The sequence below is a fragment of the Tachyglossus aculeatus genome, chromosome 6 (genome assembly GCF_015852505.1).
Source record: "Tachyglossus aculeatus isolate mTacAcu1 chromosome 6, mTacAcu1.pri, whole genome shotgun sequence".
Taxonomy (NCBI): domain Eukaryota; kingdom Metazoa; phylum Chordata; class Mammalia; order Monotremata; family Tachyglossidae; genus Tachyglossus; species Tachyglossus aculeatus.
This window is the reverse complement of record NC_052071.1, coordinates 41,866,289-42,154,646: the sequence shown is the minus strand read 5'-3', so window position 1 is coordinate 42,154,646 and position 288,358 is coordinate 41,866,289. Positions and strand designations below refer to the sequence as shown.

General features: G+C 46.2%; 3 protein-coding genes and 1 non-coding gene across 5 annotated transcripts; 2 read left to right on the top strand and 2 right to left on the bottom strand.

Annotated features, from left to right (window-relative positions):
* Nucleotides 1-59,145: 59,145 nt before the first annotated feature.
* Nucleotides 59,146-225,505, top strand: NHSL2 (NHS like 2). 2 transcript variants are annotated; one of them, XM_038748435.1, is made up of 8 exons: nucleotides 59,146-59,253; nucleotides 208,507-208,659; nucleotides 209,853-209,995; nucleotides 211,366-211,561; nucleotides 216,616-216,747; nucleotides 217,880-220,201; nucleotides 221,815-221,947; nucleotides 224,849-225,505. In XM_038748435.1, the coding sequence occupies exons 2-8, from the start codon at nucleotides 208,572-208,574 to the stop codon at nucleotides 225,177-225,179; spliced, it is 3,345 nt and encodes a 1,114-aa protein (XP_038604363.1). In that variant the 5' UTR covers nucleotides 59,146-59,253; nucleotides 208,507-208,571; the 3' UTR covers nucleotides 225,180-225,505. The 2 variants fall into 2 exon arrangements, with proteins under 2 accessions (XP_038604363.1, XP_038604362.1); XM_038748434.1 differs by lacking the exon at nucleotides 59,146-59,253 and adding an exon at nucleotides 129,120-129,177.
* Nucleotides 225,506-236,945: 11,440 nt separating this feature from the next.
* PIN4 (peptidylprolyl cis/trans isomerase, NIMA-interacting 4) lies at nucleotides 236,946-250,088 on the top strand. Its single transcript, XM_038748244.1, has 4 exons — nucleotides 236,946-237,048; nucleotides 246,029-246,102; nucleotides 247,789-247,908; nucleotides 249,915-250,088. The coding sequence occupies exons 1-4, from the start codon at nucleotides 237,012-237,014 to the stop codon at nucleotides 250,071-250,073; spliced, it is 390 nt and encodes a 129-aa protein (XP_038604172.1). The 5' UTR covers nucleotides 236,946-237,011; the 3' UTR covers nucleotides 250,074-250,088.
* A 2,088-nt stretch (nucleotides 250,089-252,176) lies between these two features.
* Nucleotides 252,177-261,913, bottom strand: ERCC6L (ERCC excision repair 6 like, spindle assembly checkpoint helicase). The gene is made up of 2 exons (XM_038748614.1): nucleotides 261,892-261,913; nucleotides 252,177-256,280 (listed from the first exon to the last, which is right to left on the bottom strand). The coding sequence occupies exons 1-2, from the start codon at nucleotides 261,906-261,908 to the stop codon at nucleotides 252,440-252,442; spliced, it is 3,858 nt and encodes a 1,285-aa protein (XP_038604542.1). The 5' UTR covers nucleotides 261,909-261,913; the 3' UTR covers nucleotides 252,177-252,439.
* Nucleotides 256,790-256,927, bottom strand: LOC119930258. The gene has a single exon (XR_005451741.1). It is a non-coding gene; the product is annotated as a small nucleolar RNA SNORA7 (small nucleolar RNA).
* Nucleotides 261,914-288,358: the final 26,445 nt, after the last annotated feature.

The following is a 288,358-nucleotide window of genomic DNA, read 5'->3' as shown; positions in this document are numbered from 1 at the left end:
GCACACAGGACACTAGTAATCTGAGCATTTCACTTTTCTGAATTCACTCCCCACCCGCCGTAGAAGAAGAGTTTCTCTCCCCCAGAGAGCAAGTTCAAGGGCCCCGGGAACTTGGCCAGCAAAGAAAACAAAAGTCTTCTGGGAAAGGGAGCCAGGTTTCGGCAGGCTGGGCGCTCTGGCTCCAGATAGATGGTGGAGTTTCAAAGCTGGGGGAGGATGACTAGGGAAGGAGCTCACCTCCTCCTGGAGGCCTTCCCAGACTGAGCCCCCCTTTTCCTCTCCTCCTCCCCATCCCCCCCGCCCTACCTCCTTCCCCTCCCCACAGCACCTGTATATATGTTTGTTCAGATTTATTACTCTATTAATTTTTCTTGTACATATTTACTATTCTATTGATTTTGTTAATGATGTGCATCTAGCTTTACTTCTATTTATTCTGACGACTTGACACCTCTCCACGTGTTTTGTTGTCTGTCTCCCCCTTCTAGACTGTGAGCCCGTTGTTGGGTAGGGACCCTCTCTATATTGTTGCCGCCTTGTACTTCCCAAGCACTTAGTACAGTGCTGTGCACACAGTAAGCGCTCAATAAATACGATTGAATGAATGAATGAGTGAATGAAAGGAGCTGGCTCAGAGATTGGAGGTGGGGAAAGGGGAAGGGGTCCCCGACCAGAGACCCTGTTAAGTTAGAGCCCTGAGCTACGGCGCCAAGTTTAGAGATTCTTGGCCAGGCAAACTGGTCACTGGCCGTCTCCTAGAGCGGCACCAGGTTTCTGCCTCTCTCGACAGGATGTACGACCCTGCGGGGAGAACTCTGGCAGATTCTTTTTTAAACTTTTCCATTTCCTTGGCATTTGGATAACTGCTCTCCAGAGTGACAGTGAGGGGCAGCCGGGCCACTGGGGTGTTGACCTAAATGCAGAAATATGAATTTAGGTTCTCAGGGCACACCCCTCCCTTCACTAGCTTCTGCCCTTCCAGTGACTGTCTTGCCACTTATTGTAACATTATTGCCTTGATCTGTTGCATCTGTAGCGAATTAAATCATTCTTCTTGTGCTATGTATCTGCCTTGCTGTACTTAGATCGTGAGCCCTAAGCGGGACAGGGACCGTGTCTGATCTGATAGAGGCCGGGAGTCAGGAGACCTGGGTTCCGATCCCAGCTCTGCCTCTTTCCTGCCGTGTGACTCGGGAAAGTCGCTAAAGTTCTTGGTGCCAGTAGAAAGTGGAAATAAAATACTTGCTCTCCCTCCCGCTTAGACTGTGAGATCCATGTAGGAGAGGGATGTAGGGTCTGATATTAACTTGCCTCAGGATTTAGCAGGGTGGTTGACACATAGTCAACAGTGGTAATTACTGAGTGCTTACTATGTTCAGAGCACTGTACTAAGGTGTTGGGAGATTAGTTCTTAAGCACTATTATTATTACTATTATTGTTACTTAGTAAGTGACCGAATTCTGTTATTACTGCCCAACCCTTTCAGAAAGGGATTTTAAGGAAACTTGGAGTTTTATTGCATGAGAAGCAGCTTGGCCTAGTGGGTAGAACTTTTGGGAGTCCAGAAGGACCTGGGTTCTAATCCCGGCTCTGCCACTTGTCTTCTGTGTGTCTGTTACCTCATCTGTAAAATGGGGATTAAGATTGTGCTCCCCCCGCCCCCCGCCCATGTGGGTCTTGGACTGTGTCAAACCTTATTATCTCATATCTACTCCAGTGCTTAGTACAGTGCCTGGCCATTGTACTGAGGCACTGCCTGAGAAGCAGCATGGTTTAGGGGGAAGAGCCCGGGCTTGGGAGTCAGAGGTAATGGGTTCTAATCCCAGCTCTGCAACTTGTCACCTGGGTGACTTTGGGCAAGTCACTTCACTTCTCTGGGCCTCAATTACTTCATCTGTAAAATGGGGATGAAGACTGTCAGCCCCATGTGGGGCAACCTGATGACCTTGGATCTCCTCTTGCGCTTAAAATAGTGCTCGGCACATAGTAAGCACTGAACAAATACCATCATGATCATCATCACTGAAAAAATACCATTTTAAAAAAGAAACTCTGCTTTTGTATCATTCAGGTTTTAAAGCAGCGGTCAATTTTAAGGTTTTCCTAGCCTTTTGAACACTCAATTGACTTGGGATATACATGGTCATTTATGGGTCATTTATACATGGGATTTTAGACTGTGAGCCCACTGTTGGGTAGGGACTGTCTCTATGTGTTGCCAATTTGTACTTCCCAAGCGCTTAGTACAGTGCTCTGCACACAGTAAGTGCTCAATAAATACGATTGATGATTATGATGATGGTAGTGTAACTTTCTGCTCCAAATGAATTCAGGTATTAGATTTAAGCGAATACTCACCAATGCTCTCTCACTTTCTTCCTATCCTGTTCCTATTAGCCTAGTTGAGCCCCCATGCCCTCTTTCTTTTCTTGGGCTTTGGATGACTACTGCATTGCACTTGTTGGGGGTTTTCAACTTCAAGCCCGATCCCCATGGCAGCTTGGGAGGATTACCATTGCCCGCATCTCCCTGCCCTTCACTGTTTTCAGGCATAGAGAAGCAGTGTGGCTGAGTGGATAAAGTAGGGCCTGGAAGTTAGGACCTGGGTTCCAATCCCAGCTCTGCTGAGCCCCCTCTTTCCTCTCCCCCTCCCCATCCCCCCTGCCCTACCTCCTTCCCTTCCCCATGGCACCTGTATATATGTTTACACAGATTTATTACTCTATTTATTTTACTTCTCCATATTTACTATTCTATTTATTTTGTTAATGATGTGCATCTTACTTCTATTTGTTCTGATGACTTGACACCTAACCACATGTTTTGTTTGGTTGTCTGTCTCCCCCTTCTAGACTGTGAGCCCGTTGTTGGGTAGGGGCCATCTCTATATGTTACCAACTTGTACTTCCCAAGTGCTTAGTACAGTGCTCTGCACACAGTAAATGCTCAATAAATACGATTGAATGAATGAATGAATGAATTTGTCATCTGTGTGACCTTGGGCAAGTCACCGTGTGACTTTGGGCAAGTCACTTAACTTTTGTGCCTCAGTTACCTCACTTGTAAAGTGGGGATTAAGACTGTGAGCCCCGTGGTGGACAGGGACTGTGTCCAGCCTATCCCAGTGCCTAGTACAGTGCCCGACATTAGTGAGCACTTGGCAAGTGCCATAATCATCTGCAGAGCCTATACCGCTATGCATCGGCTTTGACCGGGCTTGGACAGAAAAAGATTTTTCTTGAAGTCTTTTTTTTGTTTTTTACTATAGTCTCTAATGTTAATAATAATAATGATGGTATTTGTTAAGTGCTTACTATGTGCCAAGCACTGCCCTATTCCCCCACTCCTGCTCCAGAATTTCATCTTCTTATGCTTCAGGCTGTTGGATACCACCTTGCCCCACATTAATAATAATAATAATAATAATAATAAGAGTAGTAGTGGTATTTGTTAAGCACTTACCATGTGCTTAACCACTTAACTAAGCGTTGGGTTAGATACAAGATCATCAGGTCCCACATGGGGCTCACAGAGGGAGAACAGATATTGAAATCCCCATTTTGCAGATGAGGGAGTTTAGGCAGAGAGAAGTGAAATAATGATGGTATTTGTTAAGCGCTTACTATGTGCCAAGCACTGCTCTATTCCCCCACTCCTGCTCCAGAATTTCATCTTCTTTCCTTATGCTTCAGGCTGTTGGATACCACCTTGCCCCACATTAATAATAATAATAATAATAATAGTAGTAGTGGTATTTGTTAAGCACTTACCATGTGTTTAACCACTTTACTAAGCGTTGGGGTAGATACAAGATCATCAGGTCCCACATGGGGGTCACAGAGGGAGAACAGGTATTGAAACCCCCATTTTGCAGATGAGGGAGTTTAGGCATAGAGAAGTGAAATGACTTGCTTAAGGTCATACAGCAGACAAGTGGTGAAGCTGGGATTGGAACTCAGGTCTATTCATTCATTCAGTCATATTTATTGAGCGCTTACTGTGTGCAAAACACTGTACTAAGCACTTGGGAGAGTACAATACAACAGACACATTCCCTGCCCACATTGAGCTTACATTCTAGAGGGGTAGACAGGCATTAATATACATAAATAAATGACAGATATGTACCTACGTGCTGTGGGGCTGGGAGGGAGGGTGAATGAAGGGAGCAAGTTATGGTGACATAGAAGGGATTGGGAGAAGAGGAGAGGAGGGCTTAGTCAAGGAAGGCTTCTTGGAGGAGATGGGCCTTCAATAAGGCTCTGAAGTGGGGAAGAGCAATTATCTGTCTGCTATGACTGCTGGGTCCTCTGTCTCCCAGGCCCATCCTCTTTCCACTAGGCAACACTGTCTCTCCACTCCCAGCTCCGGTGCATCTGTCCCTTTTCTTCAAGCACCCATTGGCTGCTCGGATGGTGGGGCAGGCGATGCTCTGGAGGGTAGACTGAGCCCAGAGACAGGCTGAAGAGTCTAGAGCAGGCAGGCTGGTCTTTACTCCATGTGGATCTGATGATCTTGCCTAATGGCCAGAGTCTGACCATCTTTTATTCGTTCAACTCATTCCCCTCCTGAGATGGCGCTGCCATTTCCCTAGGTTTGAAACCATTAAGCCGTTTCCTCTTCTCCTCCTCCCTACTCCCTTTATTCATCCCTCCTCCCAGCCCCACAGCACTTACATCCACGTCTGTCATTTATTTATTTCGAATAATGTTTGTCTCCCCACCTCGCTCTAGATTGCAAGCTCGTTTTTGGGCAGGGAATGTGTTTACTATTATATTGTAGTCTCCCGAGCACTTACTACAGTGTTCCGCATACAGTCAATAAATATGATTGACTGACTAAAAAAAATCCTGTCACAGGGAGAGTTTTAATAGCTCCTACTGCTACGGGCCTCCTGTTATTATTCTCAAGTGCCGTTGAATCGTTTCTGATTCATAGCGACTCCATGGATCTACTCTCTCCAGAATGTCCGGTCCTCTGCCATAATCTGCAACCTAACGGTTTTTCCATTATCGTTGTTCTGGTCTCTCTCCATCTAGCTGCTGGTCTGCCTCTTCCATATTTTTCCTGCACTTTTAAGCACTAGTGTCTTCTCCGGAGAATCAGTCCTCCTGATTATGTGTCCAATATATTCATTCATTCAATTGTATTTATTGAGCGCTTACTGTTTGCAGAGCACTGTACTAAGCGCTTGGGAAGTACAAGTTGGCAACATATATATGCTAATCTAAATCGAGTCATTTGGCCTTCTAAAGACCACTTTGATTTAATTTGCTCTAAAATCCATATGTTTGTCTTCTGGGAGGTCCATGGTATTCGCAAAAGCCTTCTCCAACACCACATTTTAAAAGAATCGATGTTCTTTCTATCCTGTTTCTTTCACTGTCCAGCTTTTGGATCCATCTTTGTCACTGGAAATACCAAGGAGTTGACAATTTGTATTTTTTGTGGCAATCGTTACATCAGTGCACTTCATGACTTTTTCCAGGCTCTTCATAGGTAGCCTTCCTAACATTAATCTTCAGGGTATTAATCTTGGCTACTATTTCCTTTATTATTGACTATCAATCCCAGGAGAGAAAAATTGTCAACTATTTCAATCTTCTCGCCATTCACTACGTGCTTCCTGTACCTGGAATTTATGTCACTCAATCTGCCTTTTACCATTCAGAAAGGTTCCCCCTCCTACCCTCAGACACTATGCATATAAAGAAATGGGAGTTGGGAGACCTGGGTTCTAATTCATTCATTCAATCGTATTTATTGAGCACTTACTTTGTGTGCAGAGCACTGTGTTAAGCGCTTGGGAAGTACAAATCGGCAATATATAGAGAAGGTCCCTACCTAACAATGGGCTCCCAGTCTAGAAGGGTCACTGTCTAATCCCTTCTCTGCACCTGGTCGACTGGAGGTCCTTACTAATATTATTATTATCATTTATTATTATGGTATATGTAAGGCGCTTACTATGTGCCAGGCACTGTACTATGTGCTGGAATAGATACAAGCAAATCGGGTTGGACACAGTCCCTGCCCACGTGGGGCTCACAATCTCAATCCCCTTTTTACAGAAGAAGTAACTGAAGCCCAGAGAAGTAAAGTGACTTGCCCAAGGTCACACAGCAGGCAAGTGGCAGAGTTGGGATTAGAACCCATGACCTTCCGACTCCCAGGCCACGTTGCTTCTTGGGTGAGCCTTAACCTCTCTGGGTTTCAGTTTCTCCATCTGTGAAATGGGGATAATACTTGCTCTCTTGGATTGCGATCCCCATATGGGAAAGGAACTATGTCTCTGATCTGACTATGCTTCTAGATGGTGAGCCCGTTGTGGGCAGGGATTGTTTCTGTTGCTGAATTGTATTTTCCAAGTGCTTAGTACAGTACTCTGCACACATTAAACGCTCAGTAAATATGGTTGAATTAATTGAATGAATGAATGAATGTATCTACCATAGCAGGTTTGATAAACAAAGTGAGCTCTTAATAAATCCCCATCATTATTTTTATAGCTAGGCACTCAATAAATAATATTTCCTGAGTATTTACTGTGGGTGGAGTGCTGTACTAAGCGCTTGGGAGGGTACAATATCATAGTTTGTAGACATGATCTCTGCCCACAACGAGCGTACAATCTAAAGATTGCTGAATCATAAGAGATTCAGCACTTGTGTACAGATCGAGACTTAAAAGAGTTGCACCTGTTCCTCTAAGACTGAGATAGAAAGGGATCCAGCAGGATGAATTAAAAATAAAAAAGTCAAGGGATGAAGGTTGATTCCTCTCTCTTGGTTCCTGCTACCGCCTTCTAATCACCCCAGTCCATCAGCCTTCCCTAACCGAGATGCAGATCAATAAAGGCTTTTCTTCGTTGACCTTTAAGACTCTTCAAATTGCACGATGGGAGTAATTTATTTAAGTTGGGATTTTTCCCACTGACCCTGAATGCGAGTTATTTTATGGAAACTGGAGATCTCACTGGACACTAGAAAGGCATGTTCAGTGCGAAGAGGTTTGGAAGCTTCCTGAGCAAACCACCTCCTCTGAAGTCAGTGAAATCATCCAAATCCTTGATGGCTAATCGATCAATCGATAGTAGTGCTTGGCACATAGTAAGTGCTTAACAAATACCATCATCATTATTTATTGAACACTTACTGTGTGCAAAGCACTGTATTCAATGTTTGGGAGAGTGCAGTGCAGCAGAGTTAGTAGACAAGTACCCTACCCACAAGGAGTTTACAGTCTAGAGGTTTATTATTAAAACCTATCTCATGATGGGTTTTAACAAACTAAACCGCAGAAATCTTTAACACCACTATCCTGAGATGGGTTTTTTTTTGTGAAGCACTTACTATGTGCCAGGTATTGTATTAAGCCCTGGAGTAGATACAAGCAATCAGGTTGGACATAGTCCGTGCCCCCTTGGGGCTTACAGTCTTAACCCCCATTTTACAAACGAGCTAGCTGAGGCTCAGAGAAGTTAACGGACTCGGTCACACAGCAGACAGGTGGTGGAGCTTGAATTAGAACCCGGGTCCTGATCTTGATCTCCGCCAACCTAACTGAATTAGGTTTGAGTTCAAACCTAATTCAACACCAGAGAATTCATACTACCCAGGCCCCGTACGTTATTCTGAACTTGGACTCCTCAGGCACAACTTTCCCCATCATGTCCCCGACCAGTTAGGTGAGGGAAGGAGAAATGAATTTGTCTACATGTTTTGTCACCTGTCTCCATGCTTTGTTTTGTTGTCTGTCTCCCCCTTCTAGACTGTGAGCCTGTTTTTGGGTAGGGACCATCTCTATATGTGGCTGACTTGTACTTCCCAAGCGCTTAGTACAGTAAGCGGTCAGTTAATACGATTGATTGAATGAATGAATGAATGATGCTTGCAGAGTGATATTTTGCTGCTGGTTCTGTCTTCAATCACATCTGAAGATGTTGACAACTTCTCCCTTTTAATACAAGTTTCTTCCTCTTGTTTTCTCTAATTTGCGATAACTTTGTCTCGAGGTCAGTATTGCGCAGCTGGGTTTTTGGAGTTTTAGTAATCATTCCGTGCAAGAGGGAGACCAGGAGAAATGTTCTATAATTTATAGAACTCTTGCCTAGGCAGAACAATGAAAGAATCTAGCTCCAGTCTGCCACAGGACTGAAGGAAATTGGGTAGGGTCTTCTGGGCTTTGAATTGGAAACCGTACTGGAGAGTAAGAGGAGCCATGGAAGGAAAAGTGTGGGGGGGTTGGAGGGTTGGGTAAGAAAGGACCTGGGTATTTCTTTGAAGCTGGAGCAGCGGGAGACATGGCTTATCCTTCCGTTCCCTCTCTTCTCCACCTCATCCTTAATTACCTCTGGGGAAATGGGTTGGCGGAGAGCAGGAACCTTTTCCTATCTTTGTAGCCATTAAATTCCTGGCCCTCTCTAGGGTATTTAATAATAGTAATAATAATAATTGTGGTATCTGTTAAGCGCTTGCTATCTGCTAGGCACTGTTCTAAGTGTTGGGGTAAACAGAAGATAATTGGCTTGGGTGTAGTCCCTGTTAGTCAATCAATCACATAGTACAGTGCTCTGCACACAGTAAGAGCTCAATAAATATGATTGAATGGATTTATTGAGTGCTTACTTGGGAGAGTACAGTATAACCATACAGCAGTCACGTTCCCTGCCCACAATGACCTGACAGTCTAGAGGAGGAGACAGACATTAATAGATGTTATAAAATTACAGAAATGGACATAAGTGCTGTGGGGCTGGGAGGGGGGGATGAATCCAGGAAGTGTTCTAAGCACTGGAGTAGACACAGGCTAATCAGGCTGGACAAGGTCTGTGGCTCACATGGCGCTTCCGGTCCTAATCCTCATTTTACAGATTTGGGAACTGAGGCACAGAGAAGTGAAGTGACTTGCCCAAGGTGTCACAGTAGACAAGTGGAAGAGCCGGTATTTAGAACCCAGGTCCTTCCGACTCCCACACCCATGGTCTCTCCCCTAGGCCACTCTGCTTTTCTAGGTGTTGAAGCCTCCCCACACCAACCCCGAGCAATATGCATTCCAAAATGTCCACTAGAATTTCCTCCACTTTGGAGCAAGAAATTTAATCCGGTTCCTCTTCAGACACACGAACGGCTAAAACAATAAAAAAATCAGTGTGACGGAAGAGCGGGAAGAAATACGAGAAGCCTCGACTTAAGGGCCCTTGCTGGCACCATTTTCACTTTTAGGAAGTCGGGGCGGCGTCTAGGATAAATGGGTGAGTAAGCAATATCTTCTCTTTGCTCCGCCAGGCCTGGGCAGAGTAGTAGACTCCAGCGGCGACTCCTGCAATAACTCAGTGGAATTTGGATCTGGGGAGATTTAAGCCGCCCCATCTGGGCTTGGCAGACTTAGAGGTTCAGCACTTGTGTACAGAGCGAGAAGCAGCGTGGCTTAGTGGCAAGAGCCCGGGCTTGGGAGTCGGAGGTCGTGGGTTCTAATTCTGGCTCTGCCACTTGTCTGCTGTGTGACCTTGGGCAAGCCACTTCACTTCTCTGTGTCTCAGTTCCCAATCAATAGCATTTATTAATGATTCCTAGATCCCAATCAATAACATTTATTGAGAGTCTACTGTGTGAAAAGCACTGTTCTCAGTGCTTGGGAGAGTAGAGTTAGAGACTAGCCTTTAAGAGGTTTGTAATCTAATCAGTGGTATTTATTGTGTGCTTACCATAACAGGAGCTTGGGGAGAACAATACAGTAGGGGAAATGAGGATGAACCCCAATATGGAGTGTAGAAATAGAAAGAGTAAGACCCTTCAGGGGCTTAGGTGGCATGGAGGGGCTGAAATGGCAGTGGGGCAGGGGCGGGTAAAAGGTGGGGAGATAAAGAATTAATTGGGGAAGACCTCCTGGAGGAGGTGTGGTTTCAGAAGGGGTTCAAAAATGGAGAGAGCAGTGATCAGTTGGATGTGAAGTGGGTGGAAATTCCAGGCAGAGAGAAAAATATGAGTAAGAGGTTGTCATTGCTGCCAACCACCTCCTGGGAGCAACGTCCAGGGGTTCTTATGGAAAGGAATCTTTTTTCTCTGAAAGAAGGGAAAAAAAACATAGACTCTGAAGATAGATTCGTGTCAGGAGGAAGTATAGAGATCTCATTTACAGAGGGAATCAATTGGTGTTATTTATTGGGTGCCTACTATGTGCAGAGCACTGTACTGAGCATTTGTGTATACAATTCAACAGTTAGCAGACAGGATCTCCACCCATATCAAGCTTACAGTCTAGAGGGAGTCTAGGGGCAAGTTCTCAAGGCGTGGATGGAGTCTCGGAATGCTCAGTTTGGTGGGGCTGTTCCAGGAAGGAGGAGGTGGGTGTTGAGCAGAATTTTGAAAATGGGAAGGGATATGGTTAGGCCCAGAGGAGGTGGGAGAGCATTCCAAGTAGGGGGAATTCGATGATCCATGTTTCTGTGGCGAGAGATATGGGCGGGGGAAGGGGGCAGTTTGGCTGGGCTGGAATGGAGCGTATTTAATCATTTTAGTTGCTCTTCTCCAGCCCCTCTCCAGCTTCTTTGCACCCTTTTAAAAAGTGGGCACAAAATGATCAATCAGTGCTGCGCACTGTTCAAAGGAGAATACAGTACAGTTGGAAGGCACAGTTCCGGCCCTCAAAGAGCTTAGTCTAGTTCAGGAGAGAGATGGAATAAATTAGAGAGGAGGAGTATAAAGATATGTTCACAAGTGCTGTGGGGGAGCAGGGGCAAGTACCCACATGCTTAGGTGGTGTGGGGGTGCTGAAATGGCTGTGGGATGGGGGCGGGTAAAAGGTGGGGAGATGAGGAATTAATCAGGGAAGACCTCCCGGAGGAGGTGTGGTTTCAGAATGGGTTTGAAAATGGGGAGAGCAGTGATCGGTTGGATGTGAAGGGGGAGGGAATTCCAGGAAGGGAGAAAGATGTGAGCAAGAGGTTGTCGTTGCCGACAACCGCCTCCCGGGAGCAACGTCCTGGGGTTCTTACGGAAAGGAACCTTTTTTCTCTGAAAAAAGGGAAAGTACCTGCCTGTCACGTGGGTATAGTTACCCATCCAAAAATGAGACAGTGGGACAAGAGAACAACAACAGTGCTTACCTTTACCCTGGTGCGGTGACCAGCAGGCTCCAGCATACAAAGCAAAAAACATTGTCCCCAGGCCCCTTTTTACACATTCCAACAGGCCTACAGCACTTCTGTCCATATCTGTAATTTATTTCTATTAATGTTTGTCTCCCCCACTAGACTGTAATCTCGTTGTGGGCAGGGAATGTGTCTGTTTTATTGTTATATTGTAATCAATCAATCAATCAATCATACTTATTGAGCGCTTACTGTGTGCAGAGCACTGTACTAAACGCTTGGGAAGTACAAGTTGGCAACATATAGAGACAGTCCCTACCCAACAGTGGGCTCACAGTCTAAAAGGGGGAGACAGAGAACAAAACCAAACATACTAACAAAATAAAATAAATAGAATAGAGATGTACAAGTAAAATAAATAAATAGAGTAATGAATATGTACAAACATATATACATATATACAGGTGCTGTGGGGAAGGGAAGGAGGTAAGATGGGGGGATGGAGAGGGGGACAAGGGGGAGAGGAAGGAAGGGGCTCAGTCTGGGAAGGCCTCCTGGAGGAGGTGAGCTCTCTGTAGGGTCTTGAAGGGAGGAAGAGAGCTAGCTTGGCGGGTGGGCAGAGGGAGGGCATTCCAGGCCTGGGGGATGACGTGGGCCGGGGGTCGATGGTGGGACAGGCGAGAATGAGGTACAGTGAGGAGATTAGTGGCAGAGGAGCGGAAGGTGTGCGGTGGGCTGGAGAAGGAGAGAAAGGAGGTGAGGTAAGAGGGGGCGAGGTGATGGACAGCCTTGAAGCCAAGAGTGAGGAGTTTTTGCCTGATGCATAGGTTGACTGGTAGCCATTGGAGATTTTTGAGGAGGGGAGTAACATGCCCAGAGCGTTTCTGGACAAAGACAATCCGGGCAGCAGCATGAAGAGTGCTTGCAGCATGAAGTATGGATTAAAGTGTTGTATTCTCCCAAGCATTTAGTATGGTGCTTTGCACAGAGTAAGCTCCAAATAATAATAATAATAATGATGGCATTTGTTAAGCACTTACTACTACTACTACTACAACTAATAATAATAATGATGGCATTTATTATGCGCTTACTATGTGCAAAGCACTGTTCTAAGCACTGGGGAGGTTACAAGGTGATCAGATTGTCCCACCGGGGGCTCACAGTCTTCATCCCCATTTTACAGATGAGGGAACTGAGGCCCAGAGAAGTGAAGTGACTTGCTCAAGGTCACACAGCTGACAAGTGGTGGAGTTGGCATTTGAGCCCATGACCTCTGACTCCAAAGTCCGGGCTCTTTCCGTGTGCAAAGCACTGTTCTAAACGCTGGAGAGGATACAAGGTGATCACGTTGTCCCACGTGGGGCTCACAGTCTGAATCCCCATTTCACAGATGAGGGAACTGAGGCCCAGAGAAGTGAAGTGACTTGCCCAAAGTCACACAGCTGACAAGTGGCGGAGCTGGGATTTGAACCCATGACCTCTGACTCCCAAGCCCTTGCTCTTTCCACTGAGCCACGCCACTTCTCTGACTGAATGAAGGAATGAATTCAAAGATCCCTGTCTCTCCCTCATTTCACCCTAAAAGGTGGGCTTCCTCACCTCTGACATCAATCTGGGGGAACCGGGGCCTTCCTGAGGTGTATCTTCATATTTCGGGGTGTCCCCTGGTTGGGAGTCTGCACAGTTCTTGCAAAACGATCATGGTTGGTCCACTAGTGTGACCTTCTTGGGCTGATCTTCTGAAGAGTGTTTCCAGGGGAAATTATTTTACTTAATTATTTTACTTAATTTATTGCAACTTATTTAGATTAATGTCTGTCTCCCCCTCTAGACCATAAGCTCATTGTGGGCAGGGAATGTGTTTGTTTATTGTTGTAGTGTGTTCTCCCAAGCACTTAGAACAGTGCTCTGCACACAGTAAGCACTCAATAAATATGACTGACTGACTGTCCCTTCAGTATTACTCAATAGTTTTCCTGGTGGTGATGAGACTATTTTTCATCATAGTGCTATATCGTCCCTTGTAACTGCCCCAATCCCATCCTCCCTTTCTCGTTTTTTCTTGCTATTGTTGTGTGGTTCCTGGTACCTGCCTTTTTGTGTTACTTAATAATAATGATAATAATAATAATGATAATAATGGCATTTGTTAAGTGCTTACTATGTGCAAAGCACTGTTCTAAGTGCTGATCCAGGAGCTGCCTGTCTCACCCCATTCTGCTCCTTCCAATATTCCCCATACATACAATTTGAGTTCCCCAACGTCGGCTGTAGGACCCCTCAACCTCAAAGCCTAGCCTCTGGAATGGTTCTCAGTGAGAAATGAGAACGAGGCCCAGTGAGTAGGTAAACTGGAGAGGAACCAAGTGTGTGAGCTGGGGTGTGGTGGGAAGAGAGTGGATAAGCCTGGCACCTAGTAAAGCACTTAACAGATCCCATTAAAAAAAAGTAGAAGGGGATAAAGAGCCAATCGAGTGTCTAAGCTATTGGCCAGAAATTTCTACTTGGTCCATTCGAGGTTTTTGAAGAGGGAGGAGGTGTGGAGAGAGGAGATGTGTGTGAAATGACATTTTAGAGCAATATTCAGGGCAGTAGAGTGAAGTGCAGACACAAGAGAGGAGTAACTAGAGGTGAGGAGGTCCACAAGGAGGCTGAGGGAATAGTCTAGCTGGGATAACGTTGCTGGACCAGCATGGAGGCCATTTGGATGGAGAGGAAGGGGTGGATTCTGGGAATGATGTAGAGGAAGAACTGGCAGGATTTGGTGACAGGGTGAATACGGGAAAACCCGGGTGGTGGCTGAAAGAGAGGGAGGAGTCAAGGGAATATGTCTTATCTGCTTATCTGCTTAACTAACACGGGGATTGGCACATAGTAAGTGCTTAACCGATATCACCATTATTATTATTATTATTTATTTGAGAGATTATGCCCCCCAAAACAGCCAGAGAGCAAGGGATGATAGTGCACGTGGCTCTCATTTGGAAAAGGTAGCCAGTCCTAAAGCCAATCTTGTCGACATCCTGTCTCTGCTTTCTTACGGTGTCTGCTCTGAGCCCCATGCTGGAGAGCCCAGGCATGAGCCAAACACCACTTCTTTTCCATAAACAGCTCGTCTCTTCCAGAAAAGTCTCCATGGAGTCTCAGCTTCAGTTCCCCAAAACTTTTTCCCAGTGGCTGTACAGTGAGTCCAAACCAGAGAGGGGAAATGCTGAGAAGAAAAGATGGAAGGGATGATTCTTGGACAGAGATAGTGGATCTGGGACAATATCAAGGGCCATCTCTTCACTGAGCAACAAACACTGGCTGATCTGGCTCCATCAATCAAGGGTGTTGAGAATTTATTAGTTCAGCCAGTCAGTCGATCGTATTTATTGAGTTCTTACTAGGTGCAGAGTACTGTACTAAGCGCTTGGGCCAGTGTGACATAACAGAGGTGGTAGCCCATGAGCTTACAGTCTAGAGGGGGAGACAGACATTAATATAAATAAATAAAAAATGGATATGTTCATAAGTGCGGTGGGGCTGAGGGAGGGGTGAATGAAGGATACAAATCCAAGTGCAAGGCTGACACAGAAGGAGAGGGAAAAGAAGAAGTGAGGACTTAATTGGGGAGACCTCTTGGAGGAGGTGTGCTTTTAATAAGCATTTGAAGGTGGGGAGAACGATCATCTGTCAGATATGAAGAGGGAGGGCGTTCCAGGACAGAGGCCGGGTGTTGGGGAGCGGTGCAGAGCACTGTATTGAACACTTAGGAGAGTACAATACAGCAAATCTCTTCACTTTTCTGTACCTCAGTTATCTTATCTGTAAAATAGGGATTAAAGCTGTGAACGCCACCTGGAGCATGAATTTTGTCCAACCTGATTATCCTGAATCTATCCCAGCACTTAATACGGTGCCTGACACATAGTAAGTGTTTAGCAAATACCATTAAAAAGGAAGGGAGGGGCTTGCAGTCTACTGGGGGAGTCTAACAGAATGAATTTTGGTTAGCCGAAGGGGCAGAGAGTAAGAATATGTACATAATTCAATTCAATTCAATTGTATTTATTGAACGCTTACTGTGTGCAGAGCACTGTAGTAAACTCTTGGGAATTACAAGTCGGCAACATATAGAGATGGTCCCTACCCAACAACGGGCTCACAGTCTTAAAGGGGGAGACAGACAACAAAACAAAACATGTAGACAGGTGTCAAAATCGTCAGAACAAATAGAATTATGGCTATATGCACATCATTAACAAAATAAATAGAATAGTAAATATGTACAAGTAAAATAAATAGCGTGATAAATCTGTAAAAACATATATACAGGTGCTGTGGGAAGGGCCGGGGGGGGATGGAGAGGAGGAGAGGAAAAAGGGGGCTCAGCCTGGGAAGGCCTCCTGGAGGAGGTGAGCTATTAGTAGGGCTCTGAAGGGAGGAAGAGAGCTAGCTTGGCAGATGTGTGGAGGGAGGGCATTCCAGGCCAGGGGAAGGATGTGGGCCGGGGGTCAACGGCGGGACAGGCGAGAATAAGGCCCAGTGAGCAGGTTAACGGCAAAGGAGTGGAGGGTGCGGGCTGGGCTGGAGAAGGAGAGAAGGGAGGTGAGGTAGGAGGGGGCGAGGGGATGGACAGCCTTGAAGCCAAGAGAGGAGTTTTTGCTTGATTCATAGATTGACAGGCAGCCACTGGAGATTTCTGAGGAGGTGAGTGACATGCCCACAGCGTTTCTGTACAAAGATAATCCGGGCAGCAGAGTGAAGTATAGAGTGAAGCGGGTTGAGACAGGAGGATGGGAGGTCAGAGAGGAGGCTGATGCAGTAATCCAGTCGGGATAGGATGAGAGACTGAACCAGCAAGGTAGCGGTTTGGATGGAAAGGAAAGGGTGGACTTTGGCGATGTTGTGGAGGTGAGACTGGCAGGTTTTGGTGACGGATTGGATGTGTGGGGTGAACGAGAGAGTGGAGTCGAGGATGACACCAAGGTTGTGGGCTTGTGAGACGGGAAGGATGGTAGTGCTGTCTAAAGTGATGGGAAAGTCAGGGAGAGGACAGGGTTTGGGAGGAAAGATAAGGAGTTCAGTCTTGGACATACTGAGTTTTAGATGGCAGGCAGACATCCAGATGGAGGTGTCCTGAAGGCAGAAGGAGATATGAGCCTGGAGGGAGGGAGAGAGAGCAGGGGTGGAGGTGTAAGGGTTGTGGGGCTGGCAGTGGGGTGAGTATCCAAGCACTTAAGGGCATCAGTGACACAGAAGAGAGGGTGAATAGGGAGGATGTATTTTTCATGCGAATGACAGACAAAAAAGACTATCTAGACATGAACCTGAAAGTGATGAAACTGTAGCACTGAAGTGCTCTTAGATGGTTAAGCCCCCTGAAAGTCATGGAGCATGTCTATTTCCCACCTGGGTATTCTCTCCCAGCACTTAATAATAATAATAATCATAGTGGCGTTTGTTAAGTGCTTACTGTGTGCCTAGCACTGTTCTAAGCACTGGGGAGATACAAGGTAATCAGGTTGTCCCATGCGGGGCTCACAGTTTTCATCCCCATTTTACAGATGGGGTAACTGAGGCACGGAGAAGTTAAGTGACTTGCCCAAAGTCACACAGCTGATAAGTGGCGGAGCCGGGATTAGAATCCACAACCTCCGACTCCCAAGCCTGGGCTCTTTCCACTAAGCCATGCTGCTTCTTGAGGTAGATTAAGGCGTAGTGGATAAGGGGAGCAGTATGGCCTAGTGGATAGAGCACAGGCCTGGGAGTCAGAAGGTCATGGGTTCTAATCCTTACTTTGCCACTTGTCTGCTGGGTGACCTTGGGCAAGTCACTTCACTTCTCTGGGCCTCAGTTACTTCATCTGTAAAACGGAGAGCCAGACTGTGAGCCCCAATTAGGACGGGGACTGTGTCCAACCTGATTTGTTTGTATCCACTCCAGCGCTTAGTACAGTGCCAAATACCATAATTGTTATTGCTCTTATCCCTATTCTACAGATTAGGAGACTGAGGCCCAGAGGAGTTAAGCCACTTGCCCAAGGTCACAAGCAGCAAGCAAGTGGCAGAGCTGACATTAGAACCAGGGTCCCCTGACTCCCCCAGGTTCATACTCTTCTCACTAAGCCACGCTGCTTCTCCCTTGGCCACCTTCGCTTGGTTTCCAAATATAGGCTGCCCATAATGACTGCTGGTGGGGTAAATATTTCCAGTCCAAGCCCTCGGAGCTCTTCAGGGTGTGAGAAAGAGGCTGTTTGTGTGTCTCCTTCCATATGGCAGAGTTCTACAGGACAGTGCCCCATCATAAATCCCATCCATGTAGGCAGACAAACTCTGGCCACGCAAATCTGAATTCTGTTTCCCGCACGCAATTCTTCTGCCTCCGATCCTCTAAGCATGTCATGTCCACCTGTTTGGAACACTTCTCCCCCTCCACTTCACCCCAGCATGTACATTCAAAACTCTTCTAATCAAAGTCAACCGTTAGAATCACGAGTTCTAATCCCGGCTCTGCCAATTGCTCACTGTGTGACCTCGGGCAAGTGGCTTAACTTCTCTGTGGCTCAGTTACCTCATCTGTAAAATGGGGATTGTATCCTTCTCCCTCCAATTTAAACTGTGAGTCCCAAGTGGGACAGGTACTGAGTCCAACATGATAAACTTCTACCTACTGCAGGGTTTAGAACAGCGCTTGACACATAGTAAGCACTTAACGAATACCATAAAAAATAAAAAAAAGCTCTATTAGGTAAAGGTACAAGAAGCGGCGTGGCTTAGTGGAAAAAAGACAGGCTTGGGAGTCAGAGGTCGTGGGTTCTAATCCCGGCTCCTCCACTTATCTGCTGTGTGACTTGGGGCAAGTCCCTTAACTTCTCTGTGCCTCAGTTACCTCACCTGTAAAAAGGGGGATTAAGACTGTGAGCCCCACGTGGCAAGCTTATTAATCAATCAATCAATCAATCGCATTTTTTTGAGCTAGTCTAGTTATTACCTTGTGAGCCCGCTGTTGGGTAGGGACCGACTCTATATGTTGCCAACTTGTACTTCCCAAGCGCTTAGTACAGTGCTCAGCACACAGTAAGCGCTCAATAAATACGGTTGATGATGATGATGATTATTGTTATTAAAGATCACCTGGTTCCAGCCATACTAACTCCTCACCATCACTTGGGAAGCTCTGTAAATTATGTATATGTAAATTAATCAACTAATCAATGGCAATTATTATGGGTGGAGCACTGTACTAAGTGTTCGATAAAGTACAATACAACAGCATTGGTAGATGCAACCCGTGACCGCAGGGAGTTTCCAGTCCACAGGGGGAGACAACATTAAAATAGATTAGAGATCAGGGATATAGTCGACTACAAGAATGCATTTTTTGATATTTGTCAGGCGCTAACTATGCGTCAAACACCATTCTGAGACCTGGGGTAGGTACAGCTTAATTAAGTTGGACACAATCGCTACCCCACATGGGGCTCACAATCTAAGTAGGAGGGACAGCAAGTATCCCCATTTTACAGTTGAGGAAACAGAGGAGCAGAGAAGTTAGCGATTTGCCCAAGGTCACACGGTGGACAAGTGGTGGAACCTGGATTAGAACCCAGGTCCTTCTGACTTCTAAGCCATGCTCTCTCCGCTAGGCCAAGTTGCTTCTCTTGCATAAGAATTTCCTCTCCCCCTCCTCCCCCTCCCCATCCCTCCTGCCTTACCTCCTTCCCCTCCCCACAGCACCTGTATATATGTATATATGTTTGTACATATTTATTACTCTATTTATTTATTTTACTTGTACATATTTATTCTATTTATTTTATTTTGTTAATACGTTTTGTTTTGTTGTCTGTCTCCCCCTTCTAAACTGTGAGCCCGCTGTTGGGTAGGGACCGTCTCTATATGTTGCCAACTTGTACTTCCCAAGCGCTTAGTACAGTGCGCTGCACACAGTAAGCGCTCAATAAATACAATTGAATGAATGAATGGGGCTGAGAGGAGTATCTAAGTGTCCAAGGGGTACACAGCCAAGTTCATGGTTGATTCAGAGGGGAAAGCGGAGAGGGGAAATAAAGGGCTACTCTGGGAAGGACTGTTAGGTATGAAAAGGGAGGGAGTTTTCCAGGCCAGAAGGAGAATGAGGGCAAGGGTTTGGTGGCGAGGAAGATGAAATCGAGATACGAGAGTAGGTTTAGTGGTTTAGTAGGTGTAGTGGTTTAGTAGGTGTAGTGGTTTAGGAGATCAGCGAGATGAGTTAGGAGGGGGAGAGCTGATTGAGTGCTTTAAAGCTGATGGGAAGAACTTTCTGTGTGTCTGTTTGGATGTGTGTAGGTTGGTTTGCTTGTTTCTGTTGTTCTCGTATGAATCTTTTATGTTCTATGCCTCTGCCACTTACTCTGTCCATCTCTTTGTAGATTTTGCTTTGTCATCTCTAATTGAATGTTAAGCCTAACAGGAGTGGGATAGTTGTTTTGCTTTCCCTTCAGTAGCAGCACTAGTATTTAGTACTTGCTGTGTGCCAAACTCTGGGAAAGTAAAATATGGATGAGATATAGACACAGTCCATGGCCCCCTTTTAACTCAATCAATAATGTTTATTGAGTGCCTACTCGTTCAGAACGTTGCATTAAAAGTTTAGGACAGTACAATAGTTAGTAGACACCATCCTTGCCTTCAAGGAGCTTGGCTCAGTGGAAAGAACCTCAGCTTGGGAGTCAGAGGTTGTGAGTTCTAATCCCGGTTCTGCCGATTGTCCACTGTGTGACCTTGGGCAAATCACTTAACTTCTCTGGGCCTCAGTTCCCTCATCTGTAAAACGGGGATTAAGACTGTGAGCCTCACGTGGGAAAATCTGATTACCTTGTATCTACCCCAGTGCTTAGAATGGTGCTTGGCACATAGTAAGCACTTAACAAATACCATTATTATTATTACAATATATCACAGGAGGCAGCCACTCAAATAAATTACAGACCGGGGAAGCAATAGAATTGAAAGAAATGTGTAGAAGTTATGTGGTGGTAGGAAAGTGCCCCAGGTATTCCCTGCTGCTTTTTTTTTTAATGAGATTTGTTAAGCACTTTCTGTGTCCCACTTGCCGAACTAAGTACCGGGATAGATAGAAGATAACCAGGTTGGATGCAGTCCTTGTCCTATAAGGGACTCACAGTCTTAATCCCCATTTTACAGATAATTATTATAATAATTATGGTATTTATTAAGCGCTTACTATGTGCCATTGTACCAAGTCCTGGGATAGATACAAGCAAATCGGGTTGGATGCAGTCCCTGTCCCACATGGGGCTTACCATCTTAATTCCCATTATACAGATAATAATTATAATAATTATGGTATTTATTAAGCGCTTACTATTTGCCACTGTACTAAATCCTGGGATAGATGCAAGCGAATCATGCTGGACGCAGTCCCTGTCCCACCTGGGGCTCACAGTCTCAATATGTCCATATGTATATGTCTTCTTCTTCTGAGATGCTTTCGAGTTGTTTCCGATTCACGGCGACTCTATGGTTCTTTTTCCAGATCACCATCATCAATCGTATTTATTGAGCGCTTACTGTGTGCAGAGCACTGTACTAAGTGCTTGGGAAGTACAAGATGAGGGAACTGAGGCCCAGAGAAGTGAAGTAGCTTGCCCGAGGTCACACAGAAGACAAATGGCAGAACCGGGATTAGAACCCCGGTCGTTCTATCCACGAGGGCTCTTTCCCACTAGGCCACACTGCTTCCAATGCCATTCCCAGTCCTCAGTAATCCCGCTGACCGACTGACTGATCAACCCAAGTTTTGGCTAGGGGTTAGATAGTCACAGTCAGGTCCTGACACGCTCCCAGACACTTCTGTGTCGGAGAAACTGACCTTCAAACTCCCCATTCTTTCCCATCCTGACCCTCTCGCGATTCCTCCCAGGTCGTGACTGCAATGGTGAAACATCCCAACGTGACTACAATGCACAGATCATTGTCGGGGACAGTCGATGCATGAATTCTCCTTCCTCAGTCTTGTCCTGTCCTACTGTCTTACTGGTCTGTCCTTCTGCACGAGAAGCAACATGGCTTAGAAGAAAGAGCACGGACTTGGGAGACAGAGGATGTGGGTTCTCATCCCGGCTCCGCCGTTTGTCTGATGTGCGACCTTGGGCATTTAACTTCTCTGTGCCTCAGTTCCCTTATTTGTAAAATGGGGATTAAAGACTTTGAGCCCCATGTACCTTGTTTCTACCCCAGCTCTAAGAACAGATACCATCATCATTATTATTATTTATTATTCTGATCTTTACCAACGCCCACCTACTCTGCTTTATTGTCCGCTCCCAAACATTTAGTAGAGTGCTCCACATACAGTAAGCGCTTAATAAATACCATCGACTGTGTGATTGATTTTTAGCATCTTCTCATTTCACTCTGGTGCAGTGCCTGGACTATCAGTGAGTGAATCATATTTATTGAGCGATTACTGTATACAGAGCACTGTACTAAGTGCTTGGGAGAAGCAGTGTGGCTCAATGGAAAGAGGATGGGCTTGGGAGTTAGAGGTCATGGGTTCAAATCCCTGCTCTGCCAATTGTCAGCTGTGTGACCTTGGGCAAGTCACTTAACTTCTCTTTGCCTCAGTTACTTCATCTGTAAAATGGGGATTAAGACTGTGAGCCCCACGTGGGACAACCTGATCACCTTGAATCCTCCTCAGCGCTTAGAACAGTGCTTTGCACATAGTAAGCACTTAACAAATGCCATCATTACTATTATTATTATTACAATATAATGATATAACAGACACATTCCCTGCCCACAATGAACTTACAGTCTAGAGGGCAGGAGACAAATGTTAATATAAAGAAATAAATGACAGATGTGTACATAAGTGCTGTGGGGCTGAGAGGGGGGATGAGCGAAGGGAACAAATCAGGGTGATGCCAAGTGACACAGATTCCTCACACTTGCAGGATTTGGTATGGATCAGGCTGGGCCGGATCCCCAGTTTTCCAGCCCATCCAGATCTCTACATTACTCTTCTTCTTCCCCTCATTCCCACCACTTCTCCTCTGTGACTCACCCCACCTGTACTGACATGATCATAGGAAACTAACCTATGTCGCCTAGAGTGAAGAAAGGAAAGTGGTGGTTAAATAGCAGGAACAGTCTTCCCTCTAATTGCAGGCTTCCTGCTTGCTAATAACCCTGGAGGAAGTAAAACACACTCAACTCCTATTCTTAGCTGTGGCACACTTGAACACCTGTCACCCTCTTGGAGTCTCAGGAGAAAAGGCAAGAGGAAACTGCATTTTTTTAATGGTATTTGTGAAATGCTTACTATGAGCCGGGCACTGTGCTAAGCTCTGAGGCAGAAACAAGGTAATCAACTTGGACACAGTCTATATCCTACATGGAACTTCCAGTCTTAATCCCCATTTTGCAGATGAGGGCATTGAAGCACAAAGACGTGAAGTGACTTGTCCAAGGTCGCACAGCAGACAAGTGGTGGAGTCAGGATTGGAACACAGGTCCTTTGACTCCTAGGCCTGTGCTCTTTCCAGTAGGCTGTGCTGCTTCCCCATGTCAGGTTGCCCACACAAATAGTCTCACTGGAGCAAACTTCCATTTCAGAGGTCTAGTTTCAGGAACAACATTGACTTGGCCTTGTGTTAAATTTAATAGCAATGAGCATTCCTGTCCCATTGTTACTGATGATATCAATAATAATAATTTATGTTTATTGTTACTGTGGTATTTGTTAAGAGCTTACCATGTGCCAGGCACTATACTAAGCTCTGGGGGAGATACAAAAGAATCAGGTTGGACACAGTCCCCATCCCACATAGGGCTCACTGTCATAATCCCCGTTTTACAGACGAGGGAACTGAGTCCCAGAGAAGCAGAGTGACTTGCCCAAGGTCGCACGGCAGATAAGTGGCAGAGCAGGGATAGTAATAATAATTACAGTATTTGTTAAGTGCTTACTATGTGCCAGGCACTGTTCTAAGCGCTGGAGTGGGGAGGACCAGAGAAGTAAAGTGACTTGCCCGAGGTCACACACCAGACAAGTGGCGGAACTGGGACTAGAACCCAGGTCCTCTGACTCCCAGGGTTATGCTCTTTCCACTAGGCCATGCTGCTTCTCTAAACCCCACACCCAGCAGTCACATGTTACCGACTTTTGACACATGGTATTATCTTTGGATATAAAGAATACTCATACCAAGTAGTTTCTGGCAAGCCTATGAACTCTTGATCTATCTAGATTTCCTCAGTCTTGGATATTGCCTCTTTAAGCTCAGCAGCCTAGGTGGTCTAAGCCCTAAGATGAAGTTCAGGGTAAAGCTAATGGCTTAAACTGCATCTCTTAGTAGCAGTTTTTCCTCCTCTCCTCTCCCACACTGTAACTTTTCTCTCACAGATAGATTTTTCCTCCCATGTCCCGTCAGCCTCAATATTTATCTTTGGCTATTTACTAGGGAGCACACACCCAGAGCTCTCAGCCTGGAGCCCCTTTCTCACAAGGAATGCTCTCCAAGGAGTGGATGAATTCATTTTTTCCACCCGACCTGAACAGCAGGGTGGGCAAGACAGACAGCCTTAACAGGTCGGCGGGGAGGAGGACAGGAGGAGGCAAGAGGATGAAAAGATACAGTCTGAGGGGAGAAGCCAGGTGCCCGGGAGACTGAGGGTGGGTGTTCGGAAAATGAGATGGGAGGTGAGAGGCCTGACCAGCTGTTCGTTTCCCAGTGTGATCTCAACTCCTGCTGAAGAAAGAGGGGTGACAATAGGGTGAGTCAGTGATCTGATAGACATATTTGCTGGCCCTTGGATGGCTCAAGACAGCTTTTCTAGGCAGAGCTGATGATGGAGAAGTGGAGGGCCTGGCTGACGAAGGCTTCTTAATAATAATAATAATGGTGATGATGACATTTATTAAGCGCTTACTATGTGCAAAGCACTGTTCTAAGCACTGGGGAGGTTACAAGGTGATCAGGTTGTCCCACGGGGGGCTCACAGTCTTAATCCCCATTTTACAGATGACGTAACTGAGGCACAGAGAAGTGAAGTGACTTGCCTAAAGTCACACAGCTGATGATTGACAGAGCTGGGATTAGAACCCATGACCTCTGACTCCAAAGCCCGGGCTCTTTCCACTGAGCCCAGCAGCATGGCCTAGAGAAGCAGCATGGCTTAGTGGAAAGAGCACGGGGCTGGGAGTCAGAGGTCATGGGTTCTAATTCTGCTCTGCCACATCTCTGCTGTGAGACCTTGGGCAAGTCACTTAACTTCTCTGTGCCTCGGTTACTTCACCTGAAAAACGGGGATCAAGATTGTGAGTCCCATGAGGGACATGGACTTTGTTCAACATGATTATCTTGTATCTAGTGCTTAGAGCAGTGCTTGGCACATAATAAGCACTTAAAAATACCACAATTATTATTATTATTATTAGAATATTTAGCCAGAGTGCAGCATAGGAGAGCCTGAGAGAGTGTGTGTGTGTGTGCATGTGTACTACCTTTAGTCTGCAAATGGTGAATGAATCAATGATCTGCAAAGCGCTCCAGGGATGGAAATGAAATCCATGCAAGATCCAAAGGAGCCAAATGCTGTTTTCTTGCCGAAAAGAGAGTTCCTATGTGGTAATGCTGGAAGGCTCTGGAACTGTTGATCTGTGTCGTCCCCTCACCGACCCCCCGGGACAATCTCCCAATCTCGGGTCCCCTCTGATGATCCCAGCAAACTGTCAATTTAACTCCCTACCTGCTCTTGGTCTCAATAGATATGTAGTGATTTAATGGCATTGTTCAGTGCTTATGTGCCAGGCATGATACCACACACTGGGGTAGATACAAGATAATCAGGTGGGATGCAGTCCTTGTCCCACATAGGGCTCTTGATCTTTATTTATTCATTGTTTTTTAGTGGTATTCGTTAAGCACTTACTATGTGTCAGGACCGTAATAGTAATAATAATAATGATGATGGCATTTATTAAGTGCTTACTATGTGCAAAGCACTGTTCTAAGCGCTGGGGAGGTTACAAGGTGATCAGGTTGTCCCACGGGGGCTCACAGTCTTAATCCCCATTTTACAGATGAAGTAACTGAGGCCCAGAGAAGTGAAGTGACTCACCCAAAGTCACAGAGCTGACAAGTGGTGGGGCCAGAATTTGAACCCACAACCTCTGACTCCAAAGCCCGGGCTCTTTCCACTGAGCCACACTGCTTCTAATCTACTAACTGCTGGGGTAGATATAAGCTAATTGGGTTGGACACAGTCTTAAACCCCATTTTACAGATGATGGAACTGAGGACCAGAGAAGTGAAGTGACTTGCCCAAGGGCACGCAGCAGTCCAGTGGTGAAGCCGGGATTAGAACTCTGGTCCTCTGACTCCCACTTGACCTGCTGCTTCTTGTGCTGGAAGAATTTCCTGTGCTGCTTAAAAAAGAGAAATAGTGCCAGGAAGTCGTTTGGACGGTTCTTCTCTGCCCTGCCTTTGACTATGCTCCTTTTATTCATTCATTCAGTCCTATTTATCAAGCACTTATTGTGTGCAGAGCACTGTACTAAACGTTTGGAAAGTACAATTCAGCAACAAGTAGAGACAATCCCTGCCCACAATGGGCTTACAGTCTAGAAGGGGGGAGACAGGCATTAAAACAAGTAAACGGGCATCAGTAGTGTCAATATAAATAAATAGAATTATAGATTTATGCACATCATTAATATAAATGAATAGAATTATAAATATGTACATATATACACAAGTGCTGTGCGGGGGAGGAGGGTAGAGCCAAGGGAGTGAGTCGAGGCAAAGGGGAGGGGAGGGGGAGTGGAGGAAAAAGGGGGCTTAGTCTGGGAAGGCCTCCTGGAGGAGGTGAGCCTTCAGTAAGGCTTTTAATGGCAGTGCAACGGAGGGGGTGCTAAATTTAGGGGCTGCAGCAGGGGAGTACCCAAACAGAAGCCGACAGAGCAGATAGAAGTCAAAGCAATGTTCCCATGCTAATGCTCTTCAACTAGTCTCCCCTGTGAGAAGCTAGAAATTGGGCAGACCACTCCCCTTCTCGGGCCTGGAACAGTTTTGTTTCCTTCGATCAATTGCTTCACCGGAAGGCTAGCTGGGGCATTAAGCCCTAGAACCATCCCATTTTCTTTCTCATTTTGTGACTTTTGTCCCCGTGACATCAGTCAGCATTTACCAAAGGAACAAGTGCCGTGGTTCAGTCAGTGATGGAACCTCTCATTAATAGTAGGTGGTGACACTCGGGCCGTGTTATGTCACACTCGTAATGACAAAAATGCCAGGCAGCTCATCTCTTAGGGCCCTGAGGCTCTACTGGAGCCTGCTGATGTCTGTCAAAACCAAAGTGAGGTCAGTGATTGAATCCAAGTACTTTCATTCATTCATTCAAACGTATTTATTAAGCACTTACTGTGTGCAGCACTGTACTAAGCACTTGGGAAGGTACAAGACAACATTAAACAGTGACGTTCTATGCCCACAATGAGCTCAAAGTCTAGGGCGGGGGAGACAGATCCACTACCTGGGCATACCTAGCCTTGTCATGACCTAGAAAAAAATCAAGATGCTGAGGGAATGTAGTCTTTTCCCAAAGACTTTTTCCCCTTTTTAAAGTAGAAAAAGCTGAAAGTTTTAATGACAATTTAGAAAAGCCCCTTATGAAAAAATATCTTTTAGAATGATGAATGAAATACTCTTCAAGGCCAAGTTTTCAAGTCTTTCAAACTGCCCGCTTTTCGTTTCTGGGCTTGTTTTCTACAAACATGGTTTTCTTTGGAAAACAGATTACCGACCGATGGAAGGAGACTTTCAAAGTCCAGATCAAAACTTCCTGTGGCTTGCTGTTTGCAGCTCCTATTTTCAACATGCATTTTTTTTTTCCTGTCACTTGAACAGGAAACCACTAAAACAATGCTTAGCCACCTTAGGGTGCAGGCAGCAGCTTGCCACTCCATCTGGAGCGATAATTACAGACGGTAACAAGTCCTGTTCTCCCGGATGCTGAGGGAGAGAAGAACTCTTCCCAAATCCACCGAGGACAGATAAAAGGTAATCAGGTTGGACACAGTCCATGTGCCACATGGGCTTAACAGTCTTCAGGCCTGTGCTCTACCCACTAGGCCACGATGCTTTTTATCATCTATAGAGTAATTGCTCCTTGCATGAAAATGAGGCATTTATACCTTTGAGTTTTGTATGCCACAGATTACAATTTTGTGTGCTAACTATAAACCATCCATTTTGTTTTTGTTTTTAGAGCTATAAAATACATTTGGATCAGAGAAGATAAATATTGCATGCATTTCAACTTTTCACAGAATTTCCTTTTTTAAAACTATTTTTCATTTTGGGAGGGAAATGAGGGGGAAAACAAATAAGACCCCCTGGCTTGCAAGTGCACATGCAAACACACACACACACACACACACACACACACACACACTTTTTCCATGACTAGAAAATTTTCATAAAGTTTACATATCTACAACACTTTGAGAGAAGCAACATGGCCTAGTGGATAGAGCCTGGGCTTGGGAGTCAGAAGGACCTGGGTTCTAATAACGGCTCCCTGACTTTTCTGCTGTGTGATCTTGGGCAAGTCACTTCACTTTTCTGTGCCTCAGTTACCTCAACTGTAAAATGGGGATTAAGACTGTGAGCCCCCCCATGGGACAACCTGATCACCTTGTAACCTACCCAGCTCTTAGAACAGTGCTTTGCACATAGTAAGTGCATAACAAATGCCATCATCATCATCAAGGGGTCCGTGGTGAGATTGTGAACTTCACTGCGGGAAGTAGGGACTGTGTCCCTAATGATTATCTTGTACCTACTCTAGTGCTTAGAACTGTGCTTGGCTCATAGATAGTGCTTAATAAAGGCCATTACTATAATAATATAAAATAAATAATATAGAATTATAATAATATAATAATAATGGTATTTTTTAAGTGCTTACTATGTGCCAGGCACTGTACTAAGGCCTAGGGTGGATACAAGCAAATCAGGTTGGACACAGTCCCTTTCCTTTACGGGGCTCCCAGCCTTAATCCCTATTTTGTAGATGAGGTAACTGAGGGCCAGAGAAGTTAAGTGACTTGCCCAAGGCCACATAGCATACATGTGGCAGAGATGGGATTAGAACCCAAGTCCTGTGTTCTACCCGCTAGACCATGCTGCTTCTCTAAGCCTGATTTTTTTGGTTGGAGTTCAGGTGGGCACCCCTGTTAAGCAAGGGAGTACCTCACCTGAATTTGTTCTCCCCAAATTATTCTTCTCTCCACTTGGACTTATGCCTTCCTCTGTTCTTGGAGATGTTAAATAGAGCGATTTCATATCCATTATGGAGGCAGAAAAAATTACTGGATCAATGTTGTGAATCATTGATTAATGAATGATCACATTTATTATTGAGGAGATATTTTTAGCTAATATTTGATTTTGTTGCAGAGAGTATACTGTTCAGGGGGAAAAAATCATATGGTTATTCGGAAAGTTATTTAGGGCTAAAAGAATGGAGAAACAGATTTGTAAATATCCCTGATGATATTTATTGCCATACCAGGTTTTGGGGTAATAAATACCATAGCTAATAAATTAAAACACATTTTTGTATCTTTTATGTTGATTTACAAAGGTGAGACAGTTGCTGTAAGCAGCTATTTGTGAGAACTGCAGCATGTGTAAGGTAGGGAAGAGTGAGTGCGTACCATGGGTTACTACAACATAACACATTATACAACCATCCTGGGGTCACAATCCAAATTGTTTGATGTCTTCCTTACTCTTCACACATGTCCAAATGACCCATTGTTCTGATGGAGTACTGGATAAGCCTTCTCCCCCACTTTTTAAAATTTATCCATTAAAAAAAATTAAATGGTATTTGTTAAGTGCTTACTATGTGCCAGGCACTATTCTAAGCACTGGGATAGATACAAAGTAATCAGGTTGGACACAGTCTCTGTTCCAAAGAGAGCTGACAGTCTTAATCCCCATTTTACAGATGAGGGAACTGAGGCCTAGAGAAGTGAAGTGACTTGCCCAAGGTCACACAGCAGCCGAGTGGTGAAGCTGAGATGAGAACTCAGGTCCTCTGACTCTTTCTACTAGGCTATGCTGCTTCCCCTTCTCTCATATCCCTCCTCTGACTCCCGTCAACCTCTGAGGCGGAAATGCAGCAAGCAACAATAAATGGATCTTACAGGACTCTCTGCTCATATTGGGCTCAGATTTTCAAGATGTTGACAAGACTCTTCAGTGGATAATAATAATAACGATGGCATTTATTAAGCACTTACTATGTGCAAAGCACTGTTCTACGTGCTGGATAACCCAAAAAAATGCTCAACTGGAGAGGGGAGTCTATTTCATTTAGAAATGTACAAGGCAGATGTTGATGAGTTAATTGCATCTCCTTCAGAGGAATTGTTGTCCAACGAGAACCTCGTCAAGTTTTGACATCGCACCAAGATGCCGAAACAGGTGAAATTGTGATGGATTTTCTACCAAGAGCTAGATTTTTTGAGATTAAAAAGTCTTGCATCAACATTCAAGGAAACAGATGAATTTAGAAACATGATTGAAGAAGATCCTCCTGGAGAGAGAAGTCAGATGTGGATAGAGGTATTCGAAAGGAGTTGATTTGTCTTAAAAAGGAAATAAGAAGACTGTTTCAATGGTAAATGGATATTCAGTACCTGTTGTCCCTCCTACAAACTGTGAGCCCCATGTGGGACAGGGGCTGTGTCTGATCTAATTAATTTATAGCTACCCCGGTGCTTAGAACAGTGTTTGGCATATAGTAAGCGCTTAAAATAGCATTAAAAAATTGGATGAATTGTTCCCTAAAGTTGAAAAACCATGGCCATAGTCCTCCAAACAAACTTACCCAAGCACCTTCAAAGATTCAATCATAGTGCAACTCTTAATTTAGGTAATATTGTGGTGTTTTGCTTTGAATTACTTTAATAAAGATGAAACACTTTAGTGACATTTATCATTAAAGTAATGGGCACACAAAATAATTGATATTTCTTTCCCAGAGGTTTTGCCTGGGTCCCAATTCACACTGTGTAAGTCTATGGGAAAATGTACCTCATGATACAATCACATCATCTGCTGCTGTGTGGTAGCTCTATACTTTTTTTTAAATGGTATTTATTAAACTCTTACTATGTGCTGGGCACTGTCCTAAGCACTGGATTAGATACAAGGTAATCAGGTTGGACACAGTTCATGTCCCACATGGGGCTCACAGTCTGAATCTCCATTTTACAGAGAAAGTAACTGAGACCCATAGAAGTCAACTGATTTGCCCAAGGTTACTCAGCGGAGAAGTGGAGGAGCTGAGATTATTTATTCTGATGGTTTTGACACCTGTCTACATGTTTTGTTTTGTTGTCTGTCTCCCCTTTCTAGACTGTGAGCCCATTGTTGGGTAGGGACCGCCTCTTTATGTTGCCGACTTGTACTTCCCAAGTGCTTAGTACAGTGTTCTTCACACAGTAAGTGCTCAATAAATACGATTGAATGAATGAACCCAGTTCCTTCTGACTCCCAGGGCCGTGCTCTATCCATCAGGCCACACTGCTGTACCTGCCCCAACAGCCTCAACTTTTGATCCCTGCTGCCATTAATCTGGGCGGTAGTAGTGAGCCAAAGCATTATAGGAAGAATGGGTTCGATGGGAGAGGATTGGGCCCCAAACACACAAATGAGTGACCACGCACAGCCCCGGGATCACAGCCCCACTTTCCATATATCAAAAATAAGAGGATGCTGGTTAATTTTTTTCTTTTGTTTGGAGACAGATGGTTTCTTCTGGATCCTTTTGGGCCCTTTAATTGACCATAATGTGACATCCGCGTGTGCCGACGTGGTGAGTCGGTGAGCCACAAGCTTTCTTGCTCAAAGCATCCTCTGCTTTCCAACTGTCTGCCAGAGAGGCATGTTTCTTGACATTTATTGAGCACCCACAGACGGCATCGGGCCGCCTCAGTCCTGGAGGGCTGTTAACTTCCCAAAGGGGATGTCTTTATATAGGGCAGGGTGTGGGGAGGTTGAGATCTCTCTAGCAGCAGAATCCTCGAGAATTGTAAAGGGCTTTTTGGCTTGAATGGGACTTTGGAATCCAAGTCATTGTCAGTGACGGAAAACAAGGTCGCCACAGTCGAATGGCTTAAGTTTAGGTTTATGAGGTTGGAGATATTTGCATAAATTTTCTCGATCATCTTGCCTGGGGGTGTGGAAGCTATTTAGGAAAGACTTTATGTAGGAGCGTTTCCCAAGGAACAGTTGCTTATGGAACGGGCTCGGGGGTGGGGTGAAGCGGTGAAAGTTTTTCTGTCCTTTTTTTTTTTCCGGCTGACTGGATTTCATAGTCTATCCAAGTTTTCCCCAGCTCAGGGTCCACATAACTTTTGTGCAAACACCTAAATGGGCTTGCGTACAGAGCTGCAGCCACAGATTTGGATTTGGCGAGCGGAACTCTGGCGGCCTTTCAGAGAGGTACCTCTGCTGTTCCTTCTCTTTCTTCCAGCTGTTGGTAAAGGAAGATGACAAAAAAGAGAAGCCAATGGGTGGGCCTTTTCATATGGAGGAGTTTGGAGCCAGCAGCTGACTCTCATACATCGACAGATCTCATATATAGGTAATAATAATTATTATTATGGCATTTGTTAAGTGCTTACTATGTGTCAGGCCCCATACTAGGTGCTGGGGTGGATACAAGCAAATCAGGCTGGACACAGTCCCTGTCCCACATGGGGCTCACAGTCTTGATACATCCAAACATATACGTCTTCTTCTTAGATGCCGTCAAATCGTTTCCGATTCATGGTGACTCCATGGTTCTTTTCCATAGTTCTCTTGGTATAAAACGCAGAAATGGTTTGCCATTGCCTTCTTCCGCACAGTAAAAACTCAAGTCTCTGCTAATGTCTTTGAGTCAACATTTTGATCACTTGATCATCTGGCTTTGACTCTTTCCTGTGCCGCTGCCATCTCTAGATGTTGCCAAGTTGTACTTCTCAAGCGCTTAGTACAGTGCTCTGCACACAGTAAGCGCTCAATAAATACGATTGAATGAATGAATAACACAGGTGAATCAGCTGTGTCTGATGCTTCAGCTTAGATCTTTCCATTATGGATAACCCTGATGAGAGAAAGTATCTCTCACTGGCATAGTTTTAAGCTTCATTAGCATACATAAACTCTCCTGCCTCGTAAGGCATTGATTCATAGGAGACAATATGTATACATACAGATATATACCTATATTTGATATAGGTCAATGTATATAGCGTTGGACCGTAAGCCCATTATGGGCAGGAATTGTCTCTCTTAATTGCTGAATTGTACTTTCCAAACTCTTAGTACAGTGCTCTGCACACAGTAAGTGCTCAATATGTACAATTGAGTGAATTGAATGAAAACTTGTTGTGAGCAGGGAATGTGTCGACCAACTCTGTTATATTGAATTTTCCAAGTGCTTAGTTCAGTGCTTTGCACTCAGTAAGAGCTCAATAAATATGATATAAATATATATATATATATTATTTTTATTGTGAAAGTTTCTTGGGATGAATTAATCACAGCCAGTTTGCTGGTCTAGAAAAGAAGGCAGTTGTTTTGAGACACCATTCTCATATATAATAACAACAATAAAAATAATGATTGTGGTATTTAAGCGCTTACTATGTGCCAAGCACTGAACAAAGCACTGGGGGAGATACAAGAGGTCCCACATGGGGCTCACAGTCTAAGCAAGAGGGAGAACAGGTATCGAATTCCCATTTTACAGTTGAGGGAACAGAGGCACAGAGAAGTGAAGTGGCTTGCCCAGAGTCACACAGCAGACAAGAGGTGGAGCCTGGATTAGGACCTTGGTCCTCTGACTTCCAGGCCTGTGCTCTGCCCACTAAGCTACACTGCTTTTTGTTGGAGACTGGTTAAATAGGAGAGAGAGAGCTGATTAAGTACCTTAAAATCAGTCTTGAGGAGCTTCTGCTTGATAGGGAGAGGAATGGGCAACTATTGGGGGTTTTTGAAGAGTGGGGAGATGTGAGTAGGATGTTTCTTTAGAAAAATGATCTAGTAATAATAATAATGATGATGATATTTGTTAAGTGCTTACTATGTGCCAAGCACTGTTCTAAGCACTGGGGAGGATACACGGTAATCAGGTTATCCCTTGTGGGACTGGCTCACAGTCTTAATCCCCATTTTACAGATGAGGGAACTGAGGAACTGAAAAGTTAGGTGACTTGCCCAAATCACACAGTTGACAAGTGGTAGAGCTGGGATTAGAACCCATGACTTCTGACTCCCAAGCCTGTGCTCTTTCCACTAAGCCACGCTGCTTCCAAGGAGAGACTGGAGGCAGAGAAGTCAGCGAGGAAGCCGACATTAATGTCTGTCTCCCCATCTGGACTGTAAGCTCGTTTCGTGCAGGAATGTGTCTACCAACTCTCCCAAGTGCTTTAGTACGATGCTCTGCCCACAGTAAACGCTCAATAAATACAATTGATTGATGGACTGATATGCTAGGGAAGACGGGAAATGGCAAGAGGTGGGACCAGAGTGAAGGCTGGTCGGATGGAGAGGAAAGGGTGGATTCTGGATATATGGTGGCGGACCAACTGACTGGATTTGATGACAGACTGAACATGGGGGTTGAAAGGGAGGGATGAGTCAAGGATAAAGCCGAGGTTGTGGGCTTTAAAGGTGGGGATCATGGTGAAGCATCACCTACAGCATGGCTCAGTGGAGTCAGAGGTCATGGGTTCAAATCCCGGCTCCGCCACATGTCTGCTGTGTGACCTTGGGCAAGTCACTTAACTTCTCTGTGCCTCAGTTACTTCATCTGTAAAATGAGGATTAAGACTGTGAGCCCCTCGTGGGACAACCTGAACCTCAACCTCAACCTGTAACCTCCCCAGCACTTAGAACATGGCTTTGCACATAGTAAGCGCTTAATAAATGTTATTATGAGAAGCAGCGTGGCTCAGTGGAAAGAGCCCGGGCTTTGGAGTCAGAGGTCATGGGTTCAAACCCCAGCTCCGCTACTTGTCAGCTGTGTGACTTTTGACAAGTCACTTAACTTCCCTGTGCCTCAGTTCCCTCATCTGTAAAATGAGGATTAAGACTGTGAGCCCCCCGTGGGACAACCTGATCACCTCGTAACTTCCCCAGTGCTTAGAACAGTGCTTTACACATAGTAAGGGCCTTAGAACAGTGCTTTGCACATAGTAAGGGCTTAATAAATGCCATTATTATTATTATTACAATGGGAAAGTCAGTGAGATTGGGAGGTGGGGTGGAAGGTTGACTTCTGAATCACAGGTCCTTGTTCCATCCACTACACCATGCAGAAAACCTGGCTTCTTAGGGAACTTTCATTCATTCAATCATATTTACTGAATGCTTACTGTGTTTAGAGTACTGTACTAAGTGCTTGGAAAGTACCATTCAGCAACAGAGACAATCCCTGCCCACAACAGGCTCACAATCTGGAAGAGGGGAGACAGACATCAAAAAAAGTCTGTCTTTTTTTGACAGGCATTAAACTGGCATCAGTAGCATCATTATAAATAAAGAGCATTATAGATATATACACATAATAAAAATAAGTAGAATTATAATTATAAATATGTACATATATTCAAAAGTGCTGTGGGGTGTGGAGGGGAGCAGAGCAAAGGGAGTGAGTCGGGGCGATGGGGAGGGGAGGGGGAGCAGAGGAAAAGGGGGCTTAGTCTGGGAAGGCCTCCCAGAGGAGGTGAGCTTTCAGTAGGAAATTAGGAAGTAGCACTTCCTAATTGCCCCTTCAGTGCTGCATTAGACTCCAGGGGCTTTGCGTTCTTGCCCCTACCATCGTTGAGATGGAGAAGTAGAGGGGAAAGCAAGAATAACTGAAGGGACCTAGGTCTCCCATTCACCACTAAAATGTTCTGTGATCCTATGTCTTTATATAATATTTATTCATATTAATTTCTGCTCCACCTCTAGCCTGTAAGCTCTCTATGAGAAGGGAATGTGTCTGCTAATTCTGTTGTATTGTACTCTCCCAAGCCCTTATCACAGTGCTCTGCACATAGTACCATCTTACCTCCTTCCCTTCCCCACAGCACCTGTATATATGTATATATGTTTGTACATATTTATTACTCTATTTATTTATTTATTTTGCTTGTACATACCTATTCTATTTATTTTATTTTGTTAGTATGTTTGGTTCTGTTCTCTGTCTCCCCCTTTTAGACTGTGAGCCCACTGTTGGGTAGGGACTGTCTCTATATGTTGCCAATTTGTACTTCCTAAGCACTTAGTACAGTGCTCTGCACACAGTAAGCGCTTAATAAATACGATTGATATTGATGATGATTTGTTAAGCGCTTACTATGTGCGAAGCACTGTTCTAAGCACTGGATGGCAGTCCCAGACTGAGCCTGCTCCTTCCTCTCCTCCTCCTCCCCCTCCCCATCCTCCCCGCCTTACCTCCTTCCCCTCCCCACAGTACCTGTATGTATGTATATATGTTTGTACATATTTATTACTCTATTTTATTTGTACATATTTATTCTATTTATTTTATTTGGTTAATATGTTTTGTTGTCTGTCTCTCCCTTCTAGACTGTGAGCCTGCTGTTGGGTAGGGTCCGTCTCTATATGTTGCCAACTTGTACTTTCCAAGCGCTTAGTACAGTGCTCTGCACACAGTAAGCGCTTAATAAATACGATTGAATGAATGAATGAATGAATAGTAAGCACTCAATAAACGCGATCGCTTGATTAATTGGTCCCTGTTCACCGCCCCCACCCCAAAAAAGAGGACAGGGGCCTTTCGTCTTCTTTCCCACTGCCGACCAACTGTTTGGGTTGGACGGCTGCAACTCGAATTCCAGAACAGTGTGTCTTGCTGTGAGGAGACCCACAGTGAGTTCCCTTCTGAGGTTTCTTGGCAAAAGTCATACCTCTCCTCCCTGTCCCCCTAACCTCCGTCTCCCGCATTCTGCCCCTCCCACTCGAAGTTTATACTGTAAATAGCTGGACAGAGTGAAAAGAAAAACCAGACCTCCAGCGCTGGGCGGCTGTAGTCTGGGCCAAGTGGTTTTTGTTGATACTGAAGATATCTTTCTCCCGAGAGTTTACTGATCAGGATTATTTATGCTGGGCTGGGTTTCCCGGCTCTGCCACATGCCTGCTCTGTGACCATGAGCAAGACACTTCATTTCTCCGGGCTTCATCTGTAAAATGGGCATTAAGAGTGTGAGCCCCACCTGGGGCAGGGACTGTGTCCAACCTGATTAACTCGTAGCTACCCTAGTGCTTTGAACAGTGCTTGGCACATAGTAAGTGCTTAACAAGTACTATCATTATTATTATTATTATTTATTATTACTATTATTCCAAACTTTATTTTACAGGTGAATGGTGGGGTGGATTTGACAAAGAGCAAGACAGTGTTTCTTTTCCCCTCCCTTTCCAATTGGTCAGTGCCCAAGTGAAGGGTCAATCAATCAATCAATCAATCAATCAATCGTATTTATTGAGTGCTTACTGTACTAAGCGCTTGGGAAGTACAAATTTGCAACATATAGAGACAGTCCCTACCCAACAGTGGGCTCACAGTCCTATGGTAACGGTGCACCTTTTTTCTTTTAATGGTATTTGTTAAGCACTTACTATGCTCCAAGTACTGTACTCATTCATTCATTCATTCAATCGTATTTATTGAGCGCTTACTGTACTAAGCTCTGGGGTAGATAATCAGGTTGGACACCGTCCCTGCCCCACTTAGTGCTCAGAGTCTTAATCCCCATTCTACAGATGAGGTAACTGAGGCCCAGAGAAGTGAAGTGATTTTCATTTAGACTGTAAACTCACTGTGGGCTGGGAATGTGTCTATCAACTCTGTTATATTGTTCTCTCCCAAGGGCTTAGTACAGTGTTCTGCACACAGTAATCGCTCAATAAATATGATGGATTGACTTGCCCAGGGTTACACAGCAGACAAGTGGCAGGCAGAGCTGGGACTAGAACCCAAGTCCTCTGGTTCCCAGGCCTGTGTTCTAGCCACTAGACCACACTGCACCTTAGCCTGCAGCTTCTGCTGATTTCTGAGCGGGCTCCAGAGGGGCTTGGGATTTGGCAGCCCACTGTTCCAAGGAAATATCTCTTGCCTTCTGTGGAGCTCCTGGATTAAGGGAAGATAGGTGGGCTCAGCTGGGCTGAGGCTGCCCTTAAGGAATTTCTTGGTTTCCCTAATAATAACAACAATTGCGATATTTGTTGAGCACTTACTATATGCCAGGCACTGTAGTACGCTCTGGGAGAGAATACAAGCAAATCGGGTTGGACATAGTCCCTGTCCCACATGGGGCTCACATCTTAATCCCTATTTTACAGATGAGGTAACTGAGGCACAGAAAAGTGAAGCTATTTGCCCAAGGCCACACAGCAGACATGTGGCGGAGCCAGAATTAGAACTCATGACCTTCTGATTCCCAGGCCTGTGCTCTATCCATTACACTATGCTGCTTATAGAGATGCAGCCAGCATTCTCACTCATTCATTCAATCGTATTTATTGAGCGCTTACTGTGTGCAGAGCACTGTACTAAGCACTTGGGAAGTACAAGTTGGCAACATATAGAGATGGTCCCTACCCAACAACGGGCTCACAGTCTAGAAGGGGGGGGACAGACGACAAAACAAAACATGTGGACAGGTGTCAAGTCATCAGAATAAATAGAAATAAAGCTAGATGCACATCATTAACAAAACAAATAGAATAGTAAATATGTACAAGTAAAATAGAGTAATAAGTCTGTACAAACATATATACAGGTGTAGTGGGGAGGGGAAGGAGGGAGGGCGGGGAGGATGGGAAGGAGGAGAGGAAAAAGGGGGCTCAGTCTGGGAAGGCTTCTTGGAGAAGGTGAGCTCTCAGAGGGGCTTTGAAGGGAGGAAGAGAGCTAGCTTGGTGGATGTGAGGAGGGAGGGCATTCCAGGCCAGCGGGAGGACGTGGGCCGGGGGTCGATGATGGGACAGGCGGGAACAAGGCCCAATGAGGAGGTTAGTGGCGGCAGAGTAGAGGAGGGTGCGGGCTGGGCTGGAGAAGGAGAGAAGGGAGGTGAGGTAGGAGGGGGCGAGGTGATGGACAGCCTGGAAGCCGAGAGTGAGGAGTTTTTGCTTGATGCGTAGGTTGACTGGCAGCCACTGGAGATTTCCAAAGTGCTTCTGTCCCTCCTCTGCTCACTCAGCTCCCCATTTGGTGCCCTTTTTTATAGGGTGTCCTGTACACCTACCGTAGTATTACTAGCTTAGAATCAGCTCAAACACGGATGTTTTGCTATAGCCCCGTGAAATTGAGATGGGCTCAGAAGTTCAGTTTATGTTTTCTTTGTAGCAACTTCCGTCGAAGAACCTCATTAGACTTTATAAGTGTGTTCTTGGGGAGCCTCTCCAACCACGGCTTTTTCATCTGTTTAAGCAGAAAGGGGACTCGGGCCCCGAGAGGGAAAATAACGGGTCGAAGGTCAGAGAGAGAGGTGAGTCTGGTCTGGACAGAAAACCATCTAAAATGCTTAGCACCACTTTGGTGGGCCAGGGCTCTATTATTATAATATTATTTACATAATTGCAGCCCCATACCACTTTAATCCAAACCATCTAAATGCAGTAATCAAAACCAAAGGGATTTTTTTAAGTTAACTTGTTTGGATAATTTTGCTAGTAATAGGCCTAGTCTCACGATAGTGCTGGAGAACAGAACCCCAAAGTTTTCTTTTTTTTTAAATGGTATTTAAGCACTTGCTATGTGCCAGGCAGTGTACTAACTACTGGGGAAAATCAATTAATCAATTCCCTCTATTGAGTGCTTACTATGTACAGAACATTGTTCTAAGCACTAGAGAAAATTCAAGCTAATCAGGTTGGGCACAGTCAATGTCCCACATGGGGCTCACAATCTTAATTCCCTTTTTACAGATGAAGGAACTGAAGCACAGAGAAATGAAGTGACTTGCCCAAGGTCACACAGCAGATAAGTGGCAGAGCCAGGATTAGAACTCACATCCTTCTGTCTCACCGGTCCGTGCTCTATCCACTAGTCTACTCTGCTTCTATAAATGTTCTGATAGCCAGCCTCCTGCTCTGCCTCCCTGCTATAACAATATAATACTTTCACATTCTGAAATGAATAAGAGAACCCTCGATTCATTTTAATGTTTTTGCAAGCCTTGGGTAGGCGGTATTTGCATTTTTTTAAATTTTATGGTATTTGTAAAGTGCTGACTATGTGTCAAACGTTTTTCTAAGGGCTGAGGTAATAACGATAATAATAATAACAATTATGGCATTTGTTAAGCGCTTACTACGTGCCGGGCACTGTATAAGTTCTGGGATGGATACAAGCAAATTGGGTTGGACACAGTCCCTGTCCCACATGGAGCTCACAGCCACAATCCCCATTTTAAAGATGAGGTCACTGAGGCTCAGAGGAGTGAGGTGACTTGCCAAAGATTGCACAGCAGACAAGTAGCAGAGCCAGAATTAGAACTCAGGCCCGTGGTCTATCCACTATGCCATGGATCAATACGAGTTAATTAGGTTGGACACATTCCCTAAACTGCAAAGGGCTCAGAGTCTAAGTAGGAGGGAGAATGGGAAAACTGAGGTACAGAGAAGTGAAGTCACCTGTCTACATGTTCTGTCTTGTTGTCTGTCTCCCCCTTCTAGACTGTGAGCCCGTTGCTGGGTAGGGACCGTCTCTATATGTTGCCGACTTGTACTTCCCAAGCACTTAGTACAGTGCTGTGCACACAGTAAGTGCTCAATAAATGCGATTGAATGAATGAATGAAGTGACTTGTCCAAGGACACAGAGCAAGCAGAGCTGGAATTATAACCCAGGTCTTCTGACTCCCAGCCCCGTGCTCTTTCCACTAGGCTGCTTCTTTCTCATTTGACCTGGAATGGGGTTGGTTGGCATTCAGGAAGGTAGGTCATAGTTGTTTTCACTGAAATTAACTTTAAAATTCCTGAAAAAGGACTTCTCTGACAGATCTTACCTTGTCCCTCCTGCATCCTTCCTTTACTGTATTTCACACATCCACAGGCCAAATAGTAACAATGGTGCTATTTACTGGGTGACCCAGCAGAGGTCTTTGTTTCAGGAGAGATTGTCAGTCACTCTCTCTGGATTATTATTATTATTATTAATGTGTTTGCTATGGTATTTGGTATCTGGATGACTACTATTACCGCCACTAATAACAATGATAATGACATTAACAGTTGGAGTATTTGTTAAGCGTCTACTAAGCGCCAAGCCCCGGACTAAGTGTTGGAGTAGACCCCACGTAGTCCGGATGGAGGGGTAACCCGGAGACAGCAGCAGAAGATCAAAGCAGATGATTAGGAGGAACATGATCTGGAAAAGCTTAGGGAAATCTGCTGAGGCGACAGCAGGGAAAACGGCAAGAGGTTTTCCGAAATAAATCTTCCACTTCCGCGCATTCCAGAATTTGGAGAACGTGTTGCATTTATGATTGGCCGACCTTCTCCAAGCATATTAGGCGTTTTGCCTGTGTATGTTTGTGTGGGAGGGGGCTGGAGGGAAGGGGGGTTGGGAAGGGCCGGGACCCCTGGGGGAAGCCAGGCAGCAGCATTTTGGACAGGAAGCCGGGGAGAGGCCTGGCTGTGGAGGACGCCGTGTGTCCCAGAACAGAGGAAAGCTGTGTGGGGAATGATCCACACTCCCGGACAGCCTTGTCATCGCTGCTGAACCCTTCCTCTGGTGGGACGTCTCCTGTTCCTTGAGAAGCAGCGTGGCTCAGTGGAAAGAGCCTGGGCTTTGGAGTCAGAGGTCATGGGTTCAAATCCTGGCTCCACCAATTGTCAGCTGTGTGACTTTGGGCAAGTCACTTCACTTCTCTGTGCCTCAGTTACCTCATCTGTAAAACGGGGATTAAAACTGTGAGCCCCCCGGGGGACAACCTGATCATCTTGTAACCTCCCCAGTGCTTAGAACAGTGCTTTGCACATAGTAAGTGCTTAACAAATACCATTATTATTATTATTAACAAATACTATTATTATTATTACCCCAACAGTGACAAACTCCCTCCAGTTCTTGAGGAGCAAGGAGTCTTTAGGTTCAACCAACCATGAAATGTCTTAGACTTCCAGAGGAAAAAACTCCTAGACAGAACAAGAAGTTGAACAGGAAGGATTAAATATCTCTTCTTCCTCCTACGTATGTACATATCCTTATACATTCATTCATTCATTCAATAGTTTTTATTGAGCGCTTACTGTGTGCAAAGCACTGTACTAAGCACTTGGGAGAATACAATATGACAATAAGCAGAAACATTCCCTGCCCACAGCGAGCTTACAGTCTAGAGTTTATATGTTGCCTAGTGGATAGAGCATGGGCCTGGGAATCAGAAGGATCTGCGTTCCAGTCTCAGCTCTGCCACTTGCCTGCTTTGTGACCTTGGGCAAGTCACTTCACTTTTCTGTGCCTCAGTTACCTCATCTGTAAAATGAGGATTAAGACTGTAAGCACCTTGTGGGACAGGAACTGTGTCCAACCTGGTAAGTTTGTATCTACCCCAGGGCTTAGTACAGTGCCTGGCACATAGTATCTGCTTACAAATACCCCGGTTATTATTATTATTTGACTATTTCACCTATCAGGAATTCAGATAAATGTCTGTCTCCCCCTGTAGACTGTAAGCTTCCTGTACACAGGGGTCACGTGTACCAACTCTGTTATATCATGTTTCGTCAGGTGCATAGTGTAATGCTCTGCACACAAAAAGCACTCAATAAATACCATTGATTGACCAGGCGGTAAGTCCCAGGTGGGACAGGGACTGTGGCCGATCCAACTTAACACAGTGCTTGGTATATAGTAAGCACTTGACAAATTCTACAGAAATTATTATTAATCAGTCTGTGGATAAGAATATGTTCAGGAAGGGGAAAATATGAATGCTAAAGACTGCTAGGCCCTTGTTTTCTCCAGCCTGGTTTTTGGGTTAGAATTGAGCATGGTTTCAGTCCCAGGCAGAATATTATCTCAGATTATGAAATTCAGTGGAACAGGGACCGTATCCAACCTAACAAGTCATCGTTCCTTCTTAATTTCCAGGTGTAGCAGTGTGGCCCAGTGGATAGAGCACGGGCAGCCAGGGGGTGGACAGAAGAACCTGAGCCCTAGTCCTGGTTCCATCACTTATCTGCCGGGTGACCATCGATTCTCTGTGCCTCAGTTACCTCATCTGTAAAATGGAGATTAATACTGCAAGCCCCTAGTGGGATAGGGATTGTGTCCAACCTGATTAGCTCGTACCTACCCCAACATATAGTACAGTGCTTAGCACATAATAAGTGCTTAACAAATACAATAATCATCATCATCATCCAAGGGGCAGATGGGGATTGGAAGTGAGTCCCTTTCCAGTTTCCTTGGGATGAGCTTAGTACAAGGAGGTGAAAACCTTAAGCCTAGAGGTAGAGATGATCAGAATCTTGGTGCCAGACCTAAGACCGAACTTTCAGATGGGGCAGGCAGGGAAAATGTTGAGATGAGGCGAGGCAGGTGGCCTCACAGGAGGGAGGGAAAAAAGAGAGGAAGGAAGGGAAAAAAGGCGGGGAGAGAGGGAAAGAAGGAAGGCCTGCGCAGGCCTGAGCAACTCAGGGGTCCACCCCCACCCCCTGCCCCCAAGAACAATGGGAGCCTGCAGAAGAGCTGTTGGCTTCTAGATCTAAGCCTGGCTGTGAACCAGAGCAGGGGAAGGAGGTGGGAGGGGAAAGACGGCAATCATTTTGATCCTGGACACCAGAGCTGGAGGGTCTGAGCAGCTGTTGGATGGTGGGGGAGACGGCATGACTCTAAAAACCCACCTTCCCTCCAGCTTATCTTTTTCTAGCCAAGGGGTTTGCTCTCCTGCCTCAGCTGAAGACGTTTATTGTGTGTGTGGCCAGAACAGAGCTAGAGACATCACCTTTGTAGAGAATGGAAGTGAGTGCTCTTAGAGGGCTGAGAAAAGGACAACTAGACAGGATGCTCGCTTTGGGCTGGGAACATGTCTGTTTATTATTGTATTGTACACTCCCAAGCATTTAGTACAGTGCTCTGCACACAGCCAGCGCTCAATAAATATGATTGAATGAATTGGAAGGTGTTCTGGAGCCCAGAGCTAAATAATTTGTTGGGTTTTTTTGCAGTCCTCTATCACCCTACACAGCCTGAGAGTCAGAAAGACCTGGGTTCTACTCCTGGCTCCACCATTTGTCTGCTGTGGGACCTTGGGCAAGTCACTCAATTTCTATGTACCTTAGTTCTCCTGCTCACCATCTTATTTAGACTGTGAACCCCACGTGGGACAGGGACTTATCACAAGATAAGGGTTTAGAACAGTGCCTGGAACATGGTAAGTGTTTAAAAGATACCACAATTAATATTATACCTACATGCTCGCTGAGGTGCTGATGAAAAATCAGAAAGGATGGGCTGTATTGGAACTAGATTTAAAATAGTAACCAGATGACAGGAACCATCCAGCAATGATGGTGTTCCTTCAAGCCTTTCAGAAGTGGATGTAATAAAAATAATTGTGATATTTGTTCAGCACTTACTCTGTGCCGTGCACTGTACCAAGTGCTGAGGTGGAAACAAACAAGTAGAGTTGGACACAGTCCCTGTCCCTCATAGGGCTGACAGCCAAAATACTCATTTTACAAATGAGGTAAAGAGAAGCAAAGTGATTTGCCCGAGGTCACACAGCAGACAAGTGGCGGAGTCAGCATTAGAGCCCGTGACCTTCCGACTCCCAAGCCCGTGCTCTATCCACTAAGCCAAGTGTGTTGGTCAGGGCTGGGAAGCTGCCCAGAGGTTTTGTCGGTGGGCCCTGGGCAGTCTTTCAACCCCTAGCAGCAGAGACTGTCCAGAAGCAATGAAACAGATGCACTTATTCCCTGGCCTCCAGGAAGGACGCTATACCCTCTTGTGTTGCAGGCTGGATTGTTTGCCAAGCTCTGAGTCAGGAGTCCACATTTCCAACTCGGTTATCCATTCTGTGATCTGAGGCAACTCCCTTCTCCTCTTGTGGATCCGAAAGATTTCGTTTGTGTATAATGGAGGTATAGCTACCTCCTGCCTGGGAGTGTGAAGGCATCGTCTGTTCAAGCGAAAGGTAATTCACTCAAAGGAAGAAAATCATACTCCATGGACCCCTGATGGGGAAGGACTGGCCTAGCCAAATTGTCACTGAAAAACATCTGGGGGTCACAGTGGACCCCTCAGATAAAATAAGAGGCAGTCATGCAGTGTGGCTAGAAAGGAATGTGTGTTACCAGGACGTGTAAGTGGAAGTTTAGCCTGTAGGAAACCTCAGCTCACAAATTATATTCTGAATTGGATGGGCCTATATGGGAGTTTTGAGCCCTGACACTGGAGTGAAATGAGGAGTCTATGGCACTAGCCCAGAGATGAACTCGAAGAATAAATAAAGCCCGTGGAGGAGAGGCTAAAGGAATTGAGGTTGCTTAGCCTGAAGGAGAAAACACAGTGGAGGGATTTTCTAGCAGACATCGAGCATGTGAAGCATTGTGGTGAGCAGCTGTTTTCCATTTCTACCAAGGATGGGACTAGAGGGAATGGACTTTGAACTGCATCAAGAGAGATACGGGTTGTGAGTCATTGGATCATGCTATCTTTTTTTTTATGGTCCTTGTGAAGCGCTTACTCTGTGCACTGGGGTAGATGCAAGATAATCAGGTTGGATCCAGTGCCTGGTCCCCATGGTGTTCACAGTCTAAATTAGAGGGAGAATTGGTCAATTTTATTGAATGCCTACTATATGCAGAGCACTGTACTAAGTGCTTGGGAGAGTACAGTATAACAGACACGTTTGGATTTAATCCCTGTTTTCAGATGAGGTAACTGAGGCACAGAGACGTGAAGCTACTTGCCCAAGGTAACATGGCAGGCACGTGGCAGAAATGGGATTAGAATCCACATCCTCTGACTCCCGGGCCCGTGCTTTTTCCATTAAGCCATGCTGCTTCCCAAGATGGTGAAAACTTATTTCTTGGTGGTTTCTTAAGGACAGGATCTGAGATGGTTTTGGTGGAAGTCTAATTGGAAGCAGAGATCAGTCAATCAATAGTACTTATTGAGTCCTCACTCTATGTAGAGTACTTTACTAAGTATTTGGGAGAGTACAATAGAATTAGTAGACATATTGTACTCTCCCGAGTGCTTAGTACAGCATTTTGCACACAGAATGATCCCTGTCCTCAAAATGCTCCAGCATCTGACCCTAGGCCCCCCTGCAACCAATCAGTGGTATTTATTGAGTGCTTTCTCTGGGCAGAGCACTGTATTAAGCATTTGGGGGAAACAGACTTCTAGACTGTGAGCCCACTGTTGGGTAGGGACCATCTCTATATGTTGCCAACTTGTACTTCCCAAGCGCTTAGTACAGTGCTCTGCACACAATAAGCACTCAATAAATACGATTGATTGATTGATTGATTGAGTAATTTGGGCAAGTACAGGGTGTTACATAAGACCCTCACAGTGCTAACAATCTATGGCAGGGTCTCCTTCTTAGGCCTTTTCCAGCACAGCGATTTCATGCTTTTAAAGTGCTCTGGCCTTCTCTGGGAAAGGAGCCCAAATATGGTGAGGATGATTCATGACAGCCTTAACTCTAGATGTCCTTAGAGAATGCCTTCCATCTAGGTCCTTCCGGCAATCTTCCCCATGGAATCATGACAGTCCTGTGCAACTAAGAAGATGAGGTGAAAGTGCATACAGAGAATTTTTTTTCCCACTGAGCAGACTAACTTCAGAGTTTGGTAAACATGAGGTTAGGTTACTAGGGGAGGCTGAGGAATTTCCACCCCTAGGAATCCCAAGGAACAGGATGGGTACCTACGTTTTAATGAAACTTATTTGCCAGCAGCGGGGGAATCAATCATCAATCAATTGATTATACTGTGAGTAGAGCACTGTACTAAGTGCTCAGGAAAGTATAGTATAACAGAGTTGGTAATAATAATAACAATGGCATGCATTTAGTAAGTGCTTACTATGTGCAAAGCACTGTTCTAAGCACTGGGGAGGTTACAAGGTGATCAGGTTGTCCCATGGGGGGGCTTACAGGCTTAATCCCCATTTTACAGATGAGGTAACTGAGGCACAGAGAAGTGAAGTGACCCAAAGTCACACAGCTAAGTGGTGGAGCTAGGATTTGAACCCATGACCTCTGACTCCAAAGCCCGTGCGCCTTCCCCTGAGCCATGCTGCTTCTGGTAGACATACCCCTGCCCACAAGGAGCTTACAGTCTAGAGGGGGAGAGAGACATTAATATAAATAAGTAAATTACGAATATTAATTCACTCAATTTTATTTATTGAGTGCTTACTGTGCACAAAGCATTGAACTAAGTGCTTGAAAGAATACAATTTAACAGCCAACACATTCCTGCCCACAAGGAGCTTACAGTCTCGAGAAACATGTACATAAGTGCTGTGGGGCTGAGGGAGGGGGTGAATACAGGGTGCAAATCCAAGTGCAAGGGGGACAGAGAAAGGAGTGGGAGAAGATGAAAAGAGGGCTTCATCCGGGAAGGCCTCTTGGAAGAGAAATGCTTTTAATAAGGTTTTGAAAATAGGGAGAGTGATCGTCTGTCGGATATACAAAGAGGGCATTCCACACCAGAGGCAGGATTTGGATCGGCGGTGAGAGAGATGAGGTTGAGATTCAGTGAGTAGGTTGGCATTCGAGGAGTGAAGGGTTGGGCTGGATTGTAGTGGGAAAGCAATGAGGTGAGGTAGGAGGGGGTGAGGTGATAATAATAATAATAATAATGATGACATTTAGGTGAGGAGTTTCTGTTTGCTAGGGAGGTGGATGGACAACCACTGGAGATTCTTGAGGAGTGGGGGAGGTGTTTCCCAAAGGTGACGCTCTAGAAAGGGGAGTTCCCAACTGATTTTGGGGGGCTGTAGCCAACTTGGAATGTGGAGGTCTTGTATCATGAAGATATCCAAGACAGTGAATGGGCCCAGACTGGTGAGCTTTCCACCAATGAAGGTTGGCAGACCCAGATTCCTGTAGGTCCTTTCTGACCTTGAATTTTTCAGATTTTCCCAAATTTCCATCCTTATTATTACCAAGTAAACCCTCCTATGAGACTTCCTACCCAGATGGGCTCAACTCTATTTGATTGATTATGGTAGTTATTAAGAACACACTAGGTGCTAAACACTGTCCTAAGTGCAGGGGTATAATCAATTTAATCAGATTGGATAAGTGGGACTCACAGTTGGGAAAGCAGACAGCTTATCCCCATTGTATAGATGAGGAAAATGAGGCTCAGAGAGGTTAAGTGACTTACCCAAGGTCATTTAACAGGCTTCTTGTAGAACTTGGAAGAAAACATGAATCTCTTGATGTCCAGTCCTGGAAATTAGGGATTTTTGTCACTGACAACTATGAACACGTGCAGAGGAATGGCTTGGTGGTGGTGTGTTCTACACACAGGCTTGGGAGTCAGAAAGTCATGGGTTCTAATCCACGGTCTGCCACTTGTCTGCTGTGTGACCATGGGCAAGTCACTTCTCTGTACCTCAGTTACCTCATCTGTAAAATGGGGATGGAGACTGTGAGCCCCACGTGGGACAAGGACTGTGTCCAACTTGATTTGTCTATATCCACCCCAGCACTTAGTACAGTACTTGGTACATAGTAAGCACGTAATGAGTACCACAATTATTAGGAAGACTTGATCAGGTCTTAGTCCCTTTATTTTAATGAGAAGGATTTAGGTTAGATCGAAGGGAGAACTTTTTGACCACCAAACAAATAAAAATCCCTTAGGAAAGAGTTGAAGTAACAGCGAGTAGATTATTTCAGAGCATAAACTATCTCCTGAGAACTAGATTAGGATCTAAAACTATTAGTAATGTCACTAGTAGGTCACACCAATGGTCCACCCAGCCCAGTATTATGTCTCTGACAGTGGCATCAGGTCACTATGGGTGTAATTTATTTATTTATATGAATGTCTGTCTCCCCTTCTATACTGTAAGCCCGATGTGGGCAGGGAATGTGTCTTGTTACCAAATGCTTAGTACAGTGCCCAGTACACAGTAAGCACTCAAAAAGTACAATTGACTGATTACTGGCTATGGGCCAGCCTCCATCTTTTAGTGTTGCCCGAGTTGTGCATTGTTTTCACGGGATGGCATGATTTCAGAACACAAGTAGTTGAATCTGATTTGCCATGCTGATGCCCTTCACTCTCTGAGATCCTAGTTCTCTCATCTGGGTAATAAAACAGTCAGTGGTATTTACTGAGCGCTTCCTAAGTGCTACCCTAAGCACTTGGGACTGTACAATACAATAGAGTCGGTGGACACAACCCCTGACCTTAAGGAGCTCACAGTCTACGGATAGTTTGAGGATACGTACTTAGTGCTATGTAGTGATGGAGCTCAGATTTGAATCCCTTCTTTTCATGACGCCTGTCTCCCTCTTCAGCAGATGGTTGCTGGGAAACTGTAATCTTCCCTTGGAATTTCATCCCTTTCCCTTCCAACCCCACCCAACGCCCCCATGATCCGGCCCTCACCCCCAGGGGAAGTGCTGTTTTTCTCTCTTCCAGGTGGTTGCTCTTTCTCTCCGCCCTGTGTTCCAGACGCTCATGTCTTTAGAACCACCACTCCCAGCCCTTCCCCATGTTTCCCCGGCACAGGGAATCTTGCACTTGTACCAGCTCAGTGTGTGGGAAGGAGGAGAGAGCCGATCCCACAGTGAGAGCCCACAGGCACATCTGCAACTCATTTCCCCCCAAACCCACACACTGGGGGTTCCTCTCCCCCTTCCTCAGACTGCCCGTGGTTGACCCCGGGAGTTGGAAGGATTCCTTTTCCAGAGGCCTAGCCCCAGCTTTGTTCATCTGTGTCATAACCATCGATGGTACTTATTGAGCACTTCTTTTGTGCGGAGCACTGTATTGAGCGCTTGGGAGAGTATAATGCGACAAAGTCAATAGCCATGACTCTGTCCAGCAGAGTTACAGTCCAGGAATCCATTGAACTTTAACCCATTAGGAGTCAACAGGGCCTTGTGTTTAGAGCCCAGGCCCTGGATTCTAATTCTGCCTCTGTCACTTGTCTGCTGCGTAACCTTGGGCAAGTCACTTCACTTCTCTGTGCCTCAGCTATCTCTTCTGTCAAACGGGGTTAAAATCACGAGCTCCGTATGGGATACGGACCGTGTCCAACCTAATTAGCTCGCATCCACCCCAGTGCTTAGTACAGTGCCTGGTACATAGTAAGTGCTTAACAAATATCACTTTTTTCTGACATTTAACCCTCCATTCATTCATTTATTCATTCAATTATATCCATCTTTCGGAGCGCCTCACACCCCACCTCGCCGCCCTCTCCTCTCTACCCAGTCTTGATGATCAGATTACTGCTCTCAACTCTACCCTTTCTACTCAGCTAGACTCACTCTCTCCCCTTTCCCTTCAACGCTCTCGTACCACTAACCCACAGCCCTGGATCACAGCCACTGTCCGCCTCCTTTGCTCTTATGCTCGAGCTGCTGAACGCTGCTGGCGAAAGTCTAAACACCATGCCAACCTCGTTCACTTCAAGTTTATCCTTTCATGCCTTAACTCAGCCCTCTCCTCTGCCAGACAAAACTATTTCTCCTCCCTTATAGACACCCATGCTCATCGCCCCCACCAGCTCTTCCGTACATTCAACTCCCTTCTCAGGCCCCCAGTTCCTCCCCCTCCTCCTTCCCTCACCCCCAACGATCTGGCCTCCTACTTCATTGACAAAATTAAATCCATCAGGTCCGACCTCCCCAAAGTCACTTTCCCCCCTTCTCCAATCCCCCGGCTCTCAACACTCTCTGCTACTCTCCCATCCTTCACAGCAGTATCCTCAGAGGAGCTCTCCTCCCTCCTCTCAAGTGCTACTCTGGCCACCTGTGCTTCTGACCCCATTCCCTCTCATCTCATGAAATCTCTCGCTCCATCCCTTCTCCCCTACTTAACTTCCATCTTCAACCGCTCACTCTCCACTGGTTCCTTCCCCTTTGCCTTCAAACATGCCCATGTCTCTTCCATCCTAAAAAAACCCTATCTTGACCCCACCTCACCTTCTAGTTATCGCCCCATATCCCTCCTACCATTCCTTTCCAAACTCCTTGAAAGAGTTGTCTACACGCGCTGCCTCGAATTCTTCAACAACAACACTCTCCTTGACCCCCTCCAGTCTGGCTTCCGTCCCCTACATTCCACGGAAACTACCCTCTCAAAGGTCACCAATGACCTCCTGCTTGCCAAATCCAACGGCTCATACTCTATCCTAATCCTCCTCGACCTCTCAGCTGCCTTCGACACTGTGGATCACCCCCTTCTCCTCAACACGCTATCTGACCTTGGCTTCACAGACTCCATCCTCTCCTGGTTCTCCTCTTATCTCTCCTGTCGTTCATTCTCAGTCTCTTTTGCAGGCTCCTCCTCCCCCTCCCATCCCCTTACTGTGGGGGTTCCCCAAGGTTCAGTGCTTGATCCCCTTCTGTTCTCGATCTACACGCACTCCCTTGGTGACCTCATTCGTTCCCACGGCTTCAACTATCATCTCTACGCTGATGACACCCAGATCTACATCTCCGCCCCTGCTCTCTCCCCCTCTCTCCAGGCTCGCATCTCCTCCTGCCTTCAGGACATCTCCATCTAGATGTCTGCCCGCCACCTAAAGCTCAACATGTCGAAGACTGAACTCCTTGTCTTCCCTCCCAAACCTTGTCCTCTCCCTGACTTTCCCATCTCTGTTGACGGCACTACCATCCTTCCCGTCTCACAAGCCCGCAAACTTGGTGTCATCCTCGACTCTGCTCTCTCATTCACCCCTCACATCCAAGCCGTCACCAAAACCTGCTGGTCTCAGTTCCGCAACATTGCCAAGATCCTCCCTTTCCTCTCCATCCAAACTGCAACCCTGCTCATTCAAGCTCTCATCCTATCCCGTCTGGACTACTGCACCAGCCTTCTCTCTGATCTCCCATCCTCGTGTCTCTCTCCACTTCAATCCATACTTCATGCTGCTGCCTAGATTATCTTTGTCCAGAAACGCTCTGGGCATATTACTCCCCTCCTCAAAAATCTCCAGTGGCTACCAATCAATCTGCGCATCAGGCAGAAACTCCTCACCCTGGGCTTCAAGGCTGTCCATCACCTCGCCCCCTCCTACCTCACCTCCCTTCTCTCCTTCTACTGCCCAGCCCGCACCCTCTGCTCCTCCACCGCTAATCTCCTCACCGTACCTCGTTCTCGCCTGTTCCGCCATCGACCCCCGGCCCACGTCATCCCCCGGGCCTGGAATACCCTCCCTCTGCCCATCCGCCAAGCTAGCTCTCTTCCTCCCTTCAAGGCCCTGCTGAGAGCTCACCTCCTCCAGGAGGCCTTCCCAGACTGAGCCCCTTCCTTCCTCTCCCCGTCGTCCCCCTCTCCATCCCCCCCATCTTACCTCCTTCCCTTCCCCACAGCACCTGTATATATGTATATATGTTTGTACATATTTATTACTCTATTTATTTATTTATTTATTTTACTTGTGCATATCTATCCTATTTATTTTATTTTGTTAGTATGTTTGGTTTTGTTCTCTGTCTCCCCCTTTTAGACTGTGAGCCCACTGTTGGGTAGGGACTGTCTGTATATGTTGCCAATTTGTACTTCCCAAGCGCTTAGTACAGTGCTCTGCACATAGTAAGCGCTCAATAAATACGATTGATGATGATGATTAACGGTGTGCAAAGCACTGTACTAAGCCCTTGGGAGAGTACTATATAATGATAAACATGGAGCCTGGGTGGCCAAGATTCTATGAAACCAGCCATGATTTTTCCCCAGCTGGTGCTGATACAACAACTGGCCCCCCTAGAGAATCTAGCCGGGGAGTATTTATAGTTCAGCAATTGCTGTCGCGTTTGGCAGATCCGCAGCAGAATTAGCGAAGACATTTGAAAGGAGTGTGGTCTCTTGAACCACCCTTAAAGGGTTTCAGGAGAGGCTGAGAAAACCTCCTCTTTCCCTCCCACCCATCCACCCACTTTGCCACGTGTTCCAGTAAAGGTCTGGCCCTTGCATGAGCTCGTCTGAGGGAAAGAGAGCCTGACGCGAATCTTCAACTGGAGCCAAACTGACCTTGTAGGTTGGTTTCTCTAGCTCTTGTTCTGCCCCTGTGACCTCTCTTCCTGATGCCTGCTGGGACGTAGCTGACTGTGGCCAGCTCAGCAGGAAAGAGACCCAAGAATGTGGCTTTGAGAAGATGTGAGCAACCGATCTTCTTAGCAACCCATCGTCTCCCCCTCCTCTCCGGCTCCCACTCGGTGTCATTCAAACACTGTGAAATTCGGCATCTCTCCTCTGGATTGTCCACATCCCTTACCTTTCTCTCATTCTGATTTTCCCCTGTGGTTTTCCTGTGGCAGTGTGGCCTAGTGGATAGAGACCGGGCCTAGGAGTTAGAAGAACCCGGGTTCTAATCCCGGCCGCACCACTTGTTGGCTCTGTGACCTTGGGCAAGTCAATTCACTTCTTTATGCCTCAGTTCCCTCATCTGTAAAATAATAATGATAAATTATAATGATGGTATTTGTTAAGCGCTTACTATGTGACAAGCACGTTCTAAGAGCTGGGATAGATGCAAGGTTGTGATGATGATGATTATGATAGTGGTATTTGCTAAGCGCTTACTATGTGCCAAGCACTGTTCTAAGCACTGGGGTAGATATAAGGTAATCAGGTTGTCCCATGTGGGGCTAATAGTTAATCCCCATTTTACAGATGAGGAACTGAGGCACGGAGAAGCTAAGTAACTCGCCCAAAGTCACACAGCTGGTAAACTGAGCTGGGATTAGAACCCACGTCCTCTGATTCCCAAGCCCAGGCTTCTCTAAGCCACACTGCTAAAATGGAGATTAAGACTGGAAGCCCCACTGGGGACAAGGACTGTGTCCAATCTGATTACTTTGTATCTATCCCAGTGCTTAGAACAGTTCCTGGCACATAGCGCTTAACAAATACCTTTTATTTTATTTTTTAAAAAAGGAATAGCCTTGGACTTTTAAAAGAAAGCGGCCAGAACGAGGAAGGAAGGGAACCAGCCATGCTGAGTGGGAGGTTGTTCAAAGGGAGGCCAGAAAATTAAAGGTACAAAGGAACCAGGAAGGAACTGTCAAACCAAGTAAAGGCAAAGGTGGGAACAGGGGGCCGGGCTTCCCCTTATACTGTATTCATTTTGTGTATAGGTTTGAGAGGTCTGATTTAGGCAGATGCAGTGTAGTTGCTGTAGCAGCTGAATACCCACTTGGGGCAGTGCACTGTACTAGACACTTGGGATGTTCAGAATAATGAAGTAATAATTGTGGCATTTGTTAAGCACTTGCTGTATGTCAAGCACTGTACTAAACACTGGGGTAGGGATAAGTGAAAGCCCTACTGCGAGCTCACCTCTTCCTGGAGGCCTCCCCAAACTGAGCCCCCCTTTTCCTCTCCTCCTCCCCATCCCCCTGCCCTACTTCCTTCCCCTCCCCACTGCACCTGCATATATGTTTGTATAGATTTATTACTCCATTTTACTTGTACATATTTATTATTCCATTTATTTTGTTAATGATGCGCATCTATTTATTCTGATGACTTGACACCTGTCCACATGTTTTGTTTTGTTGTCTGTCTCCCCCTTCTAGACTGTGAGCCCGTTATTGGGTAGGGACTGTCTCTATAAGTTGCCAACCTGTACTTCCCAAGCGCTTAGTACGGTGCTCTGCACACAGTAAGCGCTCAATAAATACAATTGAATGAATGAATGAACGAATGAATGAAAATGATAATGCCCACAAGGAGCAAGACAACCATGACAATATTTACAAATAGAATCAATCAATATTTACTGAGCACTTGCTGTGTGCAGAGCACTCTATTATTCATTCATTCAATCATATTTATTGAGCACTTACTGTGTGCAGAACACTGTACTTAGTGCTTGGGAGAGTACACTATAACAAAGCACTCAATAAATACGATTGAATGAATGAACAAACAGACACATTCCCTGCCCACATTCCCTGCCCTCTAGACAATGAACTTACGGTCTAGACGGGGAGACAGACAATATAATTTACTAAATGACAGATATGGACGTAAATGCTGTGGGACTGGGAGGGGGGAAGAACAAAGGGAGCAAGTCAGGGGGACACAGAAGGGAGTGGGAGAAGAGGAAAGGAGGGCTTAGTCAGGGAAAGACTTTGGGAGGAGATGTGCCTTTAAGCACTTGGCACTGTACAACTTTGCGTAGAGGTGTAAACATCTATGCCACTATAAAGCCCCACTTCTCTCTCCCCCTTTATTCAGGGCACCAATTTTTCATCCACTCTCACGGGATCTCAGGAAAACCTGCAATGACAACTCAAGCTGTTGCTTTGCCCCCTTACTTTGGGTCAGGCAGAAGATAAAGGGGCATTCCCAGGCCCTCTCTATTGTACCCTCCTGATTTCTAATATTTATTCTCATTAGATTGGCAAGCAATGTGTCTGCCTTGCATTCAGAGAGTGATTTCCTGTGAGTATATCTTCCCTGCCTTTGTGCTCCTATCTTTACTCAATAACATTTACACTGATTCTCTCCCTTCCTCTTCACCATCTTAGCTTGACTCTGGGCAGAACTTTCCATTCTCTCCCTTGCCAGTTCCTTCCTGATTGAATAACCATCAGAATCATGAACTGCTCCTTCCCGATTCTGGTCCCTTGGCTGTTTGACCATAATAATAATAATAATACTTTTGGTCTTTGTTAAGTTCTTACTCTGTGCCAAGCACTGTACTAAGCACTGGGGTAAATACAAGATAATCAAGTCCCATGTGGGGCTCGCAGCCTAAGTAGGAGGGAGAACAGGTAGCGAATCCCCATTTTGCAGATGAGGGAATTAAGGCCCAGTAATAATAATAATAATGATGATGATGATAGCATTTGTTAAGCGCTTACTATGTGCAAAGCACTGTTCTAAGCGCTGGGGAGGATACAAGGTGATCAGGTTGTCCCACTTGGGGCTCATAGTATTAATCCCCATTTTACAGATGAGGTAACTGAGGCCCAGAGAAGTTAAGTGGCTTGCCCAGAGTCACACAGCTGACAATTGGCGGAGCCGGGATTTGAACCAGCTTAGCAATTGCAAAGTGACTTGCTAAGGTCACACAGCAGACAAGTGGTGGATCTGTGATTCGAACCCAGATCCTCTGATTCTCAGGCCTGGGCTCTTCTTATTGGGCCACGCTGTTCCTCATCATATATGCAGCTCATCATTCTCAGCTTATTTGTAAACCTGCCCCTTCCCTCTCCTTTAAGGTTTCAGCAGGAAGGAAATGGGAATTTTCTAGTAGGGTTCTGGTGCCGGGGAAGCCGTGGGAGGGAAAGGAGTTGAACCGAGAGTGTAGTCGTGGTAGCGAAATGGCCAACCACATTTGATTCTGTTCCTGAAATGCTCTTCCCAGTTGCCAGCTGTTTTTTTTAATTACCACCCGCAGAAGACCCCAGCATTAAGGCCTGAGTTGTTTTCAGTGACTCTGCCGCGTATATCTGTAATTGATTTATATATCTATCTGTGTATATATTTTTTATTTATTTATATTAATGTTTGTCTCCCCCTCTAGACTGTAAGCTCGTTGTGGGCAGGGAATGTGTCTGTTGTTGTATTGTACTCTCCCAAGTGCTTCCCCACTTGCGCACCCAGTAAGCGCTCAATAAATACAACTGAATGAAAAGTCTTGACCCCCACTGACAGCAGTGGAGCTCTGTTGGGTGAGTTTCTCGCACGGGGAAGCTGGTGGGGCTTCTGGAGGAGGGAACTGAGAAACAGAGGATGGTCTTCTTCTTTCCAGGTTTCCACTGGAGGTTGCCATGGCAGCCGGCCTGTTGTCAGGAGGGAGGCTGACCTGACCTTTTAAAGCTGTTGCTACGGGAGCCATTTTGATCCCATGCCTCGTCCACCATTCATTACGAGGAAGCAGCATGGCATAATATATAGAGCCCAGGCCTGGGAGTTAGAAGGTCATGGGTTCTAATCTCAGCTCCGCCACTTGTCTGCTGTGTGGCCTTGGACAAGTTACTTCACTTCTCTGGGCCTCAGTTACCTCACCTGTAAAATGGGGATTGAGACTGTGAGCCCATTGTGGGATAGGGACTGCGTCCACCCCGATTTCCTTGTATTCACCCCAGGGCTTAGAACAGTGCCTGACACATAGTAAGCGATTAACAAATACCATAATGATTATTAATTATTATTATTATTCCTCATGGCCAGCTGGAGCCGCCGAGGACCCTCCCTGCTCCAGTTCCCCTTGGTAGGAGAGACTGTGAGACCATTTTTGGGTCTATACGTTGCCAGCTTGTACTTCCCAAGCACTTAGTACAGTGCTCTGCACACAGTAAGCGCTCAATAAATACGATTGAATGAATGAATGAATGATTAGGCACATTTTCTCCAAGAGGCCTTCCCAGACTAAGCCCCACCTTTCCTCATCTCCCAACTTGTACTTCCCAAGCGCTTAGTACAGTGCTCTGCACACAGTAAGTGCTCAATAAATACGATTGAATGAATGAATGAATGAATCTCCCACTCCCTTCTACATCGCCCTGACTTGCTCCCCTTTCTCATCCCCCCCTCCTTGCAGAGCACTTATGCATAGATCTGTAATTTTATTTATTTATATTGATGTCTGTCTATTTGTACTGATGTCTGTTCCCCCCACCCCGCCCTCAACTGTGAACTTGTAGTGGGCAGGGACTGTCACTCTTTATTTCTGTATTGTAGTTTCCCAAGGGCTTAGTACAGTGCTCGGCACACAGTAAGCGCTCAATAAATATGACTGAATGAATGATTGAATGAATTAATTAATTGCTTCTGGGCTCTCCCTGTTGGAAGGGGAGGGAGGTTGCCGGCCCTGGTTCATGTCTGCCTTGTCTGCTCCAGGGTTCTAATCCCAGCTTTGCCACTTTAAAAAAAATACATTATATGTTAAGTGCTTATTATGTTCCAAGCACTATACTAAGCAATGGGGTCGATACAAGATAATCAGGTTGGGCACAGTCCATATCATACATGGGGCTCACAGTGATAATCCCCATTTTTTAGAGAAGCAGCATGGCTCAGTGGAAAGAGCACGGGCTGCGGAGTCAGAGGTCATGGGTTCAAATCCCAGCTCTGCCAATTGTCAGCTGTGTGACTTTGGGCAAGTCACTTCACTTCTCTGTGCCTCAGTTCCCTCATCTGTAAAATGGGGGTTAAGACTGTGAGCGCCCCGGGGGACAACCTGATCACCTTGTAACCTCCCCAGCGCTTTGCACATAGTAAGCGCTTAATAAATGCCATCATTATTACTATTATTATTTTTCAGATGAGGTAACTGAGGAACAGAGAAATGAAGTGACTTGCCTAAGGTCACACAGCCAACAAATGGCATAGCCAAGATTAGAACCCAGGTCCTTCTGACTTCCAGGCTCCTACTCTATCATTCATTCAGTTCATTCATTCAATCACATTTATTGAGCCCTTGCTGTGTGCAAAGCACTGTACTAAGCATTTGGTATAACAACAAACAGACACATTCCTTCCCCCAAATGGCTCACAGTCTAGAAGGGGAGAGCCCCACTGCATTTGCCTGCTGTGTGACGTAGAGTCAATCAATTGTACTTATTCATTTTTAATGATATTTAAGTGCTTACTCTATTCCAGGCACTGTTCTAAGCACTGGGATAGATACCAGCTAATCAGGTTGGACACAGTCCATGTCCCAGATGGGACTCACAGTCTTAATCCCCATTTTTTCAGATGAAGTAACTGAGAACAGAGAAGTGAAATAATAATAATAATAATAATGGCATTTGTTAAGCACTTACTATGTGCAAAGCACTGTTCTAAGCACTGGGGGAGATACAAGGTGATCAGGTTGTCCCACGTGGGGCTCACAGTCTTCATCCCCATTTCACAGATGAGGTAACTGAGGCACAGAGAAGTTAAGTGGCTTGCCCAAGGTCACACAGCTGACCAAGTGGCTGAGGCAGGATTCGAACCCATGACCTCTGACTCTGACTCTGCAAGGTCACATAGCAGACAAGTGGTAGAGCCGGGATTAGAACCCAGGTCCTTCTGACTTTCAGGACCATGCTCTATCCACACTTCTTGAGAGCACTGTACTAAGCACTTGGGAGGCTACAATTTAACATATTTAGCAGACATGTGCCTTATTCACAGTCTCCATAGTTCTCGGCTCCTCGGTTGCCTCGTCTTTCAAATGGGGATGAAATATTCTCTCTTGCCTGTTGTGTGACCTCGAGTGGGGCAATCAATTGTATTTACTTTTAATGATATTTAAGTGCTTACTGTGTGCCTGGCACTGTACTAAGCTAATCAGGTTCTCTCTTCCTCTTAAACTGTTTGCCCCATGTGGGACAGATACAATGTCTGACCCTATTCTCTTTTATCTACTCCAGCGCTTAGGACAGTACTCGGCACAAAGGAAGCGCTTAACAAGCGTGATAATTATTATTATTACGATTACACGCCTTCCAGTACTGTCGAAGAGAGAGCTGATGGCCTGAACTCCTTGGAGAAACCCAGCCACACCCCCTCCATCTTTCCGTTCACCTCAGAGAGAGGTGTATCCCCTCTGTTTTCTCTACCTGCGGTTTCTTTTCCCATCTGTCTGGGCATTTGCAATTCCATCAGTTCATCGATGGAGAAAGAAAGCAGTTTCCGGGAGCCTCGGCTAAGCAGCAACAGGAGAACAGCCTCTCTCCCTTGGGGTGCCTCACCCCCACCTTCCTCTCTGCTCAGCCCTCCTACCTCTCCACCCTCCACTTTGTCTCTCCCTTTCTTCTCCCTCCCTCACACAGACAAGCCATTCCGACTGTCCTCAGCTGGGAGATGGGAAAGAGAATGAAGCAGAAGCTGAAAAGAGACACCCCTTCCTCCCCTGCATCTTCTCCCCTCCTGTCGCTCCCTGTTCTATGAGCAACTCGATCGCTACCCCAGAATTAAGGTACTGAGCAGGGGGGGATTGGGAGGCAGATCCCAGGGCAAGGGGAGGGAGGGAAGCAGGGGGGATTCCGGGGAGAGTCTAATGCTTCCCCTTCTCTGGGTTGCCGCAAGAGATGCGGGGGAGATCACAGTGATGTTCAGACAGGTTGTTTCTGAAGCATCTTTGCTGCGGTGGATTTCAAGCCTCTTGTGCCTTGCTGGCTCCGCTGGATTGCCCTTTTGGTCTGTGGTTATCTGGGAATAGGGCAGGTGAAAGTCACCCCATCCCAGCTCGAGGGATGCTATCTATTTTGGGGCTTTCTTCATTGGCATCTCTAGCGTCTCTCCTCCCGGGAGCTCCAGGTGGAGATGGTGGCATCTGGTACTCACTTGTTCGCCCGGGCGACAGCCGAGCTCTCTGTGGGGCGGGCCGTGGTGGGGGTCTCAGGACAGGTTCAAACCGGGGGAGGGGGAGGCCGTCTCCTGGAGGGATTTTCTTGGCCTGGCTCCCAAACAGGAATTTGCTGTTGGAAGTCGGGGCTACAAACGGATGGAGAAGCAGCGTGGCTTAGTGGATAGAGCCCAGAACTGGGAGTCAGAAGGATCCCAGCCCCGCCACTTGGCCCTTCTCTGGGCCTCAGTTTGCTCACCTGGAAAATGCGTATGAAGACTGCAAGCCCCCTGTGGGACAGGGACTGTGTCCAACCTGCTTAACTTGTATCTACCCCAGCGCTTAGAACAGTGCTTGGTGCATAGTAAGCAGTTAACAAGTGCTGGAATTATTATTATTATTGTTGTTTGACTGTCTTGCTGGCTCTGTCCTCTGACTCTCCATTTCTGGTTCCACTCTTAGGGCATCAAAAAGAAACCGCCAAAGGCAATTCCAGAATTTATGTACTGAACCCTCTGGGAGGGAGAAGCCATTTAGGAACAATTCTTGCTTCATCCCCTGCAGTCGGGCATGGCGAAGGGCCTCGCTGGAGGTGATGGGAATCAGGTGGTGGGAGTTTTCAGAGTTTGAGGATCTGGACGAAGCTGTCTAAGACACCTTTTCCCTTTCTCCTTCCCCCTTTCAACCCCCTCCATTGGTATTTAACAGTGTTGGACTTTGTCAGTAAGCAGGAACTGACTCAGAACCTAGAAGCAGTGCGGCCTAGTGGAAAGAACACAGGCCTGGGAGTTAGAGGACCTGAGTTCTAATCTCGGCTCTGCCACCTGTCTGCTGTGTGATCTTGGGCCACTTAAATTCTGAGCCTCAATTACATCATCTGTAAAATGGGGATTAAGACTGTGAGCCCCATATGGGACATGGGAGTGTCCAACTGGATTACTTAATATCTACCCTAGTGCTTAGAGCAGTGCTTGACATGCAGAAAACCAAATGCTTATTTAGCCAATGCTATTATTATTATTATTATTATTATCATCATCCTATACTCTGCCACTGGGGATTCTGCTTCTCAAGATCTTGGGAAGCCTCGTATGCTGCCCAGTTTTGGAGAAAGTTGTCTCAGGTTGACATGAGGTGAGTCAGAGAGAGGATGAAAGGAGAGACATTACCAATCAATGGCATTTATTGAGCACTTACTATGTGCAGAGCACTGCACTAATTGCTTGGGACAGTAGTGTACAGCAGTTTGCAGACACATTCCCTCCCTATAAAAGTAGACAGACATTACTATAAATAGGTAAATTAGTAATTTATAATACATAATTTAAAGATAAGTGCGGTGGAGGGTATGGCGGAGCTGAGGGTGGGGTGAATATCAAATTCCCAAAGAAAACTCTATGGATCCATTACCGGAATGATTGCAGATGGAAGTGGGGCATTCTGGAAGAGATGTGTCCATGGAGTCGCTATGGATCAGACACAACTCAGCAGCATGAGACAAAGGTCAGAAATCCAAACGATTCATTCATTAGGTTGTATTTACTGAGTGCTTATTGTATGCAGAGCTCTGTACTGAGTGCTTGGGAGAGTATAATTCTACAATAAACAGACACATTCCCTGCCCAGAATGACCTTACAGTCTAGAGGAGGGGGAGACAGGCATTGATATAAATAAATGACAGATATGTACATAAATGCCATGGGGCTGGGAGAGGGGATGAATGAGGAGAGAAAGTCAGGGCAACGCAGAAGGGAGAGGGAGAAGAGGAAAGCGGGGGCTTAGTCAGGGAAGGCCTCCTGGAAGTGATGTGCCTTCAATAAGTCTTTGAAGGTGGGAAGTCTCAAATCTGTTGGATTTGAGGAGAGAAGGCGTTCTAGGGCAGAGACTGGCATGGGCGAGGTGGTGAGATAGGCACAGTGAGAAGGTTGACATTAGAGGAGCAAAGTGTGTGGGCTGAGTTGTGGGAGAGTAGCGAGGTGAGGTAGGAGGGGGCAAGGGCATTGACTGCTTTAAAGCCAATGGTGAGGAGTTTCTGTTAGGCTGATGCAGAAATCCAGGAGGGGTAAGATGAGTGATTGCTTTAACAGAGGAAAGGGCAGATTTTGGCTATGTTGTGAAGGTCAGACTGACAGGATTTAGTAATGGATTGAATGCGTGGGTTGAATGAGACAGAGAAGTAGTCAAGGATAGTGCCAAGGTTATGGGCTTGTGAGACAAGAAGGATAGTGGTGCTATCTACAGTGGTGGGAAAGTCAGCGGGAAGACCGAGTTTGGGTGGGAAGATAAGGAGTGATGTGAGAAGCAGGATGGCCTAATGGAAAGAGCACAGGCCTGGTTCTAATCCTGACTCTGTCAATAGTCTGATGTGTGACTTTGGGCAAGTGACTTTACTTCTCTGTGCCTTAATTGCCTCATCTACAAAATGGGGATTAAATGCCCATTCTCCCTCCTAGTGAATGTGAATCCCATATGGGATAGGACCTATAATAATAATAATAATAATAGTAATAATAATGGCATTTGTTAAGCGCTTACTATGTGCAAAGCACTGTTCTAAGCACTGAGGAGGATACAAGGTGATCAGGTTGTCCCACGTGGAGCTCACATTCTTAATCCTTATTTTACAGATGAGGTAACTGAGGCACAGATAAGTTAAGTGATTTGCCCAAAGTCACACAGCTGACAATTGGCAGAGGCAGGATTTGAACCCATGACCTCTGACTCCCAAGCCCGTGCTCTTTCCATTGAGCCACACTGCTTCTCTATGCCTGATAATCTGGTATCTATCCCAGTGTTTAGAACAGTGCTTGGCACAGTGTAAGCACTTAACAAATACCATAAAAAAAGAATGAAAAGCATTATGACTTTGTGGAAAGACCATGAGAGCTTGAGAGTCAAAGGACCTGGGTTCTAATCCCAGTTCTGCCACTTCTCTGTTGTGTGATTTCGGACAAGTCACTTAACGTCTCTGTGCCTCAGTTTCCTCATCTGCCAAATGGGAATTCAGTACCCGTTCTCCCTTCTACTTAACCATGAGCCTCATGAGAAGCAGCGTGGCTCAGTGGAAAGAGCATGGGCTTTGGAGTCAGAGGTCATGGGTTCAAATCCCGGCTCTGCCAATTGTCAGCTGTGTGACTTTGGGCAAGTCATTTAACTTCTCTTTGCCTCAGTTACCTCATCTGTAAAATGGGGATGAAGACTGTGAGCCCCCCCGGGGGACAACCTGATCACCTTGTATCCTCCCCAACGCTTAGAAAAGTGCTTTGCACATAGTAAGTGCTTAATAAATGCCATCAATATAATATATATATATATATATATATATATATATAATGAGGGACCTGTTTATCTTGTGTCTATCTCAGCACTTAGTACGATGCATATAGGGCTTAATAAAAAACATTATTATTATTATTATTTAGTAGGTTCCAGCTCTTCCCCAAGCAGAGGAGCTTTGTGAATGATAAATGTTAAATCTTCAGTCTTTCCCCAAGCACATAGTCTTTAAACTACTTAGCCAAAGGACCAGGTCTTTATTTAGTCATTCTTTCCCTTGGCTTAGAGATAGCTAGTGTATACATCCTGGCCCACGTTCAAACGGCTCTGCGTTGTGAGTCTTTTCAGAAAAGCCCTATCATCGAACCCAGGATAAACCTACAGCGTGGACAACCGGATGTCCACTGGGAGACCTCTTCCCTGGCTTTGAAATTTTTCCTAGAAAATTCAATGATGTTATCGGGTGGCAAATAGCTCAAGGAATTCTTGACTCCTGGCTGAAGTCTCTCTTTATCACTGGGGACACTAAGGATCCTTGACTCCTGGAGAAGGGCAAACTGCAAACAGCAATAGCTCACCTCATTCATCATTCATGTGCGTTGGAATGTTCCACCGTAAGCTATTGGGCGATGGGGTGGTGGAGATATCAAGCAGCATGGCTTGGTGGAAAGAGCACGGGCTTTGGAGTCAGAGGTTATGGGTTCAAATCCCGGCTCCGCCAACTGTCAGCTGTGTGACTTTGGGCAAGTCACTTCACTTCTCTGGGCCTCAGTTACCTCATCTGTAAAATGGGGATTAAAACTGTGAGCCCCCCATGGGACAACCTGATCACCTTGTGATCTCCCCAGCGCTCAGAACAGTGCCTTGTACATAGTAAGTGCTTAACAAAAACCATCATTATTGTTATTATTATTATGTGCACTGGATTCTTTCACTGTAGGCTACTAGGCAAGTGTGTGCTGTTCTCTATGCTTCTAACCCAGATTTGATTTCCCAGGTGGCTCATTTTTTTACATACAACCATGCTTTGGAGTTGTTCATTCATTCATTCATTCATTCATTCAATCATATTTATTGAGCGCTTACTGTGTGCAGAGCACCGTACTAAGCGCTTGGGAAGTACAAGTTGGCAACATATACAGATGGTCCCTACCCAACAGTGGGCTCACAGTCTAGAAGGGGGGGGACAGAGAACAAAACAAAACATATTAACAAAATAAAATAAATAGAATAAATATGTACAAGTAAAATAAATAAATAAATAGAGTAATAAATAAGCACAAACATATATACATATATACAGGTGCTGTGGGGAAGGGAAGGAGGTAAGGCGAGGGGGATGGAGGGGGGAGGAGGGGGAGAGGAAGGAGGGGGCTCAGTCTGGGAAGGCCTCCTGGAGGAGGTGAGCTCTCAGTAGGGTCTTGAAGGGAGGAAGAGAGCTAGCTTGGCAGATGTGGGGAAAACAGTTGTCCGTTTTCATTCTGCCTGCTGGGGAATGCAGGGGCACACTGTGTGCTCGTGTTAAACTTAATGAATATGGGAATAATAATAATAATAAATAATAAGTATAGGACTACTTAAGCACTTACTTTGTGCCAAGCACTGTTCTAAGAGCTGGGGTAGATACAAGTTAATCAGGTTGGGCACAAGTCCCTGTCCCTCATGAGGCTCGCAGTCTAAGTAAGAGGGAAGAGGATTGAATCCCCATTTTGCGGATGAGGAAACTGAGGCACAGAGAAGTGAAGTAACTTTCCCAAGGTCACGGGTCCTCTGATTCCCAGGTCTGTGCTCTATCTGCTAAGACATGCTGTTTCTCATGAGGATCATGTGGGAAAGGGGTTGTGGGAAGTACAAGTTATGGTACAAGTACCATAAAAAAAATAGAAAGACAAAATAAAGAAGTTGCATTGCTGTTGCTAATGCAGAAGCCCAAAATTCCAGTACTGGGGCTATTTGCCTTTAGGTCAGTGTTGTTTCCTTATTCCCTCTCCACCTCACCCAGAACCTGGGTGACTGTGTCCAATCTGATTAACTTGTATCTACCCTGGAGATAATAACAATAAGAATAATAATTATGTGCTTGTACTTTGTACTTCCCAAGCGCTTAGTACAGTGATCTGCACACGGTAAGCGCTCAATAAGTACGATTGAATGAATGAATGAATGAATGAGAAACAGAAGCAGTGTGATCTAGTGGGTAGAACTAGTGGTGAGAATAGTGTTTGGTGTGGCCCTTGGGCACATTGGGCACACGAGAAGCAGCATGGCTTAGTAGAAAGAGCCCGGGCTTGGGAGTCAGAGGTCGTGGATTCTAATCCCGGCTCTGCCCCTTATCAGCTGTGTGACACTGGGCAAGTCACTTAATTTACCTGTGCCTCAGTTACCTCATCTGTAAAATGGGGATTAAGTCTGTGAGCCCCTCGTGGGACAACCTGATTACCTTGTATCTACCCCAGCGCTTAGAACAGTGCTTGGCACATAGTAAGCGCATAACAAATACCATCATTATTATTATTATTGTTGTTCTTCTTCTTATATTTGTTAAGCACTTTCTGTGTGCCAAGCACTATACTAAGCACTATAGTACACTGAGAAGCAGCATGGCATGGCAGATAGAGCATGGGCCCGGAAGTCAGAAGGTCATGGGTTCTAATCCCAGCTCCCCCATTTGTCTGCTGTGTGACCTTGGGCAAGTCTTTTTGTTTCTGTGTGCCTCAGTTACCTCTACTGTAAAATGGGGATTGAGATTATGAGCTCTGCCTGGGGCAGAGACAGTGTCTAACCTGATTAGCTTGTGTCCATCATTCATTCATTCAATCGTATTTATTGAGCACTTTACCACCCCAGTTCTTAGTATAGTGCCTGGCGCATAGTAATAACAATAATAATGATTGGCATTTGTTAAGCGCTTACTATGTGCAAAGCACTGTTCTAAGCGCTGGGGAGGATACAGGGTGATCAGGTTGTCCCACGTGGGGCTCACAGTCTTAATCCCCATTTTACAGATGAGGTAACTGAGGCCCAGAGAAGTTAAGTGACTTGCCCAAGATCACACAGCAGACATGTGGCGGAGTCTGAATTCGAACCCATGACCTCTGACTCCAAAGCCTGTGCTCTTTCCACTGAGCCACGCTGCTTCTCTGTGAGTAAGCACATAATTATTATTCTTATTGTTATTATCTCCAGGGTAATAATAATGATGATGGCATTTATTAAGTGCTTAATATGTGCAAAGCACTGTTCTAAGCGTTGGGGAGGTTACAAGGTAATCAGGTTGTCCCACAAAGGGCTCACAGTCTTAATCCCCCTTTTACAGATGAGGTCACTGAGGCCCAGAGAAGTTAAGTGACTTGCCCAAAGCCACACAGCTGAGAATTGGCAGAGCCTGGATTTGAACCCATGACCTTTGACTCCAAAGCCTGTGCTCTTTCCACTGAGCCACGCTGCTTCTCTTTCCAGGGTAGATACAAGTTAATCAGATTGGACACGGTCACCCAGGTTCTGGGTGAATTGGAGAGGGAGTAAGGAAACAACCCTCACCTAAAGGCAAATAGCCCGAGTACTGGAATTTTGGGCTTCTGCATTAGCAACAGCAATGCAACTTCTTAATTTCGTCTTTCTTTTTTTTTTAAATGGTATTTCTCAAGTGCTTACTATATGCCAGGCACTGTTCTAAACTCTGGGGTAGGCACTAGCTACTCACGTTGGACACAGTTCAAACCCCTTTTGGGGCTCACAGTCTTAATCCCCATTTTACAGACGAGGTAACTGAGGTGCCGAGGAGTGAATTGACTTGCCCAAGGTCACACAGCAGACAAGTGGCGGATCCAGGACTAGAACCCAGATCTTCCTGATTCCCAGGCCCATGCTGTATCCACTAGGCCACGTAACTGAGGCCCAGAGAAGTGAAGTGACTTGCCCAAGGTCACACAGCACACAAATGGTGTAGCCGGGATTAGAACCCATTACCTTCTGACTCTATAGAATTCCAAGTCTTGGGAAGGCAAGTCCTCAGCTCCCCCTCCCCACTCCATCGCTCCAACTCGCTCCCCACCCCCACCCCCACCCCACAGCACTTGTGTATATATGTGCAGTTCTATAATTCTATTTACATTAATCCCTCGCTTTGATGTGTACATATCTATAATACTACTTATTTATATTGATGCTACTGATGCCTGTTTACTTGTTTTGATGTCTGTCTACCCCCATTCTTGACTGTAAGCCCGTCGTGGGCAGGGATTGTCCCTATTGCTGAATTATACTTTCCAAGTGCTTAGTACATTGCTCTGCACACAGTGAGCGCTCAATAAATATGACTGAATGAATGAATATTTAGTGCTTGAGACACCAGGGAGGTCTCTTCCACAGGCAGCTCCTTCTCCTATAGCTGTAGGCCGCGAGGGCTGCTGTCTGCCAGGTTTTCATTCTGAGGGACGGCTTAGGAGTCGTAGAGACCAGCAATGATGAGTTGCTCCTCCAATCTGTGTGTCATTATCTGCCCGGTAATTGCACTGAGAGAGAGAGAAAGTCCTTGTATCTGAATTTAGCTCTCCATTTTCTCTTCTCCCTGCCCCACAACCATGACTTCCTCTACTTAACTTGCTACCCATAGTTCAGAGCTCTGTCCAAACAAAAAGGAATGTGCAAAAATAATGATTTCACTTTCCCTTACTCCCATCCTTCGCACTTTGCCAAATCCCAGTCATTTTTTTTGTGGTATTTGTTAAGCGCTTCTTATAATAATAATAATGACGACATTTATTAAGCACTTACTATGTGCAAAGCACTGTTCTAAGTGCTGGGGAGTTTACAAGGTGATCAGGTTGTCCCATGGGGGTGGGGGGTCACAGTTTTAATACCCATTTTCCAGATGAGGTAACTGAGGCCCAGAGAAGTTAAGTGACTTGCCCAAGGTCACACAGCTGACAAGTGGCGGAGCCGGGATTTGAACCCATGACCTCTGACTCCGAAGCTTGGGCTCTTTCCACTGAGCCACGCTGCTTCACAGCTTATGTGCCAGGCACTGTAATAATAATCATAATGATGGTTTTTGTTAAGCACTTACTATGTGCCAAGCACTGTTCTAAGTGCTGGAGTAGATACAAGGTAATCAGGTTGTCCCACGTGGGACTCACAGTCTTCATCCCCATTTGATAGATGAGGGAACTGAGGCCCAGAGAAATTAAGTGACTTGCCCAAGGTCACACAGCTGACAAGTGGTAGAGCCGGGATTTGAACCCATGACCTCTGACTCCAAAGCCCGGGCTCTTTCCACTAAGCCATGCTGCTTCTCTAAGCTGTACTAAGCTCTGGGTTAGGTACACGCTAATCAGCTAATCATATCCCACAGGGGGCTCACAGACTTAATCCCCATTTTGCAACAGAGGGAACAGGGGCCAAGAGAAGTAAAGTGACTTGCCCAAGTTCGCACAGCAGACAAGTGACGGATCGGGATTAGAACCCAGGTCCTCTGACTCCCAGGCCTGTGATCTGTCCACTAGGTTACACACACGGACACCTGTCAGCTTTGCAGTCCTTCAAGCGCAAATGAAATCACACTAGATCCTTGCCCTGAAAAGCTCCGTGCTGGAGGAGGCTAGCAACGACTGGTCAGGTTTGTGAACAAACATCTGGGGTAATAATAATAATAATTATGGAATTTATTAAGTGCTTACTTTCTGCCAGGCACTGTACTAAGCGCTGGGGTGGATACAAGCAAATCAGGCTGGACACAGTCTCTGCCCCGCATGGGGCTCACAGTCTTAATCCCCATTTTACAGATGAGGTAACTGAGGCCCAGAGAAGTGAAGTGACTTACCCAAGGTCACACAGCAGACGAGTGGAAGAGCCAGGATAAGAACCCATGACCTTCTGACTCTCAGGCCTGTGCTCTATCCACTATGCCATACTGCTTTCCCAGAGGGTTCACCTTTAAGTGACACGCAGAGGGAAGAAACTAAAGCCCTATGTTGGACAATTTCTAACATAATAATAATAATAATGGTATTTGTTAAGCACTTACCAAGCCCCCTCCTTCCTCTCCCCCTCCTCCCCCCCATCCCCAATCAATCAATCAATCATATTTATTGAGCACTTACTGTGTGCAGAGCACTGTACTAAGCGCTTGGGAAGTACAAGTTGTTGGCAACATATAGAGACGGTCCCTACCCACCAGTGGACTCACAGTCTAGAAGGGGGAGACAGAGAACAAAACAAAACATATTAACAAAATAAAATAGAATAAATATGTGCAAATGAAATAAATAAATAAACAGAGTAATAAATACGTACAAACATATATACATATATACAGGGGTGCACCAGCCCCTTTTCCTCCCTTAGGGGCCAGCTGTCCCCAGCCTCTCCCCAAGGCTAACCGCAAGCCATAATGGCATCAAAGTGGACCAGGTAAGGTCACAGCCACCATGGATGAGCTGAACACCGGGAAGGTGAGGTTCCAGTCTTACGTGGATTACTATCATTATATGATATTTGTTAAGTGCTCACTATGTTTTGAGTACAGGGGGGAGACACAAGTTAATCAGGCCAAACAAAGTCCCTGTCCCACGTGGGGTTGCCCGTCTAACAGGGGACTTTCGGTCTCTAAGTCCCAGAGGGGCAGAGGTAGTAGCATCAGAGGATTCCACTTCTGTTTGTTGGGTTCCCATAGGGGTGGGCTACTTCAATCTTCCACCCAACCTTTCTTCTAGACTGTGAGCCCACTCTTATAAAAATAACAATAACAATAATAATAATAATAATGGCATTTATTAAGCCTTACCTCCTTCCCCTCCCCACAGCACTTCTATATATGTATATATGTTTGTACATATTTATTACTCTATTTATTTATTTTATTTGTACATATTTATTCTATTTATTTTATTTTGTTAATATATTTTGTTTTGTTCTCTGTCTCCCCTTTCTAGACTGTGAGCCCACTGTTGGGTAGGGACCGTCTCTGTATGTTGACAACTTGTACTTCCCAAGTGCTTAGTACAGTGCTCTGCACACAGTGAGCTCTCCATAAATACGATTGAATGAATGAATGTATCCAGCACTGTTCTAAGTGCTGGGGTGGATACAAGGTAATCTGGGTGGACACAGTCCCTGTCCCTCATGGGGCTCTTAATCCCCACTTTACAGATGAGGTCACTGAGGCCCCAGAGAAATGAAATGATTTGCCCAAGGTCACACAGCAGACACGTGGTGGTGCCGGGATTAAACTTCTGACTCCCACTCCCAAGTTCTACCCACTAGACCATACTGCTTTCCTGAGAAATGAGGCTTGCAGAGACATGGCGACTTGCAGTATTGATATTTACTGCTGTGGTTTGCAACGTGACCTGGGCATTTCTGGCAGGAAAGCCTGCACTCTAGCTCTAACCTCTGTCTGTTTACACTGGCAGCTGTGGAATTGTAAATTGTTTAGAGTTTCATTTACTAGCGAGTCATACACTGCCGCATCTGTAAGGAAACGGCTCTGGGTCAAAGCAAAGAAGGAAATGAAAAATACAAATAACTCTGTCTCCGACATCAGCCCAGCTGGTGTCGAGGTTATGATCACTCTCTTTTTTTTATGGTACCTGTTAAGTTCATTCATTCATTCAATCATATTTATTGAGTGCTTACTGTGTGCAGAGCATTGTACTAAGAGCTTGGGAAGTACAAGTTGGCAACATATAGAGACAGTCCCTACTCAACAGCGGGTTCACAGTCTAGAAGGGGGAGACAGACAACAAAAGAAGACATCTTAACAAAATAAAATGAGTAGAATAGATAAGTGACTTACCTCAGGTCACACAGCAGACAAGTGGCAGGGCGGGAACTGGAACCCAGATCCTTCTGACTCCTAGGCCTGTGCTCTGGCCATCAGGTCATGCTGCTTCCCGTTTTAGCCCCAGTGTTTACTATGTGCAGGCACTGTACTAAGCACTGGGGTAGATACAAGACAGGTTGAACACATGAGGCTCAGTTTTCTTCCCGATTTTACAGATGAGGTAACAGAGGTTCAGAGAAGTAAAGTGATCTGCCCATGGTCACGCAGCAGATGAGTGATGGAGCTGGGATTAGAACCCAGGTCTTTCTGACTCCCAAGCCCGTGCTTAAACCACTAGGCATCACTGCCTGGGTTTCTACAGAGTTCTGGGACTGCTCCTGGCTGAGTCTGAGTTGGGGGTCGAGGGTGTGTATAAGAGAGCTTTTATGGGTGGGATTGTTCCATCCACTAGGCCACGCTGAGGGAGTTTGCATTTGAAACTTTAGCAGAGCCCTTTCCCCCTCTCCCTTCTCTTTTTATTATATAGAGAGGCAACTGCCGTGTTTTGAAGGATTGAGTTGAGTCACATCCATGCCATAAAGCTGTGGTCAAAGGCATGGGAAATTCCCAAACAAACTTTCCCATAGAGGAGCCATTAAATTTTGAACTCTTTTTTAGGATGAGGGAGAAAACTGAGCAAGCGATCCTATAAAAGTAACTGGCCTCTTCTTTCTCCTATTGAGACTTTGAGCCCCTTGTGGGACAGGGGCTCTGTCCAAACTAATGAACATGCATCTACCCCAGCACTTAGAACAGTGTTTGATACATAACAAGTGCCCAGCAAATACCATTAGAAAAAAGAACTAAACAAAATAACTGGCACCAGCGATAGACCTGGGCTCTGCTTGTTACTGTGCAAGTGTTTGCTCTGAGAATCAATCAATTAGTGGTATTTAGTAAGCACTTACTATGTGCAGGGCACTGTACTAAACCCTTGGGAGAGCTGTATTCATTCGTTCAATCATATTTATTGAGCGTTTACTGTGTGCAGAGCACTGTACTGAGCGCTTGGAAAGTACAATTCAGCAACAGAGACAATCCCTACCCAACAATAGGCTCACAGTCTAGAAGGGGGGAGACAGGCATCAAAACAAGTAAACAGGCATCAATAGCATCAATACAAATTAATAGAATTATAGATATAGACACATCCTTAATAAAATGAATAGAATAATAAATATGTACATGCAAGTGCTGTGGGGCGGGGAGCTGGGTAGAGCGGAGGGAGGGAGTTGGGGCGATGGGGAGGGGAGGAGGAGCAGAGGAAAAGGGGGCTCAGTCTGGGAAGGCCTCATGGAGGAGGTGAGCTTTCAGGACTATGCACCAGAGATATGTTCCCTGCCCACAAGGAGCTCACAGTCAGTCAGTCATTCGTATTTATTGAACACTTGTTGCAGAGCACTGTGCTAAACACTTGGGAGAGTACACTGTAACAATAAACAGACCCATTCCCTGACCTCAACGAGCTTACAGTCTAGAAGAGGCAGAGAGCTACCCAAGTGTGTGGTGTGGGGAAGCTAACCATGTCACAGAGGGCAAAAAGCAGGACTGTTCTATGATTTCTATGCACTGAAGAATTTAATGTTAGATTACCCTTCTTGGACAACTCTTTCCACTTGCTAGGCTATGAATAGCTTCAAAAGTCTCTAGTCAGACATCTGGGAGATTCTGGAAGCTACTGACTGCTCGTGAAGAGAAGATACATGAAGGCTGTATCTATGGCTGTGAGTCACTTTGCAGAGTCAGTCCCGTGCTAAAGATTGGCATTGAATCCTGAACAAGCAGACCACCCTGGTAGTTGATTAAGCAAGTTGACTGATTAGTGGTTATGAACTGTCAGGCACCAGGGAAATCCAAAATGCAGTCCAAGAAAAAAATCATTAGCAGTTCAGAAAGCCATTGCCGAACCTTGATGCTAGGTACTTAGTACGGTGGTCTGCACTCAGGAAACGCTCAGTGAATACGATTGATGGGTTGACCGGGAGGTAACATGGGATCTAATCATGCATGGATTAATGGATGGATGGAAAACAGAATAATAAAGTCCGGCGTATCCTCTGGAAGGCTGGCAGATGAACTGAGGTAGCAAATATTATTACTCTATTTATTTTACTTGTACATATTTACTATTCTATTTATTTTGTTAATGATATGCTTCTAGCTTTATTTCTATTTATTCTGATGGCGACACCTGTCCACTGTTTTGTTTTGTTGTCTATCTCCCCCATCTAGACTGTGAGCCCGTTGTTAGGGACCGTCTCTACATGTTGCCGACTTGTACCCAAGCGCTTAGTACAGTGCTCTAAAAACAGTAAGCGCTTAATAAATACGATTGAATGAATGAATGAATGAATGAAAATATTGTACTCTCCCAAGCTTTCAGTACAGTGCTTTGCATACACATTTTACAGATGAGGTAACTGGGTCCAGAGAATAATAATAATAATGATAGCATTTGTTAAGTGCTTACTATGTGCCCTACCTCCTTCCCCTCCCCACAGCAGTTGTATATATTTGCACAGATTAATTACTCATTTATTTTACATGTACATATTTATTTTACTTGTACATATTTACTATTCTATTTATTTTGTTAATGATGTGCATATAGCCTTAATTCTATTTGTTCTGATGATTTTGACACCTGTCTACATGTTTTGTTTTGTTGTTTATCTCCCCTTCTAGACTGTGAGCCCGTTGTTGGGTAGGGACCATCTCTGTATGTTTCCTACTTGTACTTCCCAAGCGCTTAGTATGGTGCTCTGCACACAGTAAGTGCTCAATAAATACAGTTGAATGAATGAATGAATGAATGCCAAGCACTGTTCTAAGCACTGGGGTAGGTACAGGGTTGTCCCATGTGGGACTCACAGTCTTAATCCCCATTTTACAGATGAGATAACTGAGGCACAGAGAAGTGAAGTGACTTACTCAAGGTCCCACAGCAGACAAGTGGCAGAGCCAAGATTGGAACCCATGAACTTCTGACTCTTAACTGAGGCCCAGAGAAGCAACTAGCCCAAGATAACACAGCAGACAAGTGGTGGGGCCGGAATCAGAACCCAGAACCCTTTGGACTCCCAGGCCCGTGCTCTATGCACTAGGCCACACTGCTTCCCTTTTCTCCATCAGTAGGCGGCAGGGACAGTGTTGCTTCCAGTTTTCCTGCACCTGTGTTTATTGAACTCAGAGGCTCTCTGCCTCGGACAGACTGCCGGCATAGTGTAACTTTATTTCCTCTGTGAAATGATTATCTCGACCGGACCTCGTCCGGCACAAATGGTTCACATTTCTCATCCATAAAGTACCAAGCACAGCATCCTCACTGGCACGCTGCCGACCCGTTCCTGCTCATGTCCGCACACACAAGGCGATGGTTGGGGGCACAAAGTGGGAATTTAGCCCAAGTTGGCTGGCAAATTCTTTTCCAGGACAATGAGCTGAATGGGCTGAGTATGTAGGGAAGAATCAAGCTCTCTCCCTCCCTCTCTCTCTCTCTCTCTCTCTTCACTGCCTTGGTTTGCTGGTCCTTCTTCAGGCAGCCTCTCTGGGGTGGGCCAGGTTCGTAATGTCTAAGGACGTCCAAAAGACGCAGACCTGAACCCCCCACCCCAGGAGGAGGGTCGGCAGAGTCTTGTAGGTCGGGGGGCTCAGTCGGCAGCAGCCACGGCGAGGGGGATGTATTTGTCGGTGGAGCAGTTTGGTCACGTGCCTTTGGACTGTGCCCGGGCGGAAGGTACTGTATGCATTTGATAATAATAATAATAATGATGATGCTAATAATACTTGTGGTGTTTGTTAAGCACTTACTATATGCCAGGCACTGTACTAAGCATTGAGGTTGTTACAAACGCTCCCTTAATTCATCCCCCTTCCCAGTCCCACAGCACTTAAGTATGGATCTGTAATTTATTTATATTGATGTCTGCTCCCGCTCTAGACTCTAAGCTTGTTGTGGACTGGGAATGTGTCTGTTTATTGTTGTATTGCACTATCCTGAGTGCTTCGTACAGTGCTCTATGCACAGTAAGAACTCAATAAATACGATAGAATGAGGGTTGGATCAGTCTCACGTGGGGCTCACAGTTTTAATCCCCATTTTATAGATGAGGGAACTGAGGCCTAGAGAAGTGAAGTGACTTTCCCAAGTTTACACAGCAGACAAGTGGCAGAATGGGGATCAGAACCCAGGTCTTTTTGACTCTCAAATCCAGGCTCTATCCACCAGGCCACGCTGGTCCGGGGACTTATATTCATGCATCTGTACCCACCCGCGGCCGGCCGTTGGCTCGAACTGTTGTATCTGCCACGCACATGGGATCTAGGGCGAAGAGGAACCTGCTGCCCTTGCCTGTAATTGGGATTTATCAACTTGTAATCTATCTGTGGTGGTGAAAGTCTGAATTGTACTGGACAAAGGAGGAATTGTGAGAAAGCTAGTTTCATGAACGAATTTAAGCCTCACAGTCAACTGATCATTTCAGGGCAGGTAACAGGACTGAGAGGACGGGGTTCAGCTCCTGGCTGCCTTCATTCATTCAATCGTATTTATTGAGCACTTAGTGTGTGCAGAGCAGTATACTAAATGCTTGGGAGAGTACAACTACAAAAAGACACATTCCCTGCTCCCCTAAATGTTTGGCTGCTAATGGAGATGCCAGGTGAAGCCTGGCTGACCCGAAGCACAGGCCTGGGAGTCAGAAGGTCATGGGTTCTAAACCCAGCTCTGCCACTTGTCTGCTGTGTGACCTTGGGTAAGTCACTTCACTTCTCTGGGCCCCAGTTACCTCATCTGTAAAATGGGGATTAAGACTGGGAGTCCCACATGGGGCAGGGACTGTGTCCAGTGCAATTTGCTTGTATCCACCCCTGCGCTTAGTACAGTGCCTGGCACATAGCAAGTGCTTAACAAATACCATGATCATTATTATTATTAAGAGAAGCCTGCTCTTGAATGGTAGCAGATTCCAGGAAGGGCCTAGGTAATAATAATAATAATAATAACAATAACTGTAGTTGTTAAGCACTTACTATGTGCCAAGTTCTAAGCGCTGGGGTGGATACAAGTAAATAAGGGTGGATACAGTCCCTGTTCCACATGGAGCTCAGAATCTTAATCCCTATTTCACAAATGAGGGAACTGAGGCCCAAAGAAGGTAAGTGACTTGTCCAAAGTCCCACAGCTGACAAGTGGCAGAGCCACGATTAGAACCCATGTCCTTCCAACTCCCTGAGCAGTGCTCTGTCCATTAGACCATGCCATTTGCCATTCATTTGTTCAGTCAGTCATATTTAGTGAGCGCTTCCTGCCTGCTTTGATTCCTCACCCAGCCAGTGGATGTGAGGAGATGGTGGTCATAGGAATTCATCAGAGGCACAGCACCCAAGGCAACTGTACCTCGTTCTCCCCTGTCCCACCGTTGACCCTCGGCCCATGTCCTCCCTCTGGCCTGGAATGCCCTCCCTCCCCACATCTGCCAAGCTAGCACTCTTCCTCCCTTCAAAGCTCTACTGAGCGCTCGCCTCCTCCAGGAGGTCTTCCCAGACTGAGCCCCCTTTTTCTTCTCCTCCTCCCCATCCTTCCCCTAGCCCTACCTCCTTCCCCTCCCCAGTGCACCTGTATGTATGTTTGCACAGATTCCTTACTCTTTATTTTACTTGTACATATTTACTATTCTATTTATTTTGTTAATGATGTGCATCTAGCTTTACTTCTATTTATTCTGATGACTTGACACCTGTCCACATGTTTTGTTTGGTTGTCCATCTCCCCCTTCTAGACTGTGAGCCTGTTGTTGGGTAGGGACCGTCTCTGTATGTTGCCAACTTGTACTTCCCAAGCGCTTAGTACAGTGCTCTGCACATGGTAAGCGCTCAATAAATATGATTGAACGAATGAATGAATGAACCCCTGGCAACCTTCCCACCTGTAGCCTGAGGAGAAGCTGGCGGACTGGCTGAGTCTTTGAGAAACAGAGACTTTCTATAAGCCTCCTGGCAGATGGCTTTTCAGGAAGCCCTGAATTCGAGCAGCCTCTGCCAGGCTCCAGGAGTACAGCGGCCAGAAGGGAGGTCATTAACTCTTGTAGTGTTATTAGGCAGTGACCAAACTGAGTCAGGGGATCTGCTGGGCCTGGAGAGAGCTGGGCACTGGTGCCGTAGAAGGCTCAAGTTTGAAAGGCTCCTGACCAAACTGGGACCTTGGAGGGGAAGACTTGAAGAGTTGGTCAGTCTGTCGATAGAATTTATTTAGCACTTACTATGGGCAGAGCACTGCACTAAGCGCTTGGGAGAGAGAGTACAATATAACAATGTAACAGACACATTCCCTGCCCACCATGAGCTTATAGTCTAGAGTGGGAGATGGGCATTAATATGAATGTATAAATTACAGATTTGGACATAAGTGCTGTGGGGCTGGGAGGGGGGATTCATTCATTCTTTCATTCAATCATATTAAATGAGCACATACTGTGTGCAGAGCAGTGTACTAAGCTCTTGGGAAGTACAAGTTGGCAACATACAGAGATGGTCCCTACCCAACAGTGGGCTCACAGTCTAGAAGGGGGAGACAGACAACAAGACAAAACATGGAGACAGGTGTCAGAAGGGAGTAAATTGGGCAACGCAGAAGGGAGAAGAAGAAATGAGGGCTAAATCAGGGAAGGCCTCTTGGAGGAGTTGTGCCTTCAGTAAGGCTTTGAAGTGGGGGAGAGTTACTGTCTGTTGGATTTGAGGAAGGAGGGCGTTCCAGGCCAGTGGCAGGACGTGGGCGAGGGGTCGGTGGTGAGATGGATGAGATTGAGGCCCAGTGAGAAGGTTGGCACTAGAGGAGTGAGGTGCTCAGGCTGGCTGGTAGTAAGAAAGTAGTGAGGACTCAGCCCCAAATCTTCATTCATTCATTCATTCATTCATTCATTCATTCAATCGTATTTATTGAGCACTTACTGTGTGCAGAGCACTTTACTAAGTGCTTGGGAAGTACAAGTCGGCAACATTTAGAGATGGTCCTTACTCAACAACTGGCTCACAGTTCAGCGCTTAGAACAGTGCTTTGCACATAGTAAGCGCTTAACAAATACCATTATTATTATTATTATTATTATTAGAAGGGGGAGACAGACAACAAAATGAAACATATGGACAGGTGTCGTCATAAGCACAAATAGAAATAAAGCTAGATGCACATCATTAACAAAATAAATAGAATGAAGCCCCCAGGGTGGGCTGAACTAGCTCTAAATTGGGCCCTTAGTTCTAGATTAGGGGTTTCAGTCTTTTTCCCGACTCGATTTGACCAGAGAGGCTGGGACTGGGTGGCTGAGGCCTTGGGAAAGTTCCGAAGAGAACTGAGTGTGATCAGCTGTGGCCATCTAGAGGTGAAGACCTTGCATATGGAGTTGATTTTAATGCCTTTTTAAATGGTATTTGTTAAGCGCTTACTACGTTCAAGGCACTGTACTAAGCTCTGGGGTAGATACAAAATAATGAGATTGGACATAGTCTGCCAATTGCAATCAGTAGTATTTACTTAGTGCCAACTATGTGCAAAGCACTGTCTCACCGTCTCACAATCTTACTCGCCATTTGACAGACGAGTTGGCTGAGTCACAGATTTGCTCAGAGTCACACAGCAGACAAGCGGCAGAGCCAAGATTAGAACCCGGGTCCTTTGACTCCCAAGCCTGTGCTCTTTCTGGAGCCTGCTGCTTGTTGGGCTCTGAAGCTTCACCTCGATTTGCCAACTGGCCAACTCCCCTCTCTCATTTCCTGCAGCGGAGGAGGTGATGGGAAGGTGAACATAGGGTGGGCTCCAGCCTTAGAGATAAATGCATTCATCTGGAAGTGCTTGGGGCTTTGGAGAGCAGGAGCAGTGCTTACTATGGGCAGAGCATTGCACTTAGAGCTGGTCGATGGATTGCTTGGAAGAGTATATTGCAACAGAATTAGCAGTCAGGTTTCCTGCCCAGAACGAGTTTACAGTATAGAGAGGAGATTTCTACTGGGCGCTTTTATTGCCAAAGCACCTTACGTTAGTTATTGTAATTCACGCCCCACAACACCAAGATGAAGATGAAGTGGTGTTACTGGTGAGTCCTAATTTTCAGTATGTCTTTGGGAAGCAGCATGGAGTAGTGGATAGAGAACAGGTCTGAGAGTCAGAGGATCGTGGGTTCTAATCTGAGCTCTGCCACTTGTCTGCTGTGTGACCTTGAGCAAGTCACTTCACTTCGCTGTGCCTCAACTGTAAAATGGCGATTAAGATTGTGAGCCCTGTGTTGTACAGGGACTGTGTCCAACCAGACTATCTTGAATCTATCCCAGTCTTAGTACAGTGCCTGGCACATTGCAAGTGCTTAACAAACTCTATGATGATTATTATTATTATTGTTTTCATGGGTACCTTTTCCAGGCAATTTTCCAGGACAGAATTTGTCAGCTAACATTTGGGGAACCGTGGGCCCTTTACCCTGCATCCAGTCCTACCTCAGGAAGCCTGGCATCATCACATGCTCTCCTCTCCCCCCGTTTTTCCCCCCTACCCTCTCACTACCATCTTGGGTGAACCTCAGATCAAGTCTCAGGGTCCAGGCAGGCTGACAGACAGGCTGAGTAGGGGTGGAGAAAAGCCTCCAGAACCCTTGGGTGGCAACTATCAATCCAGGAGCCCCCTGGGACAATCTGGAAGTGGCATCCTGGTAACAAAATCCATCTACACCAGCATAAGCGCTCATGCTTCTTTGAGTGTTAATGAACCCAACTAAAGCATAAACAAGGCCAAAGCAGGTCAGGCCATCACCCTCTCTCCAGTCCAGAATTCTGTCTCTTACTGACTTTTGAAGGAAGAAAAGCAAACTAGGGATCTCCCTCTAGACTGTAAGCTTGTTTTGGGCAGGGAATGATGTGTTCGTTATATCGTACTCTCCCAAGCATTTGGCACAGTGCTCCGCACACAGTAAGCTCTCAATATATACGATTGATTGATTGATTGATTGGAATTGTGATCAAAAGGGCACATCCTTATGTATCCCAATTGTAGCTGGCGAATGTGTGAAGAACTATTTGAGTGATTAATAATAATAATGATAATAATGGCATTTATTAAGTGCTTACTATGTGCAAAGCACTGTTCTAAGCACTGGGGAGGTTACAAGGTGATCAGGTTGTCCCACGGGGGGCTCACAGTCTTAATCCCCATTTTACAGATGAGGTCATTGAGGCCCAGAGAAGTGAAGTGACTTGCCCAAAGTCACACAGCTGACAATTGGTGGAGCCAGTATTTGAACCCATAACCTCTGACTCCAAAGCCCAGGCTCTTTCCACTGAGCCACGCTGCTTCTCTGATTAAGGGAAACGTGGCACCAGAGAATCTTCCAGCCTGCCACTGGGGTGGCCTGGGAAGCCCTCCCTTCTCATATCTGCCAATTACTCTCCCCTCCTTCAAAGACTTACTTACTGCTCTGCACATAGTAAATGCTCAATAAATGCCATTAATTGATTAATGATTGATCCCTGAGGGCGGGGGGTCGTGTCCACCAAACTCTATTATGTTGTACTCTTCCAGGCACCTAGTACAGTGCTCTGCACACAGTGAGTACTCAATCAATACTACTACTACGGCTGATAACAATAATGATAATAATAATCTTGTATCTACTCCAGCACTTAGTACAGTGTCTGCTGTTCTCTAGACTGTAAACGCCACGTGGGCAGAGAATGTGTCGGTTTATTGTTATATTGTATTCTCCCAAGTGCTCAGCACAGTGCTTTGCACACAATAAGCGCTCAATAAGAATGAGTGAATTAATAAATTTCAAGGACACTGCTGACCATTCACAACTGGGATTATTATACACCCCGTTTGGGGGTTTACAGATTGAGTTTAAAAGAGGCAGTGAAGATCCAGGATTGATGAAGCTGCTGATTTTTCTGTTGAATTTTTCTGTTCCTGCCCTCTGGCTCCTCTGATTGCTCTTGGCCAGTGAGGAGCCCGTGCTTCTAACTCTAGCCCCAGTGAACAATATACCGTCTTCTAGAAAGTCATCAGCTGGGAAATGCGATGAGAAATCTTACTTGGTTTAAAAATAGCTTTCAAGGGCTAGCATTGGTTTAAATCCTCCCTGTTTTCACCGAGCCCTCTCCATTCGGAGGCAGATTAAAACTGGAAACCAAAATTCATGCTTTTAGGAAATGATTCACAGGAGATGCTGTTAATGACCTTTTACTTTCCGACGTGTAGTGGCTCTGGGCGGCTGCCGGTGGCTTGGTGGGTTGGGCACAGGATGAGAACTGGCGGCGTCTTTACACTGACAGTGACAGAGGTGCTAAAAATAACCAGCAACGGGCAATGCGGCTTCCAAATGAGAGATTGGAAAGGCCACTTGAATTCTGGAAAAAAGTCTCCCAGTGAGACGGCCAAGCAGACAGTCCCTCCCCCTTCCGACGGCCGTTGTCCCGTTGCTCGTCACGGCTCTGCTCTGCTCTCTGGAAGAGGGAGGTGAAGGTCAGCTTCCGGGAACTCATGGGTAAGGGGATGAGGGGCATCTTACTCCTGACCAGATGGCAGGTTCAGGAAACCCCAAGCAGCAGCTTCCCACCACGTTGCAACCCTGGTATGGAGCGGGCTGAGGCATGTGGCAAGGGATCCCTGAGCCTCCAGAGCCATGTGGTTGGAAGACTGGAACATCAATCAGTCAGTGGTATTTATTGAGCGCTTTCTGTGTGCGGAACACTGTACGAAGTGCTTGGGAGAGTATATTATAATAGAGTTGGTAGACATGTCAAAAGTTGAGCTCCTTTAGCCCTACTCCCTATCCATGAAAATTTCAGCTGGGATAGAAGGGTCTCCCTCAGTTCTCTCCCACCACTGTACAATCTCTCCCAATTCTCTGGCACTAATTTTAAGATGCTCTGACCAGTTGGACAACCTTTTCCCTTGTGTGTGTGTGTGTGTGTGTGTGTGTGTGTGTGTGCGTGTGTTGAAGGGGAGAGAAGGGGTTCTTCCGTCAGACTTACAAAGAGAACCAGCATGGCCTAATGGATAGTGCATAGGCCTGGTAGAGGACCTGGGTTCTAATCCCAGCTCTGTGACTCATCTTCTGTGTGACCTTGGGCAAGATACTTAACTTCTCTTTGCCTCAGTTACCTCATCTGTAAAACGGGACTGTGAGCCCCATGGGGGACAGGGACTGTGTCCAACCTGATTAGTTTGTATCTACCCCGGTGCTTAGTGCAGTTCCTGGCACATAGTTAGTGCATAACAAATACCATTAAAACAAAACAATAACAACAAATTTCTCAAGACCTGGATTTCCCATCTATGGTCCTGTCTCTCTCCAGCTGGAGGCTTTCCACTGCAATGATAATAATAATTGTGCTACTTGTTAAGTGCTTACTATGTGCCAGGCACTGTACTAAGCGCTGGGGTGGATACAAGCAAGTCGAGTTGGACACAGTCCCTGTCCCAACGTGGGGCTCATAGTCTCAATCCCCATTTTGCAGATGAGGTAACTGAAGCCCGGAGAAGTGAAGGGACTTGCCCAAAGTCACACAGCATACAAGTGGCAGAGTTTGGCACTTGACAGAGTGGGACTCTGGACAGATACCTGTAACATCCAGGTCCATCTCTATATGTTGCCAACTTGTACTTCCCAAGCGCTTAGTACAGTGCTCTGCACACAGTAAGTGCTCTATAAATACAACTGAATGAATGAACGAAGGTCCGTGTGGGTTGGGATCATGTCTACCAACTGTATTGTATTCCCCCAAACATTTAGAACAGTTCTTTGCGCTTAGTACAGTGCTCTGCACACAGTAAGCGCTCAATAAATTCTATTGATTGATTGATTGATTGCTCTGCACACAGTAAGGGCTCAATAAATACTATTAATTGGACAGGCCTCAGTTCCAGATAATGGGGGTTGAAACTTTTCCACCTGATTACCTTGTATCTACTCCAGTGCTTAGTACAATGTCTGGCACATAGTAAGCCCTTAACATGGAGGACTGGATTGAGCATGGGCCTGGGAGTCCAAAGGTCATGTGAGAAGCAGCGTGGCTCAGTGGAAAGAGCCCAGGATTTGGAATCAGAGGTTATGGGTTCAAATCCTAGCTCTGCCAATTGTCAGCTGGGTGACTTTGGGCAAGTCTCTTAACTTCTCTGGGCCTCAGTTCCCTCATCTGTAAAGTGGGGAACAAGACTGTGAGCCCCCCGTGGGACAACCTGATCACTTTGTAACCTCTCCAGTGTTTAGAACAGTGCTTTGCACATAGTAAGCGCTTAATAAATGCCATTATTATTTATTATATTATTATCCCACTCCACCACTTCTCTGCTGTGTGGCTTGGGCTAGTCACTTCACTTCTCTGCTCCTCAGTTACCCCATCTGTAAATTGGGGATTGAGACTGTGAGCCCCATATGGGACAGGGACTGTGTCCAACCTGATTTGCTTGAATCCACCCCAGCGCTTAGTACAGTGTCTGACACATAGTAAACGCTTACCGAATACCACAATTATTAAGTTAAGGCTCTGGGAACTTGGCCCAGAAGGAGGCACTACAACACAACAGAGAAGCTCACGCTTGGACAAATACCCAGTGGGGACTCAGACTATTCTTTCCAAGACTGACGTTAGGATATCCTTCTGGGATTGGGATATCTTGGCAAATGTCTGTCCTATGGTGGAGAGTCGCCCTTCCCATCAAACAAAGGAGCGCACACCCTAGGAATAAATATTTTTGACATTTCATGAAAAAATACCGAAGCTCTGATCTGGAGGCGGTTGGGGTTATCTTTTGTTTTAACAATGCATTCTGTATATTTTTAGCTCAGGAATCCAATGTAGTTTGTGATTAAGTTTAATAGGGCTTCCCTGCCCACCTCCCCAGTTGCTAATAATAAGTTGTTCGGGGTTTTGGACTCCGGGAATCTGTCCCGAATGCTGGAGTTGTGGGTGGAAGGATTTTCCAACTTCACAATTCCCAGGTGGTGATCGATTTGGCAACTGTATGCAGCACCTTAGCACTGCAGAAATCCATAATCCTCTCCAAGGAAACTCCTGGCTTCCTGTTTACAGGAATGACCTTTCTAGAAGGACGTTTAATAGATGATTATCCTTTGGGCTGGAAGAAGACACCGCTGATGGTGAAATTCACTCATGGGTAAGTACAAAGGCCACTGTGGAACACCCCATCAATCAGTAGCATTGACTGTGTGTGGACTCTGTGCAGAGCACTGAGCTAAGCGGTTGGGAGAGTGCAGTAGGGTTTAAAGGCATGATATCTGCCCTCAAGGAGCTTATAAACCTCACGGGGCACTCACAAAGATTGTCCTTCGCTGTGCTGTTGTGTTGTTTGTAATAATAATAATAATAAAAATGGCATTTGTTAAGCACTTACTATGTGCAAAGCACTGTTCTAAGCGCTGGGGGATACAAGGTGATCACATTGTCCCACGTAGGGCTCACAGTCTTCATCCCCATTTTACAGATGAGGTAACTGAGGCTCAGAGAAGTTAAGTGACTTTCCCAAGGTCACACAGCAGACATGTGGCAGAGCTGGGATTAGAACCCATGACCTTTGACTACCAAGCCTGTGCTCTTTCCACTGAACCACACTGCTTCTGTAGTCTGGGTGCTGTTTTCGCTTTGGTCCCCTTGTTTCGCGATATGAGAAGTCCTCAGATCTGAAATCCTTATAGGGGAAAGGAAGAAGTTGCCTCGGCTTGTGCAGCGCTTAGTACGATGTACTGTTCACTGTAGCAGGACTTTGTTCCCCACTAAAAGTTACCTCTGGGCTGTTCTCCAAGAAGCCTTCATTACCCATCTTCAGTTGTGCTTAGGGCCCATAAGAAAACCAGGATAGGTGGCTAGGGCTTAGATCCAATGTTTTTGTCTGTTTATTGTTGTATTGTACTCTCCCACATGCTTTGTACAGTGCTCTGCACGTAGTAAGTGCTCAATAAATACAATTAATGAATGAATGCTTGGCTTGCTTGGTTAGAGCCAGGAGATTAGGTGGGAGAATAGGGAGGGATTAAGGCGAGAAATGTGGGTCAAAAGGAGTGGACAAGAATAATGATTTATCCAGAAGCATTTTGAACTGATTAGAAAGGTGGGAGGCTGGGGGAGAAGGTTAGAGCAGTCTAGATGTGAGATACATATCACGTTATCACAGTCTTGCCCCAATATCTGTGGATGAACAACTGGATTAAAAAAAGCAGTCGAGTAATGATATCCTAGACAATGCTGTAATCTGATGAAAACACAAAGAATAATGGCAATATCAGGATGAAGGAAACATGGAAGGACAAGAAACTTTCAGAAGTATCTTTGAGAAGCAGCATGGCAGAGTGGATAGAGCATGGGCCTGGGAATCGGAAGGGCGTGGGTTCTAATCCCAGCTCTGTCATGTCTGCTGTGTGACCTTGGGCAAGTCACTTAACTTCTCTGGAGATTCAGTTACCTCATCTGTAAAATGGGGGTTGAGATTTGGACAGTGACTGTGTCCAATTCGATTTGTTTGTAACCACCTCAGCGCTTAGTACAGTGCCTGGAACATAGTAAGCACTTAACAAACACCATTATTGTGATTATTAAGTCAACTATTAGAGATGATAGCTTGAAAGTGTAACTGAAATGATTAATATTATATATTGATATCTAAATTATATGTCATCTTATGAAATCTCTCGCCTCTTCTCTCCTCCCCTCCTTAACTTCCGTCTTCAACCGCTCACTCTCCACTGGTTCCTCCCCTCTGCCCTCAAACATGCCCATGTCTCCCCCATCCTAAAAAAAAACCTCTCTTGACTCCACCTCCCCTTCTAGTTATCGCCTTATCTCCCTCCTACCCTTCCTTTCCAAACTCCTAGAACGAGTCATCTGCACTCGCTGCCTTGAATTCCTCAACACCAACTCTCTCCTTGACCTCCTCCAATCTAGATTCCATTCCCTACACTCCACTGAAACTGCCCTCTCAAAGGACACCAATGACCTCCTTCTCGCCAAATCCAACGGCTCCTACTCTATCCTAATCCTCCTCGACCTCCCAGCTGCCTTCAACACTGTGGATTGCCCCCTTCTCCTCAACACGCTATCCAACCTTGGCTTCACAGATTCCATCCTCTCCTGGTTCTCCTCTTATCTCTCTGGCCGTTCATTCTCAGTCTCCTCTCCTCCCCCTCCCATCCCCTTACTGTAGGGGTTCCTCAAGGGCCAGTTCTTGGTCCCCTTCTCTTCTCGATCTACAGTCACTCCCTTGGTGAACTCATTCGTTCCCTCGGTTTCAACTATCATCTCTACGCTGATGACACCCAGATCTACGTCTCTGTCCCTGCTCTCTCTCCCTCCCTTCAGGCTCGGGTTTCCTCCTGCCTTCAGGACATCTCCATCTGGATGTCCACCTGCCATCTAAAACTCCATATGTCCAAGACTGAACTCCTTATCTTCCCTTCCAAACCTTGCCTTCTCCCTGACTTTCCCATCACTGTAGACGGCACTACCATCCTTCCGGTCTCACAAGCCCGCAACCTTGGTGTCATCCTTGACTCTGCTCTCTCATTCACCCCACACATCCAATCCTCCACAAAAACCTGCCGGTCTCACCTCCACAACAACGCCAAGATCCGCCCTTCCCCTCCATCCAAACCGCTACCTTGCTGGTTCAATCTCTCACCTTATACCAACTGGATTACTGCATCAGCCTCCTCTTTTATCTCCAATCCTCCTGTCTCTCCCTGCTTCAGTCTATACTTCACTCTGCTGCCCGGATCATCTCTGTACAGAAATGCTCTGGGCATGTTACTCCCCTCCTCAAAAATCTCCAGTGGCTGCCTGTCAACCTACAAATCAAGCAAAAACTCCTCACTCTCGGCTTCAAAGCTCTCCATCCCCTCACCCCCTTCTACCTCACCTCCCTTCTCTCCTTCTCCAGCCCAGACTGCACCCTCCGCTCTTCTGCCATTAGCCTCCTCACTGTGCCTCGTTCTCACCTGTCCTGCCGTCGACCCCCGGCCCACATCCTTCTCCTGGCCTGGAATGTCCTCCCTCCACACATCCACCAAGCTAGCTCTCTTCCTCCCTTCAAAGCCCTATTGAGAGTTCACCTCCTCCAGGAGGTCTTCCCAGACTGAGCCCCCCTCTTCCTCTCCTTCTCCCCATCCCCCCCGCCCTACCTCCTTCCCCTCCCTACAGTACTTGTATATATTTGTATAGATTTATTACTCTATTTATTTTACTTGTACATATTTACTGTTCTATTTATTTTGTTAATGATGTGTGCATGTAGTCTTAATTCTATTTGTTCTGACGATTTTGACACCTGTCTACATGTTTTGTATTGTTGTCTGTCTCCCCCTTCTAGACTGTGAGCCCACTGCTGGGGGGGGGGACGTCTCTATATGTTGCTGACTTGTACTTCCCAAGTGCTTAGTACAGTGCTCTGTACACAGTAAGCACTCAATAAATATGATTGAATGAATGAATGAATGTTAATATTTATTATAAAGGAAGAGATGCTTAAGAGAGTATACCTTTAAGCCGGAAAGTTCCAGAGAGAGAGAGAGAGTAGAAGCAAAGTAATCTCCTCTAGGCAGGGACTGAGCCTTCTATATTTATGGGATGTACCCACGTTCAAGGTCCAATGCTCTGCAAATTCTATATACTAAATAAGTAGCATGGCCTAGTAGAAAAAGCACATGCTTGAGAGTCAGGAGGACCTGGGTTCTAATCCCACTCCGCCACTTGTCTGCTGTGTGACCTTGGGCCAGTCACTTCACTTCTCTGTGTCTTGGTTCCCTCATCTATCTGTGAGCCCCATGTGGAACTGGGACTGTGTCCAACCTGATTCTCTTGTATCTATTCCCACGCTCAGTAGAGTGCCTGGTACATAGTAAGCACATAACCAATACCATAAAAAATACTGAGGATGTGTCAGCAGCAAGCAGGTGAGAAACTGAGATTTAAAATGTCACTCGTATATAGTTAAATAGAATAAATGAAAAAACCTGCAGTGACCAACTGGATTACAGAAGAACACACCATCTACTTCAACTGTTTTTTACTCCTGTGGAAATAGTGTTCTCTAGCTCCTCCCTCCCCTTTTTTGCACTCACTTTGCCCACCATACTCTCCCTCAAATGTTTCCAACCTCTCCCTGGGGTCTAAGGAAGAGAGGGCAGAGGAAGGTGAAGCCTTTGGAGATTCATTCATTCATTCATTGTCGTATTTATTGAGCACTTACTGTGTGCAGAGCACTGTACTAAGCGCTTGGGAAGTACAAGTTGGCAACACATAGAGACGGTCCCTACCCAGCAACGGGCTCCCAGTCTAGAAGTGGGAGACAGACAACAAAACAAAACATGTGGACAGATGTCAAGTTGTCAGAACAAATAGAATTAAAGGAAGAAGCTGCAGGCTTGGTGACTGTCAAGTAAAGGAGGAAGAGGCCTAGAAGCAGACCGACGACTTGAAAGCCCAAGTTGGAGAGGGGTTGAACACCTGGTACTCTACCCAAACAGTGGTATTTATTGAGCACTTAGCATGTGCAGGGCACTGCTGTAAGCCCTTGAGAGAGCACAAAAAGAGTTGGTAGACATGATCCCTGCCCTCAAGGACCTTACAATCTATTTTAGAAGTTAACAGCCTCCAGAAAACGAGAATAGAGATCCCTAGTCTTTGGACAAGACCGTTGGAAAACTCTATGAGCATGTTTTAGAAGCAGTAAGCACTGGGCAGGAGGTAATCGAGCCAGGGGGTTGTGGGAAAACAGAGGCCGGAGTCATGGGGGACACAATCCTGGAATTTAGGAGGAGCAGTATGGTCCAGTGGAAAGAGCACAGGCTTTGATCTGGGTTGTAATCCTGGCTCACCTAGGAACCTGCTGGGTGAATTTAGGTGAGTCATTTAACTTTTCTGTGCCTCAGTTTTCTCACCTGTAAAATGGGATTGTTCTCTCTCCTACCTAGACTGTGAGCCCCATGGGGGACAGGGACTGTGTCTGACCAGATTCTTTTTCTTCAAATGGTATTTGTTAAGTGTCTACTAAGTGCCAGGCACTCTACTAAGCAATGGGGTAGATACAAGTAATCAAGTAGGGCACAGTCCCTGTCCCAACTAGTGAAATCAGTCTTAATCCCCATTTTACAGATGAAGTACCTGAGGCACAGAGAAGTTAAGTGATTTGCCCAAAGTCACACAGCAGACAAGTGGCAGGGCCGGCATTAAAACCAAGTCCTCCTACTCCAAGGCCCATGCTCTATCCACTAAGCCACATTGCTTCTCTAACTTATATCTACCCTAACTTGATTAACTTCTATCTACCCCATTGTTTAGAACAGTTTGACTCATAGTAAACAGCTAACAAATGTATCAATATTAATAATAAGCTAGGAGAAAGTGGAGGCAAGAGTTGGGGAAGCCCTTCCTACCAACAACTTCCAAAGAGAGAGCATAGAGGGCAAATCAGCTTTGCGGGTAATGGAATTTTACAGTGCTTTCAAAAACATTTCGGTTGTCTTTAATTACCTGGACATCAGGATTTTCTGGATAATCCTTGTGACGGTTGCAATCGGTTGGAGAGCTCTTACTCACAGTTCCCAAATTACCCGTGGGCCTGCCAGACTCTTATAAATTAATCCGTGAGGTTGAGGTGGAGTGAAAGGAAAAGGGCCCTGATCAGAACTGACTCAAAGGTTTCCTTCTGGGATACGGAGGGTGGGAGGCAACCTTCTGCACATTCTCTCTCCCTGCCCCCCATCCAGAGTCTGCCTTATATGTACATATTTATTATTCTATTTATTTAATGAATGATGTGTATATATCTATAATTCTGTTTATGTTGATGCTATTGATGCCTGTTTACTTGTTTTGATGTCTGTCTCCCCCCTTCTAGACTGTGAGCTCGTTGTTGGGTAGGGATTGTCTCTATTTGTTGCTGAATTGTACTTTCCAAGCACTTAGTACAGTGCTGTGCATACAATTAGCGCTCAGTAAATAAGATTGAATGAATGAATCTCCGAGTAATTGGGCCGCTGAATCAGAGGTCCAAGCGGAGATAGGGAAACCGGACAAGAAGAAGGGATTTGAGTTCCTTCCCTGGGGATAGACCCCCATTCTTCTCTTTTTAAATGGTATTTATTAAGCACTTACTATGTACCAGGCACTATACTAAGTGCCAGGGTAGAGATGAGATAATCAGGTTGGACACGGCCCCTGTCCCGAGTGGGGCTCTCAGTCTTAACCCCCATTTTACAGGTGAGGTAACTGAGGCAAGAGAAAGGGAGTGACTTGCCCAAGGTCACATAGCAGACAAGTGGTAGAGCTGGGGTCAGAACCCAGGTACCCCTGACTCACAGGCCTGTGCTCTATTCACTAGGCAACACTGCTTCTTTCTTTTCCCAACTCCTTGCTACTGGGCCATTACCAAAGCTCTCACTGAGCAGCGTGGTCTCATGGAAAAAGCATGGGCCTGAGAGTCAGAGGAGCTGGGTTCTAATCTAGACTCCACCACGTGCCTGCTGTGTGACCTTGGACAAGTTACTTCACTTCTCTGGGCCTCAGTTCCCTTATCTGCAAAATGGGGATTCAATTCCTGTTCTCCCTCCTACTTAGACTGTGAGCCCCACGTGGGACCTGATGATCTTGTATCTACCCCAGAGCTTAGTATAGTGCTTGGCACATATTAAGCACTTAACAAATATCGCAATTATTATTATTAATTTTTACTTGCCTGCTGTGTGACCTAGGGCAAGTCACTTCACTTCTCTGGGTTTCAGTTTCCTTATCCATAAAATGAGGATAAAATACCTCTTCTCCCCCCTGCTGGATTGTAAATTCCTTGAGGGCAGCAATTGCACCTACTAACTCTATTGTACTCTTGTGCTGTGTACAGTATTCTGTACACAGAAAGTACTCAGAAAATACCATTGATTGATTGAACTGTGAGTCTTCATTCATTCAATCATATTTATTGAGCACTTACTGTGTGCACAGCACTGTACTAAGCGCTTGGGAAGTACAAGTTGGCAACATATAGAGACGGTCGCTACCCAGCAACGGGAGTCGTGTATCCATCTCAACTCTTAGTAAGATGCTTGACACAGAATAAGTGCTTGACAAGTACCACAATCATTAAGAATCATTAAGAATCAAGATTCTTCTTCTTAGTATTTCCTCTCCTCAGTTCAACCACAAGCTTGGGGATGGTTTGGAAGTCATGGGAGCAACGTATTTGGGCAGCTGGCTTAGTGGACAGAGCACGGGTCTGAAAGTCAGAAGGATCTGGGTTCTACTCCTGGCTCCGCCACGCATCTGCTGTGTGAACTTTTGCAAGTCACTTCACTTCTCTGGGCCTCAGGTACCTCATCTGGAAGGTGGGGATTAAGAGTGTGAGCCCCATGTGGGACAGGGACTGTGTCCAACCTGATTAACTTGTAGCTAAGCCAGAGTTTAGAATAGTGCTTGGCACATAGTAAGCGCTTATCAAGTACCATTAATATTACTGAACTCCATGCCATGGAGTTATTTCCTAGAGACCAGAATTTCGGGGAATGCAGAGGCAGCAACGGTGGAGGTGGGGTGTGTTACCCCTGCTAAGTACATGCACTTTACCTTGGGCATCTTGAACGCTGGCACCAGGCCTTTGATTTGCCGGCTCGCCAATGGGGCCTGATTAAACGGCACAGGAGATCAAGGTTTCCACAGCTCTCGTGAATGAACCAAAGACTCCGAGGTTTCAATTTTCCCGATTGGAGAGGATGTTTTCTTTCTCCTAAGAAAAAGCGGAGGCTACGTCTTTAAGAAAGGGTTTGTTTGGGGCGGGGAGGTGGTCAGCTTCGCTCAGCCTTCCTAAGGCAAATCTGGATTGAGTTTGGGAAGAAAAGAGAAGGGGTGTAAGTTCCAGCCTGGCCTCTCTTCCGCCTCTCTCCCCCTCGTCCCTCCTACCTCCTCGGCCTCTCCGGCTCATGAGGAGGGTCAGTAAATTCTGTCAACTTGGGAGAGTGAGAGGATACGGGGGTCCTCCGAGCCGGCGACAGACCCTTTCCTCGTCACCCCCCGTCCCCACCCCGTGCCCCCCAATCGATCACTCAACCGGTTGACCTCTACAGGGTAAGTTGCTGCAGTGAACTGGTTATGTGGACTGTATGTTTTAAATCTCCCTCCCGCCCCCGACCCTCTTTCTGTCTCTCTCTTTCTCTTGTCCACCTTGTCAGACTGGTTTAGGCAGATCTGTTCGAGGGCCAGCCAGGAGGACTGCCAAAAAAGGCAGTTTACAGGGAGAGAGGGAGGAGATGGGTGGGCTCAATGACCCCCAAATCTCTCCACTTGTACCTGGACAACTAAGAAGCACAAGACTCTGCCAGGGAAGAATGTTTAGTGCTCTGAAAAACATAAGCGTTCAATAAATCCCATTCTCCCCCTCTAGACTGTAAGCTCATCATGGGCAGGGAAGGTGTCTGCTAATTCTGTTGTGTTGTACTCTCCCAAACACTTAAGGCAGTGCTCTGCATATAGTAAGCACTCAATAAATACCATTGATTGATTGGGAAGGAAGGAACTCCTTCAGATTCCTGCATTTGTAACAGCCATCTTTTGACCCCAGAGGGCTCTCTGTAGAGTGATACACCTCTAACTTCCAAGTGAATCTATTCTCTTTTGGTTTGGGGTACCTAATGGCTGAAGGACTCTTCTGAGCTTTCTTTCAGCGTTCACAGAGCTTGATCCATTGGGCAATAATAATAACAATAATAGTGGCATTTATTAAGTGCTTACTATGTGCAAAGCACTGTTCTAAGCACTGAAATAGTATTTGTTAAGCTCTATGTGCCAAGCACTGCTCTAAGCCCTGGGGGTGATACAGTGCTCTGCACACAGTAAGCGCTCAATAAATACGATTGAATGAATACAAGGTTATCAGTTTGTCCCAGGTGGGGCTCACAGTTTGAATCCCCATTTTACAGATGAGGTAACTGAGGTGCAGAGAAGTGAAGTGACTTGCGCAAAGTCACACAGCAGACAAGTGGCAGAGACGGGATTAGAACCTATGACCTCTGACTCCTAAGCCCAGGCTCTTTCCACTAAGCCATGCTGCTTCTCTATAGTCCTGAGTGGGGAACTTCATTTATTCAGTCATATTTACTGAGCACTTAACTGTGTGCAGAGCACTATATTAAGTGCTTGGGAGAGGACAGTATAAGAATAAACAGACACCTTCCCTGCCCATGATGAGTTTACAGTCTTAGAGGAATCTACCTGTCATTCAGATTGGATAGGTCGTTGAGCCTTCGGACCTTGGCTGGCCTGGTCGTCTAGCTGGGTCTCTCATGGACCGTCCCGGGTCCAACTGGCCTGGCCTCAGCAGCAAAAGCTCTTGGACGCAAAAGCCCTTGCGTCCAAGGCCCTAATCTCCCTCAGCCGCAGCTCCTGCAGTAGAATTTCGTGGCTCGGAATCTGTGCTTGTGGTCCCAGGATTCCCGGGTGGGAATTAGCGCTTAGTTCAGTGCTTTTTACACAGTAAGCACTCAGTAAATACGATTGAATGAATGTAGTGCTCTGGAGCCAAGGAGGGGACCGAACCTATTACTATGACTATGCCTGTCTGGCCGTCAACCCCTAGCCCACGTCCTCCCTCTGGCCTGGAATCCCTCCTTCCTCAAATCTGCCAAACAATCACACTTCCTCCCTTCAAAGCCCTACTATTGGCTCACTTCCTCCAAGAGGCCCTCCTGGACTAAACCCTACTTTTCCTCAGCTCTCCCTTCTACCTCACCTCGACTCGCTCCCTTTGCTCTACTCCCCCCTCCTCAGCCCACAGCACTTATGTATAGATGTATATATCTATAATTCTATTTACTTATATTGATGCCTGTTTTCTTGTTTTGGTGTGTATATATCTATAATTCTATTTAATTATACTGATGCCTGTTTACTTGTTTTGATGTCTGTCTCCCCCATTCTAGATTGTAAACCCGGTGTGAGCAGGGATTGCCTCTATTACTGAATTGTATTTTCCAAGCACTTAGTACAGTGCTCTGAACACAGTAAGCGCTCAATAAATACGATTGAATGAATGAATGAAAGATGTGATAAATAGACGCACCTTAAACTCTCCATGTCAGAGCTAGAAGGGGCTCCTTGACAGGGTTGATTTGGAGGGAAATGCTCTAAAGTGAGGGGAAAGTGGAGTTTTCCCACAAAAGGGAGCATATGACATCATCACATCATGCCGTGTACCCACGGTAATGCATATGACATCATATGCATCTCCCTGTGCGGTATTTTCAAGTTCAGCCAGTGGTCGCTTTCCCTCGAGTCTGAATGGTCAGGAGATGGACAGGGAGGGAGGCAAGTGGCATTTCATATTTATTTATATTCATGTCTGTCGCCCTCTCTAGACTAGATGCTCATTTGGAGCAGGGAACATGTCCGCCAATTCTGTTGCACTGTGCTCTCCCAAGCATCTAGTTCAGTGCTTCGCATATGCTAAGTGCTCAGTAAGCACCATTAATTGATTAGTAGTAAGTAGCTGTCATAATTTAAATAGATAAATGTGTTGAGTTGTGTTCCTTTTTATGATTTATGTATTTCTAGTTCTTGTACTTCCCAAGCGCTTAGTACAGTGCTCTGCACACAGTAAGCACTCAATAAATATGATTGAATGAATGAATGAATACTTTTAAAAATGAGTTCATTTGGCTTTCCTGTTCTCCATGTATTTTAATATGACCATGGTTTTCATTCATTCATTCATTCATTCAATCATATTTATTGAGCACTTACTGTGTGCACAGCACTGTACTAAGCACTTGGGAAGTACAAGTTGGCAACATATAGAGGCGGTCCCTACCCAACAACGGGCTCACGGTCTAGAATTATTTGAATATATAGAGATTTTCTTTTTTTTTTTGCATTTTAAATAGGTAAAAAAATTATAAGAAAATTATTGGATTTGGTATTATTGTGAGTGAATATGAAATGTGTACCTAGACTTTTCAAGAAGTGTTTTCATTGAAGCGGGGTGACCTAGTGGAAAGAGCACAGGCTTGGGAGTCAGAGGACCAGGGTTCTAATCCCAGCTCTGCCACTTGCTTTCATTCATTCAATCGTATTTACTGAGTGCTTACTGTGTGCAGAGCACTGTACTAAGTGCTTGGGAAGTACAAGTTGGCAACATATAGAGACGGCCCCTACCCAACAACGGGCTCATGATGTTAGGCAAGTCACTTAACTTCTCTGAGCCTCAGTTTCCTCAACTGTAAAATGAGGCTTCAACACCTGGTCTCCCTCCTACTTAGACTCTGAGTCACAAGTGGGACAGGGTCTGTGTCCAACCTGATTATCTTCCATCTTTACATAGTCTCAGCATATAATCTAGGGCCGAGAACCCCCTTCTCCTCAATCAATCAATCAATCATATTTATTGAGTACTTACTACGTGCAGAGCACTGTATTAATCACTTGGGTGAGAACAGTATAACAGAGTTAGTAGTCATGTTCCCTGCCCAAAATGAGCTTACATTCTAGAGAGGGAGGCAGACAATAATATAAATAAATTATGGATATGTTCAAAATTGCTATGGGGCAAAGGGAGGGGTGAATAAAGGAAACAAATCCAATTTCAAGGGTGACATAGAAGGGAGTGGGAAAAGAGGAAATGAGGGCTTAGTCAAGGAGGGCTTTTTGGAGGAGATGTGCCTTTAATAGTGTTTTGAAGGTGGGGAGAGTGATCGTCTGTTTGATATGAAAAGGGAGGGCATTCCAGGCCAGAGGCAGGATGTGGGTGAGAGTTCGGCAGTGAGATAGTTGAGATTGAGGTACAGCGAGTCGATTAGCATTAGAGAAGCAAAGTGTGTGGCCTGGGTTGTAGAGGAGAGCAGCGAGGTGAGGCAGGAGGGGGCAAGGTGGTGGACTGCTTTAGAGCCAATTGTAAAGAGTTTCTGTTCATGCTAAGGTGGATGGGCAACTGGTGGAGGTTCTTGAGGAGTGGGGAAACATGGATTGAACGTTTTTGTAGAAAAATGATGCAAATAGCAGAGTGAAGTATGGACTGGAGTGGGGAGAGGCAGGAGGCAGGGAGGTCAGCAAGGAGGCTGATACAGTAATCAAGGCGGGGTACGATAAGTGCTTAGATTAGCCATTTGGAATGGAGAGGAATGGGTGGATTTTAGAGATGTTGTGAACCAACAGGATTTAGTGACATTGAATATGTAGGTTGAATGAGAGAGATGAGTCGAGGGTAACACCAAGACTAAGGGTTTGTGAGACAGGAAGGATGGGAGTGCCATCTACAGTGATGGGAAAGTCATGGGGAGGACAGGGTTTGAGTGGGAAGATAAGGTCTGTTTTGGACATCTTAAGTTTGAGGGATCGGTGGGACATCCGAGTAGAGGTATCCTGAAGGCGGAACATCTTCTCCATAGAGAAACAAGGGGGGGCTTTATAAAGCCAGGTTTGTGCAGTACCCAGTAAATAGTGTAAGGAAGGTGCAGCATGTTGTAGTGGATAGAGCACGGGCCTGGGAATCAGAAGGTCATGGGTTCTAATCCCCGCTCTGCCACTTGTCTGCTGTGTGATGCTGGGCAAGTCACTTCACTCCTCTGTGCTTCAGTTACCTCATCTGAAAAATGGGGATTGAGACTTTGAACCCCATGTGGGACAGGGACTGTGTCCAACCCGATCTGTTTGTATCTACCCCAACGCTTAATACAGTGCCTGGCACACGGTAAGCGCTTAACGAATACCACAATTATTATTATTATTACTATTACTACTAGGGCCCAGTCCAGAATTCCCTAGAGGAGATGTGATAAATGGACACATCCTAAACTTTCCATGTTGTAACTAGAAGGGGTTCCAAAATAGGGGTGGGGGGGTAATTTTAGGGTTTGGCTCAAGTGGGACCTGCTGTGGTTATGACCGGTGCTCCACAAGAGTCAGGCAATCAGTGGTATTTATTGAGCACTCACTGGGTGCAGAACATTGTACTAAGTGCTTGGGAAAGTACAATGCAGCAGAACTAGCTGGCGTGTTCCCTGCCCATAAAGAGCTTACAACATTTGAAGTTTACTTGGCTATCTGCAATTGTGTATGTGTGAGGTACAGCGTGGTTGTCTGGGCATTTTCTCAGCAGACTAGGGCCCACAAATTCTGCTCTGATGCCAAGAAGAGGTCAGCCCTAACTCTGAATGGACTACCTCCCTTCCAGATACTACGACTATGACTACTACTACTACTAATAACGATAATGTGTTAATCAATCAATCATATTTATTGAGCACTTACTGTGTGCAGAGCACTGTACTAAGCACTTGGGAAGTACAAGTTGGAGCATTTACTATGTGCCAAACACTGTACTAAATGCCATGGTAGAGACAAGATAATCGGATGGGAGACAAGATAATCAGATCAGACCCAGTCCCTGTCTTACATAGGGTGCACAGTGTAAGTAGGGAGTAGAATTTAACCCCCTTTTTACCAATGAGGAAACTGAGGTACAGAAAAGTGACTTGTCCAAGGTCACACAGGATGCAAGTGGTGGAGTCAGAATTAGAACCCAGGTACCCTGACTCCCAGGCTCCGTGATCTTTCCACGAGGCTCGGAGATGAGGATTAATTTATCAGAAACACAGTCAGGCACCCAAGGCCTGGGGCCTGTGCTCCCTGTATGGAATGTTGCTTCAGAGGGAGGTTAGTAAAACTAGATTAGAGACAATTAGCACAGTAATTTGATCATAGCCCCCAGCAAGTTTTCCTAGGTTCCCTAGTTTCCATAGCAATAGTCATTTGCCACTGAAATACGCTCGGTCAGATCTGAGAGAGACCTGACCTGGCTAGATTTTCTGCATGGGAGGGAGAGTCGCTGGAGGGGGTTTATTTGGCTTCCCTGAAGCTCTTAGCAGCGTGGCTCAGTGGAAAGAGCCTGGGCTTGGGAGTCAGAGGTCATGGGTTCTAATCCCGGCTCCGCCACTTGTCAGCTGTGTGACTTTGGGCAAGTCACTTCACTTCTCTGGGCCTCAGTTACCTCATCTGTAAAATGGGGATTAAGACTGTGAGCCCCACATGGGACAACCTGATTACCTTGTATCCCCCCCAGCACTTAGAACAGTGCTTGGCACATAGCAAGCGCTTAACAAAAGCCATTATTATTATTGCTATTTTACTATCCAAGCCCAAGGTGCCTGGCTGTCATCATTTATAATAATAATTCATTCAATCATATTTATTGAGCACTTACTGTGTGCAGAACACTGTACTAAGTGCTTGGAAAGTACAATTTAAATAATAATGGCCATGGTATATATTAAGCACTTCCTTCTACTAGGTGTTGGGGTAGATATGAGAGAATCAGGACAGAAGATGGGGCCTAGTGGAAGGGCACAGGCCTGAGAGTCAGAGGAGCTGGGGTTCTAATACCAGCTCTGCCACTGGTCTTCTGTGTGTCCGTGGTCAAGTCACTTCACTTTTCTGTGTTTCCGTTCCCTCATCTGCAAAATGGGGATAAAGGGGATCCCTTTAGGGATTGAATCCAAAATGGGGATTCAAACAATGTTATTATGTTATATCCACATATAAAAAATATGCTATTAATACTAATAACACAACCCCTACACCATATGGGGCTTGCAATTTTTTTTAATCCCCGTTTTACTGTTGAGGAAATTGAGGCCAAGAGGCATTAAATGGCTTGCCCACAGTCGCCCAGCAGGCCGGTGGCAGTGTCAGAATTTGAACCTGGCTCTCAGTCAGTCAATCTTATTTATTGAGTGCTTACTGTGTGCAGAACACTGTACGAAGCACCTGGGAGAGTACAATAGAACCGTATAACAGACACAGTCCCTGCCCACAACGAGCTCACAGTCCAGAGGGTCTCCTGCTCTCCAGGCCTGTGCTCTTTCCACTGGAACACACTGCTACCACTTTATCCATTTCTTGAACTCATTCATGACACTCCTCCGGCACCCACCTGGAGGGGCCTGTTTTCCCCAACCAGTGACCCCCACCCCTCTCAGCAGGTCTGCTCTGTTCTTCTCAGGCATCTCAGCACAAGACTTCATTGGCCTCTGCCTTCTTGATACCGTTTGCATTTTCAGGTGCAGCCTGTTAGTTCACTGAAGCTTGCTGACTCCATGCCAAATTCTTCCCATTCTTCCCTTTCGGGTTGTCAAAGGGAAGCTTTTCAGGAGCCATTTTCTGGTTCACGCTACTGAAACCCCCTTCCCGTCCGGAGCCCAGGACGGCGGTCTGCCTCGTGTCTGAAATTCCAGCTGGGCGGGAGTCAGGGAGGCCACAGCTGGTGATACGGCTTGTTCCTGGGAACGTGGCAGCGCTTCACAGATGAGAGTTGTGGGTGAGTTCAACCCTGCGGAAGCTCTTGAAGGGCCCTGTTTGACCCATTTATGGCTGAGGACGTACAATATACATCAATAGAAGGTAGACCTGCAGCCAAAGTCTTCAGACACCATAAAAGCAGAATTTTCTTTCAAAGATATCCCCATATCAGTACCACAAAGTTTATAGTAGGATCAGTTTCAATCAATCAATCAATCAATGTCATATTTATTGAGCACTTGCTGTGTGCATGTCACTGCCCTAAGCACTTGGGAGAGCACAGTTTCACCTCAAAACTCATGGAACTATTATTCATGAGAAGCAGCATGATGTAGTAGATAGAGTGAGGGCCTGGGTGTCAGAAGGTTGTGGGTTCTAATCCCAGCTCCGCCACTTGTCTGCTGTGTGACGTTGGGCAAGTCACTTCACTTCTCTGGGCCTCACTTACCTCATCTGTAAAATGGGGATTGAGACTGTGAGCCCCACATGGGACAGGGACTGTGTCCAACCCGATTTTCTTGTATCCACCCCAGTGCATAGTCCAGTGCTTGGCATATAGTAAGTGCTTAACAAATACCACAATTATTATTTTTTTTTTAGTGTTCTACCTATAGACACATACTCTCTAACAACAGTCCTGTAGACTGTAAGCTTTATGAGGGTAGGGAATGTGTCTACCAACTCTGTTGTACTCTCCTAAGTGCTTAGTACAGTGCTCTAAACACAGTAAGCGCTCAATAAATACCACTGATTGATTAATGAAGCCATCTTCCCTTCTGAGGGACCCACCCATCTGATTCACTGCCACAACCATTTTCTCTGTAAAACTAAGACAGCCAGTGATTTTTCTGTGTGAGAAAAACAGGCACAGAAAATCTTCTGAAGTGTTTCCACTTTGCGTGGGTGGGCCTGACAGATTCAGAAAAAGGGATCGTTGTACCTGCTGCCTGTGAGCAGAGAAGTCTCTCAAGGAATGATAATAGCACAGTGTCTAGCACATCTGTGCCAAGCTTTGAATTTATCACTGGAATAGATATGAGATAAGCAGATCAATCAATCACCAAGATAAGCAGATTAGTCAATCCATCAATTGTATTTGAATGCTTACTGTGTGCAGAGTAATGTACTAAGTGCTTGGAAGAATACAGTATTACAGAATTGGTAGATGTGTTCCCTGACCCGAAGAGTTTACAGTCTAGTAGGGGAGATGGAATAAAAATGAATTATGGATATATTGGTAACTGCTGTGGGGCTGAGGGTGGGGAGAATAAAGGGTATAGATCTAAGTGCATGGAGAACGGAGAGGAAATAGGGGGAAAGAAGACTGAATTAGGGAAGGCCCCTTGGAGGAGATGTGATTTTAATAGGCTTTGAAAGTGGGGAGAGTGATTGTCAGAGTCAGGATGTGGGTGAGAGGTTGGACGTGAGATAGACAAGACTGAGGTATCGTGAGAAGGTTGACAATGGAGGAGCAAAGTGTAAGAGCTGGATTGTAGTGGGAAATCAGAGGTAAGATTGGAGATTCCCTCTCAGGGTCGCACCTGGGGGGTTTCCAATCAGTTCTCTACCAGTCTCGACTATGGGAGGGAGAGTCAAGCAGAGGCCTCCCCATTCCTCGCTTGGGCAGTGGCTAGCAAGTGGAAGGCAATCTGCTATAAGTCAAAGCTCAACTGTGCGGGCAGCAGCAGCACAGGAGAGAGTCCCAGGTTGGAGACTCAAGTTTACCATGCGGAAGGAGGCAATGGTAAACCACTTCCATATTTGACCAAGAAAACTCTATGGATCCACTCCCAGAACGATTGCAGATGGAGGTAAGGCGTTGTGGGAGAGATGTGTCCATGATTTCACTGTGGGTCAGAGACGACTCAACAGCATAAGACAAGACAAGATAGGAGGGGGCCAAGTGTTTGAGTGTTTTAAAACCAATGGTAAGGGGTTTCTCTTTGATGAGGAGGTGCGCGGGCAACCACTGGAGATTCTTGAGGAGAGGGGAAACGTGGACTGAACCGTTTTGTAGAAAAAGGACCCAGGCAGCAGAGTGATGTATGAACCAAGCACTTAGTACAGTGCTCTGCACACAGTATGCACTCAATAAATACAAATGAATGAATGAATGAACTGGAGTGGAGAGAGTCAGGAGGCAGGGAGATCAGCAAGGAGGCTGATGAAGTAATCAAGACAAGATAAAGAAAAGACACGGGTCGATCACCCTGTCCCACAAAGGGCTCACAGGCTAATCGGGAGGGAGAACAGGTATTAAGTCCCCATTTTACAGATGAAAAAGCTGAGGCACAGAAAGATTAAGCAACTTTCCCAAGGTCCACCCATCAAGGGAATAATAATAACAATGATGATGGTATTTGTTAAGCGTTTACTATGTGCAAAGCACTGTTCTAAGCACTGGGGGGTATACAAGGTGATCAGGTTGTCCCCCTTAGGGCTCACAGTCTTCATCCTCATTTTACAGATGAGGTAACTGAGGCCCAGAGAAGTTAAGTGCCTTGTCCAAAGTCACACAGCTGACAAGTGGCGGAGCCGGGACTAGAACCCGTGACCTCTGACTCCCAAGCCCGGCCTCTTTCCACTGAGCCACTCTGCTCCCTACTTCTCAAGGGAAGCAGCAGAGCCACGATTAGAACCCAGATCTCATGACCCCCCCCCCCAACCTCAGTCCTATGCTCTTTCCATTAGGCCACTGTGGCTCCACAAGGTACAGCCGCATTTCATTTTAACAAAAGATCCCGTGCTGGCGGTTCTTGGCGGGGCCATTTAGGATGTCAAATTGAGATTCATCATGCTGTTTGTGAGTTGGTCAGGAAACAGTGCCTCAGAGTCTGCCAGGGAGCTAGAAACCCTGTGGGTGAAACCGAGAACAGCTGCTCCCAAGAGAGACAGGGAACCATAAGCCCCACAGCAATTAAGTCCCTATCCATAATTCATTTCTTTATTCTATTGTCTGCCTCCCCATCTGGACTGCAACCTCACTGTGGGCAGGGAAAGTGTCTACCAACTCTGTTATATTGGACTCTCCCAAGTGCTCTGCATGCAGTAAGTGCTCAATAAATGAAGCCCAGTAGAAAGAGCACGGACCTGGGAATCGGAGGATGTGAGTTCTAATCCCGATTCGGCCATGTGGGCAAAACACTTGGGCAAAACACTTAGCTTCTCTGGGCCTCGGTTACTTCATCTGTAAAATGGAGGTTAAGACTGTAAATCCCATGAGGGACAGGGATTGTGTCCAACATGATAACCTTGTACCTACTCCAGCGCTTAGAACAGTGCTTGGCACATAGTAAGCGCTTAACAGATACCACAATCACTATTATTATTCACTTCACTATGCCACAGTTACCTCAACTGTAAAATCGGGAGAAAGACTGTGAACCCCATGTCAATACAACAGAATTAGCAGACACGAGAAGCAGCGTGGCTCAGTGGAAAGAGCCCGGGCTTTGGAGTCAGAGGTCATGGGTTCAAATCCCAGCTCTGCCAATTGTCAGCTGTGTGACTTTGGGCAAGTCACTTAACTTCTCTGTGCCTCAGTTACCTCATCTGTAAAATGGGGATTATGATTGTGAGCCCCCGTGAGTTGCCTTGTAACCTCCCCAGAGCTTAGAACAGTGCTCTACATATAGTAAGCGCTTAATAAATGCCATCATTATTATTGTTATTATTCTCTGTCCATAATGTCTAGACAGGCGGGAGAAAAAAGAGAACTCTGTCATAATGTACTCCTCCAAGTGCTTAGTACAGTGCTCCACAAACACTAAGCGCTCAATAAATACAGTTGACTGATTGGATGTGTAAGTTATTAGGTAGCAGAATATGTAATTCTAGATGTAAAGTGGTCACTCCAGACTCAATAGTTAGTTTAGGTTAGGTTGCTGTGGCTTTTCCTCATGCTTCAGATTCCTGCCAACCCCCAACTTAGGCTAAGAAAGGAATTTCCTTAAATTTTCCCTATTATTATTCATGTCATTATCATCATCATCATCATTATTTGAAAGTGCTTACTGTGTCCCAAGCATATAGAGAATATAGAGCATATTGAAAAGCAGCATGGTTCAGTGGAAAGAGCACGGGCTTTGGAGTCAGAGGTCATGGGTTCAAATTCCGACTCTGCCAATTGTCAGCTGTGTGACTTTGGGCAAGTCACTTCACTTCTCTGGGCTTTAGTGACTGCATCTGTAAAATGGAGATTAAGACCGTAAAGCCCCACGTCGGACAGGGGCTGTGTCCAACCTGATTAACTTGTACCTACCCTAGTGCTTAGTACAGCAGCGTGGCTCAGTGGAAAGAGCCCGGGCTTTGGAGTCAGAGGTCATGGGTTCAAGTCCCAGCTCTGCCAATTGTCAGCTGTGTGACTTTGGCCAAGTCACTTAACTTCTCTGGGCCTCAGTTGCCTCATCTGTAAAATGGGGATTAAGACTGTGAGCCCCCCATGGGACAACCTGATCACCTTGTAAACTCCCCAGTGCTTAGAACAGTGCTTTACACATAATAAGCACTTAACAAATGCCATTGTTATTATTATTATTATTATTACAGTGCCTGGCACATAGTAAGTGCTTAACAAATACCATAGACTGTCCCCCACTAGACTGAAAGCTGGTTGTGGGCAGGGAATGTCGATTTTATTGTTTTCATTGTACTCTCCCAAGCACTTAGCACAGTGCTCCACACACAGTAAACCCTCAGTCAATACAATTGACTGACTGACTGACTGACTGACATAAAAATCTCTCCTTTGTTTTTAGAGTTGCTTGCAGTATGGCACTTGTTCCCAACCCACGATTGCCTTTTCTGCACATTTTCCACCAGTTAGGAATAAGCACTCAATGAATACGATTGAACGAATGAATGAGTTTCTCCTCTAAGGGCCCCAGTCCCGTGGACCTTGACCCATGTTATAGATAGGGAAACTAAGGCAAGGAGGCACGGGGTGACTGGTTTGAAATGATGCTGAAAGGAGTCAGCAGGGCGAAACCCAGGTCTCCTGAGGCTTTTGTGCTGTTCATGAGCCGATTTATTGTTCTTGGACTTGAGGAGAAAGCCATACTGACCTCAACAGTTCTGAATCCGCCCAGAAGAGTTGAAAAAACACAGTTTGTGCCAGAACTGGTGTTAGGACCCTTATCGAGCTCCTGGTGCATTTTTAGAGTCAGGATCCTGGGAGCCAGGAACAATAATAATAATGATTATGGTACTTGTTAAGCGCTTTCTATGTGCCAAGCACTGTTCTAAGGATTAGGGTAGATGCAAGTTAATCAGATTGGACACAGTTCCTGTCCCACATGGGGCTCACACTCTTAATCCCCATTTAACAGATGAGGTCACTGAGGCCCAGAGAAGTGAAGTGGCTTGTCCAGAGTCACACAGCGGACATGTGGTGGAGCTGGGATTAGAACCCAAGGTCCTTTTGGCTCCCAGGCCTGTGCTCTAAATGATGCCACTTCTCTGAAATTTGCCAGCTGGGTAGAGGAAGAGGTGGGGATGGAGTTAGTTGCAGGTGACAGACGGCTTTATTCAGCTTGATTTGGATTGCTAAAAATTCTGTGGGGAAAAAAAAGACCTCTTATTGACCCCTTCATGGTTTGTTCAGTTGAATAACTGGGCCAGCCACCTGCAGTTTTCTAACGGGAGAGAAAGAGAGAGAGGGGAGAGAGAGAGAGGGGAGAGAGGGGTGAAAAGAGAGAGAGATGATGATGATGATGGCATTTATTAAGCGCTTACTATGTGCAAAGTACTGTTCTAAGCACTGGGGAGACCCACGGGGGCTTACAGTCTTAATCCCCATTTTACAGATGAGGTAACTGAGGCCCAGAGAAGTTAAGTGACTTGCCCAAAGTCACACAGCTGACAAGTGGTGGAGCCAGGATTTGAACCCATGACCTCTGAGTCCAAAGCCTGTGCTCTTTCCACTGAGCCATGCTGCTTTCTGTAAGAAGTAACCCTGGAGGTTGAGACACTTCTTATTCTTATCTAGGAGTCTTTGTTCAAATCCTCTGGGGCCCTAATAAAATGGACCCACGTGTGTGTTTGTGAGCATATGACAGCTGTCCATTAAGACACTTCTGGCTGTCATAGCAGGTCATATGTGTAGCTGAAACTACAATGTTCATTTTTATTTTCCTATAGTATTTGTTAAACATTTACTATGAGGCAGGCAATGTAGTAAGTGCTGGGGTAGAGATAAACTAATCAGATTGTACACAATCTCTGTCCCACATGGGGCTCATAGTCTGAATCCCCATTTAACAGATGAAGGAACTGAGGCACAGAGAAGTTAAGTGATTTGCCCCAGGTCACACAGCAGGCAAGGGGTGAAGTCAGAATTAGAACCCAGGTCCTCTGGCTCCCGGGCCCGTGCTCTATCCACTAGGTCATGTTGTTGCCCTGAGAGAGAGTGAGGTCCATTAGAAGTGACCCTGGAGGGTGAAGCACTTGGAAGCATGGCCTAATGGATAGAACATGGGCCTGCGAGTCAGAAGGTTGTGGGTTCTAATCCCGGCTCTGCCACTTGTCTGTTGTGTGACCTTGGGCAAGTCACTTCACTTCTCTGGGTCTCAGCTACCTCATCTATAAAATGGGATTAATAATAATAATGATGGCATTTATTAAGTGCTTACAATGTGCAAAGCACTGTTCTAAGCACTGGGGAGGTTACAAGGTGATCAGGTTGTCCCACGGGGGCTCACAGTCATCATCCCCATTTTACAGCTGAGGGAACTGAGGCCCAGAGAAGTGAAGTGACTTGCCCAAAGTCACACAGTTGACAAGTGGCGGAGTGGGATTTGAACCCATGACCTCTGACTCCAAAGCCCAGGCTCTTTCCACTGAGCCATGCTTCTTCTCCGATTAAGACTGTGAGCCCCCTGTGGGAAGGGGACTGTGTCCAACCTGAAGACTGTGAGCCCGTAGTTGGGTAGGGACTGTCTCTATATGTTACCGACTAGTACTTCCCAAGCGCTTAGTACAGTGCTCTGCACACAGTAAGTGATCAATAAAAATGGTTGAATGAATGAATGGATGAATGACCTTGTATCTACCCCAGCACTTGGAACAGTGCCTGGCACATAATAAGTGCTTAACAAATACCATTATTATTATTATTGTCATTATTATTATTACTTGAAGTCTCCATTTAATTCCTTTAGGGCCTTAATAAAAAGGGCCTGTTGGAAATAATATGGTGTGTGTGTGTGTGTTTATGACATTTGTGACTGTGATAGCTGTTCATGTATGTAGGGGAAACTGTAGAATTTGCTGGTAAAATTACTCTTCATAGGGAGCAGCATGGCCTAGTGAAAAGAGCACAGGTATTCATTCATTCATTCAATCGTATTTATTGAGCACTAACTGTGTGCAGAGCACTGTACTAAGCGCTTGGGAAGTACAAGTTGGCAACATATAGAGATGGTTCCTACCAACAACGGGCTCACAGTCTCGAAATGAGACCAGAAATCTAGACATGAGAGTTAGAGGCCCAGAGAAATGAAGTGACTAGCCCAAGCTCACACAGCAGACAAGTGGCAGAGCCGGAATTTGGTTTCGACACTTGTCTACATGTTTTGTTTTGTTGTCTGTCTCCCCCTTCTAGACTGTGAGCCCGTTGTTGGGTAGGGACTGTCTCTAGATGTTGCCGACTTGTACTTCCCAAGCGCTTAGTACAGTGCTCTGCACACAGTAAGCGCTCAATAAATACGATTGATGATGATGACCGTCTCTATATGTTGCCAACTTGTATTTCCCAAGAGCTTAGTACAGTGCTCTGCACACAGTAAGCACTCAATAAATACGATTGATTGATTGATTGATTGGTGTCTCTCTATGTTTAGACTTTAAGCTCCTCTAGACTGTATGCTTCTTGTGGGTAGGAAACATTTCTACTAACTCTGTTGTATTTTACTCTCCCAAGTGCTTAGTATAGTGCTCTGCACACAGTAAGTACTCAATAAATATGATTGATTGATCTGATTGGGTGGGATTGCCCTGGCTAAGCACGGCTCAGTGGACAGAGCATGGGTTTTGGAATCAGAGGTCATGGGTTCAAATCCCAACTCCACCAACTGTCAGCTGTGTGACTTTGGGCAAGTCACTTCACTACCCTGTGCCTCAGTTTCCTCATCTGTAAAATGGGGATTAAGACTGTGAGCCCCCCCATGGGACAACCTGATCACCTTGTAACCTCCCCAGCACTTAGAACAGAGCTTTGCACATAGTAAGCACTTAATAAATGCCATTATTATTATTATTATTAATACATGATCAGTCAGTGTGGCTCAGTGGAAAGAGCCTGAGTTTTGGAGTCTGAGGTCATGGGTTCAAATCCCAGCTCTGCCACTTGTCAGCTGTGTGACTTTGGGCAAGTCACTTAACTTCTCTGTGCCTCAGTTACCTCATCTGGAAAATGGGGATGAAGACTGTGATCCCCATGTGGGACAACCTCATTAGCTTGTACCCCCCCCCCCCCAGCACTTAGAACAGTGCTTGGCACAGAGTTAGCACTTAACAAATATTGCCATTATTCTTATTATTATTAATAATAATAATAATCCTGGCTCCTCCACTTTCCTGCTATGTAACCTTGAGCAAGTCACTTAACTTCTCTGGGTCTCAGTTTCCTCATCTGAAAAATGGGGATATAATAATAATAATAATGATAATGGCATTTGTTAAGTGTTTACGATGTGCAAAGCACTGTTCTAAGCACTGGAGAGGTTACAAGGTGATCAAGTTGTTCCACGGGGGGCTCACAATCAATCCCCATTTTACAGATGAGGGAACAGAGGCACAGAGAAGTTAAGTGACTTTCCCAAAGTCACACAGCTGACAATTGGCAGAGCCGGGATTTGAACCCATGACCACTGACTCCAAAGCCCAGGCTCTAACCACTGAGCCATGCTGCTTCTCTATTTGATACCTGTTCTCCCTCCCCCTTAACTGTGAGTCCCATGTGGAAGAGGAACTGTGTTTGATCTAATTGTATTTACCCCAGCACTTGGGGTAAATATCCCATTTATTATTACTATTATTATTACTATTATTATTATTATTATTGTTGTTGTTGTTGTTGTTGTTGTTGTTGTTGTTATTATTATTGGATCCCATAGTTGAAGCACTCCATGCCATTTATTATTATTATTTTTATTATTATTATTGGAGCCCATAGTTGAAGCACTCCATGCCTGCCAGAAACAAAACTAAGCTCACTTTGCTCCTTAGGAGGAAAATAAAAATGCCCTTCCAGATCAAGACATGACTTCAAGTCAAGCCGCCTCTTGAATAGATTCCGAGTGTTTTCTTCCTGAAATGAGTCAGAATCGGCAGAGATGGAAAGAGGTGTGGGATGGGTTGTGGGATGTGATACAACCAGCCCCTCAACACCCTCAGATGAACTTATTACCCCAGCCATGCTTTTTATTTTTTAATGGTGTTTGTTAAGCTTCCTATGTGCCAGGCACTGTACTGAGCGCTGGGGTAGATACAAGCTAGTCAGGTTGGACACAGTCCATGTCCAACATGGGGTTCACAGTCTTATTCCCCATTTTACAGATGAGGGAACTGAGGCACAGAGAAGTGAAGTGACTTGGGCAAGTCACACAGCAGATAAATGGCAGAGCCAGGACTAGAGAACAAGTCTTTCGACTCCCAGGCCCTTGCTCTTTTCTCCAGGCCGCACTGCTTTTCATATGTATTAGATTAGAAGCAGCATTAGAAGCAAACTCTACCCAACACAAACAGGCTTTAAATGACAAATGTCACTCTGGGTTTATCTTAATAATCATGGTATTTATGAACTGCTTACTATGTACCAAACTCCAGGGCGGAGGCAACATAGAGCAGATAATGGTCCCTGTCCCACACAGGACTCACAACCTAAGATGTAGGGAGAGCAGCGTCTTCTCCCCATTTTACAGATGAGGAAATGGAGGCCTCAAGAGGCTGTGAGATCTGTCCCAGGTCACACAGCAGCCCGGGGGAAGAGCGGGGGTTAGGACTTGGGCTGCCTGACTTTTGAACCCAGGCTCTTTCCACTAGGGCACATGGCTAAGGTCTTGTCTTTGATCAGCTAAATTCTAAAAATGTGTTTTAAAAGATTTTGATAATGGAGTGACTTTGAGTTCCTTCAGTTTCCTTGTCCGTCAAATATGGATAACAATTCCACTCTCTCACGAGAAGAATGACTAACTTTTGTAAAGCGTTTGGCCGTTATGAAATGTCATAGAATGTTATTAATTTTTTTAAGGTACATTTTAAGTACTTACTCTGTGACAAGCATTGTTCTAAGCATTGGGGTAATAGTAACAACAATAATAATAATAATGATGGTATTTGTTAAGTGCTTACTATGTGTCAAGCACTGTTCTAAGCACTGGGGTGGATACAAGGTAATCAGGTTGTCCCATGTGGGGCTCACAGTCTTAATCCCCATTTTACGGATGAGGGTACTGAGACCCAGAGAAGTGAAGTGACTTGCCCAAAGTCACGCAGCTGACAAGTGGTGGAGCCAGGATTAGAACCCATGACCTCTGACTCCCAAGCCTGGGCTCTTTCCACTGAGCCACGCTGCTTCTCTAGATCAGGGTGGACACAGTCGTTGTCCCACATGGGACTCACGGCCTGTTAGAAGGAGGAGGATTTAATCCTCATTTTACAGATGAGGAAACTGAGGCACAGAGAAGTGAAGTGACTTGTCCAAGGTAATGTAGCGGGCGAGTGGTGGAGTTAGGGTTAGAGCCCAGTTCTCTGACTCCAGACCTGGGCTCTTTCCACTAGGCCATGCTGCTTGCCTTGCATAGTACATATTGCAGATTAATCAACTCAGCCCATTTCCTCCTCTTCCTTTGATGGGAGAGGACGGGGCATTCCCAACAGAGGCAGTTGATGACGGTGAAGAAGCATTCATTCATATGTATTTATTAAGGGCTTACTGTGTGCCGAACACTGTACTAAGCACTTGGGAGGCTACGGCAAGACAATAAACACATTCCCTGCCCACAACGAAGTTCCAGTCTAGAGATGAACTTACAGTCTAGAGGAAGAAGAAAGAGTTTAGAGCAAGATGAAGGATTCCTGGCTATTAGCTCCAAGATCTTTTTCTCAAGAGAATCTGCAGGCATTCCAGAGAGATGGTGTTGTGGCTTATCGATCAGTGACATTTATTGAGCTCTTGCTGTGAGCACTGTAGTAAGCACTCGGGAGAGTACAATGCAACAGAGTTGGTAGGAACGTTCCCTGCCCGCAGTGAGCTTACAGTCTAGAGGCCGGGCCACCTTCAGGCTGAGGGGAGGTCGGGAGTGGTTCCTGGAAGGGCATGGCTTATGGTGCCAGCCTTGGGGGAGGGGTCTGGGAGCCCCCTGTGGGCCAGAGACTGTGCCCAACACTTAGCACAGTGTTTGACACCCATTAAGTACTTGACAGAAGCCTCCATTATTATTGTTAGAGAAGCAGCATGGCGTAGTGGATAGAGCACAGGCTTGGGAGTCAGAAGGTTCTGGGTTCTACTCCTGGCTCCGCCACTTGTCTGTTGTGTGACCTTGGGCAAGTCACTTTGCTTCTCTGGGCCTGAGTTACCTCATGTATAAAATGGGGATCAAGAGTGTGAGCCCTATATGGGACAGGGACTGTGTCCAACCCAATTTGCTTATATCCATCCCAGTACTTAGTACAGTGCCTGGAACATAGTAAGGGCTTAACAAATGCCATAATTATTATTATTAGGAGGAGCCTTCCTGGCTGAGGAAGGCATCTATGCCCTCCTATCCCCGTGCCCCGCGTCCTGCCCACCCCAAGGCCCACTTTCCTTTCCCTAGGGTCAGCCAAGACCCATATTTCTGTCTCTTTCTGTCCTTGTAATAATAATAATAATACTTAATGGAACTCATTAAGCGTTAACTCTGTACCAAGCACTGTTCTAAGAGATGGGGTAGACACAAGTTAATCAGTTTGGACACAGTCCTTGTCCCACATGGGGCTCACAACCTCAACCCCCAAGTTCCAGATGAGGTAACGGAGGCCCGGAGAAGTGAAGCGACTTGCCCAAGGTCCCACAACAGACACGTGACAGAGCCGGGATTAGAATCCAGGTCCTCGTGTCTCTGGTAAATTTACCAAGTGTATTTGGAGGTTCATTTAACCAAGTTGATGCCTGTGAATGTTTGGCTTTCTGTTGTGGTGTCGATTTAGTGGTTTCTTTAGTTAACTGGGTCTGCAGAAACCAGAGTTAACACAAGGTGGCACACTAGCTTCTTCGTCAGTCTGTAGCTTTGGGGGCCACTCGGTTAGTAAATTGGGGTAATAATAATGATAATAATGGTATTTGTTAAGCGCTTACTATGTGCAAAGCACTGTTCTAAGCGCTGGGGGGGGATACAAGGTGATTAGGTTGTCCCACGTGGGGCTCACAGTCTTAATCCCCATTTTACAGATGAGGGAACTGAGACACAGAGAAGTGAAGTGACTTGCTCAAAGTCACACAGCTGGCAACTGGCGGAGCTGTATTCTGGGCCTTAACCTAGGTCGGATGTAGCCTGACCTAATCAAGGTTAATTAGAACTAGGCCTCTGCTTGCCTTACAGCTTTGCCTTACAGAAGGGTGTCCCTTTGCCGAAACAGCAGCAGACATTGTTTTCAATGGTATTTGTTAAGCACCAACTATGTGGCAGGCACTACAATCAATCAATAAATCAATCAATCAATCGTATTTATTGAGCACTTACTGTGTGCAGAGCACTGTACTAAGCACTTGGGAAGTACAAGTTGGCAACATACAGAGACGGTCCCTACCCAACAGTGGGCTCACAGTCTAGAAGGGGGAGACAGAGAACAAAACCAAACATATTAACAAAATAAAATAAATAGAATAGATATGTACAAGTAAAATAAATAGAGTAATAAATATGTACAAACATATACACATATATACAGGCGCTGTGGGGAAGGGAAGGAGGTAAGACGGGGGGGATGGAGAGGTGGACAAGGGGGAGAGGAAGGAGGGGGCTCAGTCTGGGAAGACCTCCTGGACGAGGTGAGCTCTCAATAGGGCCTGGAAGGGAGGAAGAGAGCTAGCTTGGCGGATGTGCGGATAAAATATGGAACGCTTCACGAATTTGCAAGCACTGGGGCAGATACAAGCCAATCACGTTGGACACAGTCCATGTCCCACATGGATCTCACAGTCTTATCATTCCCATTTTACAGATGAAGTAATTGAGGCACAGAGAAGTTAAGTCACCAAGGTCACAAAGCAGACAAGTGGCGGAGTCAGGACTGGAACCCACATCCTTCTGACTCCCAGGCTCGTGTTCTGGGCACTAGGCCACCCTCCATCTCAGACTGAATGGAAGCATTCAGGATTCCAAAGGATGCATCGTTTCTAGGTTCTGTGGATTTGGGATTTGGCAGTTTAGTGCCTGTGGCTTTCACTCATGTGTCGTTTCCCAAAACAAATTTGACCCATTCTGACCTCTTGATAAATATAAACATTTATCCCACCCACGGGTTGCATTTCTGCAAACCAAACTTGCTCACCCTCCCTTGGGAATTCTTGGGTTTTGAGGCTACTTTCTTCACTTGGGCACACTGTCTAGGCTCCTCTCTCCTCCCCTGCCACACACGCTCCCTACCTTCCTCCCTATCCCTGGCAGAGATTAGAGCTACAACTGTGGTGCTTTGAGACCCTGTGGGGACCGACTGTTTCTCATTCGGGGAACATATGTGTTAAATTTTGTTCTCCAAGTGCCTTTCCATCCGGTGCCTGGCAAGAACCCCAAACCATTGTTCTCTAAATGAGGTCATTTTAGTGCACTCTGTATTTGTTGTTGGTTTTTAACATGGTTTTCTGCCAGGATAAAGGGCAACCGGGCACTGCAACATAGGGCTCTGGTGGGGAGGGGATGGATTTTAACGTTCCAAGAAGGCTTATGGCCACTCAGAGAATGAGGAGGGGCTACTAGGTCAAAGTAGTGCCTCTATGCCTAAGCCTGACCACCGTTTTGTCCCCAGAGTCGCGGGTTTGTCTTGGTCCCAGGGAATTCTGGTCCTGGGGTTTCTGTGCCCAAGGCATGATTCCCCATCCCTGGTCCTCCCTCTTTCCCATCCACGAAGGGTTGGGTGGCAGAGGCTGGTTTGGCCGGAGAGGGGCACACAGGAAGAGTGACTTGTGACCCCTTTCCCTGTGGTAGATTTTAGTTTAGGGTGTGATAAGTTTTGGTGCCTGCCCCTGTGGTCAGCCCCACCACTGCCAACATGGCTGCCACCACCCAGCTAGACGTGGTGATAGATGCACTTACTATGCAAGAATGGCGAGGAGGTGGAGGACGGGGGATGGGTAAGAAGCTCCTTCCCTTCTCCTTCCTTTCTCTTTTCCTCTCCTGTCATGAGCCCATCTTTGGCAGAGAGCTGCAACAGCTACTGCCAAACAGCAGCAGCAGCAGTCCTCAGCAATCCTTGCCACTACTGCTACCCTGAAAGGATGGGCCCATCCTGGGTGGGGGGCAATGATAGCTTCTGGGGAGCTGCACCTACTGCTGCTCCTGCTCCTGAACAGGAGGAAAAGGAGAAGGGAAAAAGAAAGGAGAGGAGGGGAGGAGGGGTGGAAGATGAAGAAGAGGAGGAGAAGGAGGAGGGGGAAGAGAAAAAAGAAGAGGAGGAGTAGGATGGGGAAGAGAAAAAAGAGGAGAAGGAGGAGGAATAAAGAGGAGGAGGAGGAGGGGAAAGATAAGGGAAAGGAGGCAAGAGAAGGGAAGAGGAAAAGAGAAGGAAGAGGAGGAGGGGGAATTGAAAGAAGGAAGAGGGGGAGGAGGGGAAGAGAAAGAAGAAGAGGAGGAGGAGGGGGAAGAGAGAAGAGGAGGAGGAGGAGGGGGAAGAGAAAGAAGAAGAGGAGGAGGGGAAAGAGAAAGAGAAGGAGGAGGAGGGGAAGAGAAAGAGGAGGAAGAAGGGGAAGAGGGGGAGTCAATTAATCAATCAATGAGTGCTATTTATTGAGCACCTATGTATATTGTACTAAGCTCTTGGGCAAGTACATTACAATAGAATTAGTGGTTGCAATCCCTGACCTCAAGGAGTTTATAGCCTACAGATAGGGGAAGCAGTATGGCCTAGTGGAAAGAGCTCGTGCTTGGGAGTCACAGGACCTGAATCCTAAATCCAGCCCCGTCACTTGCCTGCTATGTGACCTTGGGCAAGTCACTAAATTTCTCTGAGCCTCTGTTCCCTCATCTGCAAAATAGGGTTTCAATACCTGTTCTCCCTCATACTTAAAATGTGAGCCCCATCTGGGACTTGATGATTTTGTATTTAGCCCAGAGTTTAGTACAGTGCTCGGCACTGTAAGTGTAGTATAGTAACTATACTATACTATATACTATAGTAAACCACAGTAAGCACTTAAACATACCACAGATACTAGAATTATTAAGGAAACAATAGAGTGTAAGGAAATACATATAAATGGTCTGGGACTGGGGCAGTATCAAAATGCTTAAGTGATATACAGCCAAGTGCAGAGGTGACCAGTGTATATCGATTGATTGATAGCCTTTCTTTCATGCCTCCGTGCAATTAGGGTTGTCAGAAAATGGGACCTCCCCCAACTCAGGTTTTTCAGTTGTGTGGATGCCCACAACATTATCCACCTTTTGAATGTATCTTTATTTCACTCTGTCTGTGTAAGTCACTTTATCCTTATGTGTTGCTCAGCTTTCTTTACTATATTGGTTAGGTACTGGGACAATTGGAAACACAGTGAACTTTCACACTGAATTACTCATTTGTGCTACATTCAGCTTCTGGGTATTTAGCAACAGGGAAAGAACAGTTGGTAATTGCCTCTAAGAGGTAGAAAGCCCTTTTTTCCTCCTTAGAAGGGATAACAATCAGATTTCTATTTTCTCTCAGAGGATTTGCAGATATCGCTAAATTGGGTGGAATTGCTTATACCTCAGAAGAAAGGATTAAAAATCAAAAGGACCATGATAAGTAAGAGAAATGATCTATCAAAAAACCAAGATTACATGTAATAGGGACAAGGGGAAGGTAGTAAGCTTGTTAGGGGCAGGGAACAAGTTTGCTAATTCTGTTGTACTGTACTCTCCTAGATGTTTAGTACAGTGCTCTGAACATAGTAAGCACTCAATAAACACTGTTGATTGATGGGAAAAACAAAACAGGTAGACACAGGATGGGAAATGCATGGCCTGGGCAGGACAAGACCATAACCTAAATTTAGTCAGCAATGCAGTGTCACATAGCCACCTTGGCCCTGGCACACATTAATAAGATAATGAACAGTGCTTGGCACATAGTAAGCTTAACAAATACCATCATCATCATCATCATTATCATCATCATAATTACACAGAAAAGGCAGATGTTTATTAGAGTGCTTTGTGTTTGGTCACTACATTTTAAAAAGGATGCGGAGAATCTAGAAAGGGCCCAGGGAATTGGGATAAAAATAATGAAAGGAAATAGGTCCGCAGAGCAAAGGTGGAAAGAAGTGGGGTTTTTAGTTTGGAGAAGAAATGGCTACAGGGGGAGAGCTTCATTGACTTCCTAGGTAATGGAAGGATTTTGTGAGATGCTAAGTGGTTGTCCTCCAAGACTCCAGAGAACCAATTAAGAGGAAATAAATTGGCTCTAATCACACACAAAAAATTGGTTAGGATTGAGGAAGGATTTCTTGATTCTCTGGTGATGATATGTAAGTACATATATCTCCTCTCTGGATTGCAGTTTCCAGTACTCTACCAATCTCGGCTACCAATCTCGGAGAGTCCAGCAGAGGCCTACCCATTCCATTCCTGGCTTGGGCAGTGGCTAGTGAGTGGAAGGTAATCTGCAACAGGTCAAAACTCACCTGTGCTGGACAGCAGTGGCATGGGAGAGAGTCATTCATTCATTCATTCATTCAATCATATTTATCGAGTACTTACTGTGTGCAGAGCACTGTACTAAGTGCTTGGGAAGTACAAGTTGGCAACATATAGAGATGGTCCCTACCCAACAACGGGCTTACAGTCTAGAAGAGGGCAGAGACTTAAGTTTACTGAGCAGAAGAAAACAATGGTCGACCACTTCCGGATTTTTACCAAGAAAGCTCTATGGATCACTGCCAGAATGTTTGCAGATGGAGGTGAGATGTTCTGAGAGAGATGTGTCTGTGGAGTCACTATGAATCAGACAGGACTCCACAGCATAAGACAAGACATACATGCATATATCTATAGCTATCAATATTGATTCATAAATGTATATATTTTCAAGGCAAAGATCTGCCTAAGATAGTGAATCCCTATATAACTGCCTGCAGAATCCTTCAATATCTAGGATTTCTGTCATTCCAAACGGAAGAAAAATCGTCAGTACCATATCTGAATGTACCCGGGTACGAGGTGGAAGGCCATGGTTGTTTAAGCAGCTGAAGCAACATTTCCTAATTGAGGGAAGGAAATGAGAAAAAGAATTCTAATTTAAAGAGAATGGAATTGTCAAAGCTGCTTATTAGCAGGACACCAGACTTACCCAGCTGCTGGATGAGAGCTTGGTCCTGGGAACTGGGAGTGTAGATTCTGTTTTCCGTGTGATGCAGTAAGGGAGCCCCATAATCCTCCCGGGCCCATTTTCTCTTGCCTGTGAACCGGGGTTGCGGGGGGATGTGTATGACTACCTGTCATCGATATGTCTTACAGGGGAGTGAACAGAATTCATACTTCAAAGTAGGCTTAGGAGAGTTGGATGGAAACAGGTTCGAAGTTTGGGGAAGCATTGTGACAAAGAGGGGAGAATGCAAGTGAGTGGAAAGGAACAGTGGAATGCAAGTGAGTGGACAGGAACAGTTAAGAGATGCTGAGGGAAAAAGGAATAATCTCTGAGGTGGCACGGAGGGGTACAGTGGACCAAAACAGGGGTGGTGACAGGGGCCAAGAATCTTCAGAATTGGGCTCAGCCTGTTATAAAGGGCTGTGATGTGAGGAACGTTGGAAAAAAGCACAGTGAAGCAACATGGCCTAGTGGATAGAGCACAGGCCTGGGAGCCAGGAGGACCTGAGTTCTAATTCCGGCTCTGCCACTTGTCTGCTTTGTGACCTTCGGCAAGTCACTTCACTGTGCCTCAGTTACATCACCTGTAAAGTGGGGATTGAGACTGTGAGCCCCACGTGGGACAAAGGGATTGTGTCCAACCTGATTTGCTGGTATCCATCCCAGTGCTTAGTACAGTGCCTGTCACATTGTAAGGGCTTAACAAATACCATTATTATTATTATTACTCTCCCAAGTGCATAGTACCGTGCTCTGCACACGATAAGCGCTCAATAAATGCCACTGATTGATTGATGGTGTCTGATGAAAGAAGGACCCGGCAGCAGTATTACTCAACTGGGACAGTTTAGATACAGGAGCAGTTTACCAATCTTGTCCAGTGGACAATATTTCATCCCTCATTCTACTTGGTGCTGTGGGTGAGCTGGAACAATAGTTGCTCCAATTTGAGCTCCAACTCATCATCCACTGACTCCCCTCATTTTTTTTAAATGCTTACTATGTGCCACGTACTCTTCTAAGCACTGGGGTAGATACAAGGTTGGACACAGTCCGTGTCCCACGTGGGGCTCACGGTCTTACTCCAGATTTTACACATGAGGTAACTGAGGCACAGAGAAGCGAAGTGACTTGCCCATGCTCATGCAGTGGATGAGTGGAGGAGCAGGATTTAGAACCCAGGTCTTTCTGACTTCCAGGACCATGCTTTATGGAGAGGGGTGGGAGCTGAGGTAAAATTTAAACTTTCTAGGATGATGTTACCGACCGAGTTGTCCTAAATTTGAGTGTGGCCTGGGGAGTCAGTGGACTTTAGTTGATTCTGTGGTGGATGAAGATCTTTCTAAACCTGATTAAATGATAGTTGAATCAGAGAATGAATATGGATAATTATCATTAATAATAATAACAATGATAATAATTATGATACTGGTTAAGTGCTTCTATTTATCAAGCACAGTTCTAAACCCTGGGGTGGATACAATTCAATCAAATTGGACATAATCCCTGTCCTACATGGGGCTCACAGTCTAAGTCAGAGGGAGAGGGATTTAATCCCCTTTTTACAGATTGAGGTACCTTGGGCACAGAGAAGTCAAGTGACTTGTCCAAGATCACACAGCAGACAAGTGGCAGAGCCAGAATTGGAACCCAGGTCCCTCTGACTCTCAGGCCCATGCTTTTTAATGTGTGTCCCTCCCTCTTTACCGTAATCTTGTTACGAGCAGGGAACATGTCTGCTAATTCTGTTATATTGTACTCTCCTAAGAGTTTAGGACAGGGCTCTGCACCCAATAAGCACTCAATAAGTACCATTTATTGATGGATCAAATTCCATTAGACCACTCCGAATTTGGAGAAAAGCATTTGGAAGTGTTAGAGGTTCCACTGTAAGGGGGAGGGGTCACAGGGACGTAACAGTGTGTGAGAATTGAGAACATTTGGCTAGATCTGGCACATAGTAAGCGCTTAACAAATGCCATCATTATTATTATTATTATTAGGAAGAGAGGAACAGGTGCCTATGTCTCCAATGACTTAATTGCCCGGATTATTCCAGTCTAGTGGACTTGGTTGCGAACCTCTCTCTTGTGTTATGTGGTCATTACATTAAATCTAGAGTCTCTCAACCCTTCTAATCCTGGCTCGGCCAATTGTTTGCTGCATGACCTTAGGCAAGTCACTTATCTTCTCTCTGCCACAGTTTCCTCAGCTGTACAATAATAATGATAATAGTATTTGTTAAGCACTTACTGTGTGCCAAGCACTGTTCTAAGCACTGAGGGGGATACAAGGAAATCAGATTGTCCCACGTGGGGCTCACAGTCTTAATCCCCATTTTACAGATGAGGTAACTGAGGCACAGAGAAGTTAAGTGACTCGCCCAAAGTCACACAGCAGACATGTGGCAGAGCGGGGTTTAGAACCCATATCATCTGACTCCCAAGCCTGTGATCTTTCCACTGAGCCTCGCTGCTTCTCTTACAATGGGGATTCAAGACCTGTTCTTTCTCCTGCTTAGACTGTGAGGCCCATGTGGGACAGGGACCCGATTAACTTGAATCTACTCCAGCGTTTAGAACAGTGCTTGGCACATAGAAAGAATGGGAACCAGCAGGGCATAGTGGATAGAGCATGGGCTTGGGAGTCAGAAGGTCATGGGTTCTAGTCCCATCATCATCATCATCATCATCAATCGTATTTATTGAGCGCTTACTATGTGCAGAGCACTGTACTAAGTGCTTGGGAAGTACAAATTGGCAACATATAGAGACAGTCCCTACCCAACAGTGGGCTCACAGTCTAAAAGGGGGAGACAGAGAACAAAACCAAACATACTAACAAAATAAAATAAATAGAATAGATATGTACAAATAAAACAAATAAATAAATAGAGTAAAAAATATGTACAAACATATATACATATATACAGGTGCTGTGGGGAAGGGAAGGAGGTAAGATGGGGGGATGGAGAGGGGGACGAGGGGGAGAGGAAGGAAGGGGCTCAGTCTGGGAAGGCCTCCTGGAGGAGGTGAGCTCTCAGCAGGGCCTTGAAGGGGGGATGAGAGCTAGCTTGGCGGATGGGCAGAGGGAGGGCATTCCAGGCCCGGGGGATGACGTGGGCCAGGGGTCGATGGCGGGACAGGCGAGAGCGAGGTACGGTGAGGATATCAGCGGTGGAGGAGCGGAGGGTGCGGACTGGGCTGTAGAAGGAGAGAAGGGAGGTGAGGTAGGAGGGGGCGAGGTGATGGAGAGCCTTGAAGCCCCATCTCCACCACCTGTCTCCTGTGTGACCTTGGGCAAGTCACTTAACTTATCCGTGCCTCAGTTACCTCATCTGTAAAGTGGGGATTAAGACTGAGAGCCCCACGTGGGACATGGGCTGTTTCCAACCCGATTTGCTTGTACCCACCCCAGCTCTTAGTACAATGCCTGGCACACAATGAGCGCTTAACAAATACCGCAGTTATTTAACAAATACAATAAATAAATAAATGTACGATTGATTGATTATTTGAAGAGCAAAGGACGGAAAGATGATATGGTCCACCAAGGCTCCCGGGAAACATCCACTGGTGCTTCGGAACCCTGAGGCTTTCTAAGACTTTGAATTGAAGTTCTCACTCGAATCGCTTTCTCTTTCTTCTAGTTCTTATGCCGAGGGGTTCAGGAAATTGGTTGGCTACCCTCCTTCTACACACCCTAAATGCAAAGCACCTCCTCCCCCATCTGCGATAAGGTTCACGGTAACTTTGTGGAGCTTGTCGGTCTTCTCCCGACTGACAAAATCCTCAATTCAGCCGCCCACTCTTTCCTGCCAATGCAACGTCCTTGAGGATCGGAGGCAAGTCATTAAAGTTTGGATCTCTGCAAATGTAGCTTCCCTAGGCTCCTAGGTGTACCAGTATGTAATGGAGCTGAGCACAGTTGCTGTGGGAACCAAAACATTGAGTTTCCTGACGATTATATAAGCAAAAAAGTCAGCTGGAACACAGCCTGTAAATAGATTTGCATTCAATTATGTTTTTATTAGCTGCCTGGTGCTCTCTCCTGATGGTGTCCAGCACATCCTTCTTGACCAATGAATTCCATGGCCCAAATTCCATTCTACACAAGAGGCTGAGTTTTTTAATCTAATTCAGGGATGCTGCATTTTGGAAGAGCCTCCTCAGGTTTTAGCTCTTGGTTTCAATCTTTCCTACAGGTCTTTGCTCAGGAAGTCATTAACAAGTAACTCTAGCAATAAAGATTTTTTCAAAAAAGAATTTAAAGTGCCGTTAATATAAGGCCGTTGTTCAAATGGAATTGTTGTAAACTGTTGCAAATTTGGGGGCAGATTTTCCAAGCAACAAGATTATCTATCAGTTAAGGCTGTAAGAGAATTTTTAGTGATCCCAATATGTGGAACACCCCTATGAATGGGATGTTAGGAAAAAAAATGTTTGTTTTTATTACCCTGGAAAGAGAGAAAAACCTTGGAATCCTAGACAACATGGATTGGTTTTCTGCTCACCATCATAAAAGAGTTTCATATCTTCTGCATCCATTGTCACAAATGCTTATTACAGTGCTCTGCACACAGTAGGTGCTCAATAAATTAGAGGCAACACGGCATAGTGGAAGCTAGAAGGACCTGGATTCTAATCCCTGAGTTCTAATCCTGCTGGGTGATTTTAGTCAAGTCTCTTCACTTCTCTGTGCCTCAGTTACCTCATCTGTAAAATGGGGATTTAGACTGCAAGCTCTCTGTGGGACAGGGACTGCAACTAACCTGATAACCTCATATCTACTCCAGTGCTTAGAATAATGCTTAGTGCATAGTAAGCACTTAAAAATGTCATTATTATTATTATTAATAATAAGGAATATTAATATTAATGATTGATTGGCTGTAATCCTAGTGTACGAGTACTCATATACACTGGCACGACTTAAATGCAAGCCCTATTTATTTTTTTAATGGTATTTGTTAAGCGCTTATTATGTGCCAGGCACTGTACTAAGCAGTGGGGTAGATACAAGCTAATCAGGTTGAACATGGTCCCTGTCCCACCTGGGGCTTGCAGTCTTAATCCACATTTTACAGATGAGGTAACTGAGGCCCAGAGAAGTGAAGTGACTTGCCTAAGGTCACACATCAGACAAGTGGCGAAGGCAGCATTAGAACCCAGATCCTCCTGACTTCCGGACCCTTATATCTATCGACTAGGCCTTGCTGCTTGATATTCATTCAATCGTATTTATTGAGTGCTTTCTATGGGCAGAGCACTGTACTAAGCTCTTGATCCATTCCTATGCATTGGTGTGATCTTTAAGCATCATTCCTTTTGCCAAGGTATGTTGGTGCTGAAATGATTTATGCCAGTTTCCATAACAACCTTCCTCTGTCTTGTGCAATTTCTATAATTATCCAGATGCCGTGGTTCGGCAGCAAAGTAGTAAGCAAAGTGTTCAATTTTTTTTAGGGTGGACAACATGTTCTATCGAAATACATCCCCGGTGTTTTAGGATTTCAGTGATCAGAGTAGAGTGAAGTTCTGGATGCTGGCCTTGGTGGCTCTCAGCCCAGTTGCTGGCAGGTGCACTTCTTAGACTTTTATAAACTTCAAGATGTGTCCACCTGGAAAGAAGTTCTGCTCCCTCTGAAATATTGGCAACTCTGACCAACTCTGACTTCCCATGAGAAGCTGAGTGGCCTAGTGGATAGAGCATGGGCTTGGGAGTCAGAAGGACCTGGGCTCTGACCCTGGCTCCGTCCCTGGGCCAATCACTTCATTTCTCTGTGCCTCAATTACCTCATCTGCAAAACGGGGATTAAGACTGTAAGCCCCATGTGGGACATGGACCGTATCTATCCCAGCGCTTAGTACAGTGCCTGCCACATAGTAAGTGCTCAACAAATACCATAAACAACAACAAACTATCCTGAGTACTCCCGAAAATTAGAACAGTTGCCTGGAGCTAGTAACAAAATTAACAATGGAATTTAAGTGCTTTCTATGTGCCAAAAACTGTACTGAGTACTGGGGCAGATAGAAGATAATCAAATCGGACTGTTCCGGATAGCTGTTAGGAAAAAAAAAAACTTTCCCAAACCCAATCCTTCTCTTTGGCTCACAATTTCTCATGATTTAGGGAGTCGAATAAGATGAATCAGATTTGTTGGTCTGGTTAGTAGTGCCTTGGAGAACTTGATAAAAGTATTCCTCATTAAATAGGATTGTCACCCCCTAATGGCTGTTTCCTGAAAAAGATAGAAGCCCTATTACAAATGCAGAATGCAGCCAATGTTCCTTTTTACTTGTCCTTATAATAATTATTATTTTGGCATTTGGTAACTGTTTATTTTGTCCCAAGCACTGTATTCATTCATTTTCATTCATCCATTCAATTGTATTTATTCATTCATTCAATCAATCAAGCACTGTACTAGGCGCTTGGGAAGTACAAGTCTTGAGTGCTTACTGTGTGCAGGGCACTGTACTAAACATTTGGGACAGTACGATAGAACAGCCCGTTGTTGGGTAGGGACCATCTCTGTATGTTGCTGACTTGTACTTCTCAAGTGCTTAGTCCAATGCTCTGCACACAGTAAGTGCTCAATAAATGTGATTGAATGAATGAACAATAAACAGACACATTCCCTGCCCACAATGATCTAACAGTCTAGAGGGGGAGACAAACATTAATAGAAATAAATTTCAGATAAGTACCTAAGTTCTGTGGGGCTGGGGGTGGCGGGGAATGAATGGAGGGAGAAAGCAGGGTGATGCAGAAGGGAGAGGGAGAAGAGGAAAAAAGGGCTTAGGGAAGGCCTCTTGGAGGAGATGTGCCTTCAGTAAGGTCTTGAAGGGGAAGAGGGTAATTGTCTGTCTGCTTTGAGGAGGGAGGGCACTCCAGGCCAGAGGTGGGAAGTGGGTGAGAGGACGGTAGTGAGATAGAGGAGATCAAGGAGAAGTGAGAAGGTTAGCATTAGAAGAATGAAGTGTGCAGGCTGGGTCGTACTAGGAGAGTAGCGAGGTGAGGTAGGAGGAGGCAAGGTGATTGATGACTTTAAAGTTGGGCAATGACCATTTCCCACATGGTGCTCTCAGTCCGAGAGAGGGAGAAGAGACATTCAGTTCCCATTTTAGAGATGAGGAAACTGAGGCACAGAAAAGTTCAGTGACTTATCCAAGGTCACATAGCAGGCCTTCCATCTCTGCTTTGTCTGGCTTGGGCAAATAATAATAAAAATAATAATAGTAATAATGTTGGTATTCGTCAAGCACTGTTCTTAGTGCTGGGGTAGATGCAAGCTAATAATAATAATAATAATGACATTTATTAAGAGCTTACTATGTGTAAAGCACTGTTCTAAGCACTGGGGCGGTTACAAGGTTGTCAGGTTGTCCCACGTAGGGCTCACAGTCTTAATCCCCATTTTGCAGATGAGGGAACTGAGGCCCAGAGAAGTTAAGTGATTTGCCCAAAGTCACACAGCTGACAATTGGCGGAGCCGGGATTTGAACCCATGACCTCTGACTCCAAAGCCTGGGCTCTTTCCACTGAGCCACGCTACTTCTCGTTGGACACAGTCCTTGTCTCACACAGGGCTCACAGTCTTAATCCCCATTTTACAGATGAGGTCACTGAGGCCCAGGGAAGTGAAGTGACTTGCCCAAGGTCACACGGCAGACTAGCGGCAGAGGTGGGATTAAAACCCATGACCTTCTGACTCCCAGGCACGAGCTCTGTCCACTAAGCCCTGGAAGCTCGTACGGGGGCTACGCAAACCAGCCCCCTTATCCCACACTGCCTTCTCCATCACTGGCCCATCCTGCCTCTAAGGTTATGAGTCGACCAGGGCCACAGTAATAATAATAACAATAATAATAATAATAATGGTATTTGTTAAACGCTTACTATGTGTCAATCACTATTCTAAGCACTGGGGTAGATACAAGCTAACCAAATTGGACGCAATCCCTGTCCCACACAGGACTCGCAATCTTAACCCCCATTTTACAGATGAGGGAACCGAGGTGCAGAGAAATGAAGTGACTTGCCCAAGGTCACACAGCAGACAAGTGGAGGAGGCGGAATTAGAACCCATGACCTTCTGCCTCCCAGGCCTGTGTTCTACGCTGCTTCTCTAAGTGATCGTCGCCAATTAGAATAACATTCTGACTAAAACAGGATGAAGCATAGAAAGGATGCAATGCAGCGTGGTTTATTTGGGAAAGAAAATTGTCCAGTAAGAGGGGCGGTTCGCTGGAAAGGCATAAGAAAGAAGATAGGAGATTCCCAAGGGTGACGGAGGGTCACACATTGAACAGTAGCAATGTTGTCCTAATATGCCACTGGTTTATTAGTCAGAGCGTGACTAGGAAGACACGGGAAGAAAGCCTTCTGCTATACTGGATGTGACTCAGGTCTGGGCAGAGTGCTCATTTGGCGAATCCCTGCAGGGAAATTGGAGACAGTCCAGAGACAAGCAACACAATAATAATTGTGGTATTTATTAGGTGTTTATTACGTGCCAAACAATGGGGGTAAATGTTGCGGAAGATGCAAGAAGCAGGATGACCTCCTGGAAACAGCACGGGCCTGGGAGTCAAAGGACCTGAGTTCTGATCCCGGATTTGCCGCTTATCTTCCATGCGACCATAGGCAAGTCACTCAACTTCTTTGGGCCTCAGTTACTTCCTCTGTAAAATGGGGAATAAGAATTGAGCCCCACGTGGAACATGGACTGTGTCTGATCTGATTAAGTTTGTATCTACTACAGGGCTTAGTACAGCACTTGGCACACAGTAAGCACTTAAATAAATACCGCTGGGGGGGAAAAAGTCAATTAGATCGGACACAGTCCCTGTTCCACGTGGGGTTCCTTGGTTAAGGGCATGGTGATCAAAGATTGGAAAGTAAAACCCAGTAGAAAGGTTAAGGGGGTTGGACTTTGCCTGGACTAGAGATCATGGAGGGGTGAGGTTAAGGGGGTTGGACTTGCCTGGACTAGAGATCATGGAGGGTTGATTTAATAACTCTCTTCTGGTTTATTTTTTTTTAAAAGAGAGAGGTCCTCCCTCCATCCTCCATCCTCCATCCTCACAGTGGGTGAGCAAGAAGAAATAAAGCTTCCTTTTCTGAAAAGGAGATTGGGTGAGAGCTAACCTATCCTTAGGGAGAGCTTCCTGCCATTGAAAGCAGCTAAACCCTGGACACACTCCCAAGGCCGTGGAATTTCCACCCTTGGAAATCTTTTAAGAGTCAACTATCTCGGAAGGCTTCATATCCTGTCTGGAGGCAGGGGGCTGGACTATATGACTTCTTGCTGAATGGTTTTATTAGGTTTGCATCTAATCTCAATCCTTCCTGCTATAATTCAAGGCCGTTTTTTTCTGGGCCATGGGAGGGATGAAAAACAGCTGGTCACCATCTCGAACATCTGTTCATGCACTTCAAGGCTTATGAACTCCACAACTTGAACTTTAATCTTGGGGATCAGTCTTTATGTAATCAGCAAGCTGTGGGGATTCCATGACTTTAGACGGTTCTTACCTCTCTAGGAGGAGTTCGAAACGATTGTGGGGAGAACTCATAGCCTGTGATGGGGATCTTGGCCTGAAAACACACCTCGATTTCCCCAACCGTGAAGTGGCTGTAAATTGACGCTTACCTCCTCCCATCTGAGCATCGTTATTTAATGCAGGCATGAATATGAACCCCGGCCCCTGAGCTCAGGCTTGGAGGAGATCAGGGCAACACCACTAGGGATCAGGTAGCAGTAGAAAAAGAAAGTTAGCCTTCTGTTTCTCTTTTCTCTTACTTTTTTGTTTGGTTTCCATGGGAATCTCTGTCTGTGGGGGAACTCTGAGTATCACTATGGCAGGAAGACAGTTGGGTTCTCTTAGTCAAATGATGTGGGGAAAAAGTAAGAAGGGAAAGATGTCCGACAGGGGGTCCCATTAAATGGGGATGAAACCAAAGTGGGATTCTCTTATATATTCCTGAAAGCTGTCTATAAAGGTTGATTCAGTGCACTGAAGCTGTAATTTACTAAATTGGAATCCTATTTTTTGTGGTATTTGTCAAGCTCTGAATATGTGCCAGGCATTGTACTAAGCGCTGGAGTAGATACAAGCTAATTAGGTTGGACACTGTACTACTCCCACATGGGGCTCACAGTCTTAATCCCCATTTTGCAGATGAGGTAACTGAGCCCAGAGAAGAGAAGTGACTAGCCCAAGGTCACACAGCAGATGAGTGGTGGAGCCAGAATTAGAACCTAGGTCCTTCAGACTCCCAGGTCTGAGCTCTATTCACTAAGCCCCACCACTTCGCCACTCGTATCTACTCACAGTTTAGAACAGTGCGTGCCACACATATAGAGAAGCAGCGTGGCACAGTGAAAAGAGCCCGGACTTGGGAGTCAGAGGTCATGGGTTCTAATCCCGGCCCCACCACTTGTCATCTGTGTGACCTTGGGCAAGTCACTTCACTTCTCTGGGCCTCAGTTACCTCATCTGTAAAATGGGACTGAAGACGGTGAGCCCCACGTGGGACAACCTAATTACCTTGAATCTCCCCCAGCGCTTAGAACAGTGCTTGGCACGTAGCACGTGCTTAACAAATAACATTATTATTATTATTATATATAGGAAGAACCTAACAATACCATAAAAAATGCTTTCTATCCTCCCAGAATTTACAGTGTAGATCAGACAGGGCATACTACATACAAAAAGCGAATGACAGTGTCCTATATGCATGGCAGGCCTTTCTTGGGAAAAGCAAGCTTTGGAAGATGTCTAAAAGTAGATGTTTTGGCCATTGGTGGAAGCCACAGGAGGAAGGGGTGCAGTGGGAAAGTAATTTAGTAAATGACACCCCAGTGACTTGAAAGTTAATGCTCCTTCCACAGAAAAAAATGCCTGATGGATTTCCAGGGAGTCGTATGTGAACTGGGAGAATCTGGCTCAGTATTAATTAGACACTGAAGCTCTGACTGGTGGGTATTGGGACTATTAAAAATGTAGCATGAATCCCAGAGGATGCCAACTATATGATTATAAGCAATGAACATAGACATTGTACTCTCCACGAGCCACATTAATCCAAAACTGCTCAACTCATAGAAGCAGCTACATAAGGCTTCCCAGACCAGCTCTCCGAAGAACAAATTTACTCAACGGCGGCGGCAAAAGCGGCAAAGTATTTGCCCTCCATCTCCCCCGGGGAGGGGGAACGGGCCAAAACCCGCAACTCTGTCACTTGTCCCACAGGGCTGCAGCATTTTCCAAGCGACAGCTTGTGTGTATTTATATTTACACAAGGTTTCCTGAAAGCCAGAATCTCATTGGCTGCCGTCGGCCCCAGCTACAATTTGTGCATAGCTCACACAACTACTGTGGGCGATTGGGAAGAAAAAGCAGAGGAAGCTGGGTGGAAGGGGATGCCAGGTGGGACTGCGTGTGTGTGTGTGTGTGTGTGTGTGTGTGTGTGTGTTTGTGAGAGGTCCCTTCAGCCTCAGCCTGCAAGAGGTGTGTAGTGGACATTGGGAAGGGGGTGGAATGAATCATTCCACATCCAGGCTGCCGGCCCGATGATGGGTCCCGTTTGGACTAAATCCTTTTGAGGACTATGAGGCAGGTGTGGATTCTGGAGCTGTGTCAGGTTCCCGGCGGAATGGGAGCTGCCTCCCTTATGATCCCCGCGGAAGAACCTTCCTTCATTGGTTTCTGTCACTCTCTGATTGGGTTCTGTTATTGGCCCCCGGTTCCTGCAAGCTTCTGCGGAGAAAGGCGAAATGACAGAGCACAGAGAAAAGGCAAGGGGGAAGAGAGAGAGAGGAAAAGAGCTAGAGGGGGGAAGAAGGAGCAAGCTGGGGAGACACACACACGCTCACACACACACACACTCACACTCCCAGGGAGAGATCCATCCCTGCTAGCCAAAGCAGATGAAGCTGGACAGCAGGCTGGGTGAAGCAAACCTTCCCCGATGCCAGGATTATCTCTTCCCTGCTCAGGGAAGGGACTGGCTATCCCCGGGGAAGGCAGAGCCCAGGCTCCGTGTTTTGCGTGGGTCTGGGAAGGAGTACAGTGAGTGATCCGGGGGGACACTGGGGGGGAGGAAGAGGAGGTAAGGTGGGACCGATCAAGGGTCCCGGCTGGAGAGCAGGCCCGGGACTCGACCACGACGGGGGCTGGAGGAAAGTATCTGTTATTTTTTTTTATTATTTATGTCTATTAACGTCTGTCTCCCCCCTCTGGGCTGTGAGCTCATTGTGGGCAGGGGATGTGTCTGTCTTGTCGTTGTATTGTCTTCTCCCAAGTGCTCGGTACAGTGCTCTGTACACAGTAAGCGCTCAAGAAATACGATTGAATTGGATTGAATGAATGTGGGAAATCAGCAGAGGAGATGAGGTGATGTAAACACCTGGGGGAGGGGAGAGGACCGGGTTGGGGGGGGGGGGAGGGAGGGAGAGAGGAAGGAAGAGAGAGAGAGAAGAGGGGAAGGCTCTGCCGGCACAGAATGATGGGCAACTATCACCACAAGCAGCAGAAGAGTAAAAAGCAGAGCAGAATGCAATCAGCAACAGGTATTCCCTTTCCCTCCTTAATGGCTCTTTTTTTTTCCTACCGTCATTTGATTGCCATCAGCGCTGGGTGCTTTTCTGGGTCTGGGACCATTGGTTTGCCTTTGCATGGGGCAGGGGGGTTGGGGGATGTGAGAAAGTGAGATGGGGTGAACTCTTTTGAGTCTCTCCCTGCAGGTCTGAATTGCACAAACAATGGCTCCCAAGGCTAGAGAGAGCGAGCGAGCGAGCGAGCTCCCTCCATCCCATGCAGTCTCGCTCGGTTTCCTCTTTCAGCTGAAGTTTAAGTCGTTAAGGTTTTCCCTTTCCATCTCGGCTCATGCAGTAGGCTTTGGACCAGACTTAGCACATCTTTGGCAGAAAACCTCTGTTGCCCCCCCCCCCCCCCCCAAGCTGTCATCCTTCTCTCTCTTTCACATACACACACACACTCACACACACACACACCTCCAGATTTCTGGGCTGTAGCTCTCCCAGGCGTGCATGGAATGACACAGAGTAATGTATTCCCATGCCCGTGGAACGCCCACCCGCCCCCTCATCTTTTTCTTTTTCTCCTCCAATTGCACGTGCATTTGATGGTATCCTTCCCCCCACCCCCCCTTTCCCCTGGCGTGGCTTGCACGATAGGAGACCTGGCTCCCTCCGAAAGGCGAATCTAGAGTTGCAGATGCTGCTGCTGCTGGTATTTGTTAAGCGCCTACTATGTGCCAGGCACTGTACTAAGCGCCGGGGCGGATGCAAGCACATCGCATTGGACGCGGTCCCTGCCCCATGTGGGGCTCACAGTCTCAATCCCCATTTTGCAGATGAGGGAACTGAGGCACAGCGAAGTGAAGTGACTTGGCCAAGGTCACACAGCCGACGGATGCAGGGGCTGGGATTCGAACCCATGACTTTCTGCGTCCCGGGCCTGGGCTCTATCCGCTACGGCACTAGAAGCGTTGAAATCTGGATCCGAAAACGTCCCTGACACACACAGCTCCCAGTTTGGTTTTCCTAGCACTGGCTCTCCGGAGTCATACTGCATGAGCCTCCTTCCTCTGAAAAACCTGGGTTTCACTCTCTGAGTCCCTAAACGTCGTCCCTCCCACCCCACCCTCCACAGCCCCTGCTTTCGGGGACCCCCATCTCCATCCTAACCTGCCCCCCTCCACCATACGCTGCAGGCTCGAATCTTTCCCCTTTTCCACCCTCTTAGAGTTGATCTTCCTCCTCCTATCGGACTCATTCATTCTCCTTCCATTCATTCCCCTTGGACCTCCCTTTTCCCCTCCCCCCTTGTTTCTCTCATTTCACCAGGGACCCCCTCCTCTCTAGCCCCTTACCTTCTCAGACCAAGAAACAAAGAATCCAAAGGTTATCTCTGCCCCAGGGGAAGAGTTGTAAACATAAAGGTCTGACTTCTAGTCCGGCTCAACTGAGAGGAGGGAGTGGGGCTTAATTTTTAATCTGGACGAGAGGAATTTCAACTCAATAGTAATAATAATAATGATGGAATTTATTAATCACTTAGTATCTGTAAGCACTATTCTAAGCGCTGGGAAGGTTACAAGGGGATCAGGTTGCCCCACGGGGGACTCACAGTCTTAATCCCCATTTTACAGATGAGGTAACTGAGGCACAGAGAAGGGAAGTGACTTGCCCAAAGTCACACAGCTGACAAGTGGCAGAGGCGGGATTCGAACCCATGACCTCTGACTCCAAAGCCCGTGCTCTTTCCGCTGAACCAGCTGCTTCTCATAGCCACACTGTTGGGGTACATCAGAGAAGCAGCGTGACTCCGTGGATGGAGAGAGGCCCGGGAGCCAGAAGATCTGGGTTCTAATCCCAGCTCTGCCGCATGTCTGCCAGGTGGTCTTAGGCAAGTCATTTCACTTCTCTGTGCCTCGGTTTCCTCAGATGTAAAATGGGGATTCAATGCCTGTTCTCCCTTCTACTTAAACTGTGAGCTCCATGTAGGACCTGATAATTGATCTTGTATCTACCCCAGTGCTTAGTACAGTTCTTGGCATAGAGAAAGCACAAAACAAATGTCATTATTATTATTGCTGTTGTGGCTGTTGTTTTGTAATAATAATAATGGCATTTATTAAGCACTTACTATGTGCAAAGCACTGTTCTAAGCGCTGGGGAAGTTACAAGTAGATAAGATTGTCCCGCAGGGAGCTCACAGTCTTAATCCCCATTTTACAGATGAGGTAACTGAGGCACAGAGAAGTTAAGTGACTTGCCCAAAGTCACACAGCTGACAATTGCCAGAGCCAGGATTTGAACCCATGATCTCTGACTCCAAAGCCCATGCTCTTTCCACTGAGCCACGCTGCTTCTCTACCCTCCCAAGGGCATAGTACAGTGCTCTGTACCCAATAAGCAGTCAGTAAATCCCATGACTTGATAGGTAGGTGCAGGAGATCTTCAATATTTTTCACTAGATGCTCCCTAGATGGGCATTGCTGGGGGAAGCCCTCTCTCCAGTGTTCCACACCAGACCCTTAATGAGTTCTGACCTGCCACGAAAATCTAACTGGATTCGAGGGGAGAGGAAAACGTCCCTGCTCTGTCCTCTGGGTTCCAGCAGATCCAGTAAAAAGAACAGAAAAAACTTTGATATCATGAATCCTGTGCACTGCTAGAGTTACCGATTTGAAGCCACTGATTTGAATTGAAGTGTCTTCACATCCATCGCCCTGGTGTACTTATGTGCCTGTCTTTATACTTGATTGCTTCTTCCTATCTGTAATTTTTTCCGGTGTCCGACTCCCCTGCCAGATTGAAGGCGAGGTCATGTCTACTAACTGTTTGTACTCATCCCAGCTCTGCCGCTTGTCTGTTGTGTGACCTTGGATAAGTCACTTAGCTCTTTTGTGCGTCAGTTCCCTCATCTGTAAAATGGGGATTATGACTGTGAGTCCTGTGTGGGACAGGGACTGTGTCCAACCCGATTATCTTGTATTTACCCCAGTGCTTAGAACGGTGCCTGGCACATAATAAGCACTTAACGTAATTATTATTATTCCAAGTGCCCAATGTAGCACTTAATTAATGCTATTATTAAACTTTGCTGGGTCTCAGTTTTCTCGTCTGCAAAATGGGGATTCCGTACCTGTTTGCTCTCCTGCTTGAGCACCGTGTCCAATGTGATTGAATTGTAACTAGTCCAGAAAAACGGGCACATAGTAGTTAACAAATACCGCAATTATCATTATTGCTACTAATAATAATTCAGTGATCGTCTCAGTTTTTCTGAGCCATTTTTGGGCCCCTGCCGGTAGAGGCAGTATGGAAGTGAAGGGACGTGACCAGTCTATCAATTAATCGTATTTGTTGAGCGCTTACTGTGTGCAGAGCGCTGTACTAAGCACTTGGGAGAGTATAGCACAACAGTGGAACGGGCACATTCCCCTCCCACAATGAGCGAATGCCAGCCAGGTGAGTCCAAAAGAGGTCTGAAGGTTCTGTCCTGTGCTGCATGAGTCCTGTGTTCAAGGGCTCTATCTTCAGCAGGGGCATTTGGGAGTATTCGTGTGTGGGTGAATTCACCCCCACTGCCTTTTGGGAAGACAAGCAGGGTATCTGTCTTCTAAAAGATGCTGGTGGTTCTTTCTGTTAGCTAAGTGGAGTTGCTCTTCCAGCCACCCGGAGGGAAGGCTCTGGAGTTTCACCTTAGAAAAAAAAAATAGATGTTTCCAATTGCTCTATCGATGCACTGCTCTGAGGCCAAAATGATGAAGTGGACGGCATCTCCCAGCGTTCTCCAGCTTTGCTCTGGGACGTTAAGTCCAAGGAGGCGGAGAATGGGTTGTGGCTGGGGCTGGAGAGACTCGGTTAATGAATCCATTGATAACTTCTTGCAAACTGCTGTCTGAGAGGATGAAGTGCCTGTGTTTTGCTTTTAAAGACACTTCTCCAATGCAGCATGAGGACAGTGAATTTTGGATTGGAAGGAGGGATACTGATTTTGGAGGGCTGGGCAATTCCCCCCCTCTTCTATTCCCTGCCTCCAAGCAGAGAGTCAGCTTTTCGGAGCAGGAAGATTTTGTCTGCATCAATCAATTAATCAATCAATCAGTCAATCAATCAGTCAATCAATCAATCGTATTTATTGAGTGCTTACTGTGTGCAGAGCACTGTACTAAGCGCTTGGGAAGTACAAGTTGGCAACATATAGAGACAGTCCCTACCCAACAGTGGGCTCACAGTCTAAAAGGGGGAGAACAAAACCAAACATACTAACAAAATAAGTAGAATAGATATGTACAAGGAAAATAAATAAATAGAGTAATAAATATGTACAAACATATATGCAAATATATACGGGTGCTGTGGGGAAGGGAAGGTGGTAAGATGAGGGGGATGGAGAGGGGCACGAGGGGGAGAGGAAGGAAGGGGCTCAGTCTGGGAAGGCCTCCTGGAGGAGGTGAGCTCTCAGTAGGGCCTTGAAGGGAGGAAGAGAGCTAGCTTGGCGGATGGGCAGAGGGAGGCCATTCCAGGCCCGGGGGATGACGTGGGCCGGGGGTCGATGGCGGGACAGGCGAGAACGAGGTACGGTGAGGAGATTAGCGGCAGAGGAGCGGAGGTTGAGGGCTGGGCTGGAGAAGGAGAGAAGGGAGGTGAGGTAGGAGGGGGCGAGGTGATGGACAGCCTTGAAGCCGAGGGTGAGGAGTTTCTGCCTGATGTGTAGGTTGATTGGTAGCCACTGGAGATTTTTGAGGAGGGGAGTAACATGCCCAGAGCATTTCTGGACAAAGACAATCCGGGCAGCAGCATGAAGTATGGATTGAAGTGGGGAGAGACACGAGGATGGAGATCAGAGAGAAGGCTGGTGCAGTAGTCCAGACAGGATAGGATGAAAGCTTGAACGAGCAGGGTAGCGGTTTGGATGGAGAGGAAAGGGCGGATCTTGGCAATGTTGTGGAGCTGAGACCGGCAGGTTTTGGTGACGGCTTGGATGTGAGGGGTGAATGAGAGAGCGGAGCCGAGGATGACACGAAGGTTGCAGGCTTGTGAGACGGGAAGGATGGTAGTGCCGTCAACAGAGATGGGAAAGTCAGGGAGAGGGCAGGGTTTGGGACAGAAGACAAGGAGTTCAGTCTTGGACATGTTGAGTTTTAGATGGCGGGCAGACATCCAGATGGAGATGTCCTGAAGGCAGGAGGAGATGCGGGCCTGGAGAGAGGGGGAGAGAGCAGGGGCAGAGATGTAGATCTGGGTGTCATCAGTATAGAGATGATAGTTGAAGCCGTGGGAGCGAATGAGGTCACCAAGGGAGTGAGTGTAGATCGAGAACAGAAGGGGACCAAGCACTGAACCTTGGGGAACCCCCACAGTAAGGGGATGGGAGGGGGAGGAGGAGCCTGCAATGTGATCCCCCTCTGGCAGTCCATCTTCATTGGCCTCTGGGAGCCTAAATGGGCTTTCTCAGCATCTCCAGAACTGAGTTTCCAGCTCCAGTTCCAATCCAAGCTTTGTGAGAGCTGAAGGTGAGTTTTCCTCTCTCCTTCTTGAGTCCTTCTTGAGTGCCACGCTGCTTGAGTCCCTTTTCCAGGTATTTTTGGGCTAGGCTAAATGACCTTTGGGAAGCCTTCCACTTAGGAGAGACTGACAGGGCAATTTTGACAGGCTTGGGAGTCAGAGGGTGTGGGTTCTAATCCCTCCTCCGCCACTTGTCTGCTGTGTGACCTTGGGCGAGCCACTTAACTTCTCTTTGCCTCTGTTTCCTCATCTGTAAAATGGGAATTAAGACTGTGAGCCCCACGTGTATCTACCCTAGTGCTTAGAACAGTGCTCGGCACATAGTAAGCGCTTAACAAATACCATCATTTGTTTATTTTATTTATTTTTATTCACCCCACTTCTCTTAAAAATCCATCTTACAATTAAAATAACATTTGCTTTAACCGAATATAAAATAGTTTTGCTACATTAGAGGCTCTTGAAAATAAAGAGCAATTGATCCCTGGGCTGGAATTAGTTTCCTCAGAGGTTAGTTTCAGGGCTCATCCAAGGAGACTACATGAAGAATCATTTTTTTTAATGATTCTTTTTAAGTGCTTACTATGCGGCAGGCACTGTACTAAATGCTGTGATACAACCAAGATAATCAGGTTGGACACAGTCCCTATCCCACTTGGAGCTCACAGTCTAAGGAGGAAGGAGTAGGATTTAATCCCTATTTTACAGATGAGGTAACTGAGGCACAGAGAAGTCAAGTGGCTTGCCCAAGGTCACACGGCAGAATCTTCCCATGAGCTCTGGTCATTGATAATAATAATAACAATAATAATAATAATTGTGATATTTGTTAAGTGCTTACTCTGTGCGCACCACTGTACTAAGCGGTGGGCTAGATACAAAATAATCAGATACAAGATAATCAGTCTCTGTCCCGTATAGGCTTCCCAGTTTAAGATGGAGGGAGGGTTAAGTCCAGAATCCCCATTTTACAGATGAAGAAACTGAGCCACAGATAATTTAAGTGACTTGTCCGAGGTCACACAGCAGGAAAGTGATGGGGTCAGGATTAGAACCCAGGTCCCATGACTCCCAAATTAATGAGGCTGGACACAGCCCTTGTCCTGCATGGGGTTCACTGTCTAAGTAGGAGGGGGAGCTGGTATCCCCATTTTACAGTTAGGGAAACTGAGGCCCAGAGAAATTAAGTGACTTGCCCAACATCACACAGCAAGCAACTGGCAGAGCTGGGATTAGAACCCAGGTCCTTCTGGCTCCCAGGGCCAGACTGTCTCCACTAGGCCACGGTGCTTTGAGTGAAAGGGGCTCCTAGCTTCCATCTGTGTTTCCCTTGAGGAAGGGTCACTGATGAAAGCTCACAGTTCTTTTAATAGTAGATTTTCTTCTATTTAAAAAGTAGGTCTCATGCCACAGCTCACGAGTAGCTCAGGCAGAGATCCGAATGAGAGATTTTTTTTTTTTAAAAGCAAAATGAGATTTTAAAAAATTAGCAATGAACTGGGTGGTGGGTGGTCTGATTTCTAACCTTCTCTGTGGTTGTGTAAGGGAAGGCTGAGAACAAAAGAGAGAGAAGAGAAAGAAAGAAAAGGAGAAAGAAAGAAAAAAAAGAGAAAGAGAGAAAATATGTATGTGTGTGTTGGGGGGGTCTGTCCCGCCCCAAAAGATTGTCTCCCCTGCTCCCCAGGTGATTACAATGGTGATGCTCACTCAACACAGCACCTACATGTTTTGTTTTGTTGTCTGTCTCCCCGTTCTAGACTGTGAGCCAGTTGTTAGGTAGGGACTGTCTCTATATGTGGCCCACTTGTACTTCCCAAGTGCTTAGTAGAGAAGCAGCGTGGCTCAGTGGAAAGAGCACGGGCTTTGGAGTCAGAGGTCATGGGTTCAAATACCGGCTCTGCCAATTGTCAACTGTGTGACTTCGGGCAAGTCACTTAACTTCTCTGTGCCTCAGTTACCTCATCTGTAAAGTGGGGATTAAGACTGTGAGCCCCACGTGGGACAACCTGATCACCTTGTATCCCCCCAGTGTTTAGAACAGTGCTTTGCACATAGTAAGCACTTAACAAATACCATCATTATTATTAGTAGTAGTACAGTGCTCTGCACACACTAAGCGCTCAGTAAATATGACTGAATGAATGAATGAATGGCGTGAGATGCTGACAAGATTGTCAACACATTCCCTGTCTCCAACACCTGAACAGGGGTGGGTGAGATGGCCTGCCTCCGATTCCTCTGTGGTTAGGGTTTAGTAGTAATAATAATAATAGTGGTATTTATTAAGCACTTACTACATGTCGGACGTTGCGCTAAGAGCTGGGGTGATACAAGCAAATCAGGTTGGACACAGTCCCTGTCCCATGTGGGGCTCACAGCCTCAATGTCCATTTTAAAGATGAGGGAACTGAGGCCCAAAGAAGTGAAGTGATTTGCTCAGGGTCACACAGAAGACAAGTGGCAGAGCCGGGATTAGAACCCATGACTTTTTGACTCTCAGGCAGGTGGTCTATCCGCTACGCCCTGCGGCTTCTCATGTCCCTGCGTGGGGTTGGATCTTTAATGATGCCACTGCCTCATGGCAGGAAGCTGGCTAACAGCACTTAGGTAATAATAATAATAACTATGGTATTTGTTAAATGTTTACTATGTGCCAAGCACTGTTCTAAGCACTGGGGTGGATACAAGGTAATCATGTTGTCCCAAGTGGGGTTCACGGCCTTATTCCCCATTTTACAGATAAGGTAACTGAGGCACAGAGAAGCGAAGCGACTTGCCCAAGGTCACACAGCAGACAAATAGTGGAGGCCGGATTAGAACCCATGTCCTCTGACTCCCAAGCCCGTGTTCTTGCCATTAGGGTATAAGGGAGCATCCCCAAACGCCATCAAGAACTGCTAATAGCAGGGCATTTGACCTGCTTGCCTGAGTTTGCGGAAGCGCAAACGGACGGAGAGTCGGGAGAACTGGACTCCAATGTGAGCAGGGAGCGTGTCTACCATTCTGTTCAGTTGTACTCTCCCAAGAGCTTAGTATAGTGCTCCTCACACCGTAAGCGCTCAGTAAATATGACTGATGGATTGACGGATCCAGGCTTTGCCACTTACCCTCTGCATCATCTTGAGCCTGTCCCTTAGCTCGTCGAGATTTTTAAGTCCTTGTGAATGGAGGAAATGCGGGGCTAAGATGGGAACACCGAGAGGATTTCAGGGGCTGAATGAAACTCGTTGAGGGGTGGTGCATTTTGAAAACATGAGTGTGAGAAGTGGCAGCTTCAGACAGGATCTTGAGAGGAAAATGAAGTACCTGGGCTTTTGACTGACAGAAGATGGAGAAGTGTAAATTGCAGGGCTTGGTTCCTCCGTGGGAGGATATAGGAAACGGCCTTCTTGATGGAGAGCCGGAGTCGCCCGGAAAGGGTGGGGAAGGAGGAAGTGGGGGTTTGGGTGAATTGAGGAAGCGGCATCTGGAAAAGGGTAGTCATGGTTTGGACCCCCAAATTCTGTAGGTAGAGGAGACAGAGGCCGGAGCTAAGCCCCAGAATGGCCAGCACTCAGAGTGAAAATGGCAAATATTTAATAGTAATCAATCATATTTATTGAGCACATACTGTTTGCCAAGCACCATAGTAAGGGCTTGGCAGAGTACAATATAACTATGATAGTATTACATAGAGTAATAATACTATAATAATAATAATAATAATTGTGGTATTTGTTAGGCACTTACTATAATAATAATAATAATGGCATTTATTAAGTGCTTACTATGTGCAACACACTGTTCTAAGCACTGGGGAGGTTACAAGGTGATCACGTTGTCCCATGGAGGGGCTCACAGTCTTAATCCCCATTTTACAGATGAGGTAACTGAGGCACAGAGAAGTTAAGTGAGTTGCCCAAAGTCACACAGCTGATGGTGGAGCTGGGATATGAACCCATGACCTCTGACTCCAAAGCCCGTGCCCTTTCCACTGAGCCAGGCTGCTTTGAGCCAGGCACTGTTCTAAGTGCTGGGGTGGATACAAGCAAATCAGATTGGACACCGTCCCTGTCCCATGTGGAGCTCATAGTCTTAATCCCCATTTTACAGATGAGGGAACAGAGGCATGGAGAAGTGAAGCGACTTGCCTAAGGTCATATGAAAGACAAGAGGCAGAACAAAGATTAGAACCCAGGTCCTTCTGACTCAGACCCGTGCTCTATCTGCTTAGACACAGTACTTCAGTTCCCTCATCTGTAAAGCGGGGATTCAAAATCTGTTCTCCCTCCCCCTTAAACTGTGAGTTTACATAGGACGGGGACTGGAGCCGATGTGATAATGTTGAATCTACCTCACTGCTTAGCACAGCGCTTAGCACCTAGTAAGTGCTTAACAAAGTTTAACCAATGTCCCAATTGTTGTTTTTAGGGACTTGTGTTGCGTCCTGGGGTGGGCTGGTGATGGGGGGGGGGGGGGGTGAGGGTGTGCCCCTGGTGGGGATCGGGGGCTGGCATGGCATGCCATCTTTCTGGGGAGTTAAAGCAGTGAGGGGGATAGAATTTAGCTTTGGGTTTCACTGGGGCTTCTTGAGCCAGCTTGGGAGTTCAGCCTGTGCAGAGATAAAAGAAATCACTAAAATGTGTGTCTGTTCTGACAGACCCTTTCTCTGTAACCTTCTTCCACTTGTTCTCTGGCTCCCTTCCCAGTTTGCTCCAACTTCAGAAGTGCACATCTATTCAGATTTTTATAGGTGAGCCTCATCTCAAGGTCAGACCTCCCGTCTCCCTCTGAGATGGGGCTAGAGTGAATGTCCTCAGACTAACAATACAGGGCAAAATCCATTTGGCCAGGCAAGCAGCCAGGGAAGCAGCGTGGAAAGAGCACAAGCTTGGGGTGGAGGACCTGGGTTCTAATCTGGCCTTCACCACTTGTCGGTTGTGTGACCTTGGGCAAGTCACTTAACCTCTCTGTGCCTCGGTTTCTTCATCTGTAATTATTATTTTCAAATGGTGGTTGTTTAAGCGCTAAGTGCACCGCTCTAAACACTGGGCTAGAAACAAGCTCATCAGGTTGGACACAGTCTTAATCTTCACTTTACAGATGAGGTAACTGAGGCCCAAAGAAGTGAAGTGACTTGCCCAAGATCACTCAGCAGACAAATGGCAGAATCCGGATTAGAACCCAGGTCCTCTGACTAATACACCTGTGCTCTATTCACTAAGCCACACTGCTTCTCTGAAATTGGGTTGAAACATCTGTTCTCCCTCCTTAGATTGTGAACCCCGTGTGGGACGGGGACTGTGTCCAATCTCATTATGTTGTACCTACCCCAGCGCTTAGTACAGTGCTGGGCATATAGAAAGTGCTTAACACATACCACCATTAGCATTAGTTCAATAGTGAGCAACGTTTGATTCCTTTTTCCCAAACTCTGCCCCCACCACTAGCATGAAACCAGCTTTGTTTCTTCTTCTTCTTGTTGCTCGATCAAGCTCTCATCCTATCCCGTCTGGACTACTGCATCAGCCTTCTCTCTGATCTTCCATCCTTGTGTCTTTCCCCACTTCAATCCATACTTCATGCTGCTGCCCGGATTGTCTTTGTCCAGAAATGCTCTGGGCATATCACTCCCCTCCTCAAAAATCTCCAGTGGCTACCAATCAATCTGCACATCAGGCAGAAACTCCTCACCCTGGGCTTCAAGGCTCTCCATCACCTCGCCCCCTCCTCCCTCACCTCCCTTCTCTCCTTCTACAGCCCACCCCGTACCCTCCGCTCCCCTGCTGCTAATCTCCTCACCGTGCCTCGTTCTCGCCTGTCCCGCCATCGACCCCCGGCCCACATCATCCCCCGGGCCTGGAATGCCCTCCCTCTGCCCATCCGCCAAGCTAGCTCTCTTCCTCCCTTCAAGGCCCTACTGAGAGCTCACCTCCTCCAGGAGGCCTTCCCAGACTGAGCCCCTTCCTTCCTCTCCCCCTCGTCCCCCTCTCCATCCCCCCATCTTACCTCCTTCCCTTCCCCACAGCACCTGTATATATGTATATATGTTTGTACTTATTTATTTATTTATTTTACCTGTACATATCTATTCTATTTATTTTATTTTGTTAATATGTTTGGTTTTGTTCTCTGTCTCCCCCTTTTAGACTGTGAGCCCACTGTTGGGTAGGGACTGTCTCTATATGTTGCGAACTTGTACTTCCCAAGCACTTAGTACAGTGCTCTGCACACAGTAAGCGCTCAATAAATATGATGGATGGATTGATTGATTGTTAATAATAATAATAATAATTATTAATAACCAGGGGTACCAGCAGAAATAAGAATAGATATATTTACAGGTCTGACAATAACTCCCTTGAAACAGCCTAGATGTTCACAATTATTGCAAAGTTCTTTAAATTGCCAAGCTCTCCAATTGTGAGATGAAGGTCCATTCTATTAGCAAGTGCAAAATGGGGGCTTGAAGTCAAAGTGTCCTGTGATGAGGACCTCCCCAGCTGAGGATGCCGCAGTGTCTCAATTAGTGTCCTCAAGGAGGTTCATTCATTCATTCATTCATTCATTCAGTCGTATTTATTGAGCACTTACTGTGTGCAGAGCACTGTACTAAGCACTTGGGAAGTACAAGTTGGCAACATGTAGAGATGGTCCCTACCCAACAGCGGGCTCACAGTCTAGAAGGGGGAGACAGACAACAAAACAAAACATATTAACAAAATAAAATAAATAGTATAAATATGTACAAGTAAAATAAATAGAGTAATAAATATGTACAAACATATATGCATATATACAGGTGCTGTGGGGAGGGGAAGGAGGTAAGGCGGGGGGGGGATGGGGAGGTGTCTAGAACACTCTCTAACAAATCGATGATGGAGTCTCCCATCTGGAATGACTGGTAATCCTCAGCCCTGAAACTTCAGGATCAATTTCCTGGGCAGAGGAACTGATTCTGTTGCTTGTGGCTCGCACTAGTCAGTCAGCCAGTCAGTCAGTCATATTTATTGAGCATCTACTATGTACAGAGCACTGTACTGAGCACTTGGGAGGGTACAAGAGAACAATAAACAGACTCATTCCCTGCCCACAAGGAGTTCATAGTCTAGAGGGAAAGACAGACATTAATATAAATAAATGAATTGCAGATATGGACATAAGTGCTGTGGGGCTAGGATGGGGGATGAATAAAAGGAACAAGTCAGGGCGACACACATGGGAGGGAGAGAAAAGGAAAGGAGGGCTTAGTCTGGGAAGGCCTCTTGGAGGAGATGGGCCCTCAATAAGGCTTTGAAGGAGGGACTAGTAGTTGTCTGTCGGACTTGAGGAGGGAGCACGTTCGAGGCCAGAGGCAGGACAGGGGCGAGAGGTTGGCGGCAAGTTAGAGGAGGTGGAGGTAGAATGAGAACTACACTCTCTCCTCCCTCCCATTCCTCCCTCTGGGGTCTTCACCCACATTAGCCAGTGACAGGAAGTGTATATTTGTACAGATTTATTATTCTATTTATTTTATTAATGATGTGTATATATCTATAATTCCATTTACCTATTTTGATGCTATTGTTGCCTGTCTCCCCCCTTCTAGACTGTGAGCCTGTTGTTAGGTAGGGATTGTCTCTATCTGTTGCTGAATTGTACTTTCCAAGCGCTTAGTCCAGTGCTCTGCACACAGTAAGCGCTCAGCAAATACGATTGAATGAATGAATGAATGAATAAACCATGATCGAAGCCTGTGTTTCCCAACTCCCAGAGCTCTGCGCGTTCTACTGAACCAACAGCAGGGAGACCAGGACATAGGTGGCTATGGTTTAAAACTGAGGTCGGAAGGAGGATGAGTTCAGAACCAGGGCCCGATCCATGAGGGTGAAATCATTTCAGTGTTCTCCTTTGGGGCCCTGGCTGAGTTCCTTGCATTAGGTATGAAGTCATTTGGTTTATTTTTGTTTTGCTGCGGGGTTTCGTTTTAGGTTGATTAGGAGCGAGAAGGAGCGTCCAGCCTCCATTTGCAAACGTTGGCCAGGACCTGAGGCCTTCCCGTGACAGACTTCCCGTGAACCTGAGGCTTTCCTCAAATCAGAAGTGCCCCGACTCCCCAATAATAATAATGATTGTGAGAAGCAGCGTGGCTCAGTGGAAAGAGCCTGGGTTTTGGAGTCGGAGGTCATGGGTTCAAATCCCGGCCCCGCCAATTGTCAGCTGTGTGACCTTGGGCAAGTCACTTAACTTCTCTGTGCCTCAGTTACTTCATCTGTAAAATGGGGATTAAGACTGTGAGCCCCCCGGGGGACAACCTGATCACCTTGTGACCTCTCCAGCGCTTAGAACAGTGCTTGGCACATAGTAGGCACTTAATAAATGCCATCATTATTATTATTATTACTCATTGAGCGCTGACTGTGTGCCAGGCGCTGTGATGAGCACCGGGGTAGATTTAAGATAGTCCCGCCATCGTTTTCCATCGCACAAATCTGAGAAGGCATGCCTTCAGAGCTGAGAAGGCACGCGTGTCTGTGTGTGTGAGTGAGATTGGCCCCAAAAAATAAAGAAAAAGGAGAAAGCCACTCCGTCCTTCATCCCCTCCCCCCTCGCCCGGAGTGTGGGAAGGAAGGGGGACAGGGCAGTGACAATGGGCTGAGGGGAGCTGACTAAAACAGCTAGTTCCTGCTCATTTCCTCTCTGTCGGGCAACGGTGGGAGTGGAAGTTCACCCCTCATGGTGTTTATGACACAGGTCCCGCTGGCCAGAGAATTTCAACAAAAGAAAGAGAAAAGCCCAAACCTTACAGTCGCCTCATCAGAGAACACCAGGCTGGGGGAAAGTAGCAAGGAACGAAAGGCGCTTCCCGACGGTGCCTCCTTGTGCCAGCTTTGGCTACCTCATAAGGCCGAACGGGCAGGACGAGCAGTTCATTTTGATTTTCTTTCTGGTTGAATTTTTCTGGAATTTTGCGGGACTCCAGGACCAGTTTTTGGAAGGAGGAAAATTGCCATCCAGCTGCCAAAGTTAGAATGGGCGACGCGGACTCTTTTTAACCTCCTCTTTTCTCCTCCCCGTCACGCTCAGGAGATAAATCCTCTCCCTTGAGCGGAGATCTGTGGTTAAAGTGGATTCTTGGACACCTGCTACTTTAAGATGGAGCGAGCGGAATCTTTAACCCTTTCCTGGAGCAGGGGAGGTGAGTCAGTGGGAGGACCGGGATTGAGCGGTTCAGGGAAATAGAACCAAGGGAGTCGTTTTGGAGCCAGGGTTTCATCCAGCGAAGTCTGAAGTTTGGGCGGGTCTGGGTTAGGGGTCGCGCAAAGTTGCCTTTCCCCATTGAGCTTGGAGTGGAGTGGGGAGGAGAATTAGGTGGTTTGATTCTTTCTAGGAACGCAAACTTGCTTGAGAATCGACTGGGCGAGGCTGAGTTGCTTCAGCTGCTCTGAAACCTGAAGGGACAGCAGACAGTGCCTTCTCGAAAGGACAAATCAATCAATCAGTGGTATTTCTTGAGTGCTTACTGTGTGCCGAGCACTGTACTAAGCACTTGGGAGAGTACAAGCCTGTCAGCTCATTGTGGGTAGGGAATGTGTCTTTATTATTGTATTGTACTCTCCCAAGCGCTTAATACCATGCTCGGAGCACAGTAAGTGCTCAATAAATGAATGAAGACAGCAGAGTTAGCAGACACGCTTCCTGCCCACAACAGAGGCTTGGAGGAAAAATCGAGGAGGGCTTTGTTGAAAGGACAAATCAATCAGTCAGTCAATGGTATTTATTGAGCGCTCACCATGTGCAGAGCACTGTCATAAGCACTTGGGACAACGCAGTACAACAGAGTTGGCAGACGCATTTCCTACCCACAGCGAAGGCCTGGAGGAAGACTCGAGGTGGACTTTGTTTCTCGAGGCTCAGACAAACTGGACACTGCACTAGCCTATTCCTTGAAGTGTCTCAGTGGGTTGCTCTGAGCTCTCTCTAGGCCAGGGAAACTGAGGCTCTAATAGACGGCAGGGGTTAGGCAGAATTTAGTCCCCCAAATCCCAGGTGGCTAAAGCTCAGAGACCAGTCAGCCAATTGTATTTATTGAGCACTTACTGTCTGTGGAGCACTGTGCTAAGCACTTGGGAGAATACAGTACGACAGTATAACAGACACGGTCCCTGCCCACAACAAGTTTACAGTCTAGAGGGGGAGACAGGCATTAGTAGAAATAAATATATGACAGATATGGATATAAGTGCTGTGGGGCTGGGAGGGGGGATGAATTCATTCAATCATATTTATTGAGCACTTACTGTGTGCAGAGCACTGTACTAAGCACTTAATGCAGGGAGCATGTCAGGGCAACACAGAAGGGAGAGGGAGAAGAGGGAAGGAGGGCTGGGAGGAGATGTGGAGATGTGGAGATGTGCTTTCAATAAGGCTTTGAAGGGAGGGAGAGTAATTGTCAGATTTGAGGAGGAGGGCATTGTAGGCCAGAGGCCTCCTCTTGTGCAAGTAGATGTGAAGCTTCTGTGGGCAGGAGATGGAAGTATTTGCAGGGAGTCTAGTGCAGCCTGAGGCCTGGTTTTACCAAGCAGGGGGCAAGCAAAAGTCAATCAGTGGTAATTATTGAGTGCTTATTATGTGCAGAAAACTCTACTGAACACCTGGAAGAGGACACTACAACAGAATTTGCAGACATCTTCCCTGCCCACAACTAAATTCTTTGAATTGATTGCGCGAACATTGGCTGCAGCTTCCCCACTTGAGTTCTCATCTCTTTTTCAAAATAATAATAATGATAATAATGGCATTTATTAAGCGCTTACTATGTGCAAAGCACTGTTCTAAGCGCTGGGGAGGTTACAAGGTGATCAGGTTGTCCCCATGGGGGGCTCACAGTCTTCATCCCCATTTTACAGATGAGGTAACTGAGGCCCAGAGAAGTTAAGTGACTTGCCCAGGGTCACACAGCTGACAATTGGCGGAGCCGGGATTGGAACCCATGACCTCTGACTCCAAAGCCCGTGCTCTTTCCACTGAGCCACGGTGCTTCTAAGCGACCCAAACTATTGTCTGTGTCAACACCGACCTGCGGCCCCCATCCTGCTACTGGCCTGGAGCCCCCTCCCTCTTCAAATCCGACAATTATTCTCCCCCGCTTTAAAGCCTTATTGAAGACACATCTCCTCCAAGAGGCCTTCCCTGACTAAGCCTTCCATTTCTCTTCACTTCTGCATCACCCTGATTTGCTCCCTTTATTCATCCACTCCTCCCAGCCCCACAGCACTTACGCATGTATCTGCAATTTAGTTATTTGTTTATATTAATGTCTGTCTCCCCATCTAGACTGTAATCTCGTTGTGGGCCAGTAGTGTGACTGTTATACTGTGGTATTGTGATAATAATAATAACAATAATGATGGCATTTGTTAAGCTCTTACTATGTGCAAAGCACTGTTCTAAGCGCTGGGGAGGATACAAGGTGATTGGGTTGTCCCATGTGGGGCTCACAGTCTTAATCCCCATTTTACAGATGAGGTAACTGAGGCACAGAAAAGTGAAGTGACTTGCCCAAAGTCACACAGCTGACAGTTGGCGGAGCTGGGATTTGAACCCACAACCTCTGACTCCCAAGCCCGTTCTCTTTCCACTGAGTCATGCCCTTTTCAAGCAGCGTACTCTCCCACCACTTTGTGCAGTGCTTTGCACACAGCAAGCACTTGATAAATATGATTGACCTCTTCACAGTCCTCTAACCCGATTTATAGGATAGAAGGACCAGGGTCAAGGTTAGCTCTGCCTGCCTCTGGAGCTCCAAGCAGCCCATAGGGCCAATCGGTCAGTCAGTTGACCGCATTTATTGAGCACCTACTGTGTCTTGGGCTAACGCCTCACCCTCCCCTCTCTGTGCACCATGTCCAGAGCCACACTCACACCGCCGATCTGTAAATTGTATCTGCTAGCGGGATTCGCTGACCGTAGCTAGACTGTAAGATCGCTGTGGGCAGGGAATGTGTCCGTTTATTGCTGTATTGTACTTTTCCCAAGTGCTGAGTACAATGCTCTGTACACAGCATGATGTAATGGGAAGTAGCATGGTATAGTGGATAGAGCATGGTCCTGAGAGTCAGAAGGTCATGAGTTCCAAACCCGGCTCTGCCACTTGTCTGTCTGCCACTTCACTTCTCTGGGCCTCAGTTCCCTCATCTGGAAAATAGGAACTGAGACCGTGAGCCCCACATGGGATGGGGACTGCGTCCAACCCGATTTGCTTGTGTCCACCCCAGCTCTTAGTATAGTACCTGGCACGTAGTAGGCGTTTAACAAATCATCATCATCAATCGTATTTATTGAGTGCTTACTATGTGCAGAGCACTGTACTAAGCGCTTGGGAAGTACAAATTGGCAACATATAGAGACAGTCCCTACCCAACAGCGGGCTCACAGTCTAAAAGAAAATAATGGCATTTATTAAGCGCTTACTATGTGCAAAGCACTGTTCTAAGCACTGGGGAGGTTACAAGGTGATCAGGTTGTCCCACAGGGGGCTCACAGTCTTAATCCCCATTTTACAGTTGAGGTAACTGAGGCCCAGAGAAGTGAAGTGACTTGCCCAAAGTCACACAGCTGACAAGTGGCGGAGCCGGGATTTGAACCCATGACCTCCGACTCCAAAGCCCGGGCCCTTTCCACTGAGCCACGCTGCTTCTCAAATGCCATAATCATCATCATCAATCAATAAATAAATCAATCTCGTGGGAGGTGTCCCTACTCAACTGCTTCTGCTGCACTCCTGGTGGTGGCTATTCCCAAAATGACCTCTCCCTGTTTCCCTTTCATCGCCAAGTCAGCTCTAAGCCCTGCCTTTGTGAGCCCAGCGTGTGGTGGAAGCTTTCCCAGACTCAATCCATCAGTGGCATTTAGTGAGCACTTAGTATGCACCGAGCACTGTACTAAGCGCTTGGGAGAGTACAGTGTAACAGTTAGCAGCACATTCCCTGCCCACAATGAGCTTACAGTGTAGAGTCCCAAAATATTAGTAATTGTAGTATTTGTTAAGTACTTTTGTGGAATTTGGGAAGCAGTGTGGTCTAGTGGATAAATCTGGACTCAGGAGCAGGAGGATCTGTGTTCTAATAATAATAATAATAACGGATGGTATTTGTTAAGCGCTTACTATGTGCATAGTACTGTTCTAAGCACTGGGGAGGTTACAAGGTGATCAGTTTGTCCCACAGCGGGCTCACAGTTTTAATCCCCGTTTGACAGATGAGGGAACTGAGGCACAGAGAAGTTAAGTGACTTGTCCAAAGTCACACAGCTAGGATTTGAACCCATGACCTCTGACTCCAAAACCCGTGCTCTTTCCACTGAGCCACACTGCTCCTCCATGCCAGCTCTGCCACTTGTCTGCTGTGTTACCTTGGGCAAGTCACTTAACTTCTCGGTGTCTCAGTTCCCTCAACTGCAGATTGGGGATTCAGTACCTTTTCTCCCTCCGACTTAGACTGTGAGCCCCATGTGGGACAGGGACTGTGTCCGACCTGCTTAATTTGTACAATAATAATAATTGTGGTATTTGATAAGCACTTACTATGTGCCAGGCACCGTACTAAGCACTGGGGTGGATACAAGCAAATTAGATTGGATTCAGTCCCTGTCCCAGATGGGGCTCGCACTCTTAATCCCCCTTTTCCACATGAGGTAACTGAGGCCCAGAGAAGTGAAGTGACTTCCCCAAGGCCACACAGCAGATACGTGGCAGTGCCGGCATTAGAACCCATGCCTTTCAGACTCACAGGCCTGTGCTCTATCCACTATGGCACAATATGTCATGTATCTACCCCAGCACTTAGAACAGTGCTTGACACATAGTAAGCGCTTAATAAATACCATAAAAATACTATTATTATTACTGTCATTATTCTTAGAAAGACCTTGGGTATGGGAATCAGGGCAGTGGGCTTCCAGTTTGTCCTCAGGAAGCTCTTGACATGTGAAATGAAAATTAAAGTACCTGTCCCTAAGGGATATCAAATGTTCATCTCCTGGGATCCTTAGGAGAAATGTGCTTTCAAAGTATTTATATGATTATTTAACATGCTAATGTTGGAGGCTCTGGGGATGTAATTACTCTGCCATCAGCTGGGTCACTAGCATTGAGCCCCACAAAATGCTTATAAAGCATTTCCTGGCCTCCTAGCTCTCTGCATTTAAAAAAAAAATGGTATTTAAGTGCTTACTTAAATAGGGAAGCAGCATGGCTCAGTGGAAAGAGCATGGGCTTTGGAGTCAGAGGTCATGGGTTCGAATCCCAGCTCCGCCACATGTCTGCTGTGTGACCTTGGGCAAGTCACTTAACTTCTCTGAGCCTCAGTTACCTCATCTGTAAAATGGGGATTAAGACTGTGAGTCCCACCTGGGACAACCTCATCACCTGTCCTTCCCAAGCGCTAAGTACACTGCTCTGCACACAGTAAGCGCTCAATAAATATGACTGATTTATTGATTGATTGTATCCCCCCCAGTGCTTAGAACAGTGCTTTGCACATTGTAAGCGCTTAACAAATACCATCATCATCATCATTACTATGTGCCAGGCACTGGATTAATTGCTGGGGTAGAAACAAGGTGGAACCCAATCCATATCCCACATTCATTCATTCAATAATATTTACTGAGTGCTTACTGTGTGCAGAGCACTAAGTGCTTGGGAAGTACAAGTTGGCAACACATAGAGACGGTCGCTACCCAACAATGGGCTCACATTCTAGAAGGGGTGACTGAAACACAGAGAAGTTAAATGACTTGCCCGTGCTTAGAACAGTGCTTCGCAAATAGTAAGCACTTAACAAATGCCATTATTATTATTATTATAATTACTATTATTATTCATTCATTCATTCAATTGTATTTATTGAGCACTTATTGTGTGCAGAACACCGTACTAAGCACTTGGGAAGTACAAGTTGGCAACATATAGAGACGGTCCCTACCCAACAACAGGCCCTGGGGTAGATAATATATTAATGCTTGTTTACTTGTTTTGATGTATATGTATATCTATAATTCTATTTATTAATATTGATGCTATTGATGCCTGTTTACTTGTTTTGATGTCTGTCTCCCCCCTTCTAGACTGTGAACCTGTTGTGGGCAGGGATTGTCTCTGTTGCTGAATTGTACTTTCCAAGCACTTAGTAGTGCTCCGCACATAGTAAGTGCTCAATAAATACGACTGAAAGAATGAATGCCATCAGAACAGACATAGTCTCTGTCCCTCATGGGTTTCATAATCATAGGGCAGTCTAGACTGTAAGCTCCTGGGGAATATGTCCTCCAACTCTGTTATATTGTACTCTCCCAATCTTTTAGAACAGTGCTCTACACAATGTAAGCACACAGTAAGTGCTCAATAAATTGATTGATCGGTAAGTGTGGAGGGGGAGGGGGAGAGAAAACCGGTATTTTTTCCCCATTTCATGGATGGAGAAACTGAGGAACAGAGAAATTAGGTAGGTGATTAGCCCAAGGTCACACAATGAGCAACTGCTGAAATCAGGATTTGAACTCAGATCTCCTGCTTTCTGGTTCTGTGCTCTTTCCATCAGGTTATGCTCTGGACTCCTCAGTTGATGCTGTTCTGGGAAGGTTACGATTTGGACATCTTCCTCCCCAGAAGTAGCAACATTTTTGAGTTTGGGGAATGTGATAATGCACATCTTAGTTCTGATGGAGACATGCCCCCTTTTATTTTCTGGGGACTTCCTAGCATATTTCTGCAGATCAGTACAATTCCATTAAGATAAGCATTAAGAATAATAGTTCCCCTTAGTTTTCCTTTATTTCTCTCACTCCTAACTTCTTGGAAAAATCCTCCTTTTGGGAGGCTGTGTTCTGTGCCTTGTCTCACGGCTGAAGGGATTTAGATATTTTAAGCAAAATCCATTTAGTTCCTTTCAACTTTCAGGAGACTAGAAAAAAAGGCAAACTTTCTGCTAATTAACAAAGTGGTGAAGAGATTTAGGTTATTTTTGACATGTGGCAGATCCTCCATGAAGAACATGCTACAGTAGGTTGAAAACAGAATCCACTTGTAAGCTCCTAGAGGACAGGGATCATGTCTACTAACTCTGTGGTAGCGTACTCTCCCAAGAGCTTAGTACGGTGCTCTGCATACCGTAAGTGCTCAATAAATACTATTGATTGATTGAAACTGAAAAGTTGAAATTACAGGGTAGAGAGGTCTAGGGTCTCCAATGTCTGGTGGTTTTTCAGGACTTGTCTTCCACTCCCGCAAAATGCTCTTTGAAGCAATCTCCATTACATAAAACCCCCGGGAGCCCGGCATTATTTTGGCTTCTCTGACCTTTTTCATTCCAACCGTGGAATCTGCCGTGCTCCTTTGAAATGCAGCTTCTTTATGCCGTTCAAGTAACACTTGTAATAATAATTGTGGTATTTGTTAAGCGCTTACTATGCGCCAGGCACTGTTCTAAGCACTGGGGTGGATCAAGAAAATCAAGTTGGACACAGTACCTGTCCCACATGGGGGCTCACAATCTTGATCCCTATTTTACAGATGAGGTAACTGAGGCACAGAGTAGTTAAGTGACCCACCCAAAGTCACACAGCAGAAACATGGTAGAGCCAGGATTAGAACCCAGGTCCTTCAACTCCCAGGCCTGGGCTCTATCCACTAGGCCACACTCCTTCTCAAGGAGAGTCTAGAGCAGAAGAGATCGAGTCAGTTTCAGCCCAAGCAGCTTTGCGTGTGAAAAGATGTTCAAGCGCTTAGTACGGTGCTCTGCACATAGTAAGCGCTCAATAAAGATCATTGATTGATTGTTGTGCCTTGGAGTTTTCTTGACTTGGGAAGTCTAAGAGCAGGGCTATTGCCCCAGGACCATAAAACCCAACTCAGTTCATGCCACCCAGTTCCCTTATCTCTCCCTATCAATCAGTCAATTGACAGTATTTATTGAGTGCTTACTATGTGCAGAGCACTGTACTAAGCGCTTGGAAGAATACAATACTACAACAGAATTAGACACATTCCCCGTCCACAATGAACTTACAGCCTAGAGTCCCTAAGAACAACAATAATAATAATAATGATAATAATGTTTTTTGTTAAACACTTACTTTGTATTGGGCACTGTACTAAGCCTTGTATCTACTGGGGTAGATACAAGGTAATTAGGTTGGACGCAGTCCCTGTCCCTCATAGGGCTCACAGTCTTATTCTCCATTTTACAGTTGAGGGAACTGGGACCCAGGAAATAATAATAATAATAATGATGATGGCATTTGTTAAGCGCTTACTATGTGCAGAGCACTGTTCTAAGCGCTGGGGGGGGGGGGGAATACAAGGTGATCAAGTTGTCCCATGTGGAGCTTGCAGTCTTAATCCCCATTTTACAGATGAGGTAACTGAGGCTCAGAGAAGTGAAGTGACTTGCCCAAGGTCACAGAGCAAAGTGGCAGAGCCAGTATTATTCATTCATTCAATCATATTTATTGAGTGCTTACTGTGTGCAGAGCACTGTACTAAGTCCTTGGAAGGTACAATTTGGCAACAGATAGAGACAGTCCCTACCCAACAACGGGCTCACAGTCTAGAAGGGGGAGACAGACAACAAAACAGAACAAGTAGACAGGTGTCAATACCATCAAAATAGAGAAATAGAATTATAGATTTATGCACATCATTAATAAAATAAATAAAGTAATAACTATGTACGTACATACACAAGGGCTTTGGGGAGGGGAGGAGGAGGGGAAAAGGGGGGGCTCAGACTGGGAAGGCCTCCTGGAGGAGGTGAACTCTCAGTAGGGCTTTGAAGGGAGGAAGAGAGCTAGTTTGGCGAATATGTGGAGGGAGGGCATTCCAGGCCAGGGGTAAGACGTGGGCAAGGGGTCGATGGTGGGACAGGTGAGAACGAGGCCCAGTGAGGAGGTTAGTGGCACAGGACTGGAGGGTGCGGGCTGGGTTGGAAAAGGAGAGAAGGGAGGTGAGGTAGGAAGGGCCGAGGTGATGGAGAGCTTTGAAGCCGAGAGTGAGGAGTTTTTGCTTCATACAAAGGTTGATAGGCAACCACTGGAGATTTTTGAGGAGGGGAGTGACATGTCCAGAGTGTTTCTGTAGAAAGATAATCCATGCAGCAGAGTGAAGTATAGACTGAAGGAGGGAGAGACAGGAGGATGGGAGATCAGAAAGGAGGCCAATGCAGTAATCCAGTTGGGATAGGATGAGAGATTGAACCAACAAGGTGGCGGTTTGGATGGAGAGGAAAGGGTGGATCTTGGTGATGTTGTGAAGGTGAGAACGGCAGGTTTTAGTGAAGGATTGGATGTGTGGGGTGAATGAGAGAGCGGAGTCAAGGATGACACTAAGGTTGCGGACTTGTGAGACGGGAAGGATGGTAGTGCCATCCACAGTGACGGGAAAGTCAGGGAGAGAACAGGGTTTGGGAGGGAAGATAAGAAGCTCAGTCTTGGACATGTTGAGTTTCAGATGATGGGCGGACATCCAGGTGGAGATGTCCTGAAGGCAGGAGGAGATACGAGCCTGGAGGGAGGGAGGGAGAACAGGGGAGGAGATGTAGATTTGGGTGTCATCTGTGTAGAGATGATAGTTGAAGCCGTGGGAGCAAATGAGTTCACAAAGGGAGTGAGTATAGATGTATACTGACTGATTCCCAGGCCTGTGCTCTATCCACAAAGCCATTCTGCTTCTCAATAAATAAGCATGTGGGAGCACACATGCACACACACATCCCCCCCCCACCCCCCCTCTCTATTTCTGAATTCTTGGATTGACAGGAGAATCTAGATCTCCAGGCCTGGGAACTCTTCTCTCACTGTTCCCATCTCTGAAGTTTGGGTGGCTTTTGCAAGAGCTTCATCGCTTAAAAGATCAGCCCAGCTAGAAAGACCCAGCTTTTGTGAAGAAACTTTCCTTTCCCAGTTGGTCATTGCTTCTCTGTTTGTTGTTCCAAGGGGCTGCTTGGAAGCTTTACTCCAGAACGCACTCCTCTCTCTGCTCACCCAATTCAACTGGGACCTGACTGCTCAGTCTGGGAATGTTTTGCTTTCAGATAGGAGAGATCTTGAAGGCCAATTTCTGCTGGGGAAACAGGAGAAACTTAGGTGCTTCACAAAGAACCGTTTTAATCCAAGCCTGGCTTTCGAAGGAAGTCCAGATCCCACTTGGAGTGGACGAAAGGAAAACTGTTTTTATTTGTCATCTCCTGGTGGGAACGGAATTTATTGAAAGTCTATTTTGGGGTTCCTTTCTCTGTGCCTGCAGAAACTCTCTTCTGCTTGAGCTGGTATTCCGTGCAGTTTGTCTGTCAGCCAGTCAGTCGTATTTGTTGAGTGTTTACTATGTGCAGAACACTGTACTCAGTGCTTGGGAGAGTACAGTCAACAACAAACAGGTGCATTCCCTGCCCAAGACTAGCTTGCAGTCTGAAGAGGATGTAAATTGGTTCCTAAGAGTTAATGATATCTTGAAAGGATGACATGATTCAGGATTCTGAAAAATTAATCAAGGACTGTTGGAGGAGAAGGGGTTTTAGGAGGGACATGAGTGTAATAATAGTAACAGCGTGGCTCAGTTGAAAGAGCACAGGCTTGGGAGTCAGAAGTCATGGGTTCAAATCCCGGCTCCATCAATTGTCAGCTGTGTGACTTTGGGCAAGCCACTTAACTTCTCTGTGCCTCAGTTACCTCATCTGTAAAATGGGGATTAAGACTGTGAGCCCCACCTGGGACAACCTGATCGCCTTCTATCCTCCCCGGCGCTTAGAACAGTGCTTTGCACATAGTAAGCGCTTAACAAATTCATTCATTCAATCGTATTTATTGAGCGCTTACTGAGTGCAGAGCACTGTACTAAGCACTTGGGAAGTGCAAGTTGGCAACATATAGAGACGGTCCCTACCCAACAATGGGCTCACAGTCTAGAAGATGCCATCATTATTATAATTGGGGTGTTTATTAAGCACTTACTATGCACCAAGCACTGTACTAAGCACTGGGGTAGAAAGAAGATCAGGTCCCACTTGGGACTTACAGTCTAAGTAGGAGGGAGAACAGGGATTGAATCCCCATTTTGCAGGTGGGGGGACTGAGGCACAGAGAAGTTAAGCGACTTCACCCAGCAGACAAGTGACAGAGCTAGGACTAGAACCCAGGCCCTGTGATTCCCGGGACTGGGCTTTTTCCATTAGGCCACGCCTGTGGGTCCATCTGAGGTGGGGAAGGCGGGAGGGAGTTCCAACCTGAGGAAACAGTGAAAGAGAGGGGGCAGAGTTGGAGAATTGAGAACGAGTTTCAGCTACAAGGTCGGCTTGGGAAGAATAAAGAGACTAGATTGGGGAATAGCCGGGAAAGAGGGCAGATAGGTCAAGTGGGGCGAGATGATGGTGCGCTTAGAAGCCAACTGAGAGTTTTTGTTTGCTATGAAGAAACGCGGGGAGCCGGTGAAGAGGAGAGATGTGGGCTGAACGATGCTTCAGGAAGATGATTTGAGTGGCAGCGAGATGTCAAGATTAGAAGCGGGGGAGGCTGGAGGCTGGGAGACCAGCAAGGAGGCTAATGCATAGTCTAGCTGAGGTGGGCCAGAGCTTGTATCAGGGTGGTACCGGGAGAGATAGCAGGCAACAGTTTCCTCTGCTAAGCCGAAAACTCTGTTGTGGGCAGGGAGCGTGACTACCAACTCTGTTGTATTGTCCTCTTCTAAGTGCTAAGTACAGTGCTCTGTACACAGTAAGTGCTCAATAAATACCATAGATGAATTGATGGTCGCTTCCATTGGGATGGCAGGGAAGGATTTCTTGGCAAGCCCACGGCGGCCTTAAGGGCTGGACGCTCCCAGAACATTGGCCCCGGGCTGTAGTGAAGTGCGGACCATTGTCTTCCACTTTTCCAGGCTTGCGAGAATTGAAGTAAGCCATTGATAATGATGCTAATGATGGTGAGGACCTGGGTTCTAATCCCGGCTCTGCCACTTGCCTGCTATGTGACTTTGGACGAGTCACTTCACTTCTCTGCGCCCCAGGGATCTCATCTGTAAAAAGGGAATTTATTGTTCAACTGTACTCTCCGAAGCGCTTACAAGTGCTCTGCACACAAGTAAGCACTCAATATGTACATATTTACTATTCTATTTATTTTGTTTCTTTCTTTCTATTTATTTCTATTTATCTGTTTATTTCTAGACTGTGAGCCATTGTTGGGTAGGGACCATCTCTATATGTTGCCAACTTGTACTTCCCAAGCACTTAGCACAATGCTCTGCACACAGTAAGCGCTCAATAAATACGATTGAATGAATGAATGAATAAATACGACTGAATTGAGTTAAATGTGGGTCGGGGACTGCATCTGATCCAAGTTGCTTGTATTCTCCCGTACAGCGCTTTGTTTAGTGCTTGGCACGTAGTAAGCGCTCAACAAATACCACAACTGTTATTATGATGATGAGGAAGAGGAGGAGCAACACTTATGTACTTGTCAGTAATTTTATTTATTTGGATTGATATCTGTCTCTCCCCCTCTAGACTGTAAGTTCATCGTGGGCAGGGAATATCACTGTTTATTGTTGTATTGTACTTTCCCAAACACTTAGTACAGTGCTCTACACACAGAAAGCGCTCAGTAAATACTATTGAGTGACTGAGTAATGGGAAAGTTCCATTGCTGGAGCACTGGTCCTCAGAGAGATGAGCAAGAGCCGTAGATTGGAGCCTGGGAGTCATAATTCCCCCGGAGAGAGTCGGCTAATCTCCCGGAACCTCGTAGAGAAAACCAGCCCGAACCATCTTGAAGCCGCTTTGGTATTGAGAGCCGACTCCCAATTCACACAGGTCTTCTGGAGTTGATTGCTCGGGCGAGAAAAACCTTTGGTTTTATCATTCCCAATTTACAGGGCACCAGAGGAAGGTCAAAGCTCAGTTCTTGCCGTTGACCACCCCCGCGGTGGTCAACGAGATTCTTTTTCTAGAGGTCCAAATCTACAGCTGCTGAAGTGCCACACTACCGCTGTGGTGGGTGTTTCCAAAATTCTTTGATTGCTTGGTAGATTTCTTAGGATTTGAAAGCCACCAGCCCATACCCTGGACCAGACTGTGTCTAATATGGGCACATCATTCTGCTCCCCTCCGGGGTTGCCTTAGTAACTGCAGGGCTGGAATGAGGGTTTGCAAAGTTGTTCTTGGAACAAAAATCTTATCATCGTGCAGCTCCTGCAAATAGCCCTGCCCTGATAAAGTGACGTAATGGGAACCAGAGGAGCCTTATCAGGGAAGCTTTGCTTAGAACACAATCCATGAGTAGTGTTTTGGAGGGGTCTGGATCGGCAAGAACATTTTCCGGATTGGCATACGTTTGGATCGCCGGCTCTGCTGGAAGCATTCTAAAATTAGATTAATTGAAGAAATGCAGTTTAACAGCCCGAACCTTCATTAAAACCTCGGCAAGCAAGTCGACCGTTACGGTGTCGGAGAGGAAGCTGAGGCAGAGGAGTGGGGTGACAGAGCCAGAAGGAAAACTCACCGAAAGGGAAGCTTTTATGCAGCGGGGGCGAGAGCGCCTTCTGTTCTCCACAAAGGGTCATGCGCTCATGGGAATGATGATGATGATAGTGGTTGTTAGGTGTTTACACTGTGCTAACCATCGGGATAGATGCGACATAATCAGATCGGGCACAGTCCCTGTCTCGCATGGGGCACACTGTCTGAGTAGGAGGGAAGAGAGGTATCTAACCCCCATTTTATAGGGGAGGAAATTGAGGCCCATAGCAGTTAAGTGATTTGCCCAAGGTCACACAGCAGGGAAATGGTGGAACCAGGATTAGAATCCAAGTCCCCTGATGCCCAGTCCTGTGCTTTGTCCACAAGCCTGTGCTGATGGACCAGAAATTGCAATATACTATTGCATGGCGTAGTGTCTGGGAGTCAGAAGGTCATGCGTTCTAATTCCGGCTCTGCCACTTGTGTGCTATATGACCTTGGGCAGTCACTTCACTTCTCTGGGCCTCAGTACCTCATCTGGAAAGTGGAGATTGAGCAATGAGCCTTTTGTGGGACAGGGACTGTGCCCTACTCAATTTGCTCGTGTCCACCCAGTGCTCAGTATGGTGCCTAGCACATAGTAAGCACTGAACAAATACCATCATTATTGTCATTCATTCATTCAGTCGTATTTGTTGAGCGCTTACTGTGTGCAGAGCACTGTACTAAGCGCTTGGGAAGTGCAAATTGGCAATATATAGAGACGGTCCCTACCCAACAGCGGGCTCACAGTCTAGAAGGGGGAGACAGACAACAAAACAAAACATATTAACAAAATAAAATAAATAGAATAGTAAATATGTACAAGTAAAATAAATAGAGTAATAAATCTGTACAAACATATATACAGGTGTTGTGGGGAGGGGAAGGAGGTAGGGTGGGGGGATGGGGAGGGGGAGAGGAAGGAGTTGGAAGGGAAGGAGAGGAAGGGAGAGGAAGTACAAGTTGTTGCCAACTTGTACTTCCCAAGCGCTTAGTACAGTGCTCCGCACACAGTAAGTGCTCAATAAATACGATTGAATGAATGAATGAATGAAGGAGGGGGCTCAGTCTGGGAAGGCCTCAGTCTGTCCCCCCCTTCTAGACTGTGAGCCCTTTGTGGGCAGGGATTGTCTCTCTTTGTTGCTGAGTTGTACTTTCCAAGTGCTTAGTACAGTGCTCTGCACACAGCGCTCAATACATACCATTGAATGAATGAATGATGAATAAAATGTTATTCAGAGAGAGAAATGAGGCTAGAATTTTAGACCTTTGGAAACCAAGTTCAAAGATCTATCTGATTTTAGTGGAAAAATCAGAAACCCCACCCGAGGACCAGGCCAAGTGACATTTGGCTCCTGTGCTGGGCAATACTTTTTGTGATTGTCCTTTTTAATCCAACTCACAACTTAATTTCTTGATTGCAAAAAGTGCTTAATTTATATTTTGAGTATGTGTGAGGCTGTTTCAGGAGAAGTGGCCAAGTCAACCTAAGAGAGATGATCCAGGATGGCCCTGTAGAAGAACACTCAGAGGGCGAGAAAGCTACAAGCCCATGGTTTACCTGAATCTAAAAGAGGTGGCGAGGCCCAGTGGGAAGAGCACAGGACTGGGATTTGGGAGACCTGAGTTCTCCATTGCTTACTGTGTGACCTTGAGCATGTCACTTAATTTCCTCTTGAGCGAGTCACTTGACTTCTCCGTGCCTCAGTTCCCTCATCTGAAAAATGGGGATTAAGACTGTGAGCCCCACGTGGGACAACCTGATTACCTCGTATCTACCCCAGCACTTTGAACAGTGCTCAGCACATAGTAAGCACTTAACAAATGCCATCATTATTATTATTATTATTCCTCTGTGCCTCAATTTCTTCACCTGTAAAATGGGAACTAAATAACTGGGGTTTTTTGTTGGTTTTAAATGGAATTTGTTAAGAGCTCACTCTATCCGTTGCATTGTACTAAATGCTGGGGTTGATAGAAGCATTTATCACCATGTCCCACGTGGGGCTCATAGTCCTAATCCCCATTTTACAGAGCAGGGAACCGAGGCACAGAGAAGTGAAGTGACTTGCCTAAGGTCATGCAGCAGAGAGGAGGCAGAGCCAGGATAAGAATCCAGGTCCTTCTGAGTTCCAGGCCTGTGCTCTATCCACTAAACCACTGCATCTGATCTGAACATGACTAACTCCACGCAGATTACCAGTGCTTGGCACAAAGTAAGCAGTTAAGAAATGTCACAATTCTTGGTCTTGTTATTAAGTTCTCCCAGTTCTTTCTTAATAATGATAATAATTGTGATCTCTGTTAAGCGCTAGGCACCGTTCTAAGTGCTGGGGCAGATGCAAGACAATCTGGTTGGACACAGTCCCTGTTCCACGAAGGGTTCACAGTTTTAGTCCCCATTTTACAGATGAGGGAACCGAGGCCCAGTGAAATAATAATTTTGGCATTTCTTAAGCGCTTACTATGTGCCAAGCACTGTTCTAAGCGTGGTAGGTTAGCACTGTTCTAAGGGGGTAGATACGGGATAATCAGGTTGTCCCACGTGGGGCTCGCAGTCTTAATCCCCATTTTACTGATGAGGTAACTGAAGCCCAGAGAAGTTAGGTGGCTTGCCCAAGGTCACACAACAGACAAGTGGCGGAGTGGGGTTTAGAACCCATATCTTCTGACTCCCAATCCCGTGCTCTTTCCACTAATCCACGCTGCCTCTCGGCCACCCAGCAGGCAGGTGGCAGAGCCGGGATTAGAACCCAGGTCCACCTGATTCCCAGGTCTGGGCTCTACCCACTAGGCCATGCTGCTTCTCATCGGCCTCCCCTGCCCCCTCCTGATCCCAACGTCCAGCTGTGGCCTGAGGCTTTGGCCCCACTTCCCTTTTCCTCTCTGTTCTTCAGAACGGGGGTGGGGTGGAGAGGTCACCCTGTGGTTTTCTCAGTGGGTGATGAAAGCAGACCTGTCATTTGGACCCAGAAGGCCAGGAAGGAAGCAGGGCTGGCACCCTCTGCCACCCTCTGCCCTCTCGTCGGCCTCCCCGAGATCTCCGCTCGCTCGCTACGGACGCGTCTGCCGGGCAGCGGTGGCCTTGGACCCCGGGGGCCTCAGCTCAGAGGCCCGGAACCGCTCAGCCTTCGCTCAACCGTAAGATGGAGGCTAAAGTTGTGGGCTTTGGGATGCGAGTCCGGGGAGGATCGGCTTACCCGTGCTCAATGATAATAACAGTCATCATAGTTGTGGTATTTGTTAAGCACACACTACGTGCCAGGCACTGTACTAAGCGCTGGGGTGGATACCGGCAAATGGGGTTGGGCACAGTCCCCGTCCCATGCGGGGCTCACAGTCTCAATCTCCTTTTTACAGATGAGGTAGCTGAGAAGCGAAGTGACTTGTTCGAGGTCATACAGTACACAGGCGGCAGAGGCGGGATTAGAACCCATGACCTTCTGACTCCCAAGCCCGTGCTCTACCCACTAGGCCATGCTGCTTCTCTCTGGGGTAGACCTTCTTGTCGCTCCCTTGCCTAATGACTGGAGGGGAGATTGGCATTTGAAGACCCACCCCTTCCCCGCTCCTGGGCCGGTTAATAATAATAATAATAATAATGATAATAATCATGGCATTTATTAAGCACTTATTATGTGCAGTTGTGCAATTGTGGGCATTGTGATTGTGTGTCTACCTTACCAACGAGCACCCGGGGTGCAGGCTTGTGAGGTTTGGACTTGCCCACCCTCTGCACAGCCTGCCAACCTGGCTCCACAGGACTGGACGCCTAGAAGCCGGGGGGCTGCCAGGGTTGGAGAGAAAGCCACATGGCTCAGTTAAAAAGAGCCCGGGCTTTGGAGTCATAGGTCATGGGTTCAAACCCCGGCTCTGCCAATTGTCAGCTGTGTGACTTTGGGCAAGTCACTTCACTTCTCTGTGCCCCAGTTACCTCATCTGTAAAATGGGGATTTAGACTGTGAGCTCCACGTGGGACAACCTGATCACCTTGTAACCTCCCCAACACTTAGAATAGTGCTTTCCACATAGTCAGCACTTAATAAATGCCATCATTATTGTTATTATTAAAGCCCTGGGGAGGAAGAGGGAGGCAGGAGTTGGAGAGGGTCAACTTGGGAACTGGCAGAGAAGGTCCAGTTGGGAGGAAGTAAGGCAACAAGAAAGATAAAGAGAAGACAGCAGTGAGCGCAACGGATGGTGAGGAGAGGTGGATGCTTGGAGAGGTCACATAACTTCACTGGACCTCGGTTTCCTCATCTGGAAAATGGGGGGCTCAAATACCTGCTCTCCCTTCCCCTTTTAGGCCGTGAGCCCGTGGTGAGGCAGGGACTGTGTCCGACCTGATTATCCTAGATCTACCCCATTGCTTAGCCCAGGCTCATAGGAAGAGCTTCAGCATCACCCTTCTGGGTGTCTGAAGGACCTGGGGTCTAAGCGTGGTGTGAGCGTGGCTCAGTGGAAAGAGCCCGGGCTTCAGAGTCAGAGGTAATGGGTTCAAATCCCGACTCCGCCAACTGTCAGCTGTGTGACTGGGCAAGTCACTTCACTTCTCTGGGCCTCAGTTACCTCATCTGCAAAATGGGGATTAAAACTGTGAGCCCCACATGGGACAACCTGATCACCTTGTAACCTCCCCAGCACTTAGAACAGTGCTTTGCACATAGTAAGCGCTTAACAAATACCATCATTATTATTATTAATATTATATTCCGGCTCCTCCACATAAATAATAATAGTAACAATAATAATGGTATTTGTTAAGTGCCTACTATGGGCCAGGCACTGTACTAAACGTGGGGGTGGATACAAGCAAATCGGGTCAGACACGGTCCCTTGTCCTACGTGGGGCTCACAGTCTCCATTCCCATTTTACGGATGAAGTTACTGAGGCACAGAGGAGTTAAATGACTTGCCCAAGGACACACGGCAGGCAAGTGGTGGAGCCGAGATTAGAACATATCTGCCGTGTGACCTTGGGCAAATCACTTCACGTCTCTGGCCTCAGTGACCTCATCTGTAAGGTGGGGATGAAGACTGGAAGCCCCATTTGGGACAGGGGCTATGTCCAACCTGATTCGCTTATATCCGTCCAGTGCTTACTACAGTGCCCTGCACCTAGTAAGTGCCTAGCAAATACCATTATTATTATCATTATTATTATTATTATTCGTAAAGCCCAGCCTGCCTTTCCTGAGCACCCATCCACAGTTCTCACAGGCGTGAGACTCTGGTCTGAGCCCTCGCTGATGATTATTAATCTAACATTGTCCACCTATAGGGAAAGAACCTCAGCTTCAGTGTGGCAAAACCGACTTGTAAATAAATGCCTCCCCCTTACCAGCCCAGAGTATTTTTTTTACTGGCCCAACCTCCCCAAGAAAGTGCACTGTGAGATAAATGAATAGACAGTTGAATTCTTTCCAGCATTTTGTCCACTAGCAGGCCTCTAGACTGTAAGCCTGTTGTGGGCAGGGATTGTGTCTGTTTATTGTTCTGTTGTATTGTTCTCCCAAATGCTTAATGCAGTGCTGTGCACATAGTAAGGGCTCAATACATACGGTTGAATGAATTTAGCACAGTGCTTGGTATACAGTAAGTGCTTGATAAATCCGATAGGCTGATCATTGTCAGTAGTGTTTATTGAGTGCTTACTGTGTGCGGAGCACTGTACTAAGCGCTTGGAAAATCACAATTTGGCAACAGATAGAGACAATTCCTACCTAACAATGGGCTCACAAATTACTGGCATTTGTTCAGCACTTACAGGTGCAGAGCACTGTATCAAGTGCTTAGCGCTGTACTAGTCCTAGTATGTATTAAGCGCTTCTTGTACGCAAAGCACTGTACTAAGCGGTGGGCATTAATTGTCGCTTGTGGGTGAATCCTGGTTCAAAGTTGCGTGTATCAGCTTTCAGCCTATTTTTGGTGTTGATGTTTTTCAGTTTCCATGACAGTATTATCTCCCCACTGGTGATTTCATCTGTGTGCTGTGGGTGGCAGAGGCGATATACCTTCTCGGGGTTTCCTCGAGGTTAGGGAGGAGCAGGGGAGAGGGAATAGGAGGAGAATCCAACCTGCCAGTTTGGGTTTTGTTATTTTTGTTTTTTTTAATGGTACTTGTTAAGTGTTTATTATGTGCTAGGCACTGTACTAAGTGCTTGAGTAGATATAGGAAAATATGAGATATAAGATATAAGTAGGCATGAGAAGCAGCATGGAGGAGTGGATAGAGCACGGGCCAGGGAGCCGCAGGTCATGAGTTCTAATCCCGGCTCTGCCTCTTGTCTGCTGTGTGACCTTGGGCAAGTCACTTCACTTCTCTGGGCCTCCATTACCTCATCCATAAAATGGGGATTGAGACTGTGAACCCCACGTGGGACAGGGACTGCATCCAACCCAATTTGCTTGTATTCACCCCACCGTTCAGTACAGTGCCCGGTACGTGGTAAGTGCTTAACAAATACCATCATCATCATCATCATTATTATTATTAAGTTAATCATACACAGTCCCTGTCCCACATTTGACCCCTGCTCTAATTCAGAGGGAAGAGCTGGAGTCACCATTTTCATTCATTCATTCATTCAAATGTATTTATTGCACGCTTACTGTGTGTAGAGCACTGTACTAAGCGCTTGGGAGAGTACAATACAACAAGAAAAAGATATATTCCCTGCCCACAACGCTTCCAGTCTAGAAGGACCTCATTTTACAGATGAGGTAACAGAGGCACAGAGTGCTCTTTCCATGAGGCCACCTGGCAGTTCCAAGAGAATGACCACCATCTTGCTTCCTTCTCCCCGCCACCTCCACTTCACCCACCATTGCATGCACTGGTCTGCTGACTACAGGTGGGGACATTGAGAAGTAGTGTGGCTCAGTGGAAAGAGCCCGGGCCTGGGAGTCAAAGGTCATGGGTTCAAACCCCGGCTCCGCCAACTGTCAGCTGTGTGATTTTGGGCAAGTCACTTAACTTCTCTGGGCCTCAGCTGTAAAATGGGGATTAAGACTGTGAGCCCCCCGAGGGACAACCTGATCACCTTGTAACCTCCCCAGCGCTTAGAACAGTGCTTTGCACATAGTAAGCGCTTAATAAATGCCATTACCATTATTATTATTATTATTGTTCTAATCCCGGCTCTGTCTGTTGTGAGACTTTGGACATGTCCCTTTCACTTCTCTGGCCCTCAGTTACTCTCTCTGTAAAATGGGGATTAAGACTGTGAGCCCCATGTGGGACAGCGACTATGTCCAACTTGATTAATTTTAATCTACCCAGTGTTTAGTATTCATTCATTCAGTCATATTTATTGAGTGCTTACTGTGTGCAAAGCACTGTACTAAGTGCCTGGGAGCGTACGATATAACAATAAACAGACCCATTCCCTGCCCACAAACAGCTTACAGTCTAGAGGGGGGACAGGCATTAATATAAATTGGAGATTATGTATGTTAAGTGCTGTGAGGCTGGGAGGAGGGGATGAATAAAGGGAGCGAGTCAGGGTGACATAGAAGGGAGTAGGAGAAGAGGAAAGGAGGGCTTAGTCAGGGAAGTCCTCTTGGAGGAGGAGAGTTATTTGAAGAGGGGGAGAGTTATTGTCGGTAATTGGCTCAGTACAGTGCCTGGCACATAATAAGTTCTTAATAAATACCAAAGAAAAGAGACAATTACCCCTCTCTTGGTCCATGAGCGACTGTGCTTCCCAAGCCTTTGGACCCCCACGGCTTTCTGTCCTCGTGGTCTTTCCCTCGCGCCAATCTGAGCTGCAACCCGTGTTCCGTTTTTCAGACTGATTCACTGCTTCGAAATCCTGTCACTTTTCAAACAAAAGAATCTGCCAAATCCAGTCACTAGGTCAGAGAACATTTTCTGTGTATTAACAAATGACTAATTTCCTTAATGTCACAAAGGGGATTTATTCTCCAATGGCTTTTTCTACTCAGAATGCAGGTCAAACTGACGGAAAAGCCTAATCCCCCCACGACCTCCGCCTTGTCTGCAGCAGACGTTTCCTGGCTAGGGGAGGAGAGGTCTGTCGGGATCATTCAGAGAAGGAGGAACGAGGGCCAGAATTTGGATGAGAGAGAGGGGAGAGCTCGTTGGAGACATCAAGATGCAACGTGGCCTGGTGGAAGGAGCCCGGGCTGCAGAATCAGGAGACCTGGGTTCCAATCCCGGCTCTGCCATTTGCCTGCTGGGTGATCTTTTACAATTCGATTCACTTCTCTGTGCCTCCTTTTCCTCATCTGTAAAACAGAGATTCAAGGCCTGTTTTCCCTACTCCCCTTTTACGAGCCCCTTGTGGGACAGGGATTGTGTCCGCCCTGTTTATTTTGTATCTACCTCAGAGCTTATCTATCAATCAGTGGTATTTATTGAGCACCTAGTGGGGGACACTGTACTAAGCACTTGGGAGAGTACAATACAACAGAATGGTCCTCTGGACTACAAGGTTAGTGTGGGCAGGGAGCGTGTCTACCCACTCTGTTGTACTCTCCCAAGCGTTTAGTACGGTATTCTGGGCTGTGAGCCTGTTGTTGGGTAGGAACCGTCTCTATATGTTGCCAACTTGTACTTCCCAAGCGCTTAGTACAGTGCTGTGCACACAGTAAGCGCTCAATAAATATGATTGAATGAATGAATAGACAAAGTAAGCGCTCAATAGATGCTATTTATGATGATGATGATGTTCCCAGCCCAAAAGGAGCTTATAGTTTAGAGGGGGCTAAATATAATGATTGACACATAATAAGTGCTTAGCAAACATCATCATTTTTTATCAATTATTATGGGCAAAGTCTTCTGAATGAAGAGAGGATAGACAAGATAATAATAATAATAATAATGATAATGTTGGTATTTGGTAAGCACTCACTCTGTGCCAAGCACCGTTATAAGCGCTAGGGAGGATACAAGGTAATCAAGGTTGTCCCACGTGGGGCTCACAGTCTTAATCCCCATTTTACAGATGAGGAAACTGAGACACAGAGAAGTTAAGTGACTTGCCCAAAGTCACACAGCTGGCAAGTGGTGGAGGCACAAAGAAGTTAAGTGACTTGCCCAAAGTCACACAGCTGACAAGTGGTGGAACCCATGACCTCTGACTCCCAAGCCCGGGCTCTTTCCACTGAGCCACACTATTAGTAATAATAATAATGATAATAAATGATAATAAATGATAATAAGAGCCAGGCACTGTACTAAGCACTGGGGTGGATCCAAGCAAATAGGGTTGGATGCAGCCCTTGTCATCATCATCATCATCATCAATCGTATTTATTGAGCGCTTACTGTGTGCAGAGCACTGTACTAAGCGCTTGGGAAGTACAAATTGGCAACATATAGAGACAGTCCCTACCCAACAGTGGGCTCACAGTCTAAAAGGGGGAGACAAAACCAGACATACTACAAAATAAAATAGAATAGATATGTACAAGTAAAATAAATAAATAAATAAATAAATAAATAGAGTAATAAATATGTACAAACATATATACATATATACAGGTGCTGTGGGGAAGGGAAGGAGGTAAGGTGGGGGGGATGGAGAGGGGGACGAGGGGGAGAGGAAGGAAGGGGCTCAGTCTGGGAAGGCCTCCTGGAGGAGGTGAGCTCTCAGTAGGGCCTTGAAGGGAGGAAGAGAGCTAGCTTGGCGGATGGGCAGAGGGAGGGCATTCCAGGCCCGGGGGATGACGTGGGCCGGGGGTCGATGGCGGGACAGGTGAGAACGAGGTACGGTGAGGAGATTAGCAGCAGAGGAGCGGAGGGTGCGGGGTGGGCTGTAGAAGGAGAGAAGGGAGGTGACGTAGGAGGGGGCGAGGTGATGGAGAGCCTTGAAGCCCAGGGTGAGGAGTTTCTGCCTGATGTGCAGATTGATTGGTAGCCACTGGAGATTTTTGAGGAGGGGAGTAATATGCCCAGAGCATTTCTGGACAAAGATAATCTGGGCAGCAGCATGAAGTATGGATTGAAGTGGGGAGAGACACGAGGATGGGAGATCAGAGAGAAGGCTGATGCAGTAGTCCAGGCGGGATAGGATGAGAGCTTGAATGAGCAGGGTAGCGGTTGGGATGGAGAGGAAAGGGCGGATCTTGGCAATGTTGTGGAGCTGAGACCGGCAGGTTTTGGTGATGGCTTGGATGTGAGGGGTGAATGAGAGAGTGGAGTCGAGGATGACACCAAGGTTGCAGGCTTGTGAGACAGGAAAGATGGTATTGCCATCAACAGAGATGGGAAAGTCAGGGAGAGGGCAAGGTTTGGGAGGGAAGACAAGGAGTTCAGTCTTCGACATGTTGAGCTTTAGGTGGCGGGCAGACATCTAGATGGAGATGTCCTGAAGGCAGGAGGAGATGCGAGCCTGGAGAGAGGGGGAGAGAGCAGAGGCAGAGATGTAGATCTGGGTGTCATCAGCGTAGAGATGATAGTTGAAGCCGTGGGAGTGACGTGGGGCTCGCGGTCTTAATCCCCATTTTACAGATGAGGTAAATGAGGCCCAGATAAGTGAAGGGACTTGTCCAAGTTCACATAGCAGACAAGTGACAGAGCCGGGATTAGGAGCCAGCTCCTTCTTACTTCCAGGCCTGTGCTTTAACCAATTGGCCACACTGCTTCTCTAAGAAGAACAAGAACCCAGAGCCTGTCGGTGACAAAAGAGAGAAAGGGGCCGGAGAGGCTTGCAAAACCGTGTGATGATGGTGATAAGGGATGTGGTGGGTAGGAAGGAAGGAAGGGAGTGAATAGGAATGTTGGGGAAGTAGTGGAGGAGGAAAGGTGAATTTAGTGATGATGGAGAAACGGAGGTCATCACGTTGGACCTGATTTTTTAGTTTGTTCTCATGCTTCCTGATGCCCCGGAGCAGGGTTGTTGGCCGGGGTTTATTAAGCACTAGAGCACTGCAGAGACAACTGTGAAGAAGCAGTTTGGGCTAGTGGAGAGAACACGGACCTGGGAATAAGAGGGACTGGCTTCTATTCCCAGCTCCGCCACTGCTGTGTGACCTTGGACAAGTCACTTAACTTCACTGTTGCTCAGTTCCTTCATCTGTAAAATAGGGATTGAGACTGTGAGCCCCATGTGGGACATGGACAGTGTCAAATCTGATTAGTTTATATCTACTCCAGCACTTAGTACGGTGCCTGGCACAGAATAAATGCTTAATAAATACCATTATAAAAGCAACAACAAAATAAAAAAAAAACCATAACCAGAGCCAAAACTTACTGATGGTGTCTAATGTTTTATGAGATCCGTGAACACTATGTTTGGGTCTTTATGCTATTCCCTGCACTTCTTTATCTGATTCCCAAGCACTTAGTACAGTGCTCTGCACACAGTAAGCGCTCAATAAATATGATTGAATGAATGAATGAATGGTGGTGGCTGGGTCACAAAGATCACTGAAGTGTGTTGTCGTGTTTTTAACAAGTACCATTGAAAAAAGAGTTGGGTCCATAAGTAAGAATAATAATAATAATATTAGTGCCCGTTAAGTGCTTGCTATGTGCCAAGCACTTTTCTAAGTACTGGGGTAGAAACAAGCTAATTGGATTGGACTCAGTCCCATGTGGGGCTCACTGTCTTAATCCTCATTTTCCAGATGAGGTAATTGAGGCCCAGAGAAGTGAAGTGACTGCCCAAGGTCACACAGCAGACTTGTGGCAGAGCTGGGATTAGAACCCAGGTCCTTCTAACTCCCAGGCATGCGCTCTTTCTACTAAGCCACACTGCTTCTCAAAAGCAACTGTAATTAAGGCTCAGACCAAGCATTTCAGCAGAGTCAGGCAAGTTTCTGTTGTGGCAACGCCCTGAATATGACCATAAGCAACTCGGTACCCAATGAAAGAAGATGTGGAGAAGCAAGATGTAAGATAACAGAAATGTTAGCAGCATCTGAACCGAGGGGACGGTAGGTAGCCCAAGAAGAGAAGGAGGGTTGAGGTCTTTGTAGCCATAAAGTGGAGGGAATTTATCTGTCAGCTTTATATCTCTTAGCATAGGACTGGGAGGCAGAAGGGCCTGGGTTCTTATCCCAGCTCTGCCACTTGGCTGCTGTGTGACCTTGGGCAAGGACACATTACTTCTCTGAGCTTCAGTTATCTCATCTGTAAAGTGGAGATTAAGACTCTGAGCCCCATGTGGGACATGGACTGTGTCCAACCCGATTATCTTTTATCTACCTCAGAGTTTAGTATTGTGCCTGGCACATAGTAACCACTTAAGAAATACCATTACAAAAATCAGTCAATTTACTGAGAGCTTTCTGTGTGCAAAATACTGTACTAAATGCTTGGGGGAGTACTGTAGAGTTAATAGACAGGTTCACATAAATACTCTTGACAAACACTCCTTTCACCTTAGAGAAATGGTGTGAAGATTGTAATTACTCTCTGAACCCAGTAATAAATAATAATAATAATAATAGCATTTGTTAAATAGTTACTAGATGCTGAGCTCTGTACTAAGCGCTGGGGTAGATACAAGTTAAACAAGTCCCACACGGGGCTCACAGTCTACATAGGAGGGAGAATAGGTATTGAATCCCCATTTTGTAGACGAGGGAACTGAGGCACAAAGAAGTTAAGCAGCTTGCCTAACATCACACAGGAGACACATGTCAAAGCAGGAATTAAAACCCAGGTCCTCTGATTCCCAGGCCCGTGCTCTATCTATTAGGCCATGCTACTTCTCAGTACAGGGAAGCATTAGAGGTCGTGGGGATTTTATCGAGGTGAGGGACTGCTCTGTTCACCTTGGATTTCCAGGCTCACGCGGCACATTAAGTGGGGTCAGAATAGTACACCGCCAAGTCCCGGGAACAAGATTTTCCTCCAGATTAAAGCTCCCCATCCAGGAATTTACAAGGCTATAAACAAGGAGACGAGGGAGTCATCCAGAGCTTAGAACAGTGCTTGGTACATAGTAAGTGCTTAACAAACACCATCATCATCATTGTGGGAATGAATAGATGCTGAAGATTGAGAGACATCTCAATGAGAGATGCTCTAGAAGTGCAGTGTCTAAGTATAGTAGAATAGTATAGTATAGTAAGTATAGTAGTACTTGTCTGCTGTGTGACCTTGAGCAGGTCATTTCACTTCCCTGGGCCTCAGCTCCCTCATCTGTAAAGTGGGGATTGAGACTGTGAGCCCCACATGGGACAGGGACTGCGTCCAACCCGATTTGCTTGTATCCATCCCTGCGCTTAGTGTGGTGCCTGGCACATAGTAAGCACTTAACAAATGCCACAGTTGTTATTATTATTAATATAATAACTCAGAGGGAATAGGAGGGAAGGGGAGCTATCGGCCTTAGTGTCCCTGTGTCAGGGATGGTCCATTTGTACCCCCACCAACTCCTCCGGTCCCTGAGACAAGAGCTACCAATTCCTTCCCTCTTGCCTGTTGGCCCATTTTGTAAGAGGACAGGCGACTGTCCGTTTCCACCATGCAGCCTTTCTTCTTCAACTCTGTGGTTGAGGTTGAAGAGAGGGGGCTGCCTGCCACTGGTAAAAGGACTGAGAGAAATGGCAAATTAGCCCAAGTTGCAGACGGGTTGGGTTCCAACACGAAATTGAAAGCCTCTGTCTTAAATCTTCTCCCTCTAGCAGATGCCATTCCTGACGATGCTTGGCTGGGTGGTGAAGGGCAAGAGGGGGCGGAAGAAAGAGAACAGAAGTGAGGTGATGGTGTGGTGGAGGAGGTTGAAGGAAGAGAGAGATAGAGTGGTGTAGTGGGGTAGAATGGGGTGGAGGCTGAGCGGAGTAGAAGGAGTTGAAGAAGAGCGATCCGGTTGGGTACAAAGGAGAAGGAGCGGGGCAAATCTCCCTTGCTCTGAGAGCCAAGATTTTCAATTGTCCTCCAAAGGTGACTGCAAGAGATGACTTATCCCTTCCCTCCTGGCTTCCAAGCCCCCTGACCCACACCCACATTCTTCGCCACCATTGTCTTCCTGCTGACAACAATTCTTAATTTCAAAGAGCTCAACTGGCCTAGTGGATAGAGCACAGACCTAGGAGTCAGAAGGATCTGGGTTCTAATCCCAGCTTCACCACTTAATAATAACAATAATAATAATGGAACAATAATAATAGAACAGCAAAGCACTGTTCTAAGTGCTGGGGGATACAAGGTAATCAGGTTGTCCCACGTGGGGCTCACAGTCTTCATCCCCATTTTACAGATGAGGGAACTGAGGCCCAGAGAAGTTAAGTGACTTGCCCAAAGTCACACAGCTGACAAGTGGCGGAGCTGGGATTTGAACCCATGACCTCTGACTCCAAAGTCCATGCTCTTTCCACTGAGCCACGCTGCTTCTCTGGCTTCACACTTGTCTGCTGTGTGACCATGGGCAGGTCACTTCACTTCTCTGGGCCTCAGTTACTTCATCTGTAAAATGGGAGTTTGAGACTGTGAGCCCCAAATGGAACAGGGACTGTGTCCAACCTGATTTGCTTGTATCCACCCCAGCATTTAGTACAGCACCTGGCACAAAGTGAGAGCTTAACAAATATCACAATTATTATTATTATTATTATTATTATTGTTATTATTATTATTCCATTAGCGAATCCTCACAGCACTCCCTGCAGGGCAGCCCGCTAACAGATCCCCTATCCACTGATGAAGAAACTGAGGCACACACACAGACCAGCCTAGCATCACTGCAAAATGGTGATGGGGCAGGAATTCAAACTGGACAGTGACTTGGGCTCTACACCTTTCTGTTAGATAAGCAGTGTAGTCTGGTGGCTTCAGCAATTCACTAATGGGTGGGCATGGGAGTCAGAAGGACCTGGGTTCTAATCCCGGCTCCACCACTAGTCGGCTGTGTGACCTTGGGTAAGTCACTTCCCTTCTCTGGGCTTCAGTATACCTTATTTGGAAAATAGGGGTAAGACTGTGAGTCCCATGTGGTACAGGGACTATGTCCACCTGATTAACGTTTATCTACTCCAGTGCTTAGAACAGTGCTTGGCACATCGTAAGTGCTTAACAAGTAACATAATTATTATTATTTCTCTGGTAAAGGTTGTTGGTGGGGGGGGAGAGAGAGAGAGAGGAGAGAGAGAGAGAGAGAGAAAGAGAGAGAGAGTGAGTTTACTCTTCTACCAGTCCTTGGGGGCTAGCACAGTATCTTGCTTATGCATTCATGTGTGTAGAACTAAGAAGCGTGTACCAAGAGCAGCAGATAAAATGAGAATCACAGCTGGTGTCCTTTAAGGTTCCACCCTAGAATTTCTTGGTGACGGCTGGCTGCGTTCAGTGAGGGTTTCTACTTGTGCCTTGGCTTTTTCCATGCTCCAGTCTCAAATCAGAAGTCAGTTGGGGCACCTTTTTGAAGCATCTTGCCGTGTCTGTGGATGTGATGTTACAGTCCTCTAGACTGAAAGCTCGTTGTGGACAGGGGATGTGTCTACCGACTCTGTTATATCAAATCAGCAGGGCATATTGTGCTTACGGTGTGCAGGGCACTGGACTAAGCGTTTTAGCCGACTGCAGTACAACAGAATTGGTAGACACGTTCGCAGCCCACAACAAACTTACCATCTAGAGGGGATAACAATAATAACTTGACACCTGTCCACGTGTTTTGTTTTGTTGTCTGTCTCCCTCTTCTAGACTGTGAGCCCGTTGTCGGGTAGGGACCGTCTCTATGTGTTGCCGACTTGGACTTCCCAAGCGCTTGGTCCAGTGCTCTGCACACAGTAAGTGCTCAATAAATACGATTGAATGAATGAATGAATAAAAGAACAGTCATATAACTATAACAATTATAATAATAAATGTGGAAGTTGTTGAGCACTTACTATGTGCTAAGAGCTGGAATAGATACCAGATCATCAGGTGGGACCCAGTCCCCATAGTCTAAGGGGCTGGTGGTCTAAGCAGGAAGGAAACACATTTGACTCTCCATTTGACAGATGAGGAGACCGAGGCACAGAGCAGTTAGAGAAGCAGCATGGCTCAGTGGAAAGAGCCCAGGATTTGGAGTCAGAGGTCATGGGTTCAAATCCCAACTCCACCACTTGTCAGCTGTGTGACTTTGGGCAAGTCACTTCACTTCTCTGGGCCTCAGTTCCCTCATCTGTAAAATGGGGATGAAGACTGTGAGCCCCCTGTGGGACAACCCGATCACCTTGTAACCTCCCCAGCACTTAGAACAGTGCTTTGCACACAGTAAATGCTTAATAAATGCCATTATTATTATTATTATTATTATTATTATTATTATTATTATTATCTCGGGTCTGGGAGTTAGAAGGTTATGGGTTCTAATTCCGCCTCCACCACTTATCTGCTGTGTGATATTGGGCAAGTCAGTTTAGTTCTCCGTGCCTCAGTTACCTCATCTGTAAAATGGGACTGAGACTATGAGCCCCACGTGGGACAGGGACTTGTATCCTCCTCAGCATTTAGTACAGTGCCTGGCACACAGTAAGTGCTCAACAAATACCGCAATTATTATTATTACTGTCCCAAGCACTTAATACAAGGCTCTGCACACAGTAAGCACTCAATAATACCATTGATTGATTGACTGATGTTATCCAGGAAAGGACCATGACTAATAATAAGAACTGTGGCATTTGTTAAAGGCTTACTATGCACTACATGGCTCAGTGGAAAGAACCCGGGCTTTGGAGTCAGAGGTCATGGGTTCAAATCCCAGCTCTGCCAATTGTCAGCTGTGTGACTTTGGGCAAGTCACTTAACTTCTCTGGGCCTCAGTTACCTAATATGTAAAATGGGGACTAAGACTGTGAGCCCCAAGTGGGACAACCTGATCACCTTTTAACCTCCCCAGTGCTTAGAATACTGCTTTGCACATAGTAGGTGCTTAATAAATGCCATCATTATTATTATTACTAAGCGCTGGGGTAGTTACAAGATAATTAAGTCAGGGCTCACAGTCTAAAGGGGAGGGAGAACAGATATTGAATCCCCATTTTATAGATGAGGAAACTGAGGCACAGAGAAGTGAAGTGACTTGCCCAAGGTCACACATAGCAGGCAAACGGCAGGCCCACGCTCCATCCACCAGGCCACTCTGCTTCTAGGGATCTCTCTAGTACTTCGAACAATAGGGTTGAGCTTCCTTCTGGGGTGTCGAGCTGCCCTAACCACTGACCATCGTCACAGCAATGAGAGCATCGCCGCCTAAATAGAGAACCGCTCCGCTGGGCGTGTTGAGCCCCAGGGTGGAGTGGGTGGCAGGGAATTGGGGTGCTACTTTCACAATTTGTTTTTGTGCCGTTCCTAAAAGCAGAACCGTTGTTACCACCGTTGCCACAGAAACCAACTCCATAGGCCTCCTCCCCTTCCGCCTGTGGTTAGAGATGCTCTCTGACAAACCGAGAACGTGAAAAGGCCTCTCTGACTGGGTGCTGGGCGATCCAGTGGCCTGGGGTTGCGGGGAGGTCTAAACAGAAATTAGTGCAGGTGGCGTAAGCCCTCCCCCACTAGACTGAAGCATCGTTACGGGCAGGGAACATTTTGGCTAATTCTGCTGTGTTGTACTCTCCCAAGCACTTAGTGCAGTGCTCTGCACCTAGTAAGTGCTCAATAAACACCATTGATTGATTGATGGAGCGTTGTAAAGTCCCACCTTCAGAATCCCTGTGGACCACGGGGCTAGGAATGAAATTTTGAATTTGCACAAAAGAAGCCAGACCCAACGGCAAATCCACAACCGTAAGTCTCTAACAAAATAGAGAAGCAGTGCAGCCTCATGGAAAGAGCATGGGCTGAGAGTCAGAAGGATCTGGGTTCTAATCCCCAGTCTGGCACTTGTCTGCTGTGTGACCTTGGGCCAGTCGCTTCACATCTCTGGGCCTCAGTTACCTCATCTGGATAATGAGGCCCAGAGGCTCTGCACATAGTAAGCACTCAATAAATACGATTGATGATGATGAGGAGGATTCAAACCGTGAGCCCCATCTGGGACAGAAACTGGGTTCAACCTGATTAGCTTATATCTACCCTAGCACTTAGAACAGTGCCTGGCACATAGTAGAGACTTTACAAGTATCATGGAAATAAGAAAAATCTTTAAACTGAGTAGCCATACCCAAATTCAGAGGAATGCTAATTGGTCCTTTGGAAGATACTCTGCTCGCCTATATCCATGGGCTTAGAACTTTGGTTAACATTCTGAAGTACCATGTAACGTATTTGAAAAAGTGAACATAACTCTGTAAAGTTTACGTTTGGTATTTTCTAGCCAAGAGAGATTTAAATTTGTAATTCTAACAGTGAATTGCTGTAAGCTTTGAATTTCATTGACCAGGGTTTTTTTTTTTTTCTCCTTTCAAGAATACAGGGAAAAAAAATGCTGCATTAATGAGCCTTTTCAGTGAATATGCAGAGCAACTCTTGTAATTCTAGAAATAGTAATGGTAGAGTTTAGGATTGCACTACTATTTATTTGCCTTATTAGCTGTATAATTCAAGATGCCTGGGAAATATTGTAATACAGATTCTTAAAAATAAACCATGAGTTACTTTAGTCAGGAAATGGAGAACATTTTCAGCTTTTTAAAAAATGATTAAACCACACTTCCTAAAGACCTGGATGACTTAACATGATTTCTCCCAAGGCTCTTGGGAGAAGCAGCAGGGCTCAGTAGAAAGAACATGGGCGTGGAAGTCAGAAGATTTGGGTTTTAATTCCAGCCCTACCTGCTGTGTGACCTTGGGCTAATCATTTTACTGTCCTGTGACTTAGTTTCCTCATCTGTAAAAATGGAGACTCAATACCTGTTCTCCATCATACTTAGACTGTGAGCCCCATGGGTCCAACATGATTATCTTGTAAGTACTCCGGTGCTTAGTATACAGTACTTGGCACATAGTGAAGACTTAACAAATACCACAATTATTATTGTTATTGTTATTACCAGATACCACAGTTATTGTTATCTTGAGCTAGTCAGGGAAAATCTAGAAAGAAAATTCGTAAGGGATGGTGAGAACAGTTCAAGTGTCAAGTACAGTGCAGGAAGCTATGTCAGCTAGACTGTAAATTCAGCGTAGCTCAGTGGAAAGAGCACGGGCTTTGGAGTCAGAGGTCAAGGGTTCAAATCCCTGCTCTACCAACTGTCGGCTGTGTGACTTTGGGCAGGTCACTTAACTTCCCTGGGCCTCAGTTCCCTCATCTGTAAAATGGGGATGAAGACTGTGAGCCCCCTGTGGGACAACATGATCACCTTGTAACCTCCCCAGTGCTTAGAACAGTGCTTTGTACATACTAAGCACTTAACAAATACCATTATTATTATTATTATTATTATCATTATTATTATTATTATTATTAAAGGCAGAGATGGTGACTACCAACTCAGTGGTATCATACTCTGCCAGAAGCTTATCATGCAGGGCTCTACGTGCTGCAAGCGCTCAATAAATACCATTGATTGAGCGAGGATCATGCTGCCTCTCTGGACCATAACTTCACATCCAGACCAGAGAGCTGGGCTGCTTCCCCCAGTTTAGTTTGGTTATTATACAGTGTAAGTGATTTTAATGCTCTGGAACAGATCATTTTCCTCCTAGGGTCTGGAGCTGTGAAATCACGATCTCCACCAAAGAGAAAATTTCTCATTTCTGCTTCTACCCTTGCCCCCATTCCTGCCTCCATCCAGGCTTCTTCCAGAGGGGAGAATAGCTCTCTAGCTTCCACGAGTGGCTGGGTGGCTTCCCAGAAGGGTCAGAGAGGGAAGTGTGAATGGAAAGGATGGCGAGGGAAGAGATGGGGCAAAGACAGCTTTTGAATGTCATTAGAATCATCCTGTGTGCCAGTAGTCACTCCTATTTTGGCTTCACGCCTTCCCCAGACCACTCTCCTCTTTTGAGTTGTGCTTCCGAGAAGGGCCCTTGACATCACCAGTCATCCCAGAAGTGTCGATTCATAGAAGGCTCTCTCCCACTTTAAAGCCTTATTGAAGGCACAATCCCCCCCCCCCATTTTTCCTCTTCTCCTTCCCAGCCCCCCTGCCCTACCTCCTTCCCCTCCCCACAGCACCTGTATATATGTTTGTACAGATTTATTATTCTATTTATATTACTTGTACATATTTACTATTCTATTTATTTTGTTAAAGATGTGTATCTAGCTTTATTTTTATTTATTCTGGTGACTTGACACCTGTCCACAGGTTTTGTTTTGTTGTCTGTCTCCCCCTTCTAGACTGTGAGCCCGTTGTTGGGTAGGGACCGTCTCTATATGTTGCCGGCTTGTGCTTCCCAAACGCTTAGAACAGTGTTCTGCACACGGTAAGTGCTCAATAAATATGATTGAATGAATGAATGAATCTCCTCCAAGAGACCTTCCCTGAGTAAGCCCTCCTTTCCCCTGCTCCCACTCTCTTCTGTGTCACCTTGACTTGCTCCCTTTACTCATCCCCACCCCTCAGCCCCACAGCACTTATGTCCATATCTGTCATTTATTTATTTAGGTTAATGTCTGTCTCCCCCACTTCTAGAATCTAAGCTTTTTGTGGGCAGGGATGTGTCTGTTTATTGCTATATTGTACTCTCCCAAGCACTTAGTACTTTCCCAAGTACTCTCCCAAGCTCTGCACACAGTAAGCGCTTGATAAATGCAGTTGACAAAGTACGACTGACTGAAGGGGTTTAATGGTTCCCTTAAGTCAACGGGCACTGAGTTTTCACGACAGCACATGCCTCTTGATTTTAGGTGAAGGAAAAAATAGGGCTTATCTCTGATATCCACCCAGATTATCAAGCAATCAGCCAATCAATCCATAGCATTTATTTTTTTTAATTTTTTATGGTGTTTATTAAGCACTTACTATGTTCCAGGAACCTTATCAAGTGCTGGAGTAGATACAAGTTAATCAGATTGGACACAGTCATTCATTCAATCCTATTTATTGAGCACTTACTGTGTGCAGAGCACTGTACTAAGCACTTGGGAAGTACAAGTAGGCAACATATAGAGTCGGTCCCTACCCAATAACGGGCTCACAGTCCTTATCCCAAATGGGGCTCACAGTCTTAATCCCCATTTTAATAATAATAATGGCATTTATTAAGTGCCTACTATGTGCAAAGCACTGCTGTAAGCGCTAGGGAGGTTACAAGGTGATCAGGTTGTCCCACGTGGGGCTCACAGTCTTAATCCCTATTTTACAGATGAGGTAACAGAGTCACTTGCATTCTTTTGTCCCTGCCCCTCAGGTTCCCGGGGGGAGGCAGGTGGGTTGCTGCGCATATCGCAGAGTGTCTTTACGGCACAGCCAGAAGTAGAACCCAGGTGGTCTTCTTTCTGGAGCCATGCTGTTTCCACTGAATCCCCAGTGGAGTTAGCAGCAAGGAGTTGTGACTTTCCGTCGTGTGTCTGGCAGAGAAGGTGTGATCTCCTTCCAAGGGCTGGAATGCCAGCACGCTCTGTTTCATTTAAGGAATGCTCATTCTTGGAGGATCCCATTGGCATTGATCAGTCAATTTGCCACATGCAGAGCACTGTACTAAGTGCTTGAGAGAGTACAATGCAACAGAGTGGTAGACATGATAATAACAATAATTATGGTACTTGTTAAGCACTCATTATGTATCAAGCTCTTTTCCCAGTGCTGGGGTAGATTCAATGTAATCAGTCCCTGTCCCACATGGGGCTCACAGCCATGTTCTTTCCACTAAGTGCTTACTGCACGCTTACTGTGTGCAGAGAACTGTACTAGGAGCTTGGGAGCATCCAACATGAAAATAAGAAGACACATTCCCTGCCCAATTTGTTATGTGGTCACTCTGTACCAGGCAGTATACTAGCACTGGGGTAGATACAAGCTAATCAGTTCAGATACAGCCCCTGTCCCATCTGGGGCTCAGAGTTTTAACCCCATTTTAGAGATGAGGTAACTGAGGCATGGAGAAGTTGAGTGATTTGCCAAAGGTCACACAGCAGACAGGTGATGGAGGCAGGACTAAAACCCAGGTCCTTCTGACCCCCGGCCCATGCTCTAACCACTAGACCATTCTGCTTCCCTACGTTGCTTGGGAGAGTACTGTAGAGTAGGCAGACACCATCCCTGCCCTCAAAGAGCTTACCAGCCCTCCAATTCTTTGGCCTCCTCTTCTCTTTTCTGCTGTTCTCCCTGCTCCTTCCAGAGGTGGTTCATATGGGATTCAGACACAATTTGTTTTTAAGGATTCCCAAAGCCCTGGTCCAAAAAAACTACACGGCAGAGTTACTGTTAGAATTTGGGTTGCCATAACAACGAGAGTCACTGAAAGACCGTTTTTTCTTAAAATAATTGGACTTGTTTCCATATCAACGGGACACGAGTTTGTGTTTTGTTTTTTGGTTGAGGACTTAGTGAGGATGGGTATTTAATAATAATGTTGGTATTTGTTAAGCGCTTACTATGTGCCAAGCACTGTTCTAAGCACTGGGGGGGGGGGGATACAAGGTAATCAAAGTTGTCCCACGTGGAGCTCACAGTCTTAATCCCCATTTTACAGATGAGGAAACTGAGGCACAGAGAAGTTAAGTGACTTGCCCAAAGTCACACAGCTGACAAGTGGCGGAACCGGGACTAGAACCCATGACCTCTGACTCCCAAGCCTGGGCTCTTTCCACTGAGCCATGTTGCTTCTCTATAATAATGACGGTATTTGTTAAGTGCTTACTGTGTGCCAAGCCTGTTCTTAGTGCTGGAAGAGATATAAAGTTATCAGGTTGTCCCTCGTGGGGCTCACAGTCGTAAAAGGTTGTGCCTCGTGGGGCTCACAGTCTTAATTCCCATTTTCCAGATGAGGTAACTGAGGCACAGAGAAGTGAAGTGACTTGCCCAAAGTCACACAGCTGACAAGTGGCGGAACCGGGACTAGAACCCATGACCTCTGACTCCCAAGCCCGGGCTCTTTCCACTGAGCCATGCTGCTTCTCTATAATAATGACGGTATTTGTTAAGTGCTTACTATGTGCCAAGCACTGTTCTTAGTGCTGGAAGAGATATAAAGTTATCAGGTTGTCCCTTGTGGGGCTCACAGTCTTAAAAGCTTGTCCCTCTTGGGGCTCACAGTCTTAATTCCCATTTTCCAGATGAGGTAACTGAGGCACAGAGAAGTAAAGTGACTTGCCCAAAGTCACTCAGCTGACAAGCGGCAGAGCTGGGATTAGAACCCACAACCTCTGACTCCCAAGCCCGGACTCTTTCCACTATGCTACGCTGCTAGCTGGGTGAGCCTCTTGGAGTGCTTCTTAACTGTGGTATTTGTTAAGCACCTACTATGTGCCAAGCGATGTACTAAACCCTGGGGTAGACTAAAAAAAATGCAAGCCCCTGTCCTACGTGGGGTTCTGGTCTAAGTAGGAGGGAGAGCAGGTATTTCATCCTCATTTTACAGTTGAGGAAACTGAGGCACAGAGAAGTGAGGTGACTTGTCCAAAGCCACGCAGCCGAGGAGTAGCGGAGCCGGGATTAGAACCCCGGTCCTTCTGACTCCCGAGCCTGTGGTCTATCCATTAGGCTGTGCTGCTTCTCACAGGGAGTCAGAGTTAGGGTCATGCCAATATTTCAGAGGAACAGAACTTCTTTCCAGGTGGACACATTTTGAAGTTTAGAAAAGTGTAAGAATTGCACCTGTCAGTAGCTGAGCTGGTATTCACAAGGCTGGCATTCATTCTACTCTGACCACTGAAATCCTGGGGTAGACACAAGATAATCCTGTTGAACACAGTCCCCGTCGCACACAGGGCTCACAGTCTAAGTAGGAGAGAATGGTATTGAATTCCCATTTTTCAGATGAGGAAACTGAAGCACAGAGAAGCTAATAATAATAAGAATGATGGTATTTGTTAAGCGCTTACTATGTGCAAATCACTGTTCTAAGTGCTGGGGGGGGGGATACAAGGTGATCAGGTTGTCCTACGTGGGGCTCACAGTCTTAATTCCCATTTTATAGATGAGGTAACTGAGACCCAGAGAAGTTAAGTGACTGGCCCAAAGTCACACAGCTGGCAAGTGGCAGAGCCAGGACTAGAAGCCATGACCTCTGACTCCCAAGCCCAGGCTCTTTCCATTGAGCCGTGCTGCTTCTCTAAGTGATTTGCCCGAGATCGCACAGGAGACAAATGGTGGAACCGGGATTAGAACTCAGGTCCCCTGATTCCCAGGCCTAGGCTCTTTCCATTGTGTTCTCTCATTCAGAAACCCGTCCCCTTCTATGTCCATACCATTCTTAAACACCATCATTTGGGGGCAGATGGGTCTTAGAGGAGCGGTCAGGCCGTTCTGCATTTTGTAATAGTAATAATAATTAATAATAATTGTGGTATTTGTTAAGCGCTTACTACGCGCCACTGTACTAAGTGCTGGGGTGGAGACAAGCAAATTGGGTTGGACACAGTCCCTGTCTCACGTGGGGCTCACAGCCCCAATCCCCATCTTCCAGATGAGGGAACTGAGGCCCAGAGAAGTGAATTAGCTTGCCCAAGGTCACACAGCAGATAAATGGCAGAGCCAGGATTAGAACACATGACTTTCCAACTCCCAGGCCCGTGCTCTTATCAGAAGACCTGGGTTCTAATCCCAGCTCCCCTGCTTGCTCCTGGCTTCATGACCTTGGGCATGTCACTTCACTTCTCTGTGCCTTGGTGTCCTCATCTGTAAAATGGAAAGGAAACACCTGCTCCCCCTACTTAGATTGAGAGTCCCATGTGGGACAGGGACTTGCATTTTTCACCTACCCCAGCACTTAGTACAGTGCTTGGCACATAGTAGGTGCTTAACAAATACCACAATTAAGGACCAGTCCAAGGGAGCTCACCCAGCTAAATACCAATACTCACTGTGTCCTCATCCAAAACCAAATGCAAACTCCTGCCCTGGAGCTGGAGGATGGTAGCAGCGTTCATTTATTCATTCAGTTAGTCATATTTATTGAGCACTTACTGTGTGCAAAGCACTGTACTTGGGAGAGAACACTATAACAATAAACAGACACATTTCCTGCCCACAGCAAACTTACAGCAGTGAACAGGGAGCAAGAGCTTCCGATTCACCTAGAGCTCCCACTAACCAACCAATGGGCGATCAACATTTCTGAATTTTGCACATGAATTTTGGTGGATGACTTGTTCAAGTCAACAAATCTCAGAAGAGAGCAAACCCTGGATGGGTCTGCTCTCCTGATAGCAGTTTTGTGAAAGCACCGTAAGCTTATTGTGGGCAGGAAATGTGTCTGTTTATTGTTGTATGATACTCTCTCAAGTACTTAGTACAGTGCTCTGCACACAGTAAGGCCTCAATAAGTATGATTGAATGAATGAAGTTCTCAGAGGGCCAGCAAATCCCAGATCTCCCTCTGACACCTCTTATCCGTCCCTAATTTTCCCAGAAGGTCGACTCTCATCACCTTCAGGAAATGGCACCATGAGTGTGAGATGTCCCTTTAACCCCTTGCCATTTTCCCCTGCTAACCCTGCGAATCTCTACTAGGTCCAATTGATTTGTAAATGGAAGGAAAAATATGTAATGCACAGACCAGCCTGTGGAAAATACACCTTTGATGCATTCAGTCTATTGCAAATGCTGAGGAAATCCTGCACTTTCTTTTTGTTGGACTCCCTTCTGGCCCAGGACCACGGAGGGTTAATGGGAATGGCTTACAATGTTAGGAAAAGACATACCAATGGGAACCAAAGATTGTCACGGAGGGAGAATTATTCCAGAAATCAGAGAGGCTTAGACTTGAACTCTAGGTGAATGTGTCAATGAGGCAAACAGGTTTAGGGAAGGGAAATTTTCCCTTGAAAATAGGATTCCTGCCAATTTTCTGCACTGAACATTCCTGGCGCTAAGCCCCAATGTAGCATTAATTCCTCGGAGCCAAAGAGGCCAAACAAACCTCTGGGCCAGGCAGGAACAACTCTGCCTGATTAACACATAGAATGGTTTAGGTTTTTCCAATCCCCTTGCCTTCTCCCTCATTCATTCACTCATTCATTCAATCATATTTATTGAGCGCTTACTGTGTGCAGAGCACTGTCCTAAGTGCTTGGAAAGTACGACTCCTCATCAATAGCTTGGAGAAGTCCCCAAAGTTCAGCCAAATGGCGGAGAGCTGAGGGAAAGTGTGGAGGGCAAAGCCAGCATGGTGGCCTAGTGGAAAGAGCACAAGCCTAGAAGGTAGTCAGTCAGTGTAATCGTATTTATTGAGCACTCACTGTATGCAGAACACTGTACTGAGCACTTGGCAGGGAACAGAGCTGGTAGACATAGTCTTCCCTGCCCACAGTGAACTTACAGTCAAGAGTGGGAGAGTCAGAGGACCTGGGTTCTAATGCCAGCTTCGCCACCTGCCTGCTGTGTGACCTTGGGTGAAGTCCCTTAGTTTCTCTGGGCTTGTTTCTTCAGCTGTAAAACAAGTATTCAATCCCTGTTCTTCCTCTTATTTAAACTGTGGGCTCCATGTGGAGCAGGGACTATGTCTGACCTGGTCAACTTGTATCTACCGCAGCACTTAGAACAGTGTTTGGCACATAGTAAGCACTTAACAAAAATCACTATTATTATTATTAATTATTAGTATTACCACCCTAATTGGGCTGCCAAATGGTTGGACTCCTAAGCCATTCAGAAGGCCCAGTGGGAAGCCTCTAGACTGTAAGTTTGTTGTGGGCAGGGAATGTATCTGTTATTATATTGTACTCTCCCAGGTGCTTAGGACAGTGCTCAGCACATAGTTAACGCTCAATAAATACGATTGATCGATTGATTAATGTGCCACCAAATACCTCATTAGCCCTAATTCAGTCTAATACCAGACTGGCAGATGAACTGGCAGTTCCTCCATACTGAAATGCCAGCCCAAATCACCAAGCTCCCCTCATGACAGGTTAAGAACGAGCCTGCTAACATTGGCCCTGTTAAGAAATGAGTGGAATCACCTCAATTTCATTTCCTTTACGAAGCTCGTTCATTCATTCAGTAGTATTTATTGAGTGAGCGCTTACTTTGTGAGGAGCACTGTACAAAGCACTTGGGAGAGAACAATATAAGAACAAACAGACATTCCCTGCCCATGACGAACTTACAGTCTAGAGAGGGAGACAGACATTCATTCATTCATTCAATCATATTTATTGAGCGCTTACTGTGTGCAGAGCACTGTACTAAGCGCTTGGGAAGTACAAGTTGGCAACATATAGAGGCGGTCCCTACCCAACAGTGGGCTCACAGTCTAGAACATGAATAGAAAGAAATAAATGACAGCTGCGGACGTAAGTGATGTGGGCTGGGTGGGGGGATGAATAAAGGGAGCAAGTCAAGCCGATGCAGAAGGGAGTGGGAGAAGAGGAAAGGGGGGCTTTGTCAGGGAAAGTGCTCGGAGGAAATGTGCCTTCAATAAGGCCTTGAAGGGGGCGAGAGTAATTGTCAGATCTGAGGAGGGAGGGCGTTCCAGGCCAGAGGCAGGATGTGGGCAAGGGGTCAGTGGTGAGACAGGCGAGATCTAGGTACAGTAAGAAGGTTAGCGTTAGAGAAGCGAAGTGTGCGGGCTGGGTTGGTAGCAGTGTGTTGTCTGTGGTCTGGACCCATCACTGGAAACCCAGAGGATGTGGCCAAGACTCTAAGGTGTCGATACCTTGGTAGGCTGCCCCAGGTTGAATCTGGGAGTCCTGACCCACAAGACAGATTCCGAATCAAACATAAAACCCTGCCTTCCCACAGAGGGGTGGAGCAGCCGTTAAGCTCTTTGCACCCCCTTAGTTTTTCTTATTAATTTTTTAACACTCAGAAAAATCCTTTATCTTTGTCTCCCCACCTCAATTAATTAAAATTAAATTAATCAAGCTGCAGCCTCTGCCCCTTTTTCTTCCAGATTTGACCACCGCTGTAGGTTTTAATCAGCAATTTATCCTTCCGTATCTTGAAGAGGCTGCCTCAACAGCCTTTAAATCTGTGTATTTATTCTCATTTAAATATCCCACTCAATGCCACAACCGATTAAAGGGTTCGAGATCGGTGTCTAAGTGACAAGAAATGGAGAGAAGAAAATCTTTTTTCCCAAGAAGGTGATGTCTCCTTCAGCCTTCCTGGAGAGCAGGCACTGTACTAGGCCCTTGCAGGGGAGGAGGCTAAATAACTGGGGGCTTTTTATGCTAATTCCACCTCATGTCAGGCCTGATTTGGCCTAGTCAAGCCCAAGCCCGAAGGTTCTGTTTAATCCATAAGAAAACTCAGAAGGCAATGGAGGCAGGCAGCCATATTTGCCGGACAGGTACTCCCGGAATTCCCTGCTAGAGGTAAACTGGATGGCAAGAAAGCCCAAGCTAACAATTTCCCCTCTCTCTGTCTCCCCTGTCTGTGCTCCGAATGTGGAGTGCCACCTATAGAGAAGCAGTGTGGCTCAGTGAAAAGAGCATGGGCTTTGGAGTCAGAGGTCATGGGTTCAAATCCCGGCTCCGCCAACTGTCAGCTGTGTGACTTTGGCCAAGTCACTTAACTTCTCTGGGCCTCAGTTACCTCATCTGTAAAATGGGGATTAAGACTGTGAGCCCCCCGTGGGACAACCTGATCACTTTGTAACCTCCTCAGTGCTTAGAACAGTAAGTGCTTATTAAATGCCGTTATTATTATTAGTAGTAGTATTAGTATTCATCCAACATTAGGCTGGGCAGCCTGTTTTCAGAGTTATTTATCTGGCACCTGGCACCATTTTGTCTGGAATTTTTATTTCTGGCTCCAAGCCCCCCCTCCACTGCCGAGTTCTGCTGCTTTAGAGGGACTCAGAGGGGGAGCACAACAGCTCTGGGATGGTCAGGGGAAGGGGCCGGGGGGAATGATAAGGTGTCCTGGAAGGAACAGCAAAGGTCTGGGGAGAGTCGGCCAGACTTTCATAAAACGTTGGGCATCACGGCATAACATGACACCATTGGCTGGTGGGCCGCATTTGATGCAGCTGTGCCCAGTATCTGTGGGGAGGCTACCGAAGGCCATCCTAGTCCCCGTTGGAAAGAATGGCAACCCTACCTCTGGTCTTTTCTTTTTTTATGGTATTTGGTAAGCACTTACTATGTGCCAGGCACTGTACTAAACACTGGGATGGATGCAAGTTAATCAGGTTGGACACAGTCCATGTCCCACATGGGGCTCGCAGTCTTAATCCTCATTTTACAGATGAGGGAACAGAGGCACAGAGAAGTGAAATGACTGGCCCAGGGTAACACAGTGGACAAGTTGGCGAGCTGGGATTAGAACCCGGGGCAGACAGTCAGCCAATCATATTTATTGTGCAATTACCGTGTGCAGAGCACTGTACTAAGTGCTTGGAGAGTACAATATAACAGACACATTCCCTGGCCACAGTGAGTTTACAGTCTAGAGGGAAAATTGTGGTATTTGTTTATTATGTTCCAGGCACTGTACTAAGTGCTGGGGTAGATATAAGCAAATGGGGTTGGGCACAGTCCCTGTCCCACAAGGGGCTCATATTTTAAAGATTTTACAGATGTCATAATCCCCATTTTACAGATGAGGTCGCTGAGGCACAGAGAAGTGAAACTCATTCATTCATTCTTCAATTGTGTTTATTGAGCTCATACTGTGTGCAGAGCACTATACTAAGCATTTGGACAGTACAGTTAAGCAACAAAGAGAGACCTTCCCTGCCTACAATGGGAAATGATTTGCCCAAGGTCACTCAGCAGGCACATGGCAAAGCTGGGTTTAGAACCCAGTTAATCAGGGAAAACTGCAGAGTGAAGACAGGGGCCCTTAGGAGAGCTTTAAACAATGGGAAGAAATTAGCAAATGAGGGGATGGCTTGTTGCTCCCTCCCATCCCTTAAAAGTATTATTGACAGGGCACGTCTTCTCCAAGACACCTTCCCTGACTAAGCCCTCATTTCCTCTTTTCCCGCTCCTTTCTGCATCACCCTTGCACTTGGATTTGCACATTTATGGACATACCCATAATTGATTTACTTATACTAATGTTTGTCTCCCCCTCTGGACTGTAAACTCTTCGTGGGTGGGTAACTGTGTCTGCCAACTCTGTTATGTTGTAATCTCCCAAGCGCTTAGTACAGTGCCCCGGCAAGCACCAACAAATACGGTTGATAATTTAGAGATGCTGAAGGAAGAAGATCCTCAATACAGGAAGATTTGGGGGATGGCATCTGCTAGGCAGACTCAAACCTAATAAAAAATTTCAAATGACTGGGCTGAAGTCTCAAACTTCAAATGATGGGCAGATTTATTCCCATCTTTGAACAGGATGGATTTACCAGTTCCTTATCTGCATGTATCAGGGTCCTGGGAACTAAACTTCAGTCCTTCACGGAATGACTTTTCAGCTGAGTCCCATTTATATGATCTGACAGCCGAATTTGGCCTTTCCTTAAATAAACAAACAGAATAAATAAATACTACCCCAGCAAAACAGAAAGCCTCTCTCTTCAAAAGGCATCGCTGTTTCTCTCCACCAAAACCATAGCCCTGTTCTTCACTACTTCTCAAATCTGGAAGGACGGCATGTGTCGGTTTGGCTTGTTAAAAGTTCATTTTATGAGCGTGTGAAATCCATTAACTGGCAGTACCTTTAAAATAACAAGAACATGAATTAATTCAGCAGAGGATCAGGCATTCCGACAAGTCCTTTCTTTGGATGGGATCGCATTTAGATAACTGAATGGGAAACTGGCACTGGCAGGCAGTTGGAGAACTAGATATCTCTACTGTGACGTCCAGTCCAGTCGCCATCGTGGAGGAATCAATCAATCAATCGTATTTATTATTTTTATGGTATTTGATAGTGCTTACTATGTGCCAGCCACCCAACTAAGCGCTGGGGTAGATAGAAGCTAATCAGGTTGGACACAGTCCCTGTCCCACATAGGGCTCATTCACAGTCATAATCCTCATTTTACAGATGAGGTCATTGAGGCCCAGAGAAGTGAAGTGACTTGCCCAAGTTCACACAGCAGAAAAGTGGCAGAGCCGGGATTAGAGCCCAGGTCCTTCTGACTCACGTGACCTTGGTCTATCCACTAGACAACACTGCTTCTCCATTGCTTCTCCTTAAATACCATCGATTGATTGATTGACCAGAGAAAGCCAGCAGACAGCAGAGCGTAGTTTTACCAGGAGACTTCAAGGAACCTTGTTTTGGACCCTGGAAAATATTATATTCTAGGGATGCCAGTATTATCATCTGAGAGCTAATCCAAGGCCTTCAGGGGCTCAGTGAGCTGGAGTCCATTAATGGGTCAGAACCGTCTTCTTCCCCGGACGCCACAGTCCTCCAAATGATCAATGGACTTGTAGTTTCCAGGCTGACGCCTCCCTGAAAGAAAGATTGGCAAGAAAGGCAGTTCCCTTTAGAAGAGATATACCCTCAGTTTGCAGTCTGTTTTTGTCCAGTGGCTAAATGTGGCAACCACCAACCACTATCAGTTTATTCAGTTTATTTTTCCTTCTGCTGTGTAGTACCTTGAAATCGACCCTATCAAACTTCATCCTGTTGGTGTCCGACTTTGCCTCCCTTTTTTTAAGGTCACTTTGAATTCTAATTCTGCCCTGCAAGCACTGACTTCCTCACACCACCCTGAAGAAAATTTGTGTAAGCGTGGATTGACTTCACAATCCATGTTACTGAGAAAAATGTTAAACTACTCTGGACTCAAGGCCTGGAGTTGTGTCCCCTCTAATGGCATTAACCCATTGACCAAACCATCAATCTATTATTAATTGATTAAACAGTCAATCTATTTATTGAGCACTTATTGTGTGCAGAGCACCGTACTAAGCGCTTGGGAGAGTACAATATAACAGAGTTGGTAGGCACGTTCCTTGCCCACAACGAGCTTACAGTGTAGAGGATAATGATAGCTCCATCCTGCGTCCACATTCCAGCATCCAGTTGTAACTGCTTTCATTCATTCAGTCGTGTTTATTGAGCACTTACTGTGCATGGCACACTGTACTAAGTGCTAGGGGGAGTACAATATAACAATAAACAGATAAATTCCCTGCTCATAGACTTCTATCTCAAAGTTATTATCTCCTCCTACTTTGTAAATGCAACTACAGCAATGTGGCCTAGTTGAAAGAGCACAATCTTGATTCCACAGCTCACCGGCTGTATGACCTTGGTCAAGTCTCTTAGCTTCTTTGTGCCTCAGTTTCCTCCTCTACAAAATGGGGATTAAATACCTACCTGTTCTCCCTCCTACTTAGTGAAGCCCATGTGGGAAAGGGATTGTGTCAGACCTTTTCATTCAATCACATTTATTGAGCGCTTACTGTGTGCAGAGCACTGTACTAAGCACTTGGGAAGTACAAGCCGGGAACATATAGAGACAGTCCCTACCCGACAATGGGCTCACAGTCTAGACCTGATTATCTTGTGTCTACTGTGGCACTTGGGATAGAGTTGGCCCTTAACAAATGCCACAATTACTAGCATTATTAGCTCTCAGGAATTGGCCGTCGCTAGATAGCTTTCATCAGAGATGCTCAGCCCATAACCTAGATTCTGCGGGTCTAAATCCTCATCCAAACAGAGTAAAAGTGGACTTTCTAGAGCAAGCAACTTTCTGAAGTTAATGGTAGGGTTAGAAATAGAAGTTTGGAGGTTGGCCTAACTCCATCCTAACCATAAGACTGTACTTCCCCTGCTTCTGGTCAAAAGCACAATATAATTATAACTGCTTTTGATCTCACTTTAAATGGTTTTCACTTATCAACTTCTTTTCCTGCCTTTGTTGTTATTGTTATTATTTATGGTATCTGCTAGGCATTTTATATCAATCATTGCGCAAAGGGCCGGGGGAAGGTTCAGAGATGTAGAATCAGAAGTAGGGTGGCCTAGTGGGTAGAGTGGGAGTAAGAGGGTCTGGATTGTAATCCCAGCTCAGTCCCTTGTCTTCTGTGTGATTTTGGGCAAGTCACTTCACTTCTCTGGGCCTCAGTTACCTCATCTGTAAAATGGAGATGAAAACTGTGAGCCCCAAGTGGGACATGGACTGTGTCCAACCTATCTTGGATCTACCCCAGTGCTTAGTACAGTGCCTGGCACATAGTAAGCGCTTAACAAGAACCATGAAAAAAAAATCAGCACTGGCCCTTGGACTGCCGAGTGCATACAGCCTACAAGAGCCCCATGCGGGATGGGGACTGTGTCCAACATAATTCCCTTGTATCTACCCCAGCGTTTACAACAGTGTTTGACACATAGTAAGTACTTAACAAATACCATTAAAAAAGAAAAGGAAGAAAAGAAAAAAATAACTGGGCAAATTCAGTCAAGTAATAACAGTACAATCATGGTAATGAGAAGCAGTGCGACTTAAAATACGGAGTGCGGGCCTGGAAGTTGGAAGGACCTGGGTTCTAATATCAGCTCCATCACATGTCCACTGTGTGACTGGCCAAGTCACTTCTGTCCTCTGGGCCTCAGTTACCTCATCTGTAAAATGGGTATTAAGGGCTCTGCACACAATAATCACTCAAGAAATGATTGAATGAATGAATGAATGAACACAGGGACTTTGTCCAACTTCATTAACTTGCATCTATTCCTGCACTTAGAACAGTGCTTGGCACATAGTAAGCACTTAAAAGGTACTATTATTATTATTATTATTATTATTATTATTATTATTATTAATAATAATAATAATAATAATAATAATAATAGTAGTAGTGGTAGAAAAGCAACAGCACATCATGGCCGGGAGTAGTCATCACCACTGTGGTCAATACCATCTTTATTCATTCATTCATTCATTAAATCGTATTTATTGAGTGCTTACTGTTTGCAGAGCACTGTACTAAGTGCTTGGGAAGTACAAATTCAAGCCAGCCACAACTGTCCCAGGATTTGAACAGTTGGGATTTATTCCTTCATTCACTCATTCAATCGTATTTGATAAACACTTACTGTGTGCAGAGCACTGTACTAAGCACTTGGGAAAGTACAACACAGCAATAAACAGTGACATTCGTTGCCCACAACGAGCTCACAGTCTAGAGGAGTGGAGACAGACAGCAATACAAATAAATAAAATAACAGGTATATACATAAGTGCAGTGGGACAGGGAGGGGGAAAGAGCAAAGGAAGCAAGTCAGAGCGACACAGAAGGGAGTGGCAGATGAGGAAAAGTGGGGCTTAGTCTGGAAAGGCCTCTTGGAGGAGCTGGGCCTTCAATAAGGCTTTGAAGGGCGGGAGGGAAGAGTCATTGTTTGTCCAATTTGAGGAGGGAGGGCATTCCAGGCCAGAGGCAGGACGTAGGTCAGGGTTCGGCGGCGAGACAGGCGAGATGGAGGCACAGCGAAAAGGTTAGCACTAGAGGAGTGAAGCGTGTGGGCTAGGTTATAGAAGGAGAGAAGCGAGGTGAGGTAGGAGGGGGCAAGATGGTGGGTTCTTCCCAGGATGCCAGGTGGATGGGCAGCAGCACTGCCCTGGACTTCAGGGCCCCGGTTTCAGGGAGCACAAGGCTGCTGCTGATCAGTTATTTTGAAGAATTGAATATCTCTTAGCTATTTTCAAATCTGGATTTTGAACAGGATTTTTTTTAATGGTATTTGTTAAACACTTACTATGTGCCAGGCACTGTACTAAGCACTGCAAGGTTGTCAGGTTGGACACAGTCCCCGTCCTGCATGGGGCTCTCAGTCCTAATCCCCATTTCACGGATGAGGGAACTGATACAAAGAGAAGTGAAGTGACTTGTCCAAGGTCAAGTCGGGACGCAGGTCTTTCTGGCTTCCAGGCCCGTGCTCTATCTAGCTAGCTTCTGACATCTGATAAAGAATGTAAACCCACATCATCTGTTCTGTCCTCCTCTTCAGGAAGCAGTTAGGCATTTCATCTGAAAAGTCTGGTTTTTCTTTTAACACCTGGCAGGAAGATTGTTTTTTGAATCCCCCTGACTCGGGTTGGATCTTGTCAGGAAATGGGGAATGATTTAGACAGCCTGGTAATCCTTAATAGTTCACAAGCAGCTGGCACCTACTACTGCAGTCATTCATTCATTCAATCGTATTTATTGAGTGTTTACTGTGTGCAGAGTACTGTACTAAGTGCTTGGGAAGTACAGGCAACAGATAGAGACGATCCCTACCCAACAACAGGCTCACAGTCTTGAAGGGGGAGGCAGACAACAAAACAAAACATGGAGACAGTCCAGAAAATCTGTCTCCTCAGCAGATTCACTGAGATGAATTCCTCCAGCTCCAGTTGGAGACCTCTGACGGGTGAAGGCCGGCTTCTGACATGACTTTCCGTGTTTAGGAATCAAAATGATCCCAACATGCTTTACTGAGAGCGTTGCGATATCAGTTTCCTTCTCCCCCTCTAGACTGCAAGCTCTTTGTGGGCAGGGAATGTGTCTGCTTATTGTCATATTGTACTCTCCCAAGCTCTTAGCACAGTGCTCCACACACAGTAAACGATCAATAAATTGTGATTGAATGGCAGAATGAAGTTTGCTGAAGAAGAGTTCCAAAATTAGCTGGGGCTAAATCAGTTGAGTCAAATGAAAAGGGGAAATGCAACCATCTGCATCCCTGGATGGACAACATAATCGGTACTAGGCACCCAAGGAGCGTCCAAATGTTATGCAATGCCAAGGGATTGTTCTGCCAGTCTTGCCACCTGCTCTGTTCCCTATCCTTACTAATTATAATGATAATGATGGTGGTATTTGTTCAGTGCCTACTGTGTGCTAAGCACTGGGGTGGGTATGCTACAGCCAGATCTCTGCGTAATTCTCCAGCTGCCCCGCAACTCCCTAGCCACAGATGGGAAATGAGGGTAAATTCCAAAGGATGGACAACACGTCTGAAAGCTGTGCCAACTCCGGATCTTGGGGCGTCAACTATTCTCAGGTTTGGGGAACCACGAATCTGCCCAGAATGAAGAGGCTCATCTGCTGAAGAACCCTGAAGTGGTTAGGCTTGGATCTCCCTAGATGAACGGTTTCCAAAGCAGGCCCTGATTGAGATTTCATGGTGAAGCAGGAAAGAGAGGGGTGGAGGTCAAAGTGCAGAACCAAAAGGGAGACAATAGTTGACTGAATGCACTGCAGCCCAGCAGGCTGTGCCATTGTGTACCACTGAACCAGCCCACACAAAGGCTTTGAGGCTCTCTTTTCCTGCCTCACGGACGGCTGGACTTAAGCGTTTTGGGTGGTTTTACTAAAGCGTGAGGTTTTTGTGGAGGCTTTTTGGTCAACAATCAGAATCATCATAAATGTAGAAACTTTAAACCCTTAGATTAGGGTCGTATGGATTGGTTTTCTTTGTGCTCTCACTGGGGGAGACTTGTAAGGAAAACAGCATTCCTTTATATCCTTCATCTTCTATTCCCACTCCAACTCCATGACTTTTGACCTCTGTTTGACCCAGGCTCTTACTTTTACACAATTGGGATGATCCCAGCCTTTCCCTCTGCTTAAGGAAGAGCTGTGGTTAGGAAACATAACAAGGCAGTTTCCAAGGGATCCTGTTCTGCCCCAACCTCTTTTCTAGGCCTTTAGCAGTGGCAGCAACATAAGTGCTCTCCTCTTCCCCTTTAATAATTGAGAAATGAGACCGATAACCCTAGGCCTCATAGGTCTGAAAGCTCTGGAGAATGGATGGGGATAACCAAGTCCCAGAATCCTCCACTGGTATCTAGGTAATAATAATGGTGTTTGTTAGGCGCTTACTATGTTCATCCTCATCATTAATGATAAAGATGTCTGCTAAGTCTGTTGTACTCTCCCAAGCATTTAGTAAGTACAGTGCTTTGCACATAGTAGGTGCTCAGTAAATAACGTTGATTGATTTATTGATCACTTACTAAATGCAGAGCATTATGCCAGGTGTTTGGGAAAGAGTCATTCATTTATTCAATCAATCGTATTTATTGAGCGCTTACTGTGTGCAAAGCACTGTACTAAGTGCTTGGAAGAGTACGTTATAAAAATAAACAGATACATTCCCTGCCCATAATGAGCTTACAGTCTAGAGGGTGAGTTTACAGTCTAAAGGAGTAAATGATGGTACTTGTTAAGCGCTTTTTAGCCCTGAGCACTGTACTGAGTGCTGATCCCTGCTGACGGCTCTATGGGAGGCTTTTCTTCTTCTCACAGGGAACGTGTGCCCTTGTCCAGCTGGAGGGAAGCCATTTCTACGGAAAAAATGTCTCCTTTACCCCATCTGCTGACACGAGCATGTTTTGGGAATTAAGTTTCCTCTCAAAAATATACTTTCTGTTCCCAAATTCCTCCAGAATCAGCGAGGAATGAGCAAACAAAGCCAGCATTCGGGAGCCACCTCCAAAGCCTGCCCCGGGAACTTCACTAGCATCACATCCAATTCTCTATTCTCGATTCTCTAATCCCCCATTACTGTACCCTCTGCTGCTGCCAACCTGGGTAACCCTAGCTGATCGGGACAGGGCCCATGCAGGGTTGTGGCAAGGTGAGAGGGCAGAAGGCGCTACATTGTCAGTGCTTTGAAGCCAGGGTTCATGTCTACCAATTCCATCATACGGTTCTCTCTCAAGGGATTAGTACAGTGCTCTGCACGGAGTAGGTGCTCAATAAATACCACTGATTGATTGATTGATTCATTCATTCAATCGTATTTATTGAGCGCTTACTGTGTGCAGAGCACTGTACTAAGCGCTTGGGAAGTACAAGTTGGCAACATATAGAGACGGTCCCTACCCAACAGCGTGCTCACAGTCTAGAAGGGGGAGACAGACAACAAAGCAAGACATATTAACAAAACAAAATAAATAGAATAGTAAATATGTACAAGTAAAATAGAGTAATAAATATGTGCAATATATACAGGTGCTGAGGGGAGGGGAAGGATGGTTTGGTTAGTGTCAAAATCCCTGTTATCGGGATGTTATCAGGAGAAAATGGTCAGCACGGGATGGGGACATCCCAGAGTGGAGCCACTTTGGTTTAATGTTAGCTTTGCACACTGGAATGCTTTCGGCCTGCACAAAATTGGAGGGTTACTGTTCATTCATTCATTCAATCGTATTTATTGAGCACTTACTGTGTGCCAAACACTGTACTAAGCGCTTGGGAAGTACAAGTCGGCAACCGATTGAATGTTCCCCGCATTTGTCACATCTAAAGAGGCTCAGGTTTGGCTTGAGTCGATGTGCCTGTCTTTTCCTCCTCGCTCACACCCCCAATTTGGGGCTCCCTATCCCTCCGCTGGTCAGCCAGGCTAAGGTGAACCTTAGTGCCCTGAAGAAGGCAGTGGATTCAGTTAACTTTCCTTTGATTTCTTCAGCCTGATCGTGGCACGTGCTTTGAGCCTCTTGTCTGGCTTGTGCTCCCTGGAACCAGAGACGTCTCTGTTTTGTGTTTCTGGGCATTACCAGCCCCTGGGGAGAGCTTGGCCTACGAATCAAAGCTTAATAACATTCCACAGGGTGCACAGAGGCAGGAAGGCATGACCGGAGGCAGAGACACTGATCCTTATGAGCGGTAGTTTTACGTAATCAGAGCGTCATCCTAACTCCCTGCCCTGCACAAACTTCAGGCAGCTGAATTCAATGGTCTACCAGTCAAGCTTAGTTATTGAGCGCTTACTGTGTGCAGAGCACTGTACTAAGTGCTTAGGAGAGAAACAATATAACAGACACATTCCTTGCCCATGACAAACTTATGGTCTAGAGGGGACAGCCCGCGCCTGGGAGTCGGGAGACCTGGGTTCTAATTCCTGCTCCACCACTTACCTGCCATGTGACCTCAGGCAAGTCACTTCACTTCTCTGTGCCTCAGTTACCTCATCTATAATGTGGGGATTGAGACCGTGAGCCCCACATGGGACAGGGACTGTGTTCAACTCTATTTGCTTATATCCATCCCAGCGCTCAGTGCAGTGCTTGGCACATTATATACACTTAACAAATACTATCATTATTATCTACCCCAGTACCTAATACAGTTCTTGGCACCTAGTTAGCATTTAACACGTACAAACATCATGGTAGAATTGCCAGAATTGGGCAATAAAACGTCCTTTGATGGAATTTCTATTTTTTCCATCTTTTGATCCTGTGTTTTGAGGGGGTAAGTGCAAACTGGGGTGTGACTGTAGAGACCCAAAGCTGAAGGAAGTTGCACAGCTGAAAGAGGTTGCGTGGAGTAATAGTTCCCATTCCTGATGAAACAGATGTGTCTAACCACAAGTCCTATCAGCAACATTGACAACTTCAGTGCTCTGCATCGTGAGTGAAGGGAGCATGCCTTCATTAGTGGAACCTAGCAATATATAGATAAGATAAATTCCCCTACTTCCTTCTCGCTGATGAAAGTTGGACAAACTTCTCCAGTGACTTTTCCTGCTACCTCCCGGAACCATAAGCCTGTACTAAGGGGTGGGGTTCAGCAGTCATGATCCTGGGGCGACGAGAGTACCCGCCTCATGCCCCTTCTCCCCTCCAGGGTTGGCGAGGCAGTTTTCTCAACAGCAGCTGCCTCTTGCCAAAGTGGGGAGGTAGAGAAAGTTGCTTCATTTTCTGTTCCATGGGCGACAGAAGGAGGTGATTGCTATCTTGGGCTCCATTGGTAGAGTGTCGCTTTAGTAAAAAGGTCACATGCCTGGGAGTCAGGAGATGGCTTCTAATCCCGGCTAAAACGCTTGCCGACTGTTGGCTAGTGGCTAAACCACTAGGTAGCATGGCCTACTGGGTACAGTACAGATCAGGAAATTAGAAGGACGTAGGTTCTAATCCTGGCCCTGCCACTTGTCTTCTGTGTGACCTTGGGTAAGTCACTGCACTTCTCTGGGCCACAGTCACCTCATCTGTAATAATAATAATAATAATAATAATAATGGCATTTATTAAGCGCTTACTATGTGCAAAGCACTGTTCTAAGCACTGGGGAGGTTGCAAGGCGATCAGGTTGTCCCACGGGGGGCTCACAGTCTTAACCCCCATTTTACAGATGAGGGAACTGAGGCCCAGAGAAGTTAAGTGACTTGCCCAAAGTCACACAGCTGACAATTGGAGGAGCCAGGCTTTGAACCCGTGACCTCTGACTGTAAAGCCCAGGCTCTTTCCACTGACCCACGCTGCTTCTCTAAAATGGGGATTAAGACTGAGATCCCTATGTGGGACATGGACTGTGTCCAACCCGATTTTCCTGTACCCACCCCATCGCTTAGTACAGGTCCTGGCACATGGTAAGTACTTAACAAATACCACAATTATTGTTATTATCTTGGACAGTTCACCCAATTTACCTGTTCCTCTGCTTGCTCATCTGTTAAATGGGGATTTAAGTATCTCTTCTCCCTCCACCTTTGAGTGTGAGCCCTGGATGGGACAGGAATTGTGTCTGATATGATTTGAGCTTAACACAGTACTTGGCACATAGTAAGTGCTTAATGAATATGACAGGAATAATAATAATTACTGTAATAATACCTCTGCTACCCTCCTGGCCACAGTGGAAGCCCCAGACTTTGGGCAAGTCTTTTGAGTCCTTTGGCCTTCAATTTTCTCTCCTATAAATTGGAAATGATGAGCTCCCATGCCCTGTCTTCTCCAACAGGAACCAGAAGGAAACACATGAGCCCCTTTTGGGTAATAATAATAATAATAATAATGGTATTTGTTAAGCGCTTACCTATGCTCAGCACTGTACTCAGCTCTGGGGTAGATACAAGATCATCAAATCCCACTGGGGCTCACGTTAAGTAGGATAATGATGGTATTTGTTAAGCTGGCTTACTATGTTCAAACCACTGTTCTAAGTAGGAGGGAGACCAGGTATCGAATCCCCATTTTGCAAATGAGGGAACTGAGGCCCAGAGAAGTGAAGTGACTTGCCCAAGGTCATGTAGCAGTCAAGTGGAGGAGCCGGAATTAGAGTCGGGTCCTTTTTGATTCCCAGGCCTGGCTACTGGGCTATGCTGTAGCTTGTCACTTTACTCAGTTTGTCCCTACTCTTATTCTCCAGAGAATTTAAGCCTACTAAATCTTTTGTGCCAACCTTTTTGTCAGCTAGAGCTTGGGTTTGTTGGAAGTATATAAGCGGGGCAGCACAGATGTATTTAGCTGTCTGCATGTTGGTCCAGAACTGTGGGGTGAGTGGGTAGGTTGTTATGTTCCATTTTCTGGGAGGAGTTGGAGACTCCAAAGATTCAGCAGAGATTTAGAGCACTGATTTACAACCACTGAGTTCTGCCAATTGAGAACAGTGGTGAAAAAGTTTAAAGGAATATTCCCCTTCCATCCAGGATAATTGAAAACAATGAGTTAAACCTTTCAAGCTCATGTAGCTGCAAGATACAATGAAACTTAGCAACCAAGAAGAATGAAGTAAGTCTTCCTAAAGGAACAACCAGGAAACCAAGCCAACTATGTAAAACAAATAAACTAGGTAGGCAAATAAGTCTTATCTTGGCCTTGGGCAAGTCACACATCATGGCCCAGTGGATAGAGCCTGGGCCTGGAACTCAGAAGGACCTGGGTTCTAATCCTGACTCTGATGCTTGTCTGCTGTATGACGTTGAGCAAGTCATTTCTCTGTTCCTCAGTTAGCTCACCTGTAAAATGGGAGTTAAGACTGAGAGCCCCTTATGGTTGTATTGCACTCTCCCAAGTGCTTAGTACTGTGCTCCGCACACAGTAAGTGCTCAGTAATTATGACTGATTGCATGAATGCAACATAATAGAGTTGACAACCACGTTCCCTGCTCACAACAAGTGATTAGGCTCTTGAGTTGAGAAATGGCATGGCTTAGTGGAAAGAGCCCGGGCTTGGGAATCAGAGGACATGGGTTCTAATCCTGGCTCTGTAACTTATCAGCTGTGTGACTTTGGGCAAGTCACTTAACTTCTCTGTGCCTCAGTGATCTCATCTGTAAAATGGGGATTAAGACGGTGAGCCCCACGAGGGACAACCCGATTACCTTGTATCTACCCCAGCGCTTAGAATGGTGCTGACACATAGTAAGCGCTTAACAAATTCCATAATAATAATAATTATTATTATATGGGACGTGGACTTGTATCCATCCTGCTTAGCTGGTATCTAATTGTACAGTGACTGACACACAATAAGCAATTAACGAATGCCATTAAAAAGCAAACGAACAAACAAACTTAGCCTCTTTGAGAATCCTTTTTCTTATCAGTAAATTGGGGATAAACCATTAGCTCTCCCTCCCTCTTAGACTGTGTGTCCAATTTTATTATCTTGGAACTATCCCACTGCATAGCAGAGTGCTGGGCATATAGTAAGCAATTAATAAGCGTTATCATCGTTATATATGATGGCATTTGTAAGCACTTACTATGTGCAAAGCACTGTTCTAAGCGCTGGGTGGGACATACAAGGTCATCAGGTTGTCCCACGTGAGGCTCAGTCTTAATCCCCATTTTACAGATGAGTTAACTGAGGCTCAGAGAAGTTAAATGACTTGCCCAAGGTCACACAGCAGACATGTGGCAGAGTCGGGATTAGAACCCATGACCTCTGACTCCCAAGCCCGGGCTCTTTCCACTAAGCCACGCTGCTTCTCTATTACTCGTTATTACTCTTGTTAAGCAACATGGGTCCAGAGATGGGGGGGTCTTTGCCTGCAGTACCAAACAGTAAGTAGCTTCCAAGAACCAAGATATAAAACTAAATAGCCTTTTTAAAATCTCAGGTAGAAGGAGCCTGCCTGGGTTTAGCATTTTCAGCGGGTTTATTTTTCAGCTCATTTTGGTGGCAGGTCTTTAATTGACGCATGTTAACAGGAGGGCTTTTCCCCTCATCTGTTTTCAGCAATCAGTTCTCATCTTTCACACCATGGCTTAGTGGATAGCGCACAGGCCTGAAAGTCAGAAGGTCATGGGTTCTAGCCCTGGCTCTGCCACTTGTCTGCTGAGTGACGTTGGACAAGTCATTTCACTTCTCTGGGACTCAGTTACCTCCTTTGTCAAGTGGGGATCGAGACTGTGCGCCCCACGTGGGACAGGAACTGTGTCCAGCCTGATTTGCATGTAACCATAATGCCTGTCACAGAGTAAGTGCTTAACAAATACCATCATTATTATTATTCACATTCCGGTTAGTTCAAACTGCAGCTGATCCTTGCCAGTTCTCTGTTGGTCTTGAGAATTCAGCTGGACATCTCTTTCCTGATGAGCTATGGCGGTTTTTGGGTTGTGGTTCTTTTTTTTTTTTTAACCTTTTCCAGAACGTTGCAGACTTGTATTTTGTCTGGCCCTGTGTGTGAACCACCTTTCAGCCCGGAGAGTCAGAGAAGCAGCAGGTGTGGGGTGGCACCAATCAACTTCCTTCCTCACTTCCTTCCTTCCTTGTGAAAGCTGGCCTTCCCCGGCTTCCCTGTCACCCTAAATGGCTGTGCAGTTAACCATTCATGCCACTATTTTTGTCCTTCCTCAATTTCTCCTCTTCCTCCTGCCCCACCCTGGTTTTCACCTCGCCTTCTTTGAAGCATTGAGAGCCATTTGCCAGATGGCCATCTCAGAAGGAGAAAAGCCAGGGTAGTGAGGGAGCCTGGTGTGAAGGAAATGGGTTCTGTAGAAATCAGAGGCAATCTTCTTTCTTAAATCAATCACTCATATTTATTGCGAGTGCCCTGTGTGCAGAGCACTGTACTAAGCACTTGGGAGAGTACAGTGCCTGGCACATAGTAAGCACTTAAACAAATACCATAATTATTGTTATGATTACAGTGTAGCAGAGTTGATCGATATGTTCCCTGACCACAAAAGCATTATTACTACTATTATTACATTATTTTTACTTAATTACCACAATTATAATCAATCAATCAATCAATCGTATTTATTGAGCGCTTACTATGTGCAGAGCACTGTACTAAGCGCTTGGGAAGTACAAATTGGCATCACATAGAGACAGTCCCTACCCAACAGTGGGCTCACAGTCTAAAAGGGGGAGACAGAGAACAGAACCAAACATACCAACAAAATAAAATAAGTAGGATAGAAATGCAGATATTATAATAATAATAATAGCAACAGTGGGCTTTATTAAGCACTCACTGGGTGCCAAGCACTGTACTAAGCACTGGGGTAGATCCAAGATAATAAAGTCAAACACAATCCCTGGCCCACATGGTGTTTACAGTCCAAATAGGAGAGAGAACACACGCTTAGAACAGTGCTTGGCACATAGTAAGTACTTAATAAATACCACAATAATAATAATAATAATAATCCCGTTGTTGAGTAGGGACCGTCTCTATATGTTGCCAACTTGTACTTCCCAAGAGCCTAGTACAGTGCTCTGCACACAGTAAGTGCTCAATAAATACAATTGAATGAATGAATGAACAGGTATTAATAGTAATCAATCAATGAATCAATCCATGGTATTTATTGAGTGCTTACAGTGTGTAGAGCACTGTACTAAGTGCTTGGGTGAGTACAATACAACAGAGTTGGTAGATACGCATTTATTATGTGCTTATTGTGTGCCGAGCACTTTACTAAGTGCTTGGGTGAGTATAATACAGCAGAGTTGGTAGATACACATTTATTATGTGCTTATTGTATGCAGAGCATTGTGGGAATCAGACACTGTCCCTTTGGGGGTGGGGGGAGGCTCATAATCATCAGTCAGTCAGCCAACTATTTATTGAGCATTTACTGTGTGCAGAGCACTGTACTGAGCACTTTTGGAGAGTATATACAACAATATAACAGACACCATTTTACTGACATGATTACCGCAGCCCAGAAAAGCCAAGAGACTCACCCAAGGTCACACAGCAGACAAGTGGCAGAGTTGGGATTAGAACCCAGGTCCTCTGACTCCCAGTCCTGTGTTCTTTCCATTATCTTGTCTTATGCCGTCGAGTCGTCTCCGACCCATGGCGACACCACGGACACATCTCTCCCAGAATGCCCCAACTCCATCTGCAGTCGTTCTGGTAGTGGATCCAGAGAGTTTTCTTGGTAAAAATCCGGAAATGGTTTACCATTGCTGCCTTCTGCACAGTAAACTCATTCATTCATTCATTCAGTCGTATTTATTGAGCGCAAACTGTGTGCAGAGCTCGAGTCTGCGCCCTTGACTCTCTCCCGTGCCACTGCTGCCCAGCATGGGTGAATTTTGACTTGTAGCAGATTGCCTTCCTCTCGCTGGCCAAACTAGGAATGGAGTGGGTAGGCCTCTGCTTGACTCTCCCTCCTGTAGTCCAGACTGGTAGTGTACTGGAAACTCTCCAGGTGCGACCCCGAGAGGATTCTTTCCAATAGACCATGATTTTTCTTTCACTTGCCCTACCCGATTTTCTTCAGTCCGTCAGCATCATGAGAAGGCTAATTGGGTACCAAGCCTCTTTCCCACATCCGCTAAGCACTTATCTGTGTTCCCTTCTCATGATCTGTTGGTTTTTTTCGTTGTTGTCAAGCATTCACTATGTTCCAGTCAGAATACTAAGTGCTGAGGTACATCATCATCATCATTTTTTGAGCACTTACTATGTGCAAAGCACTATACTAAACTCTTGGGAGAGTACAGTACAACAGAGTGGCAGACATGTTCCCTGCCCATAATGGGTTTACAGTCTAGAGGGGAAGACAAACATTATACAAAATAATCAGAGTCCCAGTCCCACACAGGGCTCACCGTCTAATCAATCAATCAATCAATCGTATTTATTGAGCGCTTACTGTGTGCAGAGCACTGTACTAAGCGCTTGGGAAGTACAAGTTGGCAACATATAGAGACAGTCCCTACCCAACAGTGGGCTCACAGTCTAAAATGGCTCACAGTCTAAAAGTCTAAGTAGGAGGGAGTAGGATTTTTTCCCTCTTTTACCGATAAGGTAATTGAGGCACAGAGAAGTGAAGTGACTTGCCCAAGGTCACACAGCGGACACGTGGAAAAACTGGGACTAGAACCCAGATTCTCTGACTCCCATGCCCGTGCTCTAACTACTAGGCTCCTGGCTTCTGGTTGTTGGAGATCCTCTTTGCCCTCCAGCTTTGACTTTCCATGAGTAACAGAGAACAGCAAGTCTGGGATGAACAAAGATAGTCCCCACTTCCACAAGCTTCCAGCCAGCCCCAGCCTCCCTTTTCCCATTGGGATTCCAACTCAGGAAATCAGAGAGAGAGAAAGAGGAAGTTCCCAAGCAGCTTCGGAGGGAGGGGGGGAAAAGCCCTCTCTGGGAAACAAGGGAAGAGAAGGTAAAATAAACAAGGGAACCTTGTCAGTATTTCTTTTTTATTCATGAGACAAAGATTTAACAAAGGAACAAAAAGGGAAAAAATAAGCAGGAAAATAAGACAGACAAGTTATGTCTAGGAAAACCGGTAGGGGTGGGGAAGGGCAAGCAGCGGGGAGGTGTGGAAAGCAAAGCTGCAGAGGAAATCTGGCTGTAGGGTCACAAGGGAGAACAAAGGAAACAGGTAGTCGCTTTACTAGACAGGGAGGAAGAGCTGATCATTAATTTCACCAGAGACAGAGGACTTTTTATACCTTTTTTTTTTTCTCTTTTTACCTCAATAGTCATCCCACAGGATGAGCAAATAATACATGGGATGGGAGGACAGAAAGTGAAACAGAGAAATCTCTGGGGAAAGCCTATTTTTTTGGAGTATTTGTTAAGCGTCTTCTATGTGGCTGGCACTGTTCTAAGCATTGGGATAATAATAATTGTGGTATTTGTTAAGCACTTACTATGTGCCAGGCACTGTACTAAATGCTGGGGCGGATAAAGCAAATTGAGTTGGACACAGTCCCTGACCCACATGGGGCTCACAATCTTAATCCCCATTTTATAAATGAGGGTAGATGCAAGGTAATCAGGTTGGACACAGTCTCTGTCTCACACAGGGCTCACAATCCTAAATACCTATTTTACAGATGAGGTAACTGAGGCACGGAGAAGTGAAGTGACTTGCCCAAGGTCACAGTGCAGACAAGTGCCGAGCCAGGACTAGAACCCAGGTCCTGTTCACTGTTCACTGGGCCACGCAAATCACTGGGTGTATTCCAATCTAAAATCCCTAATAATAAGTACGGCTGAGGAATTTGAGGAATTGGCTATCATCTTTGCAAGGTCACTGGATATCATTTAAAGCTCTTGAGGAGAATGGAGGTTTTTCCGGCAACCTCCGTGAGATCAAGTGATGTGCTGGTATCTTAAGAAGGACAAAGGGACCGTCTGATGAAGTGAAGATCTGTCTGGTTTAGTGGAACAAAGTCATCAAAAAAAATGAATTTGTAATCCCTTGGAAGAAAACAGAGTATTACCCTGCTTAGCTTTGTGAAAGCAGATCCGTTAGATTAATATAATCTTCTTACCGGTCAGAGAGATGGGGAAATGAAAGATGAATATCTTGACTTCAGCTGGGCTTTCAACTGTCATAAGTCATCAGTAAACAGGCTGGTAAAAGCCCAGGGCACATCACTGAACGTCCCGCTGATCCTTGGCCTGGGAGGGCTTGCTGTTTCTAGATCGAGTCAACTTTACGTCCAAATAAGGATGGGAAAATGGAGAGCGTGTGAATATCATCGAGCTGGTTCAGAGGTTGTTAGGGGCAGGGAACGCATCTGCTAATTCTGATGTATTGATACTGTCCCAAGCACTTAGTATGTGCTCTGCACAAAATAAGTGCTCAGTAAATGCTATTGATTGATTCAGGTGCCAAGAGTTGGTGGCAAGAGGATAATAATAATAATGGCATTTATTGAGCGCTTACTATGTGCAAAGCACTGTTCTAAGCGCTGGAGAGGTTACAAGGTGATCAGGTTGTCTCAAGGGTGGCTAACAGTCTTAATCCCCATTTTACAGATGAGGTAACTGAGGCACAGATAAGTTAAGTGACTTGCCCAGAGTCACACAGCTGACAGTTGGTGGAGTGGGATTTGAACCCGTGACCATTGACTCCAAAGCCCGGGCTCTTTCCAATAGGCCACGCTGCTTTAATGTCATCCTCTAGAAATTAAGCTCGTTTTGGGCGGAGAATGTGATTGCTAATTCTGTTCTATAGTGCTCGGAACATTGTAAGCTCTCAATAAATACTATTGATTGAAGGCAAATCTCCTCCAAGAGGCCTTCCCTGACTAAACCCTCCTTTCCTCTTCTCCCCCTCCCTTCTGCGTCAACCTTACTCTCTTCCTTTATTCATCCCCCCCCTCCCAGCCCCACAGCACCTATCTACATATCTGTAATTTTATTTATTTATATTAATGTCTGTCTCCCCCCTCTAGACTGTAAGCTCATTGTGGACAGGTAATGTGTCTGTTAAATTGTTATATTGTACTCTCCCAAGTGCTTAGCACAGTGCTCTGCACACAGTAAGCGCTCAATCAATACGACTGACTGACTGAACACTTTAGTCTCCCTGCCAATATGCTGCATTTGGTGTCATAATTTGTTGTCTGCCTCCCCCTTTTAGACTGTGAGCCCACTGTTGGGTAGGGACTGTCTCTATATGTTGCCAACTTGTACTTCCCAAGCGCTTAGTACAGAGCTCTGCACACAGTAAGCGCTCAGTAAATATGATTGATTGATTGATTGATTGATTGATAATAACTATGATAATAATTACGGTACTTGGTAAGCCCTTAAGGAGCTTACATTCTATAAGGAGCTTTTGAAATAAAAAATGTTTGTACCAGAAACTGTAAGAGCAGGGATAATAATAATAATAATGGCATATGCTAAGCCATTACTATGTGCCAAGCATTAAGTGCTTATTATGTGCCAAGTACTGTACTAAGCACTGGGGTGGATGCAAGCAAATCGGGTTGGACACAGTCCCTGTCCCCCATGGGGCTCACACTCTTAATCCCCATTTTTTACAGGTGAGGTGACTGAGTCACAGAGAAGTGAAGCGACTTGCCCAAGGTCACACAGCAGACAAGTGGTGGAGCCGGGATTAGAACCCATGACTTTCTGCCCCCCAGGCCTGTGCTCTATCCACTCCACCGTGCGGTGCGGAGCCTGGTTCTTTGGAGGGCCCTCGCTGTCCACCCTCGTCCCAGGGATTTTCACGGTACTGGGGCGTTGTGGAAATCTGAATAATGGATTGACAGTAAGCACTCAAGAAATACGATTAAATTGAAATTGAAATGACTGGCAACTCTGGTATGCTGTTCGTTAGCAACACCTAGTGGGTAAAGATGAAATGCCCTCTCCCCTTATTCACCCACGAAACCAGCTCGAACACAGCACAATTCCTCCTATTTTTAGGCCCCGAAGGCAGGCGGGAACCTCCACATCCCTCCCACTCCCCTTCACTCAGGATGACACCTACATCCTTCCAGACAGGTGAGGATCTGTTCTGTTGTTAAAGACTTTTCCGGAGAAATGAATCCACGGCCACCCATTCCAGGGTACATTGGTTCTAAGATCATCGTCGAGAAGCACCGTGGTCTAGTGGATAGAACACGGGTCTGGGAGTTGGAAGGTCCTGGGTCCTAATTCCAGCTCTGCCACTTGTCTGCAGTGTGACCCTGGGCGAGCCACTTCACTTCTCTGGGCCTCAGTTACCTCATCTGTAAAATGGGGATTTAGACTGTGAGCCCCATGTGGGACAGGGACTGTGTCCAACACGATTTGCTTGTATCCACCCCAGTGCTTAGTACAGTACTTGGCACATAATAAGCGCTTAATGCTTGGCACATAGTAATGGCTTAGCATATGCCATTATTATTATTATTATCTCTGCTCTTATAGTTTCTGGTACAAACATTTTTATTTCATAAACTCCTTACAGAATGTAAGCTCCTTAAGGGCAGAGACCTTGTTTTATTCTCTCCCCGTAATTCCTTTGGGTGGGATGCCCAGAAGAGATGCTAAATGTTGAAAGAAGTGTGAGATCAAAATTAAATATATCCTTCTGGGAGAAAAGAGGTTGGGAGGCGTTTTCAGAGAGCTGAATGGAAACCAAAAATATGTGTTTTTTTATTTAATGGTATTTTTTTCAAAGTGCCAGTGCTATGTACTATGTGCCAGTCACCATACTAAGTGCTAGGGTAGATACAAAATAATCAGATTGCACACAGTCTGTGTCCCACATGGGGTCACAGTCTTAATCCCCACCATACAGGTGAGGAACTGAGGCACAGAGAAGTTAAGGGATTTGTCACATGTTCTCCCCTCCCTTGTGTACTGTGAACCTCATGTAGGACAGAGACTCTCTCTCCCTCTAGACTGTAAGCTTGCTGTGGGCAGGAAAAACATCTACGAAGTACTTAGTACAGTGCTCTGTGCACAGTAAGTACTCAGTAAATACCACTGATCGATTGACTGATGAATGGATTATCTTGAATCTACCCTTGTGGTTAGCTCTGTGATTATAAGCACTTAATACAACATCAGTATATTTATAACTGAATTACAGTTCCTAACACAATCTGCATATGTGTATATGCAGATTATCATATGCCTAATCTTATGCATTAGATTCCTAACAATATGCATTATTAACACAAGCCTGGGACTCAGAAGGTCATGGGTTCTAATCGCCGCTCCACCACTCGTCTGCTGTTGCTTATTGCAGATTATAGAATATGCGTTGCACTGTGTATAATTGTATAACTGTTAGATTCCTAACAGTAAGAAATCAATCTCTTCCGGTTAGCCTGACTTGATCCAGGAGGCGACTCTCGGAAAGGGGTTTTTCTAAGTCCTTTCCACCTAACCCAGTAGCAAAGCTAAGAGTCGGGGGATAAAGTTGAGAATTAGCGGGAAGACTGAAATGGCACCTTTCCTTTGGTGTTGCGACTGACTGATCTGGAAATACCATATTAGGAAGGTGAAGCCTTGCTAGGCTTTTTAGTGAGGTATTGATGACTAGCTTGGCTCCTACACTAACTGGCCCTTAACAGAGCATCTTTGGCCTCTTGGTCAGCGCTCAGTACAGTGCCTGGCATAAAGTAAGCACTTGACAAATACCATCATTATTAGTAGTAGTATTATCTCCAACTGACCACAGTTCTTCAGAACAGGTAAGTCTCTAGATTGAGAGCTCATTTGTGGGCAGGAGACTGTGATCCCATCGTGGGCAGAGATTGTCTCTCTTTATTGCTGCATTGTCCTTTCCAAGCACGTAGTACAGTGTTTTGCACACAGTAAGTGCTCCATAAATACGATTGAATGAATGAATGACTATTTGATGTTCTATTGTATTCTCCCAAGTGCTTAGTACTGTGCTTTGCACATAGTAGGCTCTCAATAAATACGATTAATTAATAATGTGACACCCCTCTGGAAAAAGTTGGCCACAGTTCCTCCTGGAAGTTTCATCAGACCAAACCTCCGTCCCACGGATTTTCCTCAGCTTGCCGTCAGGCCTCCCTGTGGACTTCATTCAGGATCTCCAGTCGAACTTCATTCTCTTCTTTCCTAGCTGCCTCTAACTTGGATGTGGAGAGCAAGAAAGCGGCCCACTCGAAGTCGTCATGGCAACAACCAATGAACGTGTTCCTCACGGCGGGCAGGCCACCCTGTATGGAGGAGCTGCATCACGAGGCTCAGCTTAATCTCCAGAGTTTGCTGCAAGGTATGGCAAGGCTGAGGGGACAGGGGTGAGGAGCTGGTCGGCGTGTTAGGGAGATGGGGAGGGGGTGGAGAAGTGAGGGTCTGTGATGGGGAGTCCGCATGCAAGAGTAGCAGCTTCCGAAGGCCGGAACAGAGCATCAAGGGTAAGTGAAGGGAGGCGAGCGTTCAAAACACAGAATTCAGCTTTGACCTTCCAGGCTGTTGTCTCCGAAGAATGCAGACAGTCAGCTCTTATGCGTTCTAGAGACAGGAATATCGGCACGGCCTAGGATGAAGCCCTGATTGAATGATGGAAAGAAGCTCTATCTCCGAACCCACCTGCGTAACCAGCTCCTCCCCAGATCCACGGCACCAGGCTTCTTCCCTGTCTGTTTGGCGGTGGAGGGTCTGTGAGAGGCAGGGCAAGGGCAGAATACTTTTAACCAAGGAGAGGCTGAGTAGAAATTGAGAAATTCTGGGATGGTTTGGCGAGAGCGGATACTGCGGGTCATGTTATTTTCCTGAATTCTAATTTCTCCTCCATTCACGCATCCTCCCTTTTCTTGTCCTCGAAATCAAGAAAGCAACCAGTGTCCTGAAATCAAGAAAGTCACCAGTGGTCTGTCTGCGTAGTTCATTCATGGCCAACAGGCTCCAAAGTCATGGCACATGGCTCCACCTTGCTCTTAATCAACAGGGGAGCTCAGAGTTTGAGTGGACTTTTTAGTGGGTTCTCCACCTGACATGGACCTGCCGGAGTAAGTTTTCATAATAACAACTTTCTTGCGGCAGTCAGTGAAGTCTGGTCTCTCTCTTCCTTCCCCCACAACAGCTGATCAGCCTGGCTGCTGCGGCTCCCTTGGGGAGAGAACTCTCCTGAGGCAATTGCTAAAATCTCCCTTCTCCCCACTCCCCCCATGAATATTATGCTTAGTACAGTGCTCTGCACACAGTAAGCACTCGATAAGTACGAGTGACTGACGGACTGACAAATTGGAATCCTGGAAAGGTGAGGAGAGGCCTAGCCCATAACTGCAGACTTGGCACAGGCCTGGACCAGATTCCCAAGGTGACTTTGGCATTTGTGCCAAGCCGGCTCAGCACAGCCCCAACTTTCCTGGTTCTCGAAGAATGCTGATGGGGTGTGCCCTGGGACCATGGGCATGAGGGTCAGCCTGACGCAGCCTCAAAAATTTTGGTGGCTTTATTTTTCAGAAGAATATGAGGAGCAGTACTCAGAAGTCAGAATTACTGGACAGACATTCCGCTATTCTGCTCACCAGCAACCAGACACGCCTCCTGAGCCCACGCCCACCCCAAAGCCTCAGTCAGCCAAGCGCCTCGAATTTGTATTTATGGTGAGTGTCTCCTTTTCTCCAGTGGAAAGGCCAGATTTCAAAGCCCCTAGATCTTTTTCTGTCTTTGGCAACTAGTTTACAGCAGATTGTAAGAATGCTGTCTATTCGGTTAGACTGGGCAATTTAATCACCCCTGGAAGCAACTGAGAAGCTGGGTTTTCAGAAGAAAGGAGCGGTTTTTCTCCGCTTTGATATTCACCGCCCCCTCTTCCATAGCAACCTGAGAAGCTGAGAAGCAGCGTGGCCTATAGTGGAAAAAGCAGAGGCCTGAGAGTCAGGAGGACTTAAATTCTAATCCCCGCTCATCCACTTGTCTTCTGTGTGACCTTGAGCAAATCACTTCACTTCTCTATCCTTCATTCACCTCATCTGTAAAATGGGGATTAAGACTGTGAACCCCATGGAGCCCTGAGAGATTGATCAAGGTTCTCAAGCCAGGAGAAGACCAGAATTACAAGCAGAGAGATCCCAAGGGATTCAATCGATGGTATTTATTGAGAGTGTACTGTGTCCAGAGCACTGTACTAAGCACCTGGGAGAGTACAATTCAACAGACTTGGCAGAAATATTCACTGCCCAAGCACCCAGGAGCATTGCATTATGGAACCAAAGGCACTGACAGCCCAGATTTCTAGGGAACCTCTCTGGCTTGTCTCATCCCGGACATTTTACTGATCTCCTAAACAACTCTTCCAGTCTTTTGACTGAACCCCCAAAAGCAATCAATCTGGAAAGTCACTGTTTATTATTATTATTATTAATTGAATAATAATTGTGATATTTGTTAAGTTCTTACTATGTGTCAGGCACTGTAATAGTAATAATAATAATAATTGTGGTATTTGTTAAGCGCTTATTATGTTCCAGGAACTGTTCTAAGCGCTGGGGTTGAAGACAAGCAAACCGTGTTGGACACAGTCTCTGACCCACACGGGGCTCAAAGTCTAAATTCCCATTTTATAGATGAGGTAACTGAGGCACGGAGTAGTGAAGTGACTTGCCTGAGGTCACGCAGCAGACGAGTGGTGGAGCGGCCATTAGAACCCGTGACCTTCTGAGTCCCAGGCTCATGATAATAATAACAGTTAACTGTGGTATTTGTTAAAGCACTTACTACGTGCCAGTCACCATTCCAAGCACTGAGGTGGATACAAGCAAATCGGGTTAGACAAGTCCCTGTCCCACGTGGGGCTCACAGTCTCAATCCCCATTTTTACAGGTGAGGTAACTGAGACACAGAGAAGTGAAGCGAACTGCCCTAGGTCACACTGCACACAGCATGGACTAGAAGCCAGGACCTTCCCTGCCCTGTCCACTAAGCCATGCTGCTTTTTCCTTCAACCCATTTCTGTGTGACTTTCTCCCAACAGCCAACAACGCGACGGGTGAATGAAAGTGAGACCACCACGCAGGGTGTGCGGCCCCCCGAGTCCTCTCTGAGCCTGCCTAGCACGCCAGACAAGCAGATTGCCTGGGGAAGACCCTTCCCCGTACCCATCCTGGAGGAGAAGAGGTGGCATCAGTCCTGCTCCACCCAAGCCAACATCGTGCCCATCAACGTCTCTGGTAGAGTTTCTGGGGCTCACACGGTTCTCCTCTGCATCCCAGCCTCTTCATCTACCAGCACATTCTACGCTGTAATTCTTCTCCTCACCTAAGGCTCTGGGGCTGGCACATGTTCTGGTGGCGCTTCAGCCACGCTACTAACTGCGTTGCCCGAATTTCATAACAGAAAAGATTCCCGAAGAACTTAAAGACGTCATGTCCTTTGTGGCTTAGAAATGTCAATGGGTGTGGGTGAATACTTTAAAATGAGTACACACTACAGACAGTGATGCCACTATACCAGCAGGGCTTAGGGTAGAGAAATAGCAGAGGGATCCAAAGCCCGCAAACACATATGGGGTTTTTACCCACTGGGAGTGAATGTAAAGGACTCCAGGTGTTTTAGAGAAAAATATAAGTCATGCTTCTTGAGGGGGCAGGAAATTCTCTGTAGTTATCAATCGATTGTATTTATTGAACACTTGCTGTGTACAGAGTACTGTACGAAGCGCTTGGGAGAGTTAAATATAACAGAGTATTTTTTTATGGTATTTGTTATGCACTTACTTTGTGCCAGGCACTTTTTTAAGCGCTGGGGTAGATGGTAAGCAGGCTGGACACAGTCCCTGTTCCACATGGGACTCACGTCTTAATCCCCGTTTTACAGATGAGGTAACTGAGGCACAGAGAAGTTAAGTGACTTGCCCAAGGTTATGCAACAGACAAGCAGCAGAGCTGGCACTAGAACTCAGGTCCTTCTGTTTCCCAGGTCCATGCTCTGTCCACTAGGCCACACTTCTTCCCAGCATTGGTAGACCTGTTCCCAGCCCAAAATGAGCTATTGACTAGACTTCCTGGGGTCATTTTTCTGAGAAAGGGGGAGCAGAGAGGGGATGGAGAGGGCAGGAGATTAAAGCCCCACAGAATAGGAAGTGGACCTTGTAGTATTATTAGTAGCCAGTGCCGATCCTGGGGAAAGGTGAAGAACAATTTGCCGAGACTTGTGCTAAATTCTCCTAGGCCCTTGGCACATTTGGGGGACTTAATGGTTACTGTGGAGTGACAATGGAGAGGCTGAGGGCCAAAATTGTAGGGCCATTTTGGGGCAACCCATTGATGCTGGAAAAAAAAAAACAAGGCTGAAAGAATGTTGATTCAGGAGAAAATAGGAGCCGTATTGACTCAGTAGGAAGGAAAGAGAGAGGAGGGAGCTGAGACCAGAAGTAAATGTGAAACTGAGGCCTAAAGCAGGGGCAAATCTTGGGCCAAAAATAAGGGGGTAGTCATGACCAAAAGTAAGGGCAAATTTGAGGCTGAAAGGGGGTGAATATCAAGTGCTGAAAAGGAATAAGTCCAAGAGCAAGTGTAATGCACAGCACAGAAGGAGTAGGAAAAATGAGGGCTTAATCTGGAAGAGTTTCTTGTAGGCGTTGTGATTTTAATAAGGCTTCGAAGGAGGGTGAGAGTGATCGTCTGTCAGATGTGAACGTGGTGGGAGTTCCAGGCCGAAGGCAGAATGTGGGTGAGGTTGTAGTGTAGTAAGTGCTTAGTACAGTGCTCTGTGTGGGTTGAATGAGAGAAATGAGTCAAGGATAATGCCAAGGCTTGAGAAGGAGGATGGTAGTGATGTCTACAGTAATGGGAAAGTCACAGGGAAGATAGGGTTTGGGTGGGAAGATGAGGAGTTCTGTTTTGGACATGTTAAGTTGGAGGTGTTAGAGGGACATCCAATTAGAGATGTTGTGAAAGCAGGAGGAAGTAAGAAACTGCAGAGAAGCAGACAGGTTAGGACTGGAGATGTAGATTTGGGAGTCATCTGCATAGCAATGGTAGTTGAAGACATGGGAGAAAATAAGTTCTCCATGGGAGTGGTAACAGATGGAGAATAGAAGGGGACCAAAAAGGAACTCTGACAGACTCCAACAGTTTTAGGGGGTGGGAGGCAGAGGAGAAGCCTGAGAAAGAGCCTGAATAGGAGTGGCCAAAGGGTGAGGAGGCGAAGCAGGAGAAGACAGTGTCCAGAATAACTGGGGTAGTCCATCATGTCGAAGGCAACTGAGAGGTCAAGGAGGATTAGAATGGAACAGATTCTCAAGTCTGCCAGGGACATACAAAAATGAATGAGGAAATTGACAGTGCACAGATCTCAGGGAAAACAAGCAGCAAGCAGGGCTGAATAAGACCTAAAGGGAAATGTGTACATGCTTTGTTTCCAAACTTGTATTTTGCCATCTGTAATGTCATCCCTTATTTTCTACCACTCGACCACGCCACTCAGTGTCTTCCACATAACGAATATCTCTTCAGCCATTAGTCTGATTTAACCTGTTTCCTGTTCTCACCTTGGTTCTCCCAGCAGTAAATGTGACTCATCCGGTGTCCTCCGAAATCTCTGTGCTTGGTGGAAGGGGGAATCACTAGAAAACACAGGCAGGGTGACGTTTCACCCCTGCTTCCGCAGATTCACATCTACCCGATAACCCTTCTAATGAGATTCCCGTTTTCCTTGCACACATTGATGTCTTTAAGCGCTTAGTACAGTGCTCTGCACATAGTAAGCGCTCAATAAATTACGATTGATGATGATGTCTTCAGACTGGGCTCTGACTTCTCTCAGATCCGTGCCCAAATGGGGATCAAGTAAATGTGGAACTTGTACTCTGCTACTACTCAGAATCATCCTCCCATGATCCGTACCCTGGCAAAAACTCTTTGCCTCTCACTGTTATCCCCTTCTCCTAGAGACCACTGCTAACAGTTCCCTTTTCCTTCCCTCTCTCCTAAAGATTCAGAGAGCTCTGAGCCTAGATCCACAGTCATTATAAACCTTGCAGTTCAAGTTTATTACTTGAATGAGTTCAATTGTTTTTTGTTTTTGTTTTATTCTGTGTGTTGTTTACCTGCCCACACAAAGCTTGCCACAAATCAATCAATTAATCCATTGTATTTATTGAACACTTGTGGCATTCTGGAGATCCCTGTGGAGAGGGGAAACATGGACCGAATGGTTTTGTAGAAAAATGATCTGGGCAGCAGAGTGAAGTATGGACTGGAGTGGAGAGAGACAGAAAGCAGGGAGGTCAGCGAGGAGGCTGAGTAGGAGCAGAGTGAGGGAGGGGGACATTGGTTTTCACTGTCACCTGTCTCCATCCATCCATTCCCTCCTCACTCCCTGTTCCCAACTGTCTGCGTGTTTTCCAGACTGACTGGGAATATCACCTTAGAAGGATATCCATCTTTCCCTGCAATAGGGTTGAGTGTGTTGTGTCCACTTGATATGCTGAGAAAAAACTTTTCCCACCAGAGACTTTTTTATGGCATTTATTAAGCACTTACTACGTGCCAGACACTGTACTAAATGCTGGGGCAGATACTCACAAGTCAGTTTTTATCCAGTCCAAGTCCCATGTGGGGCTCACAGATCTTAATCCCCATTTTACAGATGAGAGAATTGAGGCATGGAGAAGTTAAGTGATTAGCCCAGTGTCACACAGCAGATAAGTGGCAGAGCCGGGATTAGAACATAGGTCCTTCTGTTGCCCAGGCCCGTGCTCCATCCACTGGGCCTTGCTGCTTCTCATTCACTCATTCATTCATTCATTCATTCATTCCTGCAAATTTCTGATGTAAACTTCCAAACTCATGCACTGCTGAATTGCTCCCTCTCCAGCCATCTGACCCACGGCCCAATTGCAGGACGTTTTGGAGAATCGGGATTTTTTTTATGGTATTTGGTAAGCGCTTACTATATGCCAGGCACTGTACTAAACACAGGGGTAGATGCAAACTAACGAGATTGGACTACATTTTTATCAGATTGGACACAGTCCATGTCCCACACTGGGCTCATCCCCATTTTACAAATAAGGAAACTGAGACACAGAGAATTGAAGTGACTTGCCCAAGGTCATACAACAGACAAGTGGTGGAGGCGGGATTAGAACCCAGGTCCTCCGACTCCAAGGCCTGTGCTCTTTCCACTGGGTCGCATTGCTTCTCACGCTGTTGAGCATGGATCCAGGCCTGACAGGGACTAAAGGCATGCAGGCACGGAGTCACCTTTGGTTTAAATGCTGTCCCTTGAGGTCGGAGGAAATGGGACCCTCTGGTTTCCCCTGACAGGCCGTGGCTTCTTACCTTGATAAAATGATCATGGAGGTGGGAGGGTCAGAGGTCAAACTGACTTCACAAGATCGGCAACCCTGTCTGAAAGAGGGAAAAGATCTATGGCCCTAGAGATTTCTCTCACAGATGTTGTTGTCCTTTGCATTTGAAGCTGCATGGGAAGACCACAGGCCCGGGAGTCAGAGGACCCAGGTTCTAATCCCAGCTCTGGCCCTTGTCTGCTGTGTGACCTTGGGCAAGTCATTTTACTTCTCTGTACCTCAGTTATTTCATCTTTAAAATAATAATAATGATGATGATGGTATTTGTCAAGCGCTATGTGCTTGCACCGTTCTAAGTGCCAGGGCAATCATGTTGTCCCTCGTGGGGCTCACGGTTCTTAATCCCCATTTTACAGATGAGGTAACTGAGGCACAGAGAAGTTAAGTGACTTGCCCAAGGTCACACAGCAGACAAGTGGCAGAGCTGGGATTAGAACCCACGTCCTCTGACACCCAAACCTGGGTTCTTGCCACTAGGCCAGGCAGGGATTAGGACCGTGAACCCCCCTGCGGGCCCTGAACTTTGTTCAACCCAATTAGGTTGTATCTACTCCAGTGCTTAGTACAGCGCCTGGCCTCTCGTAAGTGCTTAACGGATACGATTAAAAAACCAAAAGATGACATCGCTAATGATGAAATTCACCTCTGAGGTTGTATGTGACTGAAATCCCAGTCCTGATCTCATAGTTTCTCACTCCTCAAGGGCTCCCAGACACTGGGGTGATGAGAGTGGGGCCAGAAACTCTGAGAGGCAGAGCCAGTACAAGTGCTAACACCTTCCCGGAGTCCCCACCTCATGCTCTTAACCCATCGCCACCACCATCCATCTCCACCATCCGCTCCCATTTGATCTCCATTCACACTCGAAAAGAAACCGGGATGAATCCCGTGTGTTTATTTTGGCTACAGGACAGCAGTTTGATAAACATGCCAGTTCGCGCTACTCCCTGTTTAACACAGAGACAGCCATGAACCCCAAGTCCACCTTGAGACGGAGACGGACCATTATCGGATTTCCTAGCCTTTCCCTGCGAGACCAAGGTGACAACACCATCACCGAACCCCTCCCTGCCCCTCACCCCGCTTCTGCTGTGGGGAACACCCAAGGAACCCTAGTAATATGGAGACGGAGTGAGACGGAAACCACGGGCCATTGGCGGTCTTGGAGGGGTCAGTGGGATGCGTACTGGGAATGAAGAAACTTTTTGGTAGAGCAGCAGCTGGCCTTGAAAGCCGGTTGCGAAAAGTCCACCAGAAACCTTAGGGGGTTGTTCCCTTCAAATGGTGTCAGCTTAGGTGCTGTGGGTTTCCAATCCCAAATACCTGAGGGAGTAAAGTTTTCTCTGGGGAAAGAACACGATTTGGATTTAAAATTTGAAGGGCTTTCTTTCTTTACTGTGAAAACTAGATTATTTTTTCCTCCAATGAACGTTTAAATAATATAGTATTTTACATTATCAAAAAATCACGACTGAATTAGAGAAACCTCTCCCATGGAGACGAATTAGTTTAACACCCTTGTTTTGAGTTGAAGAGAAATATTCCCTCTACCCTCTTTTCACTTTCTCTTTTCAAATACATTTTTAAAAAATATTTATTTAAATATTTCATAAAATTATCGGGTCCTGGAAAAATGTAGGACTCGTTATGCATCATTGTCTGTTTTTAGCAGAAGTGGTGGGTCTCTATCTTTTTACATGAGAAAAAGTCATAATATAACGCTTTAAAACTTTAAAACTGCCACCAAACTCTCAGAGAAGTAACCTTGATGCCCAGATCTGAACAGTGGAGTCATGCAGTTCTCTCTGTCTTGTTTCCAGACTTTTGATCTCATCCTCAGAGACAAGACACCCTCGTTTTCAAGTCTTTAATTTCAGACTCCCTGTGAAAATGTTGAAAAGGGCCCTAATTTAATCTACCCAGCTGACAGTGTTCCAGAGAGTGAAACAATCACTTAAACTGCCTAGAAAAACCTTGTGGGGAAGCTGGGCTGCAGGATGTTTTCTTGTCCTCTGGTACTAGACGGCCAAAGTCCTGTTGGTATCGATAAAACAGATGGGGCGATCTCTTCCAGCTTGGGCCGGCCGGCAAACGAGAAGGCTACTGAGCCGCCGGGCCGGCAGGGAACTCCAGGCTCCGGGAGCTAATGTCCCATTTCCCTTTCCTCCTCCAGGTCATAGCAACGGCCCTGCGTCCCATCATCCACACTCCCCCATCGTGGACTCGGCCTCGTGTAACTGGGCTCCGGAGGTGGGGAACGGAAGAAACTCATGCGGTCAGACTTGTCCCCCCAGGTCTCTCCCTCCAGCACTGAGGAAGACGCTCAGTGACCTCGGGGATAGCATCCAGACCTGCTGCGGCCCCACCTCCCCCAGCATGGAGAGCATGTTCTACAATGTGCCGGCTTCCTGCAATGGACCCAAGGACTCGACGTTCTCCCCATCTTGGCAGGGCAGTTCCTTTGATCACACGGCCCCTTCCAGCCCTGGCCGGAGCGTTCTTGTCAGCGGAGAGGCCCGGCGCTCCTCATCGGGTGACCCTCGACTGTCTCTGACTGCCAACGTGCTCCCTCCTGCCGACTGCGACGGGCCGGGTTCCTTTTTCGACGCTCAGGATGACCGGGCGAGGAGCGGAGTGTCGGCCCATTGCCCGACATCCCCCCTGGCAAGAGGCCATGGGCCCGAAGACCCCAAACCTGGCCCGCCACCTGGAAGCGGCTCGGGAGCACTGGATTCATTGAGGCCGGAGCTGGAGCCGAGCGCCTGTCGATTCCGGGAGCGGTCGCTCTCGGTGCCGACGGACTCGGGGTCCGCGTGCTCGGGGGACGCGGGTGGCGGAGAGGACCGGGGGGCCAGCGAGAGCTCAGCCCCGAGCTACCCCGGGGCCGGTTCTGACGGCAGCGCCAGCACCGACAACGTCTCTGCCCTGGGCCCCGAGCAGGAGGCCCAGCTCAGGCGGAGGAGGGCCAAGAGCATCTCTTTCAAGAAGGCCAAAAAGAAGCCCTCGCCGCCGACGCGTAGCGTCTCCCTGGTGAAAGACGAGCCAGCCCTGTCCAAAGACCAGAGGCCCCGGAGCCTTTGCATCCCCCTAGACCACCACCACCAAGGGCATCACTTCCTCCCCTCAGATGCCCAGGGCCACACCCCTGCGGCCCTCCCGCCTCGGGACTCTGAGGGCTTCCACTTCTCTCCCCACTGGTACCTCTCGGACTGGAAGGCCGCTGATCCCTACCGGTCCCTGTCGAATTCCAGCACGGCTACGGGGACCACAGTTTTGGAGCGCGTGCCAGCCCGGGGGAGCTCCGAATCCCTCACCTCCCCTTCCACGTCCCGTGCCACCACTCCCTCCCAGCTGTCTGCCGAGGCGGAGGCCCGGGGGCTCTCTTCCCCGGGGAGGCCGACAGGTCTGATGTCGCCGTCCAGTGGCTACTCCAGCCAGTCGGAGACGCCGACTCCCACCGTGCCCACGTCCTTGATCCTGGGCCACCTGTCCCACCCGGGTGGCGGCGGAGGGGCCCGCACGCGGCCAAAGATCCCGGAGAGGAAATCGTCCCTGCCCCCGACGTCCCCAATGGAGCGCAGTCCCAAGTTGCTGCTGACCTTTGACCTTCCACCGGTCTCCCCAGCCTACCCAGACCCGTCGGGAGTGAAGGTCACCTTCCGGGGCAAGACCAGGGTGAGCCGGCACCACTCAGACTCGACCTTCGGGGCCAAGCTGGCCCAGAAGGCCGGCCCCAACCAGCCCATCATGCCCGTGGTCACTCAGTCTGACCTGCGCTCGGTCCGCCTGCGCTCCTTCAGCAAGGCCGAGCCCGAAGACAACGCGGCCAGCCCGGACCCGTCCGAGGAGCCCGCGGTGGAAGCCTTCGCCCTCCCTGAGAAGAAGGTGAAGCCTCCCGTGGCGGAGAAGCCTCCGGTGGCCAAGAGGCCCCCCAGCCTGGCTCAAAAGCCCCCTCCCGTCCCCGAGGAGTCACCGTGGGCCTCGCCTACCTCCCCGTGGGCCCCCAGCCAGCTCGCCGGGCAGGAGAGGCCTTCCCCTCAGGACATCTACACGGTCGTGCGGAAGCCAAAGTCCCCCTTGTCCCCAGATGCCAAGAGCCCGGCGGAGTCGCCTTCGCCCTCGTCGGCCACCCTGTCCCCTCCCTCCGGCTCTCCCGGCATGTTCTTTCCAGGGCCTGGAGGGCGGGAAGAGGAGCCAGGCCCCAAGGGAAGGCCCCTGCCTGACAGGATCAACCTCCAGAGCGTGGGAGAGGCCGAGAAGAAGAGGAGTAAGATCCCCCCGCCGGTCCCCAAGAAGCCCAGCGTCCTTTACCTGCCAGCCGCCCCTTCTCCCTCCTGGCCTGGGGCGGCGGACCCACGGCTGACGCTTAGCCCTATCATCACCCTGAACCAGGATGCCAGCCCCTCTCCCGTCAGTGACGATATCCCTTCACCCGGTGGTAAGGGGGAGAGTTCAGTCCCACGGGATGACAGTGGAGAAGGACCCAGCCTACCAGGTGAGCGAGAGAGCCTCCCTCCATCATTACTGCTTTAAAGAATGCCTGTAATAATAATACTAATAATAATAATTGTGGTATTTGTTAAGCACTTACTATGTACCAGGCACTGTACTGAGGGGGGATACAAGTCAATCGAGTTGGACTCAGTCTCTGTCCCACGGGAGGCTCACAGTCTCAAACCTCATTTTACAGATGAGGGAACTGAGGCACAGAAGAGTGAAATGATTTGACCAAGGTCAAGGGACAGAGCTGAGAGTAGAACCCATGACCATCTGACTCCCAAGCCCGTGCTGTATCCATTAGGCCACGCTGCTTCTTCTCATCACACCCGTTTGTTTCTCCTCCACCCAAACTCTAAGCCCCACCACCCCTGATGGGAGCCGACGCCAGAAATTCCCTCAGCGGGAATCCAGCCTCCATCTCCAGCCCTCCTCTCAACTATGGCAAACAAAAGCAACAGGAAAGCTAATTTTACACTACATCTTTTCAAATTCAAGAAGTCAGATCTGGGGTTTATTAAAACTAAGTATACCCTTATTTAGGGTCTTTAGTTAGAGAGATGGGGGTTACATAACACAGTCAGCGCCCGGAGATCTTTTATAAATAACAGGAGATAGAGGTTTTAATGGGAAAAATGTGCTCACGATAATGTATTTTTTAATTGCAGGGTTTTAATTTTGTCTCTCTTTTCTGCCATATATAAAAAAGAGATGTGACCTCTCACACTCTACTGGTGGTGAGTGAAAGTTAATGGGCATGGAGGCAGCGTCCGAGACTGTTATGTTTACTTACAGACTGCATAACAGTTGAATAAGAGAACCAAGAGAACATTAGAAGACAGCAGTGAAAATAATTAAGGGCTTGAGAAATAGAACCTATGAGGAATTATTATTATCCTTATGTTATTATTGTGGTATTTATCAAGTGCTTATGGTAAGCCAAACACAGTGCTGAGTGCTCAGATCTGCATCAGATCAGACACAGTCCCTGTCCCTCATGGGACTCACCGTCAAAGGGGGGTAGCAGAGCAGGTATTTAATCCTCATTTTACCGATGAGGAAACTGAGGTACAGAACAGTTAATTGACTTCCCCAAGGACTCAGAGCAAGCAAGTGGCAGAAATGGGATTAGAATCCAGGGCTCTTGACGACCAGCCCTGTGTGTTTCCCACTTAGCCAAGTAGGGATGTTAATGATTACTCTGACCAAGAGTTTTGCCATGATCTTCTGATACTGGATACTGTGTCTCCCCCAGCCATGTCCAGGATAGAGCCTACATTTTAATATTTGCACCAATGGAAAGAAGTGGAAAGAGCCTGAACCTGGGAATTAGAGGACCTGGGTTCTAATTCCAGCTCCTCCACCTGTCTGCTGTGTGACCTTGGGCAAGTCGCTTCACTTCTCTGGGCCTCAGTTTCCTCATCTGCAAAATGGGGATTAAGACTGTGAGCCCCATATGTGACTTGGACTCTGTCCAACCTTATTATCTTGTATCTCCCCCAGTGCTTAGTACAGGGCCTGGCATATAGTAAGCGATTAACAAATACCTTTTTTTAAAAAAAGTGATGGGGGGGTGCTATAATTATCTCTATTTTCATCTCCTATGTTTAGGAGCTTCCTCGGAGCTAACTGCTGAGGAGAAAACTTTTGCCAGCGACAAAACAGCTGAATCTATAGCTGAATATGATGATGAAGTATTTGTGACGTCCCGCACAACGGAGGACTTATTTACGGTTATTCACAGGTATGACGAGATTTTGTTGATGGTTTTGTTCAGTGATAATCAATCACTGGTATTTGTCGATGGCTTACTGTGGGCAGAGCACTGTACTAAGTGCGTAAGGGAGTACTTTAAGCTCCCACTAGAATGTAAGTTTGCTGTGGAGGGGGAATGTGTCTGTTCATTGTTACATTGTACTCTCCCAAGTGCTTTGTACAGTGTTCTGCAAACAGTAAATGCTCAATAAATACAATTGACAGTAGAGCTGATAGAACTGATCCCTGTCTTTATGCAGCTTGCCTCCCTTTTAAATCTACTTAACTGCCACTCCTGAAGTCAATTGTAACAGGCCCGGAGAGTCAAATTCTCACAAGACTTTAAAATTCTAATGGTGAGAGGGACCTCTTGGTGCCTTTTTCTCTCCCACCTATTCTAGTTCACCATCATTGAAGGCAGACACTAGATATAATAATGATAGTAGTAATAATTCATTCATTCATTCATTCAATTGTATTTTTGAGTGCTTACTGTGTGCAGAGCACTGTACTGAGTGCTTGGGAAGTACAAGTCGGCAACATATAGAGACGGTCCCTACCCAACAACGGGCTCCCAGTCTAGAAGGGGGAGACAGACAACAAAACAAAACATGGAGACAGGTGTCACAACTGTCAGAATAAATAATAATAATAGTAATAATAATAATAATGGTACTTGTTAAGTGCTTACTATGTGCCAAGCGCCGTTCTAAGCACTGGAGTAGATAAAAATTAATCTCTGTCCCACCTGGCACTCACACTCTTAATTAATTCCCAAATGAGGTAACTGAGGCCTAGAGGATTTAAGTGACTCGCCCAAGATCACACAGCAGACATATGGTAGAGCAGGGATTAGAACCCAGGTCCTTCTGATTCCCAGGCCTGTGTTCTATCCACTAAGCCACACTGCTTCTCTTTATAAACAGTCCCAAGGCAGGAGTGTCTGTGAGCCCCATGTGAGTCCTAATTATCATGTATTTACCCCAGCACTTAGTACAGCACTTAGTGCTTGATACATAGTAAGTGCTTAACAAATATTATTATTATTACTATTATGCATATTGCCTGAGAATTCACACCCAAGTTCGAGCACAGTGGGTACTGTGGAAATGTGTGTGTGTATGTGTTTGTGTGTATAGGTAATTCTGGTGTCTCTGCCTCAACATACAAGGGTTAGAGAAGCAGCGTGACTTAGTGGAAAGAGCCCGGGCTTGGGAGTCAGAGGTCATGGGTTCTAATCCCAGCTCCGTCACTTGTCAGCTGTGTGATTTTGGGCAAGTCACTGTACTTCCCTGTGCCTCAGTGACCTCATCTGGAAAATGGGGATCAAGACTGTGAGCCCCATGTGGGACAGGAACTGTGTCCAACCTGATGATCTTGTTTCTCCCCCAGATGTTAGTACAGTAACTGGCACATAATAAGTGCCTTACAAATACCATTGAAAAAAGGAAAGCTCATTTTCTATTCTACATACTTTCAAATGAAGTCAAATCTGGGTTTCATTAAAACTAAGAATTCCTTACGAAAGCACTTTAAGTTAGCGAGATGGCAATTACCCAACACATCAACTTTAGGAGATCTTTATAAATAGTAGGAGTTAGAGGCATTAATGGGAAGATGAATCAGGGAAGGCCTTTTGGAGGAGGTGTGATTTCTAAAGGACGTTGAAGGTGGGGAGAGCTGCATCCTGCGTCCTGCGTCGGGCGGTGGGGTTGAAGGGAAGGATTCCAGGCAGGGGAGGGAATGAGTAAGAGGTAATTCAATCTTATTTCATTCAGTCGTATTTATTGAGCACTTCAATCAATCAATCAATCGTATTTATTGAGCGCTCACTGTGTGCAGAGCAGTGTACTAAGCACTTGGGAAAGTACAATACAGCAATAAAGAGAGACAATCCCTGCCCACAACAAGCTCACACTCTGGGGTCGTGGGAGATGTGAAAGGTGGGAGAGATGGAGAACGAGGCTTGAGGAACCCCTCCCCTGAAAGGCACATAATAATAACAACAAAATAATAATAATAATAAGGATACTTGTTATTGTTATTAATAATAATGATTCTGGTGTTTTTTTTAAGTGCTTACCATGTGCCAGGCACTGTACTAAGCGCTGGCTAGATAGAGGCAAATTGTGTTGCTTACTATGGGCCAAGAATTGTTCTAAGCTTTGAGGTAGATACAAATTAATCAGGTTGGACACAGTCCCTGTCCCACATGGGCCTTCTTCTCTTAATCCCCATATTACAGATGAGGGAACTGAGGCCCAGAGAAGTGAAGTGGCTTGCCCAAGGTCACACAGCAGACGAGGGGCCAGGGCGGGATTAGAACCCAGGTCCTTCTGACTCCCAGGCCCATGCTCTATCCACTAAGCCATGACAGCGTGGCTCAATGGAAAGAGCCTGGGCTTTGGAGTCAGAGGTCATGGGTTTGAATCCCGGATCCGCCAATTGTCAGCTGTGTGACTTTGGGCAAGTCACTTAACTTCTCTGTGCCTCAGTTACCTCATCTGTAAAATGGGGATTAAAACTGTGAGCCCCCCGTGGGACAACCTGATCACCTTGTAACCTCCCCAGTGCTTAGAACAGTGCTTTGCACATAGTAAGCGCTTAATAAATGCCATTATTATTATTATTATTATCTACCACGTGTCTGCTATGTGACATTGGGCAAGACACTTCACTTCTCTGAGCCTCAGTTACCTCATCTGTAAAATGGGGATTAAGACTGTGAGCCCCACGTGGGACAACCTGATCACCTTGTACCCCCCCCCCAGCGCTTAGAACAGTGCTTTGCACATAGTAAGCACTTAACAAATGCCATTATTATTATTACATCATGCACTTCCACATCCTCCCTTAATGCAAGTTCTTCTTTCTTTTGTTGCTTCTTTAGGTCCAAAAGGAAGTTGCTTGGGTGGAAGGAGCCCGGCGATGCTTTTGGCAGCGGCAGACAGAGCTCCCCTTCCCCCGTGAAGACCACCGCCGGCTCCCCGACCAGCGAGGCCCCCACTGCCTTGGGGTCCGGCTGCGGTGGTCCCACCAAACCGTCCAGCAGGAACGAAGACTTCAAGGCCCTCCTGCAAAAGAAAGGGAGCAAGCCGAGCCTGGGGTCCCGCCCTTCTGCCGCGGAACTGCTCAAGACCACCAACCCGCTGGCCCGGAGAGTTATAACCGAGTTTGCCGTGGATCTGGACGGTACGGATCCTCCCAAGAGCCAGCCCTGATGGTGCGGAATTCGGCTGCTTGGGAAGAAGGGCTTCAGGAAGGATCGGCAGAAAGAACGAAATGGCAATGACCGCGGCGGGATGGGGATCGCTTCCGGGCCTGGTGGGATGGGGTCACCTCGTCCGGAGCTGAGGCGGACGGAAGGTCCCATCTGCTTCAGGCATGCGGCAGCTTCATTTGCCCACCTCTCTCGGTTAACTGCCGAGAATCCTCCTCTGGTTTTGATTTTGTCACTGACAGAGCGCACTGAACCGAAGTCCCCTAAACCGAGTGGCCACTTTGGAGGTCGGCGGCCTAGACCTCGTTTCCAGTGGGGCCAGTTCTGGCCGTGGACGGAGATGGGGCCAAGAGTGGTTGTGGGGCTGGGAGGAAGGGTCGTGAGGCCGACAGCCTCGGGATGATTCTGCTGAGCCTTCCGGCTGGTTTGTGCACCTGCCCCGGCGCTTTGCCAGCAAGGCCTCGACGCCCCCTGCTCGGCACAGAGCCACGGAGCGGACCCGCCTCCTCTGTCGGCCGCAGTTTGAATCTTCCCCCGGGGAAACGGGTTTGGAGATGTCAAATTACTTCAGCATGTGGTACTTTTGATGGCTTTTCTAAATCAAAACGTGGGATGTTGCTCTTTCCTTCCTCTTTGTATCCCTTTTTGTTTGTTTTCTAAACGGAGATCAGGGTGAAGAGTTCAAGCATATCTTCTGACCGTCTTGTGCCAGGGGATTGCTCTGGGAGAGCTGAGCTCATGCAGAGTTCATACAGAACTGCCCAAGGGAACTCGGGGGGGGCCGGGTCTGGGAGGCTCCTGCTGGTTACTCTCCACCAAAATCCAGCTTATCTGCTGGTTCCGCCCCTGAAAATGCTGCATTTTCGAGACGTCTTTCTGCTCTCATTCAGGAGAACAGTGGGCCTTAATCCTTTCCACTGGGGGACTGCCCTTATGCCCCGTATCTGCCCCACGAACAGGAAATCCAGGCAGGACTTTCATGCTACGAGAAGGGGGGAGTAGTAGGGATAGCTTGCCTCATTTAACCTGAATGGAGGAAGGGAAAGGTCGAGAAGGAGACACAGGTACCAACTTCCTGCGGATGACGGGCTCTTGACCGGAACTCCCAGGTTTGCGCGTCGCAGGACACGGGCAACATTTAAGATTTCCGCTCAGAGCCGAAAAGACCCTAAAAGGTGGCTTCGTGCCATGTTAGCTCTCGGAAGCCTGCTTAGGCCCCCACCCTAATTCCTGCCCCCTTTTCCTCTCTGCAATCAAAGTCAAAATCTTTGGAGGGAGAGAGGACTGGGGGAAAGCTCCCAGAATGCTCAATGATTGTCAACCTTCCAAAATAGCCTCAAGGCACAGGGAGGATAAGCAGGGACAGAAATCTGAGGCCCAGTCTGGGCCGAGTAAAGACCTCCAGTGCCGGGCCTCTCTCCAGCCAGACATCAAGCCGATCCTGACCAGCTTGCGGGTGGCAGGACAAGAGTCACACATGCTCGGTTGTCCCAGCAACCATCCAGAGACTCCCACTTGTGCTGTGAACGATGGTCTGTCTCTCCCCCTCCCCACCCCGCTCTGTTTGCTTCTAACCAGCCTTGTGCAGGTATCTTCTGGCTGCATTTCCCTCCGCATTTCCCTGCAATCCCTAGGAAACTTAACTAGAAGGTTACTTACAGGGAGCGAGAGAAAGAAGGATGGAATGAAAGCAGAGGTAATCTGACTTTTAGCTACCATTTATTTCTTCTGGGGTAAGGGGATTCCATTTTGCAAATGATAGGGAACTGTAGATTAAGGCAGTTTGCTTCAAGTAAGGGCCAAGGGTTCTTTGGAAAAAAAAAATACCCATAGACCCCTGGGCCTTTTTATTTTATCATTCTGGTCCTATTGCGTACTCAATTATGTAACCTAAGGGAGGAAAGAGAGACCATGTATAAATGAAATTTGTAGATAACCCCCAAATCTCATTTTAGCTGCTACAATACTTTCGCTTTCACCTTTCCTTCCTCACTTGTATAAGCAGTTCTGAAAAGAAATAAAGCCGCCCAATTTAAATTTCAAATCTTTATCTGTGGGGGTGTTAAATAAGCTGTGGAAACGGTCAAAGGCTAAACCCAAGGGGAAGAGAGAAGAGAAGCCAAGAACCAGAATAACCCATAGGCTGGCTGACTCATTTCTGAATAATCAATATGGAGATGGAAATGAGGCTAAACAAAATTCCTCTTGGAATTTTGAACACTGAAAATGTTCCCGAGCACCTCTGAATTCACAGTTTCTCCCTGCAGATAAAACGACCAACTGCAGAAAGACCAAGCCAGAGAGCAATCTGAATTTTGGCATAATTTGTGATAATAAATAACGACTAAACTGTATGATACTGCCATTATTAAGGAGACCATAGACCCCAAATTGATCAGGGCAGACCTGAAAATTCATGGTTCTTCATTTTTTTTTTTTTGGTTCCCAACCTAAATATAGACTCGGGCAGTCAGGTATTGAGGGCAGTGAATGTGTGTTTTATTGTTGTGTTGAACTTTCCCAAGCACTTAATTCAGTGCCCTGTAAGTGCTCAATAAGTACGATTGATTGATTGATTGAATGGGAAGAAAGAAGAATGAAAGGAGTGTGGACTCAGGTCATGCAATGGCTCATGGAAGTTGTAATCCTAAAGGGTAACTGGAAATGCTCATAAGAAATCAACATTTCCTTCTGCGCATGTTCAGAGTTCCCTAGGACGACAAAGTAGATTGTAGATTATAAGCCCCCCTATAGATTGTAAATTCCCTGTGGGCAGGGATTCTGTCTGTCAGTCAGTCATATTTACTGAGCGCTTACTGTGTGCAGAGCACTGTACTAAGCGCTTGGGAGAGTACACTAGAACAGACAAATTCCCTGCCCACAGCGAGCTCACAGTTGTGTCTACCAACTCTGTTGAAATGTACTCTTCCAAGTGCTTTGTACAGTACTGTGCACACAGTAAGTGCTCAGTAAATACCATTGATTGACTGACAGCTCCCCAAATCCCCCAAGGGGTAGAAACCACTGCAAACTCCAGCCCTCAAGCATTCTGGGTCCAGTGTGATGGTCAAATACACAGCCACACTGATTCTAGAGGGTCAGCGTGCTCCAGGAAGTAATGAAAATCAGGTTTGGTCATCTTGACTCTAACCCTAACCTTACTGAAATTGCAAATAATGAATTAGGCTGGAACCCCCCACTAACCCAACGTGAAAATAGTTGCGGCAAAAATAACCAACTTATTTTGTTTTTAAAACTATAATGAGGTCGAGGGCAGGAAAATAGAATTTCAAAGTTAAGGGGAAAAAAATGGTTAGGCTAATGATAAAAGTGCCTTTTAAGTAATTACACACACCACAAAAGTTTCCCTGGCTCCTCTCCCACTCGAGAATAAAGGTAGCAAAAATGGAACCTGAGTTCAGGTCCTTGATCCAAGGATATCTTTATAATGATGGTCATCGTAATGGCATTCTGGAGGGAGCCAGGGTTCTAAAGAAGGTTTGGCGTCCATCTCACATCCTTCGTGAAACAGAGCTGGCATAGCATCCGGCCTAACTGCTTTTCGCCTTCCCTCACCCACCTAAAAGAATGGTGAGCTGAACCACCAGTGAGGAGCGAGCTACCTGAAGACCACCCACCTCTCCGACCAATGGAGGTTCCTGGGGCTTCCGTTGAAAGGCAGATTCCCAAACCCAGAGGAAGAGCAGACCCCTTTCCAAAGATCTGTTCACTAAGCTCTCAGCCTACTTGTAAGCACTCCCTCCCCTGAAGCATTTTAGCGAGAAACTAGAGCAATGAAGTTGGTCGAACAGAACTCGGCTGTCTTAAAGTGGAGCACGAGGCCCATATTTTTGAGTTGGACCAAACTGTCTGTACAAATTTAAGGTCATTAGTAAAATGTCAAGCTTCAAGCAAACAGCTTCGTGCATGCTGTACTCTTAATTCTTTTCCAAACTTGACTCGAGTGTCATATTTAGCTGTCACAGAAGCAGAAGTTAAGTTGCATGGTATACTATTTCACCCCTGCAGTTCCCTCTTCTGAAAAAAGAAGTTGATTATTTCACTGGGAAGCACTCTTAAGGATCCTGTCTGTTTTCTCTACATCCTTTTTTAAGTGCGGTATCCAAACTGGTCATGGCACTCTCTTGTAAGAGTCTGGTCAATGCCAGGTAAGAAAAGAAGGTATTTCCATTCTGACTCTTGCATGCCGTATTCCTAAATGTACACCCCAGTAGCAGGCTGGCTTTAAAAATATTAGTACTCCATGCTGATTCCCATTCAGCTTGTGGGGTTGCTGTGTCCCAGAGTGTCCCTTTGAATATCATTCTGATTTTCTTGGATCTGTTCTCTGTATCAAAGTCACTTTGGGTTTTTATTCTGGTTTCTGAAAGGGTTTTAGCCACTTTGCTCAGTATCAGTGTTATTTGCAAACTCAATGATTCTACTCAAATCCTTTAGTGGGGATTTGATCCGGTTCTAGGACTGATCCCTGGAGAAGACAATTTGATGCATCTCCCAGGCGAAGGGCAAACCACGGATAATCACCTTTTGAGGGTGACCTGCCCTCCACCCTTATCTTGTGGAGGAGAATGTCGTGGGAGACAATCAGAGACCATTCACAAATCCAAATAGATTACAACTTTTTTACCCAGTCTGCATCGTCTGTCACTACCACAAGAGGAAATTCAATTGATCTGGGACAATTTTGCTCTTCCCAAAGCCTTTTCGGTGCTTCGCAGTATCTTGTACTCAGTTAATGGACTGTTTCCTAACTGGTTCTTGTACCTCCCCAGAATTACCAACCCATTCCAGTTCACCCTTTGTAAAAACTGTTCACCGTAGTTGCCCATTCCCAGTCCTCAGGGAGATTCCCCTGTCCTTGATGACATTTCAAAAACACTGGCTAGTGGCTCTGAGGTGATGTCTTCTATTTCTCGGGCATTCATTTCCCCAGTGCGGTGTCTAGTTGCCCTTCTTATGCACTGGCATCATTAACTCCTGCCTGCATAAGGCCCTGCTAAAAGAACATCCAGTTTTCTTTCCCATCTTGCCCTCCTTACCAATTTCCCTTTCTGAATTCTCCATCTTGCAATCAATCCTACTTCCTGTCTGTAAGATCCTAAGTATGATCGTCCTGTGGTCCTTTCTCCCAAGGTTTTAAGTCAACCAGGTTTCCTCTGTTAATAAGACACCAGTTAGAGATATAATTGGACTCTGAGGAAATCTTGCCCAAATGATGATCAGTTGCTTTCTAAGATGCAGCATGGTCTAGTGGATAGACCCTGGGAGTCAGAAGGACCTGGGTTTTAATCTTGGCTCCGCCACATGTCTGCAGTGTGACCTTGAGCAAGTCACTTCACTTCTCTGGGCCTGAGTTACCTCATCAGTAAAGTGGAGATTAAGACTGTGAGCCCCATGTGGGACAGGGACTTTGTCCAACCCAGTTTGCTTGTACCCACACCAGTACTCTGTAATTATTATTATGGTATTTGTTAAGCTCTTACTATGTGCAGAGTACTGTTCTAAGCACTGGGCAGACCTGGCACATAGTAAGCACTTAACAAATGCCACAATTATCATTATTATTATTAATTGTTTTTTCCTCAGGGCTTAGAGTAGTTAAAGATTCCCTCGCAACTGCATCCTGACCAAAGACCGTTTTAGTAAGCGAACCCAAGAAAAAGGCAGCCCCCACCACATTCTCTTGGTATGGAGTACCATCAGATAACTACCATTATTTCCCTTTTTGTTTTCTTTTTTTCCTTCCACTTTGACCCAGAGAGTCTCTAGCTATTGACCTTCTATTTCCTAGTGTACAAGTGTTTACACTTGATGCCAAAGGCACCATCTCCTTACTGTTGTTTTTTTTTAACAACCTTCACCCTTCTAGTTCTGCAGTCCAGTGATGTAGGCCAGTCCCACAAGGAGCCCGTTATTCCAGTCACAGCTCACCTGGAGTCTGGAACTGAGATTCCCAGTCCCTCTGTCTTGTTTCTCGGCACTCTTTGAAATCGCATTTAAACATTCCAGAAGGTCGTGGATTTTTACCTTCTGCCTTTCCCCTGTTATTGTGTCAACTTGGTTCAAATGTTGGCGTGGGTACTACACAACCTCTTCCTCCTTGGTCCTCCCTCCCAGAGCCTTGAGGTTTTGATGTGCTCCGTGGAAGCCCAATTGTTCATTCCCACGTGGATGAAAGGCTTGGGAAGGCAGTAAATGAGGCTCATCAAACTCCTGGGGACGTCTTGGATTCCGGCCTTTGGCAGGAAGTTCAGTTTCGGAAGTTCATCGTTAGGCTCTTTCTCTCGAGAGAGTCACGACTGCCAGCATCCTCCTCTGCTTCTCGGAGCCTGGTGTCTAAAATCATCTGGCTTCTGGAGGCTTTGGCTGTTCCTCCTATGCCTTCTTCCTCCCTTTCATCCAGCGCTTAGAGCAATGCTTGGCACATAGTAAGCGCTTAACGAATGCCATCATTATTATCCAGGAGGCTCTGGGGATTGGGCACCGACTCTTGTCGGTGATGAGGACAGTCACATCCGAGGGCATTGGGTGTCATTCCCCACCTCCAACCCTCCTTACCCTTTCCTTCCAGGCATGAGCCAATCCAAAAGTGCTTTCTCGTTTTATACCCAATCCTGGTCCCCTTCTTTTTGAAGCAACTTTTTCAAGTATATCTTTCGAATGTGTTTTGGGGATGGGTTTTACCTTGCCTCTTCAGGGTGTTTTCATTCTTCTTATTGCCTGTTAAGGGAAATTGGACACATCAAAATGTCTGAGCCTTTCTAGATATCTTTTCTGGTGCTTCTTTGACTTTTGTTCACTTACCTATAATGTCTGGGGGATTTCTTAGTTTTTTGAATCCCCCCCCTAGACTGTAAGCTCATCATGGGCAGGGAACATGCCTGCTATTTCTGTAGTATTCTCCCCAGTGCTTAGTAGAGTGCTCTGCACATAGTAAGTGCTCAATACCTACTATTGATAGATTGATTTAAATTTTATTTTAAAGAATGGATGTAAATTTAAGGCTGGACATAAGTGAATTTAATCTTTCTAAATTCCTACATTTGAGGACCATCCCCAAATAGTTTTATTTTGCCCTTTGCCTTTTTTTTGCTTTTTTTTCAGGTTCCCTTTCCAGAGTCGGGAAAGGAAGCATGTCTGTAGTGTTGTGCCCTGGGCAGAGAATGTGTCTGCCAACTCTATTGTATTGTACTCTCCCAAGTGCTTAGTACAGTGCTCTGCACATAGTAAGCGCTCAATAAATACCATCGATGACGATGCACAAAGCAGCAAAATAAAGTGAATACAGAGGACTATAAAAACCTACAAATGAACATTAGGATGGGAGATCACATTTATCAGCACTTTATAATTTAACCTTTACCGAGTGCCGACAATGCACTAAGGGAAAATGAAAAGGAAACTAGTCCAAAAAAGTAACCCAGGTATTCGCAGACCAATTTCGTAGGCTGGAAGGCAAAGAGAATACAGGGTCCCAAAGATGTGCTGTGTGGTCGGAACCAGAAGGCTACTGAACTTCAAGAGGCATCAAACAGGACTCCTCTGGGCTGGGACGTTACCCGTGGCATATGCACTGTTGCAGTAATGAAATCACAAATGTATTTCTCAGACTTCTTTTTTCTAAAAAAAAAAATCCCTTATTGAAATGCTACCAGCGATCGAAATGTATTCTCTCAAATGCTACAGCTGTTTGTGTCTTCTTAAAATAAAATGTTTTTTAAAATAGTGTCTTCACTGTTTCATCCAGTAGTGTTCATTTAAGCGGGACCATCTCGTCAAGGCAAACACAAAAGTCAGTTATTCCCTCTTTGGCCCTAAGGTAAAAGGGGCTCGCCGGATTTTGCTCCAGCCTTCTGTGGCAGTCCTTTAGAGCTAGAAAACCAGGTTGAGCCCAGGGCCTTGCGCAAATCACTTAACCACTCTGTCCTTCAGTTACCTCATCTGTTAAATGCGGATTAAGACGGTGAGCCCCATGAGGGACTTGGACTATATCCAGTCTTGTATCTACTCCAGTACTTAGTACAGTGCCCGACAGATAATAACAATAATAATAATAATAATGGCATTTGTTAAGCGCTTACTATGTGCAAAACACTGTTCTAAGCGCTGGGGGGGGATACAATGTGATCAAGTTGTTCCACATGGGGCTCACTGTCTTAATCCCCATTTTACAGATGAGGTAACTGAGGCTCAGAGAAGTTAAGTGACTTGCCCAAGGTCACACAGCAGACGTGTGGTGGAGCTGGGATTCGAACCCATGACCTCTGACTTCAAAGCCCATGCTAAAGCTCCGAGTACGATCTCTACTTGGATGATTCCTAAATCCACCTCTCCAGCCCTGACCTCTCTCCTTCACTGTAGTCTCACATTTCTTCCTGCCTTCAGGGCATCTCTACTTGGATGTCCCACGGACACCTTAACATGTCCACAACAGAACAGAACTCCTCATCTTCCCACTCAAACAGTCCTCCCCTTGTCTTTCTCAGAGTGTGCCTGCTAATTCTGTTGCACTGTATTCTCCCAAGGGCTTAGTGCAGGGCTCTGCACATAGTAAATGCTCAATAAGTATCATTGATTGATTGATTCCCATCACTGGAGAAAGCACCAACATCTTCCCTCTCTCACAAGCTCATTACCTTGGCATTATCCTTGACTCATCCCTCTCATTCAACTCAGAGATTCAATATGTCACCAAACCTGTTGGTGCAGCCTTGCAACATCACTGAAATCTATGCTTTCCTCTTCATCCAAACTGCTACTGTGCTGATCTGAGCCCTTACCATATGCCCCCTTGCCTACTAGAGAAGCAGGGTGGCTCAGTGGAAAGAGCACGAGCTTTGGAGTCAGAGGTCATGGGTTCAAATCCCGGCTCCGCCACTAGTCAGCTGTGTGACTTTGGGCAAGTCACTTAACTTCTCTGTGCCTCAGTTACCTCATCTGAAAAATGGGGATTAAATACTGTGAGCCCCCGTGGGACAACCTGATCACCTTGTGACCTCCCCAGAGCTTAGAACAGTGCTTTGCACAGAGTAACCACTTAACAAATGCCATTATTATTATTACCTCACCCCTCTCCCCACTTCGGGCCTTACTTCACTCTGTTGTCCAAATCATTTTTCTTATAAAAATATTCAGTCAACATCTCTCTGCTCTTCAAGAATCTCTCTAACTACCTCTGCATCCAGTAGAAACTCTTGACCATAGGCTTTATAGCACTCAGTCACCTTGGCCCCTTCTATTTTACCTCACTGATCTCCTTCTAAAGCCAACCAGCACAATTTGTTCCTCTACCACCAACCTACTCATTGTACCTCAGTCTCCTCCATCTTGGCGCCAACTCCGTGTCCTTGTCCTCCTTCTGGCCTGGAACTTCCTTCCACCTAATATATGACAGAGTACCACTCTGCGCACCTTAATAATAATAATTATTATGGTATTTGTTAAGCACTTATTTACAGGCACTGGGCTGGGATAGGTAGAAGATAATTGGGTTGGACACAGTCCCTGTACCACATAAGGCTCACAGTCTTAATCCCCATTTTACAGATGAGGGAACTGAGACACAGAGAAGTTAAGTGACTTGCCTAAGGTTACCCAGCAGATAAGTGGGGTGGATGCCGGATTCGAACCCATGACCTTCTGACTCCCAGGGCTGTGCTCTGTCCACAAGGCCATGCAGCTGCTTCATCTTCAAACCTCTATTAAAATCACTTCTGCAAGAGGCCTTCCCTCTTGGAGATATCATGGCCTAGTGGCAAGAGCCCGCGCTTGCCAACTTGTACTTCCCAAGCGCTTAGTACAGTCCTCTGCACACAGTAGGAGCTCAATAAATACGATTGAATGAATGAATGAATGAATTTATTACTCTATTTATTAATTTTATTTGTACATATTTATTCTAATTATTTTATTTTGTTAATATGCTTTGTTTTGTTCTCTGTCTCCCCCTTCTAGACTGTGAGCCCACTGTTGGGTAGGGACTGTCTCTATATGTTGCCAACTTGCGCTTCCCAAGTGCTTGGTACAGTGCTCTGCACACAGTAAATGCTCAATAAATACGATTGATTAATTGATTGATCGATTGATTCCTCCCTTCAAGGCCCTACTGAGAGCTCACCTCCTCCAGGAGGCCTTCCCAGACTGAGCCCCCGTTCTTCCTCTCCCCCTCCTCCCCCCTCCATCCCCCCTGCCTTACCTCCTTCCCTTCCCCACAGCACCTGTACCTATGTATATATGTTTGTACATATTTATTTATTTATTTTACTTGTACATATCTATTCTATTTATTTTATTTTGTTAATATGTTTTATTTTGTTTTCTGTCTCCCCTTTCTAGACTGTGAGCCCACTGTTGGGTAAGGACCGTCTCTATGTGTTGCCAACTTGTGCTTCCCAAGCGCTTAGCACAGTGCTCTGCACACAGTAAGCGCTCAATAAATACGATTGATTGATTGATTGATTGAGCCCGCTGTCGGGTAGGGACCGTCTCTATATGTTGCCAACTTGTACTTCCCAAGCGCTTAGCACAGTGCTCTGCACACAGTAAGTGCTCAATAAATACGATTGATTGATTGATTGATTGAGCCCGCTGTCGGGTAGGGACCGTCTCTATATGTTGCCAACTTGTACTTCCCAAGCGCTTAGCACAGTGCTCTGCACACTGTAAGCGCTCAATAAATACGATTGATTGATTGATTGATTGAGCCCACTGTTGGGTAGGGACCGGCTCTATAGGTTGCCAACTTGTACTTCCCAAGCGCTTAGCACAGTGCTCTGCACACCGTAAGCGCTCAATAAATACGATTGATTGATTGATGGATTGAGCCCGCTGTTGGGTAGGGACCGTCTCTATATGTTGCCAACTTGTACTTCCCAAGTGCTTAGTACAGTGTTCTGCACACAGTAAGTGCTCAGTAAGTATGATTGGAATGAATGAATGAATGGATTGATGAATGGATGAATGAATGGATGGATGGATGGATGGATGGATGGATGAATGAATGAATGAATGAATGGATGAATGAATGAATGGATGGATGGATTGATGAAGCAGTGTGGCTCAGTGGAAAGAGCACGGGCTTTGGAGCTAGAGGTCATGGGTTCGAACCCCGGCTCCACCACGTGTCTGCTGTGTGACCTTGGGCAAGTCACTTAACTTCTCGGAGCCTCAGTTCCCTCATCTGTAAAATGGGGATGATAACTGTGAGCCCCATGCTGGACAACCTGATCACCTTGTATCCCCCCCAGCGCTTAGAACAGTGCTTTGCACATAGTAAGCGCTTAACAAATGCCATCATTATTATTATTATTATTATTGATGAATGAATGAATGAATGAATGAATGAATGAATGAATGAATGAATGAATGAATGAATGAATGAATGAATGAATGAATGAATGAATGAATGAATGAATGAATGAATGAATGAATGAATGAATGAATGAATGAATGAATGAATGAATGAATGAATGAATGGCTTCACCCGCCCCACTCCTCCCCTTGAACGTCCGACGCGCCTGCAGCGTTGGCCACGCCCACCGTGACCACGCCCATTCCACGTCAGCCCCGCCTCTGCGGAGCTTCTGCTTTCGCGCATGCGCCAGTTTCCCCCTCTCCCCCCCCCCCCCATCCATCCCTGATTCCTATTGGCTGCCGAGTCATCAGAAGGCCCCCCTCGCGGGGCTTCCGGGGTTGCCCCCCGCCTGCCTGTTCGGCGTCGCCCGTCAGGCAGTGGTTCGGCCGCCCCGGAGGGGGGGGGCCTCCCTCCTCCTTGTCCTCCTCCTCCTCCTCAGCGGGCCCGCAGGCCCGCAGCATGGCGCCCAAGCCCAAAGGGGGCAAAGGGGGAAAAGGTAAATGGGCCGAAAATCTTTCCTTTTTGGGTTTTGTCGTCTTCTCCCCCTTATAGTCGTTCATTCAGTCCTATTGATTGAGCGCTTACTGTGTGCAGAGCACTGGACTAAGCGCTTGGGAAGTACAAGCTGGCAACATCTAGAGACGGTCCCTACCCAACAGCGGGCTCACAGTCTTGAAGGGGGAGGCAGACAACAAAACAAAACAGATTAACAAAATTAAATAAATAGAATAGTAAATATGTACAAGTAAAATGAATAGAGTAGTAGATCTGTACCAACATCCATACAGGGGCTGTGGGGAGGGGAAGGAGGTAGGGGAGGGGGAGGGGGAGAGGAAGGAGAGGCACTGTGGCTCAGTGGAAAATAGTGTAAGAAATATGTACAATCAATCAATCAATCAATCGTATGTATTGAGCGCTTACGGTGTGCAGAGCACTGTACTAAGCGCTTGGGAAGCACAAGTTGGCAACATATAGAGGCAGTCCCTACCCAACAGTGGGCTCACAGTCTAAAAGGGGGAGACAGAGAACAGAACCAAACATACCAACAAAATAAAATAAATAGAATTGATATGTACAAGTAAAATAAATAAAACGTACAAACATATGTATATATATATATATATATACAGGTGCTGTGGGGAGGGAAAGGAGGTAAGGCCGGGGGATGGGGAGGAGGGGGAGAGGAAGGAGTGGCAGTGTAGCTCAGTGGAAAGTAAATAGAGTAAGAAATATGTACAAACAGGTGGTGTGGGGAGGGGAAGGAAGGAGAGGCAGTGTGGCTCAGTGAAAAATAAATAATTAGAGTAAGAAATATGTACAAACATATATATATATATATATATATATATATATATATATATATATATATATATATATATACAGGTGCTATGGGGAGGGGGAGGGGGAGAGGAAGGAGAGGCAGTGTGGCTCAGTGGAAAAGAGCCCGGGCTTTGGAGTCAGGTCATGGGTTCAAATCCCGACTCCGCCACTTGTTAGCTGTGTGACTTTGGGCAAGTCACTTAGCTCCTCTGTGCCTCAGTTCCCTCATCTGTAAAATGGGGATTAAAACTGTGAGCCCCCTGTGGGACACCCTGATCACCTTGTAACCTCTCCTATGCTTAGAACAGTGCTTTGCACATAGTAAGTGCCTAACAAATGCCATTATTATTATTATTATTATTATTATTAAGGAGGGGGCTCAGTCTGGGAAGGCCTCCTGGAGCCCGGTGTTGGGTAGGGACCGTCTCTATATGTTGCCGACTTGTACTTCCCAAGCGCTTAGTACAGTGCTCCGCACACAGTAAGCGCTCAATAAATACGATTGAATGAATGAAATGAGTGAATGTGTCTCTTCTAATAATAATAGTCATGATTCATTCATTCATTCAATTGTATTTATTGAGCGCTTACTGTGTGCAGAGCACTGTACTAAGCGCTTGGGAAGTACAAGTCGGCAACATAGAGACGGTCCCTACCCAACAACAGGCTCACAGTCTAGAAGGGGGAGACAGATGACAAAACAAAACATTTGGCTTGATGTACGCAGAGCACTGTATTGCATATCTGGAAGCATACAATGCAAGTTGGCAGAAGTAATCCCTGCCCTTTCATTCATTCAATCATATTTATTGAGTGCTTACTGTGTACAGAGCACTGTACTAAGCGCTTGGGAAGTACAAGTTGGCAACATATAGAGACGGTCCCTACCCAACAACAGGCTCACAGTCTAGAAGGGGGAGACCGATGACAAAACAAAACATGGTGGCATTTATTAAGCACTTACTGTGTGCAAAGCACTGTTCTAAGCGCTGGGGAGGTTACAAGGTGATCAGGTTGTCCCATGGGGGGCTCACAGTCTTCATCCCCATTTTACAGATGAGGGAACTGAGGCCCAGAGAAGTGAAGTGGCTTGTCCAAAGTCTTCTACTGCTATATTGTAATAACAACAGTAATAATAATTATCCTTATCTTTTTTATTCCCCTTATCCTCTCCTCTCCCATCACCCCCACCCTCTGCCCTACCCCGTTCCCCTCCCCACAGCACTTGTGTCTATTTGTACATACTTATTACTCTATTAATGATGTGTATATAGCTATAATTCTATTTATTTTTATGGTATTGACACCTGTCTTTTATTTTGCTCTGTCTCTGCACTCTAGACTGTGAGCTTGTTGTTGGGTAGGGACTGTCTCTGTTGCCGACTAATAATAATAATGGTATTTGTTAAGCGTTTACTGTGTCCCAAGCACTGCTCCGAGTGCTGGGGTAGATACAAGGTGATCAGGTGGTCACACATGGGGCTCACAGTCTTAATCCCCATTTTACAGATGAGAGAACTGAGGCACAGAGAAGTGAAGTGACTTGCCCAAAGTCCCACAGCTGACTAGTGGCGGAACTAGGATTAGAACCCATGACCTCTGACTCCCAAGCCCGTGCTGTTGCCACTGAGCCATTTCAAGCGCTTAGTAAAGTGCTCTGCACACAGTAAGCACTCAAAAAATACGAATGAATGAATAATTATGGTGCTTGTTAAGCCCTTACTGTGTGCCAAGCACTGTTCTGAGCACTGGGGGAGTTAGTAATGAATCAGGTTGGACACAATCCTTGTCCCCGTATTGATCCCCATTTTCCAGATGAGGTGGCCGAGGCTCAGAGAAGTGGCATGCCCAAAGTCACACAGCTGACGTGGCAGAGTCGGGATTTGAATCCAGGTCCTTCTGACTCCTAGGCCTGCACTCTATATACTAGGCCACACTGCTTCTCTCCTAAGCGTTTAGTGCAGTGCTTGGCACACAGTAAAGGCTCAACAAATATGATTGACTGACTGAAGAGTGGGGAGCCGAGGAAGATGAGGAGAGTCTGGGATGCTTGAGGGTGAGGAAGAAAGAGAAGAGGAAGAGGAGGAATTTGGAAAGCTTGAGGGGGAGGAAGATATTGATGCCTGTCTATCCATTCACTCAGTGGTATTTATTGAGCGCTTACTGTGTGCAGAGCACTGTACTAAGCGATTGGAAAGTACAATTTGGCAACCGGTAGAGACAGTCCCTACCCAACAACGTGTTCACACAGTCTAGAAGACTGTTTACTTGTTTTGATGTCTTCCCCATGTAAGCCCATTGTGGTCAGGGATTGTCTCTATTCCTGAATTGTACTTTCCAAGCGCTTAGTACAGTGCTCTGCACAGAATAAGCGCTCAATAAATATGATTGAATGAATGAATGAGGAGGCGGGAGGTGAGGAGGAGGGAGAGGAGGAGACGTTTGGGTTGCTGGAGGAGGAGGATGGTGAGCAGGAGGAGGAGGGAGAGAGGAGGAGTTTAGGATGCTTGAGGAGGAAGTCGGGATGCCTGAGGGTGAGGATGGGCAGGAGCAGAGGGAAGGGGAGCAGGGAGAGAGGGTGGGGAGCAGGAGGAGTGGGAGGAGAAGGAGGAAGAGTTGGGGATGCTTGAGGAGGAGGAGGAGTTTCTCCAGTGGCTGCCTGTCAACCTAGGAATCAAGCAAAAGCTCCTCACTCTTGGCTTCAAGGCTGTCCATCACCTTGCCCCCTCCTACCTCACCTCCCTTCTCTCCTTCTCCAGCCCAGCCCGCACCCTCTGCCGCTAACCTCCTCACTGGGCCTCATTCTCGCCTGTCCCGCCGTCGACCCCCGGCCCAGAATGCCCTCCCTCTGCCCATCCGCCAAGCTAGCTCTCTTCCTCCCTTCAAAGCCCTACTGAGAGCTCACCTCCTCCAGGAGGCCTTCCCAGACTGAGTCCCCTTTTTCCTCTCCTCCTCCCCATCCCCCCTGCCCACCTCCTTCCCCTCCCACAGCACCTGTCTATATGTTTGTGCAGATTTATTACTCTATTTTACTTGTACATATTTACTATTCTATTTATTTTGTTAATGATGTGTATATAGCTATAATTCTATTTGTTCTGATGATTTTGAGACCTACCTGTTTTGTTTTGTTGTCTCTCTCCCCCTTTTAGACTGTGAGGCCGTCGTTGGGTAGGGGCCGCCTCTATATGTTGCCAACTTGTACTTCCCAAGCACTTAGTACAGCGCTCTGCACACAGTAAGCGCTCAGTAAATACGATTGAATGAATGAATGACTGAGAAGCAGAGGGAGAGGGAAGAGGAGGATGAAAAGCAGGAGGAGGAAAAGAGAGAGGAGTTTGGGCTGTCTGGGAGTGGGGAAGGGGAAAAAACGAATGAATGAATGGAATGAAGAATCATTGCAGGCAGGGAATGTCTGTTGTTGTGTTGAACACTCTCAAGCGCTTACTACAGTGCTCTGCACACAGTAAGCACTTAATAGGATTGGTTGAATGAGTAAATACAACTGATTGACTGTTTGGGGGGCACCCCCAGGTGGAAAGCACAGTACTTACTGGGCACCTGGAATAGAGGTAGAGGATTTGACGGGTTCTAGTGGGATCTCCCCGAGTGGGGACCAACTGGGCAATCAGTGGTCATTATTGAGTGCCTACTATATGCAGGGCACTGTACCAAGCGCTTGGAAGAGTGCAATACACAGAGTTGGTGGCCACCTTCCCTGCCCATAGCCAGCTTAGAGCCTAGCACGGGAAGCAGGCATATTAATTAATTACAGATATGTGCCTAAGTGCCGTGGGGCAAATATCATATGCCCACAGGGCACAGATCCAAGGCCATATACAACTCAGAAAGGTGTGGGGGGGCGGAGAGAGGGCTTAATCAAGGAAGGCATTTTGGAGGAAGTGTGCCTTAATAAGGCTTTGAAGTTGGCGAGAGTGGTGGCCAGAGGGAGGACGTGGGAAAGGAGGCGGCAGTAAAATCGAGGTACAGAGAGCCGGCTGGCGCTAGACAAGCAAAGTGTGTAGGCTGGGCTGTAGCAGGAAATCAGAGGGAAGGTAGGAGGGGGCGAGCTGACTGACTGCTTTAAAGCCAGTGGTGAGGAGTTGCTGTTTGATGTGGAGGGGCAATCACTAGAGGTTTTTGAGGAGTGGGGAGAAATGGATTGAACCGTTTTGAAGAAAAATGATCCAATCAGCAGAGTGAAGTTTGGACTGGAGTAGGGAGAGACAGGAGGCTGATCAGTGATCGATTCGGGGTAGAATAAGCGTGGGGGTCAGCATGGGAGTAATCTGAATGGAAAGGAGAGGGTGGGTTTTAGCCATCTTGTGAAGGTAAAACCGACAGGATTTGGTGACAGATAGTGAATATGTGGGTTTGATGAGAGATGAGTTGAGAATAATGCCACGGTTTGGGGATTATTTTTTTAATGGTAGTTAAGCGCTTACGAGGTGTCAAGCACTGTTCTGAGTGCTGGAGTAGGTACATGTTTTTCAGATTGGACACAGTCCCTGTCCCACGTGAGACTCACAGTCTTAAGTAAGATGGAGAACAGTAATCCCCATTTTGCAGTTGAGGAAACTAAGGCACAGAGAACTTAAGTGACTGTCACACAGCAAGCAGTTGGCAGAGCTGGTATTAGAGAAGCAGCATGGCTCAGTGGAAAGAGCGTGGGCTTGGGAGTCAGTGGTCGTGGGTTCAAATCCCGGCTCCGGCAACTGTCAGCCGTGTGACTTTGGGCAAGTCACTTAACTTCTCTGAGCCTCAGTTACCTCATCTGTAAAATGGGGATTAAGACTGAGCCCCACATGGGACAACCTGATAACCTTGCATCCCCCAGCACTTAGAACAGTGCTTTGCACATAGTAAGCGTTTAATAAATGCCATTATTATTATTATTAATTATTATTATTATTATTACCCAGGTCCTCGGACTCCCAGGCCTGTGTTCTTTCCACTGGGCCATACTGCTTGTTAGACAGGGAGGATTGTGGTATTGTGTACAGTGATGGGAAAGACGGAGAGGACAGGGTTTGAGTGGGAAGCTGAGGAGTTTTATTTCGGACATGTTTAATTTGAGGTGTTCTCAATCTCATCTAGCTCACCGCCGACCTCTTGCCCATGTCCTGCCTCTGGCCTGGAACGCCCTCCCTCCTCATATCTGACAATTACTCTCCACCCCTTCAAAGCCTTATTGTAGACACATCTCCTCCAGGAGGCCTTCCCTGACTAAGCCCACCTTTCCTTTTCTCCCACTCCCTTCAGCCCTTATGCGTCACCCTGATCTGCTCTCTTTACTCACCCCCCACCCCCAGCCCCACAGCTCTTTTGTCCATATCCGGAATTTATTTATATTAATGTCTGTCTCCCCCTCTAGACTATAAGCTCATTGTGAGCAGGGAATGTGTCTGTTTATTGTTACATCTGTTATTTTGAGACATCTCTGTCTTCCCCTTCTAGACTGTGAGCCTGTTGTTGGGTATGGACTGTCTCTATATGTTGCCAAATTGTACTTTCCAAGTGCTTGGTACAGTGTTCTGCACACAATAAGCTCTTAGTAAATATGATTGAATGTTATATTGTACTCTCCCAAGTGCTTAGTAAGGTGTTGTGCACACAGTAAAGGCTCAATGAATATGATTAGCTGACCAACTGATTGTTGCAGGCCTGAATTGGGGACCTTTGGGCAGGCCCTGAGGCCAAGCTGTGGTGAGCTTGAGTCCTGATAAGGATGGTATTGATTAAACTCCATGCTAAGCACTGGGATAGATACAAAATAATCACACATCAGACACAGCCCCTGCCCCAACTGGGGCTTACAGGCTAAGAAGGAGGAAGGGTTTGTGACTTTCCCTAAGTCACCCAGCCAACAGTTGGCAGAACCGCTGCCAGAATCGGATTTATTGACACGCAGGTTCTTTCCACTTTGCCTCTGATTCGACTCCGTATAGGCACATTCATTACGAGTTTGCTGCGGATAGCTCCGAGTCAGTTAAATTTAGGGTATGAAGGTCTCTGAAGGAGAGGGTCAGGGACAGCTTCAAGGAGGAAAGGGAGGTTGCTTCAGTATCTTGGGCAGAGATTCTGAGGGTGGGAGAGGAAAAGCAATATGGGGCTAGCAGGGTTAAGTTCCTGGGGTAGGTTAGGAAAGGTGAAAATGGAAAGGTAGGTCAGGACCAAATGATGAAGAGCTTTAAAGGCCAGAGAAGTTTGCCTTTGAACTGGAGAGCAATTGTGAAACAGGGTGGTGTAATGGAAAGAGCAGAGGACTGGCTTCTAAACCCTGCTCTGTGTGACTTTGGGTGAGTCATTTCACCCCTGTGCTCTCCAAAGTAGGGCTAATATCCATGTTCTCCCTCCTCATACTATGAGCCCCGTGTATAACAGGGACTGTGATTGATCTGCTTATATTGAATCTATGCCAGTGCTCAGTTCAGCGTTTAGCACATAGTAAGGGCTCAACAAAGACGATTATTAATGAGAGCAGTAGGAGGGCTGGAAAGTGCATATAGGCACAGGTATGGCGTCTTGAAACTATCTCTTACCTTCACCCACCCCTCATCCTATTTGAATCTTTTGAAGGGGTGGCAAGACTCAGTGGTTCAACACTGAACTGGAGCTCAGGGCTTCCAATTTAAGCCATAGAACTTTCCAGCTAGTTTGCTCAAAAAAAAAAGTTTTCATTAAATCATATCTATTGAGCACTTACTGTGTACAGAACACTGTATTAAGCATTTGGGAGAGTACAATAAAACAATGAACAGGCACATTCCGTGCCCACAATGAGTTATGTCCCCATCTTGTGAAAAATGGAGAGGTCCCTGAGTTCTTTGGAAGCAATTTGTACGTAGAGGAACCCACCAATGTGTCTTCCTGATCTTCAGAATTGCATCTGCCCCACAATTATAGAGAAAATTGTGACCATCGTATCATATTCTCCATCCTGGGTTCTCTTTGTAGGACCACCCTCTCTGGCTGTCTTTAGAACAACCAGAGGACATGGGAACTCACAACAGCTAGAATCTGGAGTCGTTTCCCGACTCCCCTACTTGTCTGCCATGTGACCTCAGGCAAAGTCATTTAACTTCACTGTGCCTCTGATTCTTCCTCTGTGAAATGTGGATTAAGTCCAACTCCCTCCTTACTTAGACTGTGTGCCCCATGTGGGACAGGGACTGTGTCCAACCTGCTTATCTTGTACCTACCCTAGGGCTTCATAAAGCGCTCAATACATAGCAAGCGCTTAGCAAGTACCATAATTTCTCTCCCTCCCACCTGCCCCTGGGCCAAATGCCCTGTCATAGTTTAGCTTTGCCTGGAGCATCCGGTTGTGAACTCGCTTGTTTTGAGCACCCCCAGTTAATCCCCAAGGGGCTCTTTTGATTCCCATCTCCAGGGAAATTCATGCTTGCTGTCACAAAAAGGCCTAGAGGGAAGTGTCGGGTATATAGGACAAACTCAGGAAAGGGTAGTTTGAGCATCATGTGTGTATTATGTAACCTAGACCAGCGAGGCCTAGGTGGTCCCCAGCAAAAAAACAAGCCCATCACAGAATCCCACTTCTGCTTTTAATAATAATAATGATGGCATTTATTAAGCGCTTACTATGTGCAAAGCACTGTTCTAAGCGCTGGGGAGGTTACAAGGTGATCAGGTTGTCCCACGTGGGGCTCAGTCTTCATCTCCATTTTATAGATGAGGTAACTGAGGCACAGAGAAGTTGTGACTTGCCCAAAGTCACACAGCTGACAAGTGGCGGAGTTGGAATTTGAACCCATGACCTCTGACTCTAAAGCCCATGCTCTTTCCACTGAGCCACGCTGCTTCAAGCTGCATTATTTATTTTGCTTTTATTCAAGCTCTAAATTTCAAGTGACATGCGTAGTTTATATTCATCCATTGCAGCAGCGATGCATCTATTTTTGCCCATTAGAAATGAACTTGGGGCTAATTTTCATTTGATTCCCTTCGGAAGAGGGCTTGGCTCGCTAGTGATGCGACTCAGTACCCCTAAAAAGTTGGGGCAGCACCCCCCTGCTATTGGCGAGGGTCTGGGGAGCAGGGTGGGACATGAACTGACCAATTCCTGTATCTTGACTACGTTAGGGACAGGGTGGATGATGTCATTCTTCATTCCTGTGGCCTGCTCTTTTATAAAGGGGGAGCAGCTTCTGGAGGTGATACTGCTGATAAGAAGGCTCAAGGACCCAAAGGTGGTGGAAATGCAGTGAAGGTAAGTTACAATTATTTCATTTAAGCTCGCTCAGGTCAGGGAACGTGACTATGAACTCTGTTTTATTGTACCTTCCCAAGCAGTCCAGTGCTCTGCACCCAGTAAAAGCTCAAAAAAATACCACTGATTGATTTTTAGTGCCTTTTCTAGGGTTTTATCAAACCCCTGAGGCTCCTTGATTTGATTACCATTAAGGTAATGTTCCAGTCGAATACTGATGAGTGAATTCTGGGCTAATACCTCCGACCTGCTGCACTGGGATGTGGGATGTGAGCACAGCTGCTGTAGATGGGCTGAAAAGCAAGGCCACGTTTGGAGCTTTGCCATGTGGAACAGGGACCATATCCGACCTGATTTACCCGGCATCCACCCCAGCCCGTAACAGAAGCAGCAATTTGTACTTCCCAAGCGCTTAGTACAGTGCTCTGCGCATAGTAAGCGCTCAATAAATACGATTGATGATGATGAAGCAGCGTGGCCTAGTGGAAAGAGCACGGACCTGGGTTCTAAGGCCAGCTCCTTCATTTGTCTGCTGTGTGACCAAAAACAAACCACCTAACTTCTCTGTGCCTTACTTCCCTCATCTGTAAAAGGAGGATTAAGGCTGTGAACACTTTGTGAGACAGGGACTGGGTCGAACCCGATTTTCTTGTATTTATCCCAGTGCTTAACACCTTGTCCGGCCCATAGTAAGCATTAAACAAATACCATAGAAAAGAGGTCACAATGATTATTGCGAGGAAGGAGAAACATTAGGATCCTCTGTATCCCAGCACCCCATAGGCAGTTAATAATAATAATAATGATGGCATTTAAGCGCTTACTATATGCAAAGCATTGTTCTAAGAGCTGAAGCTTGCTGGGCTTGCTAGTGGGGTGTACCTAAACCCTGTTCTAATCCCACCTCACCCAAGGCCTGCTCCCCTCACTTGATTCAGTCGTAGGAGAGGGTAGTCTGGAATTGGTATTTTTCAATCGGTCATTTATTGAGCACTTATCCTGTGCAGGGCACTGTATTAAGCGCTTGGGAGAATACAACAGAGTTGGTAAACATATTCCCTGACCACAAGGAGCTTACAGTGTAAAGGGGGAGACAGACATGGCTATAAATAGATTACAGGTATGTACATAAGTATTGTAGGGCTGAGCGTGCAAATCCAAGTGCGAGGGTGACGCAGAAGGGGGTGGGAGAAGAGGGAATGAGGACTTAGTCGGCGAGGGCCTCTTGGAGATGTGCTTTTAATAAGGCTTTGAAGGTGGGGAAGAGTGATTGTCGGTTATGAAGAGGAAGGGCATCCCAGGCCAGAGGCAAGACGTGGGTGTGGGGTTGGCAGTGAGATAGATGAGGTGAAGGTTCAGAGAGTAGGCTAGCAGTAGAGGAGCGAAGTAGAGGCTTTTTGCCATCTCTACTGCTAGTTCATTACCACCAGGCAGCTGTTTTGAAGGCTACTGCTAGTCCCTAACCTCCTGTCTTCTGCTGTGGGGAACCCTTTGTTCTAGCCTACCAGCCTCTTCCACAACCCCGTGATCCACGCAGTAATTCCTCCAGCTGAAAGAATGACGTTGGAACCGGTTTTAGAAAATGCACATCCAGCCAAGCAAAACCGATTCAGGCAGTAGACGGTCCTCCGAGGGAGGCTTGTGGAATGAGCCTCACGGTGCACGTTTTCTGTTTTTGCCTTCTAGGTTAGGCACATCTTGTGTGAAAAGCACAGCAAAGTCCTGGAGGCCATGGAGAAGTTGAAGTCCGGAGTGAGATTCAGTGAAGTGGCCACCCAGTACAGTGAAGATAAAGCCAGGCAAGGGGTAGGCATCACCGATCTGTCGGGGACCAACCAAGAATCACCAGACCCAAACGGGGGCCTCTGTTTGAGTTAGATGCCATGGTAAAGATGTAAAGAAATGCTGAGGGTATAAGGTGGTCCGAACCCATGCAGGCATTAGTGAGATTTGGGCCTCACAGTGCCCCTTAATTAAGGCTAGTTAAAACGGGCTGTGAGACTGTGGGGAAGCTTTACAGACAATAGTCGACTCAAGGGTTGAGGTACCGTGCAGCTGTGGCCTGAGCAGCAAAGGGAACGGTATAGCTAGGATAAAAATCAGGCTCCACCGAGTCAGCTCTTCAGCTATGCTAACAAAGGGGAGGAAAAGGCAAAAATACAAAACTAAAAACATCCAACTGGGAAGGCAGTTTGGACTCTGCTTATGCAGCCTTTTGGCACGGTCACAGGGTCAGTCTTGATGGAGGGACTTTGGTGGGGAGATTCATTCATTCAGTCATATTTATTGAGCACTTGCTGTGTGCAGAGCACTGTACTAAGCGCTTGGGAAGTACAAGTTGGCACCATATAGAGATGGTCCCTACCCAACAACGGGCTCACAGTCTAGAAGGGGGAGACAGACAACAAAACAAATCAAGTGGACAGGTGTCAAGTCATCAGAACAAATAGAAATATAGATGCACATAATTAACAAAATAAATAGACTAGTAAATATGTGCAAGTAAAATAAATAGAGTAATAAATCTGTACAAACATATACAGGTGCTGTGGGGAGGGGAAGGGGGAAGAGGAAAAAGGGGGCTCAGTCTGGCCAGGAAGGCCTCTTGGAGGAGGTGAGCTCTCAGTAGGGCTTTGAAGGGAGGAAGAGAGCTAGCTTGGGCGGATGTGTGGAGATTGAAGCTTGGAACTCATTTTGTTCCTTTTTCATGCCCCTCCCTTCATTTGATTGTATTTATGGAGCGCTCACCGTGTGCAGAACACTGTACTAAGCGCTGGGGAGAGTACACTCCAATAACAGACAGGCACATTCCCCGCTTACAACAAGCTTACAGTCTAGAGGGGGAGACAGACGTTACTGTAAATAACAGCTATGTACAAAAGTGCTGCGGGGCTGGCATGGGAGATGAACAAAGGGAGCAAGTCAGGGTGATGCAGAGGGCGTGGGAGAAGAGGAAAGGGGGGTGCTTAGTCAGGGAAGGCCTCGTGGAGGAGATGTGCCTTCAGTAAGTTTTTGAAGTCTGGGGAGAGTAATTATCTGTTGGATTTGAGGAGGGATGGTTTTCCAGGCCAGAGGCAGGATGTGGGTGAGGTGATGGACTGCTTAAAGCCTAAGGTGAAAAGTTTTTGTTTGATGCTAGGCTAGGCAACCACTGGAGTTGCTCTCCTCCCCAGCAACCTCGTGACATCACAAGAACAGAGACCCAGCATACCCTTTGGGAAAATAGCCATCATCCACCCTCCTGGTGCTCATTTCTAAGTCCCCAAATCAGGAATGTGGGGTTTGGAACTTGCTCGTTATCCAGCATGGTTCTGAAAAGCAAAATCAAGTAAAAAATAAGTCAGGCTGCCATAAATGAAATAACCGGGTGTCAAGGATTGGCCTTAAATGCTGTGGTCCTAGCTGCCCCAGTGGCTGGGGATTAACTGTACGTTAGGAGTTGTCAGAGGCAGTCTGGTTCCTAGGTAACAAGAAGTATGATTAATGGAAAAATTAAATTCGTTTTCAGATTGGGATGCTTGGTTATCCTTGGCTCTCGGTTTTGAAAGATAGTCCCTCCGTATAGCTCAATGTAGGTTAAATATAAGTTTTCAATTCACTTGACGTGTAATCTGCCTTCATTGTGGGCGGGGAACCTGCCTGCCATCTGTGGTACAGGAAATTCTCAACAAAATACCACTGATTGATTGCCTTGATGTGGTCAGGGAATGTGCCTACCAACTCGTGTACTCTCCCAAGAGCTTAGTACAGTGCTGTGCACACAGCAGGTGTTCAATAAATATCATTGACTGACTACCTTTTGGATTTTGCAGGGAGACTTGGGCTGGATGAGCAGAGGGTCCATGGTTGGGCCGTTTCAAGAAGCTGCATTTGCCTTACCCGTCAGTAGCATGGACAAGCCCATGTACACAGACCCTCCTGTTAAAACAAAGTTTGGGTATCACATCATCATGGTCGAAGGGAGAAAATAAAGGACTGTCAACCTGTTGGTTTGTCATCTTACCCTTGTTTTAAGAGACACTGGGGCGGCCGGGAGTTTCGGTGATGTTATTGTGAGGGTGAGACAGATGGACGTGAGACTCCTGCTGTGTATTGTTAGAGACGACAGAGATGGTAATCGCCATCTGGAGCAACAGCATCTATAGCATATGAACCTCTGCACATACAGAGAAACTCCTCCAATTCCCAACCAACCTAGAAGCAGCGTGGCTTGGTTGCAAGAAAATAATAATAATAATGATAGCATTTATTAAGCACTTACTATGTGCAAAGCACTGTTCTAAGCACTGGGGAGGTTACAAGCTGATCAGGTTGTCCCACAGGGGGCTCACAGTCTTCATCCCCATTTTACAGATGAGGTAACAAGCGCAGAGCAGTGAAGTGGCTTGCCCAAAGTCACACAGCTGACAAGTGGCAGAGCTGGGATTTGAACCCATGACCTCTGACTCCAAAGACCATGCTCTTTCCACTGAGCCACGCTGCTTCTCTGGGAGTCAGAGGACCTGACTTCTAATCCCAGCTCCGTCAAATCACTTGGGCAAGTCGCTTCCCTTCTCCGTGCCTCGTTTCCGCATCTGCAAAATGGGGATTAAATACCCATCTTCCCTCCTACATAGCCTGAGAGTCCCATGTGGGACAGGGGCTGTGTCTGAACTCACTAACTTGTACCTACCCTTAGGCTTAGAACAGTGTTTGACAAGTAGTAAGCATAGAGAAGCAGCATGGCTCAGTGGAAAGAGCATGGGCTTGGGAGTCAGAGGTCGTGGGTTCTAATCCCAACTCTGCCACTTGTCTGCTGTGTGACCTTGGGTAAGTCACTTAACTTCTCTGTGCCTCAGTTCCCTCATCTGTAAAATGGGGTTTAAGACTGTGAGCCCCATGTAGGACAACCTGACTACCTTGTATCTACCCCAGCGCTTAGAACAGTGCTTGGCGCATAGTAAGCGCTTAACAAATACCACCATTATTATATTATCTAAATACTGTAAAAAATATCCTCTTATTCACCTCCACCCTCTTAATCTTAACCCTGTTTCAGTCTCCCCCAAATAAACCCTAACTTGGAGGCCGTGTGATCTACTGGAAGGCCCAGGGGCAATCAAAACCCAAGCTCTAACTACCATCTCTGCTACTGATTGACACTAAATCCCTTAACCTCTCTGTGCCTCAGTTTCCTCATCTGTAAAAGGGGGCTGAGTCCTCTTCGTACCTCTTAGATTGTGAACCCCATGTGGGACATGAACTGCTGGCTCTGAGTAGCCCAACATTTACCATAGAGAAAGTTCTTAATAGTTACTAGAGTTAACTATCAATTTAGATTCCCCTAAGCTGTGATTTATGTAAGTTTCCTACAGCTGCTGAAGAAGGTTTGCTACAAAAAAAGGTTCTGATGGACTCTGGTAGTTACCGAAGTCTTAGCTAGCAGCTGAAGACTATTTAGAACCAGTGAGGGGGATAGCATGAGGCAACTACTCACTGCCCCCAGGAAACAAATGGCCAGAGGCAGGGAAAAAGAAAAAAGAATTAGAAATTCCAGGAAAGTTAAGGTTGGTACATACACTTTACATTAATGGAATAAAAGCCCACATAGGTACAAGGCACTGGCCCTTCCCGCCCCCATCTTTAAGTTTTACTGGACAAAGTAGAAATCTGGGATATTAACAGTTAGTAGAAATTGCGGTGCGATTAAAAAGTATTGAAGGTTATTATAAGTGGCCTTTAAATGAGGCAGGGCTGAGGGGAAAGCTAAGAGGAAGGGTGGCCTAGTGGAGAGAGCATGGGCACGGAAGTCAGAAGCCCTGAGTTATATGCCCAGCTCTGTCCATTGCTTGCTGTGTGACCTTGGGCAAGTCCCAGACCTTCTTTGCCTCAGTTCTCCTTTTCTCCCTCCTACTTAAACTGTGAGCCCTATGGGGGTCAGGGACTGCATTCCTGCCAATTAACTTGTACTTACCCAATACTTACAACAGTGTCTGTCACATAGTAAGTGCTCAACAAATACCATAAAAAGCCCTGTTTAGATTCATCTAGTTCGCAAATTGATCTAGAGGGAAAAAAAACCCAAAACCCTGAACTTGAAAGATATATACACAAACTTTATTTTTCAGGCCTAAACATGGAAAAGAAATTCCAGACTAAAATAGAATCAATCCCTAGGCAGTGCTTGCACAATAAAGTCAGGTTATCAATTTACAGGTAAAAAACAGAAATTAATACAGAGAACTTATGTTTAGGGGTGTGCGAGCTCATGCCCCGATTCCAAATAGATCTTTCTTTTCCTCCAAGTCATCAACTCGTTTCAAAAGCTCAGCAGAAGTGTACGAAACAGGTCACGTGCTCAAGTCTTACTAAGTTGTTTATAAAGACCTAGAGTCAGGAGCATGATTTCAGGATCGCTTTTTAGGTCTAAGGCTTGAAGTAAACAATCCAATGCCTCCTGTAAGTTCCCCCGGCCTTTTAACTCCTTCCCGCGTTTCACTAGAGCGTCATACTTATCGGTCTCAGAGACAGAGTCTGGGTGCCTTGAAATATCATCTTCTGCCTGCATTTCTGCTGGAGAAAAGTCGTTCTTCCGTTCCCCAGGTGGAACTTCGGCTTCCCCAGCCGAGGCGTCGCTAGAGCTTTCACCAGCAGACGGGCTCTCTCTTCCGGCATCGGACTCGGACCTGTTGGAGTCGCAGGACTCGCTTTCGGTCTCCAGCGTTTCTCCAGCTGGTTCTTCAGAATACTCATCCTCTTCGCTGCCTTCTTCCGCCTCCTCTTCCCAAAACTTGGATTCTGGTCTGTCTTCACGATCTCCAGTCTCCAGCGTTTCTCCAGCCGGTTCTTCAGAATCACCAGCCTCTTCGCTGCCTTCTTCTGCCTCTTCTTCCAAATACTCTGATTCTGACCCATCTTCAATTCTCTTGGCTTGACTGCTAATTTCTAGCCCTTCTATATCCGCAACACGATCTAAATCCACATCAGGCCTGGAAGGTGGTCTGATAGGCTTCTTCCCGCTGCCAAGCACTCCAGGTGAGAAGACGGGATCCGATTTGGCTCTCTCCCACTTAGGAGTTGAGGCGCTAAACTCTTTGCCCGAGTTTCGTAAGGGGGACAGCAACACTTCAGGTTCCTCTCCATCCTCACTATCCGAGACGATTATTCTTCTAACCTTCTTTTTACCCGTCACCATAACAAGTTCACTGTCCCCTTCGCCTTCTGGGTCAGAGAGATGAACGCTACACACAGAGTGATGTCGACCAGGCTGGAAGAGGATAGAGTCGCCCCTCGCTTGAGAATTATTTACAAAACCATCTACGATATCTTCATTTTGGATGCCCTCCAGAGACGCTATGGAAGGTTTCTGGGCACCTTCCACAGAATCTTCCAAGACGAGGTTGAAGTCACTAGAATAGTGCAGTGAGGATACTAAGGATTCGCCTCCCACCTTGACTTTGCTTAGTCCAGAGTTCTGGAATACACTAGGAGATGCTGACTGGGTTTCCGCCGGCCTGTCGACGGAAGGAGACGGACCCGCTCTGCCCCCGGTCTCCTTTCCCGCCGGGCTAGCGAACGAGTCCAAAACCTGAACCGACTTCTCGGCCTCTGGAAGCGGAGGCTGACTCTCGATCAGATCCACGACGGCCGGCTCGGATAAAGGCCGGGAACGCTCCATAGCGGAATCACGCAGGACATCGCTATCGCTGTCGGAAATACGGATAGCTGATGTTTCCATCAAAGAGTCCTTCGACCTATTAGTTTCACGGGGGCACTTTTGGGTAGGTAAAGCGGGGGAAAGCCCAGCGCCGAGTTTTGGTGTCTGTCCACGTTTTGATCGTCTCGAAGAGACATCGGTCCTTCTGCTGGGGCGATCCGCTCTCTCCCCCTCTTCGTCCGAGTCATCGAGAACTAGACTGGTCATCTTAGAGCTGACGTCTTCCTGGGCGAGATCGACAGTTTCCGACGATAGAATGGGACGTCGCACGGGGGAGGAAGAGCGGGGCTGCCCGGTTTTAGACTCAGGGGGCTTCCTCTGAGTTGGCTGGGAGGAGAATATTGGTTGCCTGAGCCAGGCCCCTTCCGTTCCCGTTCTGATTCTTTCCAATAAGAGCTCGTTGTGTTGTGACTCCAGTTCGACCAGCTGTTGGGCTTTCTGAACCCTCTGTTGGATATACTGCCGCTCTTCCGTCTCCTGGGCCTCCTCGTGAGCCGCCGCGTCCCGCGTGTACATCAAGTCGTGATCGGATATGCCGGCTATTTTTAACGTGTGCAGGTAAGCGATGTGCCCGTCGAGCTCCTCGTCGGTATTCCTCTGGGCCGAATGCAGAGACTGCAGCTGCTGCTGGGTTTTGGACACCCGGAAATCCTCGATGACAAACAGCTCTCTCAATTCTTGTTTGCTGAAATATCTGAAAGGGTTCTTCTTGTCGCCGGTCGTCTGCCTCACCAGCGAGTCCTTGAACACCTGCCTCCTGTAGATTTTTTCTTCCACGGTGCCACAGGTGATGAGCCGATAGATCACCACGTTTTCTTTCTGGCCGATCCTGTAGGCTCGGTCCACCGCTTGCGCGTCTGTCGCGGGATTCCAGCTGGGGTCGAAGATGACCACCCTGGTGGCGGCGGTTAAAGTTAAACCCACTCCTCCCACCTGGGTGGTCAGTAAAAAGACGGAGTAGTCCTTATTTCTCTGAAACAAACTGATCCTCTTTTCGCGTTCCCCAAGCTGGGCGATCGTCCCGTCGATCCGCAGGATTTTGAAGCGTGTATTGGTTAAGAGGCGCTCGATAATGTCTAACATTTTCCTCGACTGGGAGAACACCAGAGTCTGATGCCCTTCGCGCTGGAGTCTCTTAAGCAGGGCCATAAGGAATATCAGCTTCCCGGACTCTTCCATTAGGGTTTGGTCAGGCAGCTGACCGATTCTGTTAATATCCGAATAGTGGTCCGTTCCGTTCTCATCTCGGTCGGAGATGCCGCCTCCTTCCAGACCCAGCAAGGTGCAGGCCCGTGCCGACAGCAGCCTGGGATGGTCGCACAGCTTCTTTAAGACGCCCAATTCGGCCAGAGGGGACCGGGTTTCCATCAACAGCTCCTTGATGTGATCCAGAGACACAAATTTCCTGTAGATGTCTTCTTGTAAGGACGTGAGGCGCACCCAGATGATGAAATCATTTTTCCTCGTCAGGGAGGGCATTTCCGGCGCGAGGTCGTTATCTTGGTTCTTCTCGGAGAGGTTGCTTTTGGGCTGGCTGGCGGTTCTCTTTTGCACGTCTTCCTTGGTTCTCCTCAGGAAGTGTGGCTTTATAATAGTCATTAGGTTTTCAGAGATCTTAAATCCGAGGGCCTTTTCGCCTGGAGTAGCGTCCTTCTCTCTGGCCCTGGTGATAGGATTCTCATACTCCATTTTGAATGTCGTCGAGGTGCCCAGTAAAGACCCCTGGCAGGCGACATCAAAAAGGGACCACAGTTCTTGTAAGTTATTCTGGACCGGAGTCCCCGTGAGGAGGATCCGATTGTGGGCGGGGATAGATCGGGCGCAGATCGCCGTTTTGCTGGCCGAGGTTTTAATTTTATGGGCTTCGTCAAATATCAAGTAGTCCCAGACAAACTCTTGCCCATTCAGGCTGGAAAGTTGCTGCCAGTTGTTGATGAGCATCTGGTACGTCGTAATGATGACGCCGGTCTTCCTCTGGATCCTCTCTAGGTTTTTGGTACGCTCGGTCTTGCTCGCGCCGTGGAAGTTTTTGACTCGTATTCCCGGGGTCCACTTGGTGAACTCTCGCGTCCACGTGCTAATGAGAGTGGTCGGCATCACCAGGAGGACGTAGTTCACCAGCTCGGCGTCAAACATGCCGGAAAGGAAGGCGATGATCTGGATCGTCTTCCCCAACCCCATGTCGTCCGCCAGTATGCCGCCCTTTTTTACATCCCTGAACAGGCTGTAGAGGAACGCCACCCCTTCCCTCTGGTGTTCAAAAAGCTGATGGTGCAGCTCTCGATAAAGCAGCAGGCCGCTGTTACAGACGTCCGTGAATTCGTTATCTTTCTCCTCGGCCAGCTCTTCCAGGGTCTCCTCTATTCTCTTGATTCTGTGCTTCACTTTGTCACTGGGGAAGATTTCGCCTGCCAAATTGAAGAGTCTAAGGGCCTCTTCCAGAGAGCCCATCTTGGTGGCTTCTTTGGCTTCTTTTAAATACCTGTAAGAGAGGAGATTTGCGTGACGCTCCGTAAGAATGACAGAGGCCTGAAACAGTTGGTCTTTGGCACTCAAAGACAAACAAGGCTGATTCCCTGTTATAGGTAAACATCCACTTTGGCTCTAATAGCTTAAATTGTCTCTGATTGTAAGTAAAAAAAAAAAATACCAGCACAAAAGCTTTCTTTTACAAGCTGCTTAAGTCCGGCCCAACTTTAGTGGACTGATTAATATGTGCTAGTGGAGTCAGTCAGTCAATTGCATTTATTGAGCACTTACTGGGTGCAAACCACTGGACTAAGCACCTGAGAGAGTCTTGTCTTATGCCGTCGAGTCGTCTCCGACCCATCTCTCCCAGAACGCCTCACCTCCATCTGCAATCGTTCTGGTAGTGGATCCAGAGAGTTTTACCAAGAAAGTGGTTTACCATTGCCGCCTTCCGTGCAGTAAACTTGAATCTCCGCCCTCGACTTTCTCCCATGCCGCTGCTGCCCAGCACGGGTCAGTTTTGACTATAGCAGATGGCCTGCCACTCACTAGCCACTGCCCAAGCTAGGAATGGAATGGGTAGGCCTCTGCTTGACTCTCCCTCCCATTGTTGAGACTGGTAGAGGACTGGGAACTCTCCAGGTGTGACCCTAAGAGGGGCTTGGGAGAGTACAAAATAATATAACAGACACATTCCCTGCCCACAGTGAGCTTACAGACTAGATGGGGTGGAGGGGAGAAAGGGTCAGAGACTACCACCAGGACCTCGGGGGCCAATGGAAACTGGGATTGCATCAGCTTTAGTTCAGAAAGACTATTGGAGAGTTTGGCCAGGATGTTTGTTAAGTGAATTCTAAGAATATGAATTCACAGTGGTTAAGGCTACCAAGCACAAATTAGTTTTCCAATTAATTTGATCAATCTAGCCCGCCAACCTAGATGATTCACACCAAAGACTCCACTTGGAGGCCTGACTTGGCTCCGAACTCTGAATAACTCGATAAGTGCGTGTCCCAAGCAGCAGGGCCTAGCGGATAGAGCACGGGCCCGGGAGTCAAAAGGACCTGGGTTCTAATCCTGGCTCCGCCACATGCTTGCTTTATGACCTTGTACAACTCACAATTTCTGGATCTCAGTTACTACCTCAACGGTAAAATGGGGATTAAGACTATGAGCCCCACGTGGGATAAAGAACTGCGTCCAACCTGATTACCTAAGAATCACCCAGTGCTCAGAACAGTGCTTGGCACATAGTAAGTGCTTAAATACCAACATTATTATTATCATTATTTACTGAGTGCTTACAGTGTAAACAGCACTGTACTAAGCACTTAGAAGAGTACAGTACAAAAAAAAACCCGTTGGGGAACCAATGCTGATCACACAGTGTTATTCAATCGTATTTATTGAGCGCTTACTGTGTGCAGAACACTGTACTAAGCGCTTGGGAAGTATAAATTGGCAACATATAAGAGACGGTCCTTACCCAACAACAGGCTCACAGTCTAGAAGGGGGAGACAGGCAACAAAACAAAACATCTGGACAGGTATCAAGTCGTCAGAACAAATGAAATTAAAGCTAAATGCACATCATTAACAAAATAAATAGAACAGTAAAGGTGTGCAAGTAAAATAAATGGAGTAGTTAATCTGTGCAAACATATATACTACATCACCCACACGGTAACGCTTTTTTTTTTAATTTGTTATGTGCTTCCTACAGGCCAGGTACTGTACTAAGTGCTGGGGTAGATACGAAATAATCGGGTGGGACAGTCTCTGGCCCACATGGAGCTCAGAGTCTTAATTCCCATTTTACAGATAAGGTCTTTCCTCTGTGCTTTCCCGTCTAATCCTGAATCACACACTGAGATGAATCCCCAATCTCCATCAGCTAGGAGAGTCAACTTTTTTCATCTTTTGTTGAGCTGCCTCTTCCCCTCTGCTCCCCTCTTTAGTGTGAAGCTGATCGAATTATAAAACAGCGACGAACTGGCCAAACCACCTGGCCACAGAAGCAGCATGGTCTAGTGGATACAGCATGAGCCTGGGCGTCAGAAGGACCTGGGTTCTAATCCCAGCTCGGCCACAGGTCTGCTGTGTGACCTTGAGCAAGTCACTTCACTTCTCTGGGCCTCAGTTACCTCATCTGGAAAATGGGGACTGGGATTGCGAGCCCTGTGTGGGACAGGGACTGTGTCCAACCCGATTAACCTGTATCTACACCAGCGCTTAGAACAGTGTGTGGCACATAGGAAACGCTTAACAACTACAATAATAATAATAATGATAATGTGGGACAGAGACTGTGTCCAACCTGATTACCTAGTATCTACTTCACTGCTTAGAACAGTGCTTGGCACACAGTAAGCGCTTAACAAATGCCATCATTATCGTAATTATTATTAAAACAGTGACATTCCCTGCACACAAGCTTACACTCTAGATGGGAGGGGGAGACAGACATCAATACAAATAAATAAAATTTTCATACACACACAGTGCCCACTCACCCAGGCCGAGTCCCCCGATGCACACTCACAACTTTGGGTAGGGAACGTGACTGTTTAATAATGATGATATTTGTTAAGCGCTTACTATATGCCAAGCACCGGCCTAAGCGCTGGATTTATTAAGTTTATTGCTGCAATGTCCTCTCCCAGGCACTTGGTACAGGGTTCTGCATGCAGCAAGTGCTCAATAAGTACGACTGAATGAATGAATGACTGACATGACAAGAGCCCGGGCTTGGGAATCAGAGGACGTGAGTTCTAATCCCGCCACCTGCCTGTTGTGAGCCCCCTCCTTCCTCACCCCCTCGCCATCCCCCCCGCCTTACCTCCTTCCCCTCCTTCCCCTCCCCACAGCCCCTGTATATATATATATATAAAATAAAATAATAAATAAATAGAATAAAATAAATAAAATAAAATAAAATAAATAGAATAAATATGTACAAATAAAATAGAGATTTTGTTAATATGTTTTGTTTTGTTTGTCTCCCCCTTCTAGACTGTGAGCCCACTGTTGGGTAGGGACCGTCTCTATATGTTGCCAACCTGTACTTCCCAAGCGCTTAGTACAGTGCTCTGCACACAGTAAGCGCTCAATAAATACGATTGAATGAAAGAATGAAGTCACTTCCCTTCTCTGTGCCTCACCTGTAAAATGGGGATTAAGACTGTGAGACCCACGTGGGACAACCTGATCACCTTCTATCTACCCCCAGTGCTTAAAACAGTCCTTGGCACATACTAAGTGCTTAACAAATATTATTATGATGATGATGAAGATGAAGCACTGTGGCTTAGTGGAAAGAGCCCAGGCTTGGGTTCTAATCCCAGCTACGCCACTTATCAGGTGTGTGACTTTGGGCAAGTCACTTCACTGGGCCTCAGTTACTTCATCTGTAAAATGGGATGGGGACTGTGAGCCCCACCAGGGACAACCTGATGACCTTGTATCTACCTCAGCACTTAGAACAGTGCTTGGCATATAGTAAGCACTTAATAAATACTATCATCATTATCATAATTCTTTGTGCCTCAGTGACCTCATCTGTAAACTGGGGATGAAGACTGTGAGCCTCACCTGGGGGAAACTGATGACCTTGAATCTACCCCAGCGCTTAGAACAGGGCTTGGCATCTAGTAAGCTTGTAACAACTACCATGATGATGATGATGATGATGTTTTGTTGTCATTCTCCTCCTTCTAGACTGTGAGCCCATTGTTGGGTAGGGACCATCTCTACATGTTGCCGACTTGTACTTCCCAAGCGCTTAGTCCAGTGCTCTGCACACGGTAAGAGCTCAATAAATACGACTGAATGAATGTTGCCGATTTGTACTTCTCAAGCGCTTAGTCCAGTGCTCTGCACACAGAAGCGCACAATAAATACGATTGAATGAATGAATAAATTATTATGATGATGGTGCTGAAGAAGAGAAGAAGTGTGGCGGCGAGGTTCAGTGGAAAGAGCATGGGCTTGGGAGTCAGAGGTCATGGGTTCTAATCCCAGCTCCCCCACTTGTCAGCTGTGTGACTTTGGGCAAGTCACTTCACTTCTCTGGGCCTCAGTTCCCTCATCTGTAAAATGGGGATGAAGACTGTGAGCCCCACATGGGGCAACCTGATTATCTTGTATCTACCGCAGTGCTTAAAACAGTACTTGGCACATAGTAAGCGCTTAACAAATGCCATGATTATTATTATTATTAGAAGGGGGAGACAGACAACAAAACAAAACATGTGGACAGGTGTCAAAATCGTCAGAACAAATAGAATTAAAGCTATAAGCTTGTAACCTCCCCAGCGCTCAGAACAGTGCTTGGCAGATAGTAAGCGCTTAACAAATGCCATCATTACTCATTCACTCATTCAATCGTATTTATTGAGCGCTTACTGTGTGCAGAGCACTGTACTAAGCGCTTGGGAAGTACAAGTTAATAATGGCATTTATTAAGCGCTTACTATGTGCAAAGCACTGTTCTAAGCACTGGGGAGGTTACAAGGTGATCAGGTTGTCCCACGGGGGGCTCACAGTAGTCTTCAAGGCTGTCCATCCCCTCGCCCCCTCCTCCATCACCTCCCTTCTCTCCTTCTCCAGCCCAGCCCGCACCCTCCGCTCCTCTGCCGCTAATCTCTGATGCGCAGATTGATGGGTAGCCACCAGAGATTTTTGAGGAGGGGAGTAACATGCCCAGAGCGTTTCTGGACAAAGACAATCCGGGCAGCAGCGTGAAGTATGGATTGGAGTGGGGAGAGACAGGAGGATGGGAGATCGGAGAGGAGGCTGATACAGTAATCCAGATGGGATAGGATGTACATATCTACTATGTACAAGCAGTGTGGCTCAGTGGAAAGAGCCCGGGCTTTGGAGTCAGAGGTCATGGGTTCAGATCCCGGCTCCGCCACTTGTCAGCTGCGTGACTATGGGCAAGTCACTTAACTTCTCTGGGCCTCAGTTCCCTCATCTGTCAAATGGGGATGAAGACTGTGAGCCCCCCGTGGGACAACCTGATCACCTTATAATAATAATAGTAGTGGCATTTATTAAGCGCTTATTATGTGCAAAGCACTGTTCTAAGCACTGGGGAGGTTACAAGGTGATCAGGTTGTCCCATGGGGGGCTCACAGTCTCAAACCCCATTTTACAGATGAGGGAACCGAGGCCCAGGGAAGTGAAGTGACTTGCCCAAAGTCACGCAGCTAATTGGTGGAGCCAGGATTTGAACCCATGACTTCCGACTCCAAAGCCTGGGCACTTTCCACTGAGGCACGCTGCTTGTAGCCTTCCCAGCACTTAGAACAGTGCTTTGCACATAGAAAGCGCTTAATAAATGCCATTATCATTATTGTTACTATTCTATTTTTGTCAATGATGGGCATCTAGCTTTAATTCAATTTATTCTCGTGACTTGACACCTGACCACGTTTTGTTTTGTTGTCTGTCTCCCCCTTCTAGACTTTGAGCCCGCTGTTGGGTAGGGACCGTCTCTAGATGTTGCCGACTTGTCCTTCCCAAGCGCTTAGTACAGTGCTCTGCACACAGTAAGCGCTCAATAAATACGATTGATTGATTGATAGGAAGAGAGGCCGAGGCGCATGCGCAGTGACGCTCACCCCTGGTACCGCTCCATCTGTTCGGGGCTCAGCGCCGCCGCCGCCGCCTCCTCCGCCGCCTCTCTGTCCGCCATGGCTGCGTCTGCCCGTCCGGGCCGGTTCGGTCCGGTTCGATCCGGTTCAGTTCTGCTCGACCCGGTTTGATCCCGCCCAGGCCGGTCCGGCCCGGCCCCGCCACTATTTGAAATCTTCTGGGTTCCCAGCCTGCCCCGGGGCTGGCGGAGGGGGCGTGGCCTGAGGGGAGCGGCCGACCAATGGGATGTCAGCATCGCCCTCCAGGCCCCGCCCCCAGGCCACCGCCCCCGGCTCTCGCGAGACCACGCCGGGCCGGCGCGCGCCTCGAAGCGTCTCGTGAGGCGCCCCGCGCCTCAGGGGCCGGGTGGGTTACCCGCTCTTTCTTTCTTTCTTTCTTTCTTTTTCTTTCTTCCTCTTTCTTTTTCTTTCTTTCTTTCTTTCTTTCTTTCTTTCTTTCTTTCTTTCTTTCTTTCTTTCTTTCTTTCTTTCTTTCTCTCTCTCTCTCTCTCTCTCTTTCCTTCCTTCCTTTCCTTTTCTTTCCCTTTCTTTCTTTTCTTTCTTTCTTTTCTTTTCTTTCTTCCTTCCTTCCTTCCTTCCTTCCTTCCTTCCTTCCTTCCTTCCTTCCTTCTTTTCTTCCTTCCTTTCTTCCTTCCTTTCTTCCTTCCTTTCTTCCTTCCTTTCTTCCTTCCTTTCTTTCTTTCTTTCTTTCTTTCTTTCTTCCTTTCTTCCTTTCTTTCTTCCTTTCTTCCTTTCTTCCTTTCTTTTTTCCTTTCCTTTCCTTTCCTTTCCTTCCTTTCTTTCTTTCTTCCTTTCTTTTCTTTTCCTTTCTTCCTTCCTTCCTTCCTTCCTTCCTTCCTTCCTTCCTTCCCTCCTTCCTTCTTTTCTTCCTTCCTTCCTTTCTTTCTTTCTTTCTTTCTTCCTTTCTTCCTTTCTTCCTTCCTTTCTTCCTTTCTTTCTTTCCTTCCTTTCTTTCTTCCTTTCTTTCTTCCTTTCTTTTCTTTTTTCCTTTCCTTTCTTTCCTTTCTTCCTTTCTTTTCCTTCCTTCCTTCCTTCCTTCCTTCCTTCCTTCCTTCCTTCCTTCCTTCCTTCCTTCCTTCTTTTCTTCCTTCCTTTCTTTCTTTCTTTCTTCCTTTCTTTCTTCCTTTCCTTTCTTTCTTCCTTCCTTTCTTTTCTTTTTTCCTTTCCTTTCCTTTCTTTCTTTGTTACCTTTCTTTCTTTCTTTCTTTCTTTCTTTCTTTCTTTCCTTTCGTTCTTTCTTTCCTTTCTTTTCTTTCTTTCTTCCTTTCTTTTCTTTTTTCCTTTCTTTCCTTTCTTTCTTTCTTCCTTTCCTTTCTTTCTTTCTTTCTTCCTTTCTTTCCTTTCTTTCTTTCATTCATTCATCCATCCATCCATCCCTGTGTGCCAAGCACTGTACTAAGCGCCGGAAGTACAGGCTGGCAACACGATTGAATGAATGAATGAACATCTAGAGACGGTCCCTACCCACCAGTGGGCTCACAGTCTAGAAGGGCCGTGCTATAAGAATAGTCATAATAATGATGGCGTTTGTTAATTATTAATGGCATCTTTATTAAGCGCTTACTATGTGCAAAGCACTGTCCCAAGCGCTGGGGAGGTTGCAAGGTGATCATGTTGTCCCACAGGGGGCTCACAGTCTTCATCCCCGTTTGACAGATGAGGGAACTGAGGCCCAGAGAAGAATAATGATGGCATTTGTTAAGCGCTTACTATGTGCTAGGCACTACAAGGTGATCAGATTGTCCCTCGTGGGGCTCACAGTCTTCATCCTCATTTGACAGATGAGGGAACTGAGGCCCAGAGAAGAATAATGATGGCATTTGTTAAGCACTTACTATGTGGAAAGCACTGTTCAAAGCGCTGGGGAGGATACAAGGTGATCAGGTTGTCCCACGGGGGGCTTACAGTCTTCATCCCCATTTTCCAGATGAGGGAACTGAGGCCCAGAGAAGTGAAGTGACTTGCCCAAAGTCACACAGCTGACATTTGGCAGAGCTGGGATTTGAACCCGTGACCTCTTGACTCCTGAGCCCGGGTTCTTTCCACTGAGCCACGTGACTTGCCCGAAGTCACACAGCTGACAAGTGGCAGAGTCGGGATTTGAACCCATGACCTCTGACTCCCAAGCCCCTGGTCTTTCCATTGAGACTGGCACCTCAGGGCCAAGCTGACCATTTGCCCAGCCTTCTATGCCATGCTATGTGTTGACCCCTGTACCAAGCGGTCTGCAGAGTAAAGAACAACAGAGTTAATGGATACATTCCCTTGCCACAATGAGTTTCCAATCTAGAGGAGAAGACAGTGGTATTTATTGAGCGCTTACTAGGTGTGGTCCCTTGTACCAAGTGCTCTGGAGAGGAGTCCAGAACAACAGAGTTAACAGACACATTCCCCTTGCCACAATGGGTTTTCAAGCTAGAGGGGGAGACAGACAATAAAATAAATCAATCAGTGGTATTTATTGAGCATTAAACTATGTGCAGACCCTTGTACCAAGCACTTTGGAGAGTCCAGAACAGAGTTAACAGACACAATCCCCTTGCCACATTGAGTTTTCAATCTGGGGGGAGACAGTGGTACTTACTGAGCGCTTACTATGTGCAGACCCTTGTACCAAGCGCTCTGGAGAGTCCAGAGCAACCGAGTTAACAGACACATTCCCTTTCCACAATGAGTTTTCAGACTAGAGGGAGAAACAGACAATAAAATTAATCAATCAGTGGTAATTATTGAGCGCTTACTATGTTCAGCCCCCTGTACCAAGCGCTCTGGAGAGTCCAGAACAACAGAGCTAACAGACACATTCCCCTTGCCACAATGAGTTTTCAATCTAGAGGGGGAGACATTAAAATCAATCAATCAACCATGGTATTTATTGAATGCTTACTATGTGCAGAGCCCTGTACCAAGCACTCTGGAGAGTCAATCAATCAATCAATCATATTTATTGAGCGCTTACTGTGTGCAGAGCATTGTACTAAGCGTTTGGGAAGTACAAGTTGGCAACATATAGAGAGTATATATGGACATATACGGAGACCAGAACAACAGAGCTGACACCCCCCCTTGCCACAATGTTTTCAATCTAGAGGGGGAGACATTAAAATCAATCAATCAATCAACCAGTGATATTTATTGAGTGCTTACTATGTGCAGAGCCCTGTACCAAGCACTCTGGAGAGTCCAAAACAACAGAGTTAAACAACACATTCTCCTTGCCACAGTTTTCAATCTAGAGGGGGAGACAGACATTAAAATCAATCAATCAGTGGTATTTATTGAGCATTTAACTATGTGCAGACCCTTGTACCAAGCACTGTGGAAAGTACAGAACAGAGTTAATAGACACAATCCCCTTGCCACATTGAGTTTTCAATCTAGAGGGGGAGACAGTGGTACTTATTGAGTGCTTACTATGTGCAGACCCTTGTACCAAGCGCTCTGGAGAGTCCAGAACAACAGTTAACAGACACCTTCCCTTTCCACAATGTGTTTTCAGTCTAGAGGGGGAAACAGACATTAAAATCAATCAATCAGTGGTAATTATTGAGCACTTACTATGTGCAGACCCCTATACCAAGTGCTCTGGAGAGTCCAGAACAACAGAGTTAACAGTCACATGCCCCTTGCCACAATGAGTTTTCAATCTAGAGGGGGAGACATTAAAATCAATCAATCAATCAACCAGTGGTATTTATTGAGCGCTTACTATGTGCAGAGCCCTGTACCAAGCGCTTTGGAGACTCCAGGACAACAGAGTTAACAGATACATTCCCTTGCCACAGTGAGTTTTCAATCTAGAGGGGGAGACAGACATTAAAATCAATCAGTGCTATTTATTGAGCACCTACTATGTGCAGACCCTTGTACCAAGCGCTCTGGAGAGTCCAGAACAACAGAGTTAACAGACACATCCCCCTTGCCACAATGAGTTTTCTCACAATCTAGAGGGGAAGACATTAAAATCAATCAATCAACCAGTGGTATTTATTATTATTATTAATAATAATGATGGCATTTATTAAGCGCTTACTATGTGCAAAGCACTGTTCTAAGCGCTGGGGAGGTTACAAGGTAATCAGGTTGTCCAACTTGGGGCTCACAGTCAATCCCCATTTTACAGATGAGGGAACTGAGGCACAGAGAAGTGAAGTGACTTGCCCAAAGTCACACAGCGGACAGTTGGCAGAGCTGGGATTTGAACCCGTGACCTCTGACTCCAAAGCCCGGGCTCTTTCCATTGAGCCATGCTGCTTACTATGTGCAGACCTTTGTACCAAGCGCTCTGGAGAGTCCAAAACAACAGTTAACAGACACATTCCCTGCCCACAGCAAGTTTTCAATCTAGAGGGGAAAACAGACATTAAAATCAATCATTCATGTTTACTGAGCACTTAAAATGTGCAAACCCCTGTATTAAGCGCCCAGGAGAGTCCAGTGCATTCCCTGCCCACAAAGAGCTTACAGTCTAGAGAGGGAGACAGATATTAAAATCAATCAATGGTATTTATTGAGCACTTACTACGTGCAGAGTACTGTACTAAGCACTTGGGAGAGTACAATATAACAGTTTGCAGACCCATTCCCTGTACACATTGAGCTTGCAGTCTAGAGATCATGAGGGGAAGGACTTTGGGACTGGACAAGTGAATGCCTCACATATGGAGCACAAGTGGGTTTTCATTCATTCATTCAATCATATTTATTGAGTGCTTACTGTGTGCAGAGCACTGTACTAAGCACTTGGACAGTACAATTTGGCAACAGAGACAATCCCTACCCAACAACGGGCTCACAGTCTAGAAGCGGGGAGAGAGACAAGAAAACAAAGTGAAACAAGTAGACGGGCATCAATAGCATCAATATAAATCAATAGAATTATAGATATATATATACATCATTGATAAAATAAATAGAATAATAAATATTTACACCTATATATAAGTGTTGTGGGGGGGAGGGAGATTAGAGCAGAGGGAGGGAGTCGGGGCGAAGGGGTGGGGAGGAGGAGCAGAGGAAAAGGGGGGCTCAGTAGGGTTTGAGAGTGAATCGATCACAGTGTGGTTCAGTGGAAAGAGCACAGGCTTTGGAGTCAGAGGTCATGGGTTCAAATCCTAGATCATCCACTTGTCAGCTGTGTGACTTTGGGCAAGTCACTTCACTTCTCTGTGCCTCAGTTACCTCATCTGGAAAATGGGGATTAAGACTGTGAGCCCCCCGTGGGACAACCTGATCACCTTGTAACCTCCCCAGCGCTTAGAACAGTGCTTTGCACATAGTAAGTACTTAATAAATGCCATTATTATTAATAATAATAATTCTGATATTTATTAAATTCTCACTATGTGCCAAACACTATGCTTAGTGCTGGAGTAGATACAATGCAATTCGCTCACACACTTGCATATGTACACTTTAAATCACTGGATATTCACCCCAACTTCAACCCCCTCACTCCAGCACAATCTACACATCCGTAATTTATTTTAACATCTGTCACTCCCTCTAGATGTAAGCTCTTTGTGGGCAGGGAACAAGTCTACTAACTCTCCTCTCAGACTCTCCCAAACACTTTCTGTATTGTCCTCTCCCAAGCGCTTTGTACAGGGCTCTGCACACAGTAAGTGCTCAATAAATAAGACTGACTGACTAACCGACTGACTCTGCACACAGTAGTAAGAGCTTAATAAATACCCCTGATGGATTGAACCAGATTAGATACACGTGGGACTCACAGGTTAAAGGGGAAGGAAAACTGGTATTTAATCCTCAGACACAGAGAATCAATCCATCAATTGTGTTTATTGAGCACTTACTGTCTACAGAGCACTGTACTAAGTGGTTGGGAGAGCATTCATTCATTCATTCAATCATATTTATGGAGCACTTACTGTGTGCAGAGCACTGTACTAAGCGCTTGGGAAGGACAAGTTGGCAACATATAAAGGCGGTCCCTACCCAACAACGGGCTCACAGTCTAGAAGGGGGAGACAGACAACAAAACAAAACATGTAGACAGGTGTCAAAATTGCCAGAACAAATAGAATTATAGCTAAATGCACATCATTAACAAAATAAATAGACTGGTAAATATGAACAAGTAAAATAGAGTAATAAATCTGTACAAATATAGACAAGTGCTGTGGGGAGGGGAAGGAGGTAGGGCGGGGGGGATGGGGACGAGGAGAGGAAAAAGGGGGCTCAGTGTGGGAAGGACTCCTGGAGGAGGTGAGCTCTCAGTAGGGCTTTGAAGGAGGGAAGAGAGCTAGTTTGGCGGATGTGTGGAGGGAGGGAATTCCAGGCTAGGGGGAAGACGTGGGCTGGGGGTCGATGGCGGGACAGGCGAGAACAAGGCCCAGTGAGGAGGTGAGCAGCAGCAGAGGAGCGGAGGGTGCGGGCTGGGCTGGAGAAGGAGAGAAGGGAGGGGAGGTAGGAGGGGGTGAGGGGATGGACAGCCTTGAAGCCGAGAGTGAGGAGTGAGAGTACAATATAACAGAGTTGGTAGAAACTTTCCCTGCCTGCAAGGAGTTTACAGTCTCGAGGAAATTGAGTAAGTAGCCCAAGGTCATCCAGCAGGGGACTGGCAGAGCATGGATTAGAACCCGCCTCTCCTGATTCCCAGTTCTATGCTCTTTCCACTGGCCCACACTTTCTCAATCAATCCATCATAGTTTCTGAGTGCTTACTCTGTGCAGAGCACTTTACTAAGCACATGGGAGAATACAGTAGAGTAAATGGACACGATTCCTGCTTTCAGGAGTCTACAATCCAGTGGGTGAGACAGGAATTAAAATAAATTACCGGTTGGGGAAACAACAGGTTAAAAATGTACTAAATGCTTGGAGGGATGGACTCGAAAGGCATGCATAGGTGATGCAAAAGGGAGATGAGAGCTGAGTATAGTGCTCTGCACACAGTAAGTGCTCCATAAATACGACTGAATGAATGAGAGATTAATTAGAGAAGGCTTCGTGGAGATGTGAAACAATGCAGTAATTTTTGCTCAACAGATGCTAATAGCTGATGCCCTATCCACCACCCCCATGAGTCTCCACAGGTGCATGGAGCATGGGAAGTGCAGAACATATTGTTAATTTAGCATCCATGCTGGACTCTGATGTAATTACGATGATTACAATTATTGCATTTGTTTAGCTCTTACTATGTGTCAAGCACTATTCCCTAAATTAAGGGAGAAGCTCTCAAATTTTGCTTTGCTGTCCAACGGGTGATTGTGAAGGGTGTTCATTCTCAGCCACGAGAAGCAGTGTGGCTCAGTGGAAAGAGCCGGGGCTTTGGAGTCAGAGGTCATGGGTTCAAATCCCAGCTCTGCCAATTGCCAGCTGTGTGACTTTGGGCAAGTCACATAACTTTTCTGGGCCTCAGTTACCTCATCTGTAAAATGGGGATGAAGACTGTGAGCCCTCCCGTGCGACAACCTGATCACCTTGTAACCTCCCCAGCACTTAGAACAGTGCTTTGCACATAGTAAGCACTTAATAAATACCATTATTATTATTATTTGCAATATTCAAATATCAGAAATGGAGAAGCAGTGTGGCTCAGTGGAAAAAGCCCGGTCTTGGGCGTCACAGGTCAGAGGTCATGGGTTCATTCATTCATTCATTCATTCAATCGTATTTATTGAGCGCTTACAGTGTGCGGAGCACTGTACTAAGCGCTTGGGAAGTACAAGTTGGCAACATATAGAGGCGGTCCCTACCCAACAGTTGGCTCACAGTCTAGAAGGGGGAGACAGAGAACAAAACAAAGCATATTAACAAAATAAAATAAGTAGAATAAATATGTACAAGTAAAATAAATAAATAAATAAATACAGTAATAAATACGTACAAACATATATATATATACAGGTGCTGTGGGGTTCTAATCCAGGCTCTGCCACATGTCTGCTGTGTGACCTTGGGCAAATCACTTAACTTCTCGGAGCCTCAGTTCCCTCATCTGTAAAATGGGGATGAAGACTGTGAGCCCCATGTGGGACAACCTGATCGCCTTGTCTACCCCCCAGCGCTTAGAACAGTGCTTTGCACATCGTAAGCGCTTAACAAATGCTATTATTATTACTAATGCTACTAGAGAACGCTTTGCCAGGCAATGGTATGTTAAAATAAAATTTTAATCTTTAAAATGAAAACACGATTTTCATTCACTTTTTAAAAATACACAAATGGCCTATTTTTAAATCCGGAAAAATCCACATTGCATTTACTATTGATGTGTGCTCACTGACTTAGCCACAAGGTGGCAATAGATCACGCTCTATTTCCGAAGTTAGGGCTCACAGCCTCAATCCCCATTTTACAGATGGGGTAACTGAGTCACAGAGAAGTTAAGCGACTTGTCCAAAGTCACACAGCTGACAATTGGCAGAGCAGGAATTTGAACCCAAGACCTACAGACTCCCAGTCCCGTGCGCTATCCATTATGCCAAGCTGCTTCGAAGTGGCATAATAATAATAATAATGATAATAATAATAATAATAATAATAATAAATAATAATGGCATTTATTAATCGCTTACTATGTGCAAAGCACTGTTCTAAGCGCTGGGGAGGTTACAAGGTGATCAAGTTGTCCCACGAGGGGCTCACAGTCTTAGTCCCCATTTTACAGATGAGGTAACTGAGGCACAGAGAAGTTAAGTGACTTGCCCAAAGTCACACAGCTGACAATTGGCAGAGCCGGGGTTTGAACCCATGACCTCTGACTCCAAAGCCCGGGCTCTTTTCCACTGAGCCACGCTGCTTCTCTCTAATAGCCACTCAATAGTGGCTCATCGGAAAGAGCCCGGGCTTTGGAGTCAGAGGTCATGGGTTCAAATTTCTGCTCTGCCAATTGTCAGCTGTGTGACTTTGGGCAAGTCACTTCACTTCTCTGTGACTCAGTTACCTCATCTGTAAAATAGGGATTAAGACTGTGAGCCCCCTGTGGGACAACCTGATCACCTTGTAACCTCCCCAGCGCTTAGAAGCAGAAGCAGCGTGGCTCAGTTGAAAGAGCCTGGGCTCTGGAGTCAGAGGTCATGGGTTCAAATCCCGGCTCCGCCAATTGTCAGCTGTGTGACTTTGGGCAAGTCACTTCACTTCTCTGTGCCTCAGTTACCTCATCTGGAAAATGGGGGTTAAGACTGTGAGCCCTCTGTGGGACAACCTGATCACCTTGTAACCTCCCTAGCGCTTAGAACAGTGCTTTGCACATAGTAAGCGCTTAATAAATGCCATCATTATTAATAAACGACATCATTATTATTAGAACAGTGCTTTGCACATAGTAAGCACTTAATAAATGCCATAATTATTATTATTCTGGTAAAGACCATGCCATGGGACACCAGAGGGCCTATTTAGCCATTCCTTTCACAGTCTCTTTGACACTTCCGTCTCTGTTTCTCCAACTCCTTATTACCACATCCCAAGCACTGGGCTAAGGGGCTACGATCAATATAAGATGATCTGTAAAGAAGAGTAAATCTCTCTACTGCCTATCCAATTTTAAACCCCCATATGCTGACCCTGCGACTTCAATGACCACTGTAATCAGGCATAGATTTTTAGGGTTTTACTTGATTCAATCCAATTTCCACCCTGAAAATCATTCTTTAAAGATTAAGGTTTAAACCTGATTTATATAAGAAAATATATAAATATATGTATATATTTACATTTGTGCTTCTAAGTTGGGCTTGTCCATTCCAATTCTTCCCAGATGACAATTTGATTTAGCACATTTATGTTAATATCTCCACTTTTATCCATAGAATCAATACACATTTTGTAATGTGCCAACTGGACGGTTTGGTCATTAATGCAGCATATTTTTTTTCTCCTTGGGAGGAGATGACCTTTTATTTTATCCATAAGAAATCTGTAGTTTCCTCGGAAAACTGCCACCCATGGCTAGTTCTGTTTGCTTCTTGCGAAAGTGTCAAAATTCTCCTTCCTTCAATATAGAGCCCCAAGCTCAAAACCAAGATAAAGAGAATGGTAGGTTTTGGACTAGCACTGGAGTTTGATATCTCCAATCAAATAACTTTCAAATTGCTATGAATGCCAATAGGAAGATGTATCGTGGAGCTAAATGGCATCCATACTACTACTACTACTAATAATTTGTTAAGCACTTATATGTGCCAAGCACTGTACTTTTGGAGCAAACACAGTCACTGTCCTATATGGGGTTCACAGTCAAAGGGGAAGAAAAACAGGGATTTAATCCCCACTCTACAGATGAGGAAACTGGGGCATAGAGAAATTAAGTGACTTATCCAAAGTCACACAGTGGGCAAGTAGTGGAACCAAGATTAGAACCCAGATGTCCTGATTCCTAGTCCTATGCTCTTTTCACTCGACCTTGTTGCTTCTCATTTGCATTATTTGGAGAGAAAAAGACAAATAATACTGTCAAAGAATCATTTGTCACACGGATATTATTTCCTGTAAATACTAAAAATCAGTACTAAAATAAACACAAAATTTAAAAAATTTATACCCATATTCATAAACAAATTAAGAACAATAAAGCCAATAATAATTCCCAAATTACATAATTTACAAAAAGGAACCCCCCCCCCCCACCCCGTGAAATTTATAATGTGGTAAGTCTTACTGGATGGTGAAAATATAACTTATTTTCTAGAGTTTTCTACATTTTTCTTTTTGTATCCTGGTGTTTTAAGGATGGTTTTCCTTAGCCTATTCATTCCAATTCTCCATGTTGCCCACTGTACTATTCCAAGGGTGCGGTAACTAGAAAAATGGGCGGATTTTCCAATTGAAAATCCACCTTGAGTGTGCCTAGTACAATGCTTGACACACTTATTAAGTGCTTAAAAAATATTATCATTATTATTATTGTTACTATTTACAGTCTTAATATCCTAAATGTTCTATAGGCAGGTTTCAGATGTCCTCCATAATAACAGGGAGCAGCATGGTCCAATGAAAAGAATCCAGGACTGGGAGTCAGAGGGCCTGGGTTCTAATCCTGACTTTGCCACTTACCTGCTGGGTGACCTTGGGCAAGTCATTTCACTTCTCTGTGCTTTAGTTTCCTCAACTGTAAAATGGAGATTCAATGCCTGTTCTCCCTCCTAATGATAATAGTAATAATAGCAGTGGTATTTGTTAAGCACTTAACTATGTGCCAAACACTGTACTTAGTCCTGGGGTGGGTACAAGCAAATCAGGTTGGAAACAGTCCCTTTCTCACATGGGGCACACAGTCTCAATCCCCATTTTACAGATGAGGTAACTGAGGCACAGAGAAGTGAAGTGACTTGCCCATGGTCACACTGCAGACAGGTAGCTTTGAACCCCTGATCTCCTGAATCCCAGGCCCGCGTTATATCCACTACACCATGCCCCTTCTCTAGCTATTATTTATAATTAGATTATTATTAATTGTGTCTTCTTCCTCTATTGTAACAATAATTATAATGATCATGATAATAATAAGGATTATGGTGCTTGTTTAAGTGCTTTGGGCCAGTCACTTAATTTCTCTGTGCCTCAGTTACCTCATCATTGGGGATTGGGACTGTGAGCCTCTGTGTCCAAAGTAATCATCATGTATCAACTCCAATGATTAGCACTGTGCCACGCTCATAGTAAGCACTTAACAAATACCTTTAAAAATAAAATGTTTAGACACAGTCTCAGCCCCACATGGTGCTCACCGTCAATTTCAAATGAGGAAACTAAAACACCGAGAAGTTAAATGACTTGTTCAGTGATACATAACAGGCCCGTGCTCTTTTCAGTATGCCACACTACTTCTCATCCCCTTTAAAAGCTTGACTTTTATAGTATATAATAATAATAATAATAATGGCATTTGTTAAGCACTTACTATGTGCAAAACACTGTTCTAAGTGCTGGGGGGAATACAGGGTGATCATGTTGTCCCACGTGGGGCTCACAGTCTTAATCCCCATTTTACAGATGAGGTAACTGAGGCTCAAAGAAGTGAAGTGACTTGCCCAAGGTCACACAGCAAACATGTGGCAGAGCCGGGATTAGAACCCATGACCTCTGACTCCCAAACCCGTGCTCTTTCCACTGAGCCACGCTGCTTCTCATTATAATGGATAATAGATGATAACAGTCTCCCCCTTCTAGACTGTGAGCCCGTGGTTGGGTAGGGACCATCTCTATATGTTGCCGACTTGTACTTCCCAGGTGCTTAGTACAGTGCTCTGCACACAGTAAGCGCTCAATAAATACGGTTGAATGAACATCCACCCAAAAGTCCAATCAAAGACAATCCTACTTTCTTGTATGGCCACAACTTGAGGGAGACTACAAAGCAGCATTGTTCTTCTCTACTCACGTACGTTTCTATGGTAATATTTTTAGGCCCATCCTTGAAGTATATGAAATGTAATATCTGTCTGTGCTGCTCTGCACGCAGTAAGCGCTTAATATATACGATTAAATGATAAATTCAACGATTCAACGATTGAATGAATGAAGAGGACAGTGTCCTGGTACAGTCTACTAAGGGCCGGCTTCATGATGGACGCTGCAGACTGGAAGCTAGGTGGACAGCCACGTTCCTCTAAAGGACCTCCCCCTTTTAGACTGTGAGCCCACTGTTGGGTAGGGAATGTCTCTATATGTTGCCAATTTGTACTTCCCAAGCGCTTAGTACAGTGCTCTGCACATAGTAAGCTCTCAATAAATACGATTGATGATGATGATGATGATGACCACTCTATCAGAGAACGTGCAGAGCCACACGCCGTAAAGTTGCCCCACAAAAGGCCATTTCAGACTAAGTCTATTTGTGTAGTCTATCTGACTCACATAAAACCTGTTACAGTGAAATGCGATTTAGAGAACACGCCATTCCCCAGTTTTTATCTTCTGTCCGTCTTTGTTCTTCCTTGCCTCAAGGGAGTCCGATAAGTGTGAAGGATATAACAACACTCTCCCTAATGCTTTTTTATGTTTTTAGAGCTTTCCAATAGTTACTCCAGCTTTGCTGATAAATTAAAAATATCAGAATGCACAGGTTTTTTTTTTGTGTGTGTGTTTTTTTAACCAGCACACCCATTCTGTACTGTGCAGATAACAGAGCAAGGAAAGTTACCATTGTTTAACACTGGACTGCTAAAAATTGTTCCTGATTTCAGGCATGGAAGCGAGTAATTATCTGAAAACCTGGGAAGGAATTGAGATACCTAGATGGGGAATGATTCTCAAAGCCACTGGAGTCGGGTTTAACGTTTGGGCAAGAATCCAGTTAAGCATCCAGAGTTGGGGTGTAAAGAGGGAATAGGTTGATGGACACACAAAAGTGTCTAGACTGGAAGATTGCTGTGTGAGGGAACGTGTCTACTAACTCGGTTACTTTGTACTCTCCTAAGTGCTTAGTACCGTGCTCTACACACAGTAAGCACTCAAAAAATACCACTGATTAACCAATGGATTGAATGAAGAGCTATGAACATTTTGGCCAAAAGTTTTAATTTGTTGCAAGTGAACAAAGCAGCGTGGCTAGTGGAAAGAGAACGGGCTTGGGAGCCAGAAGTCATGGGTTCTAATCCCAGTTCCGCCACTTTTCAGCTGTGTGATTTTAAACAAGTCTCTGTGCCTCAGTTACCTCATCTGTAAAATGGGGATTAAGACTGTGAGCCCCACGTGGGACAACCTGATCACCTTGTGTGTCCCCCCCAGCGCTTAGAACAGTGCTTTGCACATAGTAAGCGCTTAACAAATGCCATTATTATAATTATTGTCAGCTGTGTGAGTTTGGGCAAGTCACTTAACTTCTCTGTGCCTCATTTACCTCACATGTAAAATGGAGATTAAGACTGTGAGCCCCACGTGAGACAACCTAATCACCTTGTATCCTCCCCAGTGCTTAGAACAGTGCTTTGCACAGAGTAAGCACTTAACAAAGGCCATCATTATTATTATTATTATTAAGTGGCAACAGGGGGTCACTGTTTGCTTCTGAGGAACAGAGTGGTGCTTAATAATAACAATAATAATTATTATTCATTCATTCAATCATATTTATTGAGCACTGACTGTGTGCAGAGCACTGTACTAAGCGCTTGGGAAGTACAAGTTGGCAACATATAGAGACGGTCCTTACCCAACAGTGGGCTCACAATCTAGAAGGGGGAGACAGAGAACAAAACAAAACATATTAACAAAATAAAATAAGTAGAATAAATATGTACAAGTAAAATAAATAAATAAATTATTATTATGGTAGTTAAGCACTTGCTATGTGCAGGCACTGTACTAAGCACTGAGGATGGGTACAAGCAAATCAGGCTGGACACAGACCCTGTCCCACATGGGACTCACAGTCTCAATCCCTATTTTACAGATGAGGTAACTGAGGCAGAGAGAAGTGAAGTGACTTGCCCAAGGTCAGAAAGCAGACAAGTGGCAGAGCCAGGATTAAAATCCATGCCAGCGTTCTACCCACTGTGCCACACCACTTCTCCTGCTGCTGTGGGCAGGATAGACTGGAGAAGATGGGGGAGGCTGGAGGCAAGAGCTTAGTACAGTGCTCTGCACACAGTAAGCACTCAATAAATACGGTTGAATTGAATGAATGAATGAATGAATGAGGAGAGCAGCTAGGAGTTTCATGATGAGAGAATTGAACCAAATGTCTGGCTGTAAAAGGCAGAAGGAGTCAAGAAGCAGCGTGACCTAATGGATAGAGCATAGACATGAACGTCAGAAGGTCATGGGTTCTAATCCCAGCTCCGCCACTTATCTACTGTGTGACCTTGGGCAAGTCTCTTAACTTCTTTGTGCTTCAGTTACTTCATCTGTAAAATGGGGAGTAAGGTTTTGAGCCCCATGTGCGACATGGATTATATCCAACCTGAATAACTTGTTTCTACCCCAGTGCTTAGTACATTGCCTGGCACGTAGTAAGCACTTAACAAATACCATAAAAAAATGGAGGAAGAGGCAGATTTCTGAAATATTGCTGAAGAAAGATGGACAGCCTTGGTACTGGAATTTGAGGGAGAGAAGGCAAAAAAAAAAATTACGAATACAGGAACTTGCAAGAACCCCACAGTTATTATAACCATGCTTTGGAAGATGACTACATAATTGAATGGGAGAAGATGCGGACTTTGGTTTTGATTCGTTAAGTTTGAGGAGGTCATGGAACAGTCTAATGGAAGCATACCAGAGGCAGGAGCAGTGTGAGAAGCAGCATGGCCTAATGGAAAGAGCATAGGCCTTGGAGTCAGAAGGTCATGGGTTCTAATCCTGGCTCCCCCACTTGTCAGCTGTGTGCCCTTGGACAAGTCACTTTACTTCTCTGTGCCTCAGTTACCTCATCTGCAAAATGGGGATTAAGACTGTGAGCCCAGTGTGGGACAAGGACTGTGTCCAAACTGATTTGCTTGTATTCACTCAATCGTATTTATTGAGTGCTTACTGTGTGCAGAGCACTGTACTAAGCGCTTGGGAAGTACAAGTCGGCAACATATAGAGACGGTCCCTACACACAACAGGCTCACAGTCTAGAAGGGAGAGACAGACAACAAAACAAAACATGGAGACAGGTGTCAAAATCATCAGAACAAATAGAATTCAAGCTATGCATATCATTAACAAAATAAATAGACTAGTATATATGTGCAAGTAAAATGAATAGAGTAATAAATCTGTACAAGCATATAGACAGGTGCTGTGGGGAGGGGAAGGAGGTAGGGCAGGGGGGATGGGGAGGAGGAGAGGAAAAAGGGGGCTCAGTCTGGGAAGGCCTCCTGGAGGAGGTGAGCTCTCAGTTGGGCTTTGAGCTCTCAGTAGGGTTTGTATCCACCCCGGCGCTTAGTACAGTGCCTGGAACATAGTAAGAGCTTAACAGATACTATTATTATTATTACTATTCTCTGTGCCTTAGTTTTCCCATCTGTAAAATGGGTATTCAATCCCTGTTCTCCCTCCTACTTAGATTGAGCCCATTGTGGGCAGGGAATGTGTCTGCCATATCTGTTGTGTTGTACTTTCCCAAGTACTTAGGACAGTGCTCTGCACACAGTAAGCCCTCAGTTAAACAGGATTGATTGCTTGTGAGCCCCTTGATTATCTTGTATCCCCTGCAGTGTTTGGAAAATAGTAGTGCTCAACAAATACTGCCATTATTAGGAAGCTGGAAAGAAAGAAACTGCTCAGGAATGGAAATAAATAGAGAAAAACTTGCATTTGAGTAGATTAGCTCACAGGTGAATGACAGTGTGGTTTAGTGGATAGAGCACAGGCCTGGGAGCCAGAAGGACTTGGGTCTAATCCCAGCTCTGCCACTTGTCTGTTGTGTGACCCAGGGCAAGTCACTTCACTTCTCTAAGCCTCAGTTACCTCATCTGTAAAATGGAGATTAAGATTGTGAGCCCTATGTGGGACAGAGACTGTGTCCAACCTGATTACCTTGTATCTAACCCGGTGGTTAGTACAGTGCCTGGCACATAGTAAGTGCTTAATAAATACCATTTAAAAGGAAAGGGGCTCAGCAGGGATAGCCTCAGATGGATTGTGAAGGGAGGAAAATGAAAGAACAGAGTATGCTGGGAGCTGAGCTGTCAGTGCTGTAGGAGGAAAATCAGGCTAGTTCATCCTTCAAAGGGAAGCCAGAGACCCTGGGAGTTATAAGGTCATGAGTTCAAATTCCGGCTCTGCCACCTGTCGGCTGTGTGACCTTGGGCAAGTCATTTCACTTCTCTGTGCCTCAGTTCCCTCATCTGTAAAATGAGGATTGAGGCGTAAACCCCCGACGTGGGACAGGGACTGTGTCCAACCCAATTTGCTCGTATCCACCCCAGTGCTTAGTACAGTGCCTGGCATGTAGTAAGTTCTTGACATATACCATAATTATCATTCTTTTTATTATTATATTGCTAATTGTATTTGTTAAGCCCTTATAATATGCCAAGCACTGTGCCAAGCCCTGGGGTAGATACAAGAGAATCAGCTTGAACACAGTCCCTATCCCACATGGGGCTCACAGTCAAAGGTTTGAGGGAGACCATAGTAAGCGCTCAATAAATACGATTGATGATGATGATGATGATGACCAGGCATTGAATCCCCATTTTGTAATTGAGAAAACTGAGGCTCAGTGACTAGAAGAGAGATTATAATAATAATAATAATAATAATGGCATTTATTAAGCGCTTACTATGTGCAAAGCACTGTTCTAAGGGCTGGGGAGGTTACAAGGTGATCAGATTGCCCCACGAGGGGCTCACAGTCTTCATCCCCATTTTACAGATGAGGTAACTGAGGCACAGAGAAGTTAAGTGACTTGCCCATAGTCACACAGCTGACAATTGGCAGAGCCAGGATTTGAACCCGTGACCTCCGACTCCGAAGCCCGGGCTCTTTCCACTGAGCCACGCTACTTCTCTATGGTGGTATTTGTTAAGTGCTTACTATGTGCCAAGCACTGTTCTAAGCGCTGGAGTAGATACAAGGTAATCAGGTTGTCCCACGTGGGGCTCCCAGTCTTCTTCCCCATTTTACAGATGAGGTAACTGAGGCACAGAGAAGGTAAGCAACTAGCCCCAAGTCACACAGCTGATTAGTGGTGGAGCCGGGATTAGAACCCACAACCTCTAACTCCCAAGCCCGGGCTCTTTCCACTGAGCCACGCTGCTTCTCATGGTCTCAAGGCTTCTCACAGAGATGGTCTACTGAAAGCTAGACAAAGTTAGGGAGGATCAGAACAGCAAAGAGACCCCTGAAGGAAGGCAATAGAGATCTTAACAGGAACAATTTCAGTGGAGTTTTCTGCATTCCATTTCATTCCATCTGAATCAATCTTTTATATTATGAAGCGACGCTTTACATTACGCAAGAATACATCTCATTCCTTCTGGTCTTTAGCAACATCCAAGTTGATATCACATCTCTTTCCACCCACTGAGCAAATTCAGTGTACACTATTTACCCGTGGCCTGCACTGATTAAAACTGCTTTAATTTGAAGGCCCAGCCAACTCTTGCTCTAGATTGAGGCGGTTTCACTAACAGCACTTGCCCTTTCAAATAAATCACTCCCAAGCCTTGTTGCCTAGTAGATAAAGCACGGGCCTGAGAGTCAGAAGGATCTGAGTTCTAGTGCTAGCTCTGCCACGTGTCTGCCGTCTGAACTTGGGCAAGTCACTTCACTTCTCTGTGCCTCAGTTCCCTCATCTGGAAAATGGGGATTAAGATTGTGGGACTGGGACTGTGTCCAGCCCAATTTGTTTGTAGCCATCCCAGCGCTTAAAACAGTGCTTGACACATAATAATGGTGGCATTTGTTAGGCGCCTACTATGTGCAAAGCACTGTTCTAAGCGCTAGGGAGATACAAGGTGATCAGGCTGTCCCACGTGGGGCTCACAGTTTTCAATCCCCATTTGACAGATGAGGGAATTGAGGCACAGAGAAGTGAAGTGACTTGCCCAAAGTCACACAGCTGACAAGTGTCGGAGTCGGGATTAGAACCCATGACCTCTGACTCCCAAACCTGGTCTCTTTCCACTGAGCCATGCTGCTTCTCCGTAGTAAGCACGTAGTACTAAGCACATAGTAAGCGCTTAACAAATATCACAATTATTATTATTATTGTTGCGTCCCCTGCATTGGAAACTTATTTCCCTTTCCTTTTTTATTCCACTTTATTCCCATTGTTTTAATGGGCTCTTAATCTTCGGGAGCAGTGGCAATTTGAGTTTGGCCTCGGAAAAAAATGTATTTGCTAACCATCATTGGCTTCAACCTGGTTTATCTTCCCTTATCGCTTTTACCCAGATGCCTATTATTTAACCCTTCTTATTTCCTTGTCGTGTCTGACACAGTGATTCTGAAGGCAAAGGTTCTTCTCTCACCTATATCAACTGCCAGGAAGGAAGGAATTCTGAGGTCACCTGAGGGACCCTAACACTTCATCTCTTTCTTGTCCCTGCTTCCTCTTGCCCTTCTCCCTCCCTTCTGGGAAGCAGTGTAGCCTAGTAGAAAGAGCATGGGCCTGTGAGTCGGACGATCTGGGTTCTAATCCCCTCTCTGCCATTTACCTGCTGGGTGACATTGGATGAGTCACTTAACTTCTCCGTGCCTCAGTTCCCTCATCAGCGAAATGGGGATTCAATACCTGTTCTCTTTCCTATTTAGACTGTGAGCCCCATGTGGGACCTAATGGTCTTGTATCTACCTCAATGCTTAGTACAGTGCCTGACATATAGTAAGAACTTAACAAATACCACAGTTATTGTCATTATTACTATAATTGTCCTGCATCATTTATGCACTTAGGTCCTTACCCCCTAAGCACTTTGATACTTGTGAGATTTGTTAAGCGCTATATTTCAGGCACGGTACTGAGCGCTGGGGGAGATACAAGTTAGGTTGGACACAGTCCCTGTTCCACATGGGGATCATGGTCTTGATTCCCCATTTTACAGATGAGGTATCTGTGGCCAGAAAAGTGAAGTGACTTGCTCAAGGTCAACAGCAGACAAGTGGCGGAGTTGGGTTTAGAACCCGGGTCCATCTGACTCCTAGCCCAGTGCTGTTTCTTAGGCCACGCTAAGCACTTGGCTCTCACCTCACCCCCACCCCCTCAGCTCTCCCACAGACTCTATTTTAAGCTCCAGGCAGAGCTCTTTCTAATTTTTAACTGCCACGTTACTCTTTCCCACAACGATGCACTCTGAGCCAATTGCCTCACTCATTTACCATCAGAAGCCAGCTCTAATAATAACGATAGTATTTATTAAGGGTTTGCTGTCAGCCAAGCACTATGCTAAGCACAGGGGAAGGTACAAGAAAAACAAGTTAGACATAATCTTTACCTCTCAACAGGGCTCACGATTTATGAGGTAAGAGGGAGGTTTGAGGAAGACAGAGAAGCAGTGTGGTCTAGAAGATAGAGCCCAGGTCTGGGGTTCTAATCCCAGCTCCTCCACTTGTCTGCTATGTGATCCTGGGCAACCTTCACTTCTCTGTGCCTCAGCTGCCTCATCTGTAAATTGGGGATTAAGACTTTGAGCCCCACGTGGGACAGGGACTCTGTCCAACCTGATTTACTTGTATCCATCCCAGCGCTTAGTATGGGGCCTGGCACCTAGAGTAAGCGCTTAACGAATACCACAGTTATTATTATTATTTTTATGAGGTATTTAAACTCCTTTTTATAGAGGAGGAATCTGAGGTCCCGAGAAGCTGTGACTTGCCCCAGATCATATAGCAGGCAAGTGGCAAAGGCAGGATTAGAATTTGGATCTCCTGATTTTAGGCCTGTTCTCTTTTCACAAGGCCAAACTGCCTCCTACCTTGGACTGGAGTCTAATCCAGTGAAGGAAGCAGTGGGACTTTGTGGAAAGAGCATGGGCTTGGGAGTCAAAGGATCTGGCTTCTAATCCCAGCTCTGCTAGGTCACGGGTTCAAATCCTGGCTCCGCCAGTTGTCAGCTGTGTGACTTTGGGCAAGTCACTTAACTTCTCTGTGCCTCAGTTACCTCATCTGTAACAACCTGACCACCTTGTAACCTCTCCAACACTTAGAACAGTGCTTTGCACATAGCAAGCACTTAATAAATGCCATAATTATTATTATTATTATTTGCCTCCTGTATCATTTCACTTCTCCTCGCCTCAGTTTCCTCATCTATAATTTGGGGATTAAATTTTACTCCCTTTTATTTAGACTGTGAGCTCCAGGTGGGACAGGGACAGTGTTCAACCTGAGCACTGCCATTTACCTGCTCTATAACTTTGGGCAAGTCACTTCACTTCTCTGTGCCTCAGTTCCCTCATCTGCGAAATGGCTATTCAATACCTGTTCTCTCTCCTACTTAGCCTGTGAGCCCCACGTGGGACCTGATGTTCTTGCATCTACTACAGTGCTCAGTACAGTGCTTGGCACATAGTAAGCACTTAATCGATACCATAATTATTATTATTACCCCACCATGCATAGGACACTAGCTTGTTTAAATCATTTCAAGTTGTGGCCTTGGCAAAAAAGGAAGCCCTCCTTCTAGGTGGGCAAAATCAATTTTTGACTTAATAATAATGATGATGGCATTTATTGAGCGCTTACTATGTGCAAAGCACTGTTCTAAGCACTGGGGAGGTTACAAGGTGATCAGATTGTCCCACAGGGGGCTCACAGTCTTAATCCCCATTTTACAGATGAGGTAACTAAGGCCCAGGGAAGTTAAGTGACTTGCTCAAAGTCACACAGCTGACAATTGGCGGAGCCAGGACTTGAACCCATGACCTCTGACTCCAAAGCCCGGGCTCTTTCCACTGAGCCACGCTGCTTCTCTAATCTCCTCTTAAACTCTTCCAGAAGAGAGCTTCCTGTAGGATTTCAGCTTCTTGGGGCATTCATTCATTCGTTCAGTCGTATTTATTGAGCTTTTACTGTGGGACAATCTGTGGCCTATCCTTTCGGCAGGCTCTGGGTGGGGTTCTGAAGGAGAACAACAGCGTACGTACGTGATGGACAACCCTTATTTTGCTACAGCTCATTCTTATGTAACTCCATTTCCATCCTCCCGAGCGGAAGGGGCTGGGAGAGTCTTGGGAAATTTATGTGGCAGTGGGAAGCCAGGCTGAAAGGGAAGAGCTTGTAAAGTATAAAAATATCCTCCTGCCAGTAAATAATTCATGACTCATGCATAGAAGAAACGGTATGACTCCTGGAAGCGTTGAGCCTAGTTCTTACCACATGCACCTGCTCTTTAGAGCCACGATGAAATTCCTTTTGGCAGTGAGCTCTCTTACACATCCACCCACTCATTCGATTCTGTTCATTTCCTTTAAACCCAGTGGCAGAAGAGATGGTAGGAATCGTCAGGGCCTAGTGGAGCACAGGCCCGGAAGTCAGGGGAACCGGGGTTTAATCAATCAATCAATCAATCAATCAATCAATCATATTTATTGAGCGCTTACTGTGTGCAGAGCACTGTACTAAGCGCTTGGGAAGTACAAGTTGGCAACATATAGATACAGTCCCTACCCAACAGTGGGCTCAGTTTAATCTTGACTCCACCTCTTGTCTGCTGTGCGACCTTGGGCAAGTCACCTCACTTCCTCCGTGCCTCAGTTACCTCATCTGCAAAATGGGGATTCAATACCTGTTCTCCCTCCTACTAAGACTGTGAGCCTCGCGTGAGAACTGATTGTCTCATCCCTACCCTAGCGCTTAGTACAATGCTTGGCACATAGTAAGCACTTAACAAATACTGTTATTGTTATTACTATCATCATTGTTTTTAATAAAATAATATTCAACCTAAGGAAGGAAGTCTTTCCTTGCCATACTAGCAAAAGTAGTAAGAGTAGAAGCTATAACGATATTTATGAACTGCTTATATTGTGCAGAGCACTGTACTAAGTGCTTGGGAAAAATTACACAGGTGAAAATTAGACATGGTCCCTGACCCTCAAGGGACTCAGAATCTAAGAATAAGGGAGGGGAAAGGGGAGAGGTGATAAACATATAAAGAAGGATGAAATGATTAAAACATGAAACCACTGCTGAAGATACAGACAACCAGATGTAGGACATGATGGCTAGATGGTTAAAAAAAACAGCAGAGTCTAGAAGAAAGATCACAGACCTGGAAGTCGAGATCATGGGTTCTAATCCTGGCTCTGCCGCATGTGTGCTGTGTGATCTTGGGCAAGTCTCTTAACTTCTCTGTGCCTCAGGTACCTCCTCTGTTAAATGCTGTGTGATCTTGGGCAAGTCGCTTAACTTCTCTGTGCCTCAGGTACCTCCTCTGTTAAATGCTGTGTGATCTTGGGCAAGTCGCTTAACTTCTCTGTGCCTCAGTTACCTCCTCTGTAAAATGGGGATTAAGATGGTGAGCTCCTTGTGGGACAGGGACCGTGTCTGACCTCATTACCTTGTATCTACCCCAGTGCTTAGAACAGTGTTTGGCACATAGTAAGTGTTTAACAAATAGCACGGTCATTATTATTAGAGGAACAGTTTCAGGCTTCTTGAAGTTCAGAGTCCAACACTCACAACTGATTTGACATGACTGCCAGAACCACGTTGGTATGAATTTACAATGTAATTTTTATTTTCATTGCCTTCAGGCCAGCACTTCAGCCTTTCACAGCTATCATAGGTTGTTCAGAAAAGGCTTTCAAGCCAGATTTATGGAAAATGAAGAGACCTGGGAGCTGGGGGAAGTGTGAATTTCAGAGGGCGGAAGCACATAAACAAAAGAAAAAGAAAGATGTGACAAATTTAGAGTAGGACCCAGGCTGGAGACCAAAAAATTTTGAAATGAAGGTAGGCTAGCTTGATCAGGAGGTGTTTGATAGAAAGGGAAGCAGTATGGCTCAATGGATAATGCAAGGGCCTGGAGTCAGAAGGATCAGGGTTCTAATCTGCCACTTGTCTGCTGTGTGATAGCGCTTAGTATAGTGCTCTGCACATAGTAAGTGCTCAATAAATACGATTGATGATGATGATGATGATGATCATGATGATGATGGTATTTTTTAAGCGCTTACTATGTGCCAAGCACAGTTCTAAGCACTAGGGTAGATACAAGGTAATCAGGTTGTCCCACGTGGGGCTCGCAGTCTTAATCCCCATTTTGCAGCATGGCTCAGTGGAAAGAGCCTGGGATTTGGAGTCTGAGGTCATGGGTTCAAATTCTGGCTCTGCCAATTGTCAGCTGTGTGACTTTGGGCAAGTCACTTAACTTCTCTGGGCCTCAGGTACCTCATCTGTAAAATGGGTATTAAGACTGTGAGCCACCCGTGGGACAACCTGATCACCTTGTAACCTCCCTAGTGCTTAGAACAGTGCTTTGCACATAGTAAGTGCCTAGTAAATGCCATCATTATTATTATTATTATTACAGATGAGGTTACTGAGGTCTAGAGAAGTGAAGTGACTTGCCCAAAGTCACACAGCTGATAAGTGGTGGAGCCGGGGTTAGAACCCAAGATCTCTGACTCCCAAGCCTGTACTCTTTCCACTAAGTCATACCGCTTCCCTGTTCCTCAGTTACCTCTTCTGTAAAATGGGGATTAAGACTGTGAGTCCCACGTGGGACAGGGACTGTAGACCACCTAATAACTTTGTAACTACCCTAATGCTCAGTACAGTGACTGGTACATCATAAGTGCTTAACAAATACCACATTTATGATTATAGGCAAATCATTACAGAGCTTGAGGCTCTTCTATCAACCAGGAACTTGGCCTGTTCCACTTGAATGTGTTCACCTGAAAGAAGACGACACCCAGATTTGCCGGTGGGATCCTATGGATGTTTTCTCCCATTTTTTAATGGTATTTTTGCAATGCCACCTGTCTGCTGTGTGACCTTGGGTACGTCTCTTCAATTCTCTGCATCTCAGCTCCCTCATCTGTAAAATGGGGATTGAGATGGTGAGCGCTACATGGGACAGGGACTGTGTCCAACCCGATTTGCTTGTACCCACCCTAGAGCTTAGGACAGTGCCTGGCACATAGTAAGTGCTTAACACACAGCTTAAGTAAGTGCTTAATCAATCAATCAATCAATCAATCGTATTTATTGAGCGCTTACTATGTGCAGAGCACTGTACTAAGCGCTTGGGAAGTACAAATTGGCATCACATAGAGACAGTCCCTACCCGATAGTGGGCTCACAGTCTAAAAGGGGGAGACAGAGAACAGAACCAAACATACCAACAAAATAAAATAAGTAGGATAGAAATGTACAAGTAAAATAAATAAATAAATAAATAAACAGAGTAATAAATATGTACAACCATATATACATATATACAGGTGCTGTGGGGAGGGGAAGGCGGTAAGGCGGGGGGATGGAGAGGGGGACGAGGGGGGAGAGGAAAGAAGGGGCTCAATCTGGGAAGGCCTCCTGGAGGAGGTGAGCTCTCAGCAGGGCCTTGAAGGGAGGAAGAGAGCTAGCTTGGCGGATGGGCAGAGGGAGGGCATTCCAGGCCCGGGGGATGACGTGGGCCGGGGGTCGATGGCGGGACAGGCGAGAGCGAGGTACAGTGAGGAGATTAGTGGTGGAGGAGCGGAGGGTGCGGGCTGGGCAGTAGAAGGAGAGAAGGGAGGTGAGGTAGGAGGGGGCGAGGTGATGGAGAGCCTTGAAGCCCAGGGTGAGGAGTTTCTGCCTGATGCGCAGATTGATCGGTAGCCATTGGAGGTTTTTGAGGAGGGGAGTGATATGTCCAGAGCGTTTCTGGACAAAGATAATCCGGGCAGCAGCATGAAGTATGGATTGAAGTGGAGAGAGACACGAGGATGGGAGATCAGAGAGAAGGCTAGTGCAGTAGTCCAGACGGGATAGGATGAGAGCTTGAATTAGCAGGGTAGCGGTTTGGATGGAGAGGAAAGGGCGGATCTTGGCAATGTTGCGGAGCTGAGACCGGCAGGTTTTGGTGACGGCTTGGATGTGAGGGGTGAATGAGAGAGCGGAGTCGAGGATGACACCAAGGTTGCGGGCTTGTGAGACGGGAAGGATGGTAGTGCCGTCAACAGAGATGGGAAAGTCAGGGAGAGGACAAGGTTTGGGAGGGAAGACAAGGAGCTCAGTCTTCGACATGTTGAGCTTTAGGTGGCGGGCGGACATCCAGATGGAGATGTCCTGAAGGCAGGAGGAGATGCGAGCCTGGAGGGAGGGGGAGAGAGCAGGGGCAGAGATGTAGATCTGGGTGTCATCAGCGTAGAGGTGATAGTTGAAGCCGTGGGAGCGAATGAGGTCACCAAGGGAGTGAGTGTAGATTGAGAACAGAAGGGGACCAAGCACTGAACCTTGGGGAACTCCCACAGTAAGAGGATGGGAGGGGGAGGAGGAGCCTGCAAAAGAGACTGAGAAAGAACGACCGGAGAGATAAGAGGAGAACCAGGAGAGGACGGAGTCTGTGAAGCCAAGGTCAGATAACGTGTTGAGGAGAAGGGGGTGGTCCACAGTGTCAAAGGCAGCTGAGAGGTCGAGGAGGATTAGGACAGAGTATGAGCCGTTGGATTTGGCAAGCAGGAGGTCATTGGTGACCTTTGAGAGCGCAGTTTCCGTGGAATGAAGGGGACGGAAGCCAGACTGGAGGGGGTCGAGGAGAGAGTTGTTGTTGAGGAATTCTAGGCAGCGCGTGTAGACAACTCGTTCAAGGAGTTTGGAAAGGAATGGTAGGAGGGATATGGGACGATAACTAGAAGGTGAGGTGGGGTCAAGAGAGGGTTTTTTAGGATGGGAGAGACATGGGCATGTTTGAAGGCAGAGGGGAAGGAACCAGTGGAGAGTGAGCGGTTGAAGATGGAAGTTAAGGAGGGGAGAAGCTAGCTCTCTTTCTCCCTTCAAAGCCCTACTGAGAGCTCACCTCCTCCAGGAGGCCTTCCCAGACTGAGCCCCTTTTTCGTCTCTTCCTCCCCATCCCCCCCGCCCTACCTCCTTCCCCTCC

Bases quoted from the DNA above. Each gene is read 5' to 3' on its own strand.
- NHSL2 (XM_038748434.1), top strand. The intron at 216,748-217,879 runs GTGACAACACCA...TTCCTCCTCCAG, and splicing joins CCTTTCCCTGCGAGACCAAG to GTCATAGCAACGGCCCTGCG. The intron at 221,948-224,848 runs GTATGACGAGAT...TTGCTTCTTTAG, and splicing joins TTATTTACGGTTATTCACAG to GTCCAAAAGGAAGTTGCTTG.
- PIN4 (XM_038748244.1), top strand. From the start codon at position 237,012: ATGGCGCCCAAGCCCAAAGGGGGCAAAGGGGGAAAAG. The intron at 246,103-247,788 runs GTAAGTTACAAT...TTTGCCTTCTAG, and splicing joins GTGGTGGAAATGCAGTGAAG to GTTAGGCACATCTTGTGTGA. The intron at 247,909-249,914 runs GTAGGCATCACC...TGGATTTTGCAG, and splicing joins AAGATAAAGCCAGGCAAGGG to GGAGACTTGGGCTGGATGAG.